Source organism: Cynocephalus volans, chromosome 6 (genome assembly GCF_027409185.1).
Source record: "Cynocephalus volans isolate mCynVol1 chromosome 6, mCynVol1.pri, whole genome shotgun sequence".
NCBI lineage: Eukaryota > Metazoa > Chordata > Mammalia > Dermoptera > Cynocephalidae > Cynocephalus > Cynocephalus volans.
This window is the reverse complement of record NC_084465.1, coordinates 26811356-27059552: the sequence shown is the minus strand read 5'-3', so window position 1 is coordinate 27059552 and position 248197 is coordinate 26811356. Positions and strand designations below refer to the sequence as shown.

General features: G+C 38.9%; 2 protein-coding genes and 1 pseudogene across 8 annotated transcripts; all 3 read left to right on the top strand.

Moving 5' to 3' along the window:
• The first annotated feature begins 10840 nt into the window (after nt 1-10840).
• Nucleotides 10841-30779, top strand: SMO (smoothened, frizzled class receptor). The gene is made up of 12 exons (XM_063100516.1): nt 10841-11174; nt 22549-22754; nt 23499-23708; nt 23934-24106; nt 24472-24691; nt 24782-24905; nt 26209-26301; nt 26722-26830; nt 27812-27997; nt 28611-28759; nt 29246-29380; nt 29622-30779. The coding sequence occupies exons 1-12, from the start codon at nt 10841-10843 to the stop codon at nt 30053-30055; spliced, it is 2373 nt and encodes a 790-aa protein (XP_062956586.1). The 3' UTR covers nt 30056-30779.
• Nucleotides 30780-38802: 8023 nt separating this feature from the next.
• Nucleotides 38803-244681, top strand: AHCYL2 (adenosylhomocysteinase like 2). 7 transcript variants are annotated; one of them, XM_063099313.1, is made up of 18 exons: nt 38803-38822; nt 39367-39717; nt 200785-200896; nt 209952-210095; nt 210530-210630; nt 217104-217206; nt 218736-218830; nt 221915-222021; nt 223086-223202; nt 226794-226857; nt 227339-227427; nt 228851-228921; nt 231444-231538; nt 238011-238109; nt 239725-239793; nt 239916-239994; nt 241244-241364; nt 241772-244681. In XM_063099313.1, exons 2-18 carry the CDS (start codon nt 39475-39477, stop codon nt 241776-241778), a joined length of 1716 nt encoding a protein of 571 aa, XP_062955383.1. In that variant the 5' UTR covers nt 38803-38822; nt 39367-39474; the 3' UTR covers nt 241779-244681. The 7 variants fall into 7 exon arrangements, with proteins under 7 accessions (XP_062955383.1, XP_062955385.1, XP_062955380.1 ...); XM_063099315.1 differs by lacking the exon at nt 38803-38822 and adding an exon at nt 38957-39136; XM_063099310.1 differs by lacking the exon at nt 38803-38822 and having other exon boundaries at nt 39303-39717; nt 200788-200896.
• LOC134380054 (large ribosomal subunit protein eL6-like) lies at nt 129515-168583 on the top strand (annotated as a pseudogene).
• Nucleotides 244682-248197: the final 3516 nt, after the last annotated feature.

Genomic DNA, 248197 nt, shown 5'->3' with positions numbered 1-248197 from the left:
TGAGGGAATGAATGTGGGAGGTGAAAAGCAGGAGAGAAGGGCGTCCATTTCTATAGGTCAGTACAAGGTCTCACCAAGGCTTCATCTGGTTTCTGTTCTCATCTTTGTTGTTATCTCAGGACCCTGCAAGATTCTGATTTGTGCAGGTGTACTTGGCTGGTGTCCAAGGTCAGCTTTCAGCCGTTTGGCTTTGATTATTTCTCAAAATTGTACAAGTCCCAAATAAAGAACTATTAGCTTTGCAAAGTACTAATTAGCTTCTCAGCCTTGTTTTCCTACTTAGTGAGCGAGACAAGAAAATCAGGAGAGGAGAAGAAAGAGTGGAGAGGAAAAAAACTGTCCTGTTTTAATGGGCCGGCCTGTGGCTCACTTGGGAGAGTGTGGTGCTGAGAGCACCAAGTCAAGGGTTAAGATCCCCTTACCGATCATCTTAAAAAAAAAAAATCTTCCCTCGCCCCTGTAGCCCAGGAAGTTGTAGGTCCCAACATGGCTTCAGTCCTGCTCACTACAACAAACTGGTGATAAAATTTGGCCCATCTGCATAATCAAAGATATTCTCTACATCTCAAGGTTTTTAACATTAATCACATCCATCTGCAAAGTCCCTTTTGCCATGTGAGGTAACATATTCACAGTTTCTGGGGATTAGGATGTGGACATCTTTAGGGCCCGTTATTTTGCCAACCACAGGTGCACAATAAAACATATCATGACCATTTTAGTAAGATGGATGGTTGAGAGTTTAATGGTCTTTCTTTGTACTGTTTTTCTTTTTCTTTTTTTTTTTTCCTTTTCTTTTACAAAATTGTTTCATTTCATTTGAACAATTCAGTTGAAGCCCTGACCTACTGAAGCTCTTTTTAAGAACATAAGGTCAACTGTCAGATTCAAGGACCTTAATTTAGCTGCCTCCTCATAGCTGAAGTCTCCCAGAAAGACATTAAATGAGGACATATTCCCAAAAGGTCTGATTGGAGCCAGGGAGGAGTAGACAGAATGGGATGAAATGTGTATTCCCCATGAAAGAATTGCATTTATTAAAATGTGATTACTGGAAAAAGGCAATTTGAAAAAAAAAAATTGAAATCTCCTCTGAACTGAGAGTCTGGGATGGATACCTTTATAAAGGTGCTGTTTCTGGCAGGGGGCTGTGAGGTCTAATTTACGTATAGACACAATAAATAAAATAGACACCTATAGGAAGCCAGGTAAAGCCATGCATTCATTCAACAAATACAATGTGTTAGGTGCCATTCTAACACTGGGGAGAGAACGTAACAAGCTCCTGCCCTCCTAAGTTTACATTCCACTGGAGGAGACAGATTTATACAAATATATGTTATATCTTATTCATTATGTATACTATAAAGTCAGGTAGAGATATAGGCTGTGAAGAAAAATAAAGCAGGCTAAGGGAATAGAGCGAGCTGGAAGGAGTGCTATTTTGGATGAGGAATTTTTTTAAATGCTTTGATTTTTTTTTTTAAAGAAAAACATTTTTATTTTGAAATAATTATACTCACAGGAGGTTGCAAAGAAATGTACAGGGAAGTCTCATGCACCTTTCCCCAACTTCCCCCAATATTAACATGTTATACAATTGTGGTACAATATCAAAACCAAGGAATTGACACTGATACAATCCAAAGTTTATTCAGATTTCACCAATTATACATGCACTCATATATGCATGCATAGCCATATGTAATTTTATCATATGTAGCCTTGTGTAATCATCACTACAATCAAGGTACTTAACTGTGTATGTAAGTTATATCTCCATAAAACTGTTACAAAAAATACTCAACTGTGCCATCATCACAAGACACACTGGTGTTAGTTGCCCCTTTATAGCCACACCCATCCCTCCCCACCATCACTGACCCCTGGCAATCACTAATCTGTTCTTCATCTTTATAATTATGTTATTTCACAAATGTTACAGAAATGGAATCATGCAGTAGGCATCCTTTTGACACTGGCTCTTTTCACTCAGCATAATTCCTTTGAAATCCATCCAGGTTGTTGCATGTATCAATAGTTCGTTACTTTTTATTTCTGAGTAGTATTGCCTGGTATGGGTGAACTACAGTTCATTTAGCCACTCATCCATTAAACGACATTTGGTTGGCTTCCAGTTTTGAGCTATTGCAAATAAAACTGTTATGAACATTTGTGTACAAGTTCCTGCGTGAAAATAAGTCTTCATTTCTCTTGGGTAAATGCCCAGAAGTGTGATTGCTGGATTATATGGTAAATGTATGTAGGGCTTTTTTCAGAAACTGGCAAACTATTTTCCAGAGTGGCTGTATCATTTTATATTTCCCAGCACGGGTATGAATGACCCAGTTTCTCTGCAACCTTGCTAGAATTTGGTGTTAATCACTATTTTTTTCTTTCAGCCATTTTGGTAAGTGTGTGGTGAAATCTCATTGTGGTTTAATTTGCATTTCTCTAATGGCTAATGATGTCGATATCTTTTCATGTGTTTATTTGCTGCCTATATATTTTCTTTGGTGAAATGTCTGTGCATGTCTTTTGCCCATTTTCTAATTGGGTTGTTTTTTTAAATGCTGTTTTGCCAGTTCTTTATATATTCCAGATACAAGGCCTTTGTTGGACAAATTATTTTCAAATATCTTCCAGTATGTAATTTGTCACAGTGTATTTTGCAAAGCAAAAGTTTTTAATTCTGTTGAGTCCAGTTTATCAATTTTTCCCCTTCTGGGTCATGCTTTTGGTGTCACATCTAAGAACTCTTTGCCTACCATAGGTCCTGAAGATTTTCCCATATGTTCTTTTCTAGGAGTTATATAGTTTTACATTTACATTTAAGTTCATGATTCATTTTGAGTTAATTTTTGTTTAAGGTATGAGGTTTAGGTCAAGTTTCATTGCTCCAGCATCGTTTATTGAAAAGGTTCTCCTGCCATTGAACTGCTTTTGTTACTTTGTCAAAAACTAGTTGGGGGACTTACCAGTTAGCTCAGTTGGTTAGAGTGTGGTGCTGTTGACTCCAAGGTCCAGGGTTTGATCCCTGTACTGCATAGCCACCAAAAAACAAACAAACAAAAAAGCACTAATTGGGCATATTCTGGGTTCTCTATTCTGTTCCATTGATCTATGTGTCTGTCCTTCTGCCGGTACCACACTGTTGTGATTATTGTGGCTATATAGTCAGCCTTAATATCGGGAAGTAATTCTTCCCACTTTATTCTTTTTCAAAAATTGCCTTGGCTATTCTAAGGCCTTTAATTTCTATATAAATTTTAGAATAATCTTGTCTATGTCTACAGAGAAATTTGCTGAGATTTTTCTAGGAATTCTGTTAAACCTAGAGTTTTAGGGAATTGATTTAGGGAAAATTGACATCTTTGCTATGTTGAATCTTTCAATCCAAGAATACAGTATGTCTCCCCAAGGGTTTAGATTGCCTTTGATTTCTTTCATCAGCATTTTATAATTTTCATTGTATATATATTGTGTATGTTTTGTTAGATTCGTACATAAGTATTCCATTTTCTTTGGAGCAATTTGCAAAGAATGCCTCTTGAGGAAGGATATTTGGATAGACTTGAGTGAAGTGAGAACTTAAGAGTAAGCATGAGTACAAAGGTCCTGAGGCAGGCACTTGCTTGGGGTGTATAAGGACCAGTAAAGAGAACAGTATGTTTGAGATGGAGTAAGCTAGAAAAAAAGAGACAGTAAATGAGATACAAGTAGTACCCAAGGGTCAGCAGGGCCTTGGTGAAGTCCCGATGAGAAATTGGAATTTTACTCTAAGTGTGATGAGATGCCATCAGAGAGTTTTGAGCACAAGAATGATATAATCTGACATATTTTAGAAGGATGACCCTGGCACCTGGGTAGAGAATAGATTGTAGGAGGGTAAGGGGAAACAGGAAGTTTTGTCAGGAAGCTTTTACAGTGGCCCTGGTGACAGATGATAGTAGCTCAGGTGAGGACGGCAGCTGTGGAAAGGGTGAGTAGTAGATGGAGTCTAGATGTATTTCAAAGTTGTAGCTGTCAGGATTTGCTCATGATTTGGTATGGGGTGTTAGAGAAAGAGAAGAGTCAAGGTTGACTCCAAGGTTCTTGGCAGCTGGGTGAATGGAGGTGCCATTCCCTGAGAAGAAGAAAGCTATATTCTTTAGCATAAGAACAACTGTTACTAGCCAGAAAAGCCCTGAAACCTAATATCACAGTGTACAGTCACAGACTGACATGGGATAAGATTACCCTTTCCCATACCAGCTACATTTCTACAGTGTTGGTGCCTAGATGGACTTCCAGGAACTGCTGAGATGGCAGCAGAAGAAGAATGTTGGAGATGGAAGAGAAGGAGGTGAGACCGACAGTTGCTAAGCACTTAAGGACCAAGTTTCTTCATGGTACTTCATACTAATCCTCATTAGGCTCCTTACAGCTAAGTAGCAGTATGCTTGGTTTTTCTTTCTTTCTTTCTTTTTAATTGTGGTAAAGTATACAAAACATAATACTTAACATTTTAACTATTTGTAAACTTGTAATCCAGTGGCATTAAATATATTCACAAAGTTGTGTGATCACTACCAGTATTTATACTCCAAACTCCTTCATCATCCCCAACAAAAAACTCTATGCCCATTAAACAATAACTCCTTATTTCCACTTTCCCCCAGCCCCTGGAAACCTCTATTCTACTTTCTGTCTCTATGAATTTGCCTATTCTAGGTGCCTCATGTAAGTGGAATCACACAATATTTGTCCCTTTGTGTCTGGCTTATTTCACTAAACATAAGTTTTCAAGGTCCATTCTTGTTGTGGCATGTATCAGAATTTCATTCCTTTTTATGGCTTAATAATATTCCATTGTATGATGTATGTATGTATGTATGTATGTATGTATGTATGTATGTACACTTTGTTTATCCATTCATCCATTGATGGACACTTGTGTTGTTTCTACCTTTTAGCCATTGTGAATAATGCTGCTATGAGCATTGGTGTATAAATATCTGTTCAAGTCCCTGCTTTTGATTTTTTCAGATTATTTATATCTAAGAGTAGAATTGCTGGCTCTTGTATTAGTTCTATGTTTAGCCTTTTGATAAACCACCAGATTGTTTTCTACAGAAGCCGTACCATTTTACATTCCCGCCAGTAATGTGTAAGGGTTCCAATTTCTCCATATTCTTGTCAATACACGTTATTTTCTGTGTTTGTTTGTTTGTTTTAATTACAGCCATCCTAATAGATGTGAAGTGGTATCTCATTGTGATTTTGATTTGCATTTCCCTGATGGCTAATGATGTTGAACATCTTTTCATGTGCTCATTAGCTATGCATACATTTTCTTTGAAGAAGGGTCTATTCAAGTCTTTGCCACCTTTTTAACTGGGTTGTTTCTTGTTGTTGTTGAGTTTCAAGAGTTCTTTTTTTAATTCTGGATATTGGTACCTTATCAGATACATGTTTTGCAAATATTTTCTCCCGTTCTGTAGGTTGTCTGTCTCTTTTTTTTTTTTTAAAGATGACCAGTAAGGATATCTTAACCCTAGACTTGGTGTTATCAGCACCACACTCTCCCAAATGAGCCATGGGCCAGACCCTGTAGGTTGTCTTTTTGCTTTATCAACAGTATCCTTTTTTTTTTTTTTTTTTTAAAGATGACCGGTAAGGGGATCTTAACCCTTGACTTGGTGTTGTCAGCACCACGCTCACCCAGTGAGCAACCGGCCATCCCTATATGGGATCCAAACCCGTGGCCTTGGTGTTATCAGCACCACACTCTCCTGAGTGAACCATGGGCCGGCCCCTCAACAGTATCCTTTGATGCTCAAAAGTTCTTAATTTTGATGAAATCCATTTATCTATTTTTTCTTTTATTGTCTGTGCTTTTTATTTCATATCCATGAAATTATTGCCAAATCCAATGTCATGCAGAACTTCCCCAATGTTTTCTTTTAAGAGTTTTATAGTTTATCTCTTAAATATAGGTCTGATCCATTTTGAGTTAATTTTTGTCTATAGTGTAAGATAAGTGTCTAACCTCATTCTTTTGCATGTGGATATTGTTTTCCCAGCACTGTGTGTTGAAAAGATTGCCCTTTCCCCATTGAAAGGTATTGGCACCCTCGCTGAAAACCAATGGGCCATACATGTTAGGGTTTATTTCTAGGCTTTCTGTTCTATTCTATTGGTCTATATGTCTTTCCTTATGCCAGTACCATTGCATTTTAATTACTCTAGCTTTGTAGTATGGATTAAAGTTGGGAAGTGTAAATCCTCCAATTTTATTCTTCTTTTTCATAATTGTTTTGGCTATTCAGGGTCCCTTGCAATTCCATTTCAATTTGATAACTGGCTTTTCCATTTCTGTAAAAGAAGCTGTTGAAATTTTGATAGGGATTGTGTTGAATCTGTAGGTCAATTTGCATAGTATTGACATCTTAATAATGTTGAGTCTTCCAATCCTTGAACATAGGATCTTTTCATTAATTTAGGTATTTAATTTCTCTTAACAATGTTTTGTGGTTTTCAGTGTGCAAGTTTTTTGCCTCCTTGGTTAGATTTATTCCTAAGTATTTAAATTTTTTAGATTCTATTGTAAATGGAATTGCTGTCTTAATTTTCTTTTCAGATTGTTCATTGCTTGTGTATAGAAGCACAACTGATAATTTCCTCATTTTTGGAAAGGATGAAATAGAGGCTCGTAATAAATTGCTCCAAGGTGGCTACTAAGGCCCAGCTGAGGTTTCTAACTCCAAATCTATTGAGTTACTGCTCTGAGGAGGTTGCTAATCTAGCCCTGTTCCCTTTTTGCCTTTTGCCGTTGACTCAATGCTCTTAAGTTGCAAAACAGGCAACCCTGGAAAAAGAAAGAACTGGAGAACTGCAACAATTATGCTCCAAATTCTGGCCAGTGTGACTACTGAGCCATAAGGAGGAAACCAAGGTCTCAAGGATACCCACAGATATCCCATAGATACTGTCATGTCAGTCCACTTTAGTGAAGGGCCTGAAGGCAAATAATAGAGTCAACATTGAATGTGTGACCTCAAAATGCCAAAATGTTTGATGAGAATGACTCAGGAATCAAGAAGCTACTTGCACCAAATCAGGTATTGTAATGCAATTGTCAATACAGGACAGCCTCTCATGGCCCTGACAACAGGACTATGTTAGGACATGTGGATGGGGTTGAGAATCTTGAGGAACTGGGTGGGGGTGTGGCTCAGGCCCAGGAGAGAAGCACTTCACAACCTGCCACCAGGTTGGAGACCAGATATCTTAGTCCGTTTTCTGCTGCTATAACAATACCACAGTCTGAGTAACTTATAAAGAAAAGAGGTTTATTTGGCTAATGCTTCTGGAGGCTGGGAAGTCCAAGAGCATGTTGCTGGCATCTGGTGAGGGCTTCTTGCTGCATTATCCCATGGCAGAAGGGTAAGTGAGCATGTGAGATACAGAGACAAGATGGGGGCCAAATTTAACCTTTTAACAGGAGCCCACTCCCTTGATAACTAACCTACTCCAAAAAAGTTCATTCATGAGGGCCTTATAATCACCTCGTGAAAGCCCTACCTCTTAATACTGTTTCAGTGGCAATTAAATTTCAACATGAATTTTGGAGAAGACATTCAACCCATGGCACTGGGAGTATGTCAAGTCACTCTGAGGAGTCTCCAACAGTCATAGGCAGTCTTGGTATGTCTGCAGGAGGGGATGGATGAGCTTTCCTCAGGACCCTGAATGCCTTCAGGAGTCACCAGGAAATTCTCTCTCCCCCAGTCCTCACTAAACATGTTCCTTCTCCCAAACCTGCTGTCTGACAGAATTCCTGATGGGAACCTGGCCTGGTCACTGTTGATAGTAGTATGAGAACTTTCTCAGTCTGCCCTCCTGCTGCTCTTTGCTAGGTAATAGGATTCCCAGACAGGAATGCTGAAGCCTGGTGAATAGGAGCGTGGGTGCGCAAGCATGCGCACACACACGGAATTGAGAAATTACAAAATCTTTTTCTCTTTTTTTTTAAAAGATGACCAATAAAGGGATCTTAACCCTTGACTTGATGTTGTCAGCACCACACTCTTCCAAGTGAGCCACAGGCCAGCCCCAGAAATTACAGTATCTTCTCCCTCCCCCTGAAGGGAAGAGTATTCTGGCTAGAGGATAATATCTTAGGATCTTTTCAACTCCCCTCTTTTAAGTCCATTGTAAAGGTGCTGTATTACAACATTGTGAATCTTCCTCATACCTCCCAAGAAATCCCAGACAAGGAATGGTAGAGCCTTCATGCTTGAAGAATTACCTACCGACAGTCTTAGGCAGAGAGGTAAGGGGCTGCCTGAGCACATATATGGGTTCCTCCCTAATACATGGAATACTGAGGAAATGCCACTGGGTTTCAAAGCTGCCACAGTAACAACCAGATAGAAAATAAGTGGAGAAAGTTCACAAAGCAAAAAGTCGGTGTGACATGAGCCTCCAAGGCAACTTACCCTATATCTCAGACTTGGACATGTTATAACAGCTATATCATTTAGATCACAGAAAATAATAACTGAAGTAGGCATAAAGCTGTATTTTTCCAGTGGGAATATTATGCCCTGATGACATAGTCTATTTCTACTTCTTCCATAAATCACCAGCAGCTTCCCTCAAAATGGTCCTTTGCCTCCAGCCTCTTGCCCTTCATTTCATCCTCATGTTGCCTTATTAATTATTAATGATTAATATCACTCTCCTGATCAGAAATTTGCACTATTTCCTTATTGCCAATATGAACCTTAAATACCTACAGTTCTCTGTATGTCATCTGAGGCTATTTACCAATCAGTTTTCCTACTTATTCCCTATGTCCTACTTGCCAGGCCAGTCATGCTCTGAGCTATGATCACAGTTTCCCCCACATGTAATGCCAGCTCTACTCTTCTCTACTTTTCTAACTCCTCCTACTCATCCTTCAGTCCTAGATTCAAATTCCACCTCCTTCACTTCTACCCACATTCATCTCTCTCTAAATTCCTATAGCATACTCACTGTACACCTCATTTTGGCAGATTATCAAGTGATTAATATGTATATCTGACTGAACTAGATGCATTGTGACTAAGAGAATAAGGCAAGGTCCCTGCCATGGAGGAAGAAACTTTGCTGCTTTGTCATGATATATCTGAGGGCAAGCCTCGTTTCCACAGTAAAATGTAAGTTCTCAGGTTCTTTTGAGGATGTCACCTATGTAAATCCCAGGGTTTCAGAAAGCCTTGCTAAATCGAATTAAATCCTCCTCCCCCCTCTCTCTGTGGGGCTCACATACCAATTAAGGATGGTAGCTGAAGTGCAATAGCTAATTTGCTCTTAAACGGTCAAATGTAACAGAACTAGCTCAGTTCAGCTAGGTGTGAGCTAGTCTTCCAGGGATAAGAAAAGAAAAACCACCCTAGTTTGCTGCCGATCAGCAACACAGAAAAGTTGCTGGATGCAAGGCCACTCTCCTGACTGGACCCTTGGTTATAGGTGTAAACTGCTGCAAGGTGGCATTAAGTGTAGTGACAGAAAGCGTGATGTGGAAAGTATGAGGAAAGGGAAAATGCACAGAGTGGGGAAGGGGAGCAGCAGAAACTTCCTCAAGCAGGTGAGCCTCAAGGGCCATCAAAGATGGACTGGTTTCCCTTGGACATAACCGAACACACGCCAGGACCCGTCGTCGGAAACCACAATTCAGACTTCACACATTTGTAGCAATAAAGACTTGATGTTGGCACGTTTGGTGTCCAGACACCTGCTCCCACAGGTAACAGCAGCCAGGGCTGCTGCCATGAGTGACTCTGAGGTCTCATCTCTCACGCAGGTTCTGAGCTGGAAGAATTTGGAGAAGCGAGAACCCCAAGCTCAGGTTCTTCTCCACTTGGCCCCGGGACAAGCTGAAAGACTAGCCAAAAGCAGGAAAGACTGGAGGGGCTGGGGAATGGAGCAGGCCTGGAGTAGAAGCTCCCACTGACTTCAGACATCCCTAGTCTCTCCCACCCTAAACCAGGAGAGAAGTCCGCTCCCTGTACACAACCAAGTCGAACGATCCTCAAGGTGCCCGCTGAGTCTCTGGTTGCAGCTCCAGACCACTATTTGCACCCATCTCTTTCCCGGGGCGCAGGGTGCGGGGCGGCGGCGGGCGGGGTCAGCAGATTCCTCCCAAGCCGGGCCCCTCCGGGCGCCGGGGACGGCGAAGCTCGCGCTCCTCCTCTCTCGCCTCCGCTCCCCTCTGCTTCCCTCCCTCGCCCAGTCCCTCCCCCTGGCTTGGCGGAGGGGGGGCCGGGCTTGGCTCGGCGAGGCCCGTGCATTCCAGAGAGCCGAGCGAGCTGGAGCAACAAAGGAGCCGGGTAGTCGGCGGGGAGAAGTCGGGGGGCTGCGGCGCGCTCAGGCGAAGGTGGCTGCCGGGCCGCGGGCTGGCGCGGGGGTGGAGCTGGGGGCGTAGTCCCGCACCCCCGGCCCCTGACTGACCTCCATCGCCGGGCCGGGAGTTGGTTTTAATGTTGGGAGAGGGAATGGGGCTGGGGATTGGGAGCCCGGGGGGCTCTCGGGTCTGAAGACAACTCGGATTGCAAGGCGAGGGGGTGGGGAGTTGTGCATCCCGGCCCGGGCCTCGGCAGCCCAACATGGGCCCCGGGTTCCAAAGTTTGCGAAGTTGGGCGCCGAGGGGCCGGGGCGCGCGGAGCGTCCAAGGGGGCCCGGCCCCGGACTCGCGGGGCGCACAAGTCGCCTGAGCCGCTTCCGCGGCCCTAAGGGTTGCGCGTGTGGCCGGGGGCTCCCGGGAGCGGGCGGGGGCTCCGGGGCTTCTGCTGAGTTGGCGGGTTTGGCCATGGCCGCTGCCCGCCCCGCGCGGGGGCAGGCGCTCCAGCTCCCGGGGCTGCTGCTGCTGCTGCTGCTGCTGGGGGGCCCGGGCCGAGGGACGGCCTTGAGCGGGAATGCTACTGGGCCTGGGCCGCGGAGCGCGGACGGGAGCGCGAGAAGGAGCGCGGCCGTGACCGGCCCTCCGCCGCTGCTGAGCCACTGCGGCCGGGCCGCCCCCTGCGAGCCGCTGCGCTACAACGTGTGCCTGGGCTCGGCGTTGCCCTACGGGGCCACCTCCACGCTGCTGGCGGGGGACTCGGACTCCCAGGAGGAAGCGCACGGCAAGCTCGTGCTCTGGTCGGGTAAGAGCGCCGGAGCCGGGGCTGGGGGAGGCGGGGAGCGTTCGCGGTGGCGGGGTAGGGGCACCGTTGGAAAGACAAGGCTCAGGCCTGAGTTTCTGAGAGGGCAGGGACCGCACCCGGGAAAATTGGAGTGACAGAGGCTGAAACTTTGGGACAGGTTGCGTGCAGGACGCGACCTTCGGTGATGGGGAAAGGACCGCGAGGAAGTTGAGGAAGCCGGTGACAAAGGGCCTGAACAGACTGGGGTGGGCAAAGGGTGGGGGGAATTGAGGGGCCGGGAGGAGGAGACTCTAAGCCACAGGAAAGGACATTTTTAAGGAAGAGAAGATGCTCCACCTACTCTGAAAGCAGGGTCCTCGGGGATTCAAGGAGGTGTTTAGACCTTGGAGCAACCGAAGTTGGAGAGGAAAAAGGGAAGGATGCGGGTGGAAGAGATTTAAGCATTTGGAGGGAAAAGGTGGGTGAAAAGAATCAAGTGATATTTGTGAAGGAAAAGAAACCCCCTGGTGATGAATAACTAAAAGGTAATCAGAAAGTCCTGGAAATCTTAATTTGGGAGACAGGAAGTCTAGTTCTCTTCCACTCGCACCTTCCCCTCTTTCCTCTCCAACTCCGATTGTCCCAAGGTCTTAATACCTCCTTGAATCGCTGAGGACCCTGTGATTTTGTGTTGTGTTCACAGATTTCACAGTTTCCTCATCTGAAAAATGGGAACTGTGATCCATGCTGGGGATTTTGAAGGAATAAGACAATTCTATAAATTATTTGTGTGTTCTTTGGAAATTTGGATCCTCAGGCTAGTCAGGTCTGTGGAAGAAAGCTTAAGTCTGTGGATACCTCCAAGATCCAGAATCCTGAGAATGGGATTGTGGCAGACCCTGAAATACTGCAGACTGAACCCAAACAGGTCCTTCCTTAGCAGTGTCAAGTGGATTATTTCCTCACCTATCACTCTTCTGGACTGGGGGACTCAAGGGTATGGGGGAAGGGAACTGGCCTTGTCATCTCTTCTAGCTAGTGTGATTCCAGAACTGTCCTTGAAAAAGAGATGAAAATCAGGGCCCAGGAGCAGACCTGGGAGCCTCCTTCTTTTGACAGGCCTGGGGTGTCCCATGTCTTACTAGCTCTGCCCAGGGGGCTGGTGAGGACCGTAATGGGGAGAGTGTATGTAGGCTGCCTATGATTGTCAACTTGGCCACTAGAGTTCTCAGCCTTTGCCGGTTGTTGGACAAGGCCATGAGTTTCCTGGCTTGGGACAGATGCTGGAAGAGGAACTTGGAAGATGGTGCCCATGAGGTGGACTGCATTCTATGTGGGGATCAGGTTCTAAAGTCAGCATGAGGCAGAAACCATGTGTAATCAACAGGAGCTTTGAAAAATTCATAAATATTTGGATCCCTGGACCGGCCAGCTGCCAAAAAAAAAAAAAAAAAGAGAGAGAGAGAGAAAGAAAAATCCATAAATTACCATAGTGTAAAAGGCTGTGTGATTTTCCATATATACTCCTTTTATGATAATATGTTTGCATATAAGTGTAACATGTAGTGTGACATACAGTATGTAAGAATGGGTATACATAGAAAATATAATTGTAGTCTTTAAAGTTACATACATGCAAAAGACTGAAAGAATAAAAAAGGAACTTGAAAAAAAGATTAAGCAATGTTTCTTTGAGTACCACCTGAAATAAGATGAGTTTAGGAGCCAGCTGTATGGAAAACCCAAATCTCTCAGCACTAGAAGCTCACCCAGTTCTGAGATGCTCGTACTATGAAAGGATTTTCTCTCTCTCTCTCTCTCTCTTTCTCTCTCTCTCTCTGTCTCTCTCTGTCTCTCTCTGTCTCTCTCTCTCTGACTCTCTGTCTCTCTCTCTACTTTGCAGGGGCCCATGGTTGAATCTTCCTAAGTTAAACACGTGTGTGACGCTGCCCCTCTGTGGTTACCATCAGATCAAGGAGGAAGGGTATGATCCTCTTTCCAGCCCATACTCCTGAGAGCAGCTGCTGAGCAGGCACAAGTGGTTTTGGCAGGAAAGCATATGAGTTAGAACCATCTGCTGGTTGTGCAGGTTCAAACCTCACTAGCTGCACCTCTAGTGGGGCAGGGTCCTACAGAGGTGCCAGCACTGAGCCCAGGGCCATTAGTTCACTCTGAGCTCTTTGCCACTGTCTACCATCCCCCAGCTTAGACCTGTTCCAATGTGTGTTTGGTTGCTGCTCTTTCAGCTTAGGGTCTTGATGACCGGCCTTCTATAAAGTAGGGGCAGAAGCAGGCATTGGCATGAGCTGGATCAGTGGGTAGGTAGAGTGAACCTGAGCCATGTGTAAGAATCACAGACAGGTCTTTAGCTGGGAGCCTCTGGCTAGTGATTTGTCCTGTCCTGAATTAGTGGTCTTGATTTGGCATTAGACATGGTCGGTGTCACCTGACTCTTGGAGGTGGTTTTGTGGGTGAAGGATGAAGATGCTGTAGGTTATCCTCATCTGTAAACTTTTGAAGGTAGAGATATGGTCTTCACTTTTTTTTCAAAGCCTCAGAGTGCTGAGTACGTAGCCACTCATTCATTTAATTATGTATTAAGTGCTTGCTGCATGTCACATCCTGGGTCAGGTTCTGGGGCATATAAAGATGAAGAATACAGACATGATCTTTGACATCAAGAGGAAGACAGACAATTAAACAGGCTTTAGAAATACCTGTGAAAGGTATTGTTACATTATAAGGTGCCGAAAGAACACAAAGGGCTTTGGGGAGCAAGGGATGATCCCCAGAGGAACCGACATTTAACCCATGCCTTGAGAAATAAGCAGGAATTAACTGAGCCAAGGGACAGTTAGGCTGGAAAGGGATAGGAAAAGAGAATAGCATGTACAAAGGTGTAGAGGTAAGAAGGCTGGGTACTTTTAAAGAAATATAAGACTTGCAGTAGGACTGGATGAAAGTATTTGAGGGGAAGAATTATAAGAGATAAAAGCTAGAGAATTAGAAAGTAAAGGGATTCATACTTCATGTTAAGTTAGGATTTTATCCAGGGGATAAGGAACACTTGAAGGGTTTTAAGCAAGGGAGAGATGTAATCATATTTACATTTTAGGAAGCACTCTTTGGGTGCTGTGTGAAGAAGCCATGGAAGCAGGGAAAGCCTGGAGCCTGAATGCCTGATCAGGGGATGACTGAAGTAGTCCAGATGAGAGATGATGGTGGTCAGGACTTGCTGATGAGTTGGGTGTGGGGCATGAGTGAGCAGGAGGACCCAGGTTTCAGGCTTGGATGGAAGGTAGTGTTTTTCCATCCCCTTTTACTAGGGTAGAGAATGCTAGACGAAGAGTAGGTTTAGGAAGAAAGCATGGGTTTAGTTTTGGCTGTGTGAATTAGAGGTGCTCATTGAACATATACATCCATGGAGATTCCCAGCAGATTTGGAAATAGGGGTTACTGAAGAGAGATGGCTGCTATGTGCTTCCTTAGCCCAGATTGCTGAGGCTTTGGAAGGATGCCATTAAATGAGGAAGTTTATAACTCAGGTTGGTACAATTTCTGGGTCTGTATAGAACTCAGGTCTGTCCTGTGTCTTTCATCTCTCTGGACTTGGGCTTCTTCAGTCACTAGCACCTCTCCCCATTACAGCTGGAAATGTCTCATCCGAGGAATTCCAGGCTAACCAGACAAACATAATGTCCAGGCCACGGTCCACCTTGGGCCAAATCTGGTTTAGTAAATGAGGCAAGAAAGCAGAGAGGCCTCAGCTGGCAAGGGACATAGGTCCCTGAGAACCAGCACGTAGACTCCTTGACCACTGCTGTGCTCTGTGTGTGTACATGGCCCTGTCACCTAACTGGGGTGCAGCCAGTTGCAGCCAGTAGGAAAGAAACAGAAAAGCTCAGAGGAATTTCTCTTTTGCCTCTCAGACGTTGAGTTGAGAGGTGAGAGGAAGGATGTTGTTGGTGATAGTGAGTTATTTTCGGGGGCAGATCAGGAAGAATTTCCTAAGAGCTATCTCCAAACCTAGCTGATGATCAAAATCCGTTTAAAAATACATGTATTTGGGGAAAGTATAAAAAATATAGAAAAATACCCACGGGGTTAAGTTTTCTTTTTTGCTTTAGATTTTTAACGTTTTAATTGTGAAGTATAGCATGTGTACAGGAAGGTGCATAAAATACAGAGGTACTGAATAACAAGTAATTATAAAGTGACAACTGGGTCTAGAAATAGAACATGATCAGACCCCAGAAGCTCCCCCTTTGTATTGTCCAGTCACCTCCCTGTCTCCCTTCTCTGGAGGTAGCCCCTATCCTGATGCTTTTGATATCATTTCCTTTTTTTCCCCCTAGTGTTTTACCACCTAGTTTTGGAATCTCTAAGCAGTATATTTCAGTTTTGAATGTTTTTGAACTTTATACAAGTGGAATCATGCTGTGTATATTCTTTTATGTCTTGCTTCTTTTATGCTCCATTATTTTGTAAGATTCATTCATGTTATTACAGCTCACTTCTTTCTTTCTCTCTTTTTTTGGAATGGGGATCTGAACCCTTGACATTGATATTACAAGACTTTGCTGTAATCAGCTGAGCAAACCAAACCAGCCAGCCCACAGCTCCCTTTTTTGTTGTTGAATAGTATTCCACTGTATGAATATACTACAATTTATTTATCCATTTTGTTGTTAAATATTTAAGTTGTCTTCAGTTTTTTCCCACTGTGAATAACAGTGCTGTGAGTATTCTTTTACATGTGTCCTGGTGCACCTGGCACAAGTTTTTCCAGGTACATACTTAAGGAGCGGAATTGCTAGATAAAGGGCATGCGTTCCTTCATCTTACACCAAACTGTTTTCAAAGTGGTTGTATCAACTTATACTCCCACTGGCTGTGTAGAAAGTCATCATTGGACCACATGATTTCCAACACTTGGTACTGTCAGCCTTTTAAATTTTTGTCAGTCTAGTGCATATGTTGTCGTATATATTTGTGGTTTTAATTTGCACTTCCCTGATTACTAGTAAAGTTAAGCACCTTTTCAAATGCTTGCTGGCCACTTGGATTTCTTTTTTTGTGAAGTGTCTGTTCAAATCTTCGGCCCATTTTTCTATAGGGCTTTCTGTCATTTTTATGGGATTTGGAGTTCTTTATATACGCTAGATATGAGTCTTTTATGGGATGTATGTGTTTTTCTTTTGTGGCTTGCTTTCTCATTCTCTTTATGTCTTCTGTTGAACAGAAGTTCTGAACTTTGAAGTAGTCATTTATAAAACTTTTTATGATTAGTGCTTATTGTGTCTTGTTTAGGAAAATCTTTTCCGCCACAAAAATGATAACTACATGAGGTAATGCATCTGTGAATTGGCTAGATCCAACCATTCCACAGTGTATGTATACTTAAAAACATCATGTTATACCCAAGAAATACATATAATTTTATGCCAATTTAAAAAATAAATAAATTTGAAAAAAAAATCTTTTTCTACCCCAAAGTCATGAATTTATTCTTGTGTAATCTTCTAAAACTTTATAGATTTTCTTGTCATTTTAGGCATATAGTTCACCTGGAGTTGATTTTTGTAGAACTCCAGTTTCACATATTGTTTCAACATCATGTGTTAAAAAGAATATCATTTCTCTGCTACTCTGCCATAATCAAGTATATATATTTATTTCTGGGATCTTCATCCTGTTCCATAGGTCTGTTTGTTTATCCCTTGCCAATATCACACCATCTTACTTATCATATAGCATGGTTCTCATCTTCTTTGAGCCATGGATCTCTTTGGCAGTCTGGTAAAACTTATGGACCCCTTCTCAACATAATGCATATATTTTTTATTTTAATTGACACACTGTAATTATACATACTTATAGGGTACAATGTAATGTTTTGATACATATGTAGGTTGTATAATAATCGGGTTAGGGTAGTTAATATATCAATCACTTCATGCATTTATCATTTCTTTGTGGTGAAAACATTCAAAAGCCTCTCCTCTAGCTATTATGTAATATACAAAACTTAACTGTTAACCATAGTCACCCTACTGTGCAATACAATACCAGAACTTATTTCACCTATCTAATTGAATTTTGTACATGTTGGCCAACCTCTCCCTATTTTCCCTTCCCCTCCCCCCTTTCCCAGTCTCTGGTAAGCACTGGGCCTCTTTTTTTTTAAGATTCCACATATGAGTGAGGTTGTATGGTATTTGTTTTTCTGTGCCTGGCTTACTTCACTTAACATAATTTCTCCAAGACCATCCATGTTGCTGCAAATGTCAGGCTTTCATTCTTTTTTATGGATGAATAGTATTAACACAATATTTTTCAATTCATAAAGTAAAACACATAGGATTTTTTAAAAAAGCATATAGGATTATAAAGGAAATGAGTTATATTGAAATACAGTTATCAAACATAAAAATGTTTGTGATCTATGTGTGCTTCTTTATTAATATACTAAATAAATAAGATCTAGTGCAGGTGTAATAACCACTATAATGTCAAAGTAGTGATGAGCATTGACAATATTTTGAGATATCTGTAACAAAAATATCTGATTTCCATTTGTGACAAAGCCATAGTTACTGCTAACATTACTGTGGTATGTTGCTTACATTCATAACTGACAGAAGGGCTAAATTTTAGTTAGGGGTGATTTTTTCCTTCCATCCATCCAAGTTCATGGACCCCTGAATTCTCTCCAAGAATCCTTTGTGAAGCACAGGTTAACAACCTCTACTTTATATAGTACATCAGTATCGAGTAGATAGTCTGGGCTATTCTTGATCCCATGCATTTTAATGTAAAAATACCAGTTGGCGATTTTGATTGAATATATAGACTAATTTGGGAAGGGGGAAAAAAAGACATATTAAAATACTGAGTCTTCCAAACATTGAACATTTATATATTTCTGTGTATTTAAAATCACCTTTCATTTTCTTAATATTTTTTACAGTTTTCTGCACAGTTTTAAATATCATTTGTTAGATTTATTCCTAGATACTTGATATTTTTGATGCTACTATAAATGGTGCCTTTAACATTTATTTCACTTTGTTGCCAGTATCTAGAAATATAATTGATTTTGAATCCAGTGAACTTGCTAAATTTATTCTACACACAGTCATATTGTTTGTGAATAATGAGTTTTATTTCTTCCTTTTCAAGCCTTACGCCTTCTCTTTATCTTTATTGCTCTTCTTAAGGCCTCCAGTACATTGTTAAATAGAAGCAGTAATACTACCGGCATCCTTCATTCTCGACTTTTCCAGATTCTAAAGAGAAAGCTTTTCCACCCTTCACCATTAAATATATTTGGTACGGGTTTCTTGCACTTAGTTATACTTCCTCAGATTAAGAAAGTTTTCTTTGGGCTGGCCCGTGGCTCACTTGGGAGAGCGTGATGCTGATAACACCAAGTCAAGGGTTAAGATCCCCTTACCCGTCATCTTTAAAAGAAAAATTTTCTTCTATTCCTTATTTACCAATTATTCTTTTTATTATGGATGGATGTTGAATTTTATCAACTACTTTTTCTGCATCCATTTTGATGATCATATGATTTTTTTGTTCTTTAATCTGTTAATGTAGTAAATTGAACTGATTGAGTTTTCTAATGTTAAATAAACTAACCTTAGAATAATGGTTCTCAACTTGACTAATCAGAATCACACAAACAAAAATCTTTTTAAAGGTCTAGATCAGATTGTGGTAAATATTATTTTAAAAGTCTGACTATATAGAAAAGAACAGAGACTAATATCATTATAACACCCATGTCACTATTTTTCTTTTTGTTCATTTCATGTTTTATTTTTTAAAAAAAGAAATAAAACAATAAGATAAAGTTGATGTCCCTTTCTTCCTCTTTCCAATTTCTTTCTCTTCTATTCTTCTCTGGGGAGCTTTCCCTATGTCAGTTATTTGTACATTTCTTTATTTGTTTTTAAGCTTAATTACTTTTAAAAAATAGTTAGCACATACATGTGGTACACGAAATTCAAAAGGTTCAAAAGTTAAGTGCTAGTTCTGCTTCAAGCCACCCATTTTCCCTTCCCAGAGGCACCACCAACACTGGTTTTGTGTGTCTTTTTAGAGATATCCAATGTATGTCCAGATGTAAGTGTGTCCTTAGTCTCTCCTTGGCCCCCCAACCAGAACCATGGACTGTTCTCCACTCAACTGTGTCCACTATATCCATTTCAGTGCATATAGTTCAACCCTGAATAGGGTCCTGTTACATTGATGTATGTTATTTTATTTAGCCGGTCTCCTGTTGATGTATATGGATTCAAGCTGTTTCTACCCATTTGCTATTACAAACAATGCTGCAATGAATAATCTTATATCTTATCTTTGGGAAAATGTGAAATGGAATTGCTAGTATGAAATTTTGATAGGTAGTGCTTAATGGTCTCTACAAGTATTTACAAATTTTTATTCCTACCAGCAATATGTAAAAGTGCCAAGTTTCTCCCCACACTCTTGACAATATAGTATTTTCAAATGTTTTGATCTTTGTCACTCTAAAGGTTAAAAATTTTTATCTCCTTGTACTTTTATTTTGCATTATGTTTTTAAGAGTTAGGTTGAGCGTGTCTGTGTTTTTAAAGGCTGTTTGTATTTTCTCTGCATGATCTGTTTTGTTTGTCTTTTGGCCATGTTTCTGTGGAGTTATGTATTTCTTACTGATTTGGAGATCTTTATCCATATGAGGAAATTAGCACTACCTGTGATTTGTATTGGAAATATACTTTCTCAGTGTGCTGCTTTTCTTATAATTTTTTTTTTTTTTTTCTGTGACCGGTAAGGGGATTGTAACCCTTGGCTTGGTGTCGCCTGCACTGCACTCAGCCAGTGAGCGCACCGGCCATCCCTATATAGGATCCGAACCCGCAGCCTTGGCGCTACCAGCACCGCTGTGCTCCCAGTGCCACACTCTCCCGAGTGAGCCACGGGGTTGGCCCTAATTTTGTTTGTTTTTTACCCTCCTGAATTTATCTACTTTTCTGAAGTCTTTTCTTTAAATCTTTTATTTGGTAGCTTCTAGGTTTTGTGTCATGCTTCAGAAGGCTTTCTCCACTCCAAGGTTTAAAAAACCATTTCCCATCTTTTCTTCTAGTACCTTAATTTAAAAAAATTAATGTAGTTATTTTTGATCCATCTGTAATTTACTTTTATGTAGAAAATGGGGTAAGGATCCAGCTTATTTTTTCCCACAGTGGCTCATCAATTATCCTTTAAGATTTATTTAATAATCTATCCTTTCCCTGGGGAGTTTATTTTTAAAATATGAAACAATATTTAAAATGAGGGAAAAAAAAAGGGCTGGCCAGTTAGCTCAGTTGATTAGAGCACAGCCTTGTAACACCAAGGTCAAGGGTTCAATTTCCTATACTGGTCAGCCACCAAAAAAATAAAGTGAGAAAAAGAAAAACAACAAATTACACGTTTAAAATCTAATAATTACCACAAATATCACAAAATCCAGAAAAACAACACATTTTTATTAACTGCTTGATACCCCTATAAAATACACTTTACTCCAGAGAGCCCCACCACCACCCATTTAAAATGTATTGTTTAATAAGCATTTAGTAAAACTCACTTTATCTCTGTTGTATGGTTTTGTGAGTTTGCCAGTCACTAACATTCAAGACAGAGAACAACTCCGTCACCCCCCCAGAGTCTCTTCTTTGCAGGCTCTTTGCAGGCAAACCCTCCCTTCACCTCACCCCCTGGCACCCACTGCTCTGTTTTCCACCTACACTAACCCGCTGGGATGTTCTAAGACTGGGCCCTCCATCTAGGTGATAAAGGTTCCCAGGTGATTCTGATTTGAGGCAGGGGGTACCATTGCCTGGGGATACTGTAGGAACTTGCTCTGCACGCAAGAATAGATTCTCAGAGCTGTGAGCAGTCAGAGGCGTCAGACAAGTAATAATATCAGCTAACATTTTCTGGGTGATTATTACGTGACAGGTACTGTGCCAAGCACATTCAAGGTGTTATCTCACAGTTCCACGAGGTGAATCTGTCATTTCCATTTTGCAGGTGAGGAGACTGAGGCTAGAGATAAAGTACTTCGGGGCTGGCCAGTTCTTTGTTGGTTAGAGTATGGTACTGAAAATAACAAGGTCCAGGGTTTGATCCCTGTACTGGCCAGCTGCCAAAAAAAAAAAAAAAAAAAATAGATGAAGCACTTTGCCCAGGAAACGGTGAGCCAAGATTTGGATCCAAGCAGGCTAATTGCAGTGCCCATGCTCCTTACCCCTCTAGTATATTGCCTCTCCCCCAAAACAAGTGGTTACCTGCCGCCACCCCACCCCAGGGCTGACAGTGTGACAGTCATGTATATTGGCTCTCACATTCTCCAAAGATTCTCCTGGTAAAACTTCTTGCTTGGGAAATAGGTGTTCCTGAAGCAGGGATGATTCAGAAGCGGCCACAGGGGCGGAATGCAGAGCAAGCCCTGCTCCTGGGCTGAGCAGGGCAGAGGCCTGGGCTGGGGCAGGGCTGACGGGAGACCTCCACCCATTTCTCTCTTGCTGACGACATCTTTCCTCTCTCTGCACTGGACAGAGCCTCCTCTGTTTCTCTCCATCTGATCTCCTGTTTCCTCCTCTGGTTTTGGAGTACCTGGCTCCTCTGACTGCCTCTTCTTAAGCCTCCACCTCTTCTCTCTCTCACCTCAGCTTGGTAAGAGGAACAGGGTTTGGGGGTCTGGGTGAGGGGAAATATCTCCTGGTTCTGGTGAATGGGCCCTGTGAGGAGTGGGTCCCACAACGCTCCTTCCCCATGGAAGAGGCCTGTAGAAGGTTTTAAGAACACTCCTGAAAAGGTAAATCCACCCAGGGTTCTCAACCAGAGACACTAATGCTCCCTAGCAGGGCATTTGGAAGTGGCAGCTATTGTTTAAAAACTTAAATCGAATTATAGTATACATAGAGAATAGCCCACAGATCGTAAGCTTGATTTTCACAAGGTTATACCTGTGTAACCAGAATCGATAAAGAAATAGAATACTACCAGCATCCCATCAACCAGTACCGAATTAAGAAATAGAACATCCTCAGCATCCCAGAAGTTCCTCTTCAGGTCCTCTTCCAGTCACCACCCCTGGAGTGGTGGTGGGAGGGGCATTTTTTTTGGTTGTCACAATGACTTAGGGGTTTTGCTGGCATTTAGTGGGCAGGGTCTAGGGATTCTAAATGTCCTGCAATGCATGGGACAGTCCTGCAGCACAAAGAATTGTCCTGCCCAGGTGCCCTGTTGAGAAACACTGTGCCTGGCAGATCTGAGCAGTATTGGCCTTGGGGACGAGGGTACAGAGTAAGGAGGGGTCTTCACCACAATGTGTTCACACTGTTGCACTCCCCAGGCCTCCGGAACGCTCCCCGCTGCTGGGCAGTGATCCAGCCCCTGTTGTGTGCTGTGTACATGCCCAAGTGTGAGAATGACCGGGTGGAGCTGCCCAGCCGCACCCTCTGCCAGGCCACCCGGGGCCCCTGTGCCATCGTGGAAAGGGAGCGGGGCTGGCCTGACTTCCTGCGCTGCACCCCAGACCACTTCCCTGAAGGCTGCCCGGTGAGTGCTCTGTGGGGCAAGATCCAGGCTCTGTGGGCTAGGCAGGACCAATAGGGCAGGGTCTAGCAGGGAGCATGGGGGCCCAGAGCCTTCTGTCCTGGAAGACCTGAGTCTACAGACTTGGGTCCACAGGCCACAAACCCAGACTGCAGCTCACTTCAGGGATTCTCTGTCAGAGATAACATGTTCAGCAAGTATTTTTGAGCACCCACTCTGTTAGGTGTTGGAGTGTTACAGGAGGCATGGATGACAGGAGCCTGTCCTTAGGAAGTTTATCATAGTGGTAGGGGGTCAAGGCACACACATGTGAAACAGCTGGAGACACCAAGACAAGGGATGTGATCTACTTCTGGGTGGTGAAGGAGAGATCATAAATGATAATAATAACAGTAATAATGATAGTAATAATACTAATGGTTATTATTTACTACATGTCAAGTACCATTACATTATTGTTGTTGTTGTTATTATTCCATTACATCTACTTATTCATTTAACCCTTAAACCATATCATGAGGTAGGTAACTACTATCCTATAGATGGGAAAACTGAAGTACAGAAAGGTCAAATAATTTGCCCAAATAATGGTGCCACAGCCATTGAGTGGCAAGGCTTGGATTCAGCTCCTGAAAGCGTGTCTCCAGTAACCATGCCATGCTGCCCCGGTACCTTTTACTAAACAGGAGGCACACCCCTGAGCTGCCTCTCCCCTTTGCACTGTCTCCTCCCCTTCCCTGGTGCCAGAATGAAGTGCACAACATCAAGTTCAACAGCTCAGGCCAGTGCGAAGCACCCTTGGTTCGGACAGACAACCCCAAGAGCTGGTATGAAGACGTGGAGGGCTGTGGGATCCAGTGCCAGAACCCACTCTTCACTGAGGCCGAGCACCAGGACATGCATGGCTACATCGCGGCCTTCGGCGCCGTCACGGGCCTCTGCACACTCTTCACCTTGGTCAGCGCGGGAGGGCAGGGAGCACTGGGGAGAGGCCGGTGGTCTGGGCACCCTCAGCCTGGACAGTGGGATGGGAGCCGATTGTTAGGGAGGTAGGGAGAAGAGGACTTGGTGGGGGTCCCCAGGGAAAGATCATGATCACAAGGGTGTGGGACTCAGATAAAGGCATCTGCTGCAGCAGAACAACCCTAACCTTGCAGAACGGGCCCCTCATCTCTCTTCTAGGCCACATTTGTGGCTGACTGGCGGAACTCGAATCGCTACCCTGCTGTTATTCTCTTCTACGTCAACGCATGTTTCTTTGTGGGCAGCATTGGCTGGCTGGCCCAGTTCATGGATGGTGCCCGCCGGGAGATTGTCTGCCGCGCAGATGGCACCATGAGGCTCGGGGAGCCCACGTAGGTGTCTTGGGGACCCAAAGGTGAGGGCAGGGGAGGAAGGCTGAAAATGCATCTACCACAAAAGGAACAGGTTGGCTTGGAACTGAGGTTTGAGGGGAGGATTCAGCAGAGCTCTGCGTCACTGCATCCAAGGTCTCCAATTATTTGACCTTGGTTTCAGTAGCAGGACCTTGATTGTTTGCATCTGTTCAAAGGGGTGTCTTTTAGAGCCTCTTCAGATCTGACCTGAGTTCTGTCTCACAGCCCTGACTCATGGGGAACCTCCAGACCTTAGCAGCCCAGAGTCTGGGGACAGGGTGGAGAGACCTGGAGAAGGGAGTACAGAGTGACCTCCCCAAGTGACACCCCACATGTCTGTGCAGCTCCAACGAGACCCTGTCCTGCGTCATCATCTTTGTCATTGTATACTACGCCCTGATGGCTGGCGTGGTCTGGTTTGTGGTACTCACCTATGCCTGGCACACCTCCTTCAAAGCCCTGGGCACCACCTATCAGCCTCTCTCGGGCAAGACCTCCTACTTCCACCTGCTCACATGGTCACTCCCCTTTGTCCTCACTGTGGCAATCCTTGCTGTGGCCCAGGTATAGTGACTGGTAGGGGGCTGGGGACCTGAGTCGAGTGGGCTTGGGGGAGGGGGCTGGTGACCAACTGTTCCACCTCTTCCTGCCCAGGTGGATGGGGACTCCGTGAGTGGCATCTGCTTTGTGGGATACAAGAACTACCGATACCGTGCTGGCTTCGTGTTAGCCCCAATTGGCCTGGTGCTCATTGTGGGAGGCTACTTCCTCATCCGAGGTGAGTGAAGACCAGGCCAGGACCAGTCTGGCAACAGAATGTGCTGAGCACCTGCTATGTGTAAATAGGAGGTAGAAGCTGCCTTCACAATGAGACCTCAGCCAGCTCATACAGAGGCCTTGGTGCAAAATAGAAGGTGACCCTTAGGCAGACACCGCACCATGAGCACTTGCCGTGGGACAGCACCTTTGTGCTGGCCAGAAAAATACACCCCTTAAAAAAAAAAAAAAGAAAGAAAAAGAAAAATACACCCCTTTCTCCAGAGCCTTGGGCCAGGGCTCATGGCTTGTTGGCTGGAGCTTGGGCTGGGGTTCCACCCCCTGTCAGCCCTTGGCCGGGTACACTGTGTGATGGACACCCTGAGTAACCTCTGCTGTCCACATGGACCAACCTGGGGCCCTTGGTCATGTGTGTGCACACTAATTTTATATATACTGTTAATCTTTTGGAGCTTGGTTTCCATTTTCTTCCTCCCCAGCACACACAAACACACAGTCTTCACAACACGCAGATCGGCTAGTTCCTAACTTCCCTGTTTAAAACTGTCACCCCATGATAAGCCTTGGTGTCTGCTTGGCTCATTTTTGTTGGGTTTTCTTTGTCAACTTTAGTTTCCTAACTGAATTATCAGCCTTCTGTTCAGCCCACCTCTTTCCCCACTTTTTGGCAGAGTGTCTGGGCCTCTGATTTGTTTTGTATCTGTGCTGTCTTGTACGGTAGCCACGAGCTACATTGCATTGAAACTAGTCCAAATTGATTTTGTGTTGTAAATGTAAAATACATGCTGCATTTCGAAGACTTAGCATGAAAAAAACAATGTAAAATATCATTAATAATTTGTTAGATGAATTACATTTTGAAATGGTTATATTTTGGATATATTAGGTTTATAAAATATATTGAAATTAGTTTTACTGGTTTCTTTTTATTTTAAAGTCGCTACTAGAAAATTTAAGATTATGTTATATTTCTGTGGGACAGTGCTGTTCTTGAGTCTCTGTCATATTTTTCCATCAGAACAGCTTTGATTTGGCTGCCTTACTTAAGGGTAGCTGGGCCAAGACCAAGGCGCCTTGTCTCACTTACTGACAGTCCTTCTAGGCTCTGCCCCAGTCATCCCAGTCAGTCCATGGCAGATGTGCCACCAGCTGCTCTCCATTTCTCCAGTTCCCCAAGCTTTAAGTCAACACAGGCATAATCAGATCCGGGACTCAGGGGTCATGGCACCCTCCCTCTGCACACCCATCCCTCCCAGGAGAGTGACCTCACCCCCGCTAACATCTGAGGTCCCCCTTCTGTCCAGGAGTCATGACTCTGTTCTCCATCAAGAGCAAGCACCCTGGGCTGCTGAGCGAGAAGGCTGCCAGCAAGATCAACGAGACCATGCTGCGCCTGGGTGAGTGGCCCCTGGGGACTTTGGTCTGAGGTCCTGGCCAATCCAACCCTGCACCTCCTGGGGTTATGCAACCAGCAGTGTGACAAGTTAGCAGCCATGAGGACAAGGACAAGGTGTATGTGTGTAGGTGGTAGTGATGGTGGCAGCTCAAAAGAAGAGGGCCTTCCCAGGTGGAAGAATTCAAGTTCATGCCAAGACTGCTACCTCATGCCCACTCCACTCCCACTTGGATCCTCCTGCAGTTGCCTCAAGCATCGTTCTTGCTTTATTTTGGACAACGCAGTCCTTAAACTGGGCCCAGCATGAATTCGCCCCAGACTCAGCTGTCTTTCAGGCCTCAGTGGGGCAGAGACCTTCATCCCCACTGCTGCTACAATAGCTGGGATTTGTAAGGTCCTGTTCTGCCCTTGTTGTCCACAGGCATTTTTGGCTTCCTGGCCTTTGGCTTTGTGCTCATTACCTTCAGCTGCCACTTCTACGACTTCTTCAACCAGGCTGAGTGGGAGCGCAGCTTCCGGGACTACGTGCTGTGAGTGAGGGGCCGGGGACCTGGAAGCAGCAGTGGCAGGAGCTGGAGCTAGGGTTCGAAGGCCAGCCCTTCTCTGCTGTGCAGCAGGGGTCTGCCAGGGCCATGCCCGAGACATCAGTTGCTCTGTACTTAGCCAGACATGGAAAACAACCTTCAAGTCCCTGCTCAATCCTGCCCTTCCCTCTTCACCCACTTGGCTGTCTGGCTGGTGCATTAGTAACTGTTCAGAAGCCGTTTCATGTTTTGGCTTCTCTGACCAACTCTCTGTTGGCCACCGAAGTTGCTCTCTCTCTCTGTGTACTCTTCTGCAGAGCTTAGTGTAGATCCCTGCACAGGAGTCTTTACCTCTCTGTGATATGTTAACAATCTGTTAATGCTTGCTGGTTTTGCCTGTGCTTTTTTGTGTCACAATGCAGAAGAATCAGGGAGAGGAAGGCTTTTCAGCTTCCAGAAGAACTGCAGTCCCTGGTACTGGGGACAGCAGTTAAAATGCCCTTTAAAATGCACACTTGTCCGTGCCTGCTTTGGGCTCTTTTTTAAAGTTCCCAGCTTCTAGTCTGGGAAGTCTTATATCACAGTGATGCCTGGGTTCCTGCCCCAGAGATTTGATTTAATTGTCTAGGGTGGGGGCCCATACATCAGTAGGTATTAAAAGCTCCCCAGGTGATTTTAATGAGCACCCAGGGTTGAGAAGCAGTGCTGTGGGGCTTATCTCTTTCTAAAATCTTTGGAGTGGGCCGGCCCGTGGCTCACTCGGGAGAGTGCGGTGCTGATAACACCAAGGCCCCGGGTTCGGATCCCATATACGGATGGCCGGTTCGCTCACTGGCTGAGCGTGGTGCTGACAACACCAAATCAAGGGTTAAGATCCCCTTACCGGTCATCTTTTAAAAAAAAATAAAATAAAATAAAAAAATAAAATCTTTGGAGTGATTGTATACCTACCTAGTAGTTTCGAAGCCTCACCTGTCTACCATCCAGGTGCCAGGCCAATGTGACCATCGGGCTGCCCACCAAGAAGCCCATCCCCGACTGTGAGATCAAGAATCGCCCAAGCCTCCTGGTGGAGAAGATCAACCTGTTTGCCATGTTTGGGACCGGCATTGCCATGAGCACCTGGGTCTGGACCAAGGCGACACTGCTCATCTGGAGGCGCACCTGGTGCAGGTGGGGTGAGCAGCCAGCCCATCCTGCCTCTCCCGCCTTACTCTCAGCCTCGGTGTTCCCCTCTTTAGCCTTTGTTTAGTCCCACTTCTCCCCAGCACAGCTATTTTCCAGGGGACTCTGCTGAGCTGCCTAAAGCCACCTTCTCAGCGGCTCACCGCAGCCCCCTGGTGACACCCTCTGTCCATGGGAGGCCTGAGGCCTGGGCCAAGTGCTGAGCCAGCTGCCGGCATCTTCTAAGAGTGGAATGATTTTGGGAGCTGGGCACACAGGAGCCCTGCATTCTAGGCCCACTTCTCTGCAGAGAAGGCCTCCTCTACTCCTTGGAGCCCTTAAGGGTATGAAGCCCTCGGGTGCTGACTCTTCTTCATCAGAACATCCTTGACTCCGACTCCTTGACTGCTTCCAATTTTTTGAGTGGCTGGGGTACAGCCCCTCCGGGCTTCTCATCACATACATGGTGCTTTGAGTAATCCTTTTTTGCGTCTCTGTTAAGCAGAGAAGTATAACACTCGGGAGCCTCCTTCCCCAGAGGGAATGGAATTGCTGGTCTTTCATAAGATTTGATGGGAAGTGGCTGCTCCTCCTCTTCCCTCCCCACCCTTTCTGCTCTCAGGTTGACTGGGCAGAGTGATGATGAGCCCAAACGGATCAAGAAGAGCAAGATGATCGCCAAGGCCTTCTCCAAGCGCCGTGAGCTGCTGCAGAACCCAGGCCAGGAGCTCTCCTTCAGCATGCACACCGTCTCCCACGATGGGCCTGTGGGTGAGCATCGGCACCTTTCCCACATCAGAGCCACTTAACGCCTGCAGTGTCCACCTGTGCCTCATTCCCTCCCAGGCTGCTGTGGTCACATAGATGGTTTGGAAGGCTGTGAGGAATAGGCGTGTTCTCCTCTCATGCACTCATCCCTCTCCAAGAGGACTCTCCCCTCCATGTTTGCCTGGCTCTGCTTGCTGGTGCTTTGCTTCCAAGAGGACTCACCTTCCCCGCCTTCTGCTCCCCTCTTCTCTAGTTGCTCTCTCTGGGCTACAGTAAGTCAGGGTTCCAAGAACTCAATTTCTGGCCTCTAGTTAGGCCTTTTGGGTGCCTGAGGCCCCTCCTTGGATTCTGAATTGGTAGACGCCACTGTGATTACAGGGTGAGCTTTCTCTGCCAGGTGACGTGGGAGGGACCTCTGTGGGAAGATGACTGGTGCCGAGTAAGGGACTGGGAAGTCACTATTATTTCTCCCTTCTTCCATCCCCACAGCGGGTTTGGCCTTTGACCTCAACGAGCCCTCAGCAGATGTCTCCTCTGCTTGGGCCCAGCATGTCACCAAGATGGTGGCTCGGAGAGGAGCCATACTGCCCCAAGATGTGTCTGTCACCCCTGTGGCAACTCCAGGTATGAGGGGTTCAGGCTTCTGTAAGAATTTGTGGGGCACAGAGGCTGGGGGTTCCTGGGACTGGAGTACCAGGGGCTGCCAGAGGGGGAGGAGGAAAGAAAGGCCCCAGAGAATTTGAAGTGGGGGCTGAGGCACTAGAAATCTAGAGTTGTGGGTCCCAGAGCCAAAAGAGTAGGGCTGGAGAGAAGGGGTGGAGTGCACAAAGCCAGAGCCCCAGGCTCACGTGCTCTCTCCTGCCAGTGCCCCCGGAGGAACAGGCCAACCTGTGGCTGGTTGAGGCAGAGATCTCCCCGGAGTTGGAGAAGCGCCTGGGCCGGAAGAAGAAGCGGAGGAAGAGGAAGAAGGAGGTGTGCCCACTGGCGCCACCCGCTGAGCTTCACCACTCCACCCCTGCCCCTGCCTCCAGTGCTGTTCCTAGACTGCCTCAGCTGCCACGGCAGAAGTGCCTGGTGGCTGCAGGAGCCTGGGGATCTGGGGAATCCTGTCAACAGGGAGCCTGGACCCTGGTCTCCAACCCCTTCTGCCCAGAGTCCAGTCCCCTTCAGGATCCATTTCTGCCCAGTGCCCCAGTTCCCATGGCCTGGGCTCAGGGCCGCCGACAGGGTCTGGGGCCTATTCACTCCCGCACCAACCTAATGGAGGCAGAGCTCATGGATGCAGACTCAGACTTCTGAGCCTGCAGAACCGGACCTGGGTCAGGAAAGAGGAACAGATACCATTACAAGGCTCTTCCTCCTCCCTGAGATTCCCTAGGATCTCGTCTTCTGGAGAACCTGTGGGTCACTGCCCTCCCAGGAGAGTTCTGTGTGTCTGGCTCAAAGCAGCAGGACTGTGGGAAAGAGCCTAACATCTCCACAGGTAGCCTCACCCCGGGGACAGGGCCCTGGAACTCAGGGTCCTCGTATCTGCCCCACCATCTGGCGTCTGGCTGGTAGCATCAGTCTCCAGCAGGGTCATGGGGTGTGCAGAGCTTGTGGTGGGGCAGTCATGCCAGATGCAGGGGTGACAGTGCCTGGAATGGGCCGTGGTAGCCAGGGAGGCAGCCAAGGCCACATCTGGTGGATGAGGGCTGGGTGCTCTTTTCCATGCCAGTGGTTGCCCTTTTCTGGCACTCTAAGACCAAAAGTGTTTATTGCGTCATTAGCCCTTTGTGTAAGTCGGGACAGGGCTCCCTTCTTACTCTTCCAGGTGGTTGTGGGGCTGGAAGTGCCTACTCCCAAAGGAGCTATCACCTTTCTTAACAGGTGGCCCTATCCCAAATCCATCCTCTTTTCTCCTGCACCCTCCTCCCCTGCCCTTTTCCCATTTTGGTTCAACCAGACCAACCTCTTCCTGTTTCCTGTTTGTTGATTAGAACTCAGAGCTGCAAAACACACACACACACACTCTCTCTCTCTCTCTCCCCCTCTCTCCCTCCCCCCCTTGCTGCTGAGCTCCATCTCCAGGTGAGAGAATGGTTCAGCTCTAGAGCCTTGGCCTGGTGTGGGACAGAAGCAGTGAGTGACAGGGAGCCTCCAGGCCTCTGAGAGACATGTTATCTCTTCATCTCCATCCAGTGGGGGATGGATCCTCTGACTTGAGGGGCTACCCTGGGAATCTGCTGTAGCTTCAGCCAGGCAGGAAAGCTTCCTTCAACTTCCTCAATCGATGGGTGAAGAGATTACCACCTTTTATAATTTCCAACCTGTTCCCAAGGCCCCACTTTAAAGAACCAGACAGCAGGAAGCTTTAGAAGCTGGCTGGATTCCAGATTGGGGGACAGGGATGGGGAGAAGAAATGTAAACAATAAATAAAAGGTTTTTGTATAAACTCTTGGTGTGTTTCTTTTCCATAGGCCCCAGTCCTGACCTATGTACCTGGTCCTGATCTCTTTTATCTTCCACATCCTCCTAAGACTATTCTGAAAGGCCAAGGCTTTGAGCTGATGAGGTCACAACTGACAATCAGATGTCAGCTTAATGTGCTGACTGTCCTCCCTGGCCAGTTGGCTCTCTGTGGATAAAAGCTCTTCTGTGGACACAGCTGCCACTCTGAGCACTGATCCAGAGGTAATTGAGCACAGACATGCAGCTTGCCTCTGGAGTGATGATTGGAAGGAGGTGTCTTCCTGATGGTGTGTGTAAATGGACAGGGCTCCTTGTGACAATCCTGGGCCCAACCGCTGGGATCACAGCTCCCTCCCCTGACTAGTCAAACGAGTTCAGTCTTCCCTGAGGGAAGTCTGTTAGCCGCATTTCCTCCAAAGAGATGTCAGTAAAAGACTGGGAGCTGGGGTTCAAGGACTCAGGATTGTGTGGAATGGAGGTCCATGGAGGAAAGGGTGTGGTACCCACAGATTTGGAGGGTATTGCAGAATATTGGCCAGGTTTGATTGGGAGTACCCTCCCTTTTCTGCTGCTCATGTGATGGGGACATAAGCATTTTGACCAGATTCCAGGGGAAGGAGAACCACTAACATACTGATTGTATTCTAGGCACTTTACACATGCGTTATTATACTCATAATAGCCGACTCTTACTGAATGCTTGTTAGGCGCTCTTTCAAGCACTTCATGCACGTTAACTCTGAATCTCACCACAGACCTGTGAGGCTCTGTTAACACCTCTCGATACTGAGCCCAATAGCTTGCCCAAGACCACACAGTAGTGCTAATGCTGGGATTCAGTCAGGGCCCTCATTCTTTTCATTTCCATGGACAGTTGACTACTCCCTCCCTCTGTCCCTGCTTTCTTTAGTGGGGTTACTTGTGTAAAGATGGGGAATGGAGTGAAAGGGAGTTGGATCTGGGCCTGGAAAAGCCAACAAATGTTACCTTCCTCTGGCTGTGGAGGCGGGCAGAGACCCTGTGACCACTGGAGGGCAGTGTGAGACAACCTTTTGTGAATACAGACCTAGGGCTGGATGTTCAGGATCATGGACACCCCCACAACCAAGAAATCTCCTTGCAGTATTTTTATAGGAGTGCCAGATCTCAAGACGGAGCAACAGTGGCCACTCTTCTGCCAAAAGCTCCTGAATTAGATCCCTGAAGAAACCCCTTAGAGCCCACAAGGAGCCTGGTTTGGGGGACTACTCCCTGCTGCCATGCCACTGCTCTGCCCTGAGAACAGAGCTCTCCTTGCATTTGCCTCACCAGCAGGCTCTGCCCTCAGCTGCTCCATCAGGACCCTTTACCACTCCCTCAAACAGTCATCCAGCTTCCTGGGTTTGGAAGTATGCCTCTGTTGGTCCCAGGTTCCTTAAATCTATCCACTGCCCCAACCCTTCCTCTACCTGCTTTTGTTTTGAAGTGGAAAATATATAGAAAAGCACGAAGAACCACCTAATAAACTTGAGCTTGTTTCTACATATCCATATTCCCACCACTCAGAATTATCAACTGTTCTTATCATTTTATCATATTTCTTCAGGCCTTTTTTTTTTTTTTTTAAAGAAATAGAATGTTACAGATTCAGCTAAAGTCCTCTTTGACCAACAACCCATCCCGTTTTTTCCTCCTACTTTTCCTCTCCTCAAAAGGAAGACAACTGGGTTTCTTTCCAGTCCATTTTTGTATTTTCATATTTGCATATGCAGCCATGTATCCATAAACAATTTATGTATTGTTTTTGTGTGCTTTTAAAGTTTTTTTATTTTTTGTTTTGGCAGCTGGCCAGTACAGGAATTGAACCCTGGACCTTGGTGTTATCAGCACTATGCTCTAACCAACTGAACTAACCAGCCAGCCCTGCTTTTAAAGTTTTTCTTTTCTTTTTTATTTTATTTTATTTTATTTATTGAATCAAAATCGATTATACATATTTTTGGGGTTGAACATTGAGATAGGTTGATCAATTCAATATTACTAGCATATATATCGTTACAAATCATAATTATTCTCTATGCCCCTTGTCCAATCTCTCCCCTTCCCCCAATCCCTCTCCCTCCCCTCCCCGCTCTAATTACCCTAGATTTCTTCTCTCCTGAAAGAATAATGGTTACCCTGTTAATTTGTTGCCTAGATGATCTGTCCAATGCTGAGAGATGTGATTAGGTCCCCCAATATTACCATAGAGCAGATGCTTCTTCTGTCACTCTGAAATGGGCTTTGTGGAAAGAGACATCCTCTTTTTTTCTTTGTCTCTGATGATGACTCTCCTTGTGTGAATGCACTCCAGCGGTTGGCGGACCATCTGTGTGGTGGTTGTGGCGTCTAGCCACTTTCGCGGCAGCCATGGTTATTGTGGTGGCTGTGGTGGGCCACCCACATGGAGGTGCTGTTTTTGGTATGCTCCTTGGCACTGGTGGTATGCCTGGTTGTGGGGTGCATCTGGTCCCCTTCTCCATGCCTCTGGTCACTGGGCAGGCCCCAAGGTGCTGGCACCATGTGCCTGGTTGTGGGAGGGGTGTCTAGTCCCCTTCTCCATGCCTCAGGTCACCAGGCGGGACCCAACGAGCTGGCTTGGTGTGCCTGGTTGTGGGAGGGGGGGCCGGTCCCCTTCTCAATGCCCCGAGTCCCTAGGCAGGCCCTGAGGTGCTGGAATGGTGTGCCTAGTTATGGGAGGAGGGTCCCATCCCCAGCTCCATACCTCGGGTCAATGGGTGGAACCCAAGGCGCTGGCTTGGTGTGCCTGGTTGTGGAAGAGAGGTCCAGCCCCTTCTCCATGCCTCGGGTCACTGGGCAGGACCCAAGGAGCTGGCTTGGTGTGCTTGGTTGTGGGAGAGAGGTCCAATCCCCTTCCCCATGCCTCGGGTCACTGGGCAGGACCCAAGGAGCTGGCTTGGTGTGCCTGGTTGTGGGAGGGGTTCTGGTCCCCTTCTCCAGGCCTCGGGTCCCTGGGCTGGCCCTGAGGCACTGACTGGTGCAGCTTGCCTGGAAGTGGGAGTGGGGTCCGGTCCCCGGATCCAAGCCTCCGGTTCCCAGGCAGGCCCCAAGGTGCTGGTGGTGTGCCTGGGCCGGAACTAATTTTTTGTCCTTTGCTTCTAACACGGAGGAACTTCCTGTGGGAATCAGTACTTGAGCTGTGTGGTTGAGCTAAATTGCTACTTTGCTGCTGTTTCCTTAGGGAAGGCTTTTCATGCAGCTCAGGGTTTAATGGATAACTTGATAGGTACTTCTGGCTCTTCAGAGACCCAGTGGATCTGTGTTCTGTAGAATCTCTGATCTGGGCCTGAGTTTTCTCATCAAACCACACCCCACGCAGTTCTGCATTCCTGACGATTCTCCTCTGAGTGGTCCTGTGCTGACTAGGGGGCAGGTTGGCTGTCCTTGCTGTGTCCCAGTGTTCTCCCGGTGTTCCCATCTCGCCCACCGCCCATGCTCCAAACACTTCCCATGGGATGGGCCCTGTGCTGGTCCCTTGCGGTGACTCACCGGCCTCTGAATGGCTCCCTTTTTTCAGTTGTTCTGGCTCCTCGCTCCTATGTGGGTCCACGGGAACCCTATTAGTGGTGTTGCTGTCCTGGGGGCCGTCAATGCCCTCTTCTCTCCTGCTGCCTCCAAGTAACTCCATCTGAAGGGCACAGCTGTGGCCTCTGCTCCATGTGCTTCAGCATTAAAGTGGCCGCAGCCTGAAACCCTCAAAGCAGCTTTTTCTTTCTCTCATCCTAGTTTCTTCCACCTTCATGAACTCTGTAGGTCTCTCCTCTTCCCCTGAGCTCTAGCGGCCCCAGCTTGGCTGACATTACATTTTTATGGTTGTAAATTGGTTGATTTGTGGAAGAGAGTGACGCTGGGAACCATCTATTCCCATCTTGACTGGAACTCTAAAGCTTTTATTTTCATCTGAGTTATACATGATATAGTTTGAAAGGTCAGATAGTTCTACAAGTCTTGTTACTTAAAACAGCTGTCTTGGTACCCCACTCCCACACTCTACCTCATCATTTTCTGTTGCTGGAAGCCAACCACTTTATTTTAGATGGTCCTTATTCTATTTACTTCCATATGTCTGAATAACATGATTATAATGCAATATAACATGAACATATTGAATGTTTCTTTTAGGCATTATCATTTGACTTCCCAATATAGGAGATAAGGATTTAGATCTTTTTCACTCTGTGCCTACAAGGAAGAAAAAAAGAGGTGGGGGCTACAAGAAGAGCCAATAGTAACAGTTTGGAAGCTGGAAAGCAAATGAGTGCTCAGTTAGCAGTCTTAAAAAACCTAAAGTTTTAGCCAGCAGTAGGGAAAACTTATATTGCAGTACTCCCAAAAGGCTCCGTATCAGAGGCAGCAGGTACTTCAGAAGGTGAGGACGAAAGCAGGATCAGTCCCTGATTCCCTACCCAACTTTGCACAGTGACATGACTGCCCTTCCCAACATTGGCTGATTGTTACTTTATTCTTTGGACAGGGAAAGCAGAGGGTTTGTAGTATTTGGAGGCATTATCTTCTAGCTTCTAGAACTGATTTTTTTTTTTTAAGATGACCGGTAAGGGGATGTGGACTTGGTGTTGTCAGCACCACACTAACCCAGTGAGCTAACCGGCCATCCCTATATAGAATCCCAACCCATGGCCTTGGTGTTATCAGCACCACACTCTACTGAGCGAGCCACGGGCCGGCCCTAGAATTGATTTTAAGAAGTTCAATATCTTTACGACTCTTCAGCTTTTTAAAAAAATGCTGACCCTTGTCATAGGACAGATATTTGAAGGATTTTCTCTTTGTTCCCAGAATTTTGAAATTTTTTACAATGATGTATATTAATGTAGGCTAGTTTTCATCCTTGGACTGGGCCCCTAGTGGCTTCTTTCATTCTGGAAATTCTCATCTTCAGTTCTGGGAAATGTTTTGAATTATTTTTTCCCCTCCATTTTCTTTGTTACTATCTTCCAACACTTGTATTATTCAGATGTTGTACTTCCTGGACTGGCCTTCTAATTCATTTTCTTTCTCATTTTTTTGTTCTTGAAATTTAATGAAAAAATTTATTAAAGATCTGAAAAATAATTCCTAAAAGATCAACTTTTCCAGAAAACTGTAGCTACACAATGCATTCTATCATGTTAAAACGTGCATAAGAAACAAAATCAAAAAATATGGAACAAGCCATCATTCTTCAACAATCTGAGCAAAAATGAAATGCATCTTTCCTATTTTTAACTTCTCTTGTTATTTATTGAATTAAAAAAAATCTGCTAGCATGCTTTCATTTTGAAGGTCTTATGTTTTTTTCTTCTGAATGTTTACTTCTTGAAACAGCATGTTCTTTCACAAATACAATATCTTAAGTTTCCAAGGATATTAACACTGTTTTCGGTCTTGCTTTCTTCTTGATCTATAGCTTCTGTTTCCTCCCAGTTATTTATTTATTTTTCCTGCTTGCCTATGTTGGTCTCTGTGTCACATTAGAGGTTTTCTTCATACATCTGGTGATTTTGGCTGTCTGCTCACATTTAAGAGTGTGGCACTAAATGGTTCATGAAAGCTCTTCAGACATGAGTGTGGTCTTCACTTCAGATGATACAGCTGGTCTATTTCCTTGGGGGAACTTTCTTTCTTTTTTTTTTTTTTCAAAGGATCCGAACCCATGGCCTTGGTGTTTTCAGCACCGCACTCTCCCGAGTGAGCCATGGGCCAGCCCACTTCCTCGAGGGAACTTTCAATGTTAGTATCTTCGTTTTCTCTCTTGGACTGGTCATATACCTCAGAGAAGTTCTTCCAATCTCCTGCATGGAAGATACATTCCTGCCTGTCAGGGTTCTGGAAGCTGACTGAGCCAGGTGAAGGAAGAAGACCTGCAGTCTAAATATTTCATTAAATAGTTCATTAACTTGTGCTTAACCACCATGTTCACAATACAGTAATTTCATCTTCAACTGTGTCTGGTGTCCTTCAGCAACAAAGAAGGCAAAAGCAGTGGTTGTACAGGGAAGGAGCTGAGAATGAGTGAAGAGTGTGCTCCAATGGTTGGCAATCAGCAGTGGTGCCCGGATAAATAAAGGATAAATATGTTTCCTTCCGGGGCTCTAACTCCTTATGTTTTATAACCACATTCCACTGAAGAATTAATACATCACCTCAGTAATCAAGTCGATGGGCAGCCCAGATAGGCAGCTGCTGTCTATGAGCTCCAACACATGCCAGGTGGCTGTACTGCAGCTCCCTTGTGCATTAGGGGGAAGAAAGAAATCAGTTATAGAGTTACTAATCTCTGCCAGACAGCTGGAGGATGAAGCTCTGGACTAGTTCTTTATAACAGGAAGGAAATTCTGAAAGCCAGAATGTGAAGAGAAAGCTTAAGAAGCTCTTGAGTCTGGTAGACTTGTGGGCTTTGTGGAAATGGCGTAGCTTAGATGTCTTCCAACACAAAGTGTTAGGGACAGATTTGGAGACCAGGAAATAAAAGATTCCATTCAAGATAGGACATCTCCACAAAATGAACAGATTTTCAAGGTAGCATTAGCACGGGAAAGATCAAGGCAGGTGATTTCTACCTTCCTCCTTCTTGCCAAGGAAAAAATAGTTCCTTCAAAGACTAGATGTCCAGTGGCCTACCTGGGTTGTCAGGGGCTGTCATTCTCTGAACAGTGATAAAGTGTAAGATTCCCTTTGCCTAAAGTGTAGTTCCTCTGAGAAGAGACCAACCCCAAATGTCACCAGAGTCAATTGCGTTTTAATGTATTTTCTTTCTTTGAATAAAATTTACATAAAATATCATGGAACATGTGATTTTGCCTCCTGCTTTTTAGCTTAATGTTTTTTTATCATAAACATTTATTTTCTCTTGCTATTAAAAAAGTTCTTGGCAAACTTATTTTTTAAAGCCTGTAACCATTCCCTTATTGTTGGACATTAGTTTCAGATACCTTTTGTTATTAAAAATAAAACTGCTTACACCTTCTTAAATAAATGTAAAATTTAGGGCTGGTCGGTTTCTAAGTTGGTTAGAGCACAGTGTTGTAACACCAGTCAAGGGTTTGGATTCCCACACCGGCCAGCTGCCAAAAATAAAATGAACATAAAAATTTTAAATAATATAGGAAAGTACACAGAAAGTAAAAATCACCCCAAATCGCATCACTTAGGGAAATCACTGTTCATATTTCAGTTAATATTCCTCTCTACTGATAAACGAATCTGAATTTCAGATTATTTCTCTAGTAGAATTATTAGGTCAAAAGATTTGGCCTCGCTTAAGGCAACGTGTAATTTCTCAGCCTTGAAATTTCGACCTAGAGGTAGCTAACTTCTTTTGGGACTGATTTTAGCTTCCAAATCCAGAATGTGCCACAAATGGCCACAGCGGGCAAGGTCCTATATTATTCCTCTTAAAAACAAAGCCATCAACGTTCGGGAAGATGTTAGAGTCCCGATTTCAGAGAGAAACTAAAATCAAGCCACTTTCTGCCTGGAGCCAGCGCTCTCCTCACGTGACGCCCCTGCTTTTCCTTTAAATGCCCGCCCACGTGACCGCAGACGTGCACAGACGGAGGAGATTCACGCCTCAGGGTAAGCAGTCTTCCCTCCCCTACTTTCGCGGCCCTAAGGTTTCTGGCATTCCCTCCCCGGAAACCACAACTCTGGTGAAGACTTTCTCTTCCTCATCTCACGTCGTGTCACCTGTCCTCGCTCCTTTCCGTCAGCCACAGGCCCTAGGGCTCCCTCTTCCCTACAGAATCCCACCTTCCCAAGGAAAGGCCGACAGGAAACTACAACTCCCGGAGGGCGCCGCGGGCCCCGCCCCCGGCGGCGCGCAGTGTAGGTCGGGGGCTGCGGTCCCGCAGTCTTCTCGCCGCGTGCTGCCCGGAGCAAGCGCACTACAGGTCCCGTGGCTCTTCGCGCGCCAGCCGGACCGGGGTGGGGCGGGGCTGGAGAGGCCGGGGCTGGCGGGCGGGCGGGCTGGCGGAGGAAGGGGGTGGGAGCGGAGGCGATGGAGGGGAGGAGTGGGGGCATGGGGGAGGGAAGGGGAAGGGAGGCCGGAGGCGGGGCCGAGCCGGAGCCGGAGCCGGAGTCTGAGCCGGCGGTTGCAACGGAGGTGGTGATGTCGGTGCAGGTTGTGTCAGCAGCGGCTGCCGCCAAGGTGCCTGAGGTGGAGCTGAAGGACCTGAGCCCCTCCGAGGCGGAGCCGCAGCTAGGACTGAGCACGGCGGCCGTGGGCGCCATGGCCCCCCCGGCGGGCGGCGGAGACCCTGAGGTGCCAGCTCCCGCCGCGGAGCGGCCCCCGGCCCCCGGCCCGGGCTCAGGGCCCGCCGCGGCTCTCAGCCCAGCCGCCGGGAAGGTGCCTCAGGCGTCGGCCATGAAGCGGAGCGACCCGCATCACCAGCACCAGCGGCATCGCGACGGCGGCGAGGCCCTAGTCAGCCCCGACGGCTCCGTCACCGAGGCGCCGCGCACAGTCAAGAAGGTATTGGGGCCGGGCTGCCTCTTGTGGAGAGGAAGGGAGGGCGGGGAACCGCAGATCCTCTCGGCACAGCGGCACCACCCTCCACGCCCTCCCTCCGATCATAGGAGCAGAGACCCCTTTTCCCCTCAAACCCTCTCTCTCCGAGATGCCTCCACCCGGCCCCCAGTGCGGGGGAGCGGGGACTCCAGGTGGCACGGTCGTACTTCACTATGAGTAACATGGAGGTAGCGCTGTCCCCTACTACTTGGAATAGGCAGAGGTATCTAATACTACACCCCGCGCCCCCGACACACTCCCGTGTCTTATTTTCCAGACTATCCGGGGAGGAAACCCCAAAGATAGACAAAAACCTTACCGTTTGCAGGAATTCACCCAGCAATAAGGGTGGAAAGATCTTTTCTACTTGGAGAACGAGTAAGCAGTACTTACCTCGCATTGAAATCCTCAGTTGTCTGGTTTCTGTCCACATGATGACTTTTTGCCTTTCTGTGGCCAACCACTTACACAGATGCTGGGCCCTTCATTTCCAGCTACTGCAGTATCCTTGCATCTTCTCAATGTAGAAGACTAATGGAGAGATTCTCTTCATTCTTTTATCTTAAAAGTTTGGTCTTTCCCTCTCAGTAGTTGGTCATTAGGATCATCAGAGTGTATGAAGAGAATGATTGTTTTATTGGTTCCTTTATTGTAATCTGAAAGTGTTAGGAAGAAATGCTGCTACTTTTGGGAAAGATGATCATGGTGGGGCTTTCAGTCTCAGCTGTGAGTTTCTTTCAGATGTAGTTTTGACGAGGCCTCAAACACCAAGGAGCAAGTGTGCTTAGATGTATGAGTGTGATACCCCGTTTTACGTGTACATCGGCTATCCATGGTGTGTCTATCTTAAAGCTAAATCGACACGGAAAAAAAGGCAAATATTGGAAAAGACAGAGATGTGGATCATATAAAAAGGGCTCTGTTATGGCTCTAATTTCCTAGGCACAATGTGAACAGAACGATTTATGTTATTTTTAATTGCCGTGAATGATTTTTAATTGCTTTATCAGAACAGCAATAAAAGAATGTGAAGTGCATTGATTTTATTCTGTGTAGGACTCAGCTGAATTGAAATCTTGGATCCAGCCTAACTTTTTGTTGTAATAGACTCATAATTATGGTATAACAGATAACCCTTTCATTCTAACTACCCAGATATAGGTGATAAATGATGTCAGAGGCAAGACTGAAAGAATTTGTTTAATAATGCTTTTTTCCACAGCATTTTTGTTGTTTGCAGCATGAAACTCATTTTGAAGGAATTATAGTAGAAAGAGGCAGCCAGGGGCACCAGTGCTGGTGAACACCTAGATATAAGGCTGGAAATCTGAAGCATATTTCTGGCTAGTAGAGATGCTTTATAACTTTGGTCAAATATTTTTCTTGTGATTAAGAGTCTTTGTATGTAAAATCTGTAATTTGATTAGATCTCTTGAGGGTGTTTAACAAATTGCTTTTAGAGCATGGAGTATACAGTCAGGCAGACCTGGGTTTGAATTCTAGCACCCTCACTACTACCTTATGAGTAATTTCCAAATTCTACAAATCACAATTTCCTCTTCTGTAAAATGAGGTTACTAATTATGATTGAGGATTAGAAATATTTGTAAATAGCTTAGCATTGAACTTGGCACATATAGTAGGGTCTTAAGAAATGATGGCTTTTATTATTATGAAAATTGATTTTTATTTTACCCCTTCCATCATGGCTTAAGTGCCACCATGACCTCTTCTGAAAGGTACACACAATTCAATAGATTCTATATAAAGAATTTAAAAAATCACAGGCCAGCATACCACAGTCTGTTTTTCTTAATTCTAGATGTGCTTCTTGACCATTTTTCTTGTCGCAGAACCACCTTCTTCCTGTTTTTTCAGCATCAAAATACATGTTCCATGATTCTAGATTTACTCAGCAGCCTCAAGGCTATGGAAGACAGGGCTGAGCTTGCCTTACAATGTTAATTGCACCAGAAAACAACTCTGCTGAAAGTTAAGCAGGTGAAGCTGGGCAAGGATGCAGCTGTATGAAACAATTAAGGGCATTGCTGAGCTGCTTTTTGGGGACAGAATCTTTAACCTTGATAATGATTTGGCTAAATGAAAATAAGTGCATGAGACTGCCCTTCTTTCCCCAAGTTGAAAGTCACCTTACCAAGGGACTACAGTGTGACATTTTGATGTGTTGAGCCATTCTTGATTCTTAGATTATCTATTTAAATAATCATTCTGCCCTTGACTCCCTTCTGCTTTTATTATAGTGTATAGGATTGAAATAGCTGCCTTTGGCTATGTAACTGGTGACTGTTGCTTTTATTTTGTAACCGTCACGTACAGACTTTAAGTCACATTTCTACGCATGGTTTCCCTTACTGTATTCATGTACTGTCATCAGTTTTCTTAGTTCTGTTCCTCTGCTCAGCCACACAAGGGAAATAAACTTTTTCCAAGAGCCAAGTACAGTAGCTAACAGGAATGAACATATGGTGTGCAGGTTACTCACCCACATCTTATCTTTGGCACCTGCCTGCATCGTGTAACTTGTGGTGCTCTGGGGGTCAGATCTTGTCTTTGTAGCTATGATATATTTATATGTAATGTCCTTCTTCATAAGCTCACATAAGTGAACCCAGCAAACCAAAAATCTCTTTAAGAACTAATTTGTGAAAAGGGAAGATAAATTCCACAGCGAATGCTGCAGCAGTAGGTCAGAGGATTTCTTCCCTATGTTCTTGAAAATGGGTGATAGGAGTGTTGGAGCTCAGCAGGGAAAATAAGGCAGGAGAGGATTTATTTCCGAAAAGTTAAAACTTTCTGACAGTAAGGCTGCAAACTAAAGGACCTCAACTAGTTTGTGCTTACATCAGTATCAGTAATGACCATGTTCAAACAGACTATTTCTTTTGGCAAACATATCCACCTTGCACTGGCTTTGTTGCTGTCAGGAGAGAATGAGTTGAGCCATGTTAGCACTTTCCTGCCCTGAATTGTTTAAGCTCTTGATTTAGTTAATTATAGATTACTGAAATGGAATGTTTGGGATATGGGCAAGGGAATGTGGGAGCAGTATGACTACTTTTTTGCCACTTATAAAAGTACAGCTTTGAAAAGTTCAGTGAGGCAATTGGCAGTTGGACACTAATAATAGTTACCATTAATTGACCTTTTATGTGCCAGAAATTGTCATAGTCATTTCTGTAATCCTCATAACAAACAGTCTGAGATATAGGTGGTATTATCTCCATTTTTCAGATGAGGAAATGAGGTTCAGAAAGGTTAAGTGCCTTGCCCAAGATTATACATTTAGAAAGTGGTGGAGGTAGGACTTAAACCCAGATCTGTTTCCAAAGCCCTTGTCTTTTTCATTATACCATGCTGATTCTTTTCTAACCTCTTAGATGCAGGTTTCTGGCCTTCTCCCAGAAGTCTTTTAAAATACTAAGTAAACTCTAAGGTGTGTCTGTCTGGCTAAGGCTTAGGTCATCCCAAGACCAGAGTAAGGAGGGTGTGAGTCAGGGCTTCAGGGAGAGGACAGGAGAAAATTGTACAAATGTAGAAACTCAAAGAATTGTAAAATTAGAATAGGGGAAGAAGAGCATCTTATACAGAAAAGCATTTCAAGATCAGTGATGTACCTTCACATTAGTAATTTACTGATAATCAGAGAAATATATCCTTATTTTTAAAGTTAAAAATAAATCTGGAGTATTTGAGGAATATACTCCTCCTTCCCATTCAGGTAACAATTTTTCCCTGGTCTTTAAGTCCCACCTTCTCTATGAATCAATCTCTGATTAAACCTTTTGAAAACTGGAAGAGGAAACATGTTATATATTCCTGCTATGTACCCAGGCATTGTACTTAGAGCTTTATGTTTCTTCAGTTAACTTTAAGAGCTCTCAGAGTTGTACTTGTTTTATTGAGGAAACTGAGGGTTGGGGAGATAAGGAATTTAACTCAAAGTTACACAGTAATGTGATGGAGCTAACAGAACCCTAATCTGTTTGACTCCAAATTCCAAACTCTTGCTTTTCAATTCAAATATTTCTCTGTTCAAAACTCAGGATTGAATCTTTTAAATCTTAATCTGTGTTTTCTATTTTTTTTTTTTTTTTTAAAAGATGACCGGTGAGGGGGTCTTAACCCTTGACTTGGTGTTGTGAGCACCACGCTCAGCCAGTGAGCGAACCGGCCATCCATATATGGGATCCGAACCCGGGGCCTTGGTGTTCTCAGCACCACACTCTCCCGAGTGAGCCACGGGCTGGCCCTTAATCTGTGTTTTCTAAACACACAAACAAATAAAGGGGGGTGGGGGAAGAAGACAGAATAACCACAAAAATTCCTTGAACTATTTAAGTCAAGTAAACAGATACGATGTGCAGGGGGAGGGGTGGAGGTGGAGAGGAACAGGTAAAGGGGCATGAAAATCAAGTGCAATGTATTTTGAGAAGTTAAATAGAAAAAAATTTTAAAAATTTATTGAAAACAAATTTATTGCGATGTTTTATGGCATAGCAAAGTAAATAAATAAATCTTAATCTGTATTTTTTTGTGGATTTTTCGTTATTGCACTAACAGGCAGTTTCTTTTTCTTCGTTGAACTGGTTGAAGATATATATTTATATATAGAGAGAGAGATACAATATATAGATAGATATATTTTTGGCAGCTGGCTGGTACAGGGGTTGAACCCTGGACTGTGGTGTTATCAGTACCACACTCTAACTTAACAAATATTTTTGTGAACGTTTATGAATTTTCTGAGAAAGCAACCCTTATTGTGCATAATTTGTGAATTCTATTCTCCTTGAACATAGGAAAGATTGAACATTAAGAGCTGTTTTAGGAGGTTTTTCAGGGCTGAAGTTGCAGTTGTGTGTTTTTTATATTTTGAGGACGACTGCTTAGGTCCTTAGTGTCCAGTTAATTGAAGAAATGGGTAGTTCATGAAAAAGGGAGAGTGAGTTCCTATGTTATTTCCTTGACAATGGTCCCCTCCCCCACAGTGAAAAGGAAAAAAAAAGATTTTTTGTAATGTGTATTCAGACCTTTTGTTGAACTGAGTTTATAAAGAATATACAGTTTCTTTCATCATGATAGCTCTTTTTCTTCTCTTTTTCTTTTTTTTTTTAAGTCTTAAATTTAGCAATCAAGGATTATATACCAACTTTAGTGACACTAATGTTAGTAAGTTCTGATAACCCACTACCTTTGGCCCAGCCATAAAGGTACGGCTGAGGTGGATGGCAGAGGCTGAGGTGGATGGCAGAACAATCTCGGTAGTCTTCCTGATCCACCTCCCTGCCCTCATGGTCAGGTGGAAGGTGCAATTAGAGGAGCTGAAATTCCATTCACCCAATAAGAGGCTTAGTGAGCTTGATCAGATTTCTATGGAATGTGTGGAGCTTTTTATAGTAAGAATGACCTATGACCTGAGATTTGGTGAGAGCAGAGCAGAGGAGAAAGCAACGACGATTGAAGTTCTTTCATAATAGTTCCTAAGTCTAGAATTATTTTGATTAAATTAATTAAAACATACGATGTGGATGATTTTCAGTCTCCCTCTTCCCCAGCTGTATTCTGCAACAATCCGATTAGCCATTTTCCCTCTTGGACAGTTGCATTAATAGCTGATGATTTTCTATTCTTTTTTCCAAAGGTCTATCAGTTGAAATTTATCAGTTTGGGGTACCTAATTCTTAGCTCATAACCTGTATTAAGGAAGTGTACAAGAGCTGCTAGTTGAGTTTCTCTGACTATATGGCTTTTCCTTAAAGCCTTTTTAAATATTGCAAACCTGAGACTAAAACTGGCTTCATCTTCCTTACAAACTTATCTCCCACAATGCTCCCAATGTGAACCTTTGTGAGCACTCTGAAAGATCTGATAGTGTTGACTACCTTTTCTTGGAAACTCTTCTTTTGGTTTCGGTGACACTTACAGTGGCTACAATTTATGGAATACTTATTCTGTGCCAGACATCATTCTATTTCATCTCATTTAATCCTTATAACAACTTTATCAATTGAGTAGTATTATCTTTGTTTTACAGATGAGAAAATATAGCCTCAAAGAGAGTAATTAACATGCCCATGGCTTTGCCAATCTGTGATGCTTTTGGGGATCAGTGAGGTGAAACATTTCCCATAGCAATAGTGGGAGGCTTTGCCAGACTGCCAACCCCCTACTGCTCTGACCAAACTTCCATGTGAAGTCTGCTTGAACTTTTGCTGAGACCGCTGTGCAACCCTTCGAATCTCAGGATCTACCTTCCTACGTAGGGAAGCCCAAACCACCATGTATCACATCCCTGTTACTTCAGTCGCTACCAGACGTCCTGTCATCCATTATCTTCCTAATACTCATTCCTTTACCACTCTCTTCATCCGCAGCTGATGCAGTCCACCAACCCTTTCCACTGTGTTCTGTAAACATCTGTCTCCATTATCAGCAACTCTCCATGTAGTGTGAACCTCTAGCAGCAAGATCAAGTCACAGGAGCAACAAGTAGCAGTACTGTTAGGGTTGGCACTTGATGTCTACAACTATAATGATGCACACTAAGCTGCCGCATCTCCTACTTGGCAGTAGCAATCATGACATCTTTGCCAAGCCAATTCTATAATTTTGTATATTTTTAGCTGTGTAGCCCTCACACAGTTTCTCCACTCTGAAAGTTACCTCATATTCCTTTCTGTAAATTCTTTTTCTGTTTAATTCAACCAGAGTTGACTTCTGTTGCTTGTAGAACTCTGAGTGATGCACTAGTTGAACATAACCTTTTTAGTTCCCTGCACCCATGGAGCTGAGAGTGCTAGAGAAAATCAGAAAATCAGGCAGATCAGTGTTACTATAAATTCATAATCATCAGCCTCATATGTGTAATCAGCATTGCCTAGCAATGTTATACATTTCTTTAGTAAGTTGACTTTTCCACTCACTGAAAATGACTATTTCATAGTCTATTTCTTATCCCTCATGTATTCATCTTTTTTATTTTTTAACCAGCAAATAGGCCTTATGCTTCAGAATAAAAACAGAAGCCACCAAATGAGAATTTCTTCATTTTTGTACCTCCCAAATCTACAAACCCATGTGCCTCTGGGATACATTTTTTTCTTTTTCCTTCCTGTTATGACAGAGGAAGGCTTTTTCATTCTATCAAAGACCAGTCCCTCCACAGGTGCTATAATCACATTTTCTCCTGTCTTCTTAAAGAACTTCTTCCTTTTGTCATTTCCTCTTTCTGCGAGATCCTTTTCTTCAGTATTCATATTTGCTCTGCCATCTCCCATTTTGAAAACCCTATCATTTGACCTGTATGTTTCCTTTTTGCCACTGTCCTGTTTTTCTACTCTCTTTCACAGCCAAGGTTCTTACAAGAGTTTCTATATGTGCTGTGTACGCTTTGCTTCTTATAAACTCCTTAACCCACTTCTACTCTAATACTCTGACCAAAACGAAACCCTCTAGCTAAAGTTGCTGATGTCCATCAAACTGGGAAACATGGTTGTCTTTTTTTTTCAGTCCTCCTCTTATTAGACCTCTCAGCAGCAGCCTTTTGCAGCTACTCCATATGAAACGCTCTTCTCCTTTGGCTTCTATGACACCACTCTTTACTAATTTTCATCTTATTTCTCTGGCTGCTCTTTCTCAGTCTTTGTTGGCTCTTTCTCCTTGGTCTTGGGCCCTCTGCTCTTTTCATTGTGTAATCTCTCTGAGTCATCTATGATAACACCAAGGTCAAGGATTCAGATCCTTACAGGCCAGCTGCCAAACAAAACAAAAAAAAAAACTTTCTTGTCCAAAACTGAATTTTTTATCTGTCTTATCCCCCACATATTTTGTTCTTGTTTTCTTCATTTCAGTTAAATGGCACTTCCATTATTTTTTTTCCTTAAAAAAATGTTTTTTATTACACAAGTAATTCAATCTAACAAAGCAGAAGACCTTCCTTGGCCCTCAGCCAGTCTTATTCCCCTCCCCAGAGGTGATCTCTGCTATCAATTTATTTATCTTTATAGACTTTTTTCTGTGAATATTTGTTCATAGAGAAATTTATAGTTTCATAGTAACTTGTACATAAATAAAAGCAGACTGTATACACATCGTTTTGCAGGTTCCTTTTTTACTTAATAGAATGTGTTGGAGCTTTTTCTGTGTCAGTACATATGAGGGTACTTCAAAAAGTTTGTGGAAAAATAGAATTAAAAGATAATACAAATGTTTCCATGAACTTTTTTGGCGGGGAGGGGGAAGGGGATTCAAACCCTTGACCTTGGTATTATAACATCTCCACGAATTTTTTTAATACCCTAGTATAGATCTATCTCATTCTTTTTAACTGCTGAATTGATTTCCAAAGTCTGTACCATTGTTTATTAAACCATTCTTCTGTCGATGCTCATTTAACTTAACTTTTTTCCCCTTTCATTATACACAGTGCTGTAGTAACTATCTGTATGCATTCTCTTTGTGTATATGTAGAATTGTTTCTCTAGGATAGATATCTAAAAGCAGAATTTTTGGGTTGAAAGATATCTATAATGCCATGTTGCCTTCAAAAATGCAGCACTATTTTCCATATCAGCTAACTATAGACAAGACATCTCTTTCATCACGCCCTCACCAATACTGGATAATTTTTACATCTTTGATGGGGAAAAGCTTTCACCTTTCTTTTTATTGGCATTCTTCTGCCTATAATGAGGCTGAGAATATTTTCATGAATATGTTGGCAATTTATATTCTTTTTCTTGTAATTGTCTGTTCATATACATTAACAAATTATTTACTGAGTGACTACTGTGTGCCAAGTGCTGGGGATACAGCAGTGAACAAAATAGATAAAAATCTCTGCCCTATTGGATTATCTTTTTCATTTGGTTGTAGCAATTATTTATATATTCTGGATATTAATTCTTTGTGTGTGTGTGTTGCAAGTATTTTTTCTTACTCTGTTTTTTGATTTGTAACAATGTTTGTGATTTTAAAAGTCTTTATGTAGTCAAATTTAGCAGTTTTCCTTTTTGACTTAAACATTTTGTGTCTTAGAATGGCCTTTCTCACCCCAAGTTTATAAACAAATTCTTCTATAATTTTTCAACTGTTTTTATGATTGTGTTTATTATTTCTTGGTCTTCAATCCATCTGGAATTTATTTCTGTTTGTAATGGAAGATAGTTCTCTTTGTCCTCAAATAGAATGTAATATTTTACCTTTTTCTGATTTGTTCTCTGATTGTTTTTTTCTCTCTAACTTGTCCTTCTTAACTGTTTTCTTTCTTAACTTTTAGCTGTACATGTAGAAATAACTTTTGATTGAAGACAGTGCTTATTTATTAACTCAAGAATGACACTAAAAACTACCATCCTGGTACTGCTAATTTTATTCTTATAATAAGTTATACACAGAAACATGCTATTTTAGTAAATTTTTCTTATTGTTTAGTTGTTATAGATTAGTTTTATGTTTTGGCAGAAACTGGAGCCTCAGTGATATCTTAAATACATACCTTATGCAGCAGTGGTCTGCAGGAGAATTCATCTTCTGCAATTTTACTAAGATGGATAAATGTAACACTGTGTGGTCCTTTTCCAAAATGATACCAGATTTTTTTTTTTCTTAAAAGATGACTGGTGAGGGGATCTTAACCCTTGACTTGGTGTTGTCAGCACCACCCTCTCCCAAGTGAGCCATGGGCCAGCCTCCCCACACTTTTTTTTAAAGGAATTGTCAGGAATTGAATATGTGTGATGAGGCTGTAGGAACAAAAATTTTTGCTTTGTTTAGGTAGTTGTGTGCGTTTACCTTTCAAAGTTGACATTATCTGCTCCTGGTTAAAGAGGGACTTCTTTTCCTGGAAGGTAAATAAAGATTCTTCTTTAACAAAACTTTTTTGGATAAAGCTCAGTCAAGTCTAGTCTTGGGTCACTCTGCTTTGGGAGACAGAAATGGAATAGGAATTTTTACTACATTAATTCATCTCTTTTTTTTTTCCTATAAGGAAAGAAAGTTAATTGGTCTAATGTTATTTCCTTTTTAGGGCCCATGCTAAAAGTAGAAGTAGAGAAGTAATTTTACTGCTTCTGGATACTTGTCTTAATTATCTCCCCTGATACATTGTGTGCTTCTTTTGTGCAAAATCTATCTGTTCTGTGCCACATACTACTAAATGCTAGAGTTATGTAATTATCAATATACCATTCTTGCCCTCAAGAAGAAAGTAGGAAATGTAGATATAGAAGTAAATATGGTACCGGCAAGCCGCTAAAAAAATAAATAAATACAATCTAGTTTGATATGAGCAATACCGAAAGCAGGAATTGTAGTTGGGAGAGCATTGAAATTAAGTTGTACAAAAAAAAGAAAAGAAAAATGAAATTGAGGTGTATCACCTTAGGAAAACTAGTTGGTTGTTTATCGAAGAGGTTTCACAATGCAGTAGAACCTTTGTGAGGTTTCCTTGTTCCAGCTTTACAAAAAGTCCAGAAATTCACATTTTTACTACACTCAGAGATCATTTACCTTTTAGGACTGGCTCACACAAACCAAGTTCACAGGAAACATATTTAAAACAAAATGTTAACTCCTGTTTTTTTGTTTTTTTTTTAAAAGATGACCGGTAAGGGGATCTTAACCCTTGACTTAGTGTTGTCAGCACCACGCTCTCCCAAGTGAGCTAACTGGTCATCCCTATATAGGGATCCAAACCCGCAGCCTCGGTGCCATCAGCACCACACTCTCCCAACGGAGCCATGGGCCGGCCTCTCAAAATGTTAACTCCTAATTTACAGTCAGATATATGACACTTAAGCTGAGCTGATATACATGTCAGTCAGAGGATACTCTGGAAAATCTACGTGGGAGGTCTAATTATAGTTAGAGGCAGTTTATTAAGTTTGGAATCATTTAGATCCTTGCTACTCAAATTGATCCTTGCTACTAAAGCCAGAAGCATTGGTATTACCTGGGAGCTTGTCAGAAATTAACAATCTCGGCCAATTCTGCTTCTGTACTAGTGTATACCTGCCAGAACCTCAATTTTTTACTCATTGTTGAGTAGATGTTGGCTTAGCAGTTGGTCTTATTTCATGTTTCTCTTTTATGAAACTTCAGACTGGAGAGGCAAGAAAATCATTTCAGAGTTTGTGGAATGGTGGAAATTTATAATAAAACTTGTTATAAGACTTGTTATAGCTAGCTGCCAAAAAAAACCCCCTTGTAATTAAATACTTGATAGACATATAGAGACATAGAAACACAGGCACAGATACACAAAGACAGAGACACAGACTGCCTATGCACTGAGATCCCCCACCCTCGTTTACACACATACAACAGAATCCCCCCAAGAACCTTCTACCTAGTCCCTTCCCACACAGAGAGACCCCACACCCATGGAAAGAATCCCATGTATCTCCACAGAGAGTCCCCTACTTGCACCCGCAGAGACACCCCACACAGACCCACACACTCCCTGAGGCCCACCCACACACGAAAACATGGAGACACACACACACACACACAAACTGACACCCAACGCAACCATCCGCATGGTGTCGACCGCACCATGCTTAGCCAGTGAGTGCACCGGCTGTTCTTGGCGCCACCAGCGCCTCACTCTCCCGAGTGAGCCACGGGGCCGGCCCAAAAACTGAGATTTTCATAGAACTTGAGCAGTGTTCTCTATAGTTATTTTGAGAAGGGACAGGTATTCTCTCTAAGATACTTCTAACTGAGCCAGAAAATGAAGCAAAAATGGACGGGCTGCCATTGGATCTGCAGAACAGTGAATGATACAAAGCCAGTTTTATGTGAATTCCTGTTTCTGGAACTGCTTGTTCATGGGCATCATCTTTAGTTTGTTGTACTCATCATGCTTGGGTGGAAAGTCATTCTCATTTTATTTTCTCTTAGGAGCTTGCATCCTAAATTGCTGGTTAAGCAGAGTTCCATACTCAGTTCCTCTTTGTGCGCTAGTTAACACACTCCCTTGGTGCTGTCTGAGTCACATAAATCTCAGCATTGGAAGATCCAGAAATATTGCACATAAATGGAGAATTTCATGCTGAGTCCTCTGTGGGTGTGTGGAACTGAGGAACATAGAGGAAATATTATTTTAAAAGTAGAAAGAGATGTAATTTTGCGTGTTAGGTCATTCAGGATATAGGTTTCCATAGAGAGCTGTGATGAAACTTAGGAATGACTCAGGGGAATTATTTAGTTGTAAGTTAAAAGATTTTTAACCTACACTGATGTGGGCAGGAGATGGCACATTGTACTGTGTTGGCTGGTAGGTCACTGGTAGCTACATAGCCAGATATTTTAGTTTCTCAGCTAACATCTTGTGAGAAGTATCTTATTAGGAAAAAGGAGACTCAACATGTACAGCATGTGTATGTTTGTGTAAATACTTGAGGGTTTCTGTCCTACTGAGGGAGTTAGACGCCAGAGACAATAGTAGAATAGTTTCACAAATGTAGGTTCCAAAAAGAGATAAATATTTTTCTCTTGCTGTCTGGTACATGTATATGTATTCATTTGACCAAATGCCTGTCTAAAAAATTTTATTTTCAAACATACCAACAAGTACTGAGAAAATTGTACTCACTGCCCAATTTAACAAATGTTATCATTTTGCAAAATTTTCTTTAGATATTTTTTAAAGATATAAAATATTGTAGATAAAACTGAAGATCTCTTTATACTCCTTCTCTATTCATTCCCATTCTTCCCTTCCCATTACACACAAAGGTAACTGCTGGCCAAATTTTTCTGTTTATAATTCCCCTTCATGTTTTAATACTTTTGCTATATATTATTTATCAAATATCAGTTGTGTATAAATAAGTAATATATAGCATTGTTTTATTTATAAACTTTACATGAGTGGTTTTGTAGATAATCTGCAGCCTACTTTTTTGACTCAATTTATGTTGAGTTTTAACCACTTTGAACATGTAGATTTTCTAGTTGATTGATTTTAACTACTGTATAATACTTCATATTGTATGAACATACTACAGTTTACCCATTCCCCTATTAATGGACATTAGGTTGTTTCCAATTTTTTTTTTTCTGGAGCGAGCATCATTAATCATGTTATGCATACATGTGAGTGTATCTCTAGGGTATGCATATGTGTAAGTGTTTTTGTAGGGTTTATCTCTAGAAGAAAATTGCTTAAGGTATATCAACTTTACCAGATACTCTCAAATTCTCTAATGTGATTTTTTAAAAAATTAATTCCGGTTTTCTGAATCTTTGCTAATGTCTGGTATTGTCAGACATTAGACTTTTGTCAATCTGGTAGTTGTGAAATAGCATCTCTGCTTGAATTTGCATTTCCTTGGATATTAGTGAGGTTGAGCATCTTTTAACATACTTGCAGTTCATTTGGATTTCCTTTTTTGTAAAGTATCTGTATTCATATCCTTTCACAATTTGTTTTTGGATCCTACTGGCTTTTTCTTATTGATTTGTAAAAGTTCCTTATGTATACTTGTTCTAATTCTTTATCAGCTATATGTGTTGCAAATGTCTTCTGGTCTGTCATTGTTTTACTTATGCCTTTTATACAGAAGATAGAAATTTTAATATAAAATTGATCATTTTTTTCTCTACGTAGTTTGTTCTTTTTGAGTCTTGTTTTAGAAATTTTTACCTATCCTGGGTAAAATTTCTGTCTTCTATATAGTCTTCTAACATGTTTAGCGTTTTTTTTTTTTTTTGTACAGTTTGGACTTTAATCCATCTCAATTTTTTTATATGTATGGTATATGATAGTGATCTAATTTCATTTTATTTTTCCATATGGATTAAGCAGTTGTCCCAGACCTGTTTGTTTACCAAGTGTATCCTTTCCCTGTTGATATGTGTCTTAGTTCATTTGGGCTTCTAAAACAAAAATACCATAGATTAGTGGCTTATAAACAGCAGAAACTTATTTCTCATTGCTCTGGAGTCTGGGAATCCAATATCAAGTGCCAGCAGATTCAGTGTCTGGTGAGGGCCAGCGTCCTGATTCATAGACAGTAATTATTTTGCTGTGTCCTCACATGGGGGAAGGGGGAAGGGAGTTTTCTTGGGCCCTCTTATATAAGGGCACTAATCTTATTCATGCGGGCTCCACCCTCATGACCTTATCACCTTCCAAAAGCCCCACATCCAAATACCATCATGTTGGGGATTAGGTTTCAACATATGAATTGGGAAGGGGGACACAAACATTCAGTCTCTAGCAACATATAATGCCACTTTCTGTCATATACCCCATATCCATTCTGTTTCTGGATTCTCCCTTTTGTTTCATTGGTCTTTTTATGGATCCCTTTACCAATACCACACTTTAACTGCTGGAACTTTATAACAACTCTTGATATTTTGGTTGGGTAAGTTCCTTTTATTTTATTTATTTATTTTTTTGGTGGCTGGTTGGTAAGGGGATCTGAACCCTTGACCATGGTGTTATCATCACCACACTCTCCCAAATGAGCTAACTGTCCAGCTCTAAATTCCTTTTAATGTATTCTTTTTATTTTTAACAGCTTTGTTGAGGTAAACTTTACATAGAATAAAATTCACCCATTTAAAATTACAATTGTATGACTTAAATATATTTGTAGGATTTTTTTTATTATGGTAAAATACATATATAACATGAAATTCACCATTTTAAACTTTTTTTTTTTTTTTTTTTAAGATGACTGGTAAGGGGATCTTAACCCTTGACTTGATGTTGTCAGCACCATGCTCTTGCAATTGAGCTAACTGGCCGTCCCTATGTAGGGATCTGAACCCGCGGCCTTGGTGTTATCAGCACCACACTCTCCCAAGTGAGTCACGGGCCGGCCCTCATCTTAAACATTTTTTTTTTTTAAAGATGACTGGGAAGGGGATCTCAGCCCTTGACTTGGTGTTGTCAGCACCACGCTCACCCAATGAGCTAACCAGCCATCCCTGTATGGGATCCGAACCCGTGGCCTTGGTGTTATCAGCACTGCACTCTCCCAAGTGAGCCACAGGCTGGCCCTAAACATTTTTAAGTGTACAGTTCAGTGGTATTACGTACATTCACATTGTTGGGCAACCATCACCACCACCCATCCCCTGACCTCTTCATCTTCCCAAACCCATCCCCTGACCTCTTCATCATACCCATTAAACAATAACTCCACATTTCCTCCTCCCCCAAGTCTCTAGAAACCACCATTCTGCTTTGTCTCTATGAATTTGACTACTCTAGGTACTACTCATATAAGTAGAGTCATACAATATTTTCCCTTGTGTCTGGACTATTTCAATTAGCATAATGTCTTCAAGGTTCATCCATGTTGTGTCATTTGACAGAATTTCATTTATTTTTAGGGATGAATAGTCTTCTATTGTATGTATATACCATACTTTGTTTATCCATTTATACAAGTGTTGATAAATACTTGGGTTGTTTCTACCTTTTGGCTATTGTGAATAATGCTTCTATGAATATTGGATACAGATATCTGTTCTAGTCCATGCTTTCAATTCTTTTAGGTGTACATCCAGAAGTGGAACTGCTAGATCATATGATAGTAGTTTTATTTCTTATGTTCTAAGGAACTGTCATACTGTTTCCTATAACAGCTGTACCATTTTACATTCCTACCAGCAATGTACAAGGGTTTTAATTTTTCCACATTCTTGACAATACTTGTTATTTTGCTTTTTGATTATAGTCATCCTAATGGGTGTGAATTATGTAGAGTTTTAAAATCACTACCACAATCCAATTGTGGAACTTTTTCATTTCCCCCAAAAGTCCCTTTTGCCTGTTTGCAGTCAATCCCTGCTCCCCTCTCCACTCCAGTTAATTTGCTTTCTCTTTAGATTCTCCATTTCTGGAAATTTCATATAAATGGAATGATACAATATATGGTCTTTTGTGTCTGGCTTTTTCACTTAGCAAAATGTTTTTGAGGCTTGTTCATGTATTAGTAGTTTGTTCCTTTTTATTGCTGAATATCATTTCATTGTATGGATGTACCACATTTTATTTATCTGTTTAGTAGTTGATGGACATTTGGATTGTGTCCAACCTTTGGCTATTTTGAATAATGCTGTTATGATCAATTATGGATAAATCTTTGTGCAGACATTTTAATTTCTCTTGGGCAGATATGTAGGAATGGAATTGATGGGTTGTGTGTATAGTTTATGTTTAACTTTTTAAGAAACCAGCAAACTATTTTCCAAAGGGATTGTATGATGTTACATTCCTAACCAACAATGCATGAAGGTTTCAGTTTCTCTACCTCCTTGTGAACACTTGGTATTGTCAGTCTTTTTGACAATAGCCATTTTAGTGATTGAGTGGTCCTATGTCATTATGGATTTAATTTGCATTTCCCCATTACTAATGATGTTGAACATGTGCTTATTAGCCATTTGTATGGCTTCTTTGGTGAAATGTTTATTTAAATCGTTTGCTTATTTTTAATTAGGTTGTTTTATTATTTTATTGAGTTGTAAGTATTCCTCCTATATTCTATACACATGTCCTTTTTCAGATATATGATTTGCAAATATTTTCTCCTAGTTTGTGGCTTGCTTGTCTTTTCATTTTCCTAATGATGTATTTTAAAGAATTAATGTTTTTAATTTTGAAAAAAATTTAATTTATTACTTTTTTAACAGATTATGCTTTTGGTATTATATCTATGAAATCTGTCTGACTCAAGGCCACAAGAATTTTTTTTTATGTTTTCTTTTAACAGTTTTATAGTTTTAGGTTTTACATTTAGACTTTTGGGATGAGATATTGGCCCAATTTTATTCCTCTGTATGGATATCCAGTTGTCCCAGCACCATTTGTTGAAAAGACTACTTTTTCCTTATTGAATTGTTCTGACACCTTCATCAGTTGTCTATAGATATGTGGATCTATTTCTGGACTATGTTTTGTTCCATTGATCTTATATCTATCTTGACACCAATATGATTCTTTGGTTTTTGGAGTGGCTGGCTAGTACAGGGAACCAAACCCATGACCTCTAACCAGTTGAGCTATGTGGCCAGGCCCTACGATTCTTTCTTGATTACTGTAGCTTTATATAAGTACTGGAATTGGATAGTATAAATCCTCCTATTTTGTTCTTTTTCAAAATTATTTTGGGACTCGTAGGTCCTTTAAATTTTCATATAAATTTTAGGATAAGTTTGACAATTTCTACCAAAACGCTTGCTAGATGTTCATAAGGATTGCATAGAATGAATCTATAGGTCAGTTTGGTAAAATTCCCATCTTAATGATATTGACACTTCCAATACATGAACACGGAATGCCTCTCCATTTATTTAGATTTTCTCTAATTGTTCTATAGCAATTTTTTGTGCTTAATGGTGTATAAGTCTAGTTTTTTGTTTTTTGTTTTTTTTAAAGATGACCTGTAACAGGATCTTAACCGTTGGCTTGGTGTTGTCAGCACCACGCTCAGCCAGTGAGCCAACCGGCCATCCCTATATGGGATCTGAACCTGTGGCCTTGGTGTTATCAGCACCACACTCTCCAGAGTGAGCCACAGGCCAGCCCTTAAGTCTAGTATTTTTTAGTGAAATTTTATTTCTAAGTATTTTATTTTTTTGATGCTCTTGCAAACGGAATTGTTTTCTTAATTTTATTTTCAGATTGTTTATTTCTAGTGTATAGAAATACAATTGATTTTTTTTATTGTGATAAAGTTTACATAACATAATATTTATCACTTTAACCATTTTAGTGTCCAATACATTGGCATTCAGTACACTTACAATGGTATGTAACCATCACCACTTTCTATACTCAAAAGTTTTTCATTGTTCCAACAAAAACTCTATAACTATTAAACAGTGCCCCCCTCCCCCAGCCTCTGGAAACCTCTGTTCTGTCTCTATAAATTTCCCATTATAGGTAACTCATATAGGTGGAATCATACAATATTTGTCCTTTTGTGTATGGCTTATTTTATTTAGTGTAATATTTTCAAGGCTCATTCATGTTGTAGTGTGTACCAGAATTTCATTCCTTTTTAAGGCTGAATGATATTCCATTGTACATTGTATATACCACGTTTTCTTTGTCATTCACCTGTTGGACTCTTGAGTTATTTCTACCTTTTGGCTATTATGAATAATACTGCTATGAACATTGGTGTACAAATATCTGTTTGACTTCTTGCTTTCTTTTTTTTTTAAGATGACTGGTAAGGGGATCTTAACCCTTGACTTGGGTTGTCAGCACCATGCTCACCCATTGAGCTAACCGGCCATCCCTATATGGGAACCGAATCCGTGGCCTTGGTGTTATCAGCACCACACTCTCCCGAGCGAGCCACAGGCCCCTTGACTTCCTGCTTTTAGTTCTTTTGGGTATATATGTAAGAGTGGAATTGCTTGATTACACTTGATTATTGTATGTTGATCTTGCATTCTGCAACTTTGTTAAACCTTTTATTACTCTAGTAATTTTTTGGAGATTCTTTAAGCTTTTCTACATATAAGATCGTGTCTTCTACAAATGACAGTTTTGCTTCTTCTATATGTGTGCCTTTAATTTCTTTTTCTTTCCATATTGCACTGTTTAGAATCTCCAGTACAATGGGGTTTTTTTTGTTTATTTTTTTAAAAGATGACCGGTAAGGGGATCTTAACCCTTGACTTGGTGTTGTCAGCACCATGCAAACCGGCCATCCCTACATGGGATCCGAACCTGTGGCCTTTGTGTTATCAGCACCGCACTCTCGAGTGAGCCACAGGCCGGTCCCCTCCGGTACAATGTTGAATAGACATGGTAAGAGCAGACATCCTTGTCTTTTTCCCAAATTTATTTTATTTTTTGCTAAACCTAAAAAGGTTTGTTTGTTTGCCGCTGGCCAGTACAGGGATTGAACCCTGGACCTTGGTGTTATCATCACCACACTCTAACAAACTGAGCTAAATGGCCAGTCATGTTCCCAAATTTAGAGGAAAAGTATTCAGTCTTTCATCAAGTATAATATTAGCTGTTAGATGTTGGGAAAAATTTCTCCTAATTTAGTTATATTGTTTTAATTTTGGCTGGTTAAAGGACTGGATAAATTGACATGTATTAGTGGATTATCATGTGTTGACATTTATACTTCTCTTAGCTAAAAGATTAACAGTCCTTTTCTTTCTTGTAGAGTGGGGCAGCCTTATGATACCCTGTAAGTTTCCACTTTGAGACTTTCAATTTTTTCAATCAGTTATCTAAATTGACAGTTCATAGTCTGCCTATCCGTATTTAAGCCTAGATTATCTAAGTTGTGACTAAAAACAGTGAAGCCTTTGTATTCCCTGATGCTCTTTTATAGTTCATTGTAATTTTCCCTTTTATGGGGAGAGATTCTGTGATGTTTTTTTCTTAAAGTAAAATATATGTGTTTGTGTGTTTTAATAGATGTGGTTTATTTTATAGTCCAAACCAGTTGTTTCATCTATTCCCATAAGATCCACAGGTACCTTCCTTCTCCTTTTGGATGGGAACAGTGAGGTTTACCTACCTTGATTGGTAAGTCTGTGTCTGATATTTCAACTGAGTGCCTTATTCCTTAGACTGTAAACTCTAAGGAATAACACGGGCTGAGACCATGTCTTTCTTGTTCACTGTGTTGTTAGCATCTGGCACATAGTAAGGATTTAAAATGAAGGAATGCTTAAATCAGACACTTGTGTGAAGTGGAGTGATTAGTGTAAATTGGCTTTGCTTTAGGGCGAGTTTTCATTCTCTAAATCCTCAAAACATTTCAGAGTAGGGATTGTTGTCTGTTTAGCTTAAATAGGAATTTTTTCCAGTTTCTTCTTAGTAATTAAGCTAAATATTATTGTTTATTTTTCTTTTACATATGTGCATTTCAAAAATTTGAAACATATCTCCCCTCCTTTACCGTTTGGTAGAATCAAACTAAATCTTTGGTATGTTTCTGCCAATTGGTCAAATTATTTTCATGTCATTTCTCAGAGATTTTAGGCCTGGATAGTCATGACTGATTTATGGATTCTTGTAGGAACCTGCTTTAATAATTAACTGCATACCTTTGAGATATCCAGTTATTGGAAAGGAATGATTATGAGTTTCATGTAGGAAGTTGATACAAAAAAATGGTATTTTTTTGAAGAGGGGTCAGCATTTGTTAATTGCAATTGATTGATAAATACATTCTGATTTTAATAGCTCACTTGGGTTACTTTGAATAAAGAATTCACATTTGTAATTTGAGGCCTCTCCTCCATTTCTCTCTGCTTCATTGACTAGGACCTTGCCACAACGTGGAGGATGGTTAGAACTTGGTCATCAGGGACTGAGCTGAAGTTTTTGGTTCCCAGCCTTAGTCTCTGTCTTTTCACTTCAGTGATGCTTCAGTGACCTTATTAGCACATAATTTTTTCATTTGTTTTTCTCATACTGCTTGATAATGACAACTCACATAATTTGATAATGATGATATCTAAAAATGATTATTTCTGGTTTGAATACAGCCATTAATCTGCACAGCTAATCCCACATTCTTTTCCTGTCAAACCACTTTCTGAGTTATCATAGAGGCTTATACATTTTATGGTCTTTAGGATCTTTCTGGGTATTCCAGAAATCATTGAGTGACAATTTTTTTCTCCTTCGCTTGGGGTAATGTCTTTTAAACTATCTTCTGTTTGGCTAGCTGATCTCCTTTTTGTTCATTAGGTATTTGGCTTGCTTTTGGTGGATCTTACACAATTTAATGCTGGCACGTAATAGGTGCTTAATAAATGTTTGTATTATTGAGCTGAGCCCCAGTCATGGACCATCGATTTATAACGTACTCTTGTCCCATAGCAACCTCTGTCCTTTTAAAGGATATAATCCCTGATGCACTCACATACATGGAGACTTTACTATTAATTTTTCAGCTCTTGTATATAACATTCTTAGGTAGACTCTTCATCAGATGGCACTAATAAGCCTTTGGAAAGAGCCGAAGGGTTTTCAGGCTCTCTAGCTAGACAATAATAATAGGAACAGTGTGTAGTATCAACATGACGATACTTGGCAATTCTAAAGCAACACTGGTTTTATTAAAGAGCATCAGGTTAAACCTACTTTGTAGATTTTACTGTTTGATGTACTCTTTTTCTCCAGAATTGTTTGTTAGGTAGGTAGCAGAGGTCACAGTAAATCTGTATAGCCACTTGAAGACTGGTAGACTCAGCAGGAGAGGATTGTTGGCTTAAAAAGGAGGCAAGGGTGGTAGATGTTTTGGGACTCACAGTCATCCTGAAGCCTCTGGGCACCCTAGGAAGGTCAAGACCTTGCCAAGATGTAGCAGAGTATCAAAGAATACTCTTTTTAGAGCACTTATAAATATGAATTAGTTCTTACAATAGCTCGGTGGTAAGCAATTATACCTTACTAATGGAAAGGCCAGAAAAAATGAAATTCAATTAATGTTTGTTAAATTCCATTAAGCACTCTACTTTGGGTTTGTTCAAGGCTCTAGAGCAAACAGCTATAAATGTAATAAACAAATGCAGCATTTCACCAAGACAACTCGGTTTCTCTGTAAAAATAAATAATTCGAGAATTATAAGGTTGTAATAAGGAAATGAAATATTCTTGAGTACAGCGAATGTTTCAGAATACACTTGTTTAGGTTTTCATGTTTCATGAATTTTCAAAGGGGTTAAAAGTCAGAATTACACAAACAAGAAACAAACAGTTTATAGTTTTATCTTTTCTGTTAAGTATTATGACTTAGTCAAATGAAACATAAGGCAAAAAGCTGAACTTGAGTACCTGATCTATTAACCAAATGCTTATTTGACTAAATCATAATATGAGCACTTGGTTAAAGTATTACAGGCTAAGAATGCAAATTCACTTTTTTACCTGTGTTTGAAAGATTAGTATAACATCTAAATGAAAATGTCTTGTAGATAGTTAGAAATGGAGTCAGAGTGGAAGTTGGGGAGAAAGGGTCAAGAGATAGCTTTGGAGGGTGTCATAAAGGCTGTAGTCACAATGGTAGCTATACTTAAGATTGTAAGGAGGACACAGATGATTGATGAGAGAGCCTTGGGTACAAAGCACCATTAATCGACAACAAGGAAAAGTATTGGCAAAATTGCATTATTATCCTATAGTAACATAGTTCTACCTCTGTGTAGCTCTTTATACCTTTCAATCCAGTTAAATTTATTATCTTATTTGATACTGAAATAGAGTTTGAAGTAAACAAGGTGATTTCTTAGTATAGCATGTTAATTTCAGAAATGTCATTACTATTTTTCCTAAAAACTATGATAAAAAAATAAAAATAAAACCTAGATACTTTACATTGAATTATTTTGTACTTGATTGGTACATTCTTAATATTTTCCAAAGAAATAGCAATTTTATTGAAACTAAAGCTTAGGTCTCTTAATTTTTTGTCTGGGCCTCTTTGTGGCACCATGCTACTATAAAACCATCAGTGTTCATTAAGCTGTGGGTTACTTCAGTGTTTTTTTTAACCTGGCTAAAACAATGTTATCCACAAGTTTTTTTGTTTTTTTACTCAGCCACATTGTAAATAACACAAGTTTTATTTCAAAGAAGGTATAACTTTGTATGTAACTTGAAGGTATCTTTATAGCTACCCTTACATTTTCTCTGAGGTTAGGTCATAGGCTGAAGTGGGAATGAAAAAAAGGATTCAGAGGCTTGAGAAAAGTGAAAATTTGAAATAGTTTTTTGTGGAGTGTGAGCAAGTGGGTTAATCAGAAATGTAATGGAATTTCTGAATTGATCAGGAAGTGAAGTAGAATTAAATTTTCTAGTAGCAACTTTTCCTATTAAAAAAAGTAAAAAGCAAGTGAAATTAATTTTAACAATATATTGTATTTAACCCAACAAATCTAAAATGTTACCATTCTAATATTTAATCAGCATAAAAATTGGGATATTTTGCTTTTTTATTTCATCTTGAGTCTTCGAAATCTGGTATATATTATGTACTGACAGCACATTGCAATTTGGACAAGCCACATTTCAAGTGTTCATCAGCCACGTGTAGTTAGTGAATACTTATTGGGCAGTGCAATTCAAAAGTAATTAAAAATAAATAAATTTCGAGTTGGATAGATACTGACATCTATTATTTACATGAATATATTGTTTTTTCTAGCTATTCTTAGGGATAAGGCAATTCATTTGATAGACCTGGTTTGATGAACACAAGGAAAGTTGATGTGAATAAAAAAGGTGAGATCTTGGGCCGAGCCCGTGGCGCACTCGGTAGCGTGCTGTGCTGGGAGCACAGCAACGCTCCCGCCGCGGGTTCGGATCCTATATAGGAATGACTGGTGCACTCACTGGCTGAGTGCCGGTCACAAAAAAAAAAAAAAAAAAAAAAAAAAAAAAAGGTGAGATCCAGTTAGAAGGAAATTATTGCAAAGGGAGGCAGAGCTTAGACTAAACTTAATACTTTCATCTTATGTAGGCACATCCACCTTGCTGAATGAAAGCTGGCTTCTTACCCTTCAGCTACTTTCTTTTTTTCCATTACTTGAAAGAAATACTATCTAATTGGAAAAATCAGTATGTTAAAATCAGAATGTGAGGACTGGAAGAAACTTTAGAAAATAATGTAGGTTCTTAGAGTGTTAAATAAATAAAAAATTTTAGTAGTACATGCAATGATATAAAATTTAAAAAATATAAAAAGATTATGCAGTAAAAATAAAGCTCTTCTTCTCTAGCCACCCTACTGCCCTACTTAGAAGCAACCAGAATATTTAGTTTCTTATGTATCTTTCAGGAGTTGCCTATACATATACAAGTATATATATCCTTTTAAAAATATACAAAAGGTAGGATACTACATACACCATTTTGCATCTTGCCTTTTTTCCATTTCATATATCTTGGAGTCACTTCATTGTTTTTAAAGTCTGTTTATTAGAGTACTTCAAAAAGTTTGTGGAAAGATTAGTAATATCTTTTAATTCTATTTGTCTACGAACTTTTCAAAGTATCCTCATAACATTCGTTTGTATGGATGTACCATAATTTATGTAACCAGTTCACTGTTAATGGTTAAATTGTTTTCAATATTTTGCTGTTATAATCAGTGCTATAATGAATATAATCTATTTATATATGTATTGAACACGTGGATTTCTGTAGAATAAATTCTTACAAATGGAATTGCTAGTTCGAAATATATTTTTTTATTTTATAAATTTTGCCAAATGTAATAGAAATTATATCAGTTAACGTTCACAAGTAGTAATGTGTGAATAAACTTTTTCTTAAATAGAACCGATTCTTCAAACAGAATTTTAGGAGAAAACAAAATATATAAATAAAATTTTTGTTATGCCGTTCTGATTGAAGAGACATAGACATCCACCTTTGTCTTGACGTGATCCTTTTGAGCCACCTCAAAAGATCCTCTAGGGGTCCAGAGTATAGATTGAAAACACTGATTCTAATCCAGTTCCCTTTATCTTATGTATGAAGAAGAGAATTCCAAAAAGATGAAGCTATTCCTTCCTCTAGGCCACCCAAAAAGTAGAAAATGCTGAACCGTAGAATCCTCAAAGAAAAATAGGAATGGCTCTGAAAAGTATACAAAAGTGTTCTGTGTAACAGGTAAAACTCAATTAATGACTTTTTTTTTTTTGGTGGCTGACAGGTATGGGGATCCTAACCCATGACCTTGGTGTTTTAACACCGTGCCCTATCTGGCCAGTCCTCAATGACTTTTTGAGAATCAAACCTTCATTAACCAAAGTAAATAACCAGTTGGTTGAGATATAAAACAAGATGATTTATTTGAGAACTTGTTAGGACTTCAGCCTGGGAGACACAGGTTTTAGAAGTCTCAAAATATGTGCTCCAGAGGGCAAAAGAAAGTCAGGGACCTTTTAAATGAAAATGCCTACAAAAAGAATGGGGTGGTTACAGAAGTTATGATTGGTGTTAACATGTGTCAAACAGACATCAGCAAGGGACTGGTTGGAACAGCTCTTCGAGGTGGGCTTTGATCAGGGACCTTCCATTTGGCAGAAAGTAGTGAAAAGCAGTCGGCAGATTCATGGCAGCTCTTTAACGAGGAAGTCACGACTTTTATATGGCTGAATGCAAAGTTTCAGAGTATTATCATTTACGTACGATATGCCTGAAACTCAAGCTGAAATGGCCTTCTGGCTCCATTTTAGGTGCCTTCCCATGTCACCTTCTTTTTTTGACCAGTAAGGGGATCTTAACCCTTGACTTGGTGTTGTCAGCACCACGCTCTCCCAAGTGAGCCACGGGCTGGCCCCCATGTCACCTTCTTAAAATAACATTTGCCATTCCCTGTTTTTGTTTCATGGTTAGTGGAGGCCTTGGCAGCCTAAAGCATAGTTGGAGTAGAATAGGAAACTTGGTCAGGGAATAGAAAAGGAGGAAGTTCCACCTTCATATTTCTGACATGGTGACAGCTGATATGAAGAGCAAAAGGGGCAAAGACTAACTGAAGAGGATGAGGAGGCACAGGGGCAAAAGGGTCTAGAGTGCCTGGCCCAGTGTCTGGTGCGTAGTGGCAGCTCAGTAATGCTAGTTCCTTATGTGTGGACTGGCTTGACCATTTTGGAGGGTATTACTTAATTAGATTATGTCACCTCTCCCAGGGTGACAGAGACACAAAGGATTACTCAAAGCCCATTTCTCCAGAGCAATGAGAGACCTGAAGGGGTTAAACCCAGGGGAATTCCTTCAAGGGAGAAGGATCCCAGGAGTAACCCCTAATCAGGTTTTCTCTTTGTTTTTATTGTCCAGGCAAGAAAGTTACAGAAAAGAACACAGGTGGTTAATCAGTCATAGTGAAACCATAAACAGACTGGCTACATGACAATTTTCATTAAAGCAGGTGCAACTTAAAATAGTTCAAGCAATTTACCTTCAAAAGGAGTTATAAAACTAAGCTATGTGACATACAGAAGAAACAATGAGATAATCGCCACAGCAACATTTAGTTCCCTAAGAAACTTAAAGAAGCAGCTGAGGGTGAAATGTAGAACATCCCCCAACCACTAATTAGCAGAGTAGCTATGAAGCCTTTAGCTCACATATTTTCCCATCATTTAAATTTAGCAAGGGCAACTGCCCTTAGAGCAGTCACTTTTTGCTATGCTTCAATTCTCTTATCTATGACAGAGACTTAATTCCTGTGAAAGTTTTGTTTTTCCCAATCTTAGCATTTCTATGTGTATTTCTAAAAAGTTGGGCTATTCCTTAAACTACAGAGTTTTGGCCCTGCTAAAAACTAAGGACTTTGGTCCTACTAAGCTATAAATTAAGCCCTGTGAAATAAATGTGTTTTATTAATGTCAATATCCTCCACAAGATTATGCATTATGTATACCCCATGATCCAGCAATGTTTTTCCGAGTGTATGTATATTCCAAAGACATTCTTACATGGGCTCATAGGGGGTCCTTCATTACAGTGTTATATGTGTTTGTAAAAAACAGTTTTGTTGTCCATATCTTTTCCCCCGTGATGCATAAAATATATAGATTTATTATTATTTTTTAAAATTTTTTTAAAAGATGACCGGTAAGGGGATCTTAACCCTTAACTTGGTGTTGTCAGCACCATGCTCACCCAGTGAGTTAACCGGCTATCCCTATATGGGATCTGAACCTGTGGCCTTTGTGTTATCAGCACCACACTCTCCCGAGTGAGCCACGGGTCAGCCCCAAACATATAGATTTATACCGCAGAGTACCATCAGGCAGTTTGAAGTAATGGACTGGATGTGCACATGGCAACTGTGATGGATATTAAAAACATGATGTTAAGTAACAGGAGAAAGAAACAGAATGAGATATGTAACACAATAGCATTTATATAAGTTAAAAAAATGTGTGTAAGTAAAATACATTACACAGTTTGTAAGAAAAAATGTTAACACATTAAACACATTACAGTGATGGCCTGTGTAGGGAGTGATGGGAGCAGAGATAAAAGAGAAGAAACAAACAGAATAAAAATAATAAATGTGAAATTTCATTTCTCCAGTGAGGTGATCTTTGAAGCATCTGTTAGATGAGTAGAACATCTACAGACTAGTACCCCTGTGTCTCCCATTGTTGCTTCCTTTGGGAGTAAAATTTCTAAGTTATCATTGGAATATAGATATATTTTTGTTAATCTAACCATGCATAAAGTAAATGTTTGGGATTCATGGTTCTGAAGTCTTGCTTTTTTTTTTTTTTTTTTTGCCTTTATTCCCTCTTCCTTCACTTTTTTCTGTTTCTGTATGTTCTGTTTGGTTGTTTCTTTAATACAGAGTATACTAGCCTTATTATTTATGTCTGATTTAGATATTACTTGTATAGTCAGTACTTCATGTCATCATTCTTAGAAGATAATACTCAGTGATAATTCATATGAGAGACTTTTCAATGTCCTTTTAGATAATGACTTTTTCTGATTAAAGCTTGGAATACTCAATACTTGGAATAAGGCAGTCATTCCTTTGATCCATTACGCTTTATAAAATTTATTTATCTTGCCCCCCCCCCCCCCCTTTTTTTTTTTTACAAGTATCTCTGCCTAGGGCAGGTGAAAGTACCTACTCTCAGAGAGTTCTCTGAGATAGCAGTAAGATCTTTGGTAGAATGGAATATAGGAAACAAACAGTTGCTACCTTTCAGCAGTTTTTATTGCTAGAACAAAATCCTTTTGTAGGTCATGAACTTTTGAGTAGCTGAAGTTTTGAGTTAGCCTCAATTAGGGTTTTTGGTTGTTAATTTGTACCACCCAGGCTCCAGATTAGCAACTGGAATTAAAGTAACCTTGGCAACTATTATAATGTAAATGAGCCTCCTTGGGAAGGAAGTTGAGAGTGTGGGCACTCATTAGGGCATTCCTTTATTACACTTACAACTAGAGCTGACTAGCATTTTGCTACTTTAAAATCCTGGTGTATCTGTTCCTTGGATGCTGTTGAAGGTGCTGCTTCAATATTTAAAATTTTATGGCGTAGCTGCTCCTTGTATGCTATTGAAGGTGCTGCTTTTGAGAATCTAACACCATGTTTTAATATGTATATAAAACAGAACATGAATCTCTGATGTGTTTATCCTTCTTCATCCACATTAAGACCTCTTTTTCCTTTACTAACATTACCTTTTTCTCATTGCCTTCTGGTACTAATGTAGCTCTGCACCAAACCTCTGATACACCAAGAAAGCCGCTTAGATTTCCTTATAAACTACGTGTGTATGTAGTATACCCTTATGGCCAAGATTTGGCTTACAGTAGAACAAGCAGTGCCAAGGCTACTCCTTAAGCAGCACAAGAGACAAATCTTTGGTCTCAAATATTAATTGTTTGTTTTAGCCTTTCGACTTTAAGAAATAAAATGTTAAGTTTTAGAGTTTTAATGCAGGCTTACTCTTTGTGAATTTAGAGATTAGATGACTGGAGGGGAGTAATAAAAGTGAAACCAAAGTAATTACCAAATTGAGGTTGGGTCGCTAAATTAAGTACTGTACTTGTTTACTTTCTCTCTAATGAGTCCAGTGGTTTTAAGCAAAGGGCCAGTGAGTGAAAAGCTTAAGGTTCCTATTTAAGGTTAGCCATTGTTATGATGTTGGTGCTAGGCAAATAGCTTCCTTTGGCCTCAGTTTTTCTCTTTGTAAGGGAAGAGTGAAAATAATGGCTCTCTATTGCAGGAAAATATTTACAAAAGGAACTAATACATAACTAGTGGTATGGTCAAGAATATCATCTGATGTAAAATAGAAATTCTAAATTTTAGGAAAATATGCTTCAGATGTCCTACTCAGCTTGCTCTGGTTCAGACTTTTACATTTTTTGGTTTTAAGTTTCCATCCTCCTACCTTACCCTTTTGTTGAGTTGTCATTTAGATCATCAAATCACTTCTTCCTTATTAACAGAACCCTGGGCAATATGCACTGGAAAAACAATACTTAGAATTGAATTCAACTGCATATGATAGTAACCCCCAATAACAATGATTTATATATGCACATGGGTTTATTTTCTCATAAAATATGCTATCTTTGTTCACATAAATTCATCTTTTACAGCACTTATGGTATTTATTACCTTCTAATTTGAGTAAGTTATATACATGATTTATTATTCTGCTCTATTGTAACCCTCAGAATATATGTACTGTATTTTATTTATAGAGAAATGTAGAGATAAACATTACAAGATTGGTATGGTGTCCCCACAAAGATTAGAGACCCAGACTCGTGTCATTTTGCTCCATAGTTTTTAGTATGTTTCTTCCATCGCTAGGGATGCTTTCATGATTCAAGATGACTGCTGGAGCTCAAGGCATTATTTCTGCTTTATATGCGGCAGGACAAGGAAGGGCAAAAGGCAGAAAGGGCTTTCCTAGGAGCCCCACCCAACAACTTCCACTTAACGTTCATCTGATAAACTCAGATGATGGTGGAATTGAGGATGACTAGAATCTGAGAGGAATTTGATAGATGGCAGTGACTAGGAGGGGAAGAAATGACATAGTTGAATGGCATGTCCTTAAAGGAGCTGCTTTTTTTTTTTTTTTTTTTTTTATATAAAAAGATGACTGGTAAGGGGATCTTAACCCTTGGCTTGTTGTTTTCAGCACCAAGCTCAGCCAGTGAGCTAACCAGCCATCCCTATATAGGATCCGAATCCGTGGCCTTGGTGTTACCAGCACTGTACTCTCCCGAGTGAGCCACGGGCCGTCCCAAAGGAGCTGCTTTTTTTTATAAGAGTCAAGAAACAGTGTTCTGGAAGAGGGTATGGCAAGTGCAAAGCTTCTGAGGGGGTCAGGGTGGGGTGGGTGTACCAGGTATTTTTAAGGGATAGCAAGGAGGCAATTGTGGCTGGAGTAATAGATAAGCAGGGAGGAGCGTTGTAGAGATGATGCCAGCTGGTAAAAGGGAGCCAGATATCATATATGGTCTTAATAGGTCATATTAAGGATATTAGGCTTTGTCTTTTACTTTAAATGAGATAGGAAAACATTGGAAGGTTTTGAGCAGACAGTGGCATGATCTGACTTTAAGTTTTAACAATATCACTCTGGCTTCAGGGTTGAGAATAGATTGAAGGGGTCAACTGTTGCAGCAGGGAGACCAGTTAGGAGGTTACTGCAATAACCAAAGAGAGATGATGGTAGTTTGGACCAGATGATAGCAGTGAAGATGGGAGAAATCGTTGGATTCTGCATCAATCTTGAAAGTAGAGCGAACAGAATATGCTAATGTATTTGATAAGTATCTGGAAGAAAGAGAAGACTTTTGGATGACTTCAAAGTTTTTGGCCAGAATAGCTCTAAGGATGCGAGGAATAGAGAAAAATTGTCCAAAAGGGGGATAATTGTGTTGGTACAGCAACTTACTGTAGGCATAGTCAATGTCTTCTTGTTTTGATATATTCCTGTTTCTTGACCTTTTTATCCTTTTTTCTCAGTGCACATTTAACTGGCTTTTAGTACATTCATTCACTGTTTTGCTCAACAAACAAATGACTATTGAGCAATTACAGAGTATTCCAGGCTTTATTAGGTAGGTTTCTTCGGTTACAAAGCAAATCAAAATTGACTTTGCTTAACTGACTTAAGTGAAAAATGTTTGAGGCTGGGTGAGTAGGTGGGGATAAGAGGGAGAAAAGATATTGTAAGAATAATAAGGGTAACTCACAGAATCAAAGGAAATGCTAAAGAATCACATCTTGGAAGAGCCCTGAACTAGAGTGTCATGTCACTGAGGTCTACGTAGCATAGTGAACATAATGTTTTTATCAGGGTAACTCCATCTGGATAAATCACTCATGTCATTGAGTAGCTAATTTAATAAAGATATTGAGCTAGATGCTGGGGGGAAATGGGGGAAGGCAATCCAAAGCTGAATAAAATATAGTACATAAGTTTGGAGGGTTATAGTAGAGTAGAATTAATAAATCATGTGTATTACTTATTCTAATTAGAATGTAATAAATACCATAAATGCTATAACAGATATGAAAAAAAGATGATTAGATGACTTAATATGAACAACCATAGTTTATTTTTAATTTCAGATATAAATAAGTTTTAAAGGAAAGATAAGCATAAGAAAATGTGAAAGAGAAATTTTTTTGTCCACTAATACAGCATGAGAATATTACTTATGTTGTAAAGACATAGTGATTTATGGTACGTCCATAGAATGTAATACTGTGCAGCCATCAGAAATTACGTGGCACAAGCATACCAAACGAGAAAGAGAAATGATTATTATGTTTTAAGTGAAAATAAAAAACATTATAAAATAATATGAACAAAAAACGTCAGTTAAATTTAATGTATGAGTGGGGGTGTGTGTGTGTGTGTGTGCGTGTAAGCCTTCAAGTTTATCGAGTTTATTTAAGCCTTATTAGTGTAGATAATGTATTGGGGTTGGGGGTAGGCTTATGTTGAAGACAAAGAGAACAGTCAGGCTTTTTTTTTTTTATTACCTAAGTAAAATAGGATAAGGGCCTGACCTAAGATAAGAAATAGAGAAGAGGAGATCTAATAGGAGAGATGATGGAAATGATGGAATTTAGTAACTTATTTCTGTGTGTGTGTGTGTGTGTGTGTGTGTGTGTGTTGCGGGTTGATACTCTGTGTAATAAGTGATGCTCTGTGTAATAAGTGAGGAGGAAGAGTTTCTAGTTGTGTATGGTTGGATAAATAATGGTTGTACTACCTATTATTTATTTCGTCCCTCTAACGGGAGTAGAAAGCACTGAAAATGGCAAATGATCTGTTTTAAGAAAAAGTTGATGAGGGGAAATATCTAGAGAGAGATGAATATGAGGAATTTGGACAAACTTGCTATTTTGGTTCACTCCCTTTTTACTGTTAATTGTACCTATTTAAACTAATAATTTCCAAGTCTGAATTTTAATATTTGTGGGCAGATTTTTAAACCCATCTATGCTCTCTTGGTGAGCTTGTTTTTATCAGCTATACACTAAAGAAGCTCAGCTTGAAAGAGCATTGTGACATATCCAAGTATTGGAAGGGTATTGAAAACACTATAACTTGGAAGGAGGCATTAGGGAGTTTAGATAGGGCTTATACTTTCTTGGGGGTAACATTAATGCTGGGCTTGAATCTTTCCTTTGTTTTTTTTTTTTTTTTTTTTTTTTTAAAGATGACCGGTAAGGGGATCTTAACCCTTGACTTGGTGTTGTGAGCACCACGCTCAGCCAGTGAGCGAACCGGCCATCCGTATATGGGATCCGAACCCGTGGCCTTGGTGTTATCAGCACCACACTCTCCCGAGTGAGCCACGGGCCGGCCCGAATCTTTCCTTTGTTTAAACAAACAAAAAATAAGATCTGAAGGCTGCTTGGTGAGCTTAATTTCTCTTTTGGTAGTATTGTCTATATTGGAGATGAGGCTAGCATTGAAGGCAAGAATAGTCATGCTATTGTAATTATCTAAGTAAAATAGGATAAGGGCCTGACCTAAGATAGGACAATGTCAACAAAGAATATCTTTTAATGTCCATTAAAAACCCATGTAATACTACAGATTACTTATTTGATATATACTATGTACATGTATTAAATGATAGAAGAATGCAAGTACAAATTAGGAATCGAGCAAATTTATCAGGCAAGATAGAGCTATAGACACTATACGCTTTAAAGTGAACTCTAAAAATATGGAACACAAAAAGAGATCATTTAGGAAGAGAGAGACTTTAAAAGTCAAGAGGTCTACATGTATTATTATGATCCCATTTATATGAAATATCCAGAATAGGCAAATCTATAAAAATAAAATAGACTAATGCTTGCCTGGGGAATGACTACTACAACGTTTCTTTTTGGGATGATGAAAATGTTCTAAAATTAGATTATGGTGACAGTTGTACAGCTCTGTAAATATACAAAAAACCACTTACTGAATTGTGTGCGTTAAATAGGTGAACTTTATAGTATGAAATTATATCTCAATAAAGCTATTTTTAAAAAGTAAAGAGGTCTTTATTTTCAGTGTCTGAATTTTATTTACTGTTTCTTATTCCCATTTTTGCTCCTACCTACTCACTTTCTAGCTGAATAGTCTTTGTACTTACACTGCTGATGGAAAGTTTTTGACTAAGGTCCTCTTTATTCCTGCAGACTTATTTAATTATACAGTAGTTTGTAGGAGAGAGGTCAAAAGTTTACTGAAAAGAAAATGAAGCCCTTTAGAAAACTATTAGGTATATCTCAATACTTTGTTTCTCAGTTCCTTTTGCCCCTTCCTCATTGTATAATCTGGGTCATCCGATTAAGAGATTCTACCTTCCTAATGTTGTGTCAGTTGTGTTTAGAACTGCCTTGATAAATATATCTGCTCTATTAGAGTCCTCTTCTGTTGTAAACGGGCATACACAGGTCCGGCTGCCTGCCCTCTTTCAAAAACAAATCACTCAAAAGTCAAATGTTGGTGAAAATGAAAGTCAGCTTTTATTCAGGAATACTGGTGACCTGAGGAGAGACTGCAGGCTAACCCATCTCTCCAGTAAACCTGAAGGAGAATGACCAGGCTAAAGCCATCTCAAGGCTCAGATTTACTGAGGGGTTTTTAAAGAGGGGGCTGAGGGAATGCAATGTGGGAAAATGAAAAGCAGGAGTGAAGGGCACATGAGCAGCAAGGGCTTCATGCAAGGTCTCAGGTGCAAAGTCTAGCCAAGACTCCGTCTGGTTTCTTCTCCCATCTTTGCTGTTATCTCAGAGTCTGAGTACTACGTGCAAGTCTGCAGCTTTAGGCTGGCTGGAAAACAACTTTACATTCAGGTGAATAATATCATCTTGTCCTATAACTAAGGTTCAAAATATCAAATAACCATAGGAAAAGAGGGAACTCAGAAATGCATGCTAAAAAAACAACTGTGTCCTTTTAAAATCTTTTAGAGCCCATTTGGTTTTAGGTCCCAACATGGCTTCAGTCCTGCTCACTTCAACACCATTAGTCACCAGAGCACAAAGCTATTCAGACAGTTTGGTAAGGTAGTATACACTCCTTTAGTTAGAATTTTCTTAGTTAAAATAACCTTGTGTCTGTGAGTGCCCTGTCCTGTCCTTTATTAAAGGCAGAAAATTTTTCACTATTTTGTCTTTTTGAGTTTCTCTTCCTATGGCCTTTTCCACTCCCTTGTCATATGCTTTACATTTAACAAAAAGGGGAAGGACATTCAAGATTCCTAGTCAAATGCCAGATAAATATATAATAAACATTATTTTAAATCTCATAGTTGAGTTTGTGATAAAGTAAGGAAAATCTTCAGGAGCAAAAAATGAAGAGGGAATTGAAAACCAAAGTGTTGAGAATACAAGCTAAAGCTTTGGCTGCTCTGGGTAACTAAGGGACTTCAGTTTTAATAGCCACATGGGAATAGGAGACTTTTCTACCCCACTTCATAAAGGTAGGTTCCTTAAAGGGTTACCACATCATTGAAAAGGTGATCTAGAAAAACATCTGCCCAGTGGCCTAGAGACACGTCAAGGAAGTTTGTCCACTGTGTGTGGGCTTTGGGTGAGAAAGTTTTCCTTGAGAATTTGTTACCTGGGCTTATACTCATGTAAGTTTGGTTTAGAATATCCCTCTTTCTAGTTCAGGAAACTCAAAGCCAAGAAATTAACATAAAAAATAGTCTTGAATCAGTGACAGTCCTGTGACATCAGGCTGAAGCAAATGCAGAATTTCTCTATAGGGGTATCCTCCATCTAGGCCACTCAAGATTCCTACAGCTAAAGGTGCTCTGAATTTTTTTTTAATAGACCTTTAAAAATATAATCATTGAAAGTTAAAGTGGACAACATCAATGGTAGAATGGATAAATTGTGGTATATTTTTACAATGGAATACTATCAAGCAAGGGAATTTAATAAATTGCTGCTCTGCCCAAGATCATGGTTGAATAAAGATGATGCGGAAAGGAGGAGACCGGACACAAAATAATATGTACTATGTAATTTTATTATATAAAGCTAAAAATCCTAGCATATGGTGTTAGAAGTCATGATGATAATCTTTGGGGAAGAGGGAAGGGATAATGATTAGGAGAAAGGATGAGGGAGGTTTTTAGGGCGTTAGTAAGATTGCATTCTTGACCTGGGTGTAGTTGTATAGTTGTTTCATTTTGTGATAATTCATTGAGTTTATGATTTGTATACTTGCTCAATCTAATAGAAAGCAGGAAAGGAAAATTTGGCAAATATCATAGAAAAGATAGGATAAATAGAATGCACAATAAAAGATGGTAGTACATCAGTAATCATACTGAATGTAAATGAATTACACTTACCACTTAAAAGACAGATTGTCTGTTGTAGCATATTTCAAAGATGGCCATGTTCCTTTTTTCTACATGTGTGTCATCCCTCCATCTAGAGGTGGAGTTTATTCCTTCATTCATCTTGAACCTGGTCTGGCTTTAATGACTTGTTTGATGAATAGAATGTGGCGGAAGTGACATTTTAGGACTTCAAAGCTAGGTCATGAGAAGTTTTGCGATTTCCATCTAGACCTCCTTGAATTTTCTTTTGGAATGCTCTCCCATGGAATACTCAATCTGGGAGCCTAGCTGCCATGCTGTGAGGAGCCCAAGCCAGATGGAGAGACCCAGCTGAGCTCCAAGCCACCAGCCAGCATCAACTGCCAGCTATGTGAGTGAGTGAAGAAATTGTCTTGGACATTCCTGTCCCAGCAGACATCACGTGGGGAAAAACCTAGGCCTCAGGCATATAGCCCCAGTCTAGCCACCCGTAAACATTAGAGCCATCCTATCTGAGGCCCCAGATATCATGGAGCAGACACAAGCTGTTCCTGCTGTATTCTGCCTGAATTCCTGGTCCTCAGAATTGTGAGCATAATAAAATGGCCACTAAGCTTTGGGGGTAGTTTGTAGCAATAGATAACAAATAGAATTTGGTACTTGGAAATGAGGTGGTGCCATATCCTGAAATATGCATTGGCTTTGGGATTTGGTAGTGGGTCGAAGATGGAGGGACCTAGAGAATACTGTTAGTGAAGGCTTGTGTTGAGAAAAGTGTTATTGGAGGCTGCGAAAAGAGGGAACATTTGTTATACAGTGGTACGAGGTTTGTTGGCACTGTTACATGTGGCAACATGGAAGATAGAAAATGTATATAATGAATTTGATCTGTCTAAGGAGATTTGTATGCAGAATGTTGAAAAGTGTTACCTGGCTTCTCCTAACTGCCTATGATAAGGTAAAAATAGAGGGATAAATGAGCTAGAAAAACTATTAAGTTTTTAAGTAGAACTTTAAGGAAATATTTGCAACCCAGGAATGGTTGTGTTAGAAGATGAAGCTTTTTCTCATCCCTGATTGTTCCAGATGGCCAATAACTTTTAAAGAAATATCTTCAGAGCAAAGATAAAATTCGAGATGCTGCCAATAAAACATGGCCTCAAAGTAAAGATCTCAAGAACTTTAAATCCTTTTGCTAAGACTTAAGATTTAAGGCAGTGCCTCATAGAACCTTTCAGTTAAATAAAAAGGTGTCTAAAGATCTTAGTGAAATACCTTTTAGACCCACTCTGTTAAACAAGAGGGCTTTTAGGGATCTTAAGGGTGTTTTCTTACAGTAGCCTTACACAGGACTTGAGATAGAGAACGTGGGTGTGGTTTTTGTCTACTGGAGTGAACTCCACTAATATTCATAGGAAATCCGTAAGGATTTTAAGAAATTGTACTAATAGAAGCATGTTCAGCTTGGATGAAAGGGAACAGAGACAGTAAAAAATGAAAATAGGCCTTTGCACTTCCAAATCCTCTGCAGGCAGAAAGCAGGCTGAGAAGCCTACTCTATTCAAACATTAACCATCTCTTATGTAAAAGGAAGGATAACTCAGAGGGTGGAGCGAAGAATTACAGAGAATCATTCTCAGGGAATAGGACTTAGTTGTAATTAAGGAACTGGTAGTATGTGTCTGATTAAATTTCAGAATTATTATGGGCCAGTAACTGCTGTGTCTTTTCTGTTCCTTCCCCTTTTTTCTCACATTTTGATTGAGTGTCTGTTCTGGTTATCCTGAGTCAGTCTCACTATTGTATGTGTGTTGGGTGTGTGGGAGCAGATAATTTGTCTCTTTGATTCAGATCAAGAGGAACTAGACTTCAGTAGCTGTACCTGAGGAACTGCATCTGAGGAGCCTCAACCACACCTGGACCTGATTTAGATATCAAGATTCTGGACATCAAGCTGATGCCATAATGAAATGAGACTTTTGAAGGTCTTAGAAGAGGGTGAGTGTATTTTGCATGTGGGAGGGACTCACTGGGGCCAGAAGGGTGGTCTGTGGTGGCTTTTATCCAAAGTGGCCACCATCAGTTTCTTCCTTGCTTACCATGTAGAGATGGTATTTTTCTCCTCCCCTTAATCTAGGGTGGCTTTAGTGACTTGCTTAACCAGTAGAATGTGACTTTCTGAGATTTCTGAGGCTAGGTCATAAGAGGTCTTGTAGCTTCTGCCTATGCCACTAGGAATTCTCTCTTTTGGAATACTTGCTCTCAGAACCCAGCCACTATACTATGCGAAGCTCAAGCCAGATGGAAGGGATACATGTAGGTCCTGGTTGATAACCCCAGTAAGCTTCCAGCAACAGCCAGCATCAACTAATTGTCAGCCATATGAATGAATGAAGGAACCTGGGCAGTCCAGGTCTAGCAGATAGCACATGGAGAAGAACCAGTCTCCCAGACATATGGCCCCTGTTAAGATATTCCAGCCATCTTTATCCATTCAAGTTACTGCCTTTGAGGTCCCAGTCATTGTGGATCAGAGACAAGCTGTCTCTGCTATGCCCTACTAGAATTTCTGGCTCACAGTCATGAGAATAATAAAGTGATTTTTGTTTAACACCACTAAGTTTGGGCTAGTGTGTTTTTATATAGCAGAAGATTACTAGAACATTGTCAGACTGAAAGTAAAGAAAAGAAAACTGGTATAGCAAATTAATAATAGGCAAAATTAATTTGAAGTCAAAAATCGTTATTAGAGTTAAAAATCATCAGAAATAAATTATAAAAGGAATAATTAAGCAAGAAGCTATAATTCCAAATCAGTATATATCCAATAGTGCGGCCTTAAAATATATAGATAGGATACAGATAGGATGCAAAATATATAGATAGACTATAGAAAGAAAATGTATAGATACAATTATAGGAATAAATTGATAAATCTACAAAGTGGGAAATTTTAACATTTTTCAATGATTGCTAGTCTAACAGACAAATTTATGAGGATACAAAAGATTTGAACAACCAACAAGCTTTGTCTGGTGGGCATGTACAGAGCCCTGCACCTAGTAGATGAGAGTATACTTTTTTTTAGACAGTTTTTTAAAAAAACACATACTGAATTCATAAAGCAAGTCTCAACAAAACCAATGAATGGGTATTATGGAGACTGTTCTCTTATTCAATTCAGTTAAGATTGAAATTGAACAAAAAGATAACCAAAATAACATTTTGTATTTGGAAATTCCATTTAAAAACACACTTCTAAGTAACTCATAGGTCAAAAAAGAAATAATGGAAATTAGAAGTAAAGCTGAATGATAATGTAAATACTGTATATTAAAAATATGGGTTACAGCTAAAGCAGTATTTATTTATTTTTTTTTTATTTATTTTTTTAAAGATGGCCGGTAAGGGGATCTTAACCCTTGACTTGGTGTTGTCAGCACCATGCTCACCCAGTGAGCTGACCGGCCATCTCTATATGGGATCCGAACCCATGGCCTTGGTGTTATCAGCACCACACTCTCCCGAGTGAGCCACAGGCCGGCCCCTAGAGCAGTATTTAGAGGGAAATTTACAGCCTTACATGCTTTTCTAATAGAAAAAAGGAAGCTCGTTAACTTTCATTCTACTCAACTGAAAAAGTTATAAAAAGGAATGGAAAAAAAACCAAGAATAATAGCAGGAAGGAATAATAAAAATAAGAACAGAAGCTAATAAAATTGAAAACAAAAATATAATTGGGTCAAGAAAACCAAAAGTTGGTTTTCTGAAAAAAACTTGAAATAGTTGAAAAACCCCTGGAAAGATTAAATTGGAAAAAAAGAGAGTGCAGGCACGAATGCTACTAGGGTTGAACAAGAGGACATATCTATAGATACATCATAGATTATAAAATAACAAATATATTATCAACAGATATATGCAGCCTAACTGGAAAACTTAGATAAAAAGAACAACTTTGTAAAAAATTTATAACTTTCCAAAACTGACTAAAGAAGGAATAAAAACCTGAAGAGACTTATAATCGTTAAACTGAAGTAGTAAGTAAAAATCTACCCAAGAGAAAAGCACAGAGGGTTTTTTGGGGGCGGGGGGTGGTAAGGGGATCGTAACCCTTGGCTTGGTATCGCCAGCCAGTCCTATATAGGATCTGAACCTGCGGCCTCAGCGCGCCGCTGCGCTCCCAGCGCCACACTCTCCCGGGTGAGCCACAGGGTCGGCCCACAGATGGAATTTTTTGAACAGTTTTTTAAAGATAAAATTATGTGCAAAAACTGCGCATATTTAAAGTATACAATTTGGAAAGTTTTGACATGCATATACGATTGTGAAACTGTTACTACATTTAGGATAATGAACATATTTATCACCTCTAAAGTCTCTCCTATCCGTTCCTACTACTCAGTCTCATCCCTAGGCAATCACTGATCTGCTTTATGTTATAATAAGTAAGTTTGGATTTTCTAGACTTTTATATAAATGGAATCATGCAGTATATGTATGAGGATACTTCAGAAAGTTCATGGAAAAATGGAATTAATGGATAATATTAATCTTCCCATGAACTCTTTGAAGACCCCTTGTATTGTTTTTTTGTTGGGGGAGCAGAGCAGTTCTATCTCCTTTCACTTAGCATCATTTTTTTTGAGATTCATCCATGTTTTTGAATGATCAAAGGTTCATTTTCATTGCTTAGTAGTATTCCATTGTATGGCTAGACCACACTGCTGACAGACATTTGGGTTATTTCCAGCTTGGGGCTATTAAAAATAATGCTGCTATGTGAACATTTATATATATATATATATATGAGTGTTTGTAGACGTATGTTTTTATTCCTCTTTGTAGAATATTTAGGAGTGTAATGGTTGAATCATTTAAGTGTATGTTTAACTTTTATGAAACTACCAAACTGTTTTCCAAAGTGTTTTGCCGTTTAAAACTCACTAAGTTAGAGTTCATCCACATCCTCATCAACATTTGGTGTAGTCAGACTTTATTTTTAACCATTCTTTTTTTTTTTTCTTAAAAGATGACCGGTAAGGGAATCTTAACCCTTGACTTGGTGTTGTCAGCACCACGCTCTCCCAAGTGAGCCATGGGCTGGCCCTTATTTTTAGCCATTCTAATAAGTGTAGAATAGTATTTCATTGTGGTTTTACTTTCCTTTTCTTTAATGACTAATGCTGAGCATCTTTTCATGTGCTTTTTTGCCGTTCGTTTGTCTCCCGTGGTAAAGTGTCTGTTTAAATCTTTTGACCATTAATAATTGGGTTGTTTGTTTTCTAATTATAGACTTTTGAGAGTTCTTCATTCTCGATACAAGTCCTTTATTAGATATGTGATTTGCAAATATTTCTTCCCAGTCTGTAGCTTATTTTTTATTCTCTTCACAATGCTTTTGAAGAGCAAAAGCTCCTCTTTTTTTTTTTTTTTTTTTTTGTGGCTGTCCAGTAAAGGGGTCCAAACCCTTGGGGTTACAGGGCTGCATGCTAACCTGCTGAGCCATCCAGCAAGCCCTAAGACAACTGGCCAGCCACAAAAGCTCTTCATTTTGATGAAGTTTAGGTTAACAATTTGCTCTTTTATGATTTGTATTTTTGGTGTCATATCTAAGAGATCTTTGCCCAGTAACAAGGTTGCAAAGGTTTTCTTCTGTGTTTTCTCCTAGAAGCTTTATAGTTTTTGTTTTTACATTTATTTCAATGGACCATTGTGAGTTAATTTTTGTGTATGGTTCAAGTTTGTTTCGAAATTCTTTTTTTTTTTTGTATATGGATATCTAATTGTTGCAGCATCATTTGTTGAAAAGACTATTCTTTCTCTACTGAATTGCCCTTGAACCTTTGGTAAAAATCAATTGTCTGTGGGTGTGTGGGTCATTTCTCAACTCTCTGTTCTGTTCCGTTGTTTTATTTGTCTAACTTGACACGACTACCATACTATTTTGATAGCTGTAGTTTTTATGTCTTAAAACTGGGCCCTCTAGCTTTGTTTTTCTTTTTCAAAGTTGTTTTGGTTTTCTGGGTCCTTTGCATTTCCATGTGAATTTTAGAATCAGTTCATCAGTTTCTACAACAAAGCTTCTAGAATTTTTATTGGAATTGTGTTGAATTTGCATTTGTAGAGAATTGATAGCTAACATATTGATTCTTTTGGCCATGAGTGGTATATGTCTACATTTATTATGGATATCTTTAATTTCTCTTAGAAGTGTTTGTTAGTTTCCAATGTACAGGTTTTGCACATCTTTTGTCCAATTTATTGCTAAATATTTTGCATTTTTTTATATTATTATAAATGGTATTTTAAATTTCAGTATGCTTGCTCTTTGCTTGTATATAGAAATACCAATTGATTTTTATACATTGACCTTGTATCTTAGTAGCTTTTTTGTAGATTTCATCAGATTTTCAATTGAGAAAATCATGTCATCTGTAAGTAAAGACAGTTTTACTTCTCCTTTTCCAATCTAGATGCGCTTTAAGTCCTTTTCCTATCTTATTGTACTGACTAGAGTGTTTTATATGATTTTTTGTGTGTGTACGTGTGGCTGGCTGGTATGGGGATCTGAACATGACCTTGGTGTTATAAGGCAGCACTCTAACCAACTGAGCTAACTGGCCAGCCCATAAGTTTGTATTAGAAATTTATTTTTTTATTTATTTACTTTTTTATTTATTTTTTTGGTGCTGGGGCGCAGCTAGCTGGCTGGGGGATCTAAACCAACTGAGCTAACCAGCCAGCCCATAAGTTTGCATTAGAAATTTGTATTTATTTATTTATCTATTTATTTCCTTGACCTTGGGGTTACCAATACCATGCTCCAACCAAGTGAGCTAACCTGCCAGCCCTACAGTATTTAATAGAAGTGGTGGGGGTAGACATATCTTGTTCCTGATCTTAAGGAAGATCATTCAGTCTTTCACCATTAACTATCATGTTAGCTGACTTTTATTTATTTTTTCTTCTAGATTCCCTTTATCAAGTTGAGAAAGCTTCCTTGTATTCCTAGTTTTCTGAAATTTTTTTATTAAGAATGGATTATGGATCTAATGCTTTTTCTGCATCTATTGAAATGATCATATGATTTTTCTTTTTTGGTTTGTTAACATGGTGAATTACATTAATTTATTTTGAAATGTTAAACCAACCTTGCATTCTTAGGATAAATCCTACTTGATTGTGATGTATTATTCTTTTTATATATTGTTGGACTTGATTTGCTAAAAATTTTTTAAAGGTTTTTTTTTTTTTTTTTTTTTAAAAAGATGACCGGTAAGGGGATCTTAACCCTTGACTTGGTGTTGTGAGCACCACGCTCAGCCAGTGAGCGAACCGGCCATCCGTATATGGGATCCGAACCCGGGGCCTTGGTGTTATCAGCACCGTACTCTCCCGAGTGAGCCACGGGCCGGCCCTTAAAGGTTTTTTTTATCTATGTTCATGAGAGTTATTGGTATGCAGTTTTCTTTTCATGTAATGTCTTTGTGCGGTTTTGGTATTAGGATAATGCTGGCACCATAGAATGGGCTGGGAAATATCCCTCCTTTTCAGTGTTCTGGAAGAGTTTGTATGGATTTCCATTCTGATCTTTATTATTTTCTTTCTTCTTCTCATTTTGGTTTTGTTTGTTTGTTTTTGTTTGTTTGGTTTTTTTGATAGCTGATCTGTATGGGGATCCAAACCGTTGACCTTGGTGTTACAAGATGGTGCTATAACCAACTGAGCTAACTGGCCAGTCAAGACCTTTTTAATAGGAGTGCGTAGTGTTATAAATTGCCTTCTTAAGTACTGTTTTACTGACATTTCACAACTTTGATATGTTGTATTTTCATTTTCATTCAGTTTAAAACACCTTCTAATGTCCCTTTTGATTTCTTCTTTGACCCATGAGGTTATTCAGGTGTGTATTATTTAGTTTCCTAGTATTGGGGCGTTTTGAATATATTTTTCTTCTGTTGATTCCTAATGTGATTCTATTATGGTTGGAGAACATTCTTTGTATAACTTGAATTCTTTTAAATTTATTTAGGCTTGATTTATGGCCCAGATTATGGCTTATCTTGTTAAGTTTTTTGTATGCATTTGAAGAGAATATATATTTTCCTCTTACTGGTGTAGTTTTTCTTGTGTTTCTTGTTCTTGGGGTTCATTGAGAATCTTGGATGTATGAGTTTATTGTTTTTATCAAATTTGAAAAAATTTGGCCATTATTTCTTCAAATATTTTTCTGTCTGTCCTCCCTCTCCTTCAAGGAACTTCAATTACATGTATTTTATCCTGCTTAAAGTGTTCCCAGAACTCACTTATGGTCTCTTTATTTTTTTTCTTCTTTGGATCTTATTGGACAGTTTCTATTGTGTCTTCAAGTTCACTCATCTCTTATTTTGTTTTGTCTAATCTACTGTTAATCCCATCTAGTGTATTTTTCATTTTAGGCGTTATAGTTTTTATCTATAGAAGTTTGATTTAGGCCTTTTTTTTTTTTTTTTTTTGTGGCTGGCCAGTATGGGGATCCAAACCCTTGACCTTGGTGTATAACATAGCGCTGTATACAGTGGACCTTTTTTTATATTTATATCTCCCATGTTTCTACTTAGAGTTTTGAGTATGGAATACAGGTTTAATAACTGTTTTATGCCCTTGTCTGCTAATTTTATCATTTATGTCAGCTTTGTGTTGGTTTCAGCGGATTTATTTTTCTCCTCTTCCTGGATCACATTTTCCTGCTGCTTTGCATGTCTGGTAAATTTGCTTGGATTCCAAATATTGTGACTTTTACCTTGTTGGATACTGGATCTTTTATCTTTTTCTTTGTTCTTTGTTATAGTTAATAGTGTTATTGACACAGTTTCATCCTTTCCTTAAGAATTTTTAGGTGGATGGCCAGCCCATGGCTCACTTGGGAGAGTGTGGTGCTGATAACACCAAGGCCATGGGTTTGGATCCCTATATAGGGATGGCCGGTTGGCTCATTTAGGAGAGGATGGTACTGACAACACCAAGTCAAGGGTTAAGATCCCTTACCACTCATCTTATATAGGGATTTAAAAAAAAAAAAAAAAAATTTTTAGGTGGAGTCAGGGCAGTTTTCCATCTAGGTTAGTTATTTCCCAAGACCCTTTGGAATACTGTACTCAGTTCCCTGTAAATTGTGAGATTTTTTTCATGTTGTTGGGAATAGGCATTGTTTTTGTTCATTTAGTTTTCCTTTTAATCCTCTGAATAGTTCCTTATGTGCAATCACTGGTCAGTACCCTGCTAAGAACTTAAGAGGTACCCACCGCAGAGCTCCAGGTACTACCAGTGTGCAGCCCCCTCTTCTCTAGTACTCTGTGCTATAAACTCTCTCTGCCTTGGTGTTCCCAGTTTCTGAGCCCCATTTTCACAACTAAGATAGACCCCTGGGCTCTGTGTGGGTTCCTCCTCCCTGAGCTATGCCCTGGAAATGTTCCCAAGGCAATAAGCTGAGACATTTACAGAACCCACCTGTTTTCTATCTCTCAGGGATCACTGTGCTTCATCGCCTGATGTGTAGTGTCCTTAAAACCATTCTTTCCTGCTCTCTCTGCTCTCTCTGCTCTCTCTCTGCTTCCACCATCTTGCAATGTGAGACCCCCAGGTCGCTGTTACCATGATCAGATCGACTTTGAACTTCTCAGCCTCAGAAACTACCCCTGGGTCACTGTCACCACCACCAAATGGACTTTGGACTTTCCAGCTTCAGAAACTTGTGCAGTGGAATTTTACAAAGGTTACGTGATGTGTTATCACAATAAATGCAGAAGCAGATATCAGAATACAGCTATCTTCTAAGAAGTCAAAAATTAAAGAGATTTGCAAACTTTAAAAAAAAAAAAGCAAGGCTTCCACCATCTTGCAGTGTGAGACACCTGGGTCACTGTTGCCACCACCAGATGGACTTTGGACTTCCCAGCCTCAGAAACTAACAGGGAGAAGTCCTGCACGGGAAGTGAAAACTCAGCAGAGATCACACACCCTGTGGTACATGATCCAGCAGCCCAGCAGAGTCCAAGCTGACCAGAGAGGTGGCTCCCCGGAGAGGCCCAAGACCCGAGGCAACCATACACACAAGGCACTAGAGGCCAACTGAGCAGTCACGGAGGTAGCCATACCAAATTGGCAACCACAGCAACATCTTAGTTAGTCCATAGTCTCAAACCAGTGGACTGTGAAACCCCCTGCCACAATGAATAAACACCAAAAAAAAAGATACCAGAAATACGAAAAATCAAGAAAGTACACCACCAAAAGTTAATAAATCTCAAACTCTAGATCCTATAGAACAAGAAGCCCTTGAAATGACTGACAAGGAATTTTGAGTGATAATTCTAAGGAAACTGAATGAGATACAAGAGAACTCAGCTACACATCATGATGAAATGAGGAAAAGTATACAGGACCTGAAAGAGGAAATGTACAAGGAAATCAATGTCCTGAAAAAAATGTAGCAGAACTTGCTGAACTGAAGAAGTTATTCAGCAAAATAAAAAACACAACAGAGAGTTTAACCAGCAGGCTTGTCGAAGTTGAAGAGAGAACCTCTGAACTTGAAGATGGGCTGTTTGAAATAACACAAGCAGACAAAAAGAAAGAAAAAAGAATCAAAGACATTGAAGAAAATCTGAGGGAGATATCAGACAACCTTAAGCGCTCAAATATCCGAGTCATGGGTATTCCAGAAGGGGAGGAAAACGGAGATTGCATTGAAAACATATTCAACAAAATAGTGACAGAAAACTTCCCAGGTATAGGAAAAATCACACATCTTCAGATCCAGGAAGCTCAACGATCTCCAAACGTATTCAACACAAAAAGGCCTTCTCCAAGACATGTCATAGTCAAATTGGCAAGACTCAGAGACAAAGAGAGAATCTTAAAAGCTGCAAGAGAGAAGCGTCAAATCACCTATAAGGGAGCCCCAATCAGGCTAACATCAGACTTTTCATCACAAACCCTAAAAGCTAGAAAGGAATGGGATGATATTTTCAAAATACTAAAAGACAAAGATTGCCAACCAAGAATACTCTACCCTGCAAGGCTATCCTTCCGAAATGAAGGGCAAATAGTATATTTCTCAGACAAACAAAAACTGCAGGAGTTCACTACCACATGACCACCCTTACAAGAAATCCTCAAGGGAGTACTGGGTTTGGTTCCTGAAAAATAGCTACCACTGCCATAAAAACCCAAGAAAAATCAAAACCAGCTACTATAATAAAAATGGCATTCATGAAGAGAAAACAAACAAACAAAAACGCTATCTACAACCTAAGGAACCAACAGAAACAGAAACCAAACAGTAAATCAGAAAGCAAGGAACAAAAGACACCTAAGACAACCAAACAACCAATAAAATGCTAGGAATAAATCAACACCTTTCAATAACAGCTCTTAATTCCCCAATCAAAAGACACAGACTGGCTGACTGGATCAAAAAGGAGGACCCCAACTGTATGCTGCCTTCAAGAGACCCACCTCACCCATAAAGATTCACATAGACTAAGAGTGAAAGGATGGAAAAAGATTTACCATGCAAACAGAAAAGAAAAACGAGCTGGAGTAGCTATTCTTATATCTGACAAAATAGACTTTAAACTAAAAACCATAAAAAGAGACAATGAGGGACACTATATAATGATAAAAGGACTGATCCATCAAGAAGACATAGCAATCATAAATATGTGCGCGCCCAATGTTGGAGCAGCCAGATTTATAAAACAAACTCTGTTAGACCTAAAAAGGAAATAGACACTAATACCATAATAGCAGGGGACCTGAACACCCCACTGTCAATATTAGATCATCTAGGCAAAGAATCAGTAGAGAAACACAAGATCTAAACAATACTCTAGACCAATTGGAATTGGCAGATATCTACAGAACATTCCATCCAACAACCTCAGAATATTCATTCTTCTCATCAGCACATGGATCATTCTCCAGGATAGATCACATATTAGGTCACAAATCAAGTCTCAACAAACTCAAAAAAATTGGAATTATCCCATGTATTTTCTCAGACCACAATGGATTAAAACTAGAAATTAATAACAAACGAAACTCTGGAAACTATACAAACACATGGAAATTAAACAGCATTCTACTTAATGGCATATGGGTCCAAGAGAAATCAAGCAGGAAATCAAAAAATTTATTGAAACTAATGAAAACAATGATACATCATACCAAAACCTGTGGGATACTGCAAAAGCAGTATTGAGGGGAAAATTTATCGCATTAAACGCTCACTTCAGAAGAATGGAAAGATGGCAAGTGAACAACCTAACACTTCACCTTAAAGAACTAGAAAAACAAGAACAATCCAAACCTAAAGTTAGCAGACGGAAAGAAATCATTAAGATCAGAGCAGAAGTGAATGAAATTGAAACCCAAAAAACAATACAAAAGATCAATGAATCAAAAAGTTGGTTTTTTGAAAAGATAAATAAAATTGACAAACCATTAGCATGGCTAACAAAAAAAAGAAGAGAGAAGACGCAAATAATAAAAATTAGAAATGAAAAAGGCGATATTACAACTGATTCATCTGAAATACGAGGAATCATTCGAGACTACTATAAACAACTACACGCCAACAAATTTGAAAATCTGGAGGAAATGGATAAATTTCTGGACACACACAAGCTCCCAAAACTGAACCATGAAGACGAAGAAAATTTGAACAGACCAATAACAGTAAAGGAGATTGAAGCTGTTATCAGAAGGCTCCCAACAAAGAAAAGCCCAGGACCAGATGGATTCACAGCAGAATTTTACCAAACATTCAAAGAGGAATTGACACCGATTCTTTACAAACTATTCCAAAAGATTGAAACGGACGCAAATCTCCCAAACTCATTCTATGAAGCAAACATCATCCTGATACCAAAACCAGGTAAAGATATAACCAAAAAAGAAAACTACAGGCCGATATCCTTGATGAATATAGATGCAAAAATCCTCACTAAAATACTAGCAAACAGAATACAGCAACACATACGAAAAATTATTCATCACGATCAAGTGGGATTCATCCCAGGGATGCAAGGTTGGTTCAACATACGCAAATCAATAAATGTGATACACCATATTAATAAACTCAAACACAAGGACCATATGATCATCTCTATAGATGCTGAAAAAGCATTTGATAAAGTTCAGCACTCATTCATGACAAAGACCCTCTATAAGTTAGGTATAGAGGGAAAGTATCTCAACATAATTAAAGCCATATATGCCAAACCCACTGCCAATATCATCCTGAATGGGGAAAAGCTGAAAGCTTTTCCTTTAAGAACAGGAACTAGACAAGGATGCCCACTCTCACCACTCCTATTCAACATAGTGTTGGAAGTACTAGCCAGAGCAATCAGAGAAGAGAAGGAAATAAAGGGCATCCAGATTGGAAAAGATGAAGTCAAACTGTCCCTGTTTGCAGATGACATGATCCTATATATCGAACAGCCTAAAGCCTCTACAAAAAAACTCTTGGAGGTGATAAATGACTTCAGCACAGTAGCAGGATACAAAATCAACACACAAAAATCAGTAGCATTTCTTTTCTCCAATAGTGAACATGCAGAACGAGAAATCAAGAAAGCCTGCCCATTTACAATAGCCACAAAAAATAAAATACTTAGGAATTGAGTTAACCAAGGATGTGAAAAATCTCTATAATGAGAACTACAAACCACTGCTGAGAGAAATTAGAGAGGATACAAGAAGATGGAAAGATATCCCATGCTCTTGGATTGGAAGAATCAACATAGTGAAAATGTCCATACTACCCAAAGTGATATACAAATTCAATGCAATCCCCATCAAAATTCCAAAGACATTTTTCTCAGAAATGGAAAGAACTATCCAGACATTTATATGGAATAATAAAAGACCACGCATAGCCAAAGCAATGCTGAGCAAAAAAAATAAAGCTGGAGGCATAACACTACCTGACTTTAAGCTATACTACAAAGCTATAATAACCAAAACAGTATGGTACTGGCACAAAAACAGACACCCTGATCAATGGAATAGAATAGAGAATCCAGAAATCAACCCACACACTTACTGCCATCTGATCTTTGACAAAGGCACCAAGCCTATTCACTGGGGAAGGGACTACCTCTTCAGCAAATGGTGCTGGAATAACTGGATGTCCATATGCAGGAGAATGAAACTAGATCCATACCTCTCACCATATACTAAAATCAACTCAAAATGGATTAAGGATTTAAATATACACCCTGAAACAATAAAACTTCTTAAAGAAAACATAGGAGAAACACTTCCGGAAATAGGACTGGACACAGACTTCATGAATACGACCCCAAAAGCACGGGCAACCAAAGGAAAAATAAACAAATGGGATTATATCAAACTACAAAGCTTCTGCACAGCAAAAGAAACAATTAACAGAGTTAAAAGACAACCAACAGAGTGGGAGAAAATATTTGCAAAATATACATCTGACAAAGGATTAATATCCAGAATATATAAGGAACTCAAACAACCTTACAAGAAAAAAACAAGCAACCCAATTAAAAAATGGGCCAAAGAGCTAAGCAGGCATTTCTCTAAGGAAGATATACAAATGGCCAACAGACATATGAAAAAATGCTCAGCATCACTCAGCATCCGGGAAATGCAAATCAAAACCACACTGAGATACCATCTAACCCCAGTTAGGATGGCTAAAATCCAAAAGACTCTGAACGATAAATGCTGGCAAGGTTGCGGAGAAAAAGGAACTCTCATACATTGTTGGTGGGACTGCAAAATGGTGCAGCCTCTATGGAAAATGGTATGGAGGTTCCTCAAACAATTGCAGATAGATCTACCATACGACCCAGCTATCCCACTCTTGGGAATATACCCAGAGGAATGGAAATCATCAAGTCGAAGGTATACCTGTTCCCCAATGTTCATCACAGCACTCTTTCCAATAGCCAAGAGTTGGAACCAGCCCAAATGTCCATCATCAGATGAGTGGATATGGAAAATGTGGTACATCTACACAATGGAATACTACTCAGCTATAAAAACGAATGAAATACTGCCATTTGCAACAACATGGATGGACCTTGAGAGAATTATATTAAGTGAAACAAGTCAGGCACAGAAAGAGAAATACCACATGTTCTCACTTATTGGTGGGAGCTAAAAATTAATATATAAATACACACACACACACACACACAAAAAAAAAACCGGGGGGGGGGGAAGAAGATATAACAACCACAATTACTTGAAGTTGATACGACAAGCAAACAGAAAGGACATTGTTGGGGGGGAGGGGGGGAGGGAGGGAGGTTTTGGTGATGGGGAGCAATAATCAGCCACAATGTATATCGACAAAATAAAATTAAAAAAAAAAAATTAATATGTAATTCACACACACACACACCCCCACACACAAAAAAACCAGGGGGTGGGGAAGAAGATATAACAGCCACAATTACTTGAAGTTGATACGACAAGCAAACAGAAAGGACATTGTTGGGGGGGAGGGGGGAGGGAGGGAGGTTTTGGTGATGGGGAAACAATAATCAATCACAATGTATATCGACAAAATAAAATTTTTAAAAAAAATTTAAAAAAAACATTCTTTCATATATTTTGTCTGCTTTTTGTTTGTTTGTTTTAGGCAGGGAGATAAACCCTGTACTTGTTACTCCATATTGGCTGGAAATGGAAGTCTCTTATTTTCTGTTCTTTTTTATGTGCTTAAACTGCTTCATGGAAACACATGCACCAAAACGGTACATTTGTCAAAGTTATGGTACCGATTGAATTTTTATAGACTTAAGTTAAACTTCAACTTCTCTTCAGTTATTTTGATAGACTAAAGTTTTATTTTTCAAGTGTTTTTAGGTAATTCCTTTCGCTTTAATTTTTACCTATAAAACAAAGAGGTTTAATATATTCTGTGATTGCATGAATAGAGCAGTACTTCTTGTACTGCAGGCCCTGAGGTCTGAACTCAACATCACTATCTTGTTTCATATTAGCTTCCAAATACCATCAGGTGGTCTTTTTTTTTTTTTTTTTTTTTTAAACTTTAAAACCAGTACATCTTTGTGGTGTGATTTGATTTTGTGACCTCAGGGAAAAAACTTCCCAGGAATAGGAAAAAGAAACTTTTTACATCCTGAGGCTTTAAAAACAAAATTGAGTTCCAAATATTTTTTAAAATTTCATACATTTAAACCCTTCTACAATGGATTCTTTCAAAAACAAAACACTGAGCACTGTCCTTTAGCCTAGTTAATGAATAATTTGAATACTATTTCATTATAAATAATTAATTTCCAAGATTTCCTGGGGTAGGAAGACTGTGTTCTAGCTGAATAATTTAAGGGAGTTGATGAGGACATGAATTGTGTTGGTGGAAGTAAGAAAGGAAAGAAAGATATGGGGTTGGGGCTGATTTTGAGGAGAGAGTGATTCTCCACTTAAGATGAGGGAGTTTGTTAGTCTTCTTAGAGAGGAGGTAAGGTCATCTGACAAGAGTGAGGAACAGGAAAATTTGACCTGAAGATGGGATGGAAAAAGCTTGGAATAGTTGTTTGGGGGGCCATCCTGAGACTATGTGAGTTTCACCTTTGGGAGGATGAGGATGAGGAATCCTCTTGGAGGATTCCAGCTTATGACTTTCACTCTTGCTTTCTCTTTTTTCTCTATGTTCAATATGCAATTGTTGATTAATTGAGAGGGAGTAGGAATGAAAAAAATTTTTAAAGAATTATTTTTCAAAGAAGAAAAGTGTATCAAGAAATACAAAATACAAAAAAAAAAAAAGAAGAAAGAAATAGAAAATACAAATTATTAGTTTCTGGAGCTTTATTTTTGGTAAACTGGAATAGTCCAGTTTTTATTTTGCCAATTAATAGAATTACAGCCCTAGGAAGATGGGCAAATTTCAGATTTCTGCTACAATATTTTTAATGGAGGTGGAATCCATTTAAAATGCCTTGGAGTATAAAAATTTAGGAGACACGATACAGAAGGGTCCAGTGTTGCTCAGGAGTTAATGAGGATGGGACAGCCAGCTCTAGTTGTTAGCATGTGTATGTGTAGCTAGCATCAGCTATTTAGAGCTATGTTGTTTTTTTCTTTCCCATCTGTGGCCTCCCTGATATAATTATGTAAGTAGTCTCCTTGGGGGTGTGTGTAAGTAGTCTCCTTGGGGGGGGGTGTGTGTGTGTGTGTGTGTGTGTGTGTGTGTGTGTGTGTGTGTGTGTGTGTGTGTGTGTGTGTGTGTGTGTGTGTGTGTGTGTGTGTGTGTGTGTGTGTGTGTGTGTGTGTGTGTGTGTGTGTGTGTGTGTGTGTGTGTGTGTGTGTGTGTGTGTGTGTTGTGTGTGTGTGTGTGTGTGTGTGTGTCTGCCTGCATTATTTTCTTTCTTCCCATCTCAGGCCTCCCTGAGTCATTCCTGCAAGAACTCACCCAAGTTTGTTGAACTGAATTAAACATCAAGTTTTTGTTAGAAGAACTGGGCAGGGATCAGAGCATAGAGATTCCTAATAGAGAATATACTAGGCAAGGAAATGAACAGCTCCCTGTGTCCTGAGATGACTAGCTTCTCCTACCCAGACAAGGAAGGATTGTTTTGCCCAGAGTCTTCCCATGGTGTCAGAGAATGGGGATTGAGGACTCTCTAAGTTCCAGTTTTGGCAAGTGTAGTGGATTGAATTATGTCCCCCAAAACTCACTGAGGCTAGAATTGTCTCACAAGCTTTATGTATTAGAAACTTAGCCCCCCACTGTGACTGTTAAGAGGGTGGGAAATCCTATTATGCTAAGTGAAAGGTGGAGCCTTAAAGAGGTGATTGGACTGTAGAACCGTGCAAGAGTGAATGGGTTAAAAATGGTGGTCAGGGCATGGTTCTGAAGGCTTTAAAAGAAGAGGAGAGTCTGTTTTCACCATCTTGCAATGTGAGACCCCTGGATCACTGTCGCCATCATCAGATGGACTTTGGAATCCCCAGCCTGAGAAACTGTAAGCAATAAATGTCCTTTTTCTTTATAAATTACCCAGTCTCAGGTATTCTGTTATAGCAACACAAAATGGACTAATATGTAAATTGGTACTGAGGGATGGGGTGTTGCTTATATAACAAATACTTGAAAATGTGGAAGTGGCTTTGGAACTGGGTGTTAGTCAAAGGTTGGAGGTGTTTGACTTTGGAACTGGGTGTTAGTCAAAGGTTGGAGGAGTTTGGAAGACTCAGAAGAAGACAAAAAGATGAGAGAAAGTTTGGAACATTGTAGAGTTAAATGGTTAAATTGTTGTGACCAGAATGTTGATAGAAACGTGAACAGTAAAGGCTATGTGGATGACGAGGTCTTGGATAGGAATGAGGAACTTATCGGGAATTGGACAAAAGATCACCCTTGCTACACCATAGCAAGGAACTTGGCTGCATTGTGTTCGTGCTCTAGGACTTTGTGGAAGTTGGAACTTAGGAGATGTGAACCAGAGTACTTGGCGGAAGAAATTCCTAACCAGCAAAGCATTAAGGAAGTTGCATGGCTACTTGTAACAGCCTTTAGTGAGTTATGGTGGCAAGGGCATGACATAAAGCCAGAATTTAAAAGGGAAGCAGAGTGTAAAGATTTGGAAAATCTGCAATGTGGCCATGTGGTAAAGAAGCAGAGCGCATGCAGTGGTGCAGCCCAGCAACCATTAGCTAAGAAGATAAAAACAAAGGAAAGGGATTATCAAAAGAAGGAGAAAAAGACCTGGAGGCATTGCAGAAGCCTCAGGAACCAATCCTTCTATTTCAGGCCCAAAGGCCTAGGGAGACAAAATGGTCTTGGGGAACAGGCCTGAGATGCCCTCCATGGGCTCGATGCCCAGGGCCACCTCGAGAAGCTGCTTCTAACACCCCAGCTGCTTTGGCTGCTCTGGCCATGGCTAACTTGGCCCCAGGTGTGACTGCACATACAGCTTTGGAAGGTACAAGCTGGAAGTCTTGGCAGCATCCACGTGGTGTTAGGTCTACAGGCTGGCAGAATGCCAGAGCTGGGAGCCTCCACCCAGATTTCAAAGGATGTATGGAAAAGTCTGGGAGCCCAAGGAGATATCTCTCACAAGGGCGGAGTCATCGCAGACAACCTTTGCTAGAGCAATGCCAAGTGAAAAGGTGGGGTTGGAGTTGCAGCAGAGAAACTCCATCAGCACCATGTCTAGTGAAGCCATGAGAGTGGGACCGCCATGGAGACCCCAGACCTGTGGAGCTTCCAGTGTGCAGTGCCAGCTTGTGAGAGCTAAAGCATCACCTGAGACCAGGAAAGCCGTAGGAGCGGAGCTGCCCAAGGACTTAGGGACCCAACCCTCACACCAGAGGAGTGGAAAGGAGGTCAGACATGGAATCAAGGTACCCGATACACCAGCTTTGAAATTTAATGCCTACTCTGCTGGGTTTTGGACTTGTTTGGGACATGTTACCCCTTTCTTTTTGCCTATTCCTCCCTTTTGGAATGAGAATATGTACCCTATGTTTGTCCCATCGTTGTTTCTTGGAAGTAAATAACTTGTTTTGAATTTCACAGATGGGACTTTGAGTTTTGGACTTTTTTTTTTTTTTTTCTTTTTTTTAAAGATTATCAGTAAGGGGATCTTAACCCTTGATTTGGTGTTGTCAGCACCACACTCTCCCAAGTGAGCTAACCGGCCATCCCTATATAGGGATCTGAACCTGTGGCCTTGGTGTTAGCAGCACACTCTCCCAAGTGAGCCACAGGCCGGCCCCAAACTTTGGACTTTTGAATTGAAACAGGTTAAGACTGGGGGTGGAATAAATGTATTTGTATGTGAAAAGGACATGAGTTTTGGGGGCCAAGAGGCAGAATGTAGTGGATTGAATTATGTCCCCACAAAACTCACTGAGGCCTGAATTGTCTCCCAAGTTTTATGTTTTAGAAACTTAGCCTCAACTGTGACTGTTACGAGGGTGGGAAATCCTATTATGCTAATTGAAAGGTGGAGCCTTGAAGAGGTATTGTATTGTAGGACCATGCAGTAGTGAATGGATTAAAAATGATGGTCTGGGCATGGTTCTGAGGGCTTTAAAAGAAGAGGAGAGTCTTTCTCTCTCTCCATCTTGCAGTGTGAGACCCCTGGGTCACTGTCACCACCACCAGATGGACTCTGGACTTCTTGGCCTGAGAAACTGTATGAAATAAATGTTATTTTTCTTTTTAAATTACCCAGTCTCAGATGTTCTGTTATAGCAACACAAAACAGACTAATACAGCAAGTCTTAACGAAAAGAAAAAATTATCACGAAAGAACTTAGGTCCTTGAACTTAGTGCCAACCTTCTCCAGAAGGAAATGTTCTTTCTGACCTTGCAAAATATGTGCAAGTAACATTTTTCTTGTCTTTTTTAGAGTTCTGAGCAGTAATCCTCTATTCTCTTTACACCAGGACCAGCACCCCACTCCCCACTCCCACTAAAAGTAAATTTTAGGTGTAGAAGTCAAAGGAAGACATCCCTTCATCCCCCTGAAGGTTGTCTGAAAACTCACCGGGTAAACACAGATTAATGTGAAGAAAAAGCACAACAAATTTTATTATATCATAGTTTTACATGACACAGGAGCCTTCTGAATGAAGAACCAAAGATATCGGGAAAATTGTCTATATTTGTGCTTAGATTTTATGAAGCAGGCACAGCTGTAGAGAAATGTGATTGGACAAGAAAACTATGATATAATGCTGATAGACTGAGTGGGGAAACACAGCAACGCCTGTCTATTTAGATTCTTCTTGTCCTCTCAGTGTAGCATTCATTACTCCAGGGTATGGTGCAGGACCCTTTCTGGAGTGGGGGTCTTATGTCTGCTTGTAATCAGACGAATTAGGTCAGAGAATTTCTTTATGGCCAGCTCCAAAAGACAGAAAGGCAGGGGGTAAGATTAGAGTATAACTGTGACCTGCCTTGGGGAAGAGGGATTCTAGATTCTATGGCTTGCCTCAGGGGAGAATAAGGCTGGGAGACAGGAGAGCAGAAGGTCAGAAGAAAACTGCTTTTGAGGCTGCATCTGAGGCATTTACTTTGGGGTATTGCTTTCTGGACCCCAGCATAGGTATATCAAACCAAGTAGCTTTAGATCACTGTCGTCCTTTGTAGGGTGGAAACGAAAGAATTGAGTCTACATAATATAAAATGAAATGATAATGTGAGGAGATAACGTGACAGACATAATCAGACAGAGTTGTACATGTTTTAGAGCAGTAGTTCTCAAACTTTTTGGTCTCAGGACCCCTTTACATTCTTAAAATTGAGGATCCCAAAGAGCTCTTGTCTGTGTGTGTGTTATCAATCAATATTTACCATATTAGGAATTAAATCTGAGAATTAAAAAAAATTATTGATTGATTTAAAATAACTATAAACCTATGGGTTATTATTTATTTATAACAAAAAATACAAATATATATTTATTGAAAATAATAAGTTCATTATGTTAACATAAATGGCATTTTCATGAAAAATAACTGTTTTTCAAAACAAGAAGACATTTGGGAAGAAAGGCATTGTTTTATATTTTTGCAAATCTTTAATATCTGGCTTCATTAAAAAACAGCTGGATCTTCATATATGCTTTTTCATTTAATCTGGTACATTGCTACACATTATGTGTCCTCTGGAATATTCCACTGTATGATCAGGAGATAATGAGAGTAGAAAAAGGCAAGTATTGTCTTAGTATTATTGTGAAAATGCTTTTGGCCTCAGGCACCCCCTGAAAGGATACCTCCAGGAGCTTCTGGATCACATTTTGAGACCAGTGTTCCCAAACTGTTATGTATGGGAAAAGAGAAACACAGGAGTTATCATCATTGAACAGCAGATTTTTCCATGTATTTAATCAGTACTGGCTGTTTAACCTAATTAAGCAGTATAACATCCAGACTCCGGAATTGAAGTGGGCGGTATAGCTGAAACCTCCACGTACTGAACTGCGAGCTAGTCCCATTTCATGTGCTTTTTAAAAGTAGTTTTTGTTCAGTGTTTTTGTAGGCCATTGTTAACCGGTAGGAAGAGGAAAATTGAGCCAGATGCCTGAGAATGAAGAACCAAAGAATTTTAGAGATAAACATGATCTTTAAAGATAATATAGCCATAGAATTTTAGATTTTCAGTTTTGAGAAATACCTGAGAGATCATCTAATCTACCTTTATCTACCAATTTTCACAATAGTGAATTGGCTCACTAGCCTTCTTCAGTGATGACCAATTAGGTGTTGGTTTGTGGGGTTTTTTTTTAGTATCATTACGAACTTCTAGATTTAAACATTTTTGAATATGTTTCAATTAATTGCTGTTATTATTACGTTTATTCCTTTTCTAGTAATTTTACGTATTTGTTTCTTCTTATAGACTAAGGTTGAAGATGAGGATATGTCTTAGTCCCCTTTCTGTCCCCAGTGCCTGGTGCATGGCTTTCAATAAATGTTGTCAGATGAATGAATCACAGTTCATATTTAAATGAACTCTTTTAAATATGAGTTCATTTTAGAGTCATAACAGAGGAACAGTGTCAGGTATGGCTTTTCTGCTTAATCTGAAAAAAGGCAGTATAACAATGAAAAACATACTGGGTGAATGTAAAAGAAAAAGGTGGGTTTTTGGGTTTTTTAAATTGAATCATAATCGATTACTCATATTGGGATTCAGTGTTGACATATGTTGATCAAATCAGTATTACTAGTATGTATATTGTTACAAATTGTACTTGTTCTTTATGCCCCTTTTTCAGTCTCTCCCTACCCCCACTCTCTCCCTTTTCACCACTGATAACCCTAGATTTCTTCTCTTCTTTTTTTTTTTTTTTTTTTTTTTTTAAAGATGACCGGTAAGGGGATCTTAACCCTTGACTTGGTGTTGTCAGCACCACGCTCAGCCAGTGAGCGAACCGGCCATCCCTATATGGGATCCGAACCCGGGGCCTTGGTGTTATCAGCACCGCACTCTCCCGAGTGAGCCACGGGCTGGCCCTCTTCTCTTCTTCTGAAAGAGTAATGGTTACTGTGTTGATTTGTTGCCTAGATGATCTGTCCAATGCTGAGAGGTGTTCTGGTCCCCCAATATTATCATAGAGGAGATGCTTCTTCTGTCACTCTGGAATGGGCCTGTAGAGAGAGACATCCTCTTCTTTTCCTTGGTCTCTGCTGGTGACTCTTCCTGTGTTGAGGCACTCCAGTGGCTGGTGGAGCCTCTGCATGGTGGTTGTGACATCTAGCCACTTTTGAGGCAGCCATGGTTACTGTGGGGGATGTGGTGGGCCACCCACATGGATGTGATGTTTTTGGCATGCTCGTTGGAGCTGGTGGTGTTCCTGGTTGTAGGCGGGGGGGGGTCTCGTCCCCAGCTCAATGACCCGGACCCCCAGGCAGGACCCTGAGGCACTGGCTGTGTGCTTGGTTGTGGGCAGGGGTTCCAGTCTCTGGCTCCATGCCCCGGGTCCCTGGGTGGGCCCTGACACACTGGTGGTGTGCCTGGATGTGGGAGTGAGGTCCAGTCCCCAGCTTCAAGCCTCAGGTTCCCTGATGGGCCCTGAGGCACTGGTGGTGTACCTGGTTGTGGGCAGTGGGGCTCTAGTCCTCAGATCCGTGCCCCAGGCCCCTGGGCAGAGCCCTGAGGTGCTGTTGGTGTGCCACATTGTGTGCTGGGGGGGTCCGGTCCCTGGATCCATGTCCAGGCCCCCAGGTGAGGCCCCAAGGTGCTGGCAGTGTGCCTGGTGTGGGTGGGGGGTCCAGTCCCTAGCTCCATGCCCCGAGCCTCCAGGCAGGGCCCCATGGTGCTGGTGGTGTACCTGGTTGTGGGCCAGGGGGTAAATGGTGTTTTTTAAAAAGAGAATGTTATTTAATTGCTATTTGTTAATAGACATGCAGTTTATTATTTTCAGTTGGTCTTTTTATTATATTTTTGTGCAAAGAAGTAAGTCAGCATCCTTGTTACTTCTTTTGCTATAAGTAACACTTAAAAGCCTCTTTTTCCCTCCCTTGGGTTCTTTTCTCTCTTAACATAAATATCAAAGAACATTCACATTCACGACAGACATGTTCCCCATGAGTTTATCCATTTATTTTTACAAACCCCCAAAAAACTGCAGGGAAGTAAAGCAAAACTAATTTTAAGTAGCCACAATATGGTAGATAGACACTGTTCTGTACACTTCTACATGGATTATGCATATCATTTATTTTTACCACAAACCTACGAAGTAGGTAGGATTATTATCATTGTCCCCATTTTATAGATGAAGTAATTGAGGCATAGACATTAAGTAACTTGCCTGAGGTCGCACAACTAGTGAATATTAGGGCTAGAATTCAAATAATGCATTTTTTCTCCAGAGCCTGTGCTGTTAGATTATCTTTAGTGACTTTACCACAGACTTCTTGGCAGAATGGGGTGGTGTTCACAAAAGGATTTTATAGTCATGTGAGTAATACAATTTAGTGTCACAAAATCTGTCATTTTATGACAAATAAATATGTCTAAGGAAGTTTTTTTTTTAATGGAACTTTATTCCCCCCAAAAGACTCAATTTTTTCCTAGGTCATCATTTTATAGGAAATATTAAGGCAAACAGGTATGAGCTATTGAAGAATAAGTTCCTTTTTTTTTTAATGGTAGCTGGCTGATATGGGATCTTACCTTGGAGTTATAACACTGTCCTTTAACCAACTGAGCTAACTGGCCAACCTGAAGAATAAGTTCTTATTATCTTTTGTCTTAGTATAAGAAAAATTCACATTCATAGAATTTGCAAATCTTAAACATTTTCAGTAGAAATACTGCTTGTAACATAATTTGCTTACCATCACTTTTCCTTTGATCAGGTAATTATAACTTGTTTTGTGTGGTTCCTAATACATTTATAACATTCTCATACATGAGCCCTGGAGAGGCAGTCATCCTAGTTTCTTTATCTATTCTTGCTTCCTTCATTATTATGAGTTTATGCATGGATAAAGAGAAAATAACTCACGAGCCCTGTAATAATCAGCAATGGTCACAGCTGTGACTGTGGCATATATAATAGAGTCTGCTGGTTGTCCAAAATTCCTTGCTAACTAGGACTGTATGTCACTTCTTTATTTCCCACTCAGTAAAGTTGACTAACATGAGAATGAAAATGATAATAATAGGGAAAACTTTGAATCTAATTTAATTTATTCATAAAAATTTTTTAGGAATAAATTATTTGGGACACAGTTTTACAACTTGACTTCTGGATCGAGAAACATTGCTCTTACAAGCGTATTGCATAACCACTTTTCAAATTCACATAGCAAAGACATCTAGTAGCATTCTTTTCTTTGTATCTTTCAATCTTTGACATCAGGAAGCTCAGTTTTTATGGTTGAAGAAAAGGAATTTTTAAAAAAGGAAACCAAGAAATAATAACAGTGTTAAACTTATTATAATAAGTAATATTTTACTGGTTTCCCAGGACTGAGAAGTTAAGAATACCTTTTTTTTTTTTTGTCTTTTTCGTGACCGGCACTCAGCCAGTAAGTGCACCGGCCAGTCCTATATAGGATCCGAACCCGCGGTGGGAGCGACGCCGCGCTCCCAGCGCCGCACTCTCCTGAGTGCGCCACGGGCTCGGCCCTAAGAATACTCTTAAAGCACATAAAAGTTATATACAAATATATGTGTACCCCTTTAACTAGTATCAGAGTCTGGATATGGCCTTGAAAATATTCTACTAGGAGCCATGGAAGTCGCTCAACTATTTACAGCAATTATCTCTTAACTGTCTATTGAAATATAATTACAGGAAAGAAAGGTGACTTAGTATGAATTTGTATAAAATATTGAGATTAAGATTCAGATGTGGGGCCGGCCCGTGGCTCACTCGGGAGAGTGCGGTGCTGATAACACCAAGGCCCCGGGTTCGGATCCCATATACGGATGGCCGGTTCGCTCACTGGCTGAGTGTGGTGCTGACAACACCAAGTCAAGGGTTAAGATCCCCTTACCGGTCATCTTTAAAAAAAAAAAAAAAAGATTCAGATGTGATTTGTCTAAGCTAATTAACTCAGAGACTATTGATTTGCTTTTAAGAACAACACAAGTCATTATGATTGTTCACTTATTGGTTGTGAAAGTGCTTTATCCCATTTGGCTTGTATGGTAATAATGGAGAAGGATTATTTCTATTAGCATTTATATTATTTCTCTTTGTATGGATTTAACCAGTTGTTTTGTAGGAAAAGTAACATTAATTCAGCTTCTCTTTATTCAGAGAATGGTATATTCTAGCTGGCATTCAAATATATGTTTAGTTGGTAGAACGATTACTTTGTATGCCTAGGATAAATGTTATTTATTTGGATACATTTGCTTTTTTCTATTTTTTTCTTAATTGGTTTGACTGCATCTCTAAAGCTGCTCTTTAGACTGACAGCCAAAAAATCCCACGTATCTGAGGAAAGTGCCAGGAAAGTGTTAGTGTTCCAATTTCCCTAATCTTTAACCCTTAATTTTTAGGGGTCATTGAAATAGATGGGTTAGCCTCTCTCTAAAGACTGGTGGTCTATTTAGGACTGTTCCAGGGAAGGAAATTAACACTTGAGTGCCTTTTATGTATTAGGCACTTAACATGTGTTAGCTCATTTCATTCTTAGAATTCTGTGAGATAGATAGTATATCAAGTTTACAGGTAAAGAAATTGAGGCTAGTTATCAATTTACCCTAAGTCTCATACCTTAAGTGGTAAGACTGTGATTTGAATGCATCTCAGTCTCTAAATATCCACATGAATCTATATCTGCTACACCACTATAGCTGTTCATCTGAACAGTCTATCTTCTGTTAGTAAATATTTCAATAAGATGGGGCAGAAAATGGGATTAGTAGATATACTAAGGAGATTGCAAACATATAATGTATGGAAAAATCACAGGACTATAAGATAGTAGGATAATTTAGAGTTTTAGATATACTACTAACGTGTGTACCTTGAACAGGTCATGTATTGCCTTTGTTACAGTTTTCCAGTTTGTAAAATGAGGATTACCTGTTCTGCCTTCCCAGTGGGCAATATTATGTGTGTGTGTGTATGTGTATGTATGAGAGAGAGAGAGCTTTGAAAATTGTAAAACACATGTATTATGTATTATGATTATGGAGAATCATGAGGTTTGGTGGGTTGGTATTATTCTTTTAATGAAGGAACAATTAGTTGATCTTGGCAGTAGGCCATTGGAACTCAAAGAAATAGTATCTGTCAATCACAGTCATTTCTTGGAAGGAAGAATTGAAAAATGTCACAGCAGTTATTCTCCTTGACCTCTTTCTTTGAAAGGGAATTTGATTAGGCAAGCTGGTTTCATAATAGAGTAGAGCTTCTCTTTTCTCTGCCGGAATTGAAGCTGAGCAGCCAGACCTGTTCTGTGAAGCCAGAGCAGTCTGGTTTTAAAGGTTTTAACTAAATTCATTGTGATTAAGGTTTTATGAGGGATGTGCATTGTAGAACAGCAGCTTTAAAAATGTTACATATGAAGGGGCTGGTTGGTTGGAGCATGGTGTTGTAACACCAAAGTCAAGGGTTTGGATCCCTGTACTGTCCAGCTGCCAAAAAATTAAATTTAAAAAAAAGTTACATTTGAGTCCATTTATGCCCCTAAATTGAGAACAGAACAGGACGACTAGTTTTTAAGTTCAGGGAATAGTCCTCAGTAGTTCCATAGCATCTGCCTAGGGCTGTCCGGTTAGCTCAGTTGCTTAGAGTGTGTGTTGTAACACCAACCAAGGTCAAGGGTTCAGATCCTTGTACTGGCCAGCTGCCAAAAAAAGAGAGAGGGAGAGAATCTTAGGCTCTAAAGATGGAAATAGGCAGTAGGAGACCATTGCTTTACAGTATAGAACTCTGTCTCTATCTAGTCATTTTTTGGTATTTCTTCAAACCTTTGTTTAGTGAGCAGACCCAAGTAATTTATTCCATTATATAAAGAAAGAAAACTAAAGCTCAAAACTCAAAACCTAGTAGGTGTGCATTAATTATATGAATATTTAATAAAAATGATTATAGAATTATACCTAATCGTAGACTTAAGGTAAAGGCAGTGAGTGGCCAGAGAAACTACTTGAAATGAGTTTCTGTAACTACAGGCATCCCTGGAGGATTTCTGCATGTCCTGTTGGAACTCAAATTGTCTCTAATTAGGAAGATCTTGCTTTATCCTTTATTCTTCCAACAGTTGCTGGCTTTGCTGGAGGTTTGTATGTATATATACATAGTTAAAACCATTGGTTTAAGTAATTTGGCCAAAGTCAGGATAGAAATAGATTAGTCAGTTTCTCTAAAGCTCTTTCCTTTTACACAGGGAATAAATGGTGGTGGCAGGGGCTGCCTATGAGTCCTTCACACTTAGTGTGCTTTACTTTGAAATAAAATTTATCTTAAAACCTGGCTGAGTTGTGCATACTACTGAAGTTAGAGATACTGACAAAAGCATAGGATAGACCCCAAAGAGAAGCTCCTGTTGGGAGCTTTGGAAAGCTATTGAACAGCTCCAGAACACTGAGCGCTTGGCTAGCAGAAGTGTCAGAAGATGAGACAGAAAGTTTAGCATGCTTTTGCCTGAGGTCTAATAGAAACAGCTTCCTTCCCCCTACATACTGCTATAAACTGCCATGTAGCTCTGGACTAGAGGCCCGAAAGTTGGAACCACGATTCTGTTCCTCATCATTTGCAGTATAAAAAAGAAACTTTTTTCTTGTTTATAAATGTGAAAAATCATTACCTGCTGAATAGTCAGTCATTCCCAGTTAATATCAAATAGCTAGACGGTAGTAGAGAAGAAGGCCAGAGGTTTGATTTGACAGAAAAGATGCTAACCTTATTGAAAGAAAATGATAGGAAAATATACCTGTTCTAATGGCAAGAGAAAAACCTTGATTTATTTTAACATACAAATTAGGTTCATATTCTATAGGTAATGGAGTGTTCACTAATCAACCTATCTATTTCTGACCGCTTAGTGAAATCTGATTTAGGAAATTCAAGGTAGCCTGGTTTTATTGTTGAACTGGGGAAAAAAATCACTTTGTCCTGTCTAGTTAACTAAATATTGCAAAGTAAGGATCTAAAGATAGTTTAAATTTCCATTACAACTTGTATCACATTTTGCTACTCTGGTTTGGTTAGAAACTGTCTCCACCTACTGGCCACAATTCACTTGACATTTTATGAAGATATCTGCTTTTTTGTTTTATTTTCCTGAAATGTCTGACAGCCATGGAAAGCACCCAAGCAGGGTTGCGGTGACTAAATACTATACTTCTAAGCACTTTTTCCTAAAATTCCTAGAAGAGTTCTTACTGAAGTTCGTTTGGGGGATAATTGAAAAGAAGCAGTGGAAGGGCTTATAAGAACTAAACTAAAAGGTTGAACTCTTATAAGTGGCACATTTGCAATTATGTTTGCTATCTGCCATTCTACCAGGTGAATTAAGTCTAATTTACATATTAAACTGTTTAAGCTGTGTTAGTTTTAATTGACTAAGGTAATCATTTTCCAAATTGCTGTTGGTTCAACTTCTGTGACCATTTGGATTGTTACTAAATTATAAAATAAAATAAGACCTTTTCTTGGTCAGGGATCAGCAAATGTTTTCTGTAAAGTGTCAGTAAGTATTTTAGGCTTTGTAGTCTTTGTTGCAGCTACTCAACTCTGCCATTGCAGCACAAAAGTAGCCATAGGCAATATGTAAGTGAATAGAGAGTAGCTGTGTTCCAAAAAACTTTATGAAAACTGAAATTTGAATTTGATATAATTTCCACGTGCCATGATACATTGTTCTTTAAAAAATTTTTTCCCAGTCGTTAAAAAATGTAGAAACCTATGGCCAGCCTCCAAAAAAAAAAAAAAAAAGTAAACAATGTAGAAACCTGTCTTAGCTTCTGAGCTATACAAAAATAGACAAATTTGGTTTGTGGGCCATAGTTAGCTGATCTTTTCTTTATATTCAGAAACATTAAAAAAAAAAAGCCACTCATAAGTTCTTATATCTCGTAGAGGTGAAAGTCTAGAAGAGAGTTTCTCAACTTTTAGGAGTACTTCCATGACAAGGAGAACTTGTCAGGAGGCTGTCGTGCTATTCACCATCATCACCAACCACATGGTGTAGGAGTACAGAACTTTGCAAATATGGAAGAAGATTCTTTACCCACACATGTGGGATCTTATCTGTTATGGTTTTATTGTATATGACAGTTTAGATAATTTAAGTCCAAAATACTGGAATGATATTTTTAAAGGATGTTTTAGCACATAATAATACGTACAGGAGAAGATTTTTTATATGAGTTTAAAAACCATATGGCCAGCCCGTGACTCACTCGGGAGAGTGTGGTGCTGATAACACCAAGGCCATGGGTTCGGATCCTATATAGGGATGGCCAGTTAGCTCACTGGGTGAGCGTAGTGCTGACAACACCAAGCCAAGGGTTGAGATCCCCTTACTGGTCATATTTTTAAATAAATAAATAAATAAATAAATAAATAAAAACCAGAAACATCAGATAATGGAATTATTCTAAAACAACTTGAAAAAAGAAACCATCATTACAACTGAAGAATAATTTGTTATGGTGAGGGGCCTGTGGTATCGGTACTACTGGCTCACATGAGCCACATGGTGTGGGCAGGGTGGTGTAGATCATTCATTACAATTTCAGTGATATCACAGTGGTCAGTTGGTAGTTCTCAGTCTGTTACATTTTGAGAGATAACTATTTTAGAGCACTGAATTAAAAATATTGATGGTTACAAATGATTGATCATTTCAGTTTTTCACATACAAATACCTTCAACCCCCTTGGTTCTTATCCTCTATCAGTCCCCAAATTCCTGGATTAATCCTACAGTCTGCCTTCTCTGTGTCTATGTTTTTACAACTGAGTGCTGTAAAGTTATGGAATTGCTGTTTCTCTAAACTTCAGTCTCATTTGGGTTCTCATTATCAGTTATCAATTTCTTTTTTACTTTACTATGTTAAGTTTAGTTTAGTTCTCTCTGCCATTTCTTTCAGGAGCTATTACAGACCTCTCTTACTCTCCTTAGACTGATTCCTAATCTCTGTCTCTAATCCGGGCCACCAAAAAAGTTGAGGCTTTCACATGTGAACTCTCTCAACTTTCTCCTTACTTTCTCACTATATGTCTTTGTTCTTCCTCATTCTTACCTTTATCCTTCCTATCCCAGAGGAAGAGGTTTAGGTCTTCCCATTTTAGATAGCTGTGACATCTGTCTAAATAGATGGTTCTTGATACCATCTCATCCATCTCTTCAGTGACTTTAACATCATCATTTATATCCCTGATCCTCAATCTTTCTCTCTCCATTACCTCCTTTTCCATCTTTTTTTTTTTTTTTAAGAAGACAAAACAAATGCTATTAATTCTCTAATCCTATCTATCCATACTCTTTTGGACTTATCATTTCATTTCCTATTGTATAATAGAGCATTTACCTTTTCCTTTTTCTCTGAAACCATGTTTTCTAAGATCACCTAGAATTTCTTAACTGTCAAATCATTCTTTCAGTGGAATCACCATGGAGATTTTATGAAGTGACAGGAGAGGAGGTCTGAGAATGGACCCCAGTGGACATCAACATTTAAGGGAATTGTTCAGGAAAAGATAACAAAGGAAAGTAGAAGCCAGAGTTGAAGGAGAAAACCAGGAGAGTATGGCATTCCAAAAAGAAGAGAGTTTTTAAGGAGAGGAATTAAGCGTTAAATGCTATACAGGTATCAAATAAAATCAATTTTGAAAATAATTCATTGGATTCAGCAGCAAAGCAATTGTTTCAATGTTATGATAGATGGTATAGCTAAATTACACTGGTTAGAGACATTATTGGTAGGGAAGCAAAGATATCAGGGGTAGAAAACTGCTTTAAAAGTATTGATTATGAAGGATGAGAAAGCTAGAGATGTGAGAGAGGAATGCATGATTTAAGGAGTATGCTTTTTTGTTTTTTAAAATGATCTATGACAGAATTGAATATGTTTAGATGGCAGTGGGAAAGAATATGGAGAGGAAGAAAACAAGATTGGAAGAAGGAAAGAATAAAAATGGACTGAAGTCCTTGAAAATGAAGGAATATGATTCCAAGCATAAATAGAATGATTGGCCTTATTTATGTAGAAACAGAATATCTTACACAATGACAGACCTATTAATGTGGGCTGCTCCAGGGCCAGTCCTTGGACAAGCTCTTCTCTTTTCTGCCTTGGTGATCTTACCAACTCCCATGGTTTTAAATATTATCTAATCTAAATGTTGGGAAGTCCCAGTCTCCTGAATTCCAGACTTCCATATCCAACTGCCTTCTTTATATATTCACTTGGATGTCTACAGACATCTCAGAACTTAACATGTCAAAACTGAATTCCTGATCTTCCCTCTGAAACATATTCGTGCTTCAGTCTTGTCCTTCCTCCCAGAAGCTTGGTTTAAAAATCTATTGTCATTCTTGACTTCTCTCTCATACTGGCCCATCAGCAAATCCTTTTGGCTCTACTTTCATAATCTAACCACTTTTTACCACTTTTGTCTAGGCTACACTATTATGTCTTGCCTGGATTATTGGATAGCCTCCTAACTGATCCCTCTGCTTCTGCTCTTGCTGTTTCTGTAATCTGTTTTTAGTATACAGCCAGAGGAAGCTTGTTAAAACCTAAGTCAGATCATGTCATTCCTGCACTAAAAACTTTGCAGTAGCTTCTTGTTTCACTAGGAATAAAAGCCAAAGGCCTTAAAATTGACTGCAAAGGTCAGTAACCCATTAGTTCTTCTCTTATTTACTCTCCTCCTTATTCTGCTACACTTCTTCAAATCTCTGACTCTAAATGTGTCTCACGTACAATTTTTAGTCAAATGGTCAAATTACAGAATAATCTTTTTGCTACGGTTACCTGTTTCCTTTAACTATTTAGTATTTTTTAATTGAGGTATAAATCACATAGAGTAAAATACACAGATATTAAGTATATAGTACATGTAACCACCCTTCAGATCAAAACATTGAACATTTTTATCTCTCTAGAAAGTTCTCTTATGGCTTTCCCTGTCAAAAATCCCCCCAGCCCTCCTGCCCCCCAGATAACCACTATTCTGACATATTACCCTATAAATTAGCTTTGTCTATTTCTTTACTTGGGTCTACTAATTGCAATTCTATAGCCTGGCCCTCCACACCAACCCCTGCTTCTGCACTCCCTTTTCTTAACCCTGCAGTACTTTTTCTCTCTCTTTTTTTTTCTTAAAGATGACTGGTAAGGGGATCTTAACCCTTGGCTTGGTGTTGTCAGCACCACGCTCTCCCAAGTGAGCTAACTGGCCATCCCTATATGGGATCCAAACCCGCAGCCTTGGTGTTATCAGCACCACACTCTCCCGAGTGAGCCATGGGCCAGCCTTTTTTTCTTTTTTCTATAGCACCACCTTCTAACATATAACTTATGATGCTCATTATTTATTATCTGTCTCTCTCCTGAGTTTAAACTCTACGAGGAGAGATTTTTGTTCTACTGTAACCCAAGCACCTAGAACAGTGCTTGACGCATAGTAAAATGAATGAATGATGCATTTGTGAAATGAATGAATGAGAGGGCAGATGGACGTTAATGGAGTTTGGATGTGTTGTCCCCTCCAAAACTCATGTGGAAATTTGATCCCCATTGTGGCAGTGTTGGAAAGTGATTGAGTCATGGGGGCAGATCCCTCATGAGTGGATTAATGCTCTCCCTGGGGAAGGGGGAGTTAATGAATGAGTTCTCACTCTATTAGTTCCCGCAAGAGCTCGTTGCTTAAAAAGACCCTGGCACCCTCTCTCTCTCTTGCTTCCTCTCACCATGTGATCTGCTTGTACCCGCCGGCTGCCTGCCACTTTCCGGCATGAGTAGAGGCAGCCTGAGGCCCATGCCAGATGCAGCTGTCCCAGATCGTAAGCCAAATAAACCTCTTTCCTCTGTTAATTACCCAGTCTCAGGTATTCTGTTATAGCAACACAAAACGGACTAAAACAGATGTATATAAACTTGTAGGTACATCTGGATGGGAGGATGCAGAAATTGAGGAAATTCCCATGTTACACTTTCATGTTCTTAGGAAATAAAGCATAAAATTATCTTTTGGGAGTGCAGGGGAGGTGGTAGGATTGGGATCTTGAAGACAGTGAAGGAAATGTTAGGGGCCTGAAAGAGAGAGGACTTTGGCGGCACAGATTTGTTGCTTATCATTAGAGGCTCAAGCAGTATTGTTGGCCATGAATTTTTGTGATACTAATAAATGTGGCTGAATGATTTATTTCAGTAGAACTTAGATATGAAACAGAGAAACTTGACAGTGTTTTTTTTTTTTTTTTAGTGGCTGGCTGGTATAGGGATCCAAACCCTTCACCTTGGTGTTACGAGGATACTTGTAACCAACTGAGCATATTTTTTCCCCTGTGGATGCAGTGAAAGTCCAGAGAGATAAGGGAGTTGTTAAGATACTGAATGAAGTGATATACCTTGAATTTTTACTAGCCTGAGAAGGAAGAGACAGGCATGAGAAACAGATTGGGATAGTATAGAAGGGTCAAGTTTCTAGAGGTTTAGTTGAGGTCAAGTAATGGTTATAATGGAGAAAATAGAGTGGAGTATTGATAAAAGTGTTAGCAGTTGTCATCGGAGTTAAGATACCTTAGTTCATTCATTTTAAGGAGTACTTCTCTCCACCCCATTTAAACATCTCTGAAGTTGAGGTATCAGTTTAATTAGTAACTTTGTTTTGTTATTGTTATGTGAAGTAATGGTGAATCTTCCAATTGATGGCATCTTAAATTTAATGAAATATGTTTTTTGAATTTTATATTTCAGAAGTGTAGCAGTTATAGGTACTGACAAGTTTACCAGAGTGTGGTCATTGGAGGATGTAACTAAAAACGAGTAGAGGTCGAGTATCTGATTAAATACATCATGGCTATGGACTTTGAAGACTCAGAGTCATGAGCTAGTTGTAAGAGTTTTCAGCAAATGAGATGGAGCAACTAGAGGTACAGATGACAGCATAGAAGTATATTGATAGGAACACCTTCAAGACATCCTTCTTTTAGCTTTCAAATGTCACTTTTGCAAGAGATCTTCCCCTGCATCTCTTTCCCTTGTCTCCTCTTATGTTGTCTCATAATATCCTGCATTTTTTATTTTGTAATTCTTTATTAGTTTCTAATTATATGTATTATCATGCATATTATAAATCATTATATCATATCTCTCTTTCACCAGACTGTAAACTCATTGACTGTAGAAATTATGATTTCGTTGTATAGTGCCTGGAATATTGTCCATTTGGGCTGTTATAACAAACTACCATAGACTGGATGGCTTATAAACAGCAAAAGTTTATTTCTCACAGTTCTGGAGGCTAGGAAGTCTAAAATCAAGACACCAGCAGATTCGTTGTCTAGTGAGGGCCCATTTCCTGGTCATAGACATCCATCTTCACACCATGTCCTTACATAGTGGACAGGGGTGAGGCATCTCTCTGGGGTTTCTTATTTATAAGGGCACTAATCTCATTCACTTCATAATGTAATCATTTTCCAAAGGCCCCACCTACAAATACCATATTGGAGATTAGGTTTCAACTTATGAATTTGGTGGGGGATGCAAACATTCACTTTATCGGACATGTTCTAAGTGCTTAGTTAGTATTCGCTGGATAAATGAATGGAAATAGAGAAAATGAGGGTGTCTGTGACTAGATTAGAGATATATTCTGGAATAGGGTTCTAGAAGCCACAGTGACGGTATAGAGGACATTTTACTAAATTTGACTCTGTTTTTTGTGGTTGGCTTGTTACATTTTTGAGCTTTGTTTTCTCTAAGCCTCAGGTTCCTCATGTTAGATTAAGAGACTAATACCTACCTGACAGGGTTAGGACATAATACAGCATCCACCGCATAGGTGGTGCTCTGTAAGTGATAGGCTGAAAATGGCCATCTTGATTTTTTTTTCCTTCTGAGAAAAGCCTTACGTCTTACCTGGTCTGCTTCTGTCCCTCCTTCCTCTAGTTTCTTCTCTGTACTTATGTTGAATGATTCTTCTAAAACTCTGGTCATATGTCTTTCTTTTTTATATTCCTTTATCCTCTGATCATTGCCTATGTGATTAAGTTCAAACTTCTTAGCTTGGAATTCAGTGTACTTCAGGTTCTAGTACCTTGGTTCTTTCCTAATTCCCTACTTTCATGTCCTGCCATTTCTTTACTGCCTTGTCTGTTATGCTCCAGAGACATCATGTCACTTGTTTCCTGAACATGGCACACTATCCAACATTCTTTGCCTTGGCTCTGGAATTTCTCTGACTGGAATGTCCTTCTCCTGGGTCTGACAGATTCCTATTCATTCTTAAAGTTACCACCTTCCCTGACCTTTGTATATTTTTCTCTAACCCCCCTCCCCTTCTTTCTTTCCCACCTCTGGTAACAATAGGTCTGTTCTACCCTTCTGAAAGTTCAACGTATTATCATAGTTTGTCATTTTCTTTTTTTTCTTTCTTTCTTTCTTTCTTTTTCTTTTCTTTCTTTCCTTTCTTTCTTAGCAGCCACTTATGAGTGAGGACATGCAGTATTTCTCTTTCTGTGCCTGCCTTTTTCACTTAACATAATTTTCTCAAAATGCATCCATGTTGCTGTATATTTTTCCATTATTGCATCATTACACTGTATTGTAAATATGTATTTGTTTGCATGTCTTCCTTTCAAACAAGACTGAGCTGCTTGAGGGTGAAAGCTATGTATACATCTTTATCCACAACACCTGCATCTAATGGGTGCTTAGTAAAAGTTTATTGAACTAAAGTGACTATGTAGAGTATACAGATTATTTTGCTTTACCTAAAGCGGTTACTCAAAGGAGGAGATAGGTTTGAGTGAAGGTTTAATAAGGAAAAATCTTAGGTAGGAATCCAGTAGAGGGGGAAAAACTTGTCAATTATGAAAATTATCAGTCAGCAATTTTAGTAGTAATATCAGGCCAAAACATGAACAATATTCATTTATCTGGGATATTAGCATTAGGACACAACTCTACTCTTGTTTCAGAGGCCAAAGAGGAGATACAAGAGATCTGACAGGGAAAAAAATAAATGAAACCTCAGAGGGCAAGAGAGACTTAACAGTAATGGCAGATAACAAACTTAGTTTGGGTTTGAAATGTGATCTGGCAGTCTAAGGAAAGACAGTGCTATTCTGGGCAGCTAACAAAGAAGAATTGTGCCACAGCATAGGGAGTTGGCAGGAGCCCACTGGGAGTATTACATTTAGCACAGTGTCAGCATGATAGAAACAGAAGGTGGTGAGCTCTGAGAGCAACTGTAGAGCTGAAAGGGAAACATAGATGAATTTATGAAGATGAGTTTAAAAAATTTAAGCATGCGGGGTCCACTGTATTCTGGTAATTACAAGATCCAGGAGAGAAAGACATTCCCAAATATCTGAAGGGTGTTAGCATAAGAGCAAGAGAGAAATTATTTAGCCTGGACTAGGGAACTTTGTAAGAAGGTGAAACTAAGGGCAGCGAATTTATATCTCTCTAAAAGGAATGCCCTGATGTAGTTTTTGGGTGATGGTGTCACTTTCATCCCTCAGGACTTTTTATAGCGTGAAGCTGTAAGGCCAAAATGAAAGACTTAAGCAGTTGTTTCTCTGGAGAAATGATTGAGGAATATTTTGGTGTCATGAATAGAGATTTTGTTCTAGAAGGCAGGTTATGGAGGATAGTTTTAGCGTTTTAGTATTTATTATCTATGTACAATATATTAAACAGTATATACAAGAAGGCACATGGTTCTTTTTTTGCTTTTTGTTTTGGCAGCTGGATGGAAAGGGGACGCAAGTGGTTCTTGAGGTTCTAAAATAAAATCACTATTCATTATAGGCTCTATGCATTCTCAGTTTGTTTCAATAGTTGAGAAACTTTGGCAAATTTCATGGGACTATCCTTTTGGAATAGAATGATGGTAGAAATAGGCCAAATGTAAACTTTATTTTTCTAATATTGATGAAATCCTATTTAAATGTATGTTGCCTTTCACAAAATGGCATAACATGTATCCTTGGGTCAAGATTTTCCTCAGTGATGGGGTTGAAGAAGCCTTGAGCTGACAACATATTTGTTCTTCAGTATATTTTAAATGCCAGAGAGTGGTGCTATTTGCCTTCACTGCTAGCCAGATCTCTGAATTATTTCTCAGTTCAAGATAGGTCAAGGAAAAATATGGTGATTCAGTTAGAGACAGCACTGTTTCCTGAGGCAAATGTACTTGAATTTTCTAGTGAAATAGCCAAAAGAGCCCACAGTATACTGAGATTTAAAAAAACTTGTATTTCTTCCATGCCTGAGCTCCATGGCTTCCACTTGCTTTTCTGCAGAACCCACAATGCAGCTTTAAAGATAATGTATATAAAAAATGTGGAGTCAGGTTCCATTTAAACAGTTAACTGAAACTTTCCTCTATTAACTAAATTGTCTTATGCTCCCTGTGTTGTTGTGGATCCTCCAAGAGGCAGATGTCAGGACAGACTTTGCATTGTAAGATTTATTGGGTGGAGCATCTTTGAACAATAAGGGGAACGAGAGCCAGTTGTAGGTGGGGAGGGCTTTCAGAATGAGGTGCAAGTCTAACACCTGTGAAGGAAGACAGGAAAGGAGAGATTGGGTAGGAAATGCCTCAGACCACAGCAGTTGAAACAGACTCAGCCAGGGAGATGAGTCCCCAAGCAAAAGTTGCCTGTTAGTGGAATCCCATATGGGACAGAAACGGGCAATGATTACTGGCCCTGCCATGCTCAGTCAGTGGCTGGGAGCCATTTAGGCCGAGTGCTCTCATTGCTCAAGGGGGCGGCAACTAGAGGCTGAACTATGTTCCATGAGGTAGGTTCTCTTGAAGACCTGAGTGACACATATTCATGTCTACCACACTTCCCCCCAAAATTTATTCATTTATTTCATAACAAGATTCACAAAGTCTTAATGTGTCTTGCCATATAAACATTTACAAGAGAATAATAAGTACTAGGGGAAAATGTAAATAAAAGTAGAAACTCAAAGAATTTCTAGTTCCTCAGGGTAAACAAGTTTTCTGGCATTAAATTCTAAAAGATATTTCTCAGGGAGGATTCACATTGGAAGTACTGAGTGATAATGATTTCATTGGCCACAGTATTCCTGCAACAAATATGCTTGGTTATTTTCTTATGGCTCTTTTATGTAGCATGTTTTGAGAAATCTTAAGGGTTTAACATTAAAATACAACTCATTGAAGATAATAATGCAGAAGCCAAGATTATATGGAGGAGTCATGTAGCTGATGGTCTGTGTTATTGGAGCTAAGATTAGGACTCTGAATTCTCAGAGAAGGAAATGGACTGAACAGCATTTAAATAATCTTGCATAAATATGACTTCTGTCATACAAACTTTTGATAAAACGTTTGAAACAGCAGACTACTCAAAATTATATTCCTTAGAATAAAAAGTCTAGAAACAGATCCAAAAGATATGTAAGATAAAGGTGGCATTTCAAATCAATCACTGTGGGTGGGAGGATGGGAAAGAGTGTATTATTTAATAATTGATATAGAGAAATTTGGGTAGTCATATGGAAAGTAAAGTTATATCCATACTTCACATTTTATACCAGGATAAATTCCAGATGATTTATTTATTTATTTTTTGGTGGCTAGCTGGTGTGGCGACCCAAACCCTTGATGTTGGTGTTAAAACACTGTGCTGTAACCAACTGAGTTAACTGGACAGTCCCCAGATGGATTAAATATTTAAATGTAAAAAATGTAACTATGGTTCTAGTAAATGGAACTATTATACTAGTATGGTAAAGTAATAAAAGAAACCACAGGAGAATTTTAAAAAATAATTTTATATAGTATAGTATGATAAAACATTCCAGAAGCCATAAAAGGATAGACTGTGAATTTGATTACATAATTTTTTTTTTTTTTTTAATTTGAAGGTGATGGGAGCAGCATGGCAAAAACTATTGTAAGCGAAATCAAAAGACAAGTGAGAAACTGGAGAAAATATTTGTAACTCATATCACAAAGGACTGATCTCCCTAATGTATAAAGAGCTCTAGAAATCAATGAGAAAAAGACTAGTATTCAATAGAATAATGGGCAAACGATATGAACAGATAGTTCAGAGGAAGTGAAATACAAATTCTCTTAAACTTATGAAAAGAAACTGTCTCACTCTTGTTGGGGGAAATGCAATAAAAACTACAGGGAGATACTATTTTTGACTTTTCAGATTGGCAGCTACCCAACAGTTTGGTAATATACTACATTAGAGAATATGTGGGAAGGCAGACACTCATTGGCAACCACTGAACTGCTTTCTATCACGATAGATTTGTTTGCATTTTCTAGAATCTTAAACAAAGGGAATCATATAATGTGTATTCTTCTCATCTGGCTTCTTTCACTCAGCATAATTATTTTGAGATTCATTCATGTTATAGCATGTATCAGTAGTTCATTCCTTTATAGCTGAGTAGTATTCCATTATATGGATCTACAATTTATGATCATTTTACTGTTGATGGACATTTGGGTAGTTTTCAGTCTGGGGCTATTACAAATAATGCTGTTATAATCATCCATGAAAAAGTTCTTTGTATGTACATATGCTTTTATTTTCCTTGAGTAAATACAAAAGTATGTAATAGCTGATCTTATGGTAGATTTTCGTTTAACTTTTATTAAAAACTGCCAAACTTTTTCAAATTGGTTATATTAAAAAAAAAAAAGAAAAAGAAAAGGAAAAGAAAAAGGAGACAAAACCCCACAAATCGGTTGTATCATTTTATATTCTTACCAGTAATGTATGAGAATTCCAATTTCTCCACATTTTAGAAATTCTGGTGGGCATGTAGTGGTCTCTCATTGTGTTTAATTAGCATTTCCATAATGTTTGATGATAAATTCATGTGCATTTATTTTTATTTTTAATTATCTTTGTAAAAGTGTATAATCAGGTCTTTTGCACAATTTTTAATTGGGATGTTTGTTTTTTTATTAGTAAGTTGTAAGAGTTCTTTATATAAATATAAATATGTTGTTAGATATATGTTTTATAAATATTTTCTACCAGTCTGTGTGGCACAGTGCCTTTTTATCACTGTTTTTTAAAAGTTTGCGATATAATTTATATGCCATAAAATTCTCCCTTTTAAAGTATACAATTCATTGATTTTTAGTATATTTGCAAGATTGTACAACCATCAGCATTATCTAATTCTAGAACATTTTTATTATCCCAAAAAGAAATTTCCCTACCCATTAGTAGTCACTTCTTATTTTCTACCTACCAGCCCCTAGCAACCACTAATCTACTTTTTGTCTCTGGGTTTGGTGATTCTGGACATTCATATAAATGGCATCATACAATATATGGCCTTTTGTGTCTGGCTTCTTTCACTTAGCATGATGTTTTCAAGGTTTATCTAGGCCTTATCATGTATCACTAATTCTTCCTTTTTATTGTCAAGTAATGTTCCATTGTATGTGTAATATCACATTTTGTTTATCTAGTCATCAGTTGATGGACATTTGTAAAATACAATAAATTTTTGTATATTAACCTTGAATCCTGCAGTCATGCTAAACTAATATTAGTTCTGATAGGGTTTTCTGTAAATTCCATGTAATTTTCTACATAGGTGATCATTCCATCTACAAATAAAGAGTTTATTGATATGGTAAATTACATTGACGGATTTCATATGTCAAACCAATCTTGCATTATGGTATAAACCCTTCATAGTTGTGATGTATTATTCTTTTTATATATTGTTAGAATAGATTTTATAAAAATTAGTTAAGAATTTTTGTATCTGTTAGTGACAAACATTAGTCTGCAGTTTTCTTCTCTTATATGTCTTTGTGTGGTTTTGGTATCTGGGTAATACTAGCCTCATAGGATGAGTTGCAAAGTATTTCTAATTCAATTTTTTTGAAGAGAATATAGAATTTGTATTATTTCTTCTTTAAATATTTGTTGGAATTCACCAATTAAGCCATCTGGACCTGGATTTTTTGTGTGTGCGAAGGTTTTTAACCACAAATCCAATTTCTTTAGTAAATGTAGGGCTATTCAGATTTACTGTTGAGTGAGCTTTGTGTCTTTCAAGGTACTTGTTGAATTTGCTGGCAAAAAGTTGTTCTTAATATATTTTTAGTTTCCTTTTAATATCTGTAGAACTGTAGTGAGGTCCCCTCTCTCATTTCTGATATTGTTAATTTGGATATTCTTTTTCTCCTGATCAGTATGATTAAAAGTTTATCTGTTTCATTGATCTTCTCAGAGAACCAGATTTTGATTTTATTTTATCTGTTGCTTTTCTATTTTCTGTTTGTTTGTTTCTGCTTTGATCTTTATTATATCTTTCTTCTTTTTACTTTTTTTTTTTCCCCTAGTTTCTTAAGGTAGAAGTTGATTTTTATTTGAGACTTTTTTTTATTGTTACATAGTTGATTGTATATAACTGTGTATTTGAGACTTCTAATAGAAGTATTTTAGTGCTATTAATTTTCCTCTAAATCCTGCTTTAGCTGTATCCCACAAATTTTAATATGCTGTTTTCAGTCTGTTTAAAATGTTTTCTAATTTCCTTTCTGTTTTGTTTTTCTTTTACTCATGGTTTATTTAGAAGTGTTATATTTAATTTCAAAATATTTAAGGGATTTTCCAGAAATCTTTTTGTTACCGTTTTCTAATTTAATTCCATTATGTTCAGAGAATATACCTTGTATGACTTGAATTCTTGTAAATTTATTTAGACTTGTTTTATTGCCCACAATATGTTTTATTCTGGGCTGGCTCTTAACTCACTTAGAAGTATGTGGTGCTAATAACACTCCAAGGTCAGGGTTTTGGATCTCCATACTGGCCAGTGCCAAAAAAAAAAAAAATTGTTTTATTTTGTTAAATGTTCTGTGTACCCTTGAAAAGAATATTTTCTGCTCTTGTTGGGTTGAGTGTCCTATAAATGTCAATTAGGTCAAGTTGGTTGGTAGTGTTGTTCAAGTCTTCTATATCCTTACTGATCTTCTATTTGTTCTATCAATTAAGAAGAGAAGGATGTTGAAATCTGTTGCTAGAATTGTGGATCTGTTTATTTCTCTTGGTGGTTTGCTGTGGTTTGAATGTCCAAGCTCATATTCGAAATTGATCCCCATTGTAACAATGTTCTGACTATGATATTTGAAAGATGGGGCCTTTAAGAGATAATTGGATTGTGAGGACTATGCCCTCATGAATACAGTAATACATGGTTAATAGGTTAATGGATGAATAGGTTATCATGGGAGTGGCAATAGAGGCTTTATAAGGATGGGAAGAAACACGTTAGTGCACTCTTGCTCAGACCTCATCATGTGATACCCTGTTGGCATGGGACTCTGTAGAGAGTTCCCATTAAGAGGGCCCTAACCAGATGTGCCACTTGACCTTGTACTTCCCAGCCTCCAAAACTGTAAGAAATAAATTCTGTTTCTTTATGAATTACCCAGTTTTAGGTATTCTGTTATAAGCAACAGAAAATGGACTAATACACAGTTTTATAAGTGTTTGCTTCATGTATTTTGAAGCTTAGTTATCAGATACATAACCATTTTAGGATTATGTCCTCTTGATGAATTGACCCTTTTATGATTATGAAATGACATCCTTTATTCCTGGTAATATTCTTTGGTCTGAAATATACTTTACTTGCTATTAATATAGCCACTTCAGCTTTCTTTTAATTAGCATTAGCATAGTATATCTTTTTTTAATCCTTTTTCTTTTAGTATGTTTTTGTCTTTATATTTAAAGTGCATTTCTTGTAATCAGTATATTGATGGGTCTTGCTTTTATCCAGACTGACAATCTCTGCCTTTTAATTGGGGTGTTTTGACCATTTACATTTGATGTAATTATTCATATGGACGGGTATAAATGTACCAGCTTGCTATTTATTTTCTGTTTGTCCCAATTGTTCTTTATTGCACTTTTCTTCTTTATTTTCTGTTTCTTTTGTATTCATGAAATATATTTTAATCATTCAGTTTTGTCTCCCTACTGAAAGAGCTCTCTTTTTTTCTCTTTTTCTTTTTTAGCAGTTGTTTAGGGTTTATAGTATACATCTTTAACTTGTGATACTATGACAGTTCACATATAGTATTTCAATCTTGTAATAGTATATTTACATATATTAGTCTGTTTCTGTTGCTCGTAACAAGATACCTGGAACTGGGTAATTTATAAAAAAAATGATATCTATTGCTTACAGTTTGGAGGCTGGGAAGTCCCAAGTCCAGGGAACACTTATGATGAGGGCATTCTTTGGTGGTGACTTCAGCAATACAGGGTATCACATGGCAAAATGGCAGAAGCCATTCCTCACTCCTTCTTCTTTTAAAGCCCTCAGAACCACACCCATGACCACCATTAAACTATCAATTTATTAATCTATTTACTAGGGCATAGTCCTTACAATCTAATCACTTCTTCAAGACCCCACCTTTCAATTACCCACCATAAAAGGATTTCCTGCATTCTTAACACTGTCACAGTGGGGGTTAAGTTTCTAATACATGGACTTTGGGGGACACAATTTAGTCCACAGTATTCTATTTCTCCCCTCCCAGCCTTTGTATTATTATTGTCATACATTTTACTTATGCATGTATTATAACTCCACACTATCTTTCTGTTTTATTTTATTATATTTTTTGCTTTAAACACACTAAACCTTACCAGCTGGCTGCCAAAAAAATTAAAAATAAATAAACAACCTATATATACTTTTATTATTTATGTTTTTCAGTGGCTGGCTGGTATGGGGATCTGAACTCTTGACGTTGATGTTATAACACCATGCTCTACCTCACTGAGCTAACAGGCCAGCCCCAGACTATAAACTTTTAAAGAAATCTAAAGAATTAGAAAAAAACAATCTTGTATTTAACCACGTAGTTACCATTTTTGGTGCTCTTCTCTTTTTTTTAAATGTAGATTCATCTTTCCATCTAGTATCATTTACTTGTTCATGAAGGACTTACTTTAACATTTTTTGTACTGCAAGCTTTCTGGTTTTACTTTCTTTCAGCTTTTATACATTTGGAAAGGTCTTTATTCTGCCTTTGTTTTTAAGTGATATTTTTACTGGATATGCAATGTTAGTTTTACAGTTTCATTTCAGTACTTTAGGGTGTTTCTCCATTGTCTTCTCACTTGCATGGTTTCCCATGAGAAATGTATTGTCATCCATACTTTTGTTCCTCCATATGTAATGTGAGGTTTTTTTTTCCCCTCCAGCTGCTTTTAAGTTTTTTTTTCTTTATGGCTGGTTTTGAGCAATTTGATTGTGATATTCCATGGTGTAATTTTGTTCATATCTTTTGTGCTTGGTGTTTGTTGAGCCTCTTTACTTGTGGGTTTATAGTTTTTATCAAGTTTAGAAAAAGTTTAGTCATTATCCTTCCACTGTTTTTTTTTTCTGAACCCTCTTTCTCTTTTCTCCTTTGGGGACTCCATTTACATGTACATTAATTAGACCACTTAAAGTTGTCCTACAATTCACTAATGTTCTGCACATTTTTTAAAAAGTCTTTTTTATATAACTTTTATTTTGAATAATTTCTATTACTGTATCTTCAAATTCACAAATTCACTTTTCTTCTGTAATGGTTAATTTGCCATTAATTCCTGTGATCATTTTTCTTCTTCCTGTAAGTACTACACAATGCTCTGTGGATAGAGGTTTTTGCACTCTGACTAGCAGGAGCATGAACGACTCTGGGCAGTGTGTGTTTCAGGAATTATTCTCATTAATCCTTCCATTGGTTCTTCCCTCACTTTTGAGTAGTTTCTTTATATCTCTGTCCCGACAAGTGCTTATCTGAAGTCTAGAGATGATCTGCAAATCTCTGGAGCTTTCTCTGTGTGCAGGTGTCTGCTTTCTTGAGAACTCTAACCTTCTTTGCTTCTCTGGACTTCCAACTCTTGTCTTCTTAACTCAGTGAGATTGCCAAGATCCACCGAGGTTTTCCCCTCCTGTGCTTCAGTCTGAAAACTCTGTCTAGGAGGTAAACTGGGGTAATTTTAGGGCTCACAATAGTATAGTGTTCAATGTCTGAAAGCTCTTGTTTCTTGTATTTTATTTCTTAGTTATTTTAGCCAAGAGGGTTATCAACTCCCTTTTTCTCCATTTTGGCTAAAGCCAGGAATATTTTGAATATTTTAAATATTTAAAGTAGACAGAAAAGTATAAGGAATCCTGATGTACCCATCTGCCAACTTCAACAATTAACTCATAGCTAACCTTGCTTTATTTGTATTCCCATCCTCTTTCCCCCTTCCTGATTATTTTGAAGGAAATCCCAGAGTCTTAATATTTCATTTGGGGACATTTAAAGGAAATTAGGATCTTTCTTATGGTGGTACACAGATAATTCCATATAGCCTGTTTATTCTAAACCATTGCCCACATTTAGAGTATTGAAGAAATTGGTTTCAGAAGAATGACTAAGAATCATCAAGAAAAGTTTAAAATATGATTGTTTATTTCATTTGAAAACACAGAGAAGTTTGAGGGAAACTGTAAACATAATAATTTGGTAGAGTTAGATCATTTCAAATCCCAGTTCTACCATTTATTGGTTATATGACCATGAGTAGGTTTACCAATCTAAGTCTTCATTTTCCTGTCTGCAAAATGGGAATAGCGGTAGTATCTACTTAAGGGTTATTTGTGAGTCAATGTATATGTCAATGAGTTGTTTCAATAACAAGCTAATATTTTTGATCTTTTAAAATTAAAAAGGGCTCATTAGAAAGCTATATTCATAACTACCTTTGTTATATCCACAGGGAGCTTAGAGTATTTTAATCATCTTATTCCTGGAGAAGAAAGATATTATTTTGAGAGTGTTTTGTAGATCCTTGTTTTAAAAATCATGTCAGATTTTTTTCTGATTATAACTATACCATGTTGTGTGTTCATTGAGAAAAAAGTGGAAAGTACACATCTGCCTAAAGAATTGTATATAGAAGAAAAGTAATTGCCTGTAGTATATAATCCCACACACATTGGGATTGAACTCTTAAGACATACATATTTTCATTTTTATAGCAATGGCTTTTTATCTCCCTAAATTCTGTATCTGATAACTAAAATATAAGCTCCATAAAGTCAAGAAGTTTGTATAGGTATCTGAGCATCCAGAGCAGTGCTTGGGTTTTCATCTGAGCTCTGTCACTTACTAGCAGTATGGTCCTAGATAGTGTGCTTAACGTGTCTGGTCCTCAGTCTCCTAACTGAATAGGATTATTGTGACGTTTAATGAGTTAACACGGATAAAGTGCTTAGAAAAGTACTAGGTACGTATATGGTAAGTATTATGGGTTAGTTAAATATTGGGTTAGTTAATTATTATTATTACTGTCTTTTATTATTATAATATTTAATTAAAAATGCTATCGAATGAATGACTAAATTGAAACACATTTACTCGCAGATAATGCTTAAGTTCCCCTTATTTACACCTCTATTCCCAGTTCCCTCTTCAGAGATAACCAGTGTTATCAGCTTAATATTCATCCTTTTATTTATTTGTTTTTATTTATTTTGGCAGCTGGCCAGTAGGAGATCCAATCTCATGACCTTGGTGTTATCAGCATCACGCTCTCACAAGTGAGCTAACTGGCCTTCCTATTTTTTATTTTTTTGGTTCTGTGACTCAGATAGATATGTATTCTTTTAGACCTTTTCCATGTATTTACATCCTTAAAGAAACGTGTGTGTTTGTAAGTATAAAGTATTTGGGGCATGTGTTTTAAAATATACATGGTACCACTCTCTCTATATATATGTCATTTGTAAGTCGCTGCTTATACTCAACAGTGTATCTTAGAGATACTTACTATATACAGTATTTTAAATGACTTTTTTCACTTAATGTTATACTTTGAGACTCTTATCATGTTATTAAATATTTTTTAAATGTGATTTTTAAATGACTCCATGGTGTGTTCCCCTTTGCTGGATTTTTAAGATTATTTTCATTAATAGAAATAATAGTGTGATGAACGTTTATATACAGAAATCTTTGTATACATCTGTGATCATTCTCTTAGGATAAATTTCTCTTTAAGGCTTTTGATATATGCTACAGAATGTTCTCCCTGTACTTTTGTATAACTTTCTAAAAACTTCTATTAAAAGTGCTAGTTTTAATGGGGGGTCATTCAGCTACTTGGAACTCCTTTTCTTTAGGAGAGCAAGGATTACTTGCTTGGCACCAATACATCAAAATTTTAAAGTGAAATGTAAAGAATGTGAAGAAACTAACCATGCAAAGAATAGGGAGAAAAGTATTCCAAGCAGAATGAACGGCAGTACAAAGCCCCAAAGTAGAAAAGTTGGCATTTTGGAAGAATGGAAAGAAACCTAGAGTAGCTAGAGCACATTGAGAAAAAGAGTCTGCCAGGAAAGAAGGTTGCAGAGAGGCAGGGACTAGATCATGTAGGGCCTTGAAGGCCAAGTCAAATACTTTAGACTTTATTCTAAGATCAGTGATAAGTCACTAAAAGCTGGGAACTTATGGTGCTGTGTGGAGGAGGATGGTTTAGAGAACATCAAGAGTGGAAGCAGGATGACCAGCTAGGAGATAAGATTTTTTCCTTTTTCTTAGTTATATATTTATATACCTAGTATTATGTACTGAATGATTATGTTCTCCCAAAATTCATATGTTAAAGCCCTAACCCCCAACGTGATGGTGATAGGACATGGGGCCTTTGGAGGGTAATTAGGTCTAGATGAGATGTTGAAGGTAGAGCCCCCATGATGGGATTAGTACCCTTATAGGAAGAGGAAGAAACACCAGAGCTTTTTTTCTTCATGATGTGAGGATACAACAAGACATCTGCAAGCCAGGAAGTGGGCCCTTGCCAGCAACTGAATCTGCTGACACATTGATCTGGGACTTCCCAGCCTTCAGAACTGTAAGAAATTTCCCTTGGGAAGAAGATATAACAACAACAATTACTTGAAGTTGATACGACAAGAAAACAGAAAGGACATTGTTGAGGGGGAGGGAGGAGGGGGGGAGGTTTTGGTAAGGGGCAACAATAATCAACCACAATGTATATCGACAAAATAAAATTTAAAAAAAATTAAATTAAATTTAAAAAAAAAAAAAGAAATGTCCCTTGTTTTAGCCACTCAGTCTATGATATTTTGTTAATAGCAGTCCAAGCAGACTAAAACACTTAGGAAATGATAAAGGAGAAAAATATTTTAAAAGTAATGAGAAAATATCACATAATTCCCTTTGACTAATTACATTTCCTGATTTGGCTTTCCAGTGCTACTGCTGCATACTTACTATTTTTCTTCTGTTTTTGTGACATCCCTGGTCAATATTTCAACTTTGAATGTTTATCCTCCTATTTTGCTTAGGTACATGGAGGCAATCTTTTATTGTGCCTTTAATATGATGTTTCTCAAACTGATTTGAGTGTGGACTTTTTATTTTTTTAATAAAATATCTTCCTGGAACACCCTTTGGAAAAGCTAGGCCAGAGCATTGGGTTCCAATGATTAACCAAAGCTTATGGTCAACCCAGTGAGAGAATACTTTGCAGGAGTTGGTCCTGGACCTGCTGTTAATGTTTTTAGATTGATTTCTTATATAATAACATAGAGAGTATGATAATCGTGTCTTTGGGTATAATATTACACTAAGGCAGAATGAAGGCAGTTTTGGTTTGGTGAAGGAAAATGGGGCTTTGGAATCTGTAGATCAGGTTAAAAAAATCTTAATTTTAGGCTTTGCTAGGTTGAGTGGCCTTTGGCAAATTGCTTAATCTCTTTGTCATCAGGTTTTTTGTGTGTGAAATGGGTGGGATGACACACACCTTGTATGTTTTTTGTGAAGAGCAAATAATGTGTAAAGTATAATTTCTTTACCCACTTTTATTGTTGTTCTGTTCCAACTTGAAAGATAGGGACAGAATTTGTTATACTGTTACTAAATTGGAGAAAGGGCAAAGCAAACAGAGAAATTCAGTGGTGAACATAGTTCTGAATAAATATAAATACACTATGTAAGATCAATGCAGTATAAATGTTTTTTACTTGGATATTTGGAGTCTTGGGAATAGGAAAGCTGTTCTTATACAAGAATATAAACATCCAAGTAAAAAACGTGTGTACAAAAAGGATGCCATAAAAATTGTTGAGAACTAAGCTATAGACTGGGAGAAAATGTTTGTAATAAATGTGATACAAATTAATGTACAGGCTATATATATTTCTATAAATTAATAAGATATAGACATACAGTCCAATGGAAATGTGGGCAAAAGATACAAACAAGAATTACATAAATGAGAAGTTACAAATGGTCATTAAAAATATGAATATGCCCACCTTCTCTACTAATCAAAGAAATACAAATTAAAGTGAGAGACCATTTCTGCCCAGGATATGAGGAAAATTAAAAAGGTTAATAATATTTGGGGTTGACAAGGGTATTAGGAATGAGTACATTTATACACAGTTAATAGAAGAATAAGTTTTTTCCAAGATCAAGAGTTCGGATCCCTGCACTGGCCAGCCACAAAAATAAATAATAAATTTCTATGTCCTTTTTTGGAAGGCATGTTGACAGTAGCTATTAAAATTAAAAATGCTGCCTGGCCAGTTAGTTCAGTTGGTTAGATCATGGTGTTATAACACCAGGGTCTAGGGTTCAAATTCCTGCACCAGCCAGCAACCAAAACAAAAACAAAAACAGATTACCTAAAAAAAAAAAAAAAAAAATTAAAAATGCTCATGCTTCTTGACTCTTCAATTCCATCTTTTAGTATTTACCCTAGAGAAATATTCACATATCCATGAAGGCACTGGCACAAGAATTTTTACTGCAGCATTATTTATAATAGTGAAAAATTAGAGATAATAGAGTAACAGGAATGATTAAATGAATTGTACTATGCTCATGTAATGGAATATTATCCAGTTTTTGAAAAGAATGATGTAGTGAAGTAGTATGATACCTCCAGCTTTATTCTTTTTGTGCAAGATTGCTTTGGCTATTCAGGGTTTTTTGTGGTTTCATAGAAATTTTAGGATTGTTTTTCTGTTTCTATGAAGAATGTCACTGGTATTTTGATAGGAATTGCATTGAATCTGTAGATTGCTTCGGTTAGTATGGACATTTTGATAATATTAATTCTTCCAACCCATGAACATGGGATTTCTTTCCATTTATATCTCCTTCAATTTCTTTCATCATTGTTTTATACTTTTTATTGTAGAGATCTTTCACCTCTTTGGTTAAATTTACTCTTAGATCTTTTATTTTAGGGGGTAGCTATCGTAAATGAGATTACTTCCCTGATTTCTTTTTCAGATAGTTTGTTATTGGCATATAGAAACGCTACTGGTTTTTGTATGTTGATATTGTATCCTACTACCTTACTGAATTCATTTATTAGTTCTAGCAGTTTTTTGGTGTATTCTTTACTCAAAATATACTATAAAGCTATAGTAACCAAAACAGCATGGTACTAGCATAAACACACAGAGACCAAAGGAACAGAATAGAGAATCCATAAATAAATTCACACATTTACAGCCAACTGATTTTCAACAGAAGGGCCAACAGTACACATTGGAGAAAAGATAACCTCTTTAATAAATGGTGCTAGGAAGATTGGATATCCAGTTGCAGAAGATTGAAACTAGACTCCTATCTCTCACCATACACAAAAATCAACTCGAAATGGGATAGAGACTTAAATTTAAGACCCAAAACTATGAAACTATTAGAAGAAACATAGTGGATATACTTTATGAAACTGGACTGGGCAAAGCTTTTTTGAACAAGACTTCAAAGGCACAGGCAGCAAAAGCAAACAGATAAATGGTATTACTCAAACTAAAAAGCTTCTGCACAGCAGAACACAGTTAACAAACTGAAGAGACAACCTACAGAATGGGAGATAGTGTTTGCAAACTACACGTCAGACAAGGGGCTAATATCCAGAACACATAAGGAACTCAAACAACTCAACAGCAAAAAAACACAAATAATATGATTTATAAATAGGCAAAAGACCTGAGTATATGTTTCTCAAAAGAATACATACAGATGGCCAACAGGTATATGAAAACATGCTCAACATCACTAATCATTAGGGAAATGCAAATTAAAACCACAATGAGATATCATCTCACTCCGCTTAGAATGGCTATGATAAAAAGACAGGAAACAGCAAATGCTGGTGAGGATATGGAGAAAAGGGAACTCTTATACCTGTTAATGGGAATGTAAATTAGTACATCCATTATAGAAAACAGTATGGAGGTTCTTCAGAGAACTAAAAATTGAAATACCTTTTGACCCAGCAATCCCACTACTGGGTATATACCCAAAGGAAATGAAATCAATATACTGAAGAGACATCTGCACTCCCATGTTCATTGCAGCACTATGCACAATAGCCAAGCAATGGAATCAACCTAAATGTCCATCAGCAGACAAATGGACAAAAAAATGTGGTGTATATGTGTATGGAATATTATTCAGCTATAAAAAACCACGAAATCCTATCATTTGCAGCAACGTGGATGGAGCTAGAGACCGTTGTGTTAAGTAAAGTAAGCCAGGCACAGAAAGACAAATACTGCATGATCTCACTCTTATATGGAATCTTAAAAAAAAAAAAAAAAAAGACGGTTCTTATAGTAGTAGAGAGTACAATAATGGTTACCAGAGGCCTGGGGTTGTGGGGACAGGACATAGCAGGGAGGGGAAGTAGTAGATTAACAGGTACAAAGCTATGCTATCTACCCTAAGTGAATTAATATAAAATTTATGCATATATTGAAACAGCACACTGTATTCCACAAATATGCACAAATAAAGGTTAAAAGAAAAAAGGCTTTCAAAGAGCTTCCAGCAAGATAGCAGACTGAGAACTACTTACCCAGACTGAGAACTACTATTCGTTGTCTACTGTGAAACGCAAAGGTCATCTGCATGTCTAACAATTTTCTAACAAAGCTCTAACGAGTAGTTAGGGAGGCTGGTGTATTAAATAGGATCAGGAAGAAATGAAAAAAGAAAAATTAAAGGACAAAAATAAACCAATGTCACCAGAGAAATAGATGGTAGTAAAGAAAAACAAAGTAGAGGGAGACCGTATGAAGGTAACATAACTATGGAGTTATGCAGACATCCTTCAACAACCCAGATTAGAACTAAATTTTGATTTGTAGTTTTTCATCTATATTCATTTGGTTTCTATATACTAACTTCTGTAGCTTGGCCTCAAAGGGAGATTGCTAATAAAAGAGACTTAAAGTTTCTAAAATTCCAGCTTTTTTTTTTGCCACTAGCTGGTACAGAGATCCAAATCCTTGACCCAGCTTAAAATGATTTGAAACAACTCAAGTGACCATCAACAGGGTCTTGGTTATGTAAACTTAGGTACATCCAGACAATGGCATATTATACAGGTGTATAAAGAAATTCAAGGGTTTGGATCTCCTTATTGGCCAGCTGCCAAAAAACAGAAGAAAGAGGAAGATTCTTTTGTACTCATAGGGGAAAAAAGAAAGGTTCATATTATGCTACCCTTTTGTGAAAGAAAGGGGATAAGAATAGATAAATGTGTTACTTATTTTTGCATAAATGATCAGTAAGAAATGAAGAATAGGCCATGGAAAAAATGTTATTCGATATTTATATGTAAGTTCATTATCGACCCTATTGCCTTGTGAGAGATTCACTATAATGGCACATCTTATTTAACTTTTGCTCTTTCCTAGCTTAAGGAAGCTCTGGACCATCTGGATGAGAATGCTTATTTAGCCTTGGATGGCACAATAGGATCTGAAGATGGTGTATCTGATAGTGATTGATTTTCAGTCACCTCAGATCAGAGATGACTTCTTCACCATATCTGGACTAGATGAGTAACTGCTGCACTCACTCTTTCCCTTCCTGTGATAATGTATTATCCTATGTTTACCCCCACTAGCCCCTAATCAATATTTAAAATTTAAATAAACACTTTACTATCTTTTTATTAATGATTCCAAGTACTTACCTAGTTTCTGTGCCATGTGTTTTAGACTTTAGCTGTCATTGTCCCGCCAGTTGTGACTGTAAATGCTTGTAAGTCCTTGACCAGCTATATTAGTCTTTGCATAGTGCCTCCAATGCACATTTAATTAGAAACCCTGGAGCTACTTTTTAATGCCAATACCCAATGTATTGGCATTCAAAGTGCAACCCTTGCTCTTTCCCATCTTGCGAGATGGCTAGTGAAAAAGTTAAGCCGGATACTAAGGAGAAGCCAAGAAGGCTGATGCTGGTGGCAAGGTTAAAAAGGCTAACCTCAAGGCTAAAAAGCCCAAGAAGGGGAAGCCCCACTGCAGCTGAAATCCTGTCCTCAGAGGAATTGACAGATATTCCCAATCTGCCATGCATTCCAGAAAGACTATTTACCAGAGGAAATACTCAGCAAATACTCAGGACTGAAAAAAAAAAAAACGAGAAGATTCTTGCTACTGTCACAAAACCAGTTGGTGGTGACAAGAATGGTGGTACCAGGTGGTTAAACTTCGCAAAATGCCTACATATTATCCTACCAAAGATGTTCCTTGAAAGCTGTTGAGCAATGGCAAAAACCCTTCAGTCAGCACGTGAGAAGACTGCAAGCTAGCAGCACTGTCAGGATCATTCTAATCACCTTCACTGGGCATCACAGAGGCAAAAGGCTAGTTTTCCTGAAACAGCTGAACAGTGGCTTGCTACTTGTGACTGGGCCTCTTGTCCTGAATTGAGTTCCTCTGTGTAGAACACACCAGAATTTTGTCATCGCCACCTCCACAAAAATTGATATCAGCAATGTAAAAATCTCAAAACATCTGACTGATTCGTTCTTTAAGAACAAACTGCGAAAGCCAGACACCAGGAAGGTGAGATCTTCAACAAAGAAAGTTAAATACGAGGTTACAGAGCAGCATAAGGTCAATCAGAAAGCTGTGGGCTCGCAAATTTTACCAAAAATCAAAGCTATTCCTTATCTCTAGGGCTATCTGCAATCTGTTTACCCTGATGAATGTAATTTATCCTCACAAATTGGTTGTCAGTTATTTAAATTTGGTTCTCAGTAAGAAATTCTAAGTTTAATAAATTCTAAATTTAAATAACTGATATGCTTTTAAAAAAAAACAAACAAACAAATAACAAACCGTAACCCTTTGGATCCAAAAATCAGAAACCATATGCCATACAGCCATTCCTTTTACTAGGTTTTCCAGTCCTGAGAGATAGCTTAGAATCTATTAATTACACCCCCAAATGGTGACAGTTTGCAGCTTGCAAACAAATGGAGGAAAAGTTATTAATCAGCTACATCTCTCAGCTTTTGGGAAGAATGACTAAGGACTGACACAAATAGCTATAGGCATCATATTCTAAATAGTTAAACAGTAAATATCAAGAACAGAAATGTAAATACAATACTCTTCCCCTTCTAGTTCTCTCCAGTTACCTTCACCATCCCTCCCCTTCCTCTATTGAGGGAGGCAGCAGGCAGCAGCTGTTTTACTAGTTTTATTTGATTTACGTGCTAACAGGTATGCACTAGGGTTGGTTCAGATTCTTTTCATCCAGGTAAAAAGACCCTTAAACTAACCAAAAAAAAAAAAAAAAAAAGAATTGGGAGAAAGGAGAGGTGAAGGAGGGTTTTCTAGTGAAAGGGTAAATGAGAAGAGTCTGAGGAGTTCCTCGCTGTGTGGTACTGTGCTTCTGGCTCCTGAATCCTGTTACTAGTGGCCGTGGTCCCAGACCTAGGGAACTGAATAATGGTTACAATGTTGTTATTTAAACATCTTTCATGTATTCACATCTTCAGATCTCAGAATAACATTGCTGTTTCAACCTTCTAGTTTTTATAAACTAGTGCCAAGGAAAAATTACAGTCAACATGAAGAACAAATACACCCCAAGTCAGAAATATGTTTCAGAAATACACCCAGAAACAGAGGGGAAGAAAGAATAATTATTTTTTTAATCCACCCCACCCCTCTGCTATGAAATTAATATCTTTTACAAACTTTCATTATAAAAGTCATTCATGTTCACTGTGGAAAACAATAACAAAAGAGACAAAAGTCAACCATAATCCCAACACTCAATTAATACATGGCTAACATTTTAGAATATATCCTGGTAAATTTTTATATGCAAACAATATGATTGTGTTGTAACCTTTTTTTCTGTAAATATTATTACATATTTTTGTATCTATAAAATCATTAAATACATTAATTGAGAGTATGGATTTTGAAGTCAGACAGATAAAACTGAGTCCTTGCTCCCCCACTTACTGTGTGATCTTGGACAAGTTATTTAACCTCTCTCAGTGCCCGGGTTTCCTTATTTATAAAATGGAAATAAGAAGTGCTTACTGGATGGGCTGACCAGTTAGTTCACTTGGTTAGAGTGTGGTGCTGGTAACACCATGGTCAAGGGTTCGGATCCCCTTACTGGCCAGCGACCCCCAACCCCCAAAAATGCTTTACTTCATTGCCTTATTCTAAAGATTAAATACAATAAAAAATAATAATGTACTTAGAACAAATCTGGTACTTAGTAAGCATTCAGCAACATAAGTTGCATAAATTTTGCACTTATACAACGTATTTTTGTTAAGTGGCTGGTTATATTCCACTGAATAAATGTATCCTAGCTTCTTAAAAATTCCCTATTGTAGGGCCGGCCCATGGCTCACTTGGGAGAGCATGGTGCTGACAACACCAAGTCAAGGGTTAAGATACTCTTACTGGTCATCTTTAAAAAAAAAAAAAAAAATTCCCTATTGCCAGATATTAAGTTGATTCTGAATTTATAAGATTATAAACAGCAATGAAGCAAGCACTAAATGTAAATTTTCATATCTGTGGGGTTATTTTTCTTTAAAATAAACTCCTAGAAGTAGAATTCTCAGTCAAAAGGAGTAACATGTTCTCTATTGCCAAAGTGCCCTCCAGAAAAGTACCAATTTATATTTCCAACAGCATGTATGAAAATGTTCATCTCCTCACCCCTTCAATTCACATGGAGTTTATACATTTAATAAATACGCATATCTTTTAAGAATTATGTTTTAGAATTATAAAATATAAGATTCTTTTTTTTTTTTTTTTTTTTTAAAGATGACCGGTAAGGGGATCTTAACCCTTGGCTTGGTGTTGTCAGCACCACACTCAACCAGTGAGCTAACCGGCCATCCCTATATAGGATCCGAACCTGGGGCCTTGGTGTTCTCAGCACCACACTCTCCCGAGTGAGCCATGGGCCAGCCCTAAATATAGGATTCTAATAGGAAAAAAAAAAATCACTTCAGAATTATTGGAAGTGAAAGTTTTTCCCTGCTCTAGTTATTTCCCTATTTGGAAGGTTAGGTTTTTTTTGGGGGGGTGGCTAGGTGGTATGGGGATCCAAATCCTTGACCTTGGTGTTACAAGGCTGTGCTCTATCCAACTGAGCTAACCAGCCAGCCCAGTTTTTTTTCATTATTCAGTTATAGTGGCCACATTTCAACTGTTCAGTTGCCACATGTGGCTAGTGGCTAGCATTTTTCTTTTTCTTTTTTTTTTTTTTGGCACCTGGCTGGTATGAGGAGCCAAACCCTTGGCTCAGTACCTTTAATTATGCATGCTTACCATTTAGAAATTATTCATTAATGTTTAGTAAAAATTCAAATAAAAAATTCAAATTTCATGAAAAGTGAAATTAACCCTTCACATTCTTTCCTAGCACTGACTGCTTTAACAATTTAAAGTAGGGCTAGCCAGTTAGCTCAGTTGGTTTAGAGCATGGTGCTGATAGCACCAAGGTCCAGGGTTTGATCCCTGTACTGACCAACTGCCAAAAAATAGAAAAGAAAAAATTTGAAGTTCATCTTTCCATACCTTTGCCTATGAAATTACAGACATATTCACACATAATTTTTTTAAAAAGTACATCATTATACTACAAAAATGATTTGCTGATTTCCTTTTTTTAAAAAATTTACCTGAGTATCTTGGAAACCTTTCCAAGTCCCAATATATAGATCTACAGAACATTTTGTTAAACTGTACATATTTATGAGGTACAGTGTATTGTTTCAATACATGCATATATTGTGTGATGGTCTCCTCTGGGTAGTTAGCATATCCATTACCTAAACATTTATCATTTCTTTGTGGTGATAATGTTCAAGATTCTCTTTTGCAGTTATTTTGAAATGTACGTAATACACTATGTTATTAGCTATAATCACTATAGGAAATCAGAACTTGTTTTTTCTATCCATCTGTAACTTTATACCTGTTGACCAACCTCTTCCTGTCCCCCCTTCCCGCTGCCCTTCACAGCCTCTGATAACCACCATTCTACTCTATACTAATAGGAGTTCCACTTTTTTTTAGGTTCCACATACAAGTGAAATCATACAGGATTGGTCTTTCTGTGCCTGGCTCACTTCACTTAACATAATGGCCTCTAGCTGCATCCATGTTGCAGCAGATGACAGGATTTCATTCTTTCTTATAGCTGAATAATATTCTATTGTATATACATATATACACCACATTTTTTTTTGCCCAGATAATCTGCCAATGGACATTTAGGTTGATTCCATTGCTTGGCTATTGTGCATAGTACTGCAATGAACATGGGAATACAGGTGTCTCTAAGTGGAGTGAGATGATATCTCATTGTGGTTTAAATTTGCATTTCCCTGATAATTAGTATGTTGAGCATTTTTTCATATACCTGTTGGCCATCTGTATGTCTTCTTTTGAGAAACATATACTCAGGTCTTTTGCCTATTTATAAATCATATTATTTGTGTTTTTCTGCTGTTGAGTGTTTTGAGTTCCTTATGTGTTCTGGATATTAGCCCCTTGTCTGACATGGTTTGCAAACACTATCTCCCATTCTGTAGGTTGTCTCTTCAGTTTGTTAATTGTGTCCTTTGCTGTGCAGAGGCTTTTCAGTTTGACGTAATACCGTTTGTCTGTGTTTGCTTTTGCTACTTGTGCCTTTGAAGTCTTGTTCAAAAAAGCCTTGCCCAGTCAAATTTCATAAAGTATATCCACTATGTTTTCTTCTAGTAGTTTCATAGTTGGGTCTTAAATTTAAGTCTTTATCCCATTTCGAGTTGATTTGATTTTTATGTATGGTGAGAGATAGGGGTCTAGTTTCAGTCTTCTGGAAGTGGATATCCAATTTTCCCAGCAACATTTATTGAAGAGATTATCTTTTCTCTAATGTGTACTGTTGGCCCTTTTGTTAAAAATCAGTTGGCTGTAAACATGTGAATTTTTTTGTGGATTCTCTATTCTGTTCCTTTGGTCTCTGTGTCTGTGTTTATGCTAGTACCATGCTGTTTTGATTACTATAGCTTTATAGTATAAAGTCAGATAGCGTGATGCCTCAAACTTTGTTCTTTTTGTTTAAGATTACTTTGGCTATACGCAGTCTTCTGTGAAGAGTGTCATTGGTATTTTGATAGATCTGTAGATTGCTTTGGGTAATGCAAACATTTTGGTGATATTAATTCTTCCAACCCATGAACAGGGGATATCTTTCCATTTATTTGTGTCTTCTTCAGTTTTTTTCACCAATGTTTAATAGTTTTGTGGTAGAGGTCTTTTACCTTCTTGGTTAAATTTATTCCCAGATATTTCATTTTTTGGTAGCTATTGTGAATGAGATTACTTTCTTGATTTCTTCTTCAGCTATTTCATTATTGGCATATCGCAGTGCTATTGATTTTCATGTTGATTTTGTTCCTGCTACTTTTCTTGGTTTGTTTGTTAGTTCTAGTAATTTTTTGGTGGCCTCTTTAGGGTTTTATATGTATGATCATGTCATCTGCATATAGGGATAGTTTACTTCCTCCTTTCCTATTTGGATGCCCTCTATTTATTTCTCTTGCTTTATTGTGCTGGGAATTATTTTCAATACTGTGTTGAATAAGAGTGGGACAAGTGGGCATTCTTTTATTGTTCTAGATCTTAGAGGAAAAGCCTTCAGTTTTGTTCCTTCAGTATAATATTAACTATGGGCTTGTCATATATTGCTCTTATTGTTTTAAGCTGGATTCCTTGTATACCTAATTTGTTGAATGTTTTTATCATAAAAGGGGTGTTGGATTTTATCAGATGTTTCTATTAAATGATCTTTTTTTTTTCCTTTATTTTGTTGATGTGATATATCACATCTGTTGGTTTGTGTATGTTGAACCATTCTTGCATCCCTGGAATGAATCCCACTTGATCATGGCAAAAGATCTTTTTGGTTTGTTGTTGGATTTGGTTTACTAATATTTTGTTAAGGATTTTCACACGTATGTTCTTTAGGGAAATTGTTCTGTAGTTTTCTTTTTCTATTGTGTCTTTTTCTGATTTTGGTGTGACAGTAATGCTGGCCTCATAGAATGAGTTTGGAAGAATTCTTCAGTTTTTTTTGGAAGAGTTTGAGAATTGGTATTAGTTCTTTAAGTGTTTGCTATAATTCAGCAGTGAAGCCATTTGGTCCTGGGGTTTCTTTGTTGGGAGATTTTTTATTACTGCTTCAATCTCATTACTCATTATTGTCTCTTTAGGTTTTCTAGTTCTTCATGATTTAACTGTGGTAAGTTGTATGAGTCCAGGAATTTATCCATTTCTTATAGGTGTTCTAGTTTGTTATTTAGTTGTTTTAGTAGTCTTTTATGATCCTTTGTATTTCTGTGGTATCAGTTGTAATGTCTCCTTTCTCATTTCTGATTTTATTTATTTGGGTCTTCTCTTTTTTTCTTCATTAGTCTAGCTAAAGGTTTATTGATTTTATTTATCTTTTCAAAATACTAATTCTTGGTTTCATTGTACTATTATATTTTTTTAATCTCTAATTCATTTATCTCTGCTCTATCTTTGTTATTTCTCTCGTACTAATTTTGGGTTTGGTTCTTGTATTTCTGGTTCCTTGAGATGTAATGTTAGGTTGCTTATTTGAAGACTTTCTACTTTTTTGATGTAGGCATTTATTACTATAAACTTCCCTCTTCTGGGCTGGCCCGTGGCTCACTCGGGAGAGTGTGGTGCTGATAATACCAAGGCCATGGGTTCGGATCCCATGTAGGGATGGCCGGTTAGCTCACTGGGTGAGCATGGTGCCGACAACACCAAGTCAAGGGTTAAGATCCCCTTACTGGTCATCTTTTAAAATAAAAAAAAAAATAAATAAACTTCCCTCTTCCAACTGCTTTTGCTGTATCCCATTGGTTCTCTATGTTGTATTTTCATTTTCATTTGTCTCCCAGAATGTTTAAATTTCCTTTTTAATTCCTTCTTCGACTCATTTGTTGTTCAGGAGCATGTTGATTAATTTCCATGTTTTTGTACAGTTTCCAATGTCTCTTCTGTTATTGATTTCTAGTTTTATTTTGTTGTGGACAGACAAGATAGTTGGTGTGATTTCAGTTTTTTAAAATTTGTTGAGAGTTGTTTCATGACCTAACATGTTACATTCTAGAGGATGTTCCATATGCTGCTGAGAAAACTATGTATTCTGCAGCTGTTGTTTGAAATGTTCTATAAATGTCCATTAGGTCTAATCAGTCTAGAGTGGGGATTAACTCTGTTTCATGGTTAATTTTCTGTTTGGATGATCTGTTCTTTGCTGAAAGCAGAGTATTAAAATCCCCAGCTGTTATTGTGCTGGAATCTATTTCTCTCTTTAGGTTTAGTATTATTTGCTTTATATATCTGGGTGCTTCAGTGTTGGGAATGTATATGTTTAGAATTGTTATATCCTTATATTGAACTGATCCCTTTATCATCATTATATGATGACCTTCCTTATCTTTATTACTTTCCTTGGCTTGAAGTCTATTTTCTCTGATATAAGTATAGTTACTCCTGCTCTTTTTTCATTTCCCTTTGCACGAAATATCTTTTTCTATCCCTTCATTGTCCATCGATGTGTGTCCTTATAAGTGAAGTGAGTTTCGTATAGGCAGTGTATTGCTGGTTCTTGTTTTATTATCACTTCAGCCACTCTTTGTCTTTTAAGTGAGGGATTTAATCCATTTACATTTAGAATTATTGATATATAGGAGCCTGTTACTGCCAATTTTTTTCTTTTTTTTCTTTTTGGTACTTTTTTTGTTTTGTAGATACTTTTTTCTGGGATTCCTGTCTTCATTTGTGATTAAGTTGTTTTTTTCAGTGGTATGTTTTGCTTTCTTGCTATTTATTTTTTATATGTCTATGATAGGTTTTTGTGTTATGGTTACCATGAAGCTTACAAAAAACATCTTATAGTTATAACAGATTATTTTTAACTAATGACTTAACTTTGATTGCTAAGAAAAAAGCAAAGTCAGCTCTACACTTTGATGTCATCCCCCCCATTTTTTGAATTTTGTTGTTTCAAGTTACATCTCTTGCATGATTGTTGAGTTTGTTATTATCTTGTTGGATTTGTCCTTTAGTCTTCATAGTAAGGATAGAAGTGGCTTACCCACCACCTTTACAACCTTCAAGTGTTTTCTTGTTACATTTTAGCATTATCTTCTTTCAGCTTGAAGAATTCCCTTTAGGATTTCTTGTAGTGCAGGTCTAGTGTTCATAAATTCTCTTAGCTTTTGCTTGTCTGGGAAAGACTTTATTTCTCCTTCACATTTGAAGGTTAGTTTTGCTTGATACAGTATTCTTGGTTGACAGTCTTTTTCTTTCAACAGTTAGAATATATCATCCCACTGTCTCCTGGTCTATAAGGTTTCCACTGAGAAATCCTATGAGAGCCATATTGGGGCTCTGTTAAATGTTTTGTGTTTCTTTTCTCTTCCTGCTTTCAGTATTCCTTCTTCGTCTTTGGTTTTTGATAGTTTGATTATGATGTGCCTTGGGGTGTTCCTCTTTGGATTGAATTTGATTGGTGACCTCCGAGCTTCCTGTACCTGGATGCTGTCATTTTTCTCAATACTTGGGAAATTTTTAGCCATCAATCCTTAAATATGGTTTCTAGGTTCTTCCTTTTTTATCTTCTTTGGGTACACCAATTATGTGGAGGTTATTTCACTTGAAGGAGTCTCATAATTGTTGCAATTTTGTTTCATTTTTTTTCTTCTTTTTTTCTTTTTGCTTGTCTAATTGGATAATTTCCTATGTTCTGTCTTCAAGCTTACTGATTCTTTCCTCTGTTTGATCAAATCTGCTGTTGAAGCTTTCCATTGAATTTTTCAGTTCAGATAATGTATTCATTATTTCTAGAATTTCTATTTGGTTTTTTAAAATTAATTCTAAGGGCTGATTGGTTAGCTCACTTGGTTAGAGTGTGGTGCTGATAACACCAATGTCCTAGATTAGATCCCCATACTGGCCAGCTGCCAAAAAATAAAAAATAAAATAAAATAGATTCTATTTTTTTTGTCAAGTTTCTTGTTCTGCTTCTGGGTTGTTGTTCAAATATCATTTAATTTTCCATCTACATTTTCCTGTGACTGCCTGAACATCTTTAAGAGGATTATTCTGAATTCTCTGTCAGACATTTCATAAATCTGCTGTTTTTCTGGGTCCATCACTTGTGTTTTGTTGGTTTCCTTTGATGGTATCACATTTTTGTGCCCCTTCTTGATCTTGTGTATTTACTTTACTGCCTGTGCATTTGAGGAGATAGCTACCACTTCTAGGTTTTATAGGTATTCCTTGGTAGTGTTAGACCTTTCCTGCTTAATATCAGAACTTTGTCTCTGGTCTGTGTTTTTTTCCCATTCTGTGGTGGATTAATAGCAACTACCCCCACTTAAAATCTGCACTGGAACTAATTTGCTGTCATGTGGTTAATTCTGGATTGGAAGAAACTTCCTTTGGGGACCAGAACTTGAACTCTGTGGGCCGGCCCGTGGCTCACTCGGGAGAGTGCGGTGCTAATAACACCAAGGCCCCGGGTTTGGGTCCCATATACGGATGGCCGGTTCACTCACTGGTGAGCGTGGTGCTGACCACACCAAGTCAAGGGTTAAGATCCCCTTACCGGTCATCTTTAAAAAAAAAAAAAAAAAAAAAGAACTTGAACTCTGTGCCTAAGCTAAATTACTGCTTTACTGTTATTTCTCAGACTGTGAAAAACATTTTGTGTGGACTGGATTTTAAATGTCGGCTGTTTAGTCACTTCCGTATTATGTGGGGTCAACACAAAAGCAACCAGACGGTGTGGAAATCTCCACCCAAGACTGAGTCTTTCCCACAAACGTTACCTGCTGCAGTTCTGTCACACTGACAGGACTCCACTGTGTGGTGCCTGTGTCAGTCAGAGGGCCAATCAGCTGCCTACACTGTTCCCCAGTGCAGCCCTAGTGGATCAGCCTCCCCCAACCCCAGTCACTGCAAACATTTCCCATGGGGCAGGCCCTGTATAAGTCCCCCTAAAGACTCCCTGACCTCTGTGTGATTCCTTCCTCCTGATGGCTGCAGCCACTTTCTCCTATGCAGGTGCAGGGGAAGCTTTGCAGCAGCTTTGCTGGCTTGGGAAATGGGGTGATGCACACTGAAGTGATTTTTTTTTTTTTTTCGCCAGCAGTTGTAACATTCTTCTACCCTGTAGACTACAAATAGCCTCACTCAAAGGGCACTTCTTCAGCTTTGCCATCTTTAGGTAGTTGTTCCTTATTCTGGTAGCTGTTCCCAGCTGGGGCTGGGTCTGACCAGGGAAATCTCTCCTCCCACTCACCATGGCTTTCCGAACCTTCACAATTCAGAGGGTCTCTCCTCTTCCCCCAAATTCCAGTGATTAGAGGATGGAAGTTTTTGTGTTTTAATAGTTGTAAGTTGGTCTGTTGTGTGTCAAGGGGAGCAACTCCAGGATTGTCTATTCTGCTATCTTGATGACATCACTTCCTGAAAGTTTTAGTACTCAGATAATGCACTTTTTTTTTTTTTTTTCCCCCAAAAGATGACCGGTAAGGGGATCTTAACCCTTGACTTGGTGTTGTCAGCACCACGCTCAGCCAGTGAGCAAACCGGCCATCCCTATATGGGATCCGAACCTGGGGCCTTGGTGTTATCAGCACCACACTCTCCCGAGTGAGCCACAGGCCGGCCCATGATAATACACTTTTAAGTTCCTTGCTTCCCTGTTACCAAAAGTACACTTTGTAACAAATTTGCATTCTGTTGGGGATAGTCTATACACACTTACCAGCTGCCTCAGGAGGCTGGCACCTTAGATTGCTAGAGGGATGTCTGAGTCTCTCCCTACTCAGTAGAGACAAGCAGGATTGGGAAATGCTGTTTATATCTGTGAATTGCAAATAAGTCTGGGTTCTCTGGCGGGAAACATAAAAGGGTGATTGATTGATATCATTTTGGCTGACCTGCCACAGGGAAGAAGAGTGGAATAAAAAAAAAGGAAGAAGAAAAATACAAAGAAATTTTGGTTAGGGAAAAAAGCTCTACATTGAAAATCAAGAAGCATGGGTTTTGATCTATATTACTTATTTTGTCTGTGATTTGTTTTGTGATTTCACTTCTCTGGGCCTAAGTTTCTGACCTATGAGATGAATTGTTTGGAATTTTTTAAAAAATCTTGAAATTCGGGCCGGCCCGTGGCTCACTCGGGAGAGTGCGGTGCTGAGAACACCAAGGCCCCGGGTTCGGATCCCATATACGGATGGCCGGTTCGCTCACTGGCTGAGCGTGGTGCTCACAACACCAAGTCAAGGGTTAAGATCCCCTTACCGGTCATCTTTTAAAAAAAAAAAAAAAAAAAAAAAATCTTGAAATTCTAAGGCAGAAGAAAGAAATAAAGCAGAGATGTTTTTAAGATTCCATATTGATATAAAATAATAAGGGGGAGAAAATGTTTAGTAATGTAAAATATCTGTTACAGTTAGTATTGTTGCATAACAAATTACTCTCAGAATTTAGGGGCTTAAAACAATCATTTTACTTTGCTTTTGATTTTATGGGTCAGGATTATGGGAATGGCTCAGCTGTACAATTTGCAGTTGGGGTCTCTCATGAGATTGGTGTCAGATGAGCTACAGATGTCCAAAGGCTCAGTTGGGCTAGATGTCCATGATGCCTCACTCACATGGCTAACAGTTGATCTGTCTGTCAGTTGGAGTGTCTGCAGGTAAACTCTCCAGCATCGTAGTCTCAAGATAGTTAGGATTCTTGCATGGTATCTATCTGCTCCCAGACTGAGAGTCCCAAAGAGAAGCACGTGGAAGCTGCATGGCCTTTTCTGACCTTGTCTTGAAAGTCACATAGCATTACTTCCCCTGTACTGTGTTGGTTGAAGCAGATACAAGCACATGGAGAATCAAGGGAATGGGTCCTAGATCCCACCTGTATTGGAAGAATTTGGGGGCCAAGTGTTAAAACTGCCACACTACCTCTTCATAGCCAGAAAGAGTAGGCTTCTTATATCAGAGATAATACAGTGTACTGAAGTTTACTTATTTATTTTGCTTGGTTGAGGCAGCTCTCTTCTGGCAGCCATCACTGGCTTAGGCTGTGAAACTATGTTAGTAGAATAGATATTATAAATTTCTCAGTGGAAACTTAACCCAGAGTAGAAATATTAGTAACCCAAACACTGAGTTCCTGCCTTTCTCTTGTGTGGAGATTATGCAGAGGAATTTGGACATTATTCTATAGATGCTTGGGAATCACTTAAGGCAGAAATTGATGAGATGAATTATGAATAGGCAAGACTGGAGTCAAGGAGTGTAGCTAAAAGGCTTAGCAGTGCAGATGAGCAATGAGGTCCAGAACTGGGGCAGTGGCAGTAAGGACAGAGAGGAAATGTTCTGTTCAAGAGATGCTCAAATATAATTGATAGAACTTAAAATATTCTTTTTGGTGGCATCTGGCCGGGATGGAGATCCAAACCCATGACCTTGGGGTTATAAGGCTGCACTGTAACCAACTGAGCTAACCGGCCAGCCCCAAACTTAAAATACTCTTAAAGAAATTATTTATATTCTAATAGGTAGTAAACAAATGTACAAAATTCAAAATGTACAAAAAGATAATATTAATTTCTCATCATCTCTTTCCTGTTTGCCCAATTCTTCCCTAAGGCTATCACTATTACTAGTTTTTTTTGTATCTTTCCAGAGATTCTATATATATATACAAACATTTTTTAACACAGCTTTTAGCATAGTGTATTCACTATTCCGTACCTTACTTTTTTCACTTAAAATGTATCTTGGAGATAGTTCCATATCAATACATGTACAGCTGCCTTGTTTTAATACTGACAGTGGATCCCATTGTATGTGCCATAGTTTATTTGTCAGTCTTCTATAAACATTTCAATTGTTTTTAATCTTTCTTTATAACAAAAAATGCTTTGATGCATATCCTTGTTACTTTCATACATGGGGAAGTATAATGGTGGGACAGATGCCTGGAAGTGGAATTGCCGATCCCAAGGATGTATGCACTGTAAATTTTGATAGATATTACCAAATTGCTTCCCATAGAGGTTGAACCAATTTATACTCTCACCAGCAGTGTATGAGAGTATCTGTTTCCTGCAACTTCACTGGTACTGTGTTATCAAACTTTTGGATCTCTGCTATTCTGATGGATGAAAAATGGTATGTTTTTAAAGTTTTAGTCTATGTTTCTTTTTAGAAGCTATTTTTATTTCTCTTTCTATACATTGGCGATGAACTTTGCTTACTTTTCTATTGGATTGTTGGTCTTTTAAAAAATCAATTGGTTGGAAGGGCTGGCCAGTTAGCTCACTTTGGAGTATGTTGGTGCTGATAACACTAAGGTCAAGGGTTCAGATCCCCATGCCAGCCAGCTGCCAAAAAAGGAAAAAAGAAAATAAATTAGTTGGTTGGTGCTTTTTGTATACTGAAGAAAAAGGTTCTTTGAAATATGATTGTGAATATTTCCCCCCGTTTGTCTTTTGACTTTTTTTTTAAATGAGTTAAATTTATTAGAATAATAAACCTCAAATGATGAAATACTTAAGGATTGGGTACCCTAGTTTGTTGCCTTTTCTGGTTTATATATGACTTTACTGGAGATGATTTAATAACCTAGGATTTTTTATTGTCTCAGATTGGGGCCGGCCCCGTGGCACACTCGGGAGAGTGCAGTGCTTGGGTGCGCAGCAGCGCTCCCGCTGTGGGTTCGGATCCTATATAGGGATGGCCGGTGCGCTCACTGGCTGAGCACGGTGCGGGCGACACCAAGCCAAGTGTTGCTATCCCCTTACCGGTCACAAAAAGGACAAAAAAAAAAAAAAAGATCAGTATCATTGTTAAATATGGTAGGTATAGCTGTATTAAGTTTAAAAACTGGGAAGGATCTATATAGATCCTAATAGTAGTTATAAATAAGTGTTTCTTTTTATATATATCTATATTTTTAAATTATATTCTATTTTTGGCCACAAAACAAATTTTTATACAATTAAAAAGACTAAGATCATAGAAAATATGTTCTCTTACCAAAATAACAGTAGGAAATTTAGAAAGTTCACAAATGTGTGGAAATTAAACAACACTCTCCTAAATAAACAATGGGTAGAAAAGAAAAATCATGGGGAAATTAGATATTACTTTGAGATAAACATCAAAGTGCAACATATCAAAATGTATAGAATGCAGGGTTCATGTGTTGCTTAGAGGAAAATTTATACTTGTAAACAGCTATATTAAAAATAAGAAAAGTCTGAAATCAGTTGTAAACTTCTACCTTAAGAAAACATAAAAAGGGGGCTGGCTTGTGGCTCACTTGGGAGAGTGTGGTGCTGATAACACCAAGTCAAGGGTTAAGATCCCCTTACCAGTCATCTTTAATTTGAATGATTTCACTTTTGGGAATTCACCCTACTGATATAACAAACACATGTATGAAAATATATACAAAGATATGAATTACTGCAATATTTGTGGTAGAAAAAGACTGGTAACTATCTTTGTTATGTCTTTCAGTGGTTATGTGCTCATCTGTGTTTCCATCTCTTCAATGTAACCATTAAAATTCACACCATACCAGAGACTACTTTTTGCCAGTTTTTCTTTGTTGAATCTGCTGTTTCCTCATGTCTTCCTTTTAATTATTTTACTCCCTCAATTTGCCAAGGCATGTCCTCCAATAAATTCCTAAGAGAGGGTGAATGGGGGTTAAATTTTGAGACCTTGCATGTCTGAAAATATCTTTATTCTTTACTTACAGTTGTCTGATTGCTTGGCTTATGTTTGGAATTCTATTTCTAATTTATTTTCTTTTAGAATTTTGAAGGAGTACACCATTATCCAGTATTGCTCGTGAAGTTTGATGCCATTTTCATTCTGTTTTGTATAGTTCTTTAGCCCACTTCTTTTTTTTTTCCCTTTAAGATGTCTTTTATTTTTTTGAAATCATTTTATTTATTGAATCAAAATTGATTATACATATTTTTGGGGTTGAACACTGAGATATGTTGATTAAATCAGTATTACTAGCATATATATTGTTACAAATCGTAATTATTCTTTATGCGCTTTGTCCAATCTCTCCCCTTTCCCTGTTCCCTCCTCCTCCCCCCTCTAATTGCCCTAGATTTCTTCTCTCCTTCTGAAAGAATAATCGTTACCCTGTTAATTTGTTGCCTAGATGACCTGTCCAAATGCTGAGAGATGTGATCAGGTCCCCCAATATTATCACAGAGCAGATGCTTCTTCTGTCACTCTGAAATGGGTCTTGTAGAAAGAGACATCCTCTTCTTTTCTTTGTCTCTGCTGGTGACTTTTCCTGTGTGAATCCACTCCAGTGGTTGGCGGACCATCTGCGTGGTGGTTATGGCATCTAGCTGCTTTTGCGGCAGCCATGGTTATTGTGGTGGCTGTGGTGGGCCACCCACACGGAGGTGCTGGTTTTGGTGTGCTCCTTGGCACTGGTAGTATGCCTGGTTGTGGGGTGTGTTTGGTCCCCTTCTCCATGCCCCGTGTCTCTGGGCAAGCCCCAAGGCGTTGGCACCATGTGCCTGGTTGTGGGAGGAGGGTCCAGTCCCCTTCTCCATGCCCAGTGGGCCCCAAGGTGCTGGCGTTTTGTGCCTGGAGTGGGAGGAGGGTCCAGTCCTCCACTCTATACCTCAAGTCACTGGGTGGGACCTGAGGCACTGGCTTCATGCGTCTGGTTGTGGGAGAGAGGTCTGGTCCCCTTCTGCAAGCCTCTGGACCGTTTAGCCCACTTCTAATGAAGCTTTTGAAATATTCCCTTTATGCTTGTTAAAATTTGATTAAAATTTGGTATGCCTTGGTGTAATCTTTCTGCATTCACTGTCCAAAGCATTATTTTCAGTCTTGGAAAATTTTCTTCTCTCAGTTCTGAGAAATAATACTTTTCTGATAATTTCCCTTCTTCCTTTTCCTTCGTTTTTTCTTTATGGCCTTCTATATTGATCTGCCAATTTAAAATATATATATATATATATATATATATATGTATGTATTTTCTCCTCTTTCTTTTTACTCTACTTTAGTGAAATCGTTTTAACTTTTTTTTTTTTTCCTTAATTTTATTTTGTCGATATACAATGTGGTTGATTATTGTGGCCCATTACCAAAACCCCCCTTCACTCCTCCCTCTCCCCCGTCCCACCCAACAATGTTCTTTCTGTTTGCTTGTCATATCAACTTCAAGGAATTGTAGTTGTTGTGTCTTCTCCCCCGCCCCCGGTTTTTTTGTGTGTGTGTGTGTGAATTGATCTATTTATTTTTAGCTCCCACCAATAAGTGAGAACATGTGGTATTTCTTTCTGTGCCTGACTTGTTTCACTTAATATAATTCTCTCAAGGTCCATCCATGTTGTTGCAAATGGCAGTATTTCATTCGTTTTTATAGCTGAGTAATATTCCGTTGTGTAGATATACCACATTTTCCATATCCACTCATCCAATGATGGACATTTGGGCTGGTTCCAACTCTTGGCTATTGTAAAAATCGTTTTAACTTCATCTTAAAATCCTATTGAGTTGTAAAATTTCTGCTATCATTTTTAATTTCTAGGAACTGCTTTTACCCATTGGTTACTAGGTGTTTGTTTGTTTTTTATCATGAATAGTTGTTGAATTTTATCTAATGCAATTTCTGCATCTATTAAGATCACATGATATCTTCTTTAATCCATTATTATGGTAATTCTCTTAAGCAATTTTTTAATGTTTAATCACTTGCATTCTTGGAATAGGCTTACATGATCATGATTTTTTTTTTTTTACATTGCTGTATTATTGTGCTAATATTTTGTTCATGAGCTCATATTTTCTACATATCTATGTTCATTAACAAGATTAGTGTGTAATTTTCTACTGTTCTTGTCTGCTTTTAGAATCAAGGTTATGTTGGTTTCATAAAAAGCTAGATATATTCTATGTTTAATATTATAATAGCTCTTTAGATGCTTGGTAGAATTTGTTGGTAAACCTATCTAGCCGTGGTGTTTTCTTTGTTGTTAGAATTTTTTAAAGGTTAAGTATTAAATGGTTAAAGAACCACTTTCTTTCTTTCTTTTTTCTTTAATAAACAAAAGAAATTTATTTCTCACAGTTTTGGAGCCTAGGAAGTCCAAGTTCAAGGTGCCAGCAGTTTTGGTGTCTGATGAGGACTAGTTTTCTGTTTCATCAATGGCACTCTCGCTGTGTACTCACATGGTGGAAGGGCAGGAGCCAATTTCTTTAGTGGTGGTAACTCTACTATTTTGGAAGTTATATTAATGTCACTTCTATTGGTTACATTAGATATTTTCAATATACTTAAAGTCTAGAGTTACTAGTTTTTATCTCTTCCCAAACAATATAAGTACTTAGCATGCTTTAATTCATATACTCTCCTCCCAACTTACATGCTATTAATATTCAGTATTTTAGTGCAATGTATTTTTTTAACCTCACCAAATAAACATTATTGTCTTGTTCAGTCAACATTTATTTACAGTCAGTCATGATCATTGATATTTTATCATTCCTTCTTGTGTACCAGATAGTCTATCTAGGATTATTTGAAGATTACCATGTTGAGGACCCATGGGTGATAAACTTTTTTTTCTCTTTGACGTCTTTTTATTCCTGCATTCTTGAAATGCAGTTTCACTAGTTATAAAATTCACAGTTACTTTCTTTCTGGTTACCAAAGATATTATTCGTTGTTTTTTGACTTCCAGTATTACTGTTGAGAAGTCAGCCACCGGTCTAATTGTCATTTCTTAGTAGGTAGTCACTTTTATTAACTGTAGTTGCTTTAAATTTTTTTTTTTCCCTTTGATGTTCTTCAGTATTAGTCTGATATACCTAAATATAGATTTTTTTAAAGTTTATACTATATATTTATTGGCCTGTATATTTGGATATTGGTGTCTTCCTACAATTCTAGAAAATTCTCAGCCGTTATTTCTCTGAAAATTGTGAATTCCCCAGTCTCTCTCATGTCTCCTTATGGAACTCTATTAGACATTTGTAAATTCTTCTAATTCCATCCTTCTTATCTCTTAATCTCTCCTTCATATTTTTCAACTCTTTGCCTATCTTTGTTGCTGTCTGCATAATTTCTTCAGATCCATCTCCTAGTTTATTAATTTTCTCTTCATCTATGTCTAATCTCATGTTCATAACCTGACTTGAATTTATTTCAATTACATTTTCCTTGGTTTTTATAGTCTGTTTCCTTGCTTATATTTTCAACACTTTATTTCTTTAAACATATTATACATAGTTACTTCATGTTGTGCCTTTTGGTCTGAACATCTGAAGTCTTTTTTTTTTTTCAAGGGTACATAGTATGACACCATCTGAAGTCTTTGTAGGTTTGATTCCACTGTCATGTGTTTCCACTGTCTTTTACTGATGATGCCTTGTATGCTTTGTGTTTTGCTATTTCTTTCCTCCTTTCTTTCATTCTCCCTTTCCTTTCTTTCTTTCTTTCTTTTTTTTTTTTTCTGTGAGCTTATATTTCTTGGAACTTTATCTGTTGTGATTCTTGAAGGCTTGGGTTGAAGTTTCAGTCCTCCAGAGAGGATGTGCGACTACTTCAGTCATTTGTGTAGCAATGCAGCTAATCTGGAACCACTTTAAATTAAATTGTCTGCTTGAGGCTGTTGTTGACCACTACCCCGAGAGGAGATGATGGGAAATGAAGAAAGACATGATCTATTTTATGGGATCAGGAAGACTTTTGCAGGCTGCTGACCTGCAAGGCATCTTAGTTTATTTTAGTTTCCTTTTTATAAGCCAGTGAAAATAACAAATCGTATTGATTAAATCAATTATATCTGCTACCAAGCTATTCATAGAACAAAACATTTTCACTTGAAGATTCATAGCTAACTACTTATCAACAAAATAAGAACATAAGTGTCTCATTTTCAAAGCTTCCAGAGTCCTGGTTTCAATCAAAGGTCAGACCTCAAAGGGAGGCACAAGGGGGGAAGTAAGCAAAAGAGGTGCCAGCCCTGCTGGCTTCCCCAGAAAAGCAAGGATTTTGTCAGCTTGCTTATTCAGTACCCCACATGAGGTTTTTCAGAACACCTAAGTGGCATGAATTCAACTGAAAATCAAGGTGACAGCTGGTAGGGAAATTATCTCCTTACCCCCCAAACCTTACCCAGCACCAAAGTGTGCTAACTTTATATGGGGTTTTCCTCTGTTAGATTCTCCACCTTGGATGTGTTCTAGACTTTATGTCCTGTCCCATGAGTCATATAAATGAAGGTCTCTAAGATTTAGAACATACAAAGCAGAAGCTTGCTTCATCTTTTGCTTACTACTTTTACTTCCTTTTTTTGGCCCTGCCCATTCATAACATTTGGGCAACCAAATGATAAATTTAAGTAGCTGTTTATACTATATAGTCAGTTGTTTCCAGTGGGGGGATAATTCAGTGTGTTTAGTACTTCATACTGTTGGAAATAAAAGTCACTTTTACAAGTGACCCATGGAGATAGTATAGAGGAAGAAAAAAATATTTTGCCTCTACCTGTCTTAGGTTCATTGGCTGGGGCTTCAAACTAGACTGACAAAAGACAGATTAAAAACAAGACAGAGAAAAACAAATAGAGGTTATTAATATGTGCATGGCACATACACACAGGGAAGAACTCAGTGATGAGTAACTGAAAGAGGTAGTTAGAACTTGGATTAATATAGCATCTTAGCAAAGAACAGTAGATGTGTAGAGAAGAGAAAAGACAAGGGAAAAAGACTTTGAACATTAGGGGCAGCACATTGTGGGAAGACAAATAGAAGGGGAAACTATTAGCAGATAAGGGTTAGTAAGGTTTGTTTGTGTGGACTCTTTCTCAGTGCCATCTCATCTCCATTGATAAGGTTTGCGTCCACTTCCTCGTAAAGGAAAAGGGCAGGGGGAACTTTCACAAAGCAAATTTATGTTATGTTTTCAGGGAAATGAGGGGGAAAGAGGCAGAGAACTGATCCTGTGTCTGCTTTTTCTCAATTGCCTTCAGTTCAAAATAATCCTTATGCCAGCGTGGCATATTTCCTGAACCCCTTCATTAGTATTAACTAAAAGCATAGCTTATAATTCTTTGGTACCACTTACCAGAGAGAGAAAGAAAAAGAAGGTATAGAAATAACGAGAGTTGGGTGGGAGAGGGGGGAAAGGAGGATGGAGATAGGGACAAAAGAAGGTGGAAATGGAGGACTGAGTATGAGTAAGTCATTGATATTAATAAGAGTGACTATTGTCCCCAAAGCTTTCTTGTGGGCTTCCTGTGAATTTCTAGGGTGGGAATGACATACTCATGGTTATTATATGCAACCTATTTTGGGTGAGATGGTGGAAATTAAAAAATACATCATATCTGCCCCTAATCTTAAGAATTTACCAACACTTGGGAAGATTTAGCAAATTCTTAAAGGGAAGGATATCAAGGTAAAGGAGCATGGACTACAAGTCTGTTATGTGGTACAAGCAATAATTACAACCTATCCAAAGATACAAAGGCAAAGCTTCATGTAGGAAGCAGCATGTGTTTTGTCATTAAAAGAAAAGTAGGGAAAGTGAATAGAAAATAAATAGGAAGAGTAAATAGAAAGGAGACAAAGCATTTTAGACTGAGAAAACTTAATGAAAAGTACAGGGGAGAATTGATAGGTATTTCTGGTCCTTGTTAGTACCATCAATTTACCCTATCAGCCAGTACCAGAAAACTGAGAGTCTTCTTAGACTCCCCAATAAGAAACAGAACATTTTTTTTTCTTAATTTTATTTTGTCGATATACAATGTGGTTGATTATTGTGGCCCATTACCGAACCCCCCCTCCCTCCTCCCTCTCCCCCCTCCCACCCAACAATGTCCTTTCTAGAAACAGAACATTTTTGGAAGGAGAGGAAGAGTAATAATGACTCAAGTTTTGAGCTTGTGACTAAAATTGCAGCGAGATTTAAAAAAACACAAAACTAAAGATAGGAGGTAGTTAGAAGGAGAAGATAAATGAAGAAAGAGACTTCTTCCTTTAAAATAGAATGAAGAAGAAAAAGGTAGGCGAATATACCAAGAAATTTTAATTAAAAGGTGAGGGAATTTACAGTAATCTCAGTCTTCTGGTAGAAGTTAAACTCATTGCTGAAGTAAGGCTGAGACTCCTAAGAGTTGGAGGTATATGTAGAATTAGCAGACTTTGAGACTTCAGCAAGCAAGTCTTTAATACCTACTGGAAATTTATGACATACCACTTGGAAAAATGCCATTAGAACAATAGTAGCACAAGAACCTGCTCAAGGAGTTATTCAGAAAGCAGACATTTTGGATTTCCTCCTTCAGATGGAGATTTTTTGAGTATATGAAAATGTTTAAGAATTAAAATGTTGAGCAAAAGTGATAATGAAAAGTACTTTTAATTTATTGTTTTTCCCCTTCTGTGTGTTTGAGAATGCTGCTATGTAGCTATGTACCCTGAGGGACCTAACAAGGGTTAGTTGATTATAATCAACTGTTGGAACACTCTGTTCTGAACAAAGTGTTATTCACTTGCCACCTATTTTGGGAGTTCATTTGTAAGAATATAAAATTACCATTTGAGTGCTCGCTTCGGCAGCACATATACTAAAATTACCATTTGACTGTTTCAAAATGATCAACTTCATTTTTAAAAGAGGATTTATTATATATATTTAAAATATAGAGATGTATAAATCCTCCCTTTCTCCCTACTCACCCTTCCTCCCCACAAGTAATCACTGTGACAGCTTCTTGGAATCCTTTCCAGAAAAATTTGGTGTGTGTGTATATAATATTAGACATTAATATGTGTTACATTATATACAAGTATATATCAATGTATATGTCTTTTTGACTTTTTAAAATTTTAATTGACACTTTGTAATTATACGTATTTATGGGGTACAATCTGATCTTTTAATACATATATATGTTGTATAATAATTGGGTTAGGGTAGTTAATGTATCAGTCACCTCATGCATTCATCATTTCTTTGTACTGTAAACAACATATGTATCTTGACAGTTTATTCAGACTATATATCTTGAAAATTTCACTTACATCTTTGCTTAATAAATTATGTAAATCCTTTTTTCCTTGGCCTCTGGCCTCATTTACTATGTATAGGGAAGTATACCACAGGAATACAAATTCTAAACAAATTTTCTAGCCAGTTTTCCATTTCATTGGATTCATTGGATTAAAATGGCTTAAAATAGCAAGACAATTCCCTTTTTTATTTAAATTTTTTTTGTTTTAAAAGGAGTTTGGAGAATAAATGGAAATATTAGTCACATTTGTTGGAATTCAGTATTCCTCTGAATAGTGTTTTTATTAGCTCATCTTTCTTGCTTGGCATATCCATACAGTTTTCCCCATTAGAGGGCACTAGGATATTGTTTGTTTTTAGTGCATTTAGAATTTGCTTTCATATTTTTTCTTATATCTCATATATTATAATATGAATTAAATCTTCATCCTGAGATTTCTTTGTGTTTTGGGTGTATGGACATTTAAGGTACCTTTCCTGCTAGCAGTTTTGACTTTGAAGAATATTTTGTGCTAAATGCTTAAAGAAGAAAAGGAGAGGGGGGCCGGCCCCATAGCTTACTCGGGAGAGTGTGGTGCTGATAACACCAAGGCCATGGGTTGGTATCCCAGATGGCTGGTTAGCTCATTGGGTGAGCGTAGTGCTGACAACACCAAGTCAAGAGTTAAGATCCCCTTACCAGTTGTCTCTTAAAAAAAAAGAAAAGAATAGGAGAGTGAATGCTTGGAGCAATGGGAAAGAATTTAGAATTTTTTGGACTTCAATTATCACCTGCTCACTCCACAATAGGTCAATGGAACAAAATGAAGAGTCCAGAAATAGATCCATACCTATACAATGAATTGAGTTTTTACAAGGGAGCCAAAGTGATTCAGTGGGGAAAGGGTTTTCTTTTCAGAAAAGATGCTAGAAAAATTAGATATTCATTTGGGGGAAAAGTGAATTTTGACCCTTATCTCATTTCATATATGGGAATTAACTCAAAATGGATCAAATGCTATAGAAGAAGACAAAGGAGAAAATCTTCATGACCTTAGGGTAGGAAAAAATTTCTTAGTACACACAAAACAAAAAATCTAAAAGAAAACACTTGATAGAATTCTTTCAAATTAAAAGATTTTTTTCAAAAGGTACAGTTAAGTAAATAAAAAGGCAAGACACAGTATGGGAGAAAATATTCACAATACCAAATAAAGGACTGGTATCTAGAATATATAAAGAATTCTTATAACTCAGTAATAAGATAAATAATCCAGTTTTTCAAATGTACAAATGATTTGAACAGACGTGCCTCAATAGTCGCTATATGAATGCCAATAAACGCATAAGATAGTCAACATCATGAGTCATTAGGGAAGTAGAAATTAAAACCTCAGTGACATACTATACACCCCCTAGAATGGCTAAAACTAAAAAGACTGACAATAGCTGGTACTGATGACGATGTGGAGCAATTATAATGCTCATACATTGCTGATAGGAAACAGTTTGCCAGTTTGTTATAAATTTAATATACACTTACCAAATGACCCAGCAATTTCACCCTTACCTACATATTTACCCAAGAAAATGATACCCTATGTTTATAAAAAGACCTATACACTGTTCATGGCAATTTAATTCATAATGGCTCCAAAGTATAAACAATACCATATGTCCATGAATAAATGAATAGGAAAATTATGGTATACCCATGTGAAGTACGAATCAGTAATAAAAAAGGAACAATATGGATGAATCCCAAAAATGTTATGCTAAGTGAAAGAAGCTAGACAGAGTATGTATTTTATGTCTCCATTTATATAAGATTCCATAAAAGGCAAATCTATAGTGACAGAAAGCCGATCAGTGGTTGCCTAGGGCCATGGTGGTGGTAGTGGGAGTCAACTGCAAAGAAGAAATAGACAACTGAGGTAACAAAAAAATTACAAATTATTATGGGTTAATGAAGTAAATAAGGCAGGCAGCAGTATGTACAGAGACCCTAAATTGGAAAAGAATACTGGTGGAGTATAGGGAGCAACAGGAAAGTAGGTAGGCGATAGGGTTGGGAGATAAGGGACATCCTCCGGGAAGAGTCATGTCCTTAAGAACTTGAGAGGGAACAGGCCCCAGAGCACAAGTATAGACCCTTTAGTGAGAGGGGGTAAGAAGGAGAAGCTGGGCAAATGAGTATGCCTGGTGGTTGAAATGTGAGAGAGTTTACATCAGATATTTTCCTGTTTGTTTGAATTTATTTTCTTTCTTTTTTTTTTTTTTTTTTGTCTTTTTCGTGGCCGGCACTCAGCCAGTGAGTGCACCGGCCATTCCTATATAGGATCCGAACCCGCAGCGGGAGCGTCGCCGCGCTCCCAGCGCCGCACTCTCCCGAGTGCGCCCTATTTTCTTTTCTATATAAGGTAAGGCTGTCACGTGAAAGAGGGTAGGAGTTTGAGAAGACAAACATGCAATATTCTTTCTGGGAGGGGATGGCAAAGTGTGTGCCTACTAAATAAACTTTGTAAGATGACTGAGGCACTATTGATACTCATTTGAGGTTTGGGAAGATGAATTTAAAATGAAACCAGTTTGATCATGTTTTTTCTCTTGTAACATTTAGCTGCTTGGGTAGGAGTCATCAAGATTGAGATTTTGCCTGGCAAAAGTGATGGTGGGAGAGAAGAGAGTGAAGGTATTTTTAAGAGTCCTACCAAAATGAACACGAAATCTAGGCTAGAAAAGAAAGGAAATGAAACTAGGAAGGGGTTCCTGAATAGTAAGAAAATGATGGGGCCATTGGATGGAGGACACAGAATTATGTGTTGAGGCTACTTATGCAAGTGAAATGTTTGGAAAGGAGGAAGTAGTATTAGGGTGACTTTCAGGTTTCTGAAACGGAGGTCCATTTATTGAGATAGAGAATTCAGGAGGAGGAGGAGCAGGTTCAGGGTAATATGATGAGTTTAGTTTTGGATAGGCTATGTTTGAGGGACCTGTGGGATGTATAAGTAGATATGTCTCATAGGCAATTGATTATACAGATCTGAGAGGTATGGGCTATATATAAATAGAGATTCAGGAATTATTAGCATATAGATAATAACTGAGACATGGTAACAGAAGAGATTATCAGAGAGAATTTGTGGGATAAGGGAAGGGGAGGACATTTGGTTTCATTTTTCATAGTCAGAGTGGTTATGGTGGTGTTGTATTTTGTTTTTTTCCTTCAATATTCTGTGTCCTTTTTCAAATAAGTCCTAGGAAGTACAACATAGAATGGTGGTAAGAGCAAAGTTTGAGTCCTTTCTTTGCAAATTCCTGCTATATGCCTTGAGTAGTTAAACTTCTGAGCCTTAATTTTCCAGCTGTTGGGATACCCATATGGGCCAGCCACCAAAAACAAAAAACAACACAATTTTTTTTCAGCTGTTAAAAACAACTATGTAAAGAGGATGAGAAGACAAGCCATAGACTGAGAGAAAATATTTGCAAAAGACTTCTATGATAATGTGCTATTATCCAAAGTATAAAAAGAACTCTTAAAACTTAACAATAAGAAAATAAACAATCTGATTAAAAAATGGGCAAAAGACATGAATGGACAACTTACCAAAGAATATATACAGATGGCAAATACGCATATGAAAAGTTGCTCAACTTCACATGTCATTGGGGAAATGTAAATTAAAATGAGATACCACTGCCCACCTGTTAGAATGGCCAAAAATCAGAACATCACCAAATGCTGGTGAGAGTGTGGAGCAACAAGAACTCTCATTTATTGCGGGTAGGAATGCAAAATGGTACAGCTATTTGGAAGACAGTTTGGCAGTTTCTTATGAAACTAAACATACTCTTTCTTACGCCACATGATCCAGCAGTTGTGCTCCTTGATATTTACCCACAGTAGTTGAAAACCTTTGTCCATACAAAAACCTGTACATAGGTGTTTATAACAGCTTTATTCATAATTGCCAAAACTTGGAAGCAACCAATATGTCCTTCAGTTGGTGAATGGGTAAATAAACTCTGATACACCCAGATTATGGAATATTATTCAGCACTAAAAAGAAATGAGCTATTGGGCTGGCCAGTTAGCTCACTTGGGAGAGTGTGGTGCTGATAACACCAAGGTCAAGGGTTGGGATCCCTGTACCAGCCAGCCGCCAAACAAACAAACAAACAAACAAACAAAAAAAACAAGCAAACAAAAATAGAAATGAGTTATCAAGATATGGAAGAAGCTTAAATACATATTACTAAGTGAAAGATCCCAATCTAAAAAGGCTACATACTGTATGATTCCAACTATATGACCTTCTGGAAAGGGTGAAACAATGGAGATGGTAAAAAGATCAGGGGTTGGGGGAAAGGGAGGGATGAATAGGCAGAGCACAGAGGATTTTTAGGGCAGTGAAACTATTCTGTATGATGCTACAATGGTGGATACATGTCATTATACATTTGTCCAAAGTCATAGAATGTACAATAGCAAGACTGAACTCAAATGTAACTCTGGACTTTGATAATTATGTGTCAATGTAGATTTATCGATTGATTTTAACAAAAATGCCACTGTGGTGCAGGTTGTTCATAGAAGGGGAAGCTGTGTGTGTATGAGAGCATAGTGTATGGGAACTATCTGTACTTTCCACTCAATTTCACTGTGAACCTAAAACTACTCTAAAAAAGAAAGTCTAGACGTAGAAAATTTGAACAGACCAATAGCAATAAAGGAGATTGAAGCTGTTATCAGAAGGCTCCCAACAAAGAAAAGCCCAGGACCAGATGGATTCACAGCAGAATTTTACCAAACATTCAAACAGGAATTGACACCGATTCTTTACAAACTATTCCAAAAGATTGAAATGGACGCAAATCTCCCAAACTCATTCTATGAAGCAAACATCATCCTGATACCAAAACCAGGTAAAGATATAACCAAAAAAGAAAACTACAGGCCAATATCCGTGATGAATATAGATGCAAAAATCCTCACTAAATTACTAGCAAACAGAATACAGCAACACATACGAAAAATTATTCATCACGATCAAGTGGGATTCATCCCAGGGATGCAAGGTTGGTTCAACATACGCAAATCAATAAATGTGATACACCATATTAATAAACTCAAACACAAGGACCATATGATCATCTCTATAGATGCTGAAAAAGCATTTGATAAAGTTCAGCACTCATTCATGACAAAGACCCTCTATAAGTTAGGTATAGAGGGAAAGTATCTCAACATAATTAAAGCCATATATGCCAAACCCACAGCCAATATCATCCTGAATGGGGAAAAGCTGAAAGCTTTTCCTTTAAGAACAGGAACTAGACAAGGATGCCCACTCTCACCACTCCTATTCAACATAGTGTTGGAAGTACTAGCCAGAGCAATCAGAGAAGAGAAGGAAATAAAGGGCATCCAGATCGGAAAAGATGAAGTCAAACTGTCCCTGTTTGCAGATGACATGATCCTATATATCGAACAGCCTAAAACCTCTACAAAAAAACTGCTAGATTTGATAAATGATTTCAGCACAGTAGCAGGATACAAAATCAACACTCAAAAATCAGTAGCATTTCTTTTCTCCAATAGTGAACATGCAGAAAGAGAAATCAAGAAAGCCTGCCCATTTACAATAGCCACCAAAAAAATAAAACACTTAGGAATTGAGTTAACCAAGGAGGTGAAAAATCTCTATAATGAGAACTACAAAACACTGCTGAGAGAAATTAGAGAGGATACAAGAAGATGGAAAGATATCCCATGCTCTTGGATTGGAAGAATCAACATAGTGAAAATGTCCATACTACCCAAAGTGATATACAAATTCAATGCAATCCCCATCAAAATTCCAAAGACATTTTTCTCAGAAATGGAAAAAACTATCCAGACATTTATATGGAACAATAAAAGACCACGCATAGCCAAAGCAATGCTGAGCAAAAAAAATAAAGCTGGAGGCATAACACTACCTGACTTTAAGCTATACTACAAAGCTATAATAACCAAAACAGTATGGTACTGGCATAAAAACAGACACACTGACCAATGGAATAGAATAGAGAATCCAGAAATCAACCCACACACTTACTGTCAGCTGATCTTTGACAAAGGCATCAAGCCTATTCAGTGGCGAAGGGACTGCCTCTTCAGCAAATGGTGCTGGGACAACTGGATATCCATATGCAGGAGAATGAAACTTGATCCATACCTCTCGCCGTATACTAAAATCAACTCAAAATGGATTAAGGATTTAAATATACACCCTGAAACAATAAAACTTCTTAAAGAAAACATAGGAGAAACACTTCAGGAAATAGGACTGGGCACAGACTTCATGAATACGACCCCAAAAGCACGGGCAACCAAACGAAAAATAAACAAATGGGATTATATCAAACTAAAAAGCTTCTGCACAGCAAAAGAAACAATTAAAAGAGTTAAAAGACAACCAACAGAGTGGGAGAAAATATTTGCAAAATATACATCTGACAAAGGATTAATATCCAGAATATATAAGGAACTCAAACAACTGTACAAGAAGAAAACAAGCAACCCAATTAAAAAATGGGCAAAAGAGCTAAGTAGGCATTTCTCTAAGGAAGATATACAAATGGCCAACAGACATATGAAAAAATGCTCAGCATCACTCAGCATCCGGGAAATGCAAATCAAAACCACATTGAGATACCATCTAACCCCAGTTAGGATGGCTAAAATCCAAAAGACTCTGAACAATAAATGCTGGCGAGGCTGCGGAGAAAAAGGAACTCTCATACATTGTTGGTGGGACTGCAAAATGGTGCAGCCTCTATGGAAAATGGTATGGAGGTTCCTCAAACAATTGCAGATAGATCTACCATACGACCCAGCTATCCCACTGTTGGGAATATACCCAGAAGAATGGAAATCATCAAGTCGAAGGTATACCTGTTTCCCAATGTTCATCGCAGCCCTCTTTACAATAGCCAAGAGTTGGAACCAGCCCAAATGCCCATCATCGGATGAGTGGATACGGAAAATGTGGTACATCTACACAATGGAATACTACTCAGCTATAAAAACGAATGAAATACTGCCATTTGCAACAACATGGATGGACCTTGAGAGAATTATATTAAGTGAAACAAGTCAGGCACAGAAAGTGAAATACCACATGTTCTCACTTATTGGTGGGAGCTAAAAGTTAATATATAAATTCACACAGACACACACACACACACACACAAACACACACTAAACTGGGGGGGGGAGAAGATATAACAACCACAATTATTTGAAGTTGATATGACAAGCAAACAGAAAGGACATTGTTGGGGGGGAGGGGGGAGGGAGAAGGGAGGGAGGTTTTGGTGATGGGGAGCAATAATCAGCTACAATGTATATCGACAAAATAAAATTAAAAAAAAATTTAATATATAAATTCACACACACACACGCACACAAACGGGGGGGGGAAGAAGATATAACAACCACAATTATTTGAAGTTGATATGACAAGCAAACAGAAAGGACATTGTTGGGGGGGAGGGGGGAGGGAGAAGGGAGGGAGGTTTTGGTGATGGGGAGCAATAATCAGCCACAATGTATATCGACAAAATAAAATTAAAAAAAAATAAATAAATAAATAAAAATAAAAAAGAAAGTCTATTTAGGAAAAGAAAAATAAAGAGTTCTTATAGGAAACTACATGGAGACAGGTCAGATAACTCAGGACTACTGGTCTAAATTGCTGGTTCTTTATAGAGGATAGAACTCACTGAGCTAATACTCTAGGATTCTTAGTTCTTTATTGCGATTGTAGCTTGCTGCTGCTTAACAGGAAGGTTTTGCTTCCCTTCCTCACCTTCACTACCTCCGTCAAGTTTTTCTGCAGTGATAGTGAACAATTACAATTGTTGGAAAGACAGAATTATAGCCTGATGAATGTACAGGTGTAAATGTCTGGGTTTTTATTTTGCCGGGGGAGAAATGATGAGGGAAAATGCCCAACCCCCATAATTAAAAGGCATTTATTTTGCTATTCTAAGGAAAATTCGAATCTCCCTTCAGTTGTGTTCTTTACTTTGTTTACTTTCACACCCAAGTACACTTGAAAGTTTTTCAAATAGATGCTGTATGCTAATCTACTTTGAGTGTTAGGACCTCCTTCCTCTGTGGATTCTAAAACAATTTATGAAAAGATGGGAGAGGGATCTTGGGTTATATCCATGTATACAAAAAAGCCTGTAAAACTAAGGCAAAGTGATTGGTTTGCTTCTCTAATTGATGGATACGCTCTCCCTTCATTATTGTGTGCAGATTTGCAGGGGGAGGGGGCAGGGAGCGGGGGAAATGGCAAATGTCATTCTTTTTTTTTTTTTTATCCAACAAAGAGAAGCATAAAACTTCTGGAAATTTATCCTACAGATGTTCTCACATGGGCAAAATTTCATATGTAGAAGAATATTCATTATAGCATTTATCATGGTGATATACAAATAGCAAAAGATGGGTGATATACGAATAGCAAAAGCAGTTTAAATGTTCCTTTGTAAGGGACTGGTTAAATAAATATTGGTACATCTGTAAAATAGAACAATGTGCAGAAGTTAAAGAGAGGGAGGCAGCTCTATACCTACTGATAGGGAATGTCTTCAAGATAATGTTTAGGGAAAACAGGGTATATAACTATATGTATCATATGCTACCATTTGTGTAGAAAAATAAACAATACTCAGACACATATGCTTTTATGCAAAGGCTATCTCTAGAAGAATGTGCAAGTAAGATTTCTGTCTAGAGAGGATGATCAAGGTGCTGAAGGAAGAGAGTAGAGAGACTTACTTTTCACAATATATTCTATATTTCTTGAACTTTGTGCCATGAACCTTTGTTACATAGTTAAAACAAATGAACAAATAAAAAATAAAATCTAAATTTAGTAAACCTATTTTGCAAGATTGTCATGAGGATTAAATGAGTTATGTATATAACTAATGCAGTGTCTGACATACAGGAAGTATATAATAAGTATAGTAAGTATATAATACTTACTAAATGATAGCCATTGTTCTTGCTTGCTCCTTTCCCTTCAATTCTATAATTACTGTTTGGAGAGTTCCCAGGATTTATTTTCTTCACCCAGGCCAAGGATCGTCAACTTGAATGGAGCTATAAACTCTTTGAAATTGTACACCAAATGTTGTGTAAGTATATTCTTATACCAGATATCCTAGATTCTAGAGAGAGGGTCTGTGACTTTCATCATATTTTCTAAGGAGGGTCCTATGGTTCTAAAAAGTTAAGACACACTAGGGCCAGCCCATGGCTCACTGGGGAGAGTGTGGTGCTGATAACACCAAGGCCACGGGTTCGGATCCGTATGTAGGGATGGCTGGTTAGCTCACTTGGGAGAGTGTGGTGCTGACAACACCAAGTCAAGGGTTAAGATCCCCTTACTGGTCATCTTTAAAAAAAAAAAAAAAAAAAAAAGTTAAGACACATTAACCTAAACTGTTTTGCTATTTTATGTTTTCTTCCACTGGGAAATACTCTATCAGTTTTCTCTTTGATAGCTAGGAAGAGACTATGGGTGGTATTTTTTCCTCATAACTCTTCTGGATCCAAATGTTTTCTAATTATGTCATATATTGGGCAAGTAATTTACACTTCCTGGGTCTCAATTTCTTACCTGTAAAATGAAGTGATTGATTTGGATAAACTCAGCATTTCCCTTCATCTTGAAAATGTTTTGATTCTATCTAGATTTACTATGTATTGGCTTGCTTTATTTATTTATTTTTTGGGGTTTAGCAGAATTCGCTTTTTATTCTCCCAAAAGTTCAGGCTGGTGACCATGAAATACTGCCTGGATGTATTGGCTTTAAAAATTAGAAATATTGTCCTAGGGCTGGCCCGTGGCTCACTCGGGAGAGTGCGGTGCTGACAACACCAAGTCAAGGGTTGAGATCCCCTTACCGGTCATCTTTAAAAAAAAAAAATATTGTCCTAAACCAAGAAAACCCTTATGCTAAGAATAACCCTTAGGCAAAGACCTAAATCTGAGCCAAGGGATGAAATTAGAGATTTTATATATACATGTGTAAGAGCACATGCCAGCCTGATTCCATACAGAATAGCCATGATTTATTTTCATACCAGAAATAAATGAGATAGGCATGTGTAAGATGCTCTGGTGGCCCTGTGAGGCAAAGGTGTCATCTGTGTGAAACCTCTCCCTTCTCAAAGTCTTTTCTGTGCTTTGTTTTATAGAAAGGGGAGAAAGTAGATATAACACTGTGAGTTACAGTTCTACACTGTAAGAATTGCCTGGATCACTACCTGTTACTGATTGCTTTTCATAAATTAGATTTATGACCTACTAGTTTGACTTTAATCTGCACATTTTATCTCAGTTGGACATTTAATTATTCACACTATCACACAACCCAGTTACTCAGAATCATTTGTCCCAAACCTAGACTGTTGTCAAATATGCCTGTTGTTTCAAAAGGCTTGACAGAGGATAAGATTCTTGACCTACGAGGTAGTTCAGGGTTACTGAGACTACATTCAACAAGCATGTGAGGGTAAGGGCATTTCAGATAAAAAATGCAAAGATACCTGGATTTGGGTCTTTAGCTCTCTTATTAGCTGTGATCTTGGGTCAGTCACTTAACCTGTCCATACTTGTTTCCTCAGTTGGGAAATGGTGATAATAAAAGCACCTATAGCATAGGGTTATTATAAGGATTAAATGAGATAATATATGTCAAAACTAAGTAGTATTTGGGATGTAGATAGCATCCAATAAATGTAGTCCCTTTTTTCTTGTTATTAAAGATTTGGAGGTGTGTAGTACCATGACAATTTTAGAGCCTTAAAGAGTTAGGTATAACTGTAAGATCTATGCACCGTGCACAAACCCCACACGTCGGGATGGCTCACCTCACAAAGACCATGAGACAGAGACCGATGCAATCAAGCAAGAGGAGTTTATTCCAGCATGCTGGGGTCACTCAATCTTCAAGACAAAAGCGACCCTGAGCTCTTAACACAAGCACTTTTTGTACAGTTTTTTTTTAGACAGACTTTGGCAATAGGATGAGTTGTATACTGCTTACAGGTTATCAGAGGTGACGTTTGTATTTATTGGTGGGCTTTAGTGGGCTGGCACACTGATAAGGAACAGTGTATTTCCCAATCGTTTATCTTCCTTGTGGCCAGGTGACCTCTAGAAAAGGAACTGGTCAGTTCCTGGGACCGGGTGGTGGTTAATCTCTTCCTGGAATTTAGCGTGCCTGGGCCTGCCTGGCCTCTACTTAACCCCTTAGAAGCTGCCTTGCTTAAAATGGCATTAGTTATGTTTTCTCGTTTTTAGCAAGCATTAGCAAATTGCGCATGTTAAAGTTATATTTTTCTCTACAACTCCCCCCTTTTTCTTGTGCATATTTCAATCATGAAATACTTGTCTCATTGATTTAATTCCTGATATTGTTGCTTTAACATCATAATTTGAACAGTACTAATGCGTTCCCTAACAAAAGCTAGTAAGCGATTTAAAATGCAGGGACCGAAAGTTAGAAACAATATTAAAATAATTAGTGGTCCTAACAGGGTTGACATGAGGGTCATGAGCCAGGGGGAGGAAATGAACCATGACTCAAACCAGCCCTGATTTTGTTTGTTTTTTTTTTCTTTTTTTGGCTAGGCCTTCCCTGATTTTGGCCATGGAGTTTTTAATTACCCCTGAGTGATCAATGTAAAAACAACATTTTTCTTTTAGTGCAGCACAGAGCCTCCCTTCCAGCGGGGTTCCAGAGATTGGGAGCGGTATCGCCTTACATAGACTGTATCCCCAACCTGGAACTGGTGAGAAACTTCAGGGGTCCCAGGTTCACAGGCAGCCGCCAGCTGTGTCCAGACTTCCTTCTGCACCGCTTGCAGTCCTTTTAACCTGGCATATAAGTCACTGTTACTGTGGCAAGTGGGTTCAAAGGCGTCCACCAGTAAAGTCAAGGGAGCAGGGGTACCATAGAGAATTTCAAAGGGGGTCAGGTTGAACCGGGAGGGGGTGTTCCTAGCTCTAAACAGGGCCAAGGGAAGGAACACCACCCAGTCCATGCCAGTCTCCATGGTTAATTTAGTCAGGGTCTCTTTCAGAGTCCTGTTCATCCTTTCTACCTGTCCTGAACTCTGGGGTCTATAGATACAATGTAATTTCCAATTGACCCCTAGGTGTCTGGCCACTCCCTGGCTTACCTTGGCAATGAAGGTGGGTCCATTGTCGGACCCAATTACCTTGGGTACCCTGAAGCGTGGGAAGATTTCTTCCAGGATTTTCTTGACCACGACGGTGGCAGTTTCCTGCTTTGTTGGGAATGCTTCTACTCATCCAGAGAGGGTGTCTACAAAAACTGGGAGATACTTGTAACCATATTTACCTGGCTTGATCTCTGTAAAGTCTACTTCCCAATATATCCCAGGTCTGTCTCCCCTGGGTCTTTTGCCAGGTCTGTGGTATTCTTACAAGCATTTACCTTTATTTTTTTTATTTTTTATTTTATTTATTTATTTATTTATTTTTTAAAAGATGACCGGTAAGGGGATCTTAACCCTTGACTTGGTGTGGTCAGCACCACGCTCACCCAGTGAGCGAACCGGCCATCCGTATATGGGATCCGAACCCGGGGCCTTGGTGTTATCAGCACCGCACTCTCCCGAGTGAGCCACGGGCCGGCCCCAAGCATTTACCTTTTGACATGGCACACACTTATAAACTATCTGTTCTGCTAATTGTTTTAGCCCTATGATGTGATATTTTGTCCTTAGGGCAGTCTGGACCAATTTGTTTACTCCCAGATGAGTCCATTGGTGCATTTGTTTAATCATGGCGTGTGCTTGTTCTTGTGGCAAGATAGGCTTGCCTGACACTGTGTGCCAGCGCCCTTTTTCCTGATTGAAGTGGCTATTAGAGTTCCTTGAGATCTCTGCTATGTCTTCAGCAGAGTACTTAAACTTTGGTCCCTTCAGCTCTGGTATGTCAGCCAGCAGAAGAGAAATGGACCTGTGGGCTGCCGCCCTTGCCTCAGAATCGGCTAAGTTGTTTCCCCTGGCGATGGAGGAATCCCCTTTCTGGTGGCCCGGGCAGTGTATAACTCACTTTTAGCGGTCGGTGAAGGGCCTTTAGCAGGGCTACGATCTCTGCCTTGTTTTTTATTTCTTTTCCTCCAGAGGTTAGCAGACCCCACTGTTGATAGATGGCACCATGCACATGGGCAGTGGCAAAGGCATACCTGCTGTCCGTATAAATGTTGATTCTTTTGCCCTCTCCTAGTTCAAGGGCTTTCGTGAGGGCGATGAGTTCTGCCTTCTGGGCGGACGTTCCTGCAGGTAAGGTCTGTGCCCATTTCAGGTTCTGGCCATCTACTATAGCGGCTCCTGCCTTTCGTACTCCTTTCTCCAGGAAACTGCTGCCGTCAGTAAACCAGGTGGCTTCAGCATCCATCAGAGGCTGATCTGACAAGTCTTTCTGCCATGCATGTGCCTCAGCAAGCACTTGTTGGCAGTCATGGATAGGAGGGTCAAGGTCGGGGTCTGGGAGCAAGGTGGCTGGATTTAAGCTCGCCCGGGGAGCAAAAGTAACCCGGTCTGAGTTCAGTAACAGAGTCTGATAGTGAGTCATGCGAGCATTTGTGAGCCAGCGGTCGGGGTCTGGCGGACAATACTCTCTAAAGCATGAGGTGCCGAGATCACTAAACTCTGCCCCATAGTCAATTTGTCAGCATCTTTTACCAGAACTGTGACTGCCACTATGATCCTTAGACAAACTGGCCACCCCGAGGCTACAGGGTCTAATTTTTTAGACAGATATGCTATAGGCCTTTTCCAGGGCCCCAGTTTTTGAGTTAGGACTCCCTTTGCAACCCCCTTATTTTCTGCCACATACAAGTGGAAGGGCTTGGTTACGTTGGGGAGCCCCAGAGCCGGTGCAGACATTAAGGCTGTCTTAGTGTTGTCAAAAGCCTGTTGCTCCTCTTTTCCCCACTTGAAGGGCTGACTGTTTTTAGTGAGGGGATATAACGGGGCTGCCGTCTCAGCAAAACCAGGTATCCATAGGCGGTAGAACCTGGCAGTACCTAAAAATTCCCTGACTTGTCGTGGATTAGCTCGTGGCGGAATGTGAAACACTGTCTCTTTTCTGGCCTCAGACAACCACCTTTTCCCATCTTTAAGAAGGTACCCCAGGTAACTGACCTGTCGCTTGCAGATCTGAGACTTTTTGGCGGAGGCCCGATAGCCCAGTTCTCCCAACTCTGTGAGGAGGCGCTTTGTTCCTTCCAGACACAGTTCTTCATTGGCCGCTGCCAAGAGGAGGTCATTTACATACTGTGACAGAGTTACCTGGGGATTAGAGGCCTGGAACATAGCCAAGTCTTGGTGGAGGGCCTCGTTGAAGATGGTGGGCGAATTTTTGAACCCTTGAGGCAGGCGGGTCCATGTGAGTTGTCCTGCTAGGCCAGTCTCTGGATCTTTCCACTCGAAGGCAAAGTAATCTTGACTTTTTACAGCCAACGGTAAGCAGAAGAATGCATCTTTGAGGTCCAGTACTGGGTACCAGGTCCTGTCTGGAAGTAAAGAACTTAAAAGATTATAGGGATTAGGGATGGTGGCATGGAGGTCAGCCACATGTTTGTTTACCTCTTGGAGGTCCTGGACTGGTCAGTAATCATTAGTCCCAGGTTTTCGGACTGGTAGCAAGGGCGTGGTCGGCTGATTGGCACTTCCGTAGGATCCCCAGCTGGAGCAAATGGGCAATGTGGGGTCGGATGCCTTCGTGTGCCTCTTGGGACATTGGGTATTGTCGGACAGCTGTAGGACTGGCCTGAGCCTTTAGCTCTACATGGACGGGGGGGTCGGTTTTTAGCCTTCCCTATCCCTGAAGTTTTTGCCCACGCCTGGGGGTAGTTTTCTAATTACCAGTCCATCTGTCCGGTCTCCTGCCCTTGTTTTTCAAACAATTGGTATTCATCTTCCAGCCTGAGAGTTAGTACCTGGAGAGGCTTTCCTTGTTGGTTTAACACCCGAGGTCCCTCGGGGTCAAAATGAATTTGAGCACCCATTTTGGTGAGGAGGTCTCTTCCCAGTAGTGGGTAGGGGCACTCAGGAATGACAATGAACGAGTGGGATACTCGGCCCATGCCTAGGTTCACTGTTCTTCGGGTAGTCCATGAGTACTGTCTGTTCCCTAGTTTCCCTAACTACAGTGGCCAGAATTTTGTGAAGATTTCTTTCTTGTCGCTTTTCTCTCTTTATTTCTTTAGCTTCCTGCTCTTTCTGCTTTCTCTCTTCTTTTTCCTCTTCTGACTCTCTATTATGATAAACCTTTTCAGCCACCTGCACTAACTCCCTCAATGACTTATCTTGTAACCCTTCAAGCTTCTGCAGTTTCTTGCTGATGTCCCTACTAGACTGACTGGTCAACAAAAGCAACTGTCACTGTAGCTTTGTGCTCTTCACTACTAGGGTCATACAGGGTAAACTGACGGAATGCCTCCATGAATCTCTGCAGAAATGCTGACAGAGACTCATTGGGCCCCTGGATTACCTCTCTTACCTTAGTCAAATTGGTGGGGTGTTTTGCTGCCCCTCAGAGACCTGCCATTAGAGCCTGGCGATAGACCTTCAGGTGCTCCCTACCTTCTGCCAAGTTAAAATCCCAGTTAGGTCTGGTCAATGGGAATCCTGCATCTATGACATCAGGGAGGAGGGTAGGTAGCCCATCGTCTCCTGGAATGTTCTTTTGAGCCTCCAGGAGGATCCGTTGTTTCTCCTCAGTGGTGAACAGGACCTGGAGGAGCTGCTGGCAGTCATCCCAGGTGGGCTGATGAGTAAAGAGAAGGGATTCTACAAGGTTAGTGAGACTCTGGGGGGTTTCAGAGAAAGGGGGATTTTGAGATTTACAGTTGTAAAGATAGGAAGAGGAGAAAGGCCAGTACTGTAAGGGCTGGTTGCCCTCTTCATCAGGAGGGCCATAAGCCCACAGGGGGAAGATAGGTATTGCCTCCGGAGAAGCTGCCCACCTACTGCACATCCCCTGCACAGGACCTTCTTGTGCTCTTTGTGGATCCTCTGGTGGGGCCGAAGGCTCTGGCGGGGCTGAAGGACGGGCTGCCTGTGGGCGAAGGGAAGGAGGATAGGGAGGAGGAGGAGGATCAGAAAGAAGCCAGTCCGGGTCAGTGGACGGCAGGACCTCCGGTTTCTTTTCCATTTCTCGGAGGGCAAATACAGCCAATGGACCTGTTAGGGGAACAAAGGGATGGACCCATGGAGGAGGATCCATCACTAGATCTTCCCAGACAATGATATAAGGGATCTGGTCTGGGTGACTGTTAGAACTAAAAAATCTTTCTTTTTACCGCCGTGATCAGCAGCAGAGAGAAGGAACCTTCAGCTGGCCACCCGAGTTGGAAAGTCGGCCACTCCGAGGAACAAAGTGCCGCCCACTTATTCCTTCTGACCTGCACAGACAAATTATTAGCTCTGTCCTTTACGTCAGTCCAGTATTTCAGAGTCAGACTTAAAGGGGTTGAGACAGTCTGCCCCATGTCGCCCCAGAAAATCGTCATTCCCCACACACACGCAATCAGACAAACAAAAAACCAAAACACTGATGCACCCCTGCCACGGGCACCACAACCAGATTATCAGAGAACTCGGGAGGGGTCTCCTTCCTAGAGATCTCCCATGGAGCCGAACTTGTTCATCTCCCACAGAGGAATCTGGAGCATCCTCCAGGATTCCTGTGGCCATGACGTGCCGGTACGTCTACCCGCCACTATGACCACTACAGACCGATGGCTCTGTCCCAGAGCCACCGAAAAGCCAAAACCAGACCGATGACTCCCTCCCAGAGCCACCGAAAAGCTGAAACCAGACCGATGACTCCATCTCGGAGCCACCGAAAAGCCGAAACCAGATTACAGTAGACAACAAAGACACAAAGACAGACAACCACGGTACCTGCTCGAGCGATCCTCCGTTCTCTAGTCTCTGGTCCCAGAGAGAGCCGCTTCCCGGCCAGTGCACCAAAAATGTAAGATCTGTGCACTGTGCACAAACCCCACATGTCGGGATGGCTCACTTCACAAAGACCATGAGACAGAGACCGATGCAATCAAGCAAGAGGAGTTTATTCCAGCATGCTGGGGTCACTCAGTCTTCAAGACAAAAGCGACCCTGAGCTCTTAACACAAGCACTTTTTGTACAGTTTTTTTTTAGACAGACTTTGGCAATAGGATGAGTTGTATACTGCTTACAGGTTATCAGAGGTGACGTTTGTATTTATTGGTGGGCTTTAGTGGGCTGGCACACTGATAAGGAACAGTGTATTTCCCAATCGTTTATCTTCCTTGTGGCCAGGTGACCTCTAGATAAGGAACTGGTCAGTTCCTGGGACCGGGTGGTGGTTAATCTCTTCCTGGAATTTAGCGTGCCTGGGCCTGCCTGGCCTCTACTTAACTCCTTAGAAGCTGCCTTGCTTAAAATGGCATTAGTTATGTTTTCTCGTTTTTAGCAAGCATTAGCAAATTGCGCATGTTAAAGTTATATTTTTCTCTACATAACTTACTATTTCTTCAAGACCCAAGTCCAGTGTTATTTCCCCAGTGCAGCTTTTCCAGATTCCCCAGGTGTAGAGCTGTTTGCTTGTTATTGTAATCTCTCATAATATTAGGCCTTTTGTGGTAGAAGCTTCATGTTATTTTCAACACATATATATTGAATATCTGAATATATCAGGTGCATTATGCTAGGTTAGGAATTCAGATAAGGTCCTTGTCCTTTTGAAGCTCAAAATCTGGAATGGGAAAATAAAAAATAAAAAAGTAGTTTCAGATATGGTCAGTAATTAAAGAAAATAAAATAAGTAATGCGTACAGAGTGATGGGGCCCAGGCCAGATAGGATGACCAGAAAAGGCCTTGAACAGGTGACATTTGAGCTGAGACCTGAAGGATGATTTCCTTGGATTGGGTGTAACACTTTTTTTCCTCACCTCTACCCACTTACAATTTTGATTGTTTTCATGGTCATTTCCTTCAGATTTGCGTTAGAATGCTAATTGCTGAATTTTAGTTTGTACACACATCTGTAGTTATTTGTGTTCAGATATAGTTCTGCTTTCCCTCCCCTCCACACAAGTGAGCTCTTGAGCTGACTTGTTTGAATTTTTATTCTTTTTCCGTCCATGTTTTAGTCTGAGACACAGGGCTTTATAAGCAGAGTACTATCAGTAGACATTCCTCTTGGGTATATACTGTTTTGTTTTTTCATTATGCTCTCTCAGTAATGTTAGAAGCAAACTTCATTGTAAGCACTTAGGATATGTTAGTCACTATAACAAATGATCTGAAAACAGTAGTCAATTCAGAGATTTCCAGAACATTGTTGACAAAAATTGAAAAAACTTTTTTTTTTTTTGGTGGCTGGCTGGTGCAGGGATCAAATTCTGGACCTTAGTAAAGTAAAAACTTTTTACTGAAGAGAAATCTAGCCCTCCCAAAGCTAGGCTACACCTGGAAAAACATCATGTGCTCTTCTTTTTGCCATGTGCTTGGTGGCACAATGATGACCTTCAAATCACTCTTTTGAGAGATAACACATTCTGTTACCCCTCAGGCAGCCTATCTGTGATCATTTTGGTAACTGCTTTAAGGAAATGGCCCTCTGTTGCACTTGGTTAGTCAGCAAGGTAAAATTTTTTCTTGAACTGAAGGACATCGTGGAGGGGTAAGGGTTAGAGTGCGCTTTTCTATAAAGAGATTAGATTGCTTGGATTCCACAGTAAGGTGTGGAACAAATAGATAAGGAGTTGAATAGAGTTGTTCCTTATCAGAAGTAAGAGCCAATTCTCTCCCAAGATTACTTTGTTGCATAAATCCCATAGCAATGATTCCATGTCACCCATTGTTTTATTGACAGTAAAGAAAAAAAGAAAGAAAAATAGGGCAGCTCAAACTCTGTCTTAACCATGGGATTTCTAGGCTTTCAGATTCCTCTGCCTACATTGTGTCTCTGTATGTCTGGGATTCCCATGGAGGAGGGTCATGTGGATTTTTTTTTTTTCTCTTTCTCCTTGTTAGATACCTATCTGAAACAGAGATAAAGATTCTTACTAGAACTACAAACCCCTTCCCTGTCTACTAATTATTTCAACAACATATGCGACTCCTAATAGCCTCTACCTCTAATCCTAAAGGTTTATCTTTCAGTTCCATTCAGTTTTTCATCTGCAGTTTTTCTGGAAGAGTTCAGGATGATTGCCATTTAAGTGGTGATTTGGGGTAATTTCATATTTGTTTTGTGTGTGTGTGTGTGTGTGTGTTTTTAAAGATGACCCGTAAAGGAATCTTAATCCTTGGCTTGGTGTTGTCAGCACCACGCTCAGCCAGTGAGCGAACTGGCCATCCCTATAGGGGATCCAAACCCATATCCTTCGTGTTATCAGCACCGCACTCTCCTGAGTGAGCCATGGGCCGACCCCCATCATTTCATATTTGTATTGAGTCAGTCTTCATGTTGTGTGACACATTTTAAAGAGTTTATCTTGTTTTTGTTGAAAATATTCAATTTCTTTTTCTTTAAACTATAAATGATTAGCCTCAAAATGATGCTGTAGCTCCGCTGGCACTATAATACTGTTTAAAAAAATAAGGTATGTTATTATCAGCTATAAATCTGAGGGAAATATAGATTTCATTATATTTTCATTTTTTATTTACAAATTTTCTCAGTTTTTTTGGAGTAGAATCTTTTCTTTCATCAAAGAATTCTTTATATTAGTTTCATCTTTTTTAGTATGTTTAGATGTAGATGGTACAGCTGTGGGTTGGATAAAATAAGTCTTCTAATTTCCTTTTTTTTAATTTACTTATTTTTAGATGCTTAATATTGAATCTTTTATTTGATCTTGCTTTCACAGTTAGTTATATTCTTGGGAAGAATTTTGTAATTCAGTTGTTTGTATATTAAATCCCATTTTAAGCACATCATGAGAGCTCTTTTTTAAAAAAATTTTTATTAGCATATTCATTGTTACAAATCATACTTATTCTTTATAACCCCTTATCCAATCTCTCAACTTCTCCCTCCTTCTCCCCTCCCCCTTCTAATAGCCATAGATTTGTTCTCTCCATCGGATAGATTAACTGTACCTCTGTTGGTTTCTTGCCTAGATGATCTGTCTAGTACTGAGACAGGTGTGATCAAGTCCTCCCCTATTATCATAAATCGGATGTTTCTTCTGTTAGATTGGAGTGTGCTTTGTGGAGAGAGAGGATCTCTCTTTTTTTGGTCTTCACTGGTGCCTCTCCTTGTGTCAATGCAGGTGAGAATCTGGCATGCCATCTGCATGGTGGCTGTGACTGCTGCTATAGAGACTAGCCACTTTTGCAGTAGCCATGGCAATTGCAGTGGCTGTGGAGGACTACCTGTGTAAAAATGGTGTTTTTGGTGTGCTCTTGACCTGGTTGTGGCTGGGTTTGGCTTCCGCCAGCTCCATGCCTCAGGGCCCTGGTGGGGCCCCAGGGAGGTGGAAGCAGCTTGCCTAGTTGCCACTGGATAATGTCCTTTTTAAAAGCAAATAAATCATCCTTAAATAGAAAAATAGTATAAATAAATTTTATTTTAGAATATTATTAAATTCTAAAATAGTAACAGTTTTAAATAAAATTTTTAAATTTATAAAGGTTAAAAAACTTTTTTGAATATTATTCCAAAACAAGTTGACAATGTGTACTTGTTTTTTGTGTTTCTGCATAGACACAAGGAGCACTTTTGGATTTAAAAATAACAATTTATTGGATGATAATGAAATTACAGAGAATATAGTAGGTATAGCTGAAGATAGTTGGAGCACAATAGAAGTTATGAGCTGAAAACACTTTTATTTATACTCTAAACTCCTTGGAAAATTTTAGAAAGCACAAAACTATACAAGCACACATTCCGTTAGCCAGCACAGTGATGACATCATCACACATCACATAGCCTCTGGAAAACTCCCTACTGCACTATGAGAGAATGAAAAGTGAAAAAGGTAAATGGCATTTTAGTATTATGATGAAAATACTTTTGACCTCAAAAAGCCCCTATATAAAAGGGGAAGGTAGAGAGGAAATCCCCATTGGCAATGATAGAGGTTATGGAAGATTAGATGTTGCAAATTTGGGAGAATGAACAGAAAACCTTACTTAGATACCCATTTCCTGGTTAAAAAAAAAAAATCACGTCTTCTTCCTCCACAAAGCCTTTATTAATCCCCAGATCTTGCAGTGGTCCTCCAAGTATGGTCCTATTACAGCAGTGGTTCTCAAAGTATGGTCCTTGGACTCCTGGGGGTCCCTGATACCCTTTCACAGGGTCCATGAGGTCCAAACTATTTTCACAATAATACGAAGATGTTGTTTGCCTTTTCCATTGTGCCAACATTTGTACTAATGGTGCATAACCAAAGATAGGTAAAACTAATTAAAACCACCTTTTTAAGAATCTAGACGGTGGCACCAAACTGTTAGTTGTCACTGTATTCTTTATTGCTGTGCACTTGCAGTTAAAATTCTTTTTTTAGTTTCATTTAGAGTGTCTTTGATGAAGCCGTTAAAATTATTAGTTTTATTAATATCTACCGAGTGTAATTCTTTTTTTTTAATGTGAAATGGGAAATACACACAAACCACTTCTGCCCGCATGCTGAAGTATAATGGTTGTCTCGAGGGGAAAGCACTCATGTGATTGAGTTGCAAACTGAACCATCATCTATTTATTTATTTTTTTAATGGTATACCTCTTTTACATGAAGGAACAGCTGACAGAGTATGGTTATTCAGATGTGGGCATTTGGTAGACATTTTCTTGAAAATGAACAAAGTGAGCCTGTCACTTCAAGGAAAATGGACAGTATTTGTCACTGGTAATATTCAAGCTTTCAAGTGAAAATTAGAATTTTGGAAAACTCAAATCTGCCATCATGAGCTTGACAGCTTCCAGTCAAGTTGTCTCCAGTGTAGATCACTTTTTTGAGCTCCAGACTCTCATATCTATCTACGTACATTCTGCATCCAAATAAATGTTTCACAGATATCCCAAACTTAACATGCCCACAATGGAACTTTTGATTTCTCCCATACAACTTTATCTTTTTCACCTCACCCAAGTTTTTCTTATCTCAGTAATCACCTTCAGCCAAGTTGTTCAAACTACAATTAGAAGTCATTATTTTTTTTTCTCTCTTTCTGCATCCAATCTGTTAGCAAGTCTTGTGGGTTCTGCCTTCAAAATTACCTCAAATCTGTCTGCTTTTGTCCATCTTCATTGCTATCAGCCTATTCCAGGTCACTATCATTTTTTACTATATCAGCTTTCTGATTGATCTCCCCTGTTTGCCTGTTTATAATCCTTTTTCCATACAGCAGCAGATGTAAGTATAAATTGGTTTATGTCACTCCATTGCTTAAAATCCTTTAATGACCACCATTATACTTAGAATAAAATCTCAATTCTTCATCTTAGCTTTTAAGGACGTTCATGTCTGGGCCTTTACCTGTCTTTGCAACCTCATTCTTCCTTTCTTTTTTTTTTTTTTTCTTTCTTTTTTTTTAAAAAAGATGATTGATAAGGGGATCTTAACCCTTGACTTGGTGGTGTCAGCACCACACTCTCCCAAGTGAGCTAACCGGCCATCCCTATATGGGGATACGAACCTGTGGCCTTGGAGTTATCAGCACCACACTCTCCCAGGTGAGCCATGGACTGGCCCTTCATTCTCCCTTTCATTCACAATATTTCAGCCACACAAATTATCTTTCCATTCTTTAACCATACCTAGTTCTTTCATATGTGAGGGTTTGGGGAATTACTATTTCCTTCCTTTCATATAGCAAGCTTTCTCTCATCCTTCTCATCCTAGCTCAGATGTTAGTGTCTTAAAAGTGCCTTCCTTGATCAGACCAGCTCTTTTTTATTTTGTATTATTTTTTATTGTTGTTATTTTTTGTTTTGGGGGTTTTGGGGTTTTGGGGTTTTTTTTCATTATTTTTGATCTGTGCTTCGTTGAATCCACAGAGATGGAACCCAAGGATATAGAGGGCTATCAAATAAAAAGAATCAATCTATCTAAGCTAGTTTCTTCCTTTTTATACTTTACTTTAGCCTCTTGCTCATTTCCTTTATAGCACTTACCATAAATTTAATTATTTCATATATTTATTTACTTATTTTTTATCTAGCTCCCTTATTAGAAAAAGCAAGCAAATAATTTTAGATATGTTAAGGTAGATATGCCTGTGGGAACATCATAGAATGAAGCCATCAGCTAGGACATTTTCCAGAACTGAAGCTCAGAGAGTTTTAAAAGTTACTGAAAATTAATAGTAAATGAAGCTGAGGATGTGGGTAAGAGAATGTTTTGAGCGAAGAGGAAACAGACTAGAATAGTATCTTTAAGAACCCCTAGCTTTATGGGACCAGAAGTGAAAAAGAAGCTACAAAGGAGACTAAGAATGACGGTGTCTTGGAGATCAAAGGAAAGGTAGATATAATGTCAGAAAAGCTAAGGGAAGAGAGTCTTTCAAGGAAGAGATATTAACAATGTCAAAATCCTGAGAAGTAAAGTAAGCTGAGAAGAATCCATTAGATTTAGCAACAAGGACATAGTGACCCATGGCATGAATAGTTTTAGTGGATTGGCAGGAGCTTAAGACAGACCATAATAGATTGAGGATTGAATGGAAGGTAAAGAATTGGGAATACAGTGAATTTAGAAAACCAAGGAGTTTGGCTCTGAAGGTAAGTGCAGAGAGAAGTAGCTGAAAGAAGACTGGCAGATTCACTTTGAGGGTGGACAGGAGAAACCTGAGCATATTAAGTGGTAATGGGAAGAAGCAAGTAGAGAGTGAAAAGTTGAAGAAACAGGAGAGGGGATAATTAATTGATAGGGAGCAGTCTCCAAGAAGGTGAGAGAGACTCTGATCCAGAGCACTGGTGAAAGGATTACATTTAGATGGGAGGAGAATTTTGTTGGTGATTTCACTGTTTGAAATGGCCCCCAAGTGTGGTACTAAAGTGCTGTCTAGTATTCCTAAACACAAAAAGGTTGTGATGTGTCTTATAGAGAAAGCATGTTTGTTAGGTAATCTCTATTTCAGGTATGAATTATAGTGCTGTTGGCCATGAGCTCAATGCTAATGAATCAACAATATATATCAAATAAGGTGTCTTTAAAGAAAAATACTCATAAAACAAGGTTATCTATTAATAACCTTGCAAAAATGCTGAGATCAGAAGCAAAAATTGAGTATTGGCAAATTCAGTGTTTGTGGCAACTTTATAGAGTGTAATTACAGTCATCCCTTGGTATTTGTGAGTGACTGGTTCCAGGACATTCCCCCCACTCTATCCTCTGCACAGATACCAAAATTTGAGAATGTTCTTATATATCTTATATATGCCCTTACATAAAGTGGTATATAGTATTGCATATAACCTATGCACATTCTCCCATATACTTTAAAATCATCTCTAGATTATTTATAATATCTAATATAATGTAAATGCTATGTAAATTGTTGTTATACTGTATTTTTTTTCCTAGTCAGTCAAATTTAGCAGTGGGGGGTTGTATACCAACTTTAGTGGCACTAATGCTACTAAGTTCTGAAAACCCATCATCAGACCAGTTCTTTTTTTAATTTGTACCATTTTTTATTGTTGTATTGTTATTTTTTGTTTTTGTTTTTCATTACTTTTGATCTGTGGTTGGTTGAACCCACAGAGTTGAAACCTGAGAACGTGGAGGGCTACCAAATAATAAGAATCAATGTAATTTATATATTTGTCTCCAAGGACTTTAAAGTATCTTAAAGACATTAGTTTATTCATCAACTTCCAGAAATTAGCAGTTAGACAGTGAATTATTTGTTATTTGGAGGATAGAAGGAAATACACTCAGTAGTTCTTCTTTAAGGTTCATATTCTAGGACAACTTTTGCTTCTTATATTTTTGCTTCCTAAATATACAATATCCTGCCCTTGTAAAAAGATCTGTCTGCTAATCATGGTTATGTTTCACGGGCTTGCTTTGGAACTCATTGAAATATTTCCTATTTGACTTTCATGGGGAAAGGTGAAAAGGCAAAGAATTTTGGAAAGCAGTCAGAACTTTCTGGCAGAAAAGTGCCAGGTAGAGAGAAATAATCATAGTGGTTATTATCACAAACATAAAAACAGTAATGTTATAAGTTGCTGGATGCATGGAATTTGAATGTGCTGTGTTAAAAATGGCTACTCACATATATGTTATAGGAACTTTTTTCTCCTTCAACTCTACAATCCGGCTAGTTCTTCTTTTACATGATTTCTCAAATTTGTACTTTTTTTTTCACTCATATAGTCATAATCTCGAAATCCAGACTTTAACCATCTTCAAGATTGACCTTAAAGTTGCTGTCATTTCTTTCAGCTACATGCTTACTTAAATGTGTCCGTTATACAGTAGTGAGCCATCTGCCCTAAGCACATTTTTATCACATCATTCTGCAGATATATTACTGCCCTACTTAGAAACTTTCAGTGACTTTTAGTTGTTTATTTTTATTTTTAAAATTTTTTTGTTTGTTTACATTCTGTGATGTTGTTGCTGAGCAGTTGGATGGAGCGGGAGATGGGGAAGGGAGAAGGAAATAGGGTGGGAGGATGTATTAGTCCATTTTGTGTTGCTATAACAGAATACCTGAGACTGGGTAATTTATAAAGAACAGAGGTTTATTTGGCTTATGATTCTGGGACAGCTGCATCTGGCAGGGGCCTCAGGCTGCCTCTACTCATGGCAGAAAGCAGCAGGCAGCCAGCCAGTACAAGCAGATCACATGGCGAGAGGAAGCAAGAGAGAGCGAGAGGAGGTACAAGGGTCTTTTAAACAACCAACTCTTGTGGGAACTAACAGAGCGAGAACTCACTCATTAATCCCCCCACCTAGGAAGAGCATTAATCCATTCATGAGGGATCCACCCCCATGACTCAATCAGTTTCCAACACCTCCACATTGGGGATCAAATTTCCATGAGTTCTGGGAGGACTATACATCCAAACTCCATCAGAGAAGGAAGGAGGAGGGGTGGGGTTGAGGCCTGTGATCCCCCTGATTGCTGCAGGGGAGACTAGGGGGCTTCCAGTGGTGGCTTGGTCATTGCTGGGCTGGATGCAAATGTCAGGGGTGTGTGGCTGAAGCCCTTGTCCCTGACCCCCATGGCTTGGGAGCCCAGGGCGCTTCTTGCTGCGGCTCAGTGGTTGTTGCTGGGCTGGTTGCTGGTGTCGGGGAGGCATGGCTGAGGCCCATGGCCCCCACCCTTGGGACTGGTTGCAGGAGTCAGGGGTATGGCTGAGGCTCCCAGTCCAACCCCCTCCTTGGCTTGGTAGCCCAGGGGACTTCTGGTCCTTCTAGGTTTTATAGGTGTTCTTTGGTGATGTGAGGCCTCTACTAGTTAATATCAAACTTTGTCTCTGGTCTGCGGTTATTTTGTTTTTTCTTTCAGTTCTGTGTTGGATTATTTGCTGTTCCTACCACTTAAACTCTGACTGGAACTAGTTTGTTATCCTTTCTTTCTTCTAAAATGGGGGAACTTCCTGTGGAGACCAGCACTTGAGCTCTGTGGTTGAGCTAAATTGATGCTTTGCTGCTTATTCCCTGGGGAAGGCTTTTTGTGCAGCTCAGATTTTAATGGTTGACATTATAGCTACTTTTGGGTCTCGTGAGATCTGGTATTCCTGGGTTGTATAGAAACCCTGGTCTGGGCCTGAGTCTTTTCAGGAAACTGCATCTCCTGCAGTTCTATATTCCTGACTAGTCTCCTCTGAGTGGTCCTGCACTGATTGAGGGGCAGATTAGCTGTCCATGCTGTGCCCCAGTGTTCTCCCAGTGGGCCTGTCTCCCCCACTGCCAGTGTTCCAAACACTTCCCATGGGATGGGCCATGTGCTGGTCCCTTGCGATGACTCACCAGCCTCTGAATGGTTTCTTTTTCTCAGTTGTTCTGGCTCCTCACTCCTATGTGGGTCCACAGTAACCCTGTTAGTGGTCTTGCTGGCCTGGGGGCTACCAAAGCCCTCTTCTCCTCTGCAGCCTCCAAGCAATGCCATCCAAAGGGCACAGCTGCGGTTTTTGCTGGCTCCTGCTGCATGCCACTCACCAGCTCCAGCCTGGAAGCTGCCAGGGCTTGAAACAGTCCATGCGGTTTTTTCTTTCTCTCATTGTGGCTTCTCCTGCTTTCATGCACTCCATTGGTCTCTCCTCCTTTTTCCCTGATCTCTAGTGGCCCCAGCTTGGCTGTAGTTGCTTTTTAACAGTTGTAAATTGGTTGATTTGTGGGAGAGTGATGGTAGGGACAGTCTATTCCACCATCTTGACTGGAAACCTCAGTTGTGTTTATAAATTGCTATAGACCATTTGTCTCTTGAGGCTCCTCAGTCCTCCAAAACCCTTCCTCCTCACCTGTCATAATTGATGTTATTGTCTCATAATTTTGTTAGAGGCATGTTCTTAGATGTGAATTTCCTCATTTTATTACCACAAAATCTACAAAGCTGCCTGAATCTATTCCTTCTTTTTCCCTTCTCTTACAAAGGAAGTAGTGTGACATGAACATCTTTTGGGGGAGAGAGGGTCTTATTCTGTCTACCACACATTTCTTTTTTATCTCTCAAGATAAGAGCAATACATGCTCATTTCAGAGAAATTAGAAAACAGACCAGCAACTCAGGAGCTGTTTAGGCCCTGTTAATTACTTAATGGAAATAGGGATACTTAATTCATGTTAACATGGAGGGTCTTTGAACACTTAAGGCATTCAAGGCATGCCAAAACTCTGTCAAAAGTTACAGGCAAGAAAACGATTAAAAAAAATAAATAAAAATAAATTTAAAAAGTAGTCAAAAAAAACCCAAAAAATAAAAAAATAAAAATGTCACAGACAAGAAAATTATCACCTTTCAAATAAAATCAGTGGGGAAAAGGAGTGCTGTAAGACTTTAAGTTAATTATTTTCACCAAATCTTGGCTTCTTTATCCTTAAAATAAGTACTTAGCCATAAAAAAGAATGAAATCCTGTCATTCACAGCAACATAGATGATCCTAGAAGACATTATGTTAAGTAAAATAAGTCAGGTACAGAAAGAAATACTACATGTATGTTCTCATTCATGAGAACATGTTTGTAGAAAAATAGAATTCAAAGAGTTTGTAGAAAAATAAAATTTATGTGAGAAGCTAAAAAAGTTGAGCTCATAGAAGTAGGGAGCAGAACTGCAGATACTAGATGGGGGAAAGAGGGAGAGGTTGGTTAATAGATACAAACTTACAGCTAGATAGGAAAAGTAAGTCCCAGTGTCCCATAGTAATGCTAGGTGTCTGTAATTAATAATTTATTATTATTTATTTGTTTATTTAAAAAGATGACCAGTAAGCGGATCTTAACCCTTAGCTTGGTGTTGTCAGCACCACGCTTAGCCAGTGAGCCAACTGGCCATCCCTATATAGGATCTGAACCCGCAGCCTTGGTGTTATCAGCACCGCACTCTCCCGAGTGAGACACGAGCCGGCCCTTGTAATTAATAATTTATTGTAAACTTTCAAGTGGCTGGAAGAGAGAAGTTCAAATGTTCTCAACATAAAGAAATGAAATGGTAAATGTTTGAGGTGATGGGTATGCTAGTTACCCTGATTTACATAACACATTGTATACATGTATCAAAATATCACTCTGTACCCCATAAATATGTACAACTATTACGTGTAAATTAAAAAATAATTTTAAAAAATAAGGAAATTTAATTAGCTGACGGGGCCGACCAGTTAGCTCAGTTGGTTAGAGCATGGTGTTATAACACGAAGTTCAGGGGTTCCGATCCCCATACCAGTCAGTCACACTATAAAAATTTAAAAATTTAAAAATAAAAATATAGGGGGCTGGCCCGTTAGCTCACTTAGGAGAGCATGGTGCTAGTAACAATAAGTTCATGGATTCATATCCCCATACCGGCCAGCTGCAAAAAACTCCAAAATCTGAAGTTTTTTGAGCGCTGCCATAATGCTCAAAATAAATGCTCATTGGAGCATTTCAGATTTCAGATTTTCAGATTAGAGATGCTCAACTGTTATGTATCCTGTAAATATTTCAAAATCCAAAAAAATAAAAAATTCCAGGGCCGGCCCGTGACTTACTCGGGAGAGTGCGGTGCTAATAACACCAAGGCCCCGGGTTCGGATCCCATATACGGATGGCCGGTTCGCTCACTGGGTGAGCGTGGTGCTGACCACACCAAGTCAAGGGTTAAGATCCCCTTACCGGTCATCTTTAAAAAAAAAAAAAAAAAAAAAAAAAAAAAATTCCAAACACTTCTGGTCTCAAGCATTTCAGATAAGAGATACTCAACCTGTATGATCTTTATTAATACGTAAGGGCTGATATCTCTATTACACTAAAAATTAATCAAAAGAGATGAATAGATAACATAGGTTTTATTTGTTTTTTAATCCAGTCCATGTATATATCAGGATTTAGTGGGAAGACTGAGGAACTACCATAGATTGGAGGATACTGAGGAGACATGTCAACCGAATGCAATGGGGATCCTGGATTGGATCCTGGAACTGAAAAAGGACATTAGTGCAAACACTGGTGAATCCAAATAAAGTCTGTAGTTAATGTTATTGTATCAATGTTAATTGCTTAGTTTTGATAATTACTGTGATTTTACAAGATGTTAACATTAGAAGAAGCTGGGTGAAGTGTATATGTGAACTATCTGTACTATTTTTGCAACTTGTTTCTAAGTGTAAAATTATTTCAAAATAAAAAGTTGTTTGAAAAAGTACACAAGGCTGTCCGGTTAGCTCAGTTGGTTAGAGTGTGGCCTTATAACACCAAGGTTGAGGGTTCGGATCCTGTACTGGTCAGCTGCCAAAAACAAAAACAAACAGAAAAAGACAAGAGTAGAAATGCAAGGCACAGAATAGAAGATATTTGTAAGATTTATAAGCGAGTGGACTCATAATCAGGATATATAATTAACTCATACAAATCAGTAAAGGAAAGACTGACAACCCAATAGAAAAACAGGCAAAAGACTTGAAAGGCTACTTCACATAAGAGAATATCAAATTGGCCACTAAGCATATAAAAATGTGTGTGGCAGTGTGTAAGTATTCCAGTTTATCCAAGTTGGAACTCTTGTGCATTGCTGGTGAGAATGTAAAATAGTACAGCTGCTGTAGAAAATAGCATGGCAGGTCCTCAAAAAATTAAACAGAATTACAATGTGATCTAGCAATTCCACTTCTGTGTATATACCCCCAAAGAATTGAGAGCAGGGCCTCAAACAGATTTTTGTGCACCAGTTCTCAGCAGCACTATTCACAATAGCCAAAAAGTAGAAGCAACCCAAATGTCCATTGATGGATGAATGGATAAACAAAATGTGGTAAAACATACAATGGAATATTATTCAGCCTTAAAAAGTGATGAAATTCTGGTACATGGTACAACATATCCTTGAGGACATTAGGCTAAGTGGAATAAGCCAGTCACAAAAGGACAAATATTATAAGATTCCACCTAAATGAGAAACTTAGAATAGTCAATTTCATAGAGACAGAAAGTAGAATAGTGGTTACCAGGGGCTGGAGGGAGGCGTGGAATGTGGAATTGTTTAATGGGTACAGAGTTTCACTTGGGGATAATGAAAAAGTTCTGGAGATGGCTGGTTGCACAACAAAGTGAATGTACTTAATGCCACTGAAATGTATATTTTTAAATGGTTAAAATGGTATACCTTATATATATTTACCACAATTTTATAAAAAGTGCTTGGTTGTGGTGGTAATGGTAGTTGTGGTGGTGAGATGCAGACCAAAATCACAATGTGATACCATTACCTACCATGGCTAAAATGAAAAAAGACCACGGATACAAAGCAAGTGGAACACTGATATCCTGCTGGTTGGAGTATAAATTAGTACAAGTACTTTGGAAAATTGTTTAACATTATCTACCTAGCTGAACATATGCATACCCTTTAACCCAGCAATTCCACTCCTAGGTATACATCCAACAGAAATATTTTCATATGGGCACCAAAAGACATATACAAGAATGTTCATAGCAACATTATTTTTTTATAGCCCCCAAACTGAAAACAACCCAAAGCCCATCAACAGGAGAATGGATTCAATAAATTGTGAATCTTCATGCAATGATGGGATGCTTTCCTGCAATAAAAATAAGCTAAGTGCAACAAATTTGGATAACTCTTAGAAGTATATTGAGCAGGAAAAAAAAAAAAAAAAAAAACAGACACTTAAATAGTACATATTTTATGATATTTATATCAGGTTCAAAAATAGGCAAAACTGATCAATGGTGACAGGAATCAGGACAGAGATAACCCTAAGGGAGGAGTGCAGGGTAAAGAGTGAGAGGGGACATTAGAGACTGCTCTAGGATACTGGGAATGTTTTATTTCCTTATCTGGGTAGTGGTTTTAATGGTGGTATTGACTTTTGAAATTTTATCAAGCTGTAGCTTTTTGATTTGTGTACTTTTTTATAGATGTTATGCTTTAGTAAAAAGTTTATTTTAAGAAAAGAATATAGTGTAAAGTTCACATCTACATTTATTTAATGGCATTATGCTTCGTTATTTTACCCCTTACCTCCTATCCCTAGTTCTGTGATAAAATCGAGTGCCCTGAATGCAAATTCTTTACCACTCTTTGAGATCAGTTTTAGCTAGAGGTACCAACTATGCAGCAAACTGAACCGTGACCTAAGTGGAGCTCTATTAACTGTGTCAGGGAAATTGGGGATTTAAGTCCACACTTCAGTACCAGATTCTAGAGGACTTAACAGGGAGTGCAGAAGGCAGCTAGGTGTCTGCCTTAGTGTACTGGTCTCTGTATTGCTTAACTGTTTATCTGAGAAACACTGTATTAGTCAGTGGCAAGGGGGTACATGTCATTTTTTCAGCACATTTATTGGTTGTTATTATATGCTAGGCACTTGGGATACAGGAATGAAACACATCTCTGCCCTCAATTGCTTACAGTTCCAGTGTGGAAATAGGCAAAGGATCAATTATATTATCAACACTGATATGTGCTGTGATAGAGATCAGTCTGGGAGATTACTCAGTAACTCATGGAATTGATTCTTAACCTAGACCACGAGCTGGAAATATGTACTGAATGGAGTTACAGCTAAGCTATATATTTTGAAAGATGTGTGTGTATGTGTGTGTGTGCCTTTGTTCAGAGTGGGAAAGAAGAGGAATGCGGAGAGCTGAGACTCTAGAGGTATGCAGAGGCCAAGTCATAAAGGGTCTTGTATGACATCATGCTAAGGAGTTTGGATTTTATTTTGAGGACAGTGGGGAGTTATTGGGGTATTATAAACAAGGAAGTGATGTGATCAGATTTTAAAATGATCATGCTGATGATAATCATGTATAAATAAGTAAAATTTAATGAATTGAAGTAGGCTGTTACAGGGATGGAATTATCTAGGCCCTTACTTCTCAAAGTGTAGTTCCAGCATCATTGGTATCATCTGAGAGCTGTTAACAATTAGAATCTTGGGACCTACTCCAGACTTACTAGATCAGAATGGGCATTTTAACACAATCTCCAAATAATTTATATGCACATTCAAGTTTGAGAAGCACCGATTTAGATGGACATAATGATGGTCAGTTTTAGACAGCTGGTATGAAGAAGAAAGGACAGATTGCAGGAGATTTTATGAGGCAAAATAAAGAGATATTATGGAGTATATGTCCTTCCCTTTATTTGGAATACTCTTCTCAATCCCCCTCCTCACCACACATATACCAGGTAACCCCTACTCATCCTTTACCTTTCAGGTTAAATGGAGCTTCTCTGATGCCACACCCCCACTATGCATGATTGGTGCCCTTGCCATATTCTCCCATAGCACCTGTATTCACATCATCATTTTTCAAACTTTTATTGCAATTGCTTAATTGCTTGTCTCTTTCCCTAGACTCTAAGCACCATGAAAGCAGGGGTTATCTTTCTGTGGTGCTTGGCACATGGTAGGCACCCAGTAAATATTTTGGTTTGATTAAATGAATGAATTGACAATGTGTAAGAAGAAAAGATGGATTTGGTTGTGTTGGTGAGAAGGATTTACATGTTATAATTATTAACAATAATAGTAAGTTTTAAATAGCACTTAGAAGTTCCAGCTACTGTTCTAAGTGTTTTATACATATTAACTTATTTGATGTCTCAGTAATTTTGTAATGTAGTTACTCGTAATACCCCCATTTTACAGATAAGAAAACTGAGGCACAAGGAGGGTAAGTAGTTTGCCTAATGTTACATAGTTAGTGGTGAGATTCAAACTGGGCAGTCTGGTACTACTCTGCTATATCTCGTTTTGGACAAAATAGCTTCCTGGCACTGTGCTTAGTGTTTTATTTGTATTACTTATTTAATCTTTATGAAAACAATAGGAAGGTATTATTTTCCTGTTTTACAGATGAAGAAACAAAGGCTCAAAAAGTCATGTAGTTTACCTGAGGATACAGAGCTAGTAAGTGATGAAGCTAGCCTTCAAACTCAAGTCTGTCCACCTTTATTTTTTATTTTATTTTATTATTATTTTTTTTCTAAAAAAGATGACCGGTAAGGGGATCTTAACCCTTGACTTGGTGTTGTCAGCACCACGCTCACCCAGTGAGCTAACTGGCCACCCCTACACGGGATCCAAACCCGTGGCCTTCGTGTTATCAGCACCACTCTCCTGAGTGTCCACCTTTAAAGCCTGTAGTTATTACCAATAATGATGATGCCTCCATTTTGGGTCTGAAATACCTGCAGGGTATGAGTCTTAAGATTACTGAGGAACTGAGAGGTAAAATGCCTAACATCATTTAGGTTGTGAGGCAGGAAGGAGGACTTAATTCCAGTTTACTGTGGTAGCATTGACATTTCATGTTTGAAGGGGCAAGGAGATTTGAGGCCAAGCAATGCCAGACAACCTCCTAATTGAGGTTGTTGAACTCAGAATTGAGCTTTGAACTCAAGTGGTTAGAAACCTTAACCTCTATAATAAGCTGTAAGTGACTAAGGAATAGTTACTGTTTTTTTCTTATGGCCTCAGAGAAACCAGATGGATTAGAAATACTGAATGTCAGAACTGGAAAGAACCAGTTCTGACCTGCCACAATCCACTCTTCCACACTTCTCCCTCATTTAGTAATAAGGAAACTGAAGAAGAAAGTAATTAGGTAGACTTGCCAAAGTCTAATAAAACCATTAGTGACAAGCCAGGAATAGAGGACGTGGTCACATTCTTGTATTCTTTGCCCTGTGCCTTATGACTCTATAAGTTCCAGATTCATCACCTTTTGTTTAAAACTGTTCTATCATTGTAGTTACTTCTGTACTGCGTGTTTCTTTTTTGTCTTTGACCTCTAGAAATGTTAACTTTTTGTCCTTTCCTCTGTGACCCTAGCATATAGTCACTCTGACTTTAGATTATCTGGCATACCCTTATTGATGATGATACTACTATCAAGTCACCATTGGTAGGAACACAATTGGCACATAGAACTTTGAACTGTTCTTGGTGTTAAAATGAGATTCCCCTGAGCTATTCACACACTCAGTCAATTTTTTTTTTTTTTTTTTTTTTTTGTCCTTTTCATGACCGGCACTCAGCCAGTGAGTGCACCGGCCAGTTCTATATAGGATCCGAACCCGCGGCGGGAGCAAGCGTCGCAGCGCTCCCAGCGCCGCACTCTACCAAGTGCGCCACGGGCTCGGCCCAACTCAGTCAATTTTTGTAAAGCAGAAGGATACAGGAGCCATTGGGCCGGCCCATGGCTCACTCGGGAGAGTGCGGTGCTGATGACACCAAGGCCATGGATTCGGATCCTATATAGGGATGGCCGGTTGGCTCACTGGCTGAGCGCGGTGCTGACAACACCAAGCCAAGGGTTGAGATCCCCTTACCAGTTATCTTTAAAAAAAAAAGAAGGGTACAGGAGCCAAAAGTTTGTGTAACTTTTTTTTGAAGTTGCTAACTCCTCCTTAAGGACTTAATAATCATGTGCATAGTCTCACTGCTGTCCTTGCTATATAGGTGTATCTTCTAAGGGACATACGATAAAAATAAATTGTTGAAAACAAGCTTATAACTAGAACTTGTATCTATACCTTATGCCTTACACAGTCTTTGTCAGTTAATAGAACTTCAGTTCTCAAATGTAATAGCTACTGTTTTATTTTCAATTCAGAATCATTACAGAAAGGTATAGTGATGTTGCAGTCTTCAAATGCAGTCTATTTTAGTTAAAACCTACACTAAAAAAAAAAAAAAGTCACAACTGACATAACATTTAGTTTATTTAGCCTGCTAAAGTGATATATTTTACTTGTGTTTATTCTTTTATTCCTAATCCTGATTTCTTTAAAAGTCATTTTTGTCCATGGTTTAACACTACCATGAAGGCAGTCATCTTCTATGTATTAAAGAAATCATTTATAATTAACAACAATTTATTGTATATTTTTAAATAGCTAGAAGAGAGGATTTCAAATGTTCTCAACACAGAGAAATGATAAATATTTGAGGGGGCTGGCTAGTTTTCTCAGTTGGTTAGAGCGCTACTTTGTAACTCTAAGGTCAAGGGTTCAGATCCCCATACAGCCAGTTGCCAAAAAAAAAGGAAAGAAAAGCAGCTGCAATCATAAATGTTTGAGGTGATAGATATGCTAACTACCTGATTTGACCACTGCACATTGTATATGTATTGAAGTATCGCTCTGTACCCCATAAATGTGTACAATTATTATATCTTAATTAAAACATAATAAAAAATAATTGTATAGAGAACATAAATGGGAGTACCAATAACCTACTAATTTGCTGATCACTGAAATATTCAAGGGTTGAGCTCCACTCTAGCAATAAAACAGACTTTTGCCCTGATTTGTTCCTAAATGTTTTATTGTGATGCACTTCATAATGTATTATAATTGATGCAGATCACGCAATGGAAAGTGATATATATATTCCTGCAGAGTAATATTATAGTTAAGGATTAAAACCCTGCAAAGGACTCACTGTCATATAAGTTTTGGCTGTGGTTAGTAATAAAACTAAGCCCCTGTAAATATCAAATAATGTTCCAAATTCTATATAATGGATATAAACGTATTGAATACACTGATTATGCAAGTTGCCCCAGAGCACTTATAAGGTGTTACAGAGTACAAAATTCTTAAATTTATTTGATAATTTCTTAAGCTCTTACCATATGCTAGGCACTGTATGAAAATCAAAGTTGGCTAAGCCCCCAAAGAGCCTGGAGTCTAAGGAGGAGTAATATATGTACACAGTAACTATAATATGAGGAAGAATGAGAATAGTGATGTAGCCAAAGAACAATATCAGAGAAAAGGGAGATTCTTCTTTTTAGATCAGATTTCATGGTACAACTATCATTTGAGCTGAAACTTAAAGAATTTGAATAAGTGAAGATGGTGGGTGTGAGGGCAGAAACGAATGCATTTCAACTTGAGAAAATGGCATGTGCAAAGACATTGAGGTGGGAAGGGACACAGCATACTAATGACATAATTAAGAGCTACCATTAATTTCTTAGTGTATATCCTTTTTAAATCCTTGCACCAGTCCCATGAAATGGCTGTTATTATTTCCACTGTACAGAATAGAAAACTGGAGGGATAGAGAAGCTAAATAAGTGGCAGAACCAGGAGACTAACCTAAGTCTGTCTTATTCCAAAACCAGTGATCATGGCTGCCATACTGTATAGTCTTCACATTCAGAGAATAGCAGGTAATACAGCTTACCTGAGGTCAGGAGATATATATGTATATATATGGACAGGTAGAGGAAGATCATCTTGAAAAGGATTTGTAGAGGGTTTTTAGGAAGCAATACAAATGAACAAAAAGGGATAGATGAAAGTCTTGGTGGAGGAGGGCTCAGAAATGATTGGCAACTGATTGTTCTGGGGATTAAAGAAAAGGGGAAAATCAGCGATGACTGAGGTTTATATCTGGTTGACCAAGGGAACAGCAGCATCATTAACACAAATAGAAAATTGAGAAGGAAGTTTTGTTTGGATGGGGGAGGGGAGAAAAGATGGAGCAGTAATTTTGATTTTGCGTTTAAAACACAGATGGAGCTGGCTGGATAGCCTTATAACACCAAGGTCATGAGTTCAGATCCCCTGACCTGCCAGCCGCCAAAAAACAAAAAAACACACACACAGATGAAATACACCATTGGAAATTTAGGCAGCAGATGTGACTTCTCATTTTAAGAAGCTTGGATTAAAAGGAAGAGCAGAGGACAATAACTGGAGGTTGCTGAGAACTAAGGCTTTCTCAGAGTTTACAGCCTGTCCTGGGTGGGCCTTATCTCCCCTGCATCTTATCAACCTTCTGCACCTTGACATCACTCAAATTATTTCACTGCATATCTCCTTTATGACCACAACTTTTTACTTCTACCTCTGCTGTTCTCTCTTATTGCACTTACTCTCCATCCTTCCTGTGATCTCTAATCCCTTGATACCTTTGCATGCACCTGGTCCAGCAGTCCCTTTCTGTTTTCACTGGTCTTTCTCTCTAGTGTAGACCTCTGGCCAGTCATTTGAATTCTGCCCTCTCTGGCATCTTACAGTACCTCTTTTCTAGACATTACTTTCCTACTCTCCATTCCACATCCAAAGGACCATTCTCTTAACCGGTGAAGGCCCTAAAGAGTAAGCAAACCTGTAATCATAATTATAATATTATGACTATCCTCTGAAATAGGAATTAAGGCTATAAAGAGTCCTTGGTCCTTGAAGGCACTCTTTACAAAGCAGGCATATCTCGTTGGTCTTCCTTTGTGCCTGAAACCTATGGTGATAAACTAAGCATGTAAAATAACTTAGATCACCTCTTTTTCTAGTTATGTCATATTTCCAGACTTCTAAAGTGTTCAGAGAGGAGGAAGCTGATATGGGGACATAAAGTGGAAACAGCTGCCAAGGTGTGCCTTAAGATGATTAGTGTACAGGGCTAATGTGCTGGCATTCTGTTTCTTCCTAAAATCAAACCTGTGAGTAAAAACCAGCATGGTATAAGGACTTTGATTGAGGCAGCACTAGTCTTGATTGGAAACCCTAGCTCACCTCTAAACCTACACTGTGGTGGCTTCACCTGAGTGGCTTCCGTGAAGCAGCTTTACAATCAGCACCTCTGTTGTTTCTGTAGCTGAGGGCCTAGACCTTCATGTGCATAGCACAGGGAGCCAGCAGAGGGAGTTGTGGTCCCAGAACTTTCTTCAGAGCTTTGAAGAAGTTCTGATTTTGCAAAGGATTTTCCCTGCTCCATCAGAAACTCCCTCCCACAGCAGTAAGAATTTAACTTGAGATATGCCTGAGTTTGGTGCCAGACCCCTGGTGTAATCAGATGGGGAGGTTCTGCATAGCTGTTTAAACTTGAAAGCCATAAGTAACTCTTGATTTCAAGGAAACGCCTATTTACTTTACTGATCCAAATCAAGCAACTCTTGAGAAGTGGGAGTGCCTTCTTGACCTCAATCTTTATTGATCTTGGTATCAGCACCGCCAGTGACGTGTCCTGAGGGGCAGGAGAAAAATTAACAAGTGCCTTACACACAAGGAAAGAAGGAAGCCTGATTGTTGCTGCAGAAAGTCCCACTGGGGAGGTAGGGGCAGAGTGTTTGGGTAGCATTAAACAGTGAGTGCACTGTGAGAAGTACAGTGCCTGGGTACAGAACTTCGTATCGGCTCTCATTTTGAAACAGAAGCAGAAGTCTTTGAAGCTGGCCAGTAAGGGATTTGTCAGGCAATTGACTAATGATCTTGGTTTGAATAGGAGGCTTCTGTGAAAAGGATGCCGCTTCTGCTAGCCATTGGGAACTTCTGAATCACTAGGTTTGGGTCTGCTTTGGGGCACTCAGATAACCCTGGCATTTCCAAACCAGCTTTCCCTTTTGCTTCAGGACATATCTTTACCCAAGCCTGCACTATGGAGAAGTGGGACAGTAATGAGGGCACTTCAGCCTTTCACATGCCTGAGTGGATGGTGAGTTCTTTGGTCACTTTGTTTTCTCCTTCTGTTTTTTGCTTCTGTTTTTTGATAATAAAGAGGCAACCATTTCAGACAGGTGACAAGGATCACCTGTAAGAAGATCCTACCAAGACCAGTGGTTGTGAAAACAGTTATTACTCTAATTTATGATTAGTTCCTATGTACCAGGTCACCCTGTTTCTTTATTACTAGTGAAGCCAGGGAATGTATGAGAGCCATCTGGCCAGAGGCAGCATGTTGCCTGGCTGTCTCTGGTGGGCGGGGGCTTTCCTACTGCTGCTGGTAGACTGCATGCATGGTAATCCTGTGATTGCTTTGCGTTTGTTTTCACACTGATGCTTAGTTTATTTCTCATGAGGGTAAAGAAAAAGAATAGTGAGAGGGAAAAAAACAAAAACAGAACTTGTAGATATGGTGCTCTCTCAAGTCTCTGAAAAGTTTTAAAACATTTCTCCTTTACCTGCCCATTTTTGTTTTCTCCTGTCAAAACATTTCTTCAACTATTCTCTATATTTCTACAAGGCAGGAACTGTAGCTCTCTTGGCACAGTTCTTTAAAATACCATATTTGTCTGATAAAGAGTTTTACTATAATAACAATAAAGACTTATTTGTTGATAAGAACTAGCACATATAACCTAATATTTTGGATCAATTTCAACTTATGATTTAGAAACAGTAACTATCCTTATGTTCGTAACTGGTTTCTTCTAGCCTGATTTCTTACAGCCTATACAGGCTTATGATACATACATATATGTAAAGCTAGGCTAATGTTGGAATCCTGCTGACATAGCCAATTGTAAAGCTAGGGCTGGGTCTGGAGCTCACAGACCCCTCAAGCCCATTCACCAAACTGGGTCACAAACCCTTCACACACCAGGCTAGGTCCCCAGACCCCTCACACGCCAGGCTGGGTCACCAGACCCCTCACATGCAGGTCTATGAGCTAGGTAACTGGCAAACAAATCCTTGGAAGCTATAGGTTGGAAAGCATGGCCACTCGTGGCGGTGGCCGCCAGAGGCACTAGACGCCAGCCAAGGTAGTGGCACAGCGCAGGCTCACCAACTCCACCCACAACCTGCCCACAAAGAATGCTGCACCACCCCTAACCTGCCCTGAGGTGAGGGGAGCCTGATTAAATTGTTCTATTTTCCCAACAATATATATACATACATATACATACATACATACATACATGTATATATGTATGGAAAACTGTTTAGACTTTCTACAACTTAGTCCAAGTTCTTTTTAGTGTTTTTGGAATCCTGGAATTATGGACTTGAAGAAATAACTATTGATAACAAAGGCCCACTGAGGAGCCTACATTTCAACTCTGGTTTTTACACCTATTGTTTATTATTTTTGTGGAGATTGTTGCTATGGTTGTTCTTAATGTCATTTCAGAACATTGTACTCAGTTTTGTAACATTTAATTGGGAAGAAATCCTATCCATCTACAAGTTTATTTCAAATAATGTAGTGTTTTAAAATTAATGAAAAGGATTTATTTAATAATTCTTGTTGGGTTTTTTAGTTTGTTGAAAAATCTCCAGCCACTCACTTAATAAAAAGAAGGGGAAGCAAGAAATTTGATTTTCTTAGGGGAGGGACCACATTCAGGTATTAAACTTTGGTATTTCTATAAAGGAATATTGCAGAAGAAGTCTATTGAACATTAGTGTGCCAACTCAGAATCAATAAGAGGGTTTTTTGTTGTTGTTGTTTTTTAAAAGATGACCAGTAAGGGGATCTTAACCCTTGACCTGGTGTTGTCAGCACCACGCTCTCCCAAGTGAGTGAACCGGCCATCCCTATATAGGAATCCAAACCCGTGGCCCTGGTGTTATCAGCACCACACTCTCCCAAGTGAGCCATGAGCAGACCCGAGAATCAATAAAAGTTTTAAAGTAACTCTTGTTGCTGTAAGTAATAGTCCTCACTGTCTTACCTGCTGAGCACATGCTCTCCAAAGGAGCTCCTACTGAATGTTTACCTATTTACCCTCTTTCTGTTTATGTGAACAGGAAAACTGCTCTAAAGGAGTTATGTGACTATTGCTTAAGGAATATGACCTAGGGCTTCCCAGCTTTTTGAAAACATTCTTTAATAAAGCATAGCTCTGTTCTGTTTTTAATATGACATCTCTCTTAACAATTTATTGGCCCTTTTCTCTCAAAAACCGAGAAAATACCTTTGATTAGTAGTTTTTTGAACAGCAATGAGAAGGAGTAGGGAGGGGCTTGTCTTCAATATGGTTGTCTCATTTGCTATCTTTTCCTTGCCAAAGTCTTGAGGCTTGCTTTCAGATACCGTATAAGTCATTAACTTCTGACCTGGTCTGGAAGAGCTTCCTTAGGCTGCCACTGAAATCCGCTTAGCCAGCAAAGTTAGCCACTGAACACTCTCTAGTGTATATTGCCTATAGATTTCCAGACCTTACCTGTGAAATGTTAAAGTGCATTTTAATCCCCAAGAGAAAACCCTGGAGCCAGCTCCTGTGTTGGGCCAAAATTTCAAGTTAAGAGAGTTTTAACAGGCTGGCCGGTTAGCTCAATTGGTTAGAGTGTGATGCCGATGACACTAAGGTCCAGGGTTCAATCCCTGTACCGGCCAGCTGCCAAAAAAAAAAAAAAAAAAAGAAAGTTTTAACAAATGTCTGATTCATGTTACAATTTTCTTACTAATAGAATGAAATTTCCACTGAGACTATCCCTGCCTCATATTTCAAAAGAAATAATACAAGCCTCTCAAACCTTCTTTCCAGAGAAAATTTTAGCAGAGAAGATATATTACAACACTTCTCTTTTTGTTAATAATCACCACCAGAAAGGGACTTGCATCCCTACCCCTCAGAGAATAGGATTCAGACAGCAGACAACAGCTGACAGTACTCACATTTCTGATTCCCAGCAGAGAATTCAGCCAGGATGAAGTTTGAAGAACCCCAATCTCAAGAATTGACAAGGAGGTAAATCTTCAAGGTAAAGTTCCATCAGTCTCTGGAAAACTTCTGCTGGAGCCTCTGCTCCTCAGCTATTTTCACGTGAAGGATTTTCTTAGCCCTGTTCAGGCAGTTAGCCTTGTTTCAGCAGTAAGCTGAAAGTGTGGGGAACGTGTCCTTTTAAAGATTGTCATTATCAATGTGTTTTACTTCCCCTGAGTCTCTTCTGGTAGGTGGAATACTTTGTCTTATATGCATGTAGATCAGCAGTAACCTTTTTTTTTAATGTTTCTACATTTTAATATTTCCTCCTCCCACCCAAACTCTCTGTAGTACTTGGTATTTTTCCATAGGAAATCTGGTTGATTGACTTTCTTGGGTATCCAGCCAGCTGGCTACTCGATATTCTTTCAACTAGAAGTAATCCTTTCATAGGTAAAGAGTTTGTTCAAGCCTCTCATTTGGCTTGGAAGGGAAAGATGTCTTGTGGAGTATTTGGAACCATATCTGCTTTGAAGGTAGACAAAAACCTTTAAAGTATCTGGTAAATGGTGGAAGAGGTATAACTCTACATCAGGATTGGCACTTAAAGCAGAGACCCATTTGAGAAACTGATGAAAACTGTGGGCTACCTCCTTAGGAAAATATACACAAACACAAAATTTTGCAAACTATTTTAGGTGGTTCTAGACATCCATGGATTCTCTGACCTAATAGAATAGAAATATTAATATTTTAGACTTGTATATCATTATGTTGTCCTTAAAACCCTCTCCCATTATTTTATTTTATTGTCTCAGCACACATGAGGTAGGCAAAGTAGATATTATTTTCCCGATTTTACAGATAAGGATTGTAGATGTTAAGAAATAGGGATACAGATACATCCTTCATAATACTTTTATGTTCTTGAAAAGAAACTACAGTTATCTCTCGGTATCCATGGGGGATTGGCTCCAGGACCTCCAGCGGATAACAAAATCCAAGAATGCTCAAGTTCCTGATATAAGATGGTGTTGTGTTTGTATGTAACCTACGTACATCTTCCCGTATACTCTAAATCATCTCTGAATTACTTATAATACCTAATACAATGTAAATCCTGTGTAAATAGTTGTCATACTATATTGTTCAGGGAATAATAAGAAGAAAGAAGTCTGTACATGTTCAGTACAGATACAATTTTGTTTTTCCGAATATTTTAGATGCATAGTTGGTTGAATCTGCAGATTCAGATAGAATGAAATGATTGGCTAAGGAAGGAGAGAGTCAAGAGAATTAAGGCTGCTTTACTCATGCCTGAAGAAAGTGTGAGAGTAGTAATGCTCAATGTGTAGGTCCCCAGACCAGGACCATCAGTATTGCCCTGCAGACTTGTTAGAAATGCAAATCTTGGTTCTCATCCAGACCTAGTCAGTCAAAAATTCTGAGGGTGAGACCCAGCAGTGTGCCTCCAGGTGATAGTAATGCATGCTAAAGTCTGAGAACTACTTCGTTAAATTTAAGTGGTAAGGCTTTTCCTGTCAGCAATAGTATGCTAAAATGTCTTCTGGTTGTATTTGGTATAGATCTGCAGCTGCCTGTGGCTCAGGTCTAGTGACTTAAGCCATTGGACCAAGGAGTTTCTTTATGCCTCAGTGAGGAAAATGAGGAACCCGTGTAGCATGTACTAGAGTGAATATCCTTGTTAGGAAGATCAGAAGTATAGAGATTCATCAAGCAAACAAGAAAATAAGGTCTGCCTCACTTTGTGAAATTACGAGAAAGAGATCCAGATTGTCAAGGATGGTGGTGAACATCAATATTTGAGTTCAGTTAATTTCTTTTTCCATTTTTGGTAGTGGCATTGGGCAAAGTTGCCAGCTAAAGGGTTGAATTCTAATTCTTATATGACTAGCTGTTTCAGAATTGTGGTTTGATCAAGGGCCCAAGATCATCCGGGATGACATCATTTCCGAGACCTGATCTGATAAGAAAATAAATTTTAAAAAGGCGAAAGATTTATACGTTTTGAAGAGAAACAAAGAGTAGAAAATAAATTTAAAGAATTTCAAATTAAGTAAAGATAAATTAAGAGGAACGAGCTGGGGCTAGTGCACCTAGGGTTAGGCCAGGGTAGTTTTTTGGTCTTCTGATTAATAGAATAAGGTGTAAAATAGTGGAAAGAGCTTTGGCTCTAACATAAACACAGGGTTGAATTCCAGTCCCGTCACTTACTTGCTGTGAGACCTCAGGCAAACCATTTGTTCTCTGCGCTGCACTTCCCTGCCTTGTCAAATGATGATAATAATGCCTACTTCTTAAGATTCTTGTACAGATTAAAAGAAGTAACATATACACAGTGCTGTGCATGTAGGCACTTAATAAACATTAGTTCTCTTCTTCCAGAGAAGTCAATAAACACTATGCAATATGACCTTTTCTCTCAAAATAAACATTTTCCTTAAAAAAAGAATCTACCATTTTATGTTCTTTCTTATGCTCAACAAGCAGTCTATTTTATTTTTTTTCCAGGAAGAATTCAAATCACATTACCACCCCTATCTTTGTAGCATACAGTTGAGCGTAGCTTTCCTGTTCACAAAGTCCCTTTCAGAAATCAGCAAATGAATAATGTTATTCTTTACCCTTTTGTTTGAATTTTTATTTGGCATCTAATAAGGTTATTGTGATTCTGGGGACTTTGAAGAGATTACTCCCCTTTGTTACACCTTCCACTGAATGAACACTTTTTGAGAAAAAGCAAACTCGGTCACCATCACCGAGTGCGAAATCCGCAACAATCTTGAGATGGGACTAGAAACCAACTGTAAAAACCTATATAAAAAATGTGCAATTAAGAGTTAAGCGACAATGGAGAAAGTTGATTTCCTTGGTGACAGAGCTGAAACCATTGTCTGCAGTCTCACTAATCCAAGGACACAGAGTGTAGGGTGGGGGACTGCCCAAGCACTTGGCACTATTCATTTTTTTTTTCTTATTCTCTTAAATTCCATCATTGGTTTAGTGGCTCTGTAGTTAATTTTTTTCTAATGAGTCTAGTTCAACTAAAATCATCTGACATGGAAAAGGAGGAGGTAAGGTTAAAAAGGAACCTAATTAGCAAGTTAATTATAGCAGGCAAAAAAGTGCACCGGGTTATATAAATAAGCTATTGTTATGTGCATGCAAGTTGGGCCTTGTCAAGGGGCTTGTTAAGGTTTAGAGGTCAGAGGATTCGTGTAATTAGGTGTTTAGGAAAAAAAAATAAAAACAAAACAGCCACCAGAATTAAGAATGGCTGATGAGCCACTAACAGAAATGCCTTATTAAATTGGGGCTTTAACTGCTGAAAGGTTGTTGGAGCTGCTTCAGGGATTCCAAGGAAGGGTAGCGCTCCCCTCCCCCCCACCAAAAAGCTAGCTGGAGCCAGAGCCAACAGAATTGCTGATGAAGAAAGTTTAAAGGCCTGGCCACAAGGGTCCCTGGACTAGAGAAGTGGCAGTAGGGCTGGTAATGTCATTATGCTGAGCAATAAGAAGAAATACATTGTCAATGGCAACTCTGGGATTAAAGCCCAGGTGAGGCTAAGCTCTTATTTACCAGTCTTGCTGTTGCTACAGTCATTATTGTAAAAGGTCAGCTGCTTATACTCTCTTTTTACCACTTTTTCTACTTTCATCCCTCCCTCCGGCTAAAGGTGAGCTACACTTCTCTTAACAATCTCTTTCCCTCCCTTGCTCCAGCTAAAGGTGAGCTACCCTTCTTTTAACACTCTCTTTTCCTCGCTTGCTTTGATGCCTGTTGGGATTAGGCGGTTCTGTCCAAAGTGGGAAAGGAGGGTTACCTTAAAGGACTCTAGTTTCAGACAAGGTAGGAAAGTTAGAAGTAGAATCTACCAAGGTACCACAACTGGGGTAGGTAGATTACAAAATCAGTTCATTACAAAATGGACTGTCGAGTGAAGAGTATAATGGCATTTAATTATTGAGGGGAGGTGGGCACCAGGTATGAACTACTTAACTCATATGTTCTGGTTATCAGTGAAAGATAAACATTTATTTCTTGGGAAAATTGTATAACTTATTTATTATATATAAGTGGTTAATCTGTCTCTAATATTCTTCTGTCTTAAAGAAATTTGAATTCAGTGTCTAACCAGTTTAAGCAAGGTTTTAGAACCCTATATTCTAAGTGGAGAAAGCATGCACAGCCTAGTCTTCTTTAGAGCCAAAAGACAACCTAAACTTGTCCTGGTTGGGAGGGATTACTGTAAATAGAAAAGGCTATAGAAAGGAGAGCTCAGCTTAGGGAAACTGGTTTGAGATGATAATGCAGCTAGATATCTATATGGCTTGGTGTTTCTGGGATAAATAGATGTGTACTCACTCACATCCTACAAATCTAGAAAATGAGAGTGACTGGCTCCCTTTACAGAGAGAGAGAGAGTGTGTTTGTGTGTGTGTGTGTGTGTGTGTGTGTGTGTGTGTGTGTGTGTGTGTGTTGCCTATCTGACACAAGGTTTATCTGTTATCCTTTTCTTGAGGGGGTACTGCCAAAGTTAGTGACTCAATATGGCCTTTGGAAGGTGCATTATTACTTCTTTTCTAAGATGAGTTTCTAAAAACTAATAAAGACATGTGATTCTCTTGAACAAGGTTGGTGGAATGGAAGCCAGAGTTTAGAGCCTGACTATTAACCACCTCCCCAGTTTCCCACTGTTCCTCTTCCCCTTCCCAACTTTTTTTGCTCTTAAAAATTATTTTAATTTTAGACTTGGCTTATAGTTACTATATTTACTGAATATTCAACCAAGTACAGACAGTGGAGATAGAATAGGCTACTTAAGATTCATTGGTTCCGCACATGATTGAGTGCCTAGGATGTGCCAGGCATTTATGCCTGAGGATATAATGGTGAATAAGATACACAGCCCCTGCGTTTTTGGAGCCTATAATTTATAGAGGATACAGATAGGTAGACAGATAGTTATGTTCAGTGTGACAAGTGCTGTGCTAGGAGAAGCTCATGAAACTTCATGTATATCCCATGGGAGTACACAGAAAGGGTACTGTATCAGAATAAATTGCTACTTTAGCAAAATAATCAATTTTGTCATTTTCTATTTTGCAGAGCCTCTAATCCAATGACTTTCCTATTGCTGAAAACGACTTACAAACTCTAAAGCACTGTGCGGGCTTTATTTGTTGTCATAGTTAAGAAAATGCTATGAATTTCCCTAAAAGGGAATGCTAAATTAATTCAGTTCGACATTGGTCCCCTTATCTCAATACTCAAATGACTCAATAGTTACCTCTAACTGCAGGAAGTGTAGCCATCAGTTGCTACTTCCATTCTGGTAAGCTGTATCTGTGTTCTGCCCATCGAGGAACCCTCTTTTTATCATTAAAGGTAGAACCAGTTGTCAGATCTTTGATCTTTTCAGTAGACCTTGCTCTGTGCCACCTTGGATCCAGAAGAGTAATCTAAACAATTATGTGAACATTCAGTTAAGGAAAAAGAAAAAAAGTTGTTAGTTGAATAAATGATATGAGCTTTGATTTGTAAAATATTATAAAGTATAAGCTATAATCCCCAACAGTAGGAGAAAGAGGTAAAATTGCAAGAAAGTCATTATCAGATATTGTCCAAAATGCAACATCCAGAGTATAATTTGAAGTTTATGCATATTCAGTCTAATAATACTCTCTTTCTACATCTGTTATATTATTGTTAATAAATTATTGATTTTGTGACATTTAGGTATTTTATGATAGTAAATATTAAAAAATAATGTTTGCTTACTAATAAAAAAAAAGAAAGAAAGCTGACTAATACATTTTAGAAAGCCTTTGACAAATTAGAGTGGCTACTTGCAAGAGTTATAAGAACTTTAAGGGTGGGGGCGGGAAATGGATTTATTGAAATCTGCTGTGTTTCATAGTTTACATACATTGTCTCATTTAACCCTTTCTAAAATCTGTGAGACACATACTTTTATCTCTGTTGTATTTATGGGAAGATGATGTACACAAAAGCATCTTGACAGACATCACACAGCTAATGAGTGGCATAGCCAGGATTTGAATGCATTTCCTAAATGTTTTGTCTGAATGAAAAGCCTTTAAAAAATTATTATTCCATATCATTTCCTGAGAATCTTGAAACCTTAATGCACACCATTTCACCTTTCTGTGCCTTACATTTTTCTCATCTAGATATATGAAGATTATAGAAATACATATAGGTAGTCTCAAAGATTATTTTCAGCTTTAATTTTCAAACTGTAGAAAGGATTTCTGAATGACTTAACTTTCTAAAAATTTATTTTAACCAGAACATCCCAATCTCTACTTTAGGGGAGTGGGTCACAATTTTATTGTAAAAAGTATATAGGCCGAGCCCGTGGCGCACTCGGGAGAGTGCAGCGCTGGGACCGCGGCGACGCTCCCCGCTGCGGGTTCGGATCCTGTATAGGAATGGCCGGTGCACTGAGTGCCGGTCACGAAAAAAGACAAAAAAAAAGCATATATGCGCTGAGTCCTCGGGCCGAGCCGTGGCGCACTTGGTAGAGTGCTGCGCTGGCAGCGCGGCGACGCTCCCGCCGCGGGTTCAGATCCTATATAGGACTGACCGGTGCACTCACTGGCTGAGTGCCGGTCACGGAAAAAAAAAAAAAAAAAAAAAAGTATATAGTCAGAGGGTGGATCAAAGATTTAAATTTAATAGAAACATAGTGGGTAAAGAATGAACAATCACTCTTCTCTCCAAAGAGTCTTACTGTTCCAAATATGGGTTGGTACAATCAGATCAACTATGAGAGAATGTAAGAGCCTATAATGCAAGCCTTGAATTGCTGTCTCAAAATAGAGGTTCTTTTCCTCAATATAACTAGGGTTCTTTTTCTTAGCAGATCCAATTTGCTGACCAGAAGCAAGAATTCAACAAACGTCCCACCAAAATTGGACGTCGCTCTCTGTCTCGTTCCATTTCTCAGTCATCTACTGACAGCTACAGCTCAGGTGAGTAGTCAACTGGTATGGACCCACCTGTGGAGGCTAATAAGTATGATCAATGGACCTTCCATCTATATAAGGCTAATGAAGCATGTTTGAACTTTTGCCTCCAGTAAATACTTTTTTTTTTTTTTAAATAAATGCTTTATTTTAAAGTTCAACGTTATACAATGTAATAGTTTTTGTGTCAAAATTTAGACCAAAATTCTGGATGGAATCTGTGGGGTTTTTGTTGTTTTTTTTTTCTTTTTCTTTTTCTTGGTTGCTAGCCGGTTCAGGGATCCAAACTTGTGCCCTTTTGTGCTCTAACCAGCTGAGCTAACTGGCCAATCTGGATGGAATCTTTGGATTTCTCTTGGGAATTCAGAGTGGAGCTTAACAGAGGACTCCTCTTCTGATAGAGGCAGAAGAGGGTGATTAAGGAAATTGATTTCTTTGATTCACTCAGAAGGGTAGGAGTATGTAGTTCACTGAACAGCATGTGAAAAGACTTGCGTTTTTTCCATCCTTTGAAAATGAAAAAGAGGTTCCCCATCTTTCCATCTGGTGCTTGCAGATTAACAAGAAACCTCCGTTGCCCCAAGAAACAATGAAGAAGTTGTAACTAGTTCAAGTAAGTGGACCATAAGCCCTCTTTTCTAAGCTGTGACATCGTATGGCTTGTTACTCCTTCCTTCCTTTGCAGTGGCATTAATTCAAATATATGTGCCCTGGGGCTGAGTTATCATTTAATGCCAAATGAGCTGTTACTGGGTAGGACCCCTGGAAGGCATTGGCCATTTGTGCAGTAGTGCCTAGTATGAGTCTGATCTAATATGGAGCTATTTTATTTTGCTCTTGTTTTGGAATATGTAGAGCTGAGTGTATGCCCTAGTTATAAATAGTATTGTTCTTTAGAAAATTTTTATCTTGACCTGAAATTTTATTTGTTCTTCACACAAATAGGAAAGTGGTATTCATTATGTAAATTAAAGAAAGATTGGGAAGCTATAGCTGTAGCTTGGGTACATTGTTATTTACACACTTTTTACATTTTTACTCTCCCCCCTCAATAACTGAGAATGATATAAAGCTATGACATAAATTCCTATGGATTTTTGTCTAAAGATATGGAGTTTTATGCTGAATAAGTAATGTTGAAAATCCATTAACTTTAGTATAACTCTGGAAACCATAATAATTGTGAATATGTGAATTGTAAAATACTATGTAACATTTTAGACTGTGGGTTTGTACATGTTATCCAAAGATTGTTACTAAATAATAATGGTACTAAATTTTAAGTCCAGCTCAATCTCTCCCTACACACTAGATCCACATATGCAACTGTGTTCTTGTAGAAACCAATGCCTGCCTTCTCACCTAACCCCATCTGCGGGGAAGGTACTTATGAAATATCTGTTTACCTAGAAGAGTGTAATTGATGCCTTTCATTTCTAAGTGAGCATATAGTTGCCTGGTGTATAAGTTCATTGGTGAGTGATATTGAGTGGTGTCATCCTAGTAAACTTGGACCTTTTAGATTGAACTACAGGAAATTGCCATTTTATAAGTCAAAAGTTGTCAGCCTAATATATCTATTTAAGAATATTAAGTTCAGGAGTAGGGAGTCTAAACATCCTGGAGATGGAAAAGAATATAAAAATCTAATTTAGCTTCCCACTGGATGCTGGCCTCTTTGGGAGCATTTTAGATAATAGGTTGCTCTTTGCTTTATACAGTTATTTATCTCCTGATAAGCTCTTTTTCTTTTTTCTTTTTGTCTGCTGGTTGGTACAGGGATCTGAACCCTTCACTTTAGAGTTATTAACACTGTGCTCTAGTCAATTGAGCTAACTGTCTAGTCTTCCTGATAAGCTCTATACAGTCACTGAAATTTAAAGATTTTACTTAGAAATAAAAATTACTATTTTGGGTTGTATGGTTTGGGGGCATTCTACTATCCTGGCTACCCTCATCTGGATATATTCCAGATTAAGTGTCCTTTTGAAAATATGCCTAGGCTGGCTGGTTAGCTCAGCTGGTTAGAGCACAATGTTATAACACCAAAGTCAAGGGATGATATCCCTATACTGAGCAGCACCAAAAATAGGAAACAAAAAATAAGAAAAAAAGAAAATATTATGTCTGTCAACATAATATTTTAGATGTCCTGAACTAATCTATAGGAAGTGTGATTTCCATAAACTCAGTGCTTTTTCAAATAAAACCTAAGATCCTTTGCTTCTTTAGCAGTTGTGTCACACACACTGTTCCCTTGTTTTCTTTTTTCCTTCATGTGAACAATTGTCAAGCCCTTTTAAGCAAACTCTGAATGAAGATACTTACTGCCTTCATTCTTGGACTAGGAATTAGGAGATACTTAGTTTGTAGTCTTTGATCCATGTTTGATTTGTTATGTTGTCCTGTAAAACTCTTACATCCTGGCATATTTATAACAGAGACAATGGAAAGTTATATGAGATGACACAGAAAGAGCTCCATGCACATTGAATGAAAAGCCAAGAATAACGGAATTGATTCATAGCTTTCTAAATACAAGAATATATGCAAATATAAGTTAGTAAGAACTTGGGGCCCATTTTCAGCATACGTTATAATTTAAATGACTATAGAATAGCCCCAAAGGCTGATCCTTGGACCTCTTCCCATCTCTATTTATACTCTCTCCCTGGGTAAACTCATTCAGTCTCATTTATTTTTATTTCATTTTATTTATTTAGGATTTTTTGGCAGCTGGCTGGTATGGGGATTTGAACCCTTGACCTTGGTGTTCTCAGCACCATGCTCTCCCTAGTCTCATAGTTTTAAATACAGTACCATGTATTGGCGCTTGATTATCATATTTTATCTCTAGTTCAAATCTCTATCCTATACACTAAATCCGTATATTCAAGTGCCTTTTCAGACATTTCATTTGGATGTTTTATAGACATCTCAAACCTCCCATGTCTTAACTGAGCTCTTCAGTTCCGACTTTACCTGTCTTCAGCTATTCTGTAAACTACAGCCAAATTCATTTTAAAAAATAAGTCAAGTCATATTACTTCTCTGCTCAAAATCCTCCAATGGCATCTCAGTCTTGCTCTGGGTAAAGGCTAAATGGTGTACAAGGTCCTTTACCGTTCAGCTTCCCATTACATTTCCAATCACCTCTCTACTTCCCCAAACCTCTCTTCTCCCCCAGATGTTCATTGCACTCCAGGCACACTAGCCCCTTACTGTTACTTTGAAAAATACCAGGCCCTCTTCTGCTTCAAGACCTTTGCACTTGTTGTTCTGTCTGCCTGGAATGCTCTTTTCCCAGATGTATGCATGGTTGGTTGGTTGTCTTACCTACTTTAGTTCTTCATCAAATACCACCTTCTCATCAAGGCCTTCTGGCTGCTCTTTTTAAAATTATACACAACATATTGACTATAGTTAATAACAATGTATTGTATTCTTCTTCTTTTTTTTTTTTTTTTGTTAAAGATGAACAATAGGGGGATCTTAACCCTTAACTTGGTGTTATCAGCACCACACTCTCCCAAGTGAGCCACGGGCCGGCCATGTATTCTTGAATATCACTAAGAGAATAGATTTTAAGTGTTCTCACCACAAAAAAATAAGTATATGAGGTAATGCTTATGTTAATTAGCTCTATTGAGACATTCCACAATGTATACATATTTCAAAACATCATGTTGTATACAATAAGTATATATAGCTTTTGCCAATTAAAAATTAGTTTAAAATATTGTACAAATACCCCACCCAACAGTCCTTATCAAATTTTCCTCCCTTATTCTTCTCCATAGCCCTTATATCATATAATATACTATATATTTTACTGATTTATTTTTGTCTTTCTTCCCTACTTGAATGTGAGATTCATGAGAGCAGAGATTTCTGTCTATTTTATACTGCTCTATTCCCAGCACTTAGAACTGTTTGATGCATAAGAGGTACTTAATAAATAAATATTGGTAAAGGGTGTTCAGAGACATTCTTATTATACTCTATACCTGTTGCTTTGCCTCCCACGGATTTGTCACCCCTTTTTCCCTGGGTGACGGAGCCACCAAAAATTACTCAAAGCCCATCTCTTCTGAGCAGTGAGAAGCTCCAAAAGGGGTTAATCTCCTGGAACCCTCAAGAGAGAGGCATTCCTTCCATTTGGGAAATTAACCATGAATTGAGTTCCTGCATTTATTCTCCAGACCAGGAAGTTTCAGGAAAAGAACATAGGTGGGGATTTTGCTAAGTATAGTTTAACAAGTTTAACAATAGAAGCTGGTAACATTCAATAAACAAGCAAGGTGACATTCCATAATGCAATTTGCAAGAAGTTAAGTCGATCCACCAACAAAAGCTTGATTTTAGCAAAGATTCTCTTCTTACAGCAATTTCCCAGTATCTTTACATATCAATCAGTAAGTAACCTGTCTGTCTTTGAGCCAGGAACCTTGCTGTGTTACAATTCTTTATCTTACAACAGAGACTATAGCCTGGGGAAAATTTCCTGTCTTTTGCAAGGTTAACATTTGAAACGGCAAGGCTTTGGAAAACCAGGCACTGTGAAATACATTTGCTTTATGTATACTCCACACATACCATTGTTGAGGTCTCTAATATGCTCTATATATTCAAAAGGTTTGTGGAAGGATTTGTATTATCTTTTAATTCCATTTTTGCAGAAGATACTTAGAGGCTTTAATAGGCTATTGCCTATTCTCCCTTCCTAATGATCCTAGTACTAAGCTTTGTCATGTTTTCATTTAGGAACCTCTACCAGCCTTTCTCAACCAGGGATCCTCTCTGAATCACAGAACACAGAAAATGATTTGATAGACTGTTTTCTTAATTCTCCAAAAGATGGTTCATAACTAGTACCTTTCTTGGATGTGTGGGAAAGAAGTTTTTTTTTTTTTTTAAAGATGACCGGTAAGGGGATCTTAACCCTTGACTTGGTGTTGTCAGCACCACGCTCACGCAGTGAGCAAGTCGGCCATCCCTATATGGGATCCGAACCTGTGGCCTTGGTGTTACCAGCACCGCACTCTCCCGAGTGAGCCACAGGCCGGCCCCGAAAAGAAGTTAATTCATGATATACAATGGATGCTTCAAGGCATTAGTACTTAAATCTGGTGGAACACAGATTGAAAAGGCTGCATTAATCCCTGAAATTATTTTGTAAGAAACAAGCTTCTAAAAACTCTTCCACTGAGCAAAAAACCTCATAAAAACAAGGGAACAGAAGAGACTTTTCTTCAAAGTCAGACTATTTTCAGTGACGCATTTCTTTAGAATGAGTTAATTGGTTAAGGATGACGGGGGAGTACCGAAGTCCCTTATTCATGATTAGTTCTTATAAAGTTTGAGGTATTTTCAGATTTTTCCAAACAACAAAGTTTTATTTGTTTGTATTTTGGTTGCTAACATAGCTTTTCACATAATTCTCAAGTGTTATTCATCAGTAAAATCTGCTGCACACTGACACACAGATCCCAACTGTTATTTCCATTACCAAATGAATAGATTGGGCCCAAGAGGAGTTGCCTGACTTAAAATAGTCTAATAGGACTAATTCAACCAGGTTCTGACTGCTTCTACGCCTAGCAGTAACCCACAATATCACAGCTGCTAGGAGGTAAAGCTTAAATCAGATTGTGGATCAGTGATTCATCAAGTTATATTTTGATTCTGGGAAATCATGAAACAAGAGAACATTCCATAGTAAAGTTATATTGTACTTTATATAACTATTCTTACCTAGAAACTGAACCCTTTTTGGATATTATCTCATTTATTCATACAATTTTTTCTGGTGGTAGTTAGGGGAAAGGGAGAGCACAAGGAAAGGGGATCTATTGTACTCCCTATTTTATAGCTGTATAAATTGAAAATTGGTCACTTAAACAATTAGAGGTAAAGCTAAGTCTAGGATTCAGGTCTGTATTTCAGTAGGTTATTGATTTTTTATTTTAAATTAAACTATGACTCTGGGCTTCAGGGTATGCTGACAATTACAAACACCTTAGGTACTCTATTTAAACACATATATGTTGGGTTTCTCTAAATTTTCCTAGGAAAAATCTTTAATGCTACCTCAAATATTTTCATGAATATGCGCTTTTAAATAGAGTGGCAGAAATGAGTATGGATTCAAAAAATAAATGAAGAAATGTCACACTAGTTCAGGAATAATCTTTCTACTATGTTTGCAGAAAGAATGTATTCTCTTATTCTGGGTCTGTCAGCCATGTTGCATCCACATCTAAATGTAATCTAGACAACTGGTGCTTTTGGTTCTTTCCTGATAGCAGGTCTGTATAAAGGACTGAAAACTAATCTATTTTGGATCAAAGAAAAACATTGGTTGAACTAACTGTAACCGGTTGACCACTGCTAAGAAAACAAAATACTGTTTTCTCCAGCTTTTAGAATAGGGAAGTAGTATAAACAATTTTTTTCTTTGAGTTGGAAAAAAACAACTCAAGCCAAAAATTGGAATGCTTCTCTTAAGGGTAAGTTTTTTGTTTTGTTTTGTTTTTGTGTTTTGTTCCTGACTCATCCTTAGAAGCTGAAGAGGCATAGGAAGGGAGAACTATTCTGGGTAGAGTTAGGACTCTAGTCTCAACCTTTTTAATCATTGCCAGTCAACCACCTGCTGCTTTGGAAGATTAGTAGCAGATGACAAAGGTATTTAGAAAAAATAAACTGTTAAATAATATTGTATGTGTATCATTTTTATCCCATTCAAAATCCTAAAGCTGAATAAAAACCCTTAAAGACGTTATATCTAGTACTGAATTTAAAATATGTGCAAAAGCAGGTAATAATATCAGATATCATTTATTGAATATTTAATTACTGTATGTCAAGCACTGCACTAAGCACTTTACTTTCATGATCTTACTTCATCTTCTCAACAACTTGACTCTGGCAAGTCATGTTTTCCTATTATACAGTCTTGTGGCATCGTGATTTCTGCTTCATGCACACATTACAACTGTATTGGAAAAAAATAATAATTAATAATTAATTAATTTTGTAATTAGTTATTTCATGTCTGACTCACCTACTAGACTGAAAACTCCATGAAGGTAAAGATCTATATCTGTCCTGTATTTCCAGCACCTAGACCATGCTTGGTACATAGCAGATGTGCAATTAAAATTTGTTGAATGAACAACTGAATGTGTGGATGATTACATATATGAATAAATTAACAACCCTATTAAATAAGTTCTGGTATCAGCTCCACTTTATATGCCCAGAAATAGAGACTGAGACTTCACCCAAAGTCTGTCTGACTCCAGAACACATGACCACTCTATTTATTATTTTCTTTTTTCTTTTTTTTTCTTTTTTGCAGCTGGCCAGTACAGGGATCAAACCCTGGACCTTGGTGTTTTCAGTACCGCGCTCTAACCAACTGACCTAGCCAGCCATGACCACTATATTTAAATGGCTACTAGGGAACATAAAAAATCATGATGGCTCTGGAAAAGGATTTGAAATTCCAGGATATTCTTAATGTAAATGCTTTCCTTAAAAGAAATTTTCCTGTAAATTTGGATAAGGATTAGGATGGTTATTATCTTTCTTCTCTCAGGTGGTAGAAGTTCCCCTAAGCATCTAAATAATAAGCTATTTCTGAATATTGATTAGTGAAACGGATGACTCCCAGCAAGCTGTTTTTGGGATCTGTTGCCAGAAGAACTTTGAGCTCTCACTCACCCTAGGAGGGGGAACCACAGACTTTTTGTACAGATTAGCTCTTTTTAAGAACAAAAGTCCCTTTGGGGATTTACTGATTCCCTCGCCTCCCCTGGTGCCCATGTTCATTCCTGTTACCTCGTGTTAGGACTTTGTTCTAGGGCAGTTTTCCAACTCCAAGAGAGATTCTCAAGCCCCTGCTGTCCACACAGTTTGTAGTGATTAACTGGGCAAAGTCAGACTTGCCTTTTACAGCCCTCCCAGAGATAGACCCTTTGCTAAGAAATCTCAGAAATGCCTTAATTCTCTGGATATAAGTAGATCAGAGCACCATAGACCACAGGCGCTCTGAGCTTTTGCAGCTTTCTCCCCTTAAAAGTGATGGCAATACTTCTTATTCTATTGAAAGATATAAAATGCTTTATAGACATTGATTTCTACCTTCCACCCCCCAAAAAACTGAGGGTTAGGAAGAACTATCCTCAGAAACTTAAACATAAATCAGGGAAGAAAATTGCTTTAAATCATCCAGTAAATGATTAGTAATTGTAGAATTATATGAAGACTAAAAAGACTTAGTAGCAGCAGCTGCCTTTTAGCTATTATCAAAAGTCTTAGACCTTTCACCCTCTAGTTTATATTGCTAAGTGGATTAGTTATCAGAGCATTTTATTTTACCAAAAGAAAATTTATTCACATGTCTGGGAATCTAAAATGCCTAACGCAGGACCTACTGAGGCCAGCAGGAAAGGAGAACACATTGAATACTTCATTGTCAATGTCTAATTGGGTCTGCAGGCATAGTTCAGCCTCATCAGAGCCAGCCTTAAAAAAGAAATCTCTGTTATGTCAGACAAACACTTTTTGTGTAGTTCTTAATTACTTTCCATGGGTTCATTGTTTTCTAGGTCTTATCTGTTCGGTTATTGTACTAAAACACAAATTACATTAGGCATGTGAGCAGCAAACAGGGAAGGGTAGCTGAGATCCCCGAAACCCATAGGTTAATGGCCATGATCTTGCATTAGGAACTTTAACCTACTATTACCATGGTGTAACCTCTTACTTTTTGCATGTTCAAGGAATTCTGCGTGTTCTGAAATAAAGTTTACCTCTAGATTCTAAGTTAATGCTATCCAGGGAGAATGTCTTTGGCAGCCTCTCTCATCTTCTCCTTTCTGACCTGTGGATAGCATTTTCCATAGGAAATTATTGAGACAGCTCCCTGGTACCATTGAGGTACCATCATAAATTTGTATGGTGTAAGATGACTGGAAAAGCCTCAGTTCACTCTGTGGTTTGGAATTTTAAAGGAAGTCATTTTTTTCTCTGAGAGTTTTTTATTTTGTTTTTCCAGCGGCTTCATATACAGATAGCTCTGATGATGAGACATCCCCCAGGGACAAGCAGCAAAAGAACTCTAAGGGAAGCAGTGACTTCTGTGTCAAGAACATCAAACAGGCAGAGTTTGGACGAAGAGAAATTGAAATTGCTGAACAAGGTAAAGAAAGCAAGCATCTTTTCCTTCTCAAGCTGCCTGTCTTTTTGTCCATATTAATCTCTTTTTATGTGCTAGGGTCTGGTAGCTTGTGAAGTTTCAGTTTAAGAATACTTACAACAAAAGAGATCTGAACTCAGGAAACACTTTGGGGAGGGAGTCAACTCTGGTCGGCCTAGAAGGAATCGATATACAATGAAAAAGGAGAGAAACAGGATAAGGACTGGAACGTAGGGAATCAGAACCCTGGAGCATTTGCCTCTGAAAGCACCTTATAAAAGAAAATTCAAGTTTAATGTCTTGATCCCTTAAGGAACCTAATCTAATAGAGAACCTGATCAGGGGAAGGATCTTAATTAAGAGTAAGTTTTTCTGTTTATTTTTTTATCTTATTCCTTCTTCTCTAATATTGCTATGTATGTATTGGACCTTTCCAGAAATGCCTGCACTGATGGCTTTGAGGAAGAGAGCTCAAGGAGAAAAGCCTTTGGCTGGAGCCAAAATTGTGGGTTGCACACACATCACTGCTCAAACTGCTGTGAGTTCTTTTCCTTTCTCTTAATAACAATAGTTAACAATAACCAATAGCTATTGAGTGCTTCCAACATGCTGAGCACCAAGTTAAGAGCTTAACAACTATTAGTTTATTGATCCTCATAATGACCACATAAAAAGGTATACCTATTTCCATTTGGTAAATGAGGAAACTGAAACCCAGAGGGTTTAAGTAATTTTTCAAAGATTATAGATCTAGTAAATCACAGAATCAAGATTTGAACTTCAATATATCAATATAAGCAAGCTCATGCTTTCACTACTATTTTACAACTGCCTCCCCTTATCTTCCCTTCCAGTGTCATTTCTACAAGGTAGCCCTATGTGTTGGGCTGATTTGAGCTACAAATGAGAGAGAAAACCTGATTCCACCTGACTTATACATAAAGGAATTTATTACATTACTTTAGCTAAAAGTCCAGAGGGAAGGCGGACTTCAGACACAGGATCTCAGGGCTCCAATTTTACCACTTGTGATTCTCTTGGAGCCGCTGCCTCAGTGTGTTTGATTAATCCTCCAGCTGATAGTGAGATCACAAGCTGACATGTAAAGGAAGAAGGAAAATTTCTTCCTCTTTCCCAAGAGCAAGGAATCTTTTCCCAGAAGTCCTCCTGGATACTCCATCATGTCTCATTGAGCAGAAATGGATCAGCTGCCCATGCTCCACCTGAATTACCATGATTGGCTTAGACCAGTGATTCCCACCCTCAACAGATTTAATATCCCCTTTTTATAAAAAAATATTTTGTGGTGCCCCTGAATTACCTTGAAGTGAAATTCAGATATAATATACATAGGTACGTATAATTTTTTAAAAATCAATATAAAATGTTAACTGAAATATGAAGAAATAATAAGAGGAAAGTAATTTATAGTCAAATAATGTACATATTTCAGTATGTGCTTGGACACAGCTATAGTAGAATAGTCAAACACTTGTACTTTTCATAGCATTTGAAGGAGAGTGCTACAAATGTGGACAGGTAGAAATGTGTTATTGGTTCCAGAGCATCAGAGCACCATTGCCAAATTATAGGATTTTCTGAAATAATAAACAACTTTTTGTAAATTTCCAAACAATAATAACAACAACAACAACAATGAAAAGTATGAATTTTCTCTTGATATACAGTTGTTGCCTTCCTGGAATTAGGTTCTAAACTCTGATAATGATAAATAGGTTTTTCACCTATGTGAACTTTCATTGGGACTTTTAAAAATTATACCAGGTGTGGCATAGTTTTTTGCTGTAAGAGACCATCCTGGACTTTGAGAATGTCCAAATCCCTGGCCTTGCCCACTAAATGCCAATAGCATTCCCCTCCCAATTACTGTAACAACCAAATATGTCCGCACAATTTTCCAAATCTCCTCTTTTGAGTCATCTTCAAAGATGTAATAGGTATTGAGTTGTCAACCATAATGAGACCACTGCAGGGAAATTGTTGTATTGAAAAATGGTATGGAATCTTCTATGAGATTTATAAGATCTGGATTATCTGTATGGCTAGATCAACTTTCAAAAGATTGTCTCTCTTGAAGCACAACCTTATGTGGTCACATTCCTGATTAAGGACAGTAGACATTCCTCAAGATACAGACAGCTACTGTTAGCATCTTCACTATGAGACTTTTCTAGGTTATATGTTCTCTGAGGAAAAGAGTACCTTGACTACTCAAAATTAATATAATAAATTGAAAAGCTGTCTGTTTTTGGAGCTACAGACCAATGAATTGAGGCAGAAAAATTCTTGAAAACCTTTTTTGGTCCTTGTCAGTCAGGGACATGAGACTTCAGTGTGGTAACTTAAAATAGTAAGCTTCTCTGCTGTCTCATGTTGCCAAATTATATCCCCAGGCTCACTGAACATAACTGCCCTTTAGGGTTCCTTCTCTATTTTTTCCCAAATGGATTAATTACAATTAGTTTACCAATTTTAAGAGTATTTTATTGTTTCCACCCTGCATTTTTTTTTTCCTTTTGAAAAACCCAGGAATTTTCCTTTGTTTTATTTTTAATCTCTATTTTATTTTTTTGATTACAAAAGTAGTTCATGTTCATTTTACAATATTCAAACATTACCATAATATATAAAGTAGAAAGATAAAATCTCCTATAACCCCATGCTCCAGAAATAACCATCATAGTTACTGATTACCTATCCATGTTTCTAATAGACATGGATCTATTTACATATTTTAGGTGTGTTTCCATAGTTCTTTTTCTTTTTCCTTTTTTTTTTTTTTTTTTTTTGTGGTTGGCAGGTATGGGGATCCGAACCCTTTACCTTGGTGTTATAACACCACACTCTAGCCAACTGAGCTACGTAGTTTTTTTCCAACCTGATTCTATTGCTACTCCTTCCAAACAATAATGATTTGGTTGTTGTGGTGGTGGGGTTTTTTTACATTAATATTTTTCTTTTTTTTCCTTTTTATTGAAACATAATTGATTATACATATTTGTGGGGTACAGAGTTGACTATCAGTATGTGATGATCAAATCAGGATCATTAGCATATTCATCATTACAAAACATAATTATTCTTTGTGTCCATTACCCAATTTCTCCCTAACCTCCTCCCTCTCCCCCTTTCCCACCTCTAGTAACCATAGTTCTGTTCTCTCCTTCTGAAAGCTCAACATATTAAACAATGATTTGAAGTCAGGTTAAATCAGCTTTTAAGCTCTGTTCTCCTCCCACTCCTACCTTCCTTCATTCCTGTTTGAGCCCTAATAGCCAACAGTCTTTACTCACAGTTATTATACTCTCAGTTCCAAACACTTTTCTTTTCTAATTAGTTTATATTGCTTTTGTAGTATTCTCAGTACCATTATTTTGTTTGACAAACTCAGGAATCCTAGTTATAGGAATTTAGAAGTTCTTTAAGGTGAAAAATAAAACAGGCAAAACTTGGGATCAAATATTGAAGGGTAATATAAACTAGAAATGAAGGCATATGAATAGTTATGCTGTTAGCTGACTATGTGACCTTGGACAAATTACTTGAGCAGATTAACCTAAATCAGTGGGACAACAAGTATTTTTTTTAAATTAGAATATATTTTTAATTAGAATTTTTATGTCATGTGAGGGCCGGCCCATGGCTCACTTGGGAGAGTGTGGTGCTGATAACACCAAGGCTGCAGGTTCAGATCCCTATATAGGGATGGACAGTTAGTTCACTTGGGAGAGCGTGGTGCTGACAACACCAAGTCAAGGGTTAAGATCACCTTACCAGTCATCTTTTGGAAGAAAAAAATAGAAAGAAAGAAAAAGAAATTTTATGTGATGTAGAAATATTTAAAAATACAAAAAAAAATTTTTTTTTAAGATGACCAGTAAAGGGGATCTTAACCCTTGACTTGGTGTTGTCAGCGCCACACTCTCCCAAGTGAGCCACGGGCCGGCCCTCCAATGTTATTTTTTATAACAAAATAATTTAGCCCACAGTTATATATTACATTTTATTGTCTTGTTTCTTTAGTTTTCTGTAGTCCAGAACAGTTTCTCAGTCTTTCTTTGACTTTCATGACCATGACACTTTTGAAGATTACAGATGAATTATTTTGTAGAATGTCTTTAGTTTGGAGTTTTGTCATGTCTCCTTGTTGTTAGATTCAGGCTATGCATCTTTGGTAGGAATATCACAGAAGTGATGCTGCATTTTTCTCATTGAATCCTATCAAGTGGCACGTGATTTTGATTTGTCCCATAACTGACGATGTTCACTTTGATCCCTTGATTGAGATAGTGAGTGCCAGGCTTTTCCACTGTAAAAGTTATTTTTTCCTCTTTGAAGTTAGTAAGTTTTTTGTGAGGTAGTACTATGAAACTTCAGATATCCCATTCTTCATCAAACATTTGATTTATTTATTCATTCATTTATTTTTATTTGAATGGAATAATTTTTTTCTATTTTTTTAATGGGTTATAATCCATTACTATTACTATTTATTTCAATGCTCATATTGTCCCGTTTAGCCAGCGAGGAGCCCCTTCATTGTGGGTTCTTTGTCTTTCGACATGTCTCTTTCATTCTTTGAGCAGTTCCTTGCTTCTGGTACAAAATGATCTAAGCTCATCTTTTACATTCCTTGCCCTAGCCTTGAAATAAGCCGTATCTTCAAGGAGCCCTGGCTCCTTTTTGTGGACCTGGGCACTAACATGCTCTTTGCTATTGGGATGTCATTGTTCCTGGATCCTCTTTTATTAATTCTGGGAAATAATGGGAAATAATAGCCCATTAACTTTTCATGTATTTCATTTGCCCTGTCCTCTACCCTCTTTGTGTTCTGAAACTCCAATTATACATATGTGTTAGACCATTTAATAATGTCCCATACATCTTGGATTCTCTGTTTTGATTTTTTTCTGCCACTCTTTTTTCTTTCTGTATTTCAGTTTGGTAATTTCTATTGATCTGTCTTCAAATTTACTGATTCCATCCTTGGACATGCCCAGTATGATAATAAACCTGTTCAAAGAACTCTTATTTAATCTCTGATTTTTTTTAAAATTTCTGGCATTATATTTGACTTGTTCTTATAGTTTCCTATTTGTTCATGGATGTTGTCCATCTTTTTTACTAGATTCTTGAACGTAAACTTATTAATCATAGTTATTTTAAAGTTCCTGTCTGATCAAACATCTGGCTCATATGAGAGAGTCTGGCTCTATTGATTATTTCTTCATAATGTTGTTGTTGTTGTTGTTGTTGTTTGCCACCTTTTTGGTGTATCCTGAAATTTTTTATTGAGTGGTAGTATATTCATTTCCATTATAGTCATGAATTGGGCTGAAGTTATATTTTGCTGTTGTGTGTCATAGGCTTCAAATTCCTCCAGCAGTGGGCTGCTGTTACCTTGTGATTTGAGGTTACCAGAAGGCTTTCTTCGGTGTTTCTGCTTCACCCTCAGCTTTCAGCTGCTTCTGCACATGCATGCCACAGGGGGGCTCTCTATTCAAGTTCCTGACCCACCTGTAGTAGTGGACTAATGCTTCTTGTTTCCAGGAGCTAAGCTCGTGGTGAGGGCAAGTGGGATTCTTAGATCTCCTGGTCCAGGTTTAGTGTTAGCAGGCCTCTGTGATGGCAGGTCTTTCTCAGTGTTCCTGCCTCTCTTTTCTGTAACAGCCAAATTTTACGTTATATCTGTGGTGGGTCTTGGGAAGGAGATATTTTCCTGCCCCTCATAGAGAGTTGGAGAGGTAGCAAATGTTTACTTTGTATCAGTGAACCATCCTGGGCCCAAGAAGGCTTCTTTCTACTCTCTGAGAAGCAGTAGATCTTTGCCTGTTCTCTGATGGCAGGAACAGTTCCTGTTCTTCTTCCTATAGCTTAAGGATTTGCTTCCTATGAGAAAAGAGTGTAGAAAAATGTCCAGGTTTTATGCCTTTCTTTGAGCACAGCCAATCAGTTCCCTGCCCCCAGTCTTGTGAGCACTGGGTGGAAGCCCCTGAAAAAAAGAGCTTGCATGAAAGTGTGAAATCTTCTTGTGCCTGGTGCAACCAAAAATTCCAGACTGGCACACTTTCCCACAGAAAAGCCTTTACTAATTATTACAATTTAGCTAATTTTTTTCTTACACTCATGTATGGTAACCACCTCTCCCTCCCATGTTCCACCAGAGGTGTTAACAGTGTTCCCAAATTCTCCTTAAAAGGGTTTATCACTGGGCCGAGCCCGTGGCGCACTCGGGAGAGTGCGGTGCTGGGAGCGCGGCGACGCTCCCGCCGGCGCGGGTTCGGATCCTATATAGGAATGGCCGGTGCACTCACTGGCTGAGTGCCGGTCACAAAAAAGACAAAAAAAAAAAAAAAAAAAGGGTTTATCACTCTTTGGAGTTCATTTCACTTGGTTTCTTTATGACCTCAGCTCTTTCATGGGCTCAAGGAAAGTATGGCTTTGTAGATTATCAGCTTTTTCTTGTTGTTAGGGTGGGAGTTTCTCATGCAGTATCCTACATCCTAAGCAGAAGCACTATACATCTATGTTTTTTAAAAAATGTTTTGGCTCTAGGGCCAGCCCGTGGCTCACTCAGGAGGGTGCAGTGCTGATAACACCAAGGCCATGGGTTTGGATCCTATATAGGGATGGCCGGTTAGCTCACTGGCTGAGTGTGGTGTTGACAACACCAAGTCAAGGGTTAAGATCCCCTTACCGGTCATCTTTAAAAAAAAAAAAAAAAAAAAAGGTTTTAGCTCTGAAGTCCTCAGTTTAATAAAATCTTATGGAGAGGGCCAATATGTTTGATAGATAAAAGCACATAGTTCAGCTGGAGTCTCTTCCCATGCCTCCTCCCAATCTTTGCCCTCTTTTCAGAATACTGAAGAGTTCTGCAGTGCAGTTTGATTATTCCTGATGTACTTTCTCATTGTCAAATATGTAAGCATAGTCTCCTTGACCAGTTGTTTCGCCCAGGCATGCTCATCTCCTGCTTTCTCTTTAATACAGGTGCTTATGGAAACTCTGGGTGCTCTGGGAGCACAGTGCCGATGGGCTGCCTGCAACATCTATTCCACTCTCAATGAAGTAGCTGCTGCTCTAGCAGAAAGTGGTAAGGTCTTTTGCTTGTTCTCTATGTCTTTAGCTAACGTAAGTTTCCAGAAAGTTCCATTGTTTGAATAGAAATCTTTAAGGAAGATGAACAATAAAGGAGATTGAAAGAAGTGGATCCCTATTCTTGATGAGTTTTCTCTCTTTCTGGCTTCTCTTGTCAAAAATGGTCTAGTTAACTTACTATTTTATAGTTTGAAAATATTTACCTATGTCTAAACTCCATTGTTAGTTAATGCTTTGCTTTGACTCACTAATAGTAGAGTACTAGTGAACACTATTCACCGTCTAAGGTAATATGCATTAGAGAAGAAAATGCTTCAGCCAAAGTTTTGTGGCCCTGCAGGTTTTCCAGCAAGTAGTTTGCCGTGACTTAATGTGTAGTGTTTTTGCATGAGCAGTAAAGAGGACTTTTGACCTGGCAGATTAATATTTGATCACAACATCCACTGTTACTTGAAGGACAAAAAAAAAAAAATAGAGAAATTTGGATCTTGCCAGCTTTTTGCTTCACTCTCTGGCGGCACAGATCAAAGAATAAAACACTTGCTTCAGAGCTCCTTGGAAACACTGGGAAAGCCCAATCGAGTATGCATGTCTCTTGTTTTGATTAGCACTCTTAGCATTTCATTTGTTTTTCATTTGTATTCGTTCATTTATAAAGTTTTATTGATGTATGTATGATAGAAAAGTGCACAAATATTAAATGCGTAGCACTGAATTGTACATACCCATTCGTTCCTTTTTTTTTAAACAAATGCTAATTGACCTATTCTAAGAGATATAAAGACAAATGAGACATGTCTTTGCCCTCAGAATCTTATATTGTGGTCAAGAAGATAATACACGTATATAGAAAATGATAACACAAGGACAAATGATAAATGCCACAATAGATTATAAATCTATATTCAATACACAAACAAGGAGCTTAGAAAAGTTCAGATTCCTTAAGAGTTCACTTCCAGCTGGGTTAATCAGGCTTCATTAGGAACATGACAGTTCACTGGGCTATAAAGTATAGCAATATCTTAGCAAATGGAAAAACGTGTAAGGGTTTTCCTGATGTTGAGGGTGGGATGACTAAAGTGTAGAAATAAGAAAGATCAGCATGGTACTAGTAACAACAGGTTAAGGGTTCATATCGCCTTACCAGCCAACCACAAAAAAAAAAAAAAAAAGTAAAGATCAAAGTGTAATTGGGAAATGGTGAGAATGCCAGTCTGACTGGATTGAGAAGTACTTATTTCTAGTTTCTTCTTTTTTCTCTTTAGTCATATTTTTCGTAGCCATGATAGTGTTGTCCATTTTGCTTGTCCTCTTTGAGCTAACAAGAGCAGAATGATCACCAAAGACAAAGGAATGGATAAAGGGGCTGAAGTCAATGCTAATCAGTGAAGAAAGCCAATCCAAGGAATATAGCGGAATGAGAGAGTATGGAATTGGGGAAGACCAGCAATGTCTTGCCAAAATTTCAGGATCAGCTCCTTTTTCAGTCTTTAATGATTTATCTTTGTTTCTTTTTCTCAGGATTTCCTGTCTTTGCTTGGAAAGGAGAATCAGAAGATGACTTTTGGTGGTGCATTGATAGATGTGTGAATGTGGAGGGCTGGCAGCCAAACATGGTGGGTCAGGTTTCTGCTAACATAATTCTGTACAAGGTGAGGGTGGGTGGAGGCTATGGCCTGGGAGAAGGTTTCCCAACAAAAAGGAAGGAAAATGGCTCCATTTCTACCTGGGTTTCTAGAAGAATTAGATGCTTATGCTTAGGGTAACCTAAGAGTATTTAACCTCTCATAACCTCAAAGTGCCTTAATTGTTGTTGCTGATGTTAGAAGCATTCATATTCATTAGTACATTAAAATACTGCTCAAGGGCTGGTCAGTTAGCTCAGTTGGTTAGAGCACAGCCTTATAACATCAAGGTCACGGGTTCAGATCCCTATACCAGCCAGCCACCAAAAAAATAAAATAAAATACTGCTCAGGATTCACACATGGCTGATTAAAAAGCAAGGAAAATGAGTTTCCATCCCCTACCATTGCAACCATCCCACCCAACAAAAAAAAAAAACCCAAACAAAAATCCTTTTGCTCCAAAGGTACTTAGCTATCTCTCTAGAATCCATATACTGAATTTGTAGTAAACCTGAAAAGCTTCCAAGTTCAAATTTCTTCTCTTTATTTCTTGAAAAACATGACTAGCTGCTGGCCAGTTAGCCCAGTTGGTTAGAGCATGGTGCCGATAACACCAAGTCCAGAGTTCCATCCCTGTACTGTCCAGCCACCAAAATACACACACACGCACGCACGCATGCACGCGCGCACACGCGCACGGCCAGGCAAAGTTTTGGGTTTTTAAGTTTTCCTGTTTTTCCTTTTGTTTCATTTTTTTTTTTTTTTTTTTTTTTTTTTTTTTTTTTTTTTTAAAGATGACCGGTAAGGGGATCTTAACCCTTGACTTGGTGTTGTCAGCACCACGCTCAGCCAGTGAGCAAACCGGCCATCCGTATATGGGATCCGAACCCAGGGCCTTGGTGTTATCAGCACCGCACTCTCCCGAGTGAGCCACGGGCCGGCCCCATTCCTTTTGTTTCATTTTTTAAAAGATCAAATCTTAAAGGCGGGTAAGCACATTAGATTCACTGAGAGGTGAAAGCTACCCAAAGTATAAGGTACTCCTACTTTGCAAACAATTTTGCATATTAGTAATTTCTCCTAATTAGGAGAAACTAGGGAATCAACTGAAAAAAGAATCCTTGAAGCTCTAGTCCTACTATTGCTGTCTGATAAAGACTGCAGAGCAGGCCTCACCTGGCAGAGAAGCAGCCCCTTTCTGAAATCTGTCATCCCAGTCACATTGCACCAGTGCTGGTTTGAGGAAACTGGGTTAAACCCTTCATCTCCTACAGGGGTGGGGGGTGGGGATGACAGTGGCTGTAAGATGAGTCAGCTCATTCCAACAATTTTAAGTGTCAGGAGGGAGTATGACTGACAGACACTAAAAAAGAAATGCCAGAGGGTTTCTCCTGGGAATAAAACATTAAGTTTACAGTTATAAATGCAGAGGACATGAGATTGTACCCAGAGAACTTTTACAAACTGTAGAGCCCCCACAAACTGCTGGAAAGGTTAATGACAATAGTAAGCAAGGACAAAAACAGACATTACTCCAGAAAACAGGACCCATATCTCTTTGGATCCTATCAAAATATAGTACTTTTCCTTGCTTTCCAATCTCAGGAAGATTCCCTGATGACAAGAATTATCTGTAATAGAATTACATGGTGAGAATTTTGGGCCTCATTCATTAAAGAAATATTAGGGATAGCAACACCTGCCTCTGTCGGGCACCTTTGTTAAATGGGAAAAGTGGACAAGAATAGTGGGACTTAACACAGTTTCCAATTGTTTAATCTTTTTCGTCTGTGATCTTTTTTGTGGCTGTGGATGAGAGGCTGCAAGGCAAAACTCCATAAGGGTTTCCATACATGCAGAAAGGGAAAGAGAACTCAGAAGAGACTTTCAGTTTCTTAGGGCATCTGTTCTGAAGGTTTCTACTTGTAATAGGGAGCAAGTGTAAGAGTTTTAATGAAAGTCCAATGTTGGATCCTTGTTCTCAAGCAAGATTTCATTGAGTCAAAGAAAATAAATCAACAACAGGAGCAGAAGCAAAGAAGAGATCAGGTGGTAGACATGAGGTTGGGGATTTTGTATACCTGGGTCCAAGAAGGCATTTTTGGCACTTTAGAGTTGATAATCGATGAGACTCCAGAAGCGGGGAGTGCCAGCAGAGAGCAACTCAATTCTGTGCAGATTTTCCAGGAGAATGGATATAACAATTTGCAGAGTCTTCTGAGCACTTCTAACAGCCCAGTGAAGGGCTCAAGTCCCATAGCCTAGTACCTGATAGTAGTCTAAGCTGTTCTTTCTTTAGCTTATTTATAATTCAGAAACTTTCCTCTGCTGATGAAAGCTCCAGTGGGCACAGCATTGTGCTTATCTTCAATCCCAACCTGAAATAGTGATGAGCTGTTCAGAGTCATGCTTGCACACCTACGTGCTGCACAGTTCCCTGGTTATTTTTAATTTGGTTTATACAGAGTATGAGGTTGTGCTAGGCAAAACCCTACAGTGCTGCCTGATATACTGGGTGGGAGCGTGCCTGTACTTTGAGAGAAGTAAAGGATTAACAAATATAGTTTTATAAGCCATTGTTCTGAGAGGGAGTCTAATTATCTGGCCTTTTATTTAAACTAAGCCTTGACTAAATATATTTAGAGTCTTGAATTTAACTAATAGAAATCTGCAATGTCAACTGTAGGCTCTCTGAAGATCTATAGTACTTTCAAGAACTAGTGGTCTAGATAACCGCTTAAGCTATCAATCCATAAGAAGATCCTCATTGTACTGCTGTGCATTTTGGTATAGTAGGTAGGATGTGTCATGTGGGAAGGTCATTTGGATGTGAGAATTAATATTGGCCTTTCACCCTTCATTGTCTTTTACTTTCACTCTTCATTGTCAATATAATGACTGTTTCATAGATTATTGCATTAGTTCTGGCTTTTAAGTTATTTTTCATAACCGTATGGGAAATTAGAAATATCTGTACGTTGGTAATTAGAAATTAGGATGCAAGACCCAGAGAAGGACTGAAGCCTTCAGCCTTCAGCAAAATTAATGACAGTATTGATGCTTACTATTGCAGATCTTGGATGATGGAGGGGATCTTACTCACTGGATTTATAAAAAGTATCCCAACATGTTTAAGAAAATCAAGGGCATAGTAGAGGAGAGTGTTACTGGAGTCCATAGGTAAGATTTGACATGGGCATACCTGGATTTATACAGCCTAGACATATAATCTTGTAATCACATACCTATAGAACATATTATGTTAAAAACTGCAAACTTCTTTGAGTTGACCAGATCTGATTCTGCACACTCATTTTTAAAATTAAATAACAAACCTAAAATAGTGAGGGGGGCAGAGGGGAGAAAAGTGGTGTCCTCATGTTTTCTAATTGTTATAATGAAATGGCTATTTGTCCTTTTTGGCCAAATTTATTTATTCAATAAATATTTATTGAACCTCTGCAGTGAGCCAGGAACTGCTGTAAGTGCTAGGAATCTAGCAGTGGACAAAACAAAAACCTGTGCCCTCATAGAGCTTACATTGTTACACAGAGAGCAAGGATTCTGTTTCTCAAATGAACAATAATTCCCTGAGTAAAACTGGAATAATTTCTGTTTGCTATTATTCACCCATAAAGAATTGAAAGTATGAAATAAAAGTATTAGGGAAGTAAATTCTGAATAACCTACCATCACTGCTTCAATATATTGTGATCTTTTTGAATATGTAAAACTGTGGGTTATAACATATCTTCAGACTCTTAGAAAGGGATACATTTTGAATAAAACACATACTTCTAATTTTTGATTGACTCAGTTTAAAATATAACTCCTGTATACATATTTACAAAGATTATAAATTTGAGACTATTTGAAAGTTAAAATTGTTGCATTAGAGTAGTGGGATTATGCATGATTTTTAAAATAGTACTTAAAGTTACTCCTTTTATAATTAAAAAAGGGAATAAAATTAATATGCAATTTAAAAATTTACATTTAAGGTGCTAAAAATTAGAAGTGGGTCAAGGATTTTCCCCACATGATTTTTGAGTAAAATCTTTGTTGCTAAGCTATATATAGGCTCTAGAAAGATATTCTTTATTTCTCAGTATACACCCAATAGAACGAAGCTAGTCATGCTCTCATGCTGACCCAACTAACATATTTCTGGGATTTGATATAAAACCAGTGGTAGATTTAATGTCTTATTGTTTTATGTTCTTCTGCACTTTCCTCATCCTCAGGCTATACCAACTGTCCAAAGCTGGGAAGCTGTGTGTTCCAGCCATGAATGTCAATGACTCAGTCACCAAACAGAAATTTGACAACCTATACTGTTGCCGTGAATCAATTCTTGATGGGTAATGCTTACTATCTTTGAGATGAACTCAAGTTGTTGATTTATGGTTCTTATTTTTTTTAGTTTGGTTATAGGTGTAAATGATTCATGTAGCACCTCTGGATCTATCACCACATCACACCCCAAATTTTATAACCCAGAGCTACCATTGCTATCACGATTACAAGAAAATCTATTTCTCTTAAGAAATGAGACTAGCTCCTATCTGTTGGTGGGCAGAGTTCTTACTTTGTGACCCTATCCGGCCTTCAAGTCATTAACTAAAGTCAGTGTAAATAAGTATCTTTTCAGTTGGTTAGAGTACAGCCTTATAACACCAAGGTCATGGGTTTGGATTCCCATACTGGCCAGCCATACACACACACACAAAAAAAGTATCTTTGATGGTTTGGTAAAGGTTCCTGGTGATCCTTTTCTAGGTCACATTGCCATTTGTAAGCTCCAACTAACATATAATTATCTGGCCATCTGGAAACTTGTGGTGAGCAAAGAGTCAATTCCCAGAGGCATTTCTAGTTTTTCAAATCTGTAAGGATTGCAAGCCTGAAAAAATCTACATAGGTACATACCAAATACTGTGTTCTTCTAATACCGAGTTTCTGTTTCCACACTAATGTTCTCACATTCCTTCATTCTTGCTATGAAGACCCTATAATTCCCTAAGTGAAACCATTAAGTTGGCTTAGAAGATTGCCAAGACTAATGATTCCACCATATATAAGTTAATGGAAAAGTGAAGAAAGGGCCTGTGGGCCACATTACTGACCAGTATGGACCTCACTCAATTTACTGTATAGTAACACTACGTACATTAGATCGAGAAAGACCTCAGCTTGAGTACTTGCTCAATTATTTATTAACTATGAGGCCCGGAATTAGTTATTCAACCTCTCTGTGCATATTTCCTTATTTGTGAAATGGTGACAGTAAGACCTATCTCATAGAGTTATTATGAGAATTGAATGAGATAGGGTAAGTTGCTCAATATTAATTCCCTTGCTCTTCTTTCTAGAATTCTGTTCAGTAACTTCTAGGGTTGAGTTAGATCTTAGAGGAAGCTTTTTGCTTTGAAATCTTTTTGATTTGTGGAATGTTCAATGCAAATTCAAGCTATTGTTACTTATCATCAGATAGACTAGACATTTTAATAAATCTCAAACCATCAGTCTATTTATAGACTGTCCCTAGTTCGGTCCACATGTAAGGGTTATTATGATGAATACCTTGAGCCTGATCAAATCAATAGTAATCTAGGTATATTTCATTAAAATATTTACTCATCCACAACTAAGTATCTTTCAGATTTTTTAAGTCCTAAATCTGTGAGCCTAATATCTGCCTATAATAGATTCAGTAAAAGATGCATAAAGGTACCTATACTAGTTCATAAAAATGGACAGAGTCCCTCTTAAGTAGGGTTTACCCTATAGGTAAGATTCTTTAATGTCAAATATATGAAAGTGAGATAAGACAGAAACAGTGGAACAGAAGTTAAAGTTAGATTTCAACAGTGAAGAAACAGGAGAACATCAGCTATCCAACAGAAACCTGCAGAGTGGTAAGAGCTCATTGGTGCCTTCAGATAGTGAAAAATTTCCCAACTGGGTCAAGGGCAGTTGTTCCTCAGAGGAGTTGAGAGCAGGAGAAATTAAAGAAGAGGTTAAACTATGTACCAGGGACTATAGTGGAAGGGAGAGGACATTCAAGCCAATGGAGAGTCCTTATGAGGAAGGTATTAGTGATATACCTTCTGTAGTTCTGAGCTGATTAGATACCACACCATCAACAATGAGGGAAACCCCACCGACTCCTAGAGGACACTTCCATAATTGGGCTGCACTGCCAAAACATAGTGCAAGTACAGCCTTCTGGAGATTGAGGTTCCACTTGGCAGAAATAAGGATATATTAGTAGTTCCAAAGGAACCCAGATATGATTTGGGGATCATAAAATAGTATTTCAGGAACTCTCCTGGTGGGTTATGGGGCTAGAAGAATTAGAGAAGTCAGAGACTTGCTGTGTCTTTTACATACCACCAGACAACCAGACAGCTTACTATCCTGGCCCCCTCAAAAATTCTTCCTTGGCTGAGGTCTCTCTACCCTTTATCCTTGAATCTTGAGTCAGATTGGGGTCCCTGCAAACACAGGGAAATCACTGCCTAACTGGAATCCATTCAGGTCTGTTAGCCTAGCTGTCATTTACAGAGTAAGTTGATGAAGTTTCCTTTCTACCACACCGTCATTTGTAATGGCAAAGATAGAGTATCTTCCTTTGGGAAGAGAGGAGAAAAGGATTGAGGGCATTCAAAGCAAAGGAGGCTAAGAAATGGGATCTCTTGATTCTCCTTTCTGTGCTAGCCGTTCCGGGACCATTCTCCTAAGCCATGACTTTTGAGTACGGTAATAGCCCAGCTAGACTTACGCTCTTCACTCAATAAGAATTACCTCTACTTAATTGATATTTAATGAGTTTCATGGTGGAGCATGGAGTTAAATTAGTTTTTATTGGTAGAGTTGCCATATCATTAAAAAAGACAGGACTTTCACAAAGAAATGGTTAAGTTTTGCAATGACGAATATGCTAATTACCCTGATTTGGTCATCACACATTGTATACATGTATTGAAATATAACTCTGTATCCCATTAATGTATATAATCAATACATTTCAATAAAAGAAATGCAAAAAAAAAAGGACAGGGACAGGATTTTTACTTTGCCTTTGGGACATTTATAGACTTTTCAACAGGAGAAGTAAGCAGATAGATAAGTAAGTAGAAAGACCCATAAATATTTATAAGAACTGTCTGTCTCAGAATAGTCTGAATTTTGACAGTGATTAAACCTGAAGAGAAGCCAGAAACTGCTCCTGCAAGTTCCTTTCAAGAGACCCTGGAAAAGTAAGAATCAGTTTCACAGAGAATCAAAGACAAAGAGGTAGAACATGTCTGACAAGGAATCAACACCAGAAATTCATTGTCTTTTGTAGTCAGTGTTGACATGTTTCAAAATTACCCTCCACCTTATTGCCCATTACCCTCCTGGTTGAATTAATGTGGGACCCATTCAACAGGGACTCATTCTAATATGACTAAATGTGTTACTCATTTATCATTGTTATATTTTATGTTTTCTTTCTAAACCAGTAAGCTTGAAGAATGTTTCCATTAAGGCAGAGCTTTGTCATTTTCTAAATAAAAATTACATTATTTTTATTTTCTTTTTTGTATCTGTTATTTCCAAATATTATATATTCAAAATATTATAAACTAAATGTATATTGCTTTTATATTTAAAAGGTACTATGTAACCTACATCATCTTCCCTTCTGCACCACTCCAGAAATGAAGAAAAAAGAAAAAAACCCTCACATATAGATAGAATTGGTTGAATGGCAAAGAGTGAGAAAATATTTATTTTACTCAACCTTTCCTTCTGGTCATTAACCAGTTTCTCTAGGGTAGATACTAGGCTTTCTTTCAAAATGGGAAACAAACAAACAGACAAACACCATGAGCAAAAAGAGACCTAATCTAACCTCAAGGTAGAAACAAGAAAAGAATATTCTGATTTAGTGTTTTTCCCCCTAGACTTAAAAGGACAACAGACATGATGTTTGGTGGAAAGCAAGTGGTGGTCTGTGGCTATGGAGAGGTAAAGTTTAAGCTTCCACTTATCAGGTGTTTAAAGTGTATTTTGCTGAAATAGTCTAGAATTTTTAATTTGTATGGACATAAGAGTACGTTCATTTACCACTTTAGATGGGAAAAAGTAACTTTAGAGGCCCTCTGGTTAAAGTTCAGTCTTTCTTTTTCCCTTTGCATTTTTCCATTTTTTCTTAAGTTGATTTTTGACTTGTTCCAGTAACACTGTTTGTGATGTTCTTTTAGCTTGTGTTTTGATTATAAATCGTGAGTGTGGGTGTTCTTATGCACATGAATGTGCTAAACAGGGGCCAGGGGGTTGTTTATGAACTGCATTCATTTCTTTGTTTTTCTTATTTTTTTCCCCAAGCATGAATCTATTCAGTGAAATCCTTTTTGGGGGTGGAAAGAGGGGTACACTTTACCAGCAGCTTTAAGAAATTGTTTTCTCATTGATTTTCCTTATTATGTGTGCTCTCTCCCTTCTTCAGGTGGGGAAGGGGTGCTGTGCTGCTCTGAAAGCCATGGGCTCCATTGTGTACGTAACTGAGATTGACCCCATCTGTGCCCTGCAAGCCTGGTAAGCACGCGAAGGGAGACATGCCTCCTTCTCTACACCACCTTGTGACATTTGATCTTGATTGGAGCTGCCTCCAAAGAATGGCCTGGTTAATGCTACATCTAATCTTAGGGGCCCACATCCTAAGGGAGTCTGCCACTAACCGTAAGCTTCTGTCTTTCAAAGGTCATAGAGCTTTGCTCTGAGAGAGCAGAGACTATCAGAGAAGCTAAAATTTAGAATTCCTGTGGCAATAGTAACAGGATGCTTTGAACCAGTGAACAAGTAGCCCCTTACCTTCTTCCTGTGTAATTCCTGCCCCTTTGAAAACAATGATCAAAAAAGGCTGGCATCAGGTGCTTTCCAATGTGATACACTGGAAAGCGCTCTTTTTGGTATTCTTCATGATTAGTTTAGATAACCTTAACCTTATCATGAGGAAGCATAAGGCAAATCCAAATGAAGGGTAAAATCTGCTAACTCTGAGTACAGGGTATATGGGAATTGTTTGTGCTATTCTTACAATTCTTAAGTTTGAACTGACTCCAAAATTAAAAGTTTTGATGACAACTTCAGTTAGGGATAGGTAGTAGGCTAGGACATTGTAGTTTATTTGGCTCATGCAGTTGGGTGAATAGTGATGCTGTTGATCAATATAGAAGATATAAAAGAAGAAATAGGTGGTGTTAGGGGTACAAAGAAGATAATGAGTTTATTTTCAAACACAATAAGTTTGAGATACTTCTGGGACATTCATAAGGAGCTATCCAGTGGATAATTTGATCCTTAGCTATGAAGCTTCAGAGAGATCTAAGCTAAAGATATAAATGTGCAAATCAACCACCTATATAAGTGGTCATTTGGACATATGGGAAGAGTATGGATGAGTAATGAAAGAATAGAGAAAAGAGTCAAGGGCAGATACCCTACCAATATTTAAAGGTTGGCTGAAGAAGAGGCAATAAGAGAAGTAAGAGGAAAGCCAAGAGAGAAAAGTATCATGGAGTCTAAGGAGTATAGAGCTTTAAGAAGGCAAATAATGTTTAATGTAGCAGAAGAAATCAAGTAATATAAGACTCTAGGAAATATTTTTGTTTCTGGCATTAAGGAGATCATTGATGATCTTGGAGAGAGCAGTTTCAATGGGGTAGTAGATTCAGTGGCTAAATGGTTCTTTCTAGAAACTCAGTCAGGGAACCTCATGGTAACCCCTGGCTCCCTATTATCAGGAAAAAATAAGTTCTGGTGATGTGAAGGAACCTTTTATTTCTGTTCTGTATGAACTAGGAAAATGGTTTGGATTTTTCACTGCTACAAATAGTCTAGCTATCTTAAGAAGTGACAACGTAGGTACCACAGGAACTTGGTAATAGCTTTTGAAGTTCTCTGGCAAAAGGCTCCCCAGCTGCCTATTTAGGTTAATTGATCTTGCTTTTTTCTGCAGTATGGATGGATTTCGACTGGTGAAATTAAATGAGGTTATCCGACAAGTGGACATTGTTATTACCTGTACAGGTATGATTATGACATATTAAATGGGGTGGCACTTGGGAATGCTTTCATGGAGCAAGTGAAAGATAATGGGCAATGTTCTGAACAAAACCAAACTCTAAAAGCCAGAAATAAGGGCTGGCTGGTCAGCTCAGTTGGTTAGAGCACGATGCTGATAACACCAAGGTCCAGAGTTCGATCCCTGTACTGTCCAGCTGTGCATGAATAAATGAATGCATGCATGCCAGAGATAGCAGTCCACAAAACCTGTCTTTCACATTATTCCTACCTCTTTAGAGCTCTGACCAAAGGTCAGATGATTTCTACAGGAAAGTTTCTTTCCTCCCTTTATAATGGTTAAATCTCTATCCATCCTCAACTACATAGAGGATGGCTAGGGATGAGATTCACTTGTAGAGTTTTATTTGGGAAGCAAGATACTAAATTTTTACATTTGATTTTTTATTTTACCTGCAGACATGATGTATGTTTCTCTCTAGTCCCTGTAATTAAGGCAAGGCTCGAGCAAAAAATGCTTCGTGGTGAGGGAAAGTGGGCGAGGTTATTGTGTTAATTCCCAAAAAGGTAGATTTTGAGTTTGAGAGAGGAATATGCAGAAATTATTGCTTATACTGAGATACTTATTTTTATGTGAGAACTATAAACCAGAGGAAATAATTCTAAAAATAATTCTATTTTAGGAGGAAAATCAGAATATTTAAGAATAAAAATATATTTGTATCCTCAGAGAGAGCTGTAAGCAGAGAATAAGGACCATAAGAAGCTGTACTTGATTCACATCCATCCCCTGGATCTTTTTTTTTAATAGCTTTATTTGAATGTAATTCACATACCATACATTTTGCCTATTTAAACTGTACAATTCAGTGTTTACTAGTAATTTCAAAGGGTTGCATAGCTATTACCACAGTCTAGTTTTTCTGTTGAAATATAACTTACATATCATAAATTTCAGCTTTTTAAGGTGTTCAGTTTAGTGGTTTTTAGTAAAGTTGTGCAATATTCCATTATCTAATTCCAGAACATTTTCATTGCGCTAGAAAGAAACCCCATACCCTTAGCAGTCACACCTTATTTTATCCTCTGCCTTCTCCAAGCCCTGGGCAACCACTAATCATTCTTTCTCTATAGATCTGCTCATTCCGGGCCGGCCCAGTGGCTCACTCGGGAAGAGTGCGGCACTGGTAGCGCCAGGGCCGCAGGTTCATATCCTATATAGGGATGGCCGATGCGCTCACTGGCTTAGCGTGGTGCTGACCACACCATGCCAAGTGTTGCAATCCTCTTATCGGTCAAAAAAAAAAGAGATTTGCTTATTCCAAACATTTCATATAAATGAAGTCATACAAATGTGGTCTTTTGTGACTGGCTTCTTTTACTTAGCATGATGTTTTCAAGGTTCATCCATGTAATTGCATAGATGAGTACTTTATTCCTTTTTATTGCTGAATAATGTTCCATTGGATATACTAAATTTTATTTATCCATTCATCAGTTGATGGACATTTGGATTGTTTTCATTTTTTGGCTATTATGAATAATGATGCTATGAACATTGTATACAAGATTTTGTGTGGACATTTATTTTCAGTTCTCTTGGATATATATCTAGGAGTATTGCTGGATCATATGGTAACTACTTTTAACATTTAACATTAATCCTACTTTTAACATTGAGAAACTGCCAAGGTGTTTTAAAATGGACTGCACTATTTTACAATCTCACCAAGAATGCATGTGGGTTCTAATTTCTCCACATCCTCACCAACACTTGTTATTGTCTGTCTTTTTGATTAGTGAGTGTAAAGTGGTATCTCATTGTGGTTTTGATTTGCATTTCCCTAAATGACTAATGATGTTGAGCATCTTTTCATGTGCTCGATAGCCATTTGTACCTCTTCTTTGGAGAAATGTCTACTCAGATCCTTTGCTCATTTTTCAATTGGATTATCTTTTTATTATTGAGTTGTAAGAGTTCCTATCTATTCTGCATGTAAGTCCCTTATGAGTTACATGAGATTTGCAAATATTTTGTCCCATTCTGTAGGTTGTCTTTTCACTTCCTCAGTGGTATCATTTGTAGCACAAAAATTTTTAATTTTCATGTTGTCCAATTTGTCTTTTTTTTTTTTTTTTTAAAGATGACTGATAAGGGGATGTTAAGTCTTAACTTGGTGTTGTCAGCACCACGCTCTCCCAATTGAGCTAACCAGCCATCCCTATATAGGGATCTGAACCTGTGGCCCTGGTGCTATCAGCACCACACTCTTCCAAGTGAGCCACAGACCAGCCCTAATTTCTCTCTCTTTTTTTTTTTTTTGGTTACTTGTGCTTTAGGTTTTATACCTAAGAAACCATTGGCTAACCCAGGGTCACCAAGATTTACTCCTGTGTTCTTTTAAGAATTTTATAGTTTTAGCTCTTACATTTAGTGCTATGACCCATTTTGAGTTAATTTTTACATATTGTATGAGATAGGGGTTCAACTGATTCCTTTTCATGTGGATCTATCTTCTGTTTTTAAGGTAACAAGAATGTGGTAACCAGAGAGCACTTGGACCGTATGAAGAATAGCTGCATCGTTTGTAACATGGGACATTCCAACACGGAGATTGATGTGGTAAGATCAAGTGACTCATTATTGGGGGCTTTTTTTTTCCCCTCTCCTTCCCAAGAAACAAATGGGAAGAGGAAACAGCAGGGTCACCAGCCATTCTAAACATGACTTTCCGGGCAGAATTCTCCACATCTGTTTACTTACTAGTCCAATGGCCTAAGTTTGAGAATTCTGTATAGCTTCTTTATTTCAGATGATTGTCTTTTACCCAAGCTTGAGACCTGCTTATACTATAAGCCATTTTATCTTTTTGTTTAGGATTAGCTGGGTAAAATCAAAACTACAAAAAAGATACAATGAATGTGAATCACTGTTATAGTCAGTATTTTGGAGATGTTTGATTTTACCATGAAGATGAAATAAGTTGGTTGGTCCAAGGACACAAGTCAAGGGAGAGAAATCTATGGGCTGGGAGGATTACATAGCTTAAGATTGACTATGTCTATCAAATACTATGGTTTCCTCTTTTTTCTCCCTCTTTTATTAGGTTAGGTTTCCCCTTAACATATTTTCCAAACTGTAGTAATTGGGTCTGTAGGTGTCACGATCAATCCAGAGCCATTGTGTAGTAGCATGTATTCTTCAAACCTGGAAAATCTATCACGTTAGTTCTCCAATTTTATTATGTTCACCTTATAATTTTCCAACCCAACATAGCACTTGTTGCTAATAAGTTGCCCTGGTAATGGCTAATAGAAGTGTTATTTATTTCTTTTCAGACTTACCAAAGTATTTCTCAGTGTAACTTTCACTCTGGTTTTAAATTTTTATGGCATTTTATGGCAAAACTATATTTCTCTCTGGGTAACTGGCTCAAGCAAAGCATGCTTTCATCTCCACTGAGGGCTGCTCTGATTGAGCTTCAGCATTGCCAGGTAAGGATCAGTGGATAGATTGAGAGCTGTTGGATAATACTTATTTTATACGGTTTCTCGTTTTGTCTCTACACTCTATTCTTCTATTATTACAAATAGCTATAAGGAAAACCTCCTAAGAGCCTATTTCTACCTTAGGGTGTCTGAGGGGCATGGCTCCATTATTCTGTCTTACCATGACAATTTGATTACAATGAATAATTTAGTTGGTGCTTGACTTTTTTTTTTTTCTCTTACATTTCACTTACGTGCTGTACCACCCCTTTGCTAAATGGTCAAAGATAATAATATTTCTAAAGCTGTCTAGCACATGATTGTCCTTTCCTGGATTAACTTGCTTATAAGAACCACCAAATGGGAAAAGCCTAAAGGAAAGTATTCATGTCATACCCTGGGTCCTAATGAGAAATCTTCAGAGTAGCGGTAAGGGAAGGAATTTTCCTTTCTAAACCCTGAGGAAGCTCTGAAATAAAAATAACTCCAAATGCAATCATGTACCTTTTATATTTTTACTTTATCTCATTTTATTCTCTTAACCACTCCATGAGGCATTATCCTTTTTCTTAATTTTCAGTGTGAAAACTAAGAACTTAAGTAATTCGTCAGTCATATAATTGATTCAAAATGAAATTGGAGAGGGCCAACTGGTTAGCTCAGTTGGTTAGAGCATAGTGTTGTAACACCAAGGTCAAGGTCAATGGTTTGGATCCCCTTACCAGACAGCTTCCAAAAAAAAAAAAAAAAAAATGGAAGTTGGAGAACAAAATCCAGGTTTCTGACTTAAATCTTCTTTTGTTTTGTGTTGTTTTCCTATATGTTGCATTATTACTCCCTCATGATTTGTAGATTAATTTTAACTTCAAATTGTGATAGTGATTTCTCCTTTGAAGGCAGCTCAGACATAAGTAATCTTTCAAGATAAAGGTCAGAAGACTCTTTCCTTCCAATCACAAATATATTTTATGTCATTGCTATAGGCCAGGTGCTATTCTAGATGCTTGGAGTCAGTGAACAAAGCAAGCAAAGATTCCTGCCTTCATAGAGCTTACATTTTAGTGAGAAGAGCAGTAAACATAATAAATAAAATCCATAGTATGTAGAAGGTGAAAGCACCACACACAAAAAAAGAAAAAGTAGAGCATGGTAAGGGGAATCGAGAGCTGGGTTGTAATTTTAAATACAGGAATCAAACAATGAGCTTTATTAAGATGATGATTTTTGATCAGACTTGAAGGACTTAGTTAGCCATGTGGATTTTTAGGTGAAGAGCATTTCAAGAAGAGAGAACAGCTAGAAAACATGCCCTAGCAACAAGGAGACCAGTGTGCTTGGAGTAGAATGGGCACAGGGCAGGGGAGAGGGAAGATGAAGTTAGAGAGGTCGTAGGCCAGATCTTATAGGGCCTTATAGCCCAGTGTAAGAACTCCTGATTATATTCAGAGAGAATAGGGAGCCGTTACAGGGTTTTAATGATCTAACTTGTATTTGAAAAGGATAAATTTTATTTTAAAAGGATCATACTGGCTACTGTGAGATAGAGCTATTTTGCAGATATTTCCAGGTAGACCCCTCATATCTGCCACTGACATGAGCCAGTGGCCATCTCTCACTTCTCTTCTCTTTGTGCTCTTCTTGGCAGAAGATATGTGGCTAAACTAAATGTCCAGAAAGAGAGAAAGTCTTTTGAAAAGTTAAATTACTGAACCTTTGGTGTTAGTGTCACAGGGCATGTAAAATGAAATTTAAAGAAATAGCAAACTCAACTAATAATTGAAACCAGAATCACTGTTTAGCAGATTTATATTGAGGACTTGCTCTGCTCTGTACCTAGGAACAATTGGCTGAAGAAATATCAGTAAATAATATCCTGGCTCTCGTGGAGCTTATATTCTAGTGTGGGAGATAGATAATAAACAAATAAATAGTTATTGTCAGTGAGTGCTTAGTAGTGAAGAAAAACAGCAAGGTGAGGACACTATTTTAGTTAGGGTGGTCAAAGGAGGTTTCTCTGAGGAGATAACATTTGAAAAAAAAAACCCGAATGAAATGAAGAAGCAAGCCATCTGAGCATTCTATTCGAGGAGAATGATGAGTAGAAGACCCTGAGGTAGAAACCTGCTTGATGTGTTTGAGGAACAGAAAAGAAGCCATTGTGGCAGGAACAGACTGGGCAGGTGGTAAGGGGAAGAGGCAGCTCAAGGCGGTAGCGGGCTGTGTGGAGCTTTATAGACCATGATAAGGACTTTAGATTTTATTCTGAGTGTGAAAGAAGCCTTTGGAAAGTTTTGAACAGATGAGTGACAAAATCTGATTAACATTTAAAAAAGTTACTCTGTCCTTTGTGTAAATAAAACAGTTCCAGAGCTTGAGTAGTGATAGAGACAACAGGAGGCTCTTTCAAACAATAGAAGGGGTGGTGGCTTGGATTAGGTGGGTAAGGAACGGAGGTGATAAGAAGTGATATAGTGTGACCAATGGCATATGCTAAATGGATTAGATGCAGGGTGTGAGAAAAAAGAGAGGAGAATCACTATAAGTCAACTCAGTGAAATTGCATAGGAGAATGATTTGGTAAGTATTTATCCAGATATTTGTAGTAATCAAAACCCTTAGGGTTTTTTTGTGGGTTTTTTTGGTAGGAATTTGTAGTTTTTACCTAATCTCTAGACGTTGCCTTCTGCGTCTTTAGGAACAAATCATCAAAAGAGTTGATCATTCAGAAAGCTCTATTTTTTTCTGAGAAACATTAATACTGTGAATACTTAGGGAACCTGTGATAGAGACTGTGCTCTTAGCCACCATGTCTTTCTTTTACATGTCTTCTTTCTCTTGAAAGCAGACTTGCTTACCCATATGCATCACGTAGGCCTGTACGATTGTCAAGCTTCACAATTCAAGTGATTAAACCGTTATGTACACATGCTCTTAAAAGTTTTTTCCAGCCAAAGAATGATTTGACCTGAGACCTTCTATTGACTCCATGCTTTATAGACTAGAACCAAAGTTGTTCTTCCTGAAAAAAACTGATTTGTACTGTTCAAAATTATATAAAACCAATTTGTGCAAGCATAATAACTGGCTAACTTATGGTAGGATGTACACCTAGTTTGGGAACGTAATCTGCATAGAGAACCATTTTCCTGGTAGATTGCTTAGTGATTGTAAATCCACAGTGAAAACAACTGGATGTCTTTAAGAGAGATTATTGTAAAGCTGTAGGCATTCGGATAGGAAACCCCTTTTCTTTTGAGGAGTGTGACTCCCAGATAGAACTTAATAGTCAGTTTACTGGAGCTCTCTGGACAGTGGTAGAGATCAGTTTACCAAGTTTCTCTTCAAATCCCTTTTTTAAACTTACCCTTGGGTCTTTTTCCTACATCATATCCATTGTAGTGCTCTAGTAAACTGCCTCTACTAAACATTGATCATTTTCTTATGTTCATAAAGTGTCCTTTCCTTGATTTCACCATATCTTTCTTCCCAAGGAATATTTCCTATGACTGTTGTTATCATGGTATCAGCTCTTTCTTCCCAATCACCAAGATTGTTTGTCCTCTAAAAGATGAGGGGTATAAAACACTTAGAACCTGAAATACTTTAAAGTCTCGTCATCTCAATAAAAAATGCCAGTGTTGCCAAGGAGTATCTTCTTGGCTCTATGTGGTTATTATCCTCCATGGTGCTGTTTCCAAAGGCTAAGGATTGCCTTGTATATCTTTAACTTCCCAAAATGGTCCATTTGCTTAAATTATTTTGAATTCTATTTACAGTGTATATTTATAAAATTTCTTTTTAAAATTCTAATTTTAAAGTAATACTTGCTTAGTTTAAAATTCAAACAATATAAATGTTTAAAGTAAGAAGTAAAAAATCTATAAATTAGGGTTATATTTACTATGTTGCTCTGCAACGTGATTTTTTCACTCAACAATAATGAATGATTTTCATGTTAACACATATAGATCAATTTTTTTTAGAGTTACATAATATTCTATTGTATAGAACTATCGTGATTTACTTCTCTTGATTTACATTTTTTGCTATTACAAATAACCCTGGCTTGAACATTCTTAGACAGTTACATTTCTGAACTTAAGCAAGTGTTTCTATAAGATGGAGCCTCAAAAGTGAAGTTGATTGGTACATCAGTGTTAAGTACATATAAAATGCTGTGGGCTGGCCAGTTAGCTCAGTTGGTTAGAGCGTGGTGTTACAATACTAAGGTTAAGGGTTTGGATCCCTGTACCAGCCTGCCACCCCCAAAATAAATAAATAATTAAAAATATTTTGCTAGCTACTGCCAAATCGTCCTGTGGAAAGATTGAACCGATTTATGAAACTTGACATCTCAAGAAATTTTATGTTTCCCATCTACCTAATAAAGAAATGGTCCAAACCATTAATATAGTTCTGAATATACTGAAATATAATTATATGTCTGTCTTTCCCACTAGATTGGTACTTCCTCAGGGATGGGGATAATGGATTTCTAAACACTGATTGAGCACCCCCTTGTAGGCTTAGATAGACCTTGGGGATATAAAAATGAAAAGTAGATACTGATACTGTCCCTGTCCATAATTAGCTCACAGTCCACTAAAGGAATCCACAGTCTTATCTATATTGCCTAGAATATTACGATGCCTAGAATATGGTATGTACTCAGTAAATGATTCTTGTATAACTAAAAGTGTTTCTCTTGTTTTGTCAGAAAACTGCTATTTGGCAGAACTTCTCAATTTTATCAAATGAGCCAGTGCGTAGTTTTGGAATATCAACTCCTTTTCTATTTTAGGCATTGCGTGTTGGAAGAAGGAAGTTGTTGTCTTAAATCTATACCCTGTAACTGTTATTTGATTGCTGCTGTTAATAAAGTTAACATTTTTTCTCTTGTTCTCTGAATATACAATGTACAGAAATGGAAGGAGGGTGAGCCATTGGAGCTTTACTTTGACATTAAGCATTTCTTTAAAGGCTACCTCACATTGCACTTAGGTCACAAAGCTTCTGTAACTTTAGGGTGAACCACCAATGTTGAGACGGTGGAACCTGGGACATTGGACATGAGGGCAAAACCTTGGGCCCCAGCATGCTATGTTTAGGACATTCAGCCTTCTCTAACTAATCCCACTCAGCTCTGTCCTCCTTTTTTTCTGTGTCTCTTCAGCACTTATGTATCAGTTTGCACTGGGTTAATTTGCACTTGTTTGCATGTTGCTTTGTAAGTATCTCAAAGGCTTTTTTTTCCTCTCACATGTGTATTGTTTTATGTCCCCAACTATAAGTGGAAGCTTTTTGAAGGCAGAAACCATGTCTTTGGTTTCTTTTGTATTTCCCATAGCACCTTTTACTGTGCTCAGCAGAGAGTGGGCGTACAGTAGATGTTGTGGAATGACATCCTGAGTGATCCCTCCCTGGCTGGGCCTAAGATTAAATTCCCTGAAATGGATCAGTCCTAACCAACCCAGGACAGGTATTCTCCATATGGCATGTTGGTTGCTTCTTTCAACTTGCTATTTGAAATGGCTCCCTTCAACATCTTTCTGTCCCCAGAGTGGGACTTGCCATGTCTGATGATGTGCTTGCTGTATATGTTCCAGGCGAGTCTGCGGACACCAGAACTGACCTGGGAGCGAGTGAGATCCCAAGTTGACCATGTGATATGGCCTGATGGCAAGAGGATAGTACTGCTGGCAGAGGTAAGACTGAGGCTGGCAAAAGGTACTCACTCCTGACAGGAGAGACTGCAGTACCCAGGTCGCCTCCTCCTCATGTTCTCTCATACTTGCAACGCCTTCTCTTAAGCACAGGTTTAACTACTTTACCAACGGATTTTACTTCTAATTGTGAAAGATCTTTTCATTCAGCAATTAACTAACTATTTTGGTTCTCCACTTTTCACCAATTATCCTGTCTCTCCATGTCACTCTACAGGTTGAGTCAGATGATGACTATTACTGTGGAAGGAATTACAGATAGCACCAATGCCACTTTGAGTGATGCTTACAAAGAGATAATGTCATTTGTGGGATGGTTTAATCAGTAAGGATAAAGTAGATATTCCTAACTCTAAAACTGTCTTAGGCAAGCTCTGGGAAAGTCATGTCTTTGCTGATAGATTCCCTGTTTCTGAGTGTCCATTTCCCTTAATTGAGCCAAATGTGTAGGAGGCACCCAGCTATACTGGTTGCTTGATTGAACTCTCCCCATCCTGGCTTCTTCTGGCTCATACTTATTCTTGACTGTCATTCCACTTAGCCTTCCATGTCAATGTCTGACCACATTTCCTTTCTTCAAATCTCCTCTGGATTTCTGACAGCTATGATGATGCCCTGTGTTCTTACCTTGAAGCTTTCTCTTCTTCAGGGAAAGATACCAAAATAACAAGGAGACTAAGAATACTTTTCTTGGGTTTTGAAAGATACACTGTCTTTATCTAGGGGCCCGTAAAATTAGGTTTGAGTATCCTTACTGTTCTCTTTACCTTTTCCTCATCTTATCCCACCTTCTCAGATACTTTAGGGCATCTGTAAAGGGACTGAATTATTTCCTCACAAGGAAGGAGTGTGTATAGGGAGGGGGGATGGGCAGGTTGTTAAATATGCATCAATAGCTTTGAAGTCAGCCCACTGTCTGGCGACTTATTTCTTATTGCCCTGGGACATCCCGCCTAGTGATTTTGGTGACAAAAGCAAGCACCACAGGTATTTTGGGGCATATAGTTGAGCAAAAAATGTGGTCATTCTTACTAGGAAACAAAATAGGAAAGGGTGGCATTGGGGGCAATTTCTAGGTCTTCTACTGTCTTAATACCTACTCAAAATACAAATCTGCCCTTGAATTCAGGAGAACCTAACTGAGGAAGAAGCACAAAAATCATTACAGCTTCCTAAATCCAAAGATATTTCCCCTTACAACCTGGAGAGATCATTCCTGGATTTGACTAGAATATTGTTTAGGATAGTCTTTCAAAGGAATACCAATCCTCAGAAGGAAAATATTTTTCCATAGAGAGTGGAAAATTTGAGAGAAATATACCTTCCTTGGCATAAACCCTTAGTATCAAGTGACCGTCTCTATTCCTTTCTACATAATTCCAGAAATCTTTTAGAGATTACCTTTATCAAATTATCCAGAATTTTCAGTGATCTCATTTAAGTGTCAATCAGTTACCTCCTATTTATTGAATACCTGCTTTTTGTCCAGCAATGTTAGTTGGGAAGCATTTAGAAAACAGCAGTCATGTTCTTCCCTCGCTCTTAGAAGGCCTGCAACTTTGTCGTAACCCATCTGTGTCTTCACCTTGATCACTAGGGCCGTCTGCTGAACCTAAGCTGCTCCACAGTGCCTACATTTGTGCTCTCAATCACTGCTACTACTCAGGTAAGGCCTCCAGAGTGGGACAGCAGTGGGCTGGAGAGGGCCCTCAGACCAGCCAGGTTTCACTTGACATGAGGTAGATTGCTATGAATGGCACATCTGAATCCATCTGTCTGTTTCTCTAGGCTCTTGCCTTGATAGAGCTTTATAATGCTCCTGAGGGTCGCTATAAGCAGGATGTCTACCTATTGCCCAAGAAAATGGGTAAGCATGTGCTTTTCCATCCCTATCCTTACCAAGTAGTTCAGAATCAGAGGCTAAAGGAATTTTGGGGCCATTAACTTTCTTATGGATAGAAAAAAAAAGATAGCTGTATCTTGTAAAGAAGGAGCTAAGATTCCTAGGTTCGATTTATCCCATTTTCCACATGGGTTGCCCTAGTGAAGTTGTGACACTTTGCTCTGATTTAGTTTACCTGCCTGTGAATTTTAAGGGTTTTCTCTCTTAAAGTATCTTATATGAAAGAATCTCAGAGGAGAAAAAAAATCTTCCTCCAAAAGAGAGAAGTTATCTCCTAGCTTGTGACATCTGAGTTATTCCAGTTCTAGGCTGCTGAATAGCCCCTACCAGACTTCTCTCACACTGCACAGAACTTTCATACTACAACTTCTAACACTAACCCCATTGCTTCGGGCCAAAGGCGAGACTCTGAATAGCTCCTGTTCAGAGTTTAGTTATGTGAGTGTTTGTATAAGAGAAACATTAAACTGTCTTAAATTTTTAAAGAGGCTGCCTCATGCACCAGAACTGATTCAGTGTGTTTATAAATTCCTGAGTCAAGGATCAGGGGATAAATCAGCTTCTGGTTTTGTTTTGCTTTAGCACTAGGCACATAGCAACTGTTAGTAGTTGATATATTTTCCCTTTAATAGACACTTTGGAAGGATATAAAAGAAATAGAGCAGTCTGTATTCTGACTGAATATATAATGAAGTTGGGGAAGCCAAATAAATTCATAGGAAATGACAGAATATAAATAAGTGCTATGTATGCAGATGATAGAATGTAAACAGAAACTTGTAAGAACTAAGAGTACTAGAGGCAAAGCACACAGTGTCGCATCCTTCTTGGTTATGGCTTTCCAATTTCCCCAGGTGTTATCTTTTCTGAGTGACCCAAAGTCTACAGTTCAACTAAAGTTGGAGCTTTCCATTGTTTAGCCTCTCTATTATCCCATTCTTTCTTTTAGACCCTAAGGCCTATTGCTTCTTTCATCTCTCTCTCACCTTTCTGGGGAGAAGGAAAGGTTCAAGGAAGAAAGAGTAAGGAAAGATATTATGGCTTTCAGAAGCACTGGGCTCAAAGCTAAAGGCAACCATTCCTTAGAACCGAGGGCCAGTGGGCAAAAGTTAAGCATTTTTTATTCAGCTCCAGGAATTAGAGCCTATCTTAGGGAGAACAGCCAGCTAGGAGGCATGAATGCTCATACCAGTGCTTCTGTGGTCTGTTCCAGATGAGTATGTGGCGAGCCTACACCTGCCTACCTTTGATGCCCACCTGACAGAGCTGACAGATGAACAGGCCAAGTATCTGGGACTCAACAAGAATGGGCCCTTCAAGCCTAATTACTACAGGTGACTTGGGCTCCCCAGAAATCAGGGAAGCCTAGGAAGTAGAGAGCTTCCTGCACTGGAATTGGTCTTTGCATCCCCCACCACATACATTTACATGAACTCAGAAAAATAAAACCACTCCCCGTCACTGCCACCCCAAAGGATTCTTCAAATGGCCTCCTTCAGACATTAGTGTTCCCCTTCCTGAATTGCCTTTCTCTGCTTCATCTTCTTGCTATGATTTTTATCTCTTTATGGAGAAATACTGTCCTTTTCCACCAATGTAAAAAAGAGCCACAATTATCTACCCCCACCATACACTCCAGAAAAGTGCCCACCTCCCTGGTATACCTTTAAGCAGGCTCTTCATGTCCCAGCATCCCCGCTAGCTGACAACATCACAGTCTCATCTTTCTTTTTCCTTCCAGGTATTAAGTTTCTGTAACTCAAGCCAGAAGAGGTTGTAAGGAATAGAGCTCCAAGCCTTTTCTCCACTACTATACAAGAAAAAACCCAGCAAGCTGCTTCTCCAATCAGAGCTGCCCGCCGTGCTCACCTTATATGTTAGGTTATTTATTTATTAAAATCTAGAATTCTGTGCCTGTAGCCCTGGCCCTGAGTGTGGTTACTGCCCCAAGGGCCATGACAGCCACAGAGGACAGGCTGAGGAAGGAAAGAAATGGGGCAACCATTTCCAGTGCATCATTCACATCATTCCCCATTGACTCTGAATCCTCAGCAATGGCCATTTTTTTCTTGTCCAGGATCAAGAGTTAGTCCAGGGATTCCAGACTCCTTATTCCCTGGGGTTTTCTGGAATAAATTTTCAACAGCTGCCTTTCTCAGCTTAGGCCTTTCCCCAGGTGTGAGGCCTTTTGGAAGCCACCGAATTTATATGGCCATCACTATCACTGCCTTCTTTATACAAAGGCTAGTAAGGAAGGAGTGCTATGGCTTTGGCAAGCTACACCAAGAACTCAGCTGTGCCTGTGCCTACTGGGGGTCTCCTTCCTTACTCAGGACTTCTTTCTTCTCCTTGAATATTTATGTCCATTTTAACACTTTCTAGTTCCAAGAGGGATGTGCTGCCATTATTTCCTCATCAACTTTGGTGTGTGTCAGACATTTGTTTTGCCATCTTTCTAACCCAGCCAACCTCTGCTCACTCAGGAAGTGGGGGCCAGCTCCACTGGGACCCATAGTTTTACTTCCTAGTCATTTAACTATAATTTCCCAGGAAGCCCCCTCCAGACTGCCACTCTCAGAAAAGGAGGGTTTGTTATGAAACACTCCTTCTGGAAGCATCTTATTGCCTAAAACTACTTCTGAAATTGAGTAGGGATTTGGAGGTCTAAAACTTGACACTTTAAAGAAGCAGAGTATATTTATTTGTTTCTGGGGAAGGATTTGACACTCTAAACTGTATCCAGATGATCAAAGCTAGTTTGAACCTCATCAGACATTTATACCTTTGGCCATTGCCATTGATGAAACAGATCTGCAATCTGATATGTGTTCTTTCTTCTCTGCTGGCATATCTTTTATGATCTGACCTCTTCCATTTAAGGATTCTGTATTTCAGAGGTAGTTTCTTGAATAACACCAACATTACAAAATATTAGTAATGTGAGCAGCATGAAATTTTATGTCCCACCCAAGAGGTGGATTCCTTTTGGAGACTCACCTGGTCTCAAGGATTCTGTTGGGACCAGATAGGTTCTAAGAGTTAAAGTCTGGAGTGGCCCTAGGGATCTTGAATTAAATGAGTTCCTCTTCCCCTGCCAACCCTACTTAACACTCTCATGTTTGTTGTTTTTTTCCCAATTTTTTCTTATGCTGGTCTGCCTCAAAGTCTAAAGACCAAGGTGACTCAAGGAAACACCTGACCACCCAGGATCACTATAACCTTCCCATCCTGCTTTTCCTCTCCTACCTCCACTCTCTCTAACTTCCTCTGTTCTTTATTTATATACCCTCATAGCTAGTGTAGAAGTGACCTTACTTTTGGAGGTAGAGAGGTGGAACTTGGGTAAATGGCTATTTGCCTCATTAAATAGTATATGGGCTTAGTCCTTAAAGTCTGGTTCTTCAGAGGCCATATATCTCAGCAAGTACTAGAGAAGTGTCACATACATGGCTATTTTTTTTTATAGGAAGATCATAAATGCTGAAAGTTCCACTAGGCTACTCAGTTCTTCCTTTTGCCTACCCAGTTCTGTTTTTTATATTAATTAATTGGATCCCTTTAGAAAAAGATTCAGATCTTTGTAATTTGTCTTATACCCACAGCAGATTCCAGTAGGCAGATATAAGGACTCTAGCCTATTAGTTTCATAGACCAAAAGTCATAACCTGCTATTTCTTAGCAAAGCATTGCTCTCTGTGGAGCTGGTACTTCCAGAATACTCTCTGACTTGCTATAGTGAAGAGACCCATTCCAAATAAAGAAACCACACTGGGATTCTAAGTTAGGCTACCAGTATTGCTACCCCTAGTGAGGTATTTGCCTCTGAGTTTCAGATGACCTTTCTTCCCTCTCTGGGGACTCTGCGTCATCAACCATTAAAAAGAAAGAGGCCCAGGCCTCCTGAGTATTTGAATTCTATCTTAGTGCTAGAATCTGGTAATTGTTCCCTCTACCCTTGGAATCGGAGCAATGTGTCTTCTTTCCTTCAATTTCTCACCTTAGATGCATCCTAGCTATCTGGAAAAATGGGAAAGAAGGCTAATTATCTCTTTGTATGTGGCCCTGGCCTATGGGGATACATACCATTTTCTCTACAATGAATTTGTGCTAGTTTTCAAGGTCTTCTTTGCCTTCTTAATAGAAATATTCAGTTTTCTTTTTCTCATTAAAAAAAAAATGTACCTAGTCTGCCTTCCCTTTGCCCTCCTATCTCCCCATCCTACCCTCCTATATGAGCACGGCTCCTTATGGCCACATACTCCTGCAAAGCTTTTTTGCTGCTTGGCTTTTCTCTGAACAGATCTGAAATTGCTGCTCCTGTGGTTTTCTCGAAATTAACTTTGTTATCGTTTTAAAAAAAGAAATCAAAATGCATTGTTGCATTAAGCTTTTTTAATAAAGGAAAATTACGGAAAGAAAATAGGCTACACCAGCAAATTATATGCGGACAGGTTCTAAACTATCTATACAATACATATACATATATATATATATATATATACACATATATATATATATAAATAGTCATTTAGTTCTCACTGTCATCTTACTGAAAGGAATAAAACCTCTAAGGGTCGCCATTTCTTAAAAGCTCTTGGAAATCTTCATGTCTAAGTGATTGTATTAGATCAGCAATAATGACTATGTAATCTTAAAAGACAAATAAAATATTCCTAAAATGTATTCTTGTCTTCAGGGTATTCTTGTTTCTGTGAACTAGGAATTCAGAGATGAGAGAGGCCTCTGCACAAAGTTAGAGAGCCTGCTGTAGGGCAAGGATGTGAAAAGTTGAAGCAGTTACCGAGAGGCATGTTTGAATTACCCTAACCAGACCCTTATTCCATGCTGGGCCACTCCACTAATAAAATATCATGTGTTCTTCTGCCTCAGACACACACACACATACACGCTGGCTGTTTTTGTAAAGAACTTGCCTTCTCAGAACCACCACCCTGGGGAGTTAAGGACTATGGACTTAAGACAGAGAAGCTAAAGCATGGTTTCAGGTTCCCCAAGCCCTCTGTGCTGCCCTTAGCTGGACAGCACAGGAAGTCAGCATCTCTGCAGTATGGGAACAAAGGACCCTGACACCCAGAACCTGACTACAGCCAGACAAAGGGAAGAAAGAAATGAATCAAGGAGTGGTATGTCTCTAAATCAGGTTTCCTAACTAAATCAGTGACCAGAGGATGAATCCAACTGCCTGTTCTTTCTCAACTACCAGTACCGTAGCCATCTTTGGGTAGTTTTCTAATAGCCACCTTTAGACAACTTAAACTAGTTCTACATCCTGTGTGCAGGATGTTTTATTCCCTCTTAGAATCTTCTGCCACTTTGACTTCTATTTATTTAAACTAAGGGTCACGGTTAGAATAGTATAGGCAGTTGGCAATAGCTCAAAGCTGGTGCCACTCTAGTTAAGAGGAGAATGCAACAGCTAGCAATGAAGCCCATGAATCAGGGGACAGGATTTGCTCTCCTGCAGCAGGGCTTTGACTCTTCTTTTGTGAAAGATGGAAACTTGGGTGCCTGGGTCTTAGTTTCAGACTCACAGGGTAAGCCTAAGCTGCCCACTGCCATGCAAGTGTCTCCACCTCACAGTATTGTGGAAAGAGCTTGAACTTTGAATCAGGCTAACCTGGGTTCAAATCCCAGCTCTACCATTTACAAGCTGTGTGACTTGGCCAACTTACATAACTACTCAGCCTCAGTTTTCTTGCCCGTGAAATAGATAATGCTTATTTTCTAGGGTAAGGATTTAGTGACCTGATGCATAAAGAATGCTGCTTACAGAACCTGGCACACAGCTTACTGCATAAACATAATTCCTTGTCTCAGTCTAGTGCTCTGCAGGCTTCATTGTATCATTACACCCACATGTACCCTTTACAGGGGAGAGGAGCGTGTTCTATCCTTTTTCTACTATATTATCCTAGCTTCCTAATAATCCTCAACAATCCATGTACCTTAAGACTTCCTACATCTTATTTTTAAGCTTTCTCAGTGTCAGGTGCTGTCTATTTAATCAAGTATCTGACCTCTGTGAATTAAAGTGGCAGGCTTATATAAGGGTACTTCAAAAAGTTAATGGAAAGATTCATATTATCTTTTAATTCTATTTTTCCACAAACTTTTTAAAGTACCCCAGTATGGGAAAAGGGGTATGTTTGATCCTTGTTACTACACCTATTTATACCTCCAATTCTCTGCCAGCAGCCTGAGTTTTTGGACAAAACCTTAGGTTTGAGACAAGGGAAATTGGTAGTGTAGGTTTTTAAATAACTTTAAATTTAAAAATAACTCAGCATTGGAGCTATTTCCACAAAATGGAAAGACTTGTAGACCAGCCCTAACTAATTAGCTCCCATCTATACTTACAGGTGCCTCTGTGATCAGTGGTATTGATAGTTGTTACTCCTTTGTTGACAAATAAGCTAAGAAGCTATGTGCCAATTCCATGGCCTATGGTTTAAAATTTTTCAGTTAATCTCCAGTTTCTTGTACTTCTTCAAGTTGTTTCCAGATATCTTCTTCCTTAGGACAAGTTCTGAACATCTGGGCCTATAATGAACAGATAAATGTCTGATCTTCACTATCTTCCACTGGGGTATGGAAAAGATCATGGATTGAGGTCTCTCTTTATGTTGATTCTTCGCGATCTCCAAAGCACCAATTTTTCCAATCCCTTCTCTGAAAGTAAAGCCAGATGGAGCGCTAGGCTCAGCAGCTTGCTTTAGATACAGGCCAAAGGGAGATAGAGGCCAAAGGGAGGACTGAGAGCTATCCTCAGTCCTACTTCCAATCAAGGATCAGTCTCTACCCTTTGCCCTAGGGATAGGCATGAAAAGGAACAATGCCTCAAAACTGGCCACTTCTTTCTGCCGCCACTGTTGGGGATCCTGCTGATGGACTAGGCTCACAAAAAAATATGAAGTTCTGGGCCTGTCAATCCTAGAGCTCTGACCGCTTAGCAGGAGAGGTATGAGGAAGAACAAAGGCAGAATAATGAATTCTTTTTATTAAGAAACCCCAATGGGCTGTGCTATAGCAGGTTTACCACACTGAAGCAGTGATGAGCTATGTGTGGGTTGTGCATTTTAAAGGAGAGTGTAAATTTTTAAGAGTTTAACAAGTTATACCCTGAAAAATATTCCAAAATCAAATCATTTAGGCCTTGAGCCAGGGACTTTCTTGGGCATTCATATCAATTCTGTAAACCAGTGGATCTCAACTGGAGGTTTTGCCCCCCAGGGGACATTTTGTAATATCTGGAGACAATTTTGGTTGTCACAACTAGGGGGAGGGTACTACTGGCATCTATCGAGGAGAGGCCAAGGATTCTGTTAAATATCCTACAATGAATGGGATAGCCCCCTACAGTAAATAATCTTTCAGTCCAAACTGTCAATAGTACAAAGGTTGTGAAACCTTGTGTTAAACATACATAAATGAGGCATATAAAAATGAGTGAAACGTGGCCCTACTTTCAAGGAGCTTATATCCAAATTAGGGTAGGGATGGGAATGGGAGAGGAGAGGGAAGATGGGTGGGGACAGTAAGGAGATGTTGGGGACCAGAGAGAGAAAGGAACTCAGAAAGCTCCAAGGAGTACTCTCTCTCAAGTCTGCCTTGATCTGTCATCTACTAACTAGCAGAGGGAAGAGTGAGGGAAAGATATGGTAAGGAAGGGACACAATTGTCCCTAAGATATGGGAAGGGGGAGTAATTCCTTTGGGCCCCTTGCTTTGGGGATATAGTGGAAAATTTTAGGATTTTGGATCCAGGCAGAGTTGGCTTGACACCAACACAGCCTGAATGGGTTGAACAGGGTCAAAGCAAGGCTTTCAGGAGGAGGTGATAACTAACTAGAATCTTTAAGGAAGAATAGGAGTCAACCAAGAGAACAGGAAGTTTCCTGCAGACAGAGTAGCATATGCAAGACACAGACAAGACAGAATATATGATACTTTGGGAACTGCAAGGAGTAATGTCTATGAGTCCTGATTTCTTCATCAGTAACATTGGATTATTGAAAATAACCTGTCAAGAGAGGTATGATATGATATCTGGAAAGCGTGTAGTGCAATGGCTGGACGGGCAGTACTACAATCCCCCCAACCCCCTTCCTAAAGCAACAAGGCTGTGGAAAGCGATTTGGTCCACCCGT

What these genes read in the sequence shown, in the direction of transcription:
- SMO (XM_063100516.1), top strand. Translation starts at nt 10,841, where the DNA reads ATGGCCGCTGCCCGCCCCGCGCGGGGGCAGGCGCTCCAGCTCCCGGGG. An exon ending in AGGCTACTTCCTCATCCGAG is followed by an intron (nt 24,906 to 26,208) that starts GTGAGTGAAGAC and finishes CCTTCTGTCCAG; the next exon opens with GAGTCATGACTCTGTTCTCC. An exon ending in AGCTTCCGGGACTACGTGCT is followed by an intron (nt 26,831 to 27,811) that starts GTGAGTGAGGGG and finishes TCTACCATCCAG; the next exon opens with GTGCCAGGCCAATGTGACCA.
- AHCYL2 (XM_063099309.1), top strand. Translation starts at nt 39,355, where the DNA reads ATGTCGGTGCAGGTTGTGTCAGCAGCGGCTGCCGCCAAGGTGCCTGAG. An exon ending in CCAACACGGAGATTGATGTG is followed by an intron (nt 231,539 to 238,010) that starts GTAAGATCAAGT and finishes TATATGTTCCAG; the next exon opens with GCGAGTCTGCGGACACCAGA. An exon ending in GGATAGTACTGCTGGCAGAG is followed by an intron (nt 238,110 to 239,724) that starts GTAAGACTGAGG and finishes CTTGATCACTAG; the next exon opens with GGCCGTCTGCTGAACCTAAG.